Source organism: Canis lupus, chromosome 6 (assembly GCF_003254725.2).
Source record: "Canis lupus dingo isolate Sandy chromosome 6, ASM325472v2, whole genome shotgun sequence".
Lineage (NCBI taxonomy): Eukaryota > Metazoa > Chordata > Mammalia > Carnivora > Canidae > Canis > Canis lupus.
Window position 1 is genome coordinate 38,652,897 of NC_064248.1, and position 265,446 is coordinate 38,918,342.

Genomic DNA, 265,446 nt, shown 5'->3' on the forward strand with positions numbered 1-265,446 from the left:
CCAGCATGGTGCCTGAGCCAGCAGATGCCTAGAAATTGGTCACGATAAAGCATGGGGGGGGGGGGAGCCTAGGCCTGGGGAGCCCAGCATGTGCTGGGAGACCTAAGTTTGCTCCCTAAATCCCAAGGAAGACCCCTTGTTGGCACTGATCAAATGCTTGGATCAGGAGGTCCTGGTGCCTGCTACTCCCCCTAGCCCCAAGGTGGCCACCTTCTTCCTGGCCCTGCTTGATGGTCTGGCCATGGGAAGAGGGGTGTCAGGCCATCTTATGTGCAGACCCCTGCAAAAGCTCCTGCCAGCCTTGCCCTGGTGGGGTGATGGTCTGAAGGGGTCAGAGGGGTGAGACCTCTGCGTGTGTGTTGGGGGGGGCAGGCCGGGGAACAGGAGGGAGTAGGGACTGGTCAGTAGGGACCCAGTTGGTGGCTGGAGACGGCCGGTTAACAGACTTGGTGGGGGGGTCAGACTGGAGCTGGGGCTGGGGCTGGGGGACAGGAGGCCTGTGGGGCTGCACCCCGGTGAGCGCTGGGGGGCCGCGCTGGGGTTAGGGTTCGCACTGAGGCTGGGGGCAGGGAGCCGTGGCCTGCATTGTTTACGGACAGAGCGGGAGGCTGCAGGGGAAGGAGCGGCAGTTGGGGGTGGGGGTGCGGGTTCCCTGACACCGAATTCATTATTGGGAGATTCCTCTTCACCATCCCTCGACACCTCCCACGGGAACCACGGGCTGAAATGTCTGACAGCCTCTGGCGGGCCGGCTCCCGTGCGCGGCGGGTGCCCGGGCCCTCGCGCCCGCCCCCCGCCCGCCGCCCGCCGCCCGCCGCCGCGTTCCTCCCCCGTGTGTCCCGCAGCCTCTGGAAGCCTCTCGCAGGCTCAGCCTCGCGCCGCCGCCGAGCCGGGCTCCGCGCGCTGCCCCCGCCCCGGCGGCCGCGGTCCCCGCCCCGGCCGCGCAGAGGCCCCGGCCCGGCCCGCACGTGGGGAGGGGGCGTCCCGGCGCTCGGGGCCTGCGGGCAGAGCCAGCGAGCGGGGCGCGCGGCCGCGCGGGCGGACGGAGGTCGGCGACCGCAGGAGCGGGACCCGGGCGTCCGGGAGGCGGTGCCAGGTGCCGCGCCCCCGCCCCGGGCCGCCCCCCGCCCCCCGCCCGTGACGCGCTCCCCGCCCCTTGGCGCCGGGAGCCCGAGCCGAGCCGAACCCCAGCCCGAGCCCGAGCCCGAGCCCGAGCCCGAGCCCGAGCCCGAGGACGGCGCGGGGCTCGGGCGGCGGCGGAGGCGGCGGGGGAGGCGGGGGGATGCGGCCGGGGCTGCGGGGCCGCCGCCGCCTCTGAGCCGAGCCCGCCGCGCGCACGGAGCGCAGCCGCGTCGCTGCGGCCCGGCCGCGCCATGGGGAAGGAGCAGGAGCTGGTGCAGGCGGTGAAGGCGGAGGACGTGGGGGCCGCGCAGAGGCTGCTGCAGAGGCCGCGGCCCGGGAAGGCCAGTGAGTGCGGGGCGCGGGGCGCAGGGCGCGGGGCGCGGGGCGCGGCCGGGTCCCCGGGGGCGGGGCGGGGCCGGCGCGCGCGGACCCCCGGCGCCGGAGGAGGGGCGGCCCCTGCCCGAGCCGGCACCTGGCCGCGGGCGCCCCCGCCCCTCCCGGCTCCGGGCTGGCGGCCGGAGGGCTCGGCCGGACCGCGGACCGTCGCAGGGCGAGGCGAGGCCGCCCCCCTTCCCCGCCGCGGAGAGAGGGAGGGGGCCGCGCGGCGAGGGGCGGCCACGGGGCGGACGGTCCCTGTCCGCCCCCCTCCCCGCCCGACGTTTAATAACACGTTTTGTGGGGAATGGGGGGCAGGACCATGCTGGGGGTGTGGCTGCCCAGGCATGGCCCGCTGGGGGCCCTTTACTCCCGGGGGGCAGAGGCCCAAGGTCGCCCGGCCCAGCGCGGGCAGGGCTCCAGGCAGACGCAGACCCTGCGGGGACCCCGCGCTGCTCCGGCTTCCCTGCAGGGAAAGGGGTTGGGGAGGGGGGGGGAGGGGGCTCCCCCTGGCCATCCTGAGCGTGCGCTGTGAGGGCCCCTGGGAAGGGCTGGGAGCTTGGAGTCCTGATCCCAGCACTCATCCCAGCTCAGCCCAGAGCCTCCCCGGGGGCCGCTGGAGATGGATGGATGGGTGTGCGGACCAGCTGCGTGTGCGGCTGCGCACGTAGGGCCGTGTCAGTGTGTCAGGGCACCTGTGCGGGCACGGGCAGGGCTCTGCAGGATGGCACGTGGGGTCCGGGTGCCCCACTCCCCCCCACCCCCAGGGACTGTAGGTAACCCAGGGAGGCCCCTCCCCTTTCGCGGGGAAGGCTGCTGAGAACTCCACCGGCCTGGGACTGCTGGTGGGGGCAGGCCTTCCAGCCCCAGGAAGACCCCTCCCGCTGCAGCCCCATCCCCTCTGTGCAGTTCCAGAGCCTGGCAGGATCACCTATACAGGCTGCTCTGCCTTCTACGCCCGAGGCCCGGGGTGGTCTGCCCGCTGGGGCCAGCTTTAGGGCTTCAGGGTTCAGAAAGGGAGGGCTTCCAGGCAGAGGCAGCCCGTAGTGGAGCCTTGAAAGCAGGTGGAGGGAGTGAGAGGTGGAAGGCTAGGTAAAGGTTTCCACCTAGTGGCCGAGTGACCTTGGGCACGGCCGGTTCCAGGTCTCTGGGCCTCAGTCTCATCTGTAGGATGGGGACATTTGCGGTCCCTGCTTGTAGGACTGTTGGAAGAACAGCGGGAGAGCGCACAGGAAGCCCAGGCACCTCCTAAGCGCCCAGGAAGTACTAACCAGGAGTATTTCCTTGGGCAGCCCAGGATGGCCTCCAGGGAAGTGGGGCATTGGATCTGGCCATCCAGGGAAGGTGTGGGGGCTGTGCCTCTACCTGGTGTCCACCTGGATCTTTGCACCTGTCCCTGCCTGGTCTGCTTTCTGGGAGAGGCACCTGCCCTGGCCCCCGTATCTGGGCTCTGTGACTCACAGGGGCGGGCATAATAAATCAGACAGAGAAATCCCTCCATGAATTAGCTCAGTTGTCATGGTAACACTGGCCTGCTTTGGAGTAAGATGTATTTTGATTCAGCAAAGTACAGCTGGAGTTTGGGCCATGGGGTGGGGGGCATCCAGCGGTGCTCTCTCAGGATCCCCCCACTCTGGAGGTTTTCCCGTGACCCTTGTCTCCAAGACCTCCAGCTCCTGCTGGCACCCCCCTGCACCCCAACCTCTGAGTTGCCCCAGGGTCTGTCAGCACTGCCATCCTGCCTGGAAGGGAGCCCCCCTCACAAGCCTGGGCACTGGACCCTCAGCAGCTGCCCTTGAGACGAAGGAGACTGCTCTGGAGGGAGTTCACAAGGCGAGGGGTGGCCTTCCTCCGGGCCTCACCTCCCCTTCCCCAAATTCGCTGCAGACTGCAGGCCAGCATGCCTGTGTCCTCTCACCTTGGCCCACTAATACTTGCCGTGCGGCGTGTGGCCCAGCTCCCTGCCAGGGGGGTTTGGAGGATACCGCCCTGCCTGCCTGCCCTGGGGAGGCTGAGAGGCTGCCCTGCCCTGTGCCGGCACCAGAGGCCAGGACCGTGTCCCTGCGGGGGACAGCCGTGGCTCTGTGGGGCTGGCACACCAGTGGCCTTGGGGGCAGAGGAGCATCTGGGCAGGGGGCAGAGCCCGGGGGGGGGGGCGGAGAGGGCCCGAGGCCACCTCCCCCTCGGTCTCTGCAGCCTGGAGTTTGGGGCTGACCCCAAGGCCAGGGACGGTCCCAGGAAAGTGGTTAGAGGACTGAGTGGCAGGAGCTGGGAGAGCCAAAGGCGTGGGGTGGGTTGGGGCTGAGGTTTATGTCCATTGCCCACATGGGGGCTGCAGGACCTAGTGCTCTTGTGGGAAAGAGAAGGAGGCTCCTGGAGGAGTTTCTGGGCTCTTCCCTGTGGCACCCACTCGCCCCCTTCTGCCCCAGCTGCTCCGGCCGCTCCTGCCATGCCTGGTCTACCTCCATCCAGAGCACCTGTCTCTGCGAGGGGCACCTCGCTGGCACCAGGCAGGCTTCCCTCATATGACCTCCTGGAAGCGCAAGGTCCCCCACACGCATCAGGGGGTGCTCCAGGGTGGAGACTCCCCTCCCCTACTGGTGTCTGTGCCACTTCCTGGGTCTTGACCTCCAGCTCCTCCAAATTTTCAGTGCCTGCAGGTGTGGCCAGGTTGGGGGGCAGGGGAGGCGGGGCCACACTGGAGCTCAGAAGAAGGGGCAGCAAATATCAAAGCTAGGCTGAGTGTTTTGGGGTGAGAACACCCTGAGCTTGGCCCTGGGTAGGGGAGGGGATGATGGGACCACAGTGTGGGGGGTGGAGGACATCCGTTCAGGCACCAACATACCCGGCCCCTCACACGCGCCCGGCACTATTTCAGCCAGCAAGGATACAGCAGTGAGCAAAATAGATTAAAAAAAAAAAAAAAAAAGACCTTCCCCATTTTGGAGCTTGTGCTGTAGCGATGGAGATGGACACAGAAGGTAAATGGTAGTGATAGGAGCCGGAGAGAGAACTGTGATAGACGCAGGATGGGATGGGGGTTGCCGTTCTAGATGGGGAGCCCAGCGGGGCTTCTCCAAGCAGGTGACGTTTGGATAAAGTCCTGAAGGACGTGAGGGAGGGAGTCACGGGGATAATTGGGAATAACAGTACCCCGCACGTACCCACAACACGCGCAAAGACCCTGTGGCAGGGGCGGCTGGTGTGTGGGGGCATCATCAAGGAGGCTTGCATGGCTGGAAGAAGGGTGCTGGGAAGGTCAAAGTGAAGCAGGGCTGTGTCCTGTGGGCCATTGTCCAGCACTGGCTTTTAGCCCCAGTGACACAGGAGCTGTCTTCTGGAGAGGACCAGTGGCAGTGGGATCTGACTCGTGTTCTCACAGGGTCCCCCTGACCTCAGTGGCATGGAGGATGGCCTGAGTGGCAAGGGGAGCCGGGGGGGAAGCAGGGATGCCAGTGACTCTATCGGAGACGCTGGCCTGCTCCTGGTGGTAACAGTGGCAGCGGTGGGAAGTGGTAGGATTCTGAGTGTGCCTTGAAGGTAGAGCCGGTAGGATGTGCTGGCGCAGACCCTATAAGGTACTTAGGGCTGACTCCAAGGTTTCAGCATGGACCACCGCGGAAGGGTGGCACTGCTGCCACCTTAGATGGCCATCAGTGTCTGAGCAGGGGGGACGTGGGGCGGTGGAGATGCCTCTCCCCGGAGCCTCTGCTCCGCTCTGCGCAGAGAAGCCCCTCAAGGGAAAGGGTGGGCATGGTGCTCCCACAGGGCTCATGTCAGTAATTGCCACTTGCTGAGCTGACTCTGCGCCAGACCCTTCACGCTCTGCGGATGCACACGCCCTTAGGCCTGGGAGCCTGGCCCCACGGTTGGTTCCCCTTTGAGCTAAGGCCGAGGCCATAGGACTAGTAAGGGCCCGGTGAGAGTTTGAACTTGGGTCCATCTGCCTTCGTGGGCCCCGTGGACCGGCGGGGCCTCACACCCCGCATCCAGCAGCTGGAGAGCCGAGGCTGGAGCAGCCGGGGTTGCTGTGGGTCCCCAAGTGGGTCCTGGATCAGCCCCTCTGTGACTTGACTCTCTTGGGTTCCTGCTCTTGGGGACCCCTGCCCCCACCCTGTCCTGGGCCTGCACAAAGGGGCTTCTGTCCTGCCAGCCCCTCCCTCACAGAGTGACTGACCCACAAATGGGTTATGTAACCATGGCCCAGACAGGCAGGGGCTTGGCCTGAGTCCGGCTGGCCCTGAGCCCACAGGGAGGGCATCGGTGGGCTCCCTTCCTCCGGCACTCAGCGGTGGAGGCCAGGACTGGGGAGGGCCCGGACGAAACTGGGGCCCCAAAGGGAGGGTTTGGGCCCCTTGAGCTTCGGGCGGACTGATCCCGGGCCCCAGGCGGGCCCCTGAAGATGTGGTGGCCGTTCTTGCGTGGTCACTCGGGGGCACCCGCCTGCCTGCCCGGCTCCCCCTCCTCCTGCCTTGCCAGTTGGGACTTGTCCACACGGGCAGGCCCAGGGCTGGGAATGGGGGTAGGCTGCACCCTGAAAATGCAGATCTTCCCCCAGAGATACCCCAATTTCCGGGTGTTCCAGCCTTCCCAGGCCACCCCCGGCCCCATCTGGGTCCTTCTGAGAAACAGATTGTGCCGGCTTTCTCCCTCCCGCCATCGGTAGGTGCTTAGCCAGCGTCCCAAAGGAGGGGGTACATGTGCGCATGTGTGTGCCTGTGTGGGTGCACAGCTCTGGCGTCCGTCCGCGGGTGGGGACGAGCCCGGAGCCCTCGGCTCTGTGAACTTGCCAACACCGTAGTTCCGTGGGGAAACCAGGGCCCAAGAGCTGGTACCTGTGGCTGAGTGCAGGGGACAGACTTGACTCAATGAAGAACTGTTTCTTGAGCCTGCCGGGGAGCGAGCCGGAGCGCCTGCCGGCTCTGCGGCTGCCCGGAGGGGCGGGACAGACGCCCTCACGGTCCCTTTCCCACCCCTAGAGCTCCTGGGCTCTACCAAGAAGATAAATGTCAACTTCCAGGACCCGGATGGGTGAGTTCACAGACGGGAGAGGCCAGGCTGGCTCGGGGGCCGGGTGGATGTGGGTGCGTGGGTGGCTGCTGCGGGAGGCCGGGTGACCCCCTCCCCGCCCATTCATGCCTGCCGCCACCGCAGCTTCTCCGCCCTGCACCACGCGGCCCTGAATGGCAACACAGAATTGATCGCCCTGCTGCTGGAGGCCCAGGCCGCCGTGGACATCAAGGACAACAAAGGCAAGGCGGTCAGGGACCCCAGCGCCAGGGCAGGGGTCACTTCGCGGGTGGCGGGGGGTGCCGCGACGGAGGCCCCGGCCCAGAGTCTCGGTCTGGGTTGAGGCAGGTTCCCCTGGGATCAGCCTCCTGTAGGCTGGGTCAGGTTCAGGGCTGAGGGCTGGCTCCCAACGGCGCCCCCCGCCCACCCCCACCCTCCCCTGCCTTCTCCCAGGCATGCGGCCGTTGCACTACGCGGCCTGGCAGGGCCGGAAGGAGCCCATGAAGCTGGTGCTGAAGGCAGGCTCAGCAGTGAACATCCCCTCGGACGAGGGCCACATCCCCCTGCACCTGGCGGCCCAGCACGGTCACTACGATGTGGTAAGGAGCGTGTCAGGGGTGGCCGGGCGCCAGGGCGGCAGGAGCCGGGTGGCCACCCCCGGGGTCTGATGGCAGCCCGTGGCCCCGCAGTCCGAGATGCTGCTGCAGCACCAGTCCAACCCGTGCATGGTGGACAACTCGGGGAAGACACCCCTAGACCTGGCCTGTGAGTTCGGCCGCGTCGGGGTAAGTGTCCCCAGAGAGCTGAGGGGACTGCGTGTGCTCTGCCTCCCCGCCCAGGGAGGGGTGGGAGTGGGGAGACACAGCTGTGACCCTCTGCCCTGGCCCCGGCCCCTCCCTCAAGGTGGTCCAGCTGCTCCTGAGCAGCAACATGTGTGCGGCCTTGCTGGAGCCGCGGCCCGGAGATACCACCGACCCCAATGGCACCAGCCCCCTGCACCTGGCGGCCAAGAATGGCCACATTGACATCATCAGGTATGGCCATGTGGGGGCGAGAGGAGGCGGCCCAGCTGTGGGCTTCCTGCTTCTGGCCTAGGGGCCCCGGGGACGTGGTCAGGCCTCCAGGTGAGCAGGACACCTCTGGCCACCGTGTAAAGGATGCAGTAGACAGGCCGGGGCCCCGGCCTCTACAGCCCCGAGCCCCGGCGAGGTCGTGGCCCTGCCACTCGTTGGCTGACCTTGTGGAGACACTCAGCTTCTCTGAGACCCAGCTCTTCCCTCTGTGAAGTGGGTATCTTGGCAGCGGCCCCCGTTAGGGTGGCCTAATGGCCGTTGGGGTCAGCCCTGTGGGGTCAGCCCCGTGGGGGTCACTTCCACAGATGCTGGGCCAGGGGCTGACACCGCAGTTGGGAGGCGGGGCCTGGGAATGCCCGTCCACTGGGGAGGAGCGTGGCTGCCACCCGCTGCCACCGCCGCCTTCCTTCCAGACTCCTCCTCCAGGCTGGCATTGACATTAACCGCCAGACCAAGTCCGGCACAGCCCTGCACGAAGCCGCGCTCTGTGGGAAGACGGAAGTGGTCCGGCTCCTGCTGGACGTGAGTCAGGGGCCGTGGGAGCTGGGGCGGGGGCGCGGAGCAGGGGGTCTCCTGACAGGCCACACCGTCTGGCACCTACAGAACGGGATTAATGCCCATGTGAGGAACACCTACAGCCAGACGGCCCTGGACATCGTGCACCAGTTCACCACGTCCCAGGCCAGCAAGGAGATCAAGCAACTGCTGCGAGGTGGGCCAGGGGGCGGGGCGGGGAGGCCGGGGAAGGCGTGGGGGCTGGGGGGTCTGGGCCCGGCGGCTGGCAGGACTGGGGGGGTCTCCCTCCTGTGTCCCCAGAGGCCTCGGCGGCTCTGCAGGTCCGGGCGACCAAGGATTACTGCAACAATTACGACCTGACCAGCCTCAACGTGAAAGCTGGGGACATCATCACGGTAAGGCCAGCCTGGGGAGGGCAGGGGGATGGGGGGGCCCAGGTGCTCACCCCGCAGCCCCCCATGTGGCTACTGGGAAGCCCGGGGGTCTGGACGGGAGGCCCGGGTCACACACACACACACACACACACACACACACACCCTCCCCAACCTGGAGGGGCGTCTCCCTGAGCTCGCCCCGACGCCTCGGGCCAGGTCCTGGAGCAGCACCCCGACGGCCGCTGGAAGGGCTGTATCCACGACAACCGGACCGGCCACGACCGTGTGGGCTACTTCCCGTCCTCCCTGGGCGAGGCCATTGTGAAGCGAGCAGGCAAGTCCCCCCCCACCCCACGGGCCTCGGCTTGGGCGCCAGAAGGAAGCACGTGGCCATGTGTGGTGGGTGGCAGGGCCATTGCTGGGCGTGGGGTCCAGAGTGGGCTCCTGCCGGCCGGCTCGTCAGCCTCCCCACACCTATTCCTTCAATTATTCAATAGACGTCATGCATCAGCCGCTAGGAATCGATGGTGACCCAAGAATGATGGACCTCATTCTTGCTCTCAAGCTCACCCCTAGGGACAGTGGGGAGAATGGCAGTGAAGTAAATACAAAAATGTGCCAACTAATGCTAAAGAGAATGTGCACAGAGGCCTGCTTTTTACTTATTTTTATTAGTTTTAGGAGTAAAATGCAGTGATTCATCAGGTGTACAGAGGCCTGCCTTCTAGACAGGGTGGTCAGAAAAAGCACTGGGGCGGGGAGGCTGGCCCGGACAGAGCATCCAGTCAGCGGGAACCACATGTGCAAAGGCCCTGGGGCAGAACAGGGCATACGATGTCAAGGGCCTGAAGAAGACCCACACAGCACAGCTGGCACAGTGTGAGGAGCAGGAAAGGCGTGCGGCCGGGCCACAGGGGGGTTGGTGAGATGGGTTACCTCCTAGAGATGACGTGGACGTCGACAGGTGAGGGGAGGGGACAGAGGGAGCCCGTCAGGAGGCATGGGAAGCCCACCCAGGGTCATCTAGGCTTCTGGGGGCCTCTCCCCTGGCAGAAAGGAGGTGCACCTCCTGCCCTCCCCATGCCCCACCCAGGACCACAGTGTCGCCACGGTGTCCTGCTCTCACGTGCAGAGGGCGGGGAGGGGTCTTCTGAGGCTCTTGCCACTGCCTGGAGACAGCCGGGGCCAGAGGAGGCTGCAGCGTCAACGTGAGGGGCCCCTGCTCTGTCCAGGCTCTGGGGCCAGGCCAAGGATGCCCCCTCGCCACGTGGGGGCCCCAGGCCTGGCCAGCCCGGGGTTCAGGGCAGCCGTGCTGTCCCACAGGTTCTCGAGCAGGCGCCGAAGAAAGCCCACCCCAGGCGGGCAGCTCCTCGGGGCCCTCCGCGCCCCCCGAGGAGATCTGGGTGCTGAGGAAGCCTTTTGCAGGTAGGTTTTGACCTCTGGAGGTCAGGGCGGCAGTGCTTCTATGAGGGAGCACCCCGCGCGGGGAGAGCCAGCAGCGGCTCAGGGTGCTCCCTGTGTTGGCAGGCGGGGACCGCAGCGGCAGTCTGAGTGGTGCGGCGGGTGCAAGAAGCGGCGGGGGCCATGCCCTGCACGCAGGCTCCGAAGGGGTCAAGGTAGGTGGTCTGGGGAGCAGGGCCGGGGTGGCTGGGCGCCGAGCAGCGCCGGCCAGCGTGCCTGTCTGGGTTGTAGCTCCTGGCAACGGTGCTCTCACAGAAGTCGGTCTCCGAGTCCAGCCTCGGGGACAGCCCTGTCAAGCCTCCAGAGGGCTCCACAGGTAAGGGCAAGGCTGCCACAGCCCTGGTCTGGCGGGGAGCGCCCCCCTCCCAAGCACCCCTGCCCCAGCACACCGTCTGTCTCCAGGTGCGGCCCGGTCCCAGCCTCCAGCGGCCCACGCGGGGCAGGTGTACGGGGAGCAGCCGCCCCGGAAGCTGGAGCCGGCCTCGGAGGGCAAGGTACCGGGCCGCGCTGGCCGCGGGGAGGGGCTCCCGGGCAGCCTGCTTGGGGCGCGGGCAGCGGGGGGCCCTGACAGGCCAGGCCATACTTCTGTCCGTTTGTCAGTCTGTGCGTGTAGGTGTTGTCTCTTGTGTGGGTTGTGCGTGTGAGCTGGTGCGAACGGCAAGTGTGACGTGGGCGTGAGGTGAGCAGGGGACGTGCCTGTGTGTGGGCGGTGACTGCGAGCCGGGCACGTGCGCGCGTGTGCTGTGCGTAGGAGGCGTGCGTGTGAGGCCAGGCCGGCCACGTGTGGGGCTGAGAGGGGCCCGTTGTGGGCACGGCGCGGGCGGCTGGCTGCTTCTCCTGCGCACCTCTGGACGGAGCCCACCTGCCCCGGCTGGGGGGCGGGGGCTGCTCCGTGCGGCGCAGCAGAGGCCACGTTCCCGAGCCCCTGGTGCAGGTGTCCCCGGTGAGGGAACAGGGGGGCTGGTCAGGGGAGCCTGTGACACAGCCGACAGCAGCTGGACCCTTCCGGCGGAGACCACAGGAGGCGGTCGCAGCGCCGACGGAGCTCGCCACGCCGGCAGTGGGGACCGCAGAGCGAGGAGGCACGCGGGGGCCAGGCTGTCCCAGGCCCGGCCGCGGGGGCACCAGCAGATGGCAGACCGAGCAGCTGAGCGGAGGAGGAGCCGGCATAGCGGCCCGGGTGCACGGCTGGCAGGCCAGCGGGCAGGCGAGCCTGCAGCGGGTCCCTTGTGTCTTCCAGAGCGCCGAGGCCGTGAGCCAGTGGCTTGCCACGTTCCAGCTGCAGCTCTACGCCTCCAACTTCATCAGCGCCGGCTACGACCTGCCCACCATCAGCCGCATGACCCCGGAGGTGAGCTGCCCGGAGGCTGGCGGCCCGCGGTGGCCGACACGGGCCCAAGGCCTCCCGCTCACGGGCCTCTCCTCTCCCAGGACCTCACGGCCATTGGGGTCACCAAGCCAGGCCACCGGAAGAAGATCACTGCAGAGATCAGCGGCTTGAGCATCCCCGACTGGCTCCCGGAGCACAAACCCGTAAGGCTCCCGGCACCCTGGTGGCTGTGCCCAGGGTAGTCGGACGGACAGACAGACTGCCCCTCTGGCTACAGCCCTCACCTGCCCTCTGGGGCTCCAGGGAGAGAACAGAGGCTAGCCTCTGTTTGTCTGTCACGGGCACTGGAGCCAGCCTTCCTGGGGCAGGGGCAGGGGCGACAGCCTCTGGGGGCTGTCAGGGCAAGGGGAGCCTGAAGCCAGGAGGGTGCCACCCCCCAGTACATGCTCCCGCAAAGGCCCTCCACACTGAGGCAGCCACACAGGCATACCACCTGGCACCCAACAACACCCCACCGCATCCCCCCCACACGCCAAGAGGACCCCGTGTTGACGGGAAGTGCTTGCACGCATCCAGGCACGTGTCCAGGGAGGACGTGTGCCTGCTTCGTGTACACGGACAGCACACGTGTACCAAATATAGTCAAGGCGCCGGCTGACGACTGCATGCACACACCCACACTCTCAGCAGCACGTGCTGGCTCCGCGGACAGCGGACACCCACACACACTGCCGTGCCGTCACCAACAGTCACCAGTGTGGTGCGACAGGTTCTGGGCCTGCCCGGGGAAGGTGGGCCCAAGGCCTGCTGCATCTACGAGGACACCCAAAGCCCCCAGGGCTGTGGGTCAGTGATGGGCAGGTTCATGCTCACCTCTCCCCATGAGCATGTCCCTGTCCCATGGGCCTCACGTTGCTCTGGGCACCTAGGGGTGACCACGTGTGCTGCGTGTCGGTGAGTGAGCAACGGGTGTCCAGCTGGGAGTGTGGAAGGTGGACATGGCTCATGTGAGTGGAGAGCATCATGGGTATTTACATGTGTACGTGCTGTGCCTGCGTGACCTGTGCCCAGTATGGTGTGGAAATGGGCGTGAGCGTGTCCGGAGGGTGCTGCTGCTCGTGTATGGCTGGGACGCAGGGTGCGTGTCTACGTGTATCTGGTCAGTGGCGCCGTGTGTCTGTGTCCGTGACGTGGCTGCCGTGGCAGGTGAGGGTGAGGAGGCACGTCCTTCCCCTCCCCCAACGGTGTCCTGAGGATAGGGTCATCCCTGTGTGTGTTTGCGTGTATTCGCACATGCGTGGGAGCTGGCCTTGGGCTCCTCCTGAGGTCACGCTGTCTCCAAAGCTGACACCTCTGGCCTGTCCATTTGTCCTTCTGTCTGTCTGTGCCAGGCTGGCCCGGTGCCCCTCCCCCTCCCCCGAAAGCTCTGAGCGGCAGGCAGGGTGTGGCCACGGCTGGGGCTGCCCTGTCTGTCCTCCTGCTCCCCAGGCGAACCTGGCGGTGTGGCTGTCCATGATCGGCCTGGCCCAGTACTACAAGGTGCTGGTGGACAACGGCTATGAGAACATAGACTTCATCACCGACATCACCTGGGAGGACCTGCAGGAGATCGGCATCACTAAGCTGGGTGAGGCCCTGGCCCCGCCGCCTGTCTTCTCGTCCCCGCTGCCTGCCCTGGCCTGACCTGCCCCTGCCCACCCAGGACACCAGAAGAAGCTGATGCTGGCGGTGAGGAAACTGGCAGAGCTGCAGAAGGCAGAGTATGCCAAGTATGAGGGGGGACCCCTGCGCCGGAAGGCCCCACAGTCGCTCGAAGTGATGGCCATCGAGTCGCCAACGCCGCCTGAGCCCGCCCCGGCTGACTGCCAGTCTCCTAAGATGACCACCTTCCAGGACAGCGAGCTCAGTGGTGAGCTGCAGGCTGCCATGACCGGCCCGGCCGAGGGTGCCGCTGCCGCCGCCCCTACCACCACTGCCGAGAAGCCCCCCAACCACCTGCCCCCCACGCCAAGGGCCTCCCTGCGGCAGGAGCCCAGCCTGGGCGGACAGGCACGGCACATGAGCAGCTCTCAGGAGCTGCTGGGCGAGGGGCCCCCGGGGCCTGGCAGCCCCCTGTCGCGAAGCCAGGAGTACCTGCTGGATGAGGGGCCGGCCTCCGGCACCCCGCCCAAGGAGACCCGGCCCAGCCGGCACAGCCACGGCGTCAAGCGGGCCAGCATACCCCCAGTGCCAGGCAAGCCGCGGCAGGTCCTCCCGCCAGGTGCCAGCCCCTTCACACCCCCTCAGACGCCCACCAAGGCTCAGCCAGGCTCCCCTCAGGCCCTGGGGGTGCCTCATGGTCCAACTCCAGCCACAGCCAAGGTGAAGCCCACCCCCCAGCTGCTGCCACCGACGGAGAGGCCCATGTCACCCCGTTCGCTGCCGCAGTCACCCACACACCGCGGCTTTGCCTATGTGCTACCCCAGCCCGTGGAGAGTGATGCAGGGCCGCCGCCCCCCACGGCCGCACCCCCGCCAGTGCCCACCCTGTGCCTGCCTCCGGAGGCCGACGTGGAGCCGGGGCGGCCCAAGAAGCGCGCCCACAGCCTGAACCGCTACACGGCGTCCGACAGCGAGCCGGAGCGGGACGAGCTTTTGGTGCCAGCCGCCGTGGGGCCCTACGCCACCGTCCAGCGGCGAGTGGGCCGCAGCCACTCAGTGCGAGCCCCCGCTGGCGCTGACAAGAACGTCAACCGCAGCCAGTCGTTTGCCGTGCGGCCCCGCAAGAAGGGGCCGCCGCCGCCCCCGCCCAAGCGCTCCAGCTCCGCCATGGCCAGCGCCAACCTGGCTGACGAGTCGGTGCCGGACGCCGAGACGGAGGGCGCCGGGGCCGAGGACGGCCAGCTAGGGGTCCGGGCGCAGCGCCGGCGGGCCAGCGACCTGGCCGGCAGCGTGGACACAGGCAGCGCAGGCAGCGTGAAGAGCATCGCGGCCATGCTGGAGCTGTCCTCTATCGGTGGTGGGGGCCGAGCAGCCCGCAGGCCCCCCGAGGGCCACCCCACGCCTCGCCCTGCCAGCCCGGAGCCGGGCCGGGTAGCCACAGTGCTGGCGTCAGTAAAGCACAAGGAGGCCATCGGGCCTGACGGGGAGGTGGTGAACCGGCGCCGCACGCTCAGCGGGCCTGTCACGGGACTTCTGGCCGCCGCCCGCCGGGGGCCTGGAGACTCGGGGGGGCCTGCAGATCATGGCCACGTTGTGGAGGATGGTGCCACCCGGCAGCGGTCTCGAGGTCCAGCCAAGGGTGAGGCGAGTGCGGAGGGCCCATCCCTGGCCAGGGTGGAGGCCAGTGCCACGCTCAAGAGGCGCATCCGAGCCAAGCAGAGCCAGCAGGAGAACGTCAAGTTCATCCTGACTGAGTCTGACACGGTCAAGCGCCGGCCCAAGGCCAAGGAGCGGGAGGCAGGGCCCGAGCCGCCACCGCCACTGTCCGTGTACCAGAACGGCACGGGCACCGTGCGCCGCAGACCAGCCTCTGAGCAGACTGGGCCCCCGGAGCTGCCCCCGCCACCCCCACCGGCAGAACCTCCGCCGCCCACCGACCTGCTGCACCTGCCCCCGCTGCCCCCGCCTGACACCGACACCCGGAAGCCAGCCAAGCCGCCAGTGTCTCCCAAGCCCGTGCTGGCCCAGCCTGTGCCCAAGATCCAGGGCTCACCCACGCCTGCCTCCAAGAAGGTGCCGCTGCCAGGTCCTGGCAGCCCAGGTAGGTGCGGGAGCCCGCTGGGGAAGGGCCCCCACCCCAGCCTCCCCACCCGCCCATTCCAGGGTCTGAGGGCTTTTCCTCTCCTTGAATTGGAGGAAGGCTGGGGAGAACGGGGTGGGAAAGGGTCCTCAGACCTCGTCACCCACCCCCCCACCCATGGGACAACTCTGCCGGCCCAGAACTGGGAGGAGGGTAGATGTCGGTCACTTTGCTCAGTGAAGGGGGCACAGAAAGCCATGGATAACAGCACCCGTGGAGGGAGGACAGGTGCATGATGCTAGGTCACGGAGAACCCTGGCCAGGCTGGACAGTGACCCCGGCACAGAGGGAGGGGGCCGGCTTCCAAGCAGAAGGATCAGAGGTGCAAAGGCCCTGCGGTATTCAAGCAACTCAAGGGCCAATGGTGGTGGCAGGCCACACCTGAAGGGGCATGGCGCTGGGGGGCAGACCGGGAGGGGTCTGGAAGCGGTGCGCCAACAGGTACGCAGAGAGGGGCGCGCCCCCTGGCGGCAGCGGGGAGTCCGGGGAAGGGGGGGCGGGAGGTGGAGGGGCGGGGGGGGCGGGGCCCCGGCAGGACTCCCGCCGCGAGGGCAGGTGTGTGTCCCGCCGCCCCCCGCCCCCGGTGCGAGTCTCCTCCTCCCCGCAGAGGTGAAGCGCGCCCACGGCACGCCGCCGCCCGTGTCTCCCAAGCCGCCGCCGCCGCCCACGGCGCCCAAGCCGGCCAAGGCCGCGGCGGGGCTGCAGTCGGGCAGTGCCAGCCCGTCGCCAGCGCCCTCGCCCGCTCGCCAGCCGCCCGCCGCCCTCGCCAAGCCGGCCAGCACGCCGCCCTCGCTGAGCGCCAGCCCCGCCAAACCCCCGTCCCCCGGTGCGCCCGCGCTGCACGTGCCCGCCAAGCCGCCGCGCGCCGCCGCCGCCGCCGCCGCCGCCGGGGCCCCCGCCGCACCCGAGGGCGCCTCGCCGGGAGACAGCGCCCGGCAGAAGCTGGAGGAGACGAGCGCGTGCCTGGCGGCAGCGCTGCAAGCCGTGGAAGAGAAGATCCGGCAGGAGGATGCGCAGGGCGTGCGGTAGGTGCGGGGGGCGGGGCTGCGGCGGGGGAAGGGCCTGCGGGAAGGGGCGGGGCCTGCGGATAAGGGGCGGGGGCTGCCGCGGGGGCGGGGCCTGCAGGGAAGGGATGGGCTCTGGCGGGGTCTGCGGGGCGGGGGCGGGCCGAGTGGGGCGGGGCAGCGGGGAAGGGGCGGGGGCAGAGGGGTCGCGGTCGGGTCCTGGGGGGACGCGGGCAGGGGTGCCCCGCCCGCTCACGCCCGCCCACGCCCGCCCGCCGGCCCGCAGCCCCTCGTCGGCCGAGGAGAAGAGCACCGGCAGCATCCTGGACGACATCGGCAGCATGTTCGACGACCTGGCCGACCAGCTGGACGCCATGCTGGAGTGACGCGGCCGCTCACGTCGGGCCTGCCCGCGCCGCCCGGGCCCGGCCCGCACACTGACCTTTACCTCAGGGTGGGCACCTCTGGGCGCAGCGCGAGCGGGCAGGGCGGCGGCCGGCGGAGGCCAGGCGCAGGGGACGGCCGGCCAGGCGGGGGGCGGCAGGCCCGTGCTGCCCGTCCCCTGCACAAGCACAACTGCCCCCGGGCGCAGGCCTGGAGGACTGCCTGGCCAGGGGGCCCAAGGGCTCTGGGTGAACGCTGCTGCCCGCTGGGTGCCCGCTCCCGTCTGCTGCTCCCTGTGCAATAACTGCTGGGCCACCCGCCCACCCATGCCAGGCTCAGCCTGCTGCGGGCGGAGGAGGGGCAGCCCCGGGCCCCTGCCTGGCGGGCAGCGGGAGGGGGGCAGCCTCTTCCGCCCCCTCCCCATCTGGCAGAGCACAGGCCTATGCCCAGCACAGAACTGCCCTTTGGGGACCTTCTGCCAGCCGCTCCAGCGCAGCACAAGGGGCTGGGGTGGGGTCGCGCCCTGCCCTGCTGTACCCCCCAGAATATAAGCTATCGAGAGTATTAATTTATTGGGAATGAGCTGAGGCAGATTTCCCCAGAGAAACAAAAGGTATAACTTTAACAAATATATATTTAAAGAAAGAAAAAATATTATTGATTCTATAGAAAACCATTTACCAACTGTAAGGACACTGAAGTCTAGCTCAAGACAAAAGCTGTTAGAGGCCTTGGCTGTCTGTCTGCCCATCCTTCTCTCTGTCCAGGACCCCTGGCCCAGTAGCACAAACAGGAGGCTGGGGTCCCGGAGGGTCCATGCTCTGCTAGGGCCTCCCCCTCCCTCTCTCCTAACTTCTCTGCGTCTGAAGAACTCGAAGGATGTGCCTTGCTTGCTGCTGGGCTGTGTCCTCCACACCGTGGAGCTGGTGGGGAGGGTCCCTGCCCTCCCGGGGGTGCTGGTGGGAGGTGCGCCTGGGCGTTGGGGCAGCTGTGAGTGCAACATGGGCACATCAGCCCGGGGGCAGCAGTGGGCACAGGGTGTGCATGCCAGGCTGCGTGTGGCGCGTGCAGGGTGGGGGGGTGCCCAACCCTCCTTCCCGGGACTCTACCCCATCCAAGTTCCCACAGACGCTTCTGCTCATGGTCCCAGGCTGTGTCGTGTGGTCCTTGCCCCCCCCCTTTTCCTCTCTCCTCTCTCTCCAAAAAGTACTGACTGGCCTCCTCTATTGTGTTTGCTGATCCACGTGTGTTGGGCACAACTTTGACGTTTCTTAAAAAAAAAAAAAAAAAAAAAAAAAAAAAAAAAAAAAAATCAACGACCCCGAAAAACCAGCGGTTGTGATGTGGGCGGGCAGAGGGGATCGGCCGACGTGGCATCTGGGCATGTGGGGCCCCTTCCAACTGTCATGCCCTGATGCTGCCCCAGGTGGGTGCGCCTGGCCTCTCTTCAGTGGGCGGCCCAGGCCGGGGCTCCAGCAAGTGGGGAGGGGGGTTCCGGGCAGGGAGCTGCTGTCAGCTGTCAATAAACAGCAGAAAACAGAGCTGCCTGGCTCACTTCTTGGGGACGTGTGTTGGGGAGAGTGGGGGTTTAGTTTGCTCCTGGCAGCAGGAAGTTGGTCAGGGGGCTACATCCTGGGGCTGACCAGAGGAGCTCTTCTGTGGCTCCTCCCCAGCCTCCCTCCTGCTGGCATTCTGGGGTGGCCTCTCTGTCACCGCAAAGACTGTCCCCACTCATAGCCACAGTCTGTGCAGTTTTTATTTCAATCAGGAAGTAATCAAATCTATATACAGTCTAAAAACAGTAGAAAAGGTGAGTAAAAAGGCCCACAGTCCATCTGGGGGGGGGGGGATGGAGCGTGGGCCGGGCGAGCGTCGTACCTGGCACCAGGGAGGGCTGGGCGCTATCCCGGCAGCGACGATCACAAGGCCAAGCAAAGGGAGGCTCGCCAGGCACAGGGCGGGGAGGACACTGCCTGGCCAAGTGAGCCTGCTTGCCTGTCCCCATGGGCCAGGCAGAGACCCTCCCTCGAGGCCCCTCACATGGCCAGCCTGCTTGGGACAGGCCTGTGAGGTCCCAGAGGAAGCCAACACTGGCCTGGATTCCATCAGCAAGTCCAAACCTGCAGAGGAAGGGCTCTGTCTCAGGTGCCCTTTGGCCCCGCTGCCTCACCACCACCTGCCATTCGTCCTGGCCCTCTAGGGCCACCTGCCCAAAGCTCCTAGGTCCTCAGCCCCCGTCCCCTGCTCCGGGTGTGCAGCCCCGGGAAGGCCCGAGCCAAGGTGCTGACCTTCACAGTGCTGTCCACGGCACCTGAGAAGAGCCGGCCCCGGGACACAGCCAGTGCAGTTACACTGCCCTGGTGACGCAGTAGGGTCTGCGTGCAGATCATGTTGTCCATACTCCACACCTGGGGGCACACGGAACATGAGGCCTCACCCGGGCCCCGCCGCCCACCCTCAGCCTCCCAGCAGCATCAGGCCAGTGCAGCACGCACCCTGAGAGACCGGTCATAGGACGCACTGAAGACTTTGGTCTGGTCTGGTGTGGAGATGACGGCCAGGGCGTACACGGTGCCAACGTGGCCCGTCAGGGTCCGCACCTGCTCCTTGGACTCGATGTCCCACACCTGAGAGAGTGGCACAGGCAGGTCAGAGCCACAGATGAGGGAGGACAGGGGCCCAGAGTTAGGCCCTGCCCCTAGGCATCCGCCTTACATGGATGAGGTTCTCGTAGGTGCCACAGACAATGTGGTGATTCGTCACAGCAATAGAGTAGACGCTGCCGCCAGATGTCTGCAGGACGTGGATGCAGTCGAGGGTCCGGATGTCCCAGATCTGCAGACAAGCTCAGGCCACTTGGTCCCCGGCCAGGCACCTCACCCCCAGGGCTTCTGAGGCTCTGGACAGTGTGAGCAGCCCCCCATCCTCCAGGATATGTGAGGGGACAGGGGAGATGGAGCTCCCAGGAGCAGGCCTGGGCGGTGTTGGCACAGGGGGCGGTCCTCCCGCGGGAAGCACGCAGGGCATACCTTGATTGTCTGGTAGGAGCCGCTGTACAGGTAGCTCTGGGCAGCCACCAGGGCTCGAACCCAGTGGTTGAGACCCGTGAGCTCCTTTTTTAGCTTCAGTTCAGTGCCCACGATGTCCCAGACCTGCGGGGACAGCTGTAAGCACAGGCTGGGGGGCAGGCACCCGGCACCCCGATGCCCCACATGTGCACGCGCAACGTCCTGCCGGACCTTGATGGCCTTCAGGGAGCCGCTGAAGAGCATGTTGTGTGAGGAGACCAGCGTGCACACCGGGTTGTCATGAGCCCGGATTGTGTTCACCTTCTGCAGGTTCTGGATGTCCCACACCTGGTGTGCGGGAGAACGGGCAGCCTCAGGTTCCCAGACCCCAGTGTGGCCCCGGCCTCTCTTGCCCACCTGCCTGCCCCACTCACGATGATGGTGCAGTCCGCTGAGCCACTGTACAGCTTGCACCTGGGGGAGCGGAGGCAAGGTGTCAGGGCAGAAGCCACCATGCTTGCTGACACTGTCCTGCCAGGCCGAGGGAGCAGCAGCCACCAGGAATCGGCAGCTCGGGCCAGCGCCAGGGCCACACCTGCTCCCTTGAGTCCTTGGTTTTCCTGTCTCGGCGAGGGAACCTTGGGAATGGAAGCCCGAACCCTGCCGCCTGCTTGGCAGGTGTCCGACAGCGAGCTGGGAGGTAATGATCCCCGTCAGTGCTGCTGGCAGTGAAGCCGCTGCTTTCTGGGAGGGAGCATGCGCCTCTCTCTCTCCATGCCTCACGCTCATGCCATGACATGAGACCTCATGACACGAGACAAGAGAAAAGGTCTAGAAAGGGCTACCCTGGGGGCAAGGGGGTTGCCGGGACAGCAACTCGGTGGTCCTGTCCCTGAACCGTGCCCAGGGCTCTGGCTACAGGCCGGCGAGCAGGAGCTGAACTCCCGCCTCCACCATGCCCTCTGGCTGCCTGAGGCACCCCCACACCAGCTCCATATGTCGTGAATGTGTGTCTTCAGAGAGGGAGGGCCCGTGTGCCACCACCTCGCCATCCAGCCTTGCTCGAGAGTCAGGGTGCCCCACAAGAGGGCTAGACACAGCCACTTGAGGACACATGGGGCCACACAGGCTCGAGCTATGGCCCACGGGGTGGCGGCACGGGGTCTACTGTCGCTGGCTCTGCACGGGCGCTGTGGGCAGTAGATGCACACATGCCTCCACTCACCCTTGGATGCACAGCGCTAGCACAATGCCGTCGTGACCCTCCAGGGTCTTCTGGCACTTGTAGGTGGTACACGTGTCCCAAACCTGCAGAGACCAGGGTCAGAGTGGGTCCCAGCAGGGTCAGCCCAATGCCAGCAAGGATGGAAGGTGTGCTCAGGGAAAAGCCTCGGCCATAGGCAGGCCAGAGCTGGAGAGGTTGGCATGCAGTGCCCGCCCTGTCCCAGGCTGTAGACCACCCCCCAGGCAAGACCCCACTCACCTTGATGGTCTTGTCGGAGGAGCCGCTGAAGAGCAGGTCCCCCATGGAGTAGACACAGAGACACCAGACAGGGCCCTGGTGGCCCACGAAGGTTCCTTTGCACTTGAAGATCTGCTGCGGGTCGTAGGCTGTGGAGGCGGGAGGAGCTGGTGAGGGCCTGGCGGCGCCCAGGGGCGGGGGTGGGAGCGGCAGTGGCAGGCCGGTACTCACATCCTAGGATGCCCATGTTGAGCCTTGCGTTGATATGGGACAGCTCGTCCTGCCAAGGGCAAGAGCGGAAGGCACATTGGCTGTGGCTCCGTTACCCCCCTGCCCCCAGGCAGCGCTCGGCCGGGGCAGAACAGGCGCAGCGGCAGCCGCCCCTGGCACAAGCACCTGACGGTGAGTGGGGATGGGCCTCCTGCTGGGACCCACATGAGAGGCAGTCCTGAGCTCCCCCGTTCCCCCCACTGCCCCCTGCACTTGGGCCCCGACTGCTGCTCACGTTCAGCATGGACGCATCCCTGCGGAACTCCATGAGGTCCTCACTGAGCTTGCTCTGGTTTTCGTCTAAGACGTCTGGGTGACAGGGAAGAGGGTGTCAAGGACCAGGAAGAGGGGCTGCCACCCTGCCTCTCTGGGACATGCCCTCACCGAACTTGAGCTCCAGGCTCTTCTCCAGCTGGTCAATCTTCTCTGAGAGCTTGCCCAGCATGGAGCGCAGGAAGGCGATCTCCTGGTCCTTCTGGGCCAGCGCCACATGCATCTCGTGGAAGCGGTCGTCCGTCTGCTGCAGAAACTCCTTCAGGCCCTCAAAGCGACAGGTCTCCAGGTGCGTCTCATACGTGTCCTGGTTCCCGATGAACGTGCACCTGGAGGGCCAGGATGGCTGCCCTGCCCACCGGCTCACCTGCCCGCTTGGCGGGGCCCCTCACCCCAGGAGTCTCTGTCCAGTCCTCCCACACCTGCTCCCCGCCTATGTGTCCTGCTCCCGCTCAGCACCCAGCAGCTGCTTTGCAAGGAAATCCAGTCACTTTGCTCCTGCTCGCAGCCCTCCGAGGGCCCTTGGCCCGCCTCCCAGCTCCTGCCCCTCCTGCCCAGCACACCTCAGCTGCCCCCCCGCCCCCATGGGTCCAGCTGCCCAGAGCCCTTGTGCTGGTCCTTGGCGCACACCCGCACATGCATTAGTTCTCAGGGCCCGCCTTCCCTGGCCCCCCGCGCCCCAGCCACTCCGACCCCTCTGCGTTCCTGTAGGGCTCGGGTCTCTCCTGCACAGCACCTGTACCTCAGGTTGTAATTACACAGCTGGTGGTGTGGCTCCCGCTAGGGTCCGTCTCCCCGGGGACCCTGGCTGTCTCCCCAGCGCTCAGCACACAAGTGGATCTCAACAAAGGTTTGCTGAAGGAGGGACTGTGAATGCCAGCCCGGCCCCCACCCCCTGCCCTCCTGCCTGCCCACCACCATCCTAGGGCAGCCCCCGCGCGCCCGCCCCCGCCCACTCACCCGTACTTGGAGTGGGGACACTTGATGTGCTCGCACTCCTTGAGGTGGGCTTCCAGGTTCATCTTGAGGAGGGGTGGGCAGCTGGGGTTGTTAGGGCATCGCACGGGCCTGTAGTCACAGCTGCCCTCGTGGTCCCTGTGGGAGGCAGGACACGGCGGGCAGGGGCGCCGGTTCTCAGCACCCCGGGAGCTGGGGAGCCAGGGGCTGTGGAGGGTACTTACTTGCGAGCGCTGAGCTTGATGGTGAAGGGGCACCCTCGGGGGTCCACCTCAAAGACTGGGGGCTTCCCGCCCCCTGCTGCCCGGCAGCCGTGCCTGCAGTGGATGAAGAGCTCCCCGATCTGCTCGGCCACCGCAATGTTGTTCACCACCACTGTCAGCTTGGCGTGGTCCACGGGGCACTTCTCTGGAGGGAAGGGCGTGCTGACCCCACAGTCCACCTGGCCACCCCCTCCCCTGGCACCTCTGTTCAGAGCACTGTGGCCAGGCTGTGCTGGGGGAGGACTCTTCCCTGGTGAGCAGCTGGTGGGAAACTGAGGCCTGGTGTGGCAGGCCCGGAGCATGCTCCCCACGCTGGGTGGAATGAACCTGTGTCTGGGGCCTGATCCACTCATCTACCTGCCCTGCTGAGAGGCCTGGAACAGGAGGGGTGCATAGCCGGGCCACCATGAATGACCACTGGGTGAGAAGGAGGGGACAGAGGCCCCTCAGCTGACTCAGGAGTCCGGGACGGGGTGGAGAGAGCTGGAGACACAGCGTGGAGAGGAGCCAGGCCTGGGGCAGGGCGCCAAGGCCGAGATAGTGAGGTGGGCAGCCCCCGTCAGAGAGCCCGGGGCCCGTGAGCTGTGGGTCTCACTGCTCTGCCCGTCAGGTTCAGAGGCTGGCCAGCGTGCACCTGGCGCTGCTGCTGCCTGTGGCAGAGCTACTGGGGGCAGGATGAGGGAGGAGCCCCCATGTAGCAGGGGCACTATCAGTGCTGGGCGCGGGATAGGACCCCCTGGAGGGACCCCCCTACCCCCACCCTGGGTAACGAGGTGGCCGGGCCCGGGTCTGCAAGGGCCTTACCTGACTTCAAGGCACATCTTCGACAGAACGTGTGCTGTGGAGATGACGGGTGAGCTTGGAGCACAGCCACAGAGCTGCCCCCCCAACCGCCCGGCCCCCTACAGGGGCACCTGCAGGGCAGCCACACCTGCTGGGCCCGCAACTGAGACCAAAGTTCCGCAGCACAGTGGCCGGCAGCCTGCCTGGCCTCGTGGCAGCGCACAGGTCAGGAAGGGACGGGCAGGGCGGGACGTGGTGGCCTTACCCCACACGTGGTGATCACAGGGTCCTTGAACACGCTGCAGCAAAGCTGGCAGCAGAGCTTCACCGAGGGCTGCTCAGCAAACACCAGCGGCTCCTAGAGCAGTGCGGGCAGGTGAGGGGACTGCTGCGCCCTGGCCCAGGGAGGGCCTGCTGAGGCCCCGGGCTGGGCCTGCACTGGAGGGGACGGGGACGGTCCCTCTAGCTGCGCCCTTGGCCACCCGTGCGTACCGTCCACCTGACAAAGACTGGAAGGGACCCCCTGCACCGGGATCCACCCTCACTGCCAGGGCTGAGAAGGCGAAGAGCGTGCCTGGGGGGACTGGGCGGGATCACACCCTCTCACCAGGCCCAAGGGGAAGGTCCTGCCGCCACCGCCACCACAGACGGAGGGGCCGCCCTGCCGCGCGGACACACCTACCGGCTCCTCCTCCTCCTCAGGCAGCGAGAACGTGGAGCGCAGGGACATGCTGGACTCTGAGTGCAGGGAGCGGACGGAGATAGCCGAGTCGGAGCGGCGTGGGGTGCTGATGGGGGGCTAGAGGGCACGGGGGCAGGCAGCCCGTCAGCCGCGGGGAGGGCAGGGCCCCCTGGTCCCGGCGGGCGCTCACGCGTGTGCCCGGGGAGCCGGTGCGGTGCCCGGGCCCCTGCCTGCCCGGCGGTCCCGGCCCTGTTGCTGGGCCACCCGCGCACGTCTGCCAACTTTCTTTGTGTAAATGGAGAGACTTCCTGCTATTGAATTCCAGGAGGACACGCTCGCCTGGCCCGCTTCCTGCTTCCCGTGAGGGAGTGTGGGCTGCGCACGGGGCGCCTCCATCAGCCAGTCCTGGGCCAGCCTCAGTGCCCGGACCGCTAGAGGGAGGGACGGCTGGCGGATGCTATGGGGCCCTGGGTCCCTGGGTCCCCTCGGCCAGGCCACTGAGGCTCCCATGGAGGGCAGGGACGCCCCCCGCTGACCCCGGGCCAAGATGCCTAACCAGAGGGGGAGGGTCTGGGGGAGCCAGGGGGGGCTCTGTTCCCCCCCCCCAAGTAGGGATCCTGTAAGAGCCACTGCTCCCCACACTCCCGGCCCACCCAGAGGCCTCATTCATGAACCACAGACCTCCAGCCTCCACAGCCCACGGGCCCGCGGCTGCCCGTCTGAACCTCTGCACAAGGTCAGGAAAATCCCCTCCCCACCAGCCACAGGGGAGTCAGGGGTCATGGAGCCCGAGGCAGGTGCAGCCACAGGGAGTGGGGCGCCAAGCATCTGCTTTGTGCTTGGAGAAGGCCTGGTGCAGCGCCTAGCATGTGGCATGTTTGAATGCGTAGAAATACCGTTTATCTTTGGATTAAATAGAATCCAAGGTGCGGCAGCCCAGCACGTGAAGGCATGGGTCCTGCGAGGCTGGGAGGGCAGGAGAACTAGCTGGAGTCAGCCAGGCATGCACTGGTGAGGTCCCGCCGAGGGAAGGCAGAAAACAAGGCCTGGGACAGGCGAGTGGCAGGAGGGACCCAGCCACCCCCCGGGCCAGTGCAGGTCCTCCCTTCCATCGGCAGGGCCAGGGCCCAGACAGGCAGAGCACAGCCACCCTGACGCTGGCCACACGGCCTGGGAATGGACGGCCAACCCGACACTGCCCGAGCCCCTTCCTCACTCTGCAGCACCAGTGGCAGGAAGCTCTCTGGCTGTCCCGCACCCGTGCAGCCCTCACAGCCTCCAGGTACCTGCTCGGGCCTCCAATCTCCACCGGCGGCCCACCCCCCATCCTCCACTCCACACCAGAGGCACCTTTAAAAATGGAAATCTGATCTTGTCACCCGCAGGGCTGAACAGTCCGTGGCTCCCGTCGCTCCAGCTTGTAGGCCCTGCACCCTACGGCCCAGCTGCCCTCTCTGGACTCGTCTTCCACACAGTCCAGCCATGGGTACTGAGGCTTTAGGGTGTCCGGACACGCCAGCCCTCTGCCTCCTTGGCCCACTACCCACTGCAGACCTACGCTGGGGCATGCCTCGCAGCTAAGCCGCCTTCTTCAGCTACTCCAGGGACCAGGCTCTTGGGAAGGGGGGCACGACGGGAGGCTGTGGGGAGAGGTGGTCACTGCACAGACCTACCATGCTGTCCTCCTCATCTCGTGGTGAGTAGGCAAGGGTGCTGGAGGAGGACGGCGTCCTGCGGTGCTGTTTGTACGTGCTGGTCCCATCAGCTACCAAGCAAAGAGGGTTGGAATGCCATGAGTGGGGGTCATGGGGCTGTGCCTGGCCCATCATGGTGGGAGGCAGGCCCCTGGGCAGATGGGCCCAGCAGCGGCAGGAGCTGGGCCTGACATGGGGCTAGTTCTCTCTGGCAAGTCTCCTTGCCCCCACCCGCTTCCTTGGCCTCCTTCTTGATCTGAGGGACACTGGGTCAGGGCTGGGTTCGTGGGCAGCTGGGAGCCCCTGGCAGGAGCCGGAGCATGGCAAGGGCAAGGGCGTGAGCTGGCCTGAGCCCCCAGCTAGGGCCGTGGTGATCCAGGAAGGGAGGAGCCCCCACATTCGCACTCCCTAGGTGGGCTGAAGGGAGGGTGGAAGGTCTTCTCTGCCTCTCCCTTCTGCCAGCCTGCTCCTGGGGCTGCCCTGTGTCTGGCTAAGGCACGAGGCCAACGCCTGAGTAATCATACCCAATGCCATGTGCTTGGATCTGGGATACGGTCTTGTCTGCCCTCAAGGAGACCCTGCCAGGGTGGGGGCGAGGGCTCTGAAGGCCTCTGTGCACCCAGGAGTAACAGAGGCAGAGAGGCCCCTCAGCTGGTGTGTGGTGGGGCCTGGGACAGCCCACTGTGGGGTCCACTCATCTTCCACTGCTCCCCTGGCCAGAACCTGGCCTAGCCTCCGGCCTTCTCAGCCCACTGCATGGAAGGTGTTGGCCAGGGGTCCACGTGAGAGCCCAAGAACCTCCCTCACAGGCCCTGTGGGCAGCAGCCGGAAGCCCTGGCATGGCTGGCACCAGCCTCCGACACCAGCCAAGCCCAGATGTCATGCCCAGCCCCGAAGACCTGGGTTCGTGATTCCAGGTGTGAGCAGCTGCCTGTGACTGGGCCTTAGTTTCCCCATCTGTACGCCCAGCTCTGACCCCTCCCCGCCACTGAGCAGGGTGCTGGTGGGGCGAGTACCAGACAGACTCAGCCTGGAGCCCTGCAGCTTCTGAGGGTGGCGAAGCGTTGAGGAGAGCACCTCAGGTGCTGGGATGATAGGGGACGTTTCTTTTCTTTTGCTCAGGACCGAACGTCAAAGAAGAAAAAAGGGCCCTTTCAGAGCCTCGGGCTGGGTCACCCAGTGGCAGAGGAGCTGGCATGAGCACATGTGTGAGGCAGCCCCGCCACCTGCTGGAAGAACCTCCAGAAAAGCCCTGAGAAACTAGCTACTTGTGCAAGGAGCAGCGCAGCAGAAAGGCACCCCCTGAACCCCCTGCCCACATCCCTCGTGACCCTCGTGACCCGGGAAAGAGGCTGTGCCCCCGTTTGTTGCTCCTGATGACCTCCTCCGATAAATGGCCCAGGGGTGCAACCAGGCTGGAGGAAGGACCCTATGAGTCCTTCTCACCTGCCAGTGTCCTGGGTGGTCCCCAGTCCCGGTCCTGCAGGGGCTGCTAGGACCTTGGGGCAGGGACGGGCCAGGGCTCACTAGGGATGGGTGGGGGATCCAGGGTGCGGGACAGGACGGGGATGCAGCAGCAGCAGAGCAGCAGGGAGCCCCCCTCCAACACCAGTGCCGCTCCTGCCCCACCGGAAGCACCCCACAGACCCTGGCGGGAGCTAGTGCCACCCAGTCCTGCCAGCCCAGACCGGCTGGGGCTGGCACACTCACCTTTCGTGATGGTGGTGACAGCCGAAAAGGCGGGTCCAAAGGTCGTTTCCATCCTGGTCTGGAGAGAGAATGCAGAAGGTTTGACCCCGGCCCCCAAAGTGGATGTGGACACACACACAAACACGCACGGACATGCCTTCACGCCGGTGTGCCTGTGGGCATGCGTGCATATGCACGGACCACCCAAGCCGGGAGGGGTCGGCTCCAGAAGCTCTGCTAGAGGGCCGCGCATGTGTAGCGGGCGTAAAGGGCAGACCCCGGCCCACGAGGTCTCCTCTTACCCCAGCTGCGACGTCTGGGGTGGGAAGGTTGGCGGGCCCCCCGGAGAAGCGGTTGTAGCGGGCGTTCTTGCCCGAGCTCATGCTCTAGAGAGGCATCTAGGGTCCTCCGGCAGCGTCTCCTGGGCGGGCGGCACAAGGGTGGGCTTCAGACAGTAGCCTGGTCCCCGCGGGCACACTTCGGCCTCTCTGCCACTGGTCGTGAAGAGGCGCGGCCACATGGGCAAAGTCCCTCTCCCTGCCTGCCTCCCGCCCCAGATGTGCACAGGCTCCAGGAAGGGAGGAGGCCCCGGCTGTAGGCAGGCAGCAGGCCCTGAGTTTTACCTTCCTTTAAGGCCTAGCCCTTCAGAAAAGCCACAAGCTCCGCCCAGGAGGTGGAGGCCCCCACGGTGCCGTCTGACCCCCCAGGTGTGAGGGCAACTGTCCTCGGGGCCGAGACTGGGCCGTGGCGCCCAGGACGGGATCAAGCCATATGCCTGCTTCCTGCCAGGGTAGGTGTGTCAGGCCCTGGGTAGTCCCCTTCCTGCGGACAGGGGACGGTGGCCACACCCCAGGGAACCTATGCATGACACACCTGGTGCCCAACACTCAGAGCCTCGTCATGCAGATAAAGCCATTTTGGGGGCAGGGGCAAGAGATGAGAGCCCTGACTCACTCCTCAGGCTTAGCTGAGGACTCGTGGGCGGAGGTGGCAGGAGAGGGCACAGTGGGAACCATCCTGGGCCTCCGAGAACAGAAGAGGGGAGCACAGGCTACTGGAGAGGAGAGGGCCAGCGGCTGCCCAGATCATGGATGGGCCGGGGAGAGCTGCTCCACTGCCCCTTCCCAGAGGCCCTCCCAGCGTCAGTGTCCACAGTCGTGGCCTGTGCCCCACCTCCTGCCATGGCCCGGAGTCAGCGTAGCCACAGGGCCCCAGTGTCAGGCCAGGCTCCCCACGAGGAGGAAGGCTGCATCCCCAGGACTGCCTCCACCTGGCGGACATGAGCTCTCTGCCCCGGGAGACCCCTGAACAGCCCCCCTGGGATGCTACACCATGAGCTCATCACTAGCCGCCCAGCCCAGCCACCAGAACAAGTGTCAGCATCTCCCCGGGAAACCAGCTGGTCTTGCTCCTATGAGACAGAAGGGGGTGTGGCAGGCTGGGGCCCACCCCATGGTCTGAAGGCCTGAGGACTGGAAAGGGCGCCTGGCGGGTGGGCTGCTAGGCCTCCCACACCGTGGGAGAAGGCAAGGGATGCTCTCTGTCCCCACCCGCGGTCAGCTGGCTGCAGCACCTTCTCCATCAGGCCCTCGTGACCCAGCACACCTGGCCACCCACGTCTGCCTCACACACACCCCGGAACCACGCAGGGGTCTTCGGGCCCAACCCACGGTCTCCAGGAGAGAGCTGGCCCTCAAGCTCTGTCCCCACACTGCTCCTGAGCTATCTGTCCGGCCCTCACCCTGTGTTCTCTCCCGCCTGCCCCTTCAAATGTCACCTTCAAGCCCCCCTCCCAGGCTTCTAGACTCAGGCCTCAATGGGTGACTCTCAGCCCCCGAGTTTGCACCCACAAGGTACCGCCAGCCCTGTTCAGAGTGCCCTACGGGTCCAGCTAGGCAGAGGGACACACGAGGTGGACCAAAGCCTCCTCTCCTGCCCACCACTCCCCCTGCTGTGACTCAAGGGACTTGGCTGTGTGTCCTAGACCAGGCTCTCCAGTGGCTTGTCCTCTGGAGGGGGGGGGGGGGCAGGCAGGGGCTCCTGGGAGTGGGCAGTATCAGGCCCGAGGACAGAGGTGTGAATGTGGCGTGTCCAGAAGCCCGACCTCCAGCGCCGCTGCTGGTCTCCGTGCTAAGCAGGAAATCTTGGGTGCTGCCCTGCTTGGATTATGGCCACTGTGGCCGGGGTGAGGTCCACACAGCTCGAATAGAGGAGCTCCAGGACTCACCTTTCGGGAAGCCCAAGGTTGGCTCCCGCCTCAGCACCACAGGCAAGCTGGGAGGAGGGTGGGGGTGGGTCGCAGGGAGGCAGCTGGCTCACACTGACCTGGATTTTACAATCCATCTGCTCCCTCTGCTGCAAGCTCCCAAAGCCCAGAGGCCAGCAGCCAGCTCCAGCAAGCAGCACCCGGGGTCTGGGCAGCCGCGACCCCAGCAGGGACACTCCCTGGGACCCCGGCCAGCCCGCCAGCCCCCATGGGGCCTGTGTGCCTGTTGCTGAAGTCTGAGAGCGCAGGCGTCTGGTCTGGCTCTCCCTCGCTCAGGAGTGAAGTAAACAGAAAGGCACGCAGGGCTAGCAGGGCAACATGCAAATGGGCTGGAGAGTCCCCCAACGGCCAATAGCGGCCTCAGACGCAGGGCAGCGGGTGGGGGCAGAGAGCAAAACCCAGCCACAGAAAGGGCGGAAGTAGGGACGGAGTAGGAAGTAGGGACGGAGTAGACGGAGTAGACGAGGGAACCACTTCCCCATTTACACAGGTTGGCACGCAGCCCCAGGGTGCAGGCCACTGCCCCCCCCCCCACCAGCTGTGCGCCCCCAACACAGGGATCAGTTCCTACCCTAAGCATCCAGGAATTGAGCAAGATGCCCTGAGCTTTCAGCCCTGCTCCCTCCCCAGGGGTTGCATCTTGCAAGAAGAGTCTTCTCTGGCATCCTCCAGCTCTGCAGGCCAAACCCAGGAAGTGACCCGCACAGCTCCACACCCCTTGGCCGCCCAGCTGTCCTGGGGGTGTACCCCAGCCCCCGGGAGTTGGCCCCTTCACCACTCCACATTACCCTGTAAGCAGGCTGACAGGGAGCTGTCAACTGGACAACCGGACTCTCCCAAACTGGGAGGAGCTGTGGGCTGGACCTGCCAGGCCCAGCTGGGGTGGGAGGAGACAGAGCCCCCCCAGCTCCCCCTCCCCAGCCAGGTCCCTACCCTGCCTCTTCCAGGTGTCTCAGCAGAGCCCAGGGCAAGGACCTGAGAATTCTCTTAGAGACACAAGACCCCAAGTCCCAGCAGAGATGGGTGGTCTGTCTGCCTCAGGTTGGGGGGGGGGCATGGTACCCAAGGGCGCTCAGGGTCAGTGCAGAACCAGCCCCCCTGTAGCCCCTCACGTGAGCCTAGGGTCAAGGCCCACGGATCTTTGTCCACCCACATCTGTATCCAAAGGACTTCTGGGGCTCTGGGGTACACTCCCTGCCCAAGGGGGAACCAGAGATCCACCTACAAGGTCCTACCCCTAGCTCCTTGCCGGGAAAGCCCCCCCACCAGCCCCCTTCTCTGGGGGACCCCTCCCCAGCTCATGCCCTGGACAGAAGGCATCAGGATCTGCTAAGGCGTCACCCTTGGGAGTGTGGGACACGGGTCCCCCAGCGTGGTTCGTGTGGCCGGCAGCCAGTGGAGTGGGCAGTGCACATGCTGGAATCCCGCGGGGGGTGGGGGAGAAGCAGGTCTCACTAGAGCCAAGCCCCACCCCGAGGCGGCTCCCCTAGCTGCCCCAGGCGGAGGGCGTGGTGGGGTCTCCCAAACAGCCTGTGCTGAGCCAGCAAGGGGGTAGGCATGCCCTGGAAACCCCATCAGGCCGCACATTTGGTGGTGACGGTTCCGGGGGGAGTACCGGTGACTCAGGACACCGCAGCCCTGCCTGGCACGGAGCTGTGGGTGGCCGGCTGGATTACAGCCGGAGCTCCAGGCACAGGCCCCGTATCACCCACGGACCACCCAGCCCCTGGGTCAGCCCCTGCCCGAGGCCCCCGGGGCCCAAGCCCAAGCGGGGCGGCCAAATCCTATAGAAACAGGCTGCGTTGCCATAGCAGAGCCACATACACTCCCCCTGCTGTTCCCTGACGTCCTCTTAGGATGTCTTTTCCATCCCAGACACGCAGGGTGTGATGTCAGGGATCCCCTCAGCACCTCAGCAGGCACTGGCTCGAGGCCGGCCAGGCCTCCCTGCCCTCACCTGCCACCCTTGTCTCTGTACCCACAGTCCTAATCCACAGGAACTCCAAGGTCGTCCCTGGGATGCTGGGTCCTTACACCCCTGCCTGGCCTCTCACCTTGGGTATCCAGGCCCAGCCTCTCCAGCACCCACAGGCCCCTCTGCTGGAGGGAGAGCATCCCTCCTGCTGGGCCAGCCTGGCTCTAACCCCCACTCAGCAAGGGGAATGCCTCTGCCTTTCCACCTGCCCCTTGGGGCCAGACTCATCTCCTACTCTTTCCCTCCGATAGGATGGATGGCCACATACAAGCTGTAGACTCAGCCTGGGGGGGGCGGGGGGGGCTGGGGGGTTACTCCTGGAGAGCTTCCTGGAGGAAGGGGCTGGCCAGATCCGGAGCAGGGAGAGAGCATTCTGGGAAAAGGTGGTATTTGTCCTCCTATCTCAGCACCTGGCTGCAGGGCCCACTCTTACCTGCCCACACTCTCCCACCAACTCAGGGTCTGGCCCACCTCCAGCGGCAGGGGTACAAATGGGAGCGCGTCCCACGCTGCAGCACGTCCCACGCTGCCTTAAATCAGCGAGTCTAAACCTGTGGAGACGGGTCCTGGGCCTGTGCCCAAGAGCCAAGTGGCCAGCAGTGGCTTAGGCCCAGGCTACACCTCCAGGCCGCCTGGCCAGTTCTCACTGCTCCCCATGCGGTTTCTGTCCCTCTGCCTTCCTCTTTCTCGCTTCCCTGCATTAGCGGGGAGCGCATGCGAAGTCCACCCCATTCCTGGCACATCCCTTCCCTCCTGGTTCTGCAAGGCTGCTCCTTCTGCCTGGGGGCTCCTGGGGTTGGTTCACCCCCCAACTAGACTTCCAGACAGCATGCCTCCCCTGCTGGGGGCGGCCAAGCAGCAGGTCCCCGAGTGACATTAGCACTAGCTGCCCCCCCACCCCAGGGGCCCATTTCCTCTGTCGTTTGCCCGCCTGACCCACACTCCTCCACAGAGCAACCCAATGCCTTCTGCTGCAGGGCCAGAGCACACAGGACAGCTGCGGGGGGCTGGTGGGCCCCTCTGCAAGGGTCCCTCCTGCCTAAGCCAGCCTGAGCGCCTGGCGAAGCCCCAGCGGCCCACCCAACAGCAAGGTCAGGCCAGTGGGGACCCAGGTTCAGAGCAGGTTATGTCCTGCCGACACCTCCCAAAGCTGGACACGTGCTGACCCCTGCAAGTGTCCTTTATGGAGATGGAATAGCATCACGGTCAAGGCCACGAGCACGGGACTCAGACCTGGATTCAAATCCCACCTCTGCCACACAACAACTGCGTGACTTTGGGCAAGCTGCTCACCCTCCCGGGCCTTCGATTTCCCAGCCCCGAAATGGAGTGGATGTACCCACATCCAAAAGGAACTGTGAGGGAACCCTGGGTGGCGCAGCGGTTTAGCGCCTGCCTTTGGCCCAGGGCGCGATCCTGGAGACCTGGGATCGAGTCCCACGTCGGGCTCCCGGTGCATGGAGCCTGCTTCTCCCTCTGCCTCCCTCTGCCTCTTTCTCTTTCTCTCTCTCTCTCTCTCTGTCTGTGACTATCATAAATAAATAAAAATTAAAAAAAAAAAAAAAGGAACTGTGAGAGACGCCTCTCAAGGCACCAGCCAAGGCCCTGCCAACAGCAGCCTCTCTCGGGAGCCAGAAACGGAGCTGAGAGGCCATCCCAGGACTTAGAGCCCGCAGGAGGCCACGCAGAGGCCGAATGAAGCCCTGTTCCTCTTGCTTCCTCTGTTCTGCCAGCAAACTGAGGAGTCCGCCGTCACTGAGGCCAGGCAGCCCCAGGCCAAGCTGTGCCCCGAGCCGCCAAGCCACGGCGCCCAGCCTGCCCAGGGCCCCCCAGTCAGCATGGGCCCTTCCACACACTGCTCCCATCTCCCGGATCGCACCTTGCCATTCCCACGGCCAAGTTCACACCCACCGCGGGCCAGTCCCTGTGCTGGGGAGGGGGGGCGAATGTGAGCTGGAGTCGCTGGGGGCCCTGGGAGGAGAGGCGGACGAGGCTCCAGAGTACTACTGATCCCCGTAGGCACTTTTCTGTGGGTTCTTGTCCCGACTAAGTCAATACTGCAGGCTTTGGTCTGTTCCATTGGTTTCCAGAAATACCATGACCCACAGCCACAGTGGGGGTTACTCCACAGGGACCCTTCAGGAAGGAGGACTCCCCCTCCTTCTCAGCTGGTTACCTCCTTCATCCAGGCTGCCCCTACCTACCCCCGCTTCCCCTCACAGTGAGGCTCTGGCTGCCGGGGGGGATAATACAGAGATACCACACAGGAACCTCGAGACACCGGGGCTGGGGGGTTCCATGGAGAAACGTGAATCCCCAGAGCAGTGCAAGTAGGGGTTTATGACACAGAGGTGGTGTCTGCTACACAGGCCTTCAGGGAAGGGGTGTGGGAAGGGAGGGGCCCAAAGAGAAGGAATGAGGAAGAGAGAGGCCACATGCTTGGCAAAGGCCAGGAGGGTGGGCAGCCACCAGGAGAGGGGACCTGTGTGCGCGTGGGGAGGCCTGTGGGATGGGGAGAAGGCTGGACAGCCTGGAGCTCCAAGCAGGGGAGGCTGCAAAGGGCGGAATCCCCAGCCCTAGCCTCCACCCCTGTCCTGCCAAAGCAGGGTGGGATCCAGAACTGCAGGTTCAGCCCCAGCTGCATGCCCCTGCCTGGTCAAGACAGCAGACCCAGTGAGGGGTGGGAGCCCCCTCCCAGCCCGCTGTCCCCCACGCACAGGTCAGCCTCCTCACCGTCTTCTGCTTCCCCGGGAACATCAGTCCGTCCTCCACACACGGCCAGAGGCTCCTTACTAGACTTGGATCTGACGCAGGCTCTCGTGGCTTGAGTGCCCCCCCAACAGCCTCCCTGCCACCCTGTGTCGGCCTCAGGGGCTTGCCTGTCACCCCTCTGCCAGCACTCCCTGGTGCACCTGGCCCCTCCTCCTCACTCTGGCCTTTGCACACCTTGCTCCCTCTGCCAGGCATGCTCTTCCAGCAACTTCCCAGGACAGGCTGCTTGCGGGAGGAACCTCCGCCCTCACCAAGCCGGTGGGAGCGCCCAGGGCTCCCCCCTCCAGCGTCCTGCTTCTCCCACGACACCTATCACAACTCCTCAGGATTCCCCGGGTGCTGTCCAGCGCTCCGCACCCGGGATCACCGGCTTGAGCCCCCAGGAGACGCCTGCCAATGCCTGGAGGCATTCCGGGTGGTCACGGGGTGGGGGGGAGGCCCCTGTATCTAGCGGGTGGAGACCGGGGATATTGCTCCACGTCCACCGAAGCACGGCGGGGAACGCTCGGCGCCCAGTGTCAACAGCGGCGGGCCGCAGAAAAGCTGCCAGAGAAGCAAAGCCGCTCCACCAACGCGGCGGGGAGGAGGCAATGAGCAACGACCGCGCGAGACCCCGGCCCGCGCCCGCCCCGCCCCCCAGGCCGCTCCCACTCCGCGGGCCCCGACGCGCCCCCCGCGCGGCCCCGAGGCACGAGCCCCCGGCCAGGCGCGCCTCGCCGACACTCACCCGCCCGCGGCCACCGGGGAGCGGCAGCGCCACCCTCCCGCTTCATCGTGCCCCCGCGGCCGCCGGCCGGGAAAGGGACAGGACGTGCGAGCCGGAAGCGCCCGGGCGCGGCGCACGCCGGGACTTGTAGTTCCCCGACTCGCAATGTCCTTGGGGCCGCCTCACGCGCGGCTCCTCAGAAACTACGACTTCCGGCGGCTCGACGTCAGGGGCGGGATTGGCAGCTTTAGAATCGCTCTATGTTGCAGGTCGCAGTCTGATTGGTTGCTTGCGGCTGTCGCTCACGGTCCTGTTCGGGGCCGGGGGGCCGGGAGCGTATCAGCGGTGAGGGGGGGCGGTACTTCCGTCAGGAAGGCCCAATCGCAGCAGTAGGGCTGTTTCTATAAAGGCTTGAGCCTCGCGCCCTCCCATTCTTTCCCGTGGGCGCCGTGGGTTGAGGTCGTCTCCTCGCTGGGCCCCCAGCCTCCGGCGGTGCCTGGCCTCTCCCGCCCCGGCGGAAGGTGCGAACCCCCCCAGACCTACTTCTCCCTGCAGGTGAGGCCGGGCCGGGCCGGGCCTGCTGTCCCCTATGCCCCTTGGAGCCTGTGATGAGTCGCTTTTTACTTCTGACACCTCGTATGAAAACTGCACGTGCAGTCTGATTATTTTGCAAAACTGAGGCTTCGGGGCGTGCCCCGGGTGACGGGAGGGGGCCGGGGGCGCCTTGTCCGAAAGCCGGGAATGGGCTCTGTCTCCATTTGGACGCTGTCTCTCTCCTTCCAGGGCGGCGGGTGACCCGACTGGAGGCCCTGATCCAGAGTCCAGGTCTGTATCTGAAGTGCGGCAATAAAGGTGGTGAGTCGATGGGCGCGCAGGTGTCTTTATTCTCCTGCGCGTTTGACCCCAGGGGACCGGGTGGGGCACCTGCTCGCCCCTGGGCAGGCATGAGACAGGGCAGAGAGGGATGTGTGTACAGGGACTAATCCAGGCTTGTCTCGAAGGCCAAAAACAACGGGTTTTTGTTGTTCGTTTTGTTTCGCCTGTGGCTTGGGTAGTTCAGGAACTGTTTAATAACTCACTAGCCGGTGCTGGAGTCCTGTTTCTTCCCCGGTGCTCTCTAGACCGCTTTGGGGTTCCAAGCAGCCTAGTGATGGGGGCTGGGGCGGACTCCTGAGTGTTAAAGGCCACCCATACTTTGCTGAGGGGCCTAGGACAGGTTTCTTTCAACAGAAAAGACAAGCAGTCCAGAAAACACAACTTTATTCACTAGAACTGAAAACAAAGGCTCTTATTCTAAAGACTGACTTGAAGATTTCCGTACAAGGTGGAGCGTGCTACCAGCCCCCTGGCTTGCCCTGACTGAGCACAGGCCTCCCCGGGGCTGGCAGTTCTCTCTGACTTTTCTGTGATTTCCCACATGCTGTTCTGTATCACAAAGCCACAACCGTGGCGTTCTTCAAGGTCGTGTGGAAGGAAGACCCGTTGATGTCTGAACCAGAGTCTCCTGGCAGGTGAGCTGGGAGCAGATGGCTCTGGTCCTTGCGGCACAAATGCACGATGCGATGATTTGCGGCGAAGCCTTCTGCCCCAGGCGTGGACAGCAGTCCTGCCTTACCCTGCCTGGGCACGTGCGCAGCTGAAGACCTGGCTTTCTAAGGGGTTAGGCACTCACTGTACACGTGCTGGCACTGGGGTCTGGCTTCGGAGCTGGGCGTGTTTAGGAGGGGGCAGCAGGGCGCCGCGGCTTGGGACTGGCACCCCTCACCGTCTGTGCATGGCGAGCCCCCCCCCCCCCCCCCCCCGTACAGAAGACCACGGCTCTTCTGCCCAACCTTGGCCAGGCCCTCGGGCAGCAGCAAGTTAGCGGGGCTGCAGACCTAGTGGCTCCTAGAAGCCCGCTGGGACTGAGGCTCTGAGAAAGGCAAGGCTCGGTCTGTCTGGGAGCCAAGAAACAGACACCCTGGGGTGACTAAACCAGGGGGACCCTGTAGACCCTCCATTCGGCCTTGCAGGGGCCTCCCAGAGGATGTGCAGTGGCATTGCCCAGCCAGGCTTAGGGTCTGCAGCAGGAGGTGCCTTGACCCTCCCTCTTGACGTAGTCGTGCAGCCGGAAGTGGGGTTCACTGGGGGCCTTCATGGAGCGCTGCTTCAACTCCCTGTGGGGTGGGGGTGACCGTGGAACAGAGAAGCCTCTACCCCAACAAGGGGTCCGGGTCTGAGGGCTCCTGCTGAGTGCCAGGACTTACTTTGCTATGGCTGTGAAGGCCAAGTCCACGTTGAGGCCTGTCTTGGCGCTGGTCTCCATGAAGGGCAGCCCGTACTCCTGCAAACAGCCGCTGCCAGCCTGGTGGGGACAGCCCCAGGGACAGACACCCCCGGCCACCCACCTACCCTGGCTCACCTTGGCTAGCTTCTCCCCATCCTTCCTCTTCACGACACGCTCCTGGGCAGAGTCCACCTGGCACAGGGGTTTTGGTGAGAGCTGACCCAGGGCTTCCCTCTTCTCCCCACACCTGCCCTGTAGAGCCAGGGTGGAGACGACAGGCTGGGGTGCTCACCTTGTTGCCCAGCAGCATGAGCACCACATTATGCTGGGCATACTCTTGGATCTCGGTCAGCCAGGCCTGTGGGGGAAAAGCTAAGACCAGCCCAGAGGCTGGCACTTGTCCCTTGTCCCTCCAGGCTGTGCTGCAGAGTGCCTGTTAGGCTCAGACTAACAGGCCAGGCACCACTGACAAAGACCTTACTACCCAAGGTGCTGGACTGATGGAGCTGGAAGGTCCCCAGACCCCATTCAGCCTACATAGGGACCCTGAGCCACCAGGGGGGCCAGCTTTCCCCACTGTCCCCAGGATCCTCAGCCTCTGCCCGCCCCCAGGAAGGAAACCACTGACCTGGATATTGTCAAAGGAGGCCTTGTTGGTGACATCATAGAGCAGCAGCAGTGCTGGGGGCAGAGAACCAGTGAGGACATCTCCAGGGCACACAGCGGCTTCCTGTCACCCAAACCCTCGTGCATCACAGCCTCCACACTTCCTGCCATGCTCAATCCCAGGGTACCTTTCTTTTTTTTTTTTTATTCTTTTTTTTATAAGATTTATGTATTCATGAGAGACCCAGGCAGAAGGAAAAGCAGGCTCCTCATAGGGAGCCCAGTGCAGGACCCGGTCCCAGATTCCAGGATCCCAACCTGAGCCAAAGGCAGGCATCCAAACGCTGAGCCACCCGGGCATCCCAAGGGCACCTTCCTCTGAGCAGAAGCCAGGGGAGCAGGGTGCCCACAGAGCATAGCCTCTGATTCCCCCAGGGCTGGCATCCCACGCCCACAGGCTCACCATGGGCGTCGCGGTAGTAGGCGTGGGTGACGCTGCGGAACCGCTCCTGGCCAGCTGTGTCCCAGATCTGCAGCGACAGGCACATCCAGGAGTCTGGGCTGCCAGTGTCTCCTTGGTGTTCCTACCTACCCTCACCCCCACCCCCATCTCTCACCTGCAGCTTCACCTTCACGCCATCCACATCCAAAACTTTGTTCTGAAAGACAACCAGCCAGCTCCACTGAGCCAAGCCGCCAGCACTGCCCCAGGCAGCAGCTGGGGACAGGGCCCCCGCGGTGGGGGAGACCAGCAGGCTGGGACGGAGCCTGAGATTGAAGGGCCCACTCTAATCCTGTCTGCCCCTCAGCTGGCTGGGTTCTCCCATTGGACTCCTTTGCCTCCCTGTACTTACAAATAAGCCTTTCCCTTGAACCCAAGTCTTGAGATCCAGCTCTCCCCACCCTCACTCCACCCCTGCAGCTCCTACACTTCCCCCTGGTGAGCCCCTTCTGGTGCCCAGGGCCTGGAGGATGCCTGGGCCCCTCCCACTCTGACTGCCATCCTAATGGACTTGGAGGTGGTTGCCCTTCATGGCCAGCTATCTGGGCCAGGTGTGCTTTCTCTGCCCACCTCTGAAGCCTGGCACACGGCCCCACCAGCTCTACCGCCTTTATAGGCCCTTTGCCACCACCCATCTCAGTCACCGAGTCCTGTTGGTCTGGCCCAGCCACCCACCTTTTGCCAACCACATCCACTCCCTATACCCTGGCAGACCACAGCCCCCTTGATGGGCCATCAGCTCCTCACAGCTCTACATATGCTGCTCCTTTTGCTCAGTCACCCAGAGCAACTTCATCTAAAGTTACTGTGGTGTAACTCCAGGCCCATTACTAACGTGGGGCTCAGTTTCCCCATCCACAAATGGGGGTTTCAATGGCTTTATGAGCAAGTATGCGCAGAACATTGAGAACTATATCTGGCCTAGGATGAGAGCTGTTCTAATTTAAAAGCCTCTTGGGATGCCTGAGCAGCTCAGCAGTTGAGCATCTGTCTTCAGCTCCAGGCGTGAACCCCCATCCTGGAATCAAGTCCCGCGTGGGGCTCCCTGTGGAGAACCTGCTTTTCCCTCTGCCTGTGTCTCCGCTTCACTGTCTCACAAATGAATACAAACCTTAAAATAAAGGCCTCTCTTCCCCGGGGGAGAGCAGCACCCTGAGGACAGGGCCCAGCGCAGTAACCACAGAGCCCGAAACTGGTATGCAGTGAGTGCTCCTTGTTTGCTGGCTGGTCATGGTCCCTCACTAGGCCCTCCCAGCTCAGGGCTAGTGGCAGGGAGTGGCCCAACCCCACGGTTCCCATCTGCTGTGGTGGGGGTGGGGGCCTGCTAACCCCCAGCGGAGGCTCCTGGCAGCTGGAACGGCACCACCTCTCTCTTCCCCAATCTCCTGCTGTCAGGGTGCTTCTAGGTCTCCCAGGAACCAGTGGCACAGCCATCTGCCAGGCTGAGGAGGCTGGGGAGGACACCAGCCTTCACTGGCACCTTTGAGCAGGGGTGTGAACTGAGCGGCCTCACCTCCCTCAGAGCCAAGAGGGAGGTTAGAGGGGGGAGGTGGGGCCAGCACAGGCAAAGGGTCACCTGTCCACACCCCACACTGTGCCTCTCGGACACCTGACCCCTTACTAAATCTCAAAAGACTTGAGAGGACCTGGGCCCCCAAGCAGGGTAAATGGCCCCCAGACGGGTGGGAGCCCCTTTTCCGTTCCTAGGATGGGCCTCCCTCCCAGCCTCCCGCCAACTGGGTCTAATTAAAGGGTGAGAAAAATGCAAATTTGGGATTTGTCTAGAACATACCAGCACCTTGGCAAGGCACTCAGAATTCAGACTTGGTGGGTAGAGGTGGGGGCTCATGCTGGAGCCCCACAGGCCTAAGGCTATTGCCCTCATCATTCCTTGCCGACCCCACAGGCTGTTAGGGTGTCGGAGTGTGGGGAGCCCTGAAACCCAGGGACACAGCCCTCCTGTTGGGGGCAGTATGGGAGGGGGCTCTGGCAGGGGAAACAGCCAGGTGGCAGCACTTCCTGTGAGCCTCCTCGCCCAAGGGCAGGGACCTCCCTCCAGGCATTCCACCTCAACCACCCTGAGCCCAAGAGCCAGGTGGTGCAGGCAGGAGCTGCCCCCGCCATGAGCCTGTGGGTGTCCCAGGGGTGTTGTCAGAACTCCATGAGCTGGTGGCAGGGGCCCAGGGCACAGCTGGGTCAGCTCAGCGCTGAGGACATCAGCCTCTGCTCTCACCCGGAAGTCGATGCCCACGGTGGAGATGAAGGTCCCTGCTAGGAAAGCCCCATCCTTGAAGCGCACGAGCAGACACGTCTTCCCCACGCCTGAGTCCCCCACCAGCATGACCTGGAGCGAGCGGGAGGGTCAGGTGTTAGGGACCGAGGGGCCCAAGGTGCTGGCCCGCCCAGCAGGCTGTCTGCTCTTTCCTGAGCTGGCCTGGGCAGGAGTGGAGAAGTGTCCCAGGCCTGCGGGTCCACAGGAAGGACGTGGGAGCGCTGGGGCAGCCAGGATCCCTGACGGCCTGGGCCTCCAGGTCTACCTCCACAAGGTTCTGTACCTCTCTATCAGTGGGGAACGGGAGCAGCTGCCTCCCTCCAGGGCCCTACCTAACCTCACCCCCAGGCCCTGGACACCGTGCTTGATCTGGAAGGGGAGCGTTTGGGGCTTGGCGGGGAGCAGAGGCTGGGGGCTGGGGACCTTCTGAGAGGCCTGTGGGGGTCACTGTGCCAGGGGGCTTCTTCTAACCCCAGTAAGACTGGAGGAATTTGCCACGTGAGGTCAGATCTTGGCGTGCGCAGGTGCCCAGGTCGGTCTGGGGACAAGGAGCGGCAATCAGGGCCCCCCTCCTCCACACCTCCCCCAGCCTGTTGTCAAAGGCCCCAAAACCCAAAGACAGTCCCCACAACCCCTCCACAATCCAAAGGCGTCTGCCTAGGCCCGAAGGAGGCCCCAGTGTTGCCCACCAGACTGGCAGACCTCTTCCTAGTCTCCTCCTTCCCCCAAAAAGAGGAGACCTACAGCCCCTGGGGTGAGGGAAGGCAGCATATGGGATACGGTGAGCCGGGGCCCGGGTGGGTGCGGCGGCATAGGGAGCGGGGAGGGAGCCCCGGCCAGGTCCGGGACCCCCTGTCCGGCCGCCAGCTGGGGCGTCAGGGGGCAGGCCTTGCCAGCCGTGGGCTCCCTGAAATCCGGGTCTGACAGCTGTGCTGTACGCGATGCGCTGTGCGGGCTCCTGGCCCAGGACCCACAGGGCCCTCCGTCCCCTGCCGACCCCTCCGCGCCCCGCTCGGGCCCAGCGCCACCTGCTGCGCTCGCATGGGTGGGGGCCGGCTCACCTTGAAAGCGACGTCGTAGAAGTCGCCGCCGCCCAGCGAGGGCCGGGCGGGCGGCGGGGGCCCGATGGGGCGCGCCGGCCGGGACCCGTTGGCGGCGAGCGGCGCGGAGGCAGCGGGCGCGCTGGCCCCCTTGCTCCTGGGGGTCTTCTTCCTGGACATAGCGGGCGGGCGCTCAGGGAGCTCCCGCTGCAGCCGCCGCGTCCCGGGCCGCCCTGCTCCCCGCGCCCGCCGAGCGCAACCCGGACCCGAGCCCGTCCCTCGGCAGCGACCGCGGCGGCATCGCGGGCGCCCGGCTCCCCGCGCCCGCAGCCCCGCCCCCGCGCCCGCGCCGCAGCCACTCAGGCCCGGCCTCCCGCCGCCTCCGCCAATGGGCGCGCGGGGGCGGGCGCATGTAAATGAGCAGGCTGCCCGGGGGCGGGGTCACGGGGCCGGGGCACTGCCCCAGGTGCGCGGGGTGGGGAGCCTCTGCCCTTGGCTCAGCGGCCCCCTCCCTGCACTGTCCCAGGCCCAGGGGCCATCCCGGGATGGCCCCTGGGCCTGGGACGGCGGCGCTGAGGCAGTGGGACTGCGTGGGGGCGGACACCTGGGGGTTCTGTCCCTTCTCAGCCAGAGACGCTACCTGGCCTGCTGTGCCCCCACTCCTCCCTGTAGGGCAGGAAGCAAACTGGGTGCTCCCGGCGCTTGGCTCAGCTGACAGCTGGTTACCAGAGTTGGGACAAGCCAGCACCCGAGAGCCGCAGGCCGCTCTTCCCCCAAGCTGCCCACCGAGCTGAAGCCCCAGGATCCTCGGGTGAAGGGAAATCCAAGTTACAGCCACATCGCGCCCTCTGAGGGGCCGCTCCCCTGGAGCTGTGCCCTTGGGGGTCTGGGAGGAGGAGGAGGAGGCGATAGGCCCCGCCCCAGGATGTGGCTAGCCCCTTGACCTTCTGGTGCCCGTTCTGGCCCCGAGGAGGCCAGGTGCTGACTGTCCGAACCCCATGCTGGTCCCTGGCTGACCAGTCTCCATAGCCTGACACCTCCCCTGGACTGTCTGTCTCCACCCACGGGCCTCTGGGTCTGGAGAATAAGGCTGAGAGGTCCTGGAACACCGGGAGTGGTGAGCCTAGACGCCCCGGGGCAGCAGGTGTAGGCGCTTCTGGGCAGCGCTGGGATCAGCCTCTGCTGCACGCTCCTCTGGCAGCCGGAGGGATGGGCTGGCTGTGCCCCCAAGATATGACACCTGTCACATGAGCCCTCTCAGAGGCCTGAGCCCTCTCCCTAGCATTCCCAGAGCCGAAATAACGATAATGGAAATGGATGGAAGCTGGGGCTTCTAGGGCTCAGGGTCTGGCGGGGCCCTGTTTGGGATGGGCCGTGGGAAGTTGGCCTTTCTTGCGTATCACTGTGTGTCAGGCACAAGTCTTCCTCAAAAGCACCGTGTGAGGTGGGTGGTGCTGTGATCCCAGGATCAGGTGGGGAAACTGATGCCCAGAGAGGGGATGGGAGCTGTCCAAGGTCACCAGGCTAGAAAGTGACAGAGCCGGGATTTGTACCTGGGAACTCGCTCCAGAGAACATGAACTTCCCTGGCAGGGCCGGCCCGGGAGTCCTCAGGAGCTGGGAGACAAACCTGAGGAAGCCTTCTGAGGACCCCCTGGCCTCCTTTCTTGTCTCCTCTGACCCCCACCGCCTTCCTGGCCAATGCCCACTTGTGTGGGTAGAGGGCCTGGGGGTGGGGGTGTTGAGCTCCCACTGCCGGGGCCCCGGGAACTCCAGGTGTCCTATGCTCCAAAAGGCCAATTTCAGGGTGGTTGGCCCAGGGTCTCAGCCAGTACCCCCTGACCCCACGTCCTAGGCATTGGGCTCCCTACTTCCCCCTGCCCAAGGGAAACCAGAAGGAGTTTGAGTGCTCTAGGGGTGGGGGCTATAGGAAGGCAGCCTCCGTCAAGGGTGAGGGCTAGTGCTAATGGGGTGACCAGGAAGAGAGGAGGAGACAGGCATTTCAGAGACCATGGAGAGCCAGGAGAGGAGGGAAGCTGAGCAGCAGAGGAGAAATACTCAAACTCAAAACCTTTGAAACTAGGAGAATACATGAAAAAACCTAGGTCTCTGATTTCTATCAAAAAAAGAGAGTTCAAAAAAAATTTAAAAAGAGAGAGAGAGAGTTCTAGGTCCCTGGATCATGGCATTCCTTTTGCCTCTCTTGCCTTCCAGCACTCCTCCTAATCTTTGATCATTATGTCCCTTGCTTTCTCTGTTTGCCATCTGTCTCAGTCTCAGGAGTGTAAGTTCTCTGGGTACAGGAAGCAGCTTGTATTGGTCACTGCCATATCCCTGGCAGCTGGCTCCAGGCCTCAATAAACTTACTAAATTGGTGAAAGAAATATGAGTTAGAAATGGGCCCCACTTCAGGAGGACACGTCATTGCTCACACAAGGATGAGGCCGAATGTGCTGCAATGTGCAGTGAGGCAAGGCCTGTATAATCAGGTACTGAGAGCAGGTCTTTGGGGAGGAGGGGCATTTGTTCTGGGCTTTGAAGGTTGAACAGGAGTCCAACAGAAGAAGAGGAAGAGAAACTTGCAAGCTCCCAGTGACAGTAAGTGGGCATTTTGAGCGGAAGAGGCCAAACTGTGGTCCAGTTGTGTGGAGGAAATCCAGCCGGTAACACAGGAGAGGGCTAAAGTATAAAGTGAATTTGAACGTATAGCTTAGGCGCTTGGAAATTATTCGGCGAGAAGTAGGGAGCCATACATGGTTCCTGAGCAAAGCAACAGAGGGCCCTGTTACAGGAGTACAGAGGGTGCAGAGCAGTGGATGCGTGGTGCAGGCTATAGACAGGAGATGAGTAGGAGGGGGTGACAGTCACCGAGGTGGGGGGGATGGGGACAGAGGAGACCTCCAAGAAATACAGACTCTGCAGGCCTGGAGGTGAGGCAAGAAAGTCAGAGCCCATGGGGCAGAGACAGTGGAGTGCCCAGGCACACGAAGGACGGCAAGTTCTTTGCTGCCCCTCCCAATCAAGCAGGAGGCCTCTGTCCCCTGCCTTTGGCTCTGTGACTGTTCTGACCAACACATACAGCAGAAGTGACCCCGTGTCCATTTCTGGACCTGGACCTCAGAGACTGGCAATTCCTTCTTGTCTCCTGAACACGCATTCTGGGAGCCCTGCTGCCACACTGAGGAAAAGCCCAAGAAGCCTCATGAAGAATCTCAGGTGGAGAGGAGCCCGCGAGCCGCCTATGGAGTCAGGAAGTCACGCTGGCCTGGGCACTCTGGTTCCGGGGGGATTCCATACTGTCCCCGCCGAGCCCAGCCCGAACTGCAGATTCGGGAGCATTGGGGGGATTTTTTTTTGTTTACACAGCAATAGACAATGAGGACAGGCTGCCGGCTGAGGGGAGGGAAAGGGCCAGCTTGGTGGGAAAGGTCAGGAGGGTGGCCTTGGCTAGACCCCGGATGCCCAGATGGCTGGGCTGAGCTAGAGTGCTGGGGGGGGGGCGGGGTACCTGCAGCCCCCAACCCTTCTGGCATAGGGTCGGCCTGCGCCTGTGTCTCTGTGAGGAGATAGAGCAACCCCAGATCCGTTCCAGCCTCACTCTGGATCCTCACCCCAGCACCCTCTGGTGCCCTGGTTCCCAGGGCCCCCGGCCCTGCCCGCTGCCCTCTGACTTGCCCTTGTGGGTGTCTGGCCCCTTTGTCCTGGAGTGACGCGTGTCATGAGTCCCCAGACACGACAACCGTCTGGGACCTACAGCCTGAGGCTGTCTCTCCAGAGCCCCATTTTCCATGACGGCCAGTTTTGCCCCCACATTGCGCTAACCCACAGACCCCAGGCAGGAGCAAGAGCCCTCATTGAGCTTCCAGGCTCTACTTGAGCCCCCTCCTCAGACCCAGGCAGGGAGCCTTCCCGGCTCCTCCCGCCCCCACTCCTGTGGGTGCTCCACTCGTGTGGGTGCTCAGGGCTTCCGAGGACAGCACCCATCCTGCCTGTGCCTGCCTCCACCAGGCACGGAGAGGGCTCTAGGTGAGCAGGACAGGGCCAGGCTGGACTTTAGGGTCGGTCAGTAAAGACTGGGGGAGCGGCAAGGCTGCCAAGTCCTGTGACCCCAGAGCACCTCCCAAAAGTCAGTCCCAGGGGATTCAGCCCTCTGCAGTCTTGGGGTGGGGGAAACCCTGGCTGGGGATGGTGCCAGCAGGCAGAGGCCCCAACTAGATACCCGTGGGACCCAGGGAATGTGGCATCTCTGGACCTGCTCCCTTCTCCCCAAAACGAGTGGGCGGGAGGAGCTGATCCCTGAGGTCCCTTCCAGCTCCAACACCTTGTGTTCTATGAAATCCACGTGAACGTTGCTATGGAGACGGCAGCACCGAGCGGGAGCAGCTCTGCATTGGACCTCCACCCAGAAGGGAGAGGAGGGAGTCACCCCAGGAAGCAGCGATGTCAGAGGCGGCTCGCCCCTCCCACCCGGGGTGTACCGGGGCCACATTGAGCACCCAGCTCCTGCGAGGGCACACCCACCCCAGCCGCACACCTTTGCTGCACCCAGGCCATGGGGGGCAGGTGGTAAGGGCTGAGGGGCGGCCCTGCCCCGTGGGGGAGGGACTGCGGTGTGAGAGCGGGAGACTTTCCTTCCCACCCCAGCTCAGGTACTCGCGCCTGAGTGCTCCTGGTGGTCTCAGGATGCAAGGTGTGCCGGCCATAGAGCCCAGCAGGGGTGAGGGGTGGGGGGCTGCTCCCCAGTCTAGACTCTACACTGAGGCCCCAGGTAGGCGAGACCTCTGGCTGGAGGAGCACAGAGCAGCCCAGCTGCCCTCTGGCTCCAGGCTCTCCCGGCAGCTTTGAGGGCCCCGCAGGGGAGGCACAGGTGTAAAGGGATAAAACGGATGCCCGCGTAGCCCTGACAACCACTGGAGTCCCAGCCCTGGCTGGCCCTGCCAAGGGCCAAGCGCTCTGCTTGCTGCCTCTCCTTTTTTTCCTTAATTATGAAAGGGATATATGATTTTTGTGGTCACGGCAACAACAGAAGGTAAAAGCAAGGATAAAAGTTCCTGTTCCCCGCAGACCCTGTCCCTTGGGGGTAACCGTTATTCAGTTTGGAAGTGGTGACCGTACGAGTCTCCTGTGGCCGCTGTAACAAATATCTACTACGACAAACACGGTGCCACCACCAAACAGCCCAAATGTAATATCCTACATGCACGAGGCCTCGGGGTAAAATGAGGCTTCTGAGGCTGAAGCAAGTCTGGTTCCTTCTGGGGAGAATCGTTGCCTCTTCAGCTTCTGGTGGCTTCCAGCTTCCCTTGGCACATGGCCACATCCTTCCAGCTTCCCTTCCAGAGTCACTTGAACTTCTCTCCTGCCATGCAGATCTCCCCTTCTAGGGACACTTGTGATCACATTTCGCCCCCCCCCCCCCCGCCCCCCGCCACCGTATCATCCAGGATAATCCCTCATCTCAAGACCCTTAGTTGAATCACAACTGCACGGTCTCTTGCCAGGCAAGGTCACATTCCCAGATTCTGGGGATTAGGATCTGAATCTCTCTGGGATCTGCTGTTTAGCTTTCTAAGCACCATCCAAGTTTTGTATTTTGGGATTTTGTTTGAAACAAAGGCTCTTGGCTGAGACAGACCTAAAAATCACTGGACGATGGATTCCTTTTTTTTTGCTGTGCTATCTTTATCCAGTTTGTTTAGACATGCAAATTATGCTTTACTAATTACAGTGCTCTATGCATACGTTTGCATAAAACATACTGAGATGTGACCATGCCCTCTAAAATATAAAATCACCGTTATCTGATCTTTGCACATTCGATAGGATTCTCCCATAAGCAGATCTGGATCAAGTGTCTTTTCCTGGCATGGCTCTGATACATTTTCAATCTCTTCCTTTATGATTGGTCTATTTGAGCTTTTTATTTCTGCTTGAGTCAGTTTTAACAGTTTGTCTTGTTCTAACCTATAACGACCCTGTCTAGATGTCAAAACTTTGCAAACAATTGCACATTTTTTTTAATTGCACATTTTTTTGGTCATTTTTAACTTTTTCTGTGAATAAACCTGTGTTCTCAACATTAATGGTCTGTATTTTATTTTTATCTCTCAGTGACACTTGCCAGCCGGCTCTTTTTTATTTTATTTTATTTTTTTTAAAAGATTTTATTTATTCAAGAGAGAGAGAGAGAGGCAGAGACACAGGCAGAGGGAGAAGCAGGCTCCACACAGGGAGCCCAATGTGGGACTCGATTTCAGGACCCCAGGGTCATACCCTGAGCCGAAGGCAGACACTCAACTGCTGAGCCCCCCAGGCGTCCCTAAAAATAGCTCTTGATTGTATTAATCTATTCTACTCTTTCTTTTATTTTTTTTAATTTTTTTTAAATTTTTATTTATTTATGATAGTCACAGAGAGAGAGAGAGAGAGAGAGAGGCAGAGACATAGGCAGAGGGAGAAGCAGGCTCCATGCACTGGGAGCCCGATGTGGGATTCGATCCCGGGTCTCCAGAATCGTGCCCTGGGCCAAAGGCAGGCGCCAAACCGCTGCGCCACCCAGGGATCCCTACTCTTTCTTTTAAAATAACTAATTTATGCTAGTGGGGTGCCTGGCTGGCTCAGTTCGGGGACTGTGGGACTCTTGATTGCGGGGTTGTGAGTCTAAGCCCTACGTTGTGTATTGAGATTACTGGAATAAAACTTAAAAAAATAAAGTGTATAATTTGATAAGTTTTTACATATGCATGCACTTTTGAAATACACTTAAAAATAAAATAACTAGGGCAGCCCTGGTGGCTCAGTGGTTTAGCGCCGCCTTCAGCCCAGGGCCTGATCTTGGAGACCGGGGATCGAGTCCCACGTCAGGCTCCCTGCATGGAGCCTGCTTCTCCCTTTGCCTGTGACTCTGCCTGTGTCTCTACCTCTGTCTCTCTGTCTCTCTCTCTCTGTGTATCTCTCATAAATAAATAAATAAAATCTTTAAAAAAATAAAATAAAATAACTAATATATGCCCTTAGATTTCTAATTTCCTTCTTTTTACTTTGTTTTGGTTTATTTTATAGTTGTTTTTCTAGAATGTTGATGTGAATGCTTAATTTATATACTAATTTGATTTTTTATGCTTAATAATAGAAACGTAATGTTATCAGTTTCTCTCCATGTATAACTTTGCATCCCCCAGATTTGGTAAGATATATGCTCATTACTATCCATTTCTATACAATCTGATTTTAATTTTGATTTTTTTTGCCCAAGCATTACTTAAAAGAGGATATTTCAATTTCCATATGATCAGATTTCTAAAATGAGCTTCATTGAGGCATAATTTAGGTACAATAACATTCATAAATTTTAACTATACAAATTGGTGAGCATTGACAAATAGTCATTTAACCACCACCATACTTGTAATATAAAACCTTTTTATTACCCCCAAAACTCTCTCATCCCCTTTGTGGTAATTCCTTTTTCCCCACCTCTTGTTCCTGGTTACCATTAATCTGCTTTTTTGTCACGATAAGTGTTTAGATATTTAAGAAACAACTTTATCGAGATCTAGTTGATATCCAGTCACCGCACATATTTAAAGCATACAATTTGAAGAGCCCCTGGCTCGCTCAGTTGGAAGAGCATGTGACTTTTTTTTATTTTAAATATTTTTATTTATTTATTCATGACAGAGAGAGAGAGAGAGAGAGAGAGAGAGAGGCAGAGACACAGGCAGGGGGAGAAGCAGGCTCCATGCAGGGAGCCCGATGTGGGACTCATCCGGGATCCGAGGATCACACCCTGGGCTGAAGGTGGCGCTAAACCGCTGGGCCATCAGAGCTGACTTTTTTTGTTGTTTAAGATTTTATTTATTTATTCATGAGAGACACAGAGAGAGGCAGAGACACAGGCAGAGAGAGAGAACCGGGCTGCCCCGGCTGCCTCATTTAGTAGAGGGAATAGGACTAGTAGCCAGCTCCTGGAGTTGTGAAGACTCAGAGGGATAAGGCAGCGAAGGAAAGATGGAGAAGTGCATGATGTGCGTTTCCTCCTCCCATCTCTCAGGAAGCTGCCGCCACTGACCTCTCCCTGTGCTCTCTCTGGCTCACCCTCCTCTCCCTCTCTGCTGGCACTCCTCCCCCAGCCGGGAGACCCATTCAAGTCTCCTCTATGTGAAGGAAAAACCTTTGCCACTGCTCTGTGCACCTCTTTCCTCTCACATCTAAGCTTCTGGAAATAACGGGCCTCATGCCACGTCTACACTCCCCCACTTGCCACCAAGCTGCTAGCATCTGGCTTCCTGTCTAACCCCTCCTCCAGGTGCCCTCGGTAAAGACCACGGGGGAACACCACGCCTTGAGCTTTGTGCGGGTTGACACGGCAGGAGCAAGGGACAGGACGACCCCGAGGAGTAGGGGCACTGACGTACATGGGGGCACATGTTCTGCCCGCAGTAGATAGCTCATAAATATGTGTCACCTGAATGTGTGATGCAAATCGGCACATGGCATGGAGCCTGGGGAAGCTTCCTGGAGGAGGAGGCACTTGCTGACCCTGCAAGCATAAGAAATCATGGAGGTGGGATGGGAAAGCGTTCCAGACAAAAGGAACAACGTGGAGAAAGGCTAGGAGGTGGGAGGTCATAGAGAGTTCTAGAGGCCCCAAGGCGGGGGGGACACGTGGGCCTGTGCAGTGAGGGAGGACCACGGAGGGTTGTGCGGCTGCACCATCCCCAGCCCCTGCCCTGTTCCTGTAGCCCAAGCCCTGCTGGCTTCTCCCCTGTAGCCTCTCCCTTGACATCCACACACTGTGCCTCAGTTTCCTCCTATTTCTGGGGGGCTCTCACTCAGACTCCAAGGCTTCTTTCTTTTCCTTTAGGATGGGGTTCCGTGCCTCTGGAGTTTTACATCTGCCCCAAGTCTGCTCACCCCCTCCCAGCTTCACACCAGGCCTCCAGTTGCACTCTGGGCATGTTCCCGAGTGGGCTATGGCCGCATGCGTGCAGAACCTCCTCCTCACCTTCCCCTCCACACCCCTCCTCCCCAAGGGCATCTCCACCCAGCAAACAGCTTCTCCATCGACCCCAGCACCCAAACCCCAGGTACGGCACCCTCTGAGCCTCCTTCTCTCCCCAGTCCCAGGGCTCCTCCCTCCCTTCCCCTGCCTTATCCCATCAATCCCACCTGGACTTAGACCTCACACCAATTTTTTCCAAACTGGGTTCCCAAGCACTCCTGTGACTGTACACAAAGTTTCCTGAAGCCCTTGGGGCTCGAAGGCTCTAGGGTCCCTCCCTCTTCCCCACTCATGTCTAACCTAAGTCCTTCTCCCTACTCAGGAGGAAATTGGCCCAAGACACTCAGAGTTGGAGACAAAGGGCTTTGTGGGAGTAGAGCCCTGAGAAGACCACACTGCCGGAGCTGGACTACACCCGCCAGGTCACTTGGAGATGTTCTGCTTCTTCCTGGGTCATTGGACTGCCAGGACATGGCAAGCTACCTGTTCCTTGTTCATCCCTGGCCATCTGCCTGCACAGGGCGCCCACTTGTTTTTCCCTGGATCTTTCCTGAGAGCTGGCTCTGCGCTGGATGTGATCCTCCCTCAGCCCTAAGACATTGGCTTGCTATTTCTATCACACAGATGAGCACAGTGAGGGATCTGGGTGCCCCTTCATGCCTGGGTGAATAGCAGAGCTGCAGGATGTCCCACAGTGACCCTGCTTGGACTCTCCCAGTGAGAGGTAGCAGGACATGGGCCAAGCGCTTGTGGGTTTAGTTGTTTCCAGCTGGTTTAAGCAGAGAGAACACAGAAAGGAAGTAGTGCAGCCTTGGGATGCAGCCTGCCCCTGGGTCTCAGGACAGTGGACAGGAGCCTTGCCCATGTGCGAGTCTGGGGACTTCTCCCTGAGACCACTGGCCAGCCTAGGTTAGGCATCCATCCACCAGTGGCCCAACAGTAGAACAATTTTATTACTTTTTCATTAAAAGTTGAGATACAATTTACAGGGCAGGGGATCCCTGGGTGGTTCAGCAGTTTAGCACCTGCCTTTGGTCCAGGGCCTGTTCCTGGAGCCCCAGGACCGAGTCCCACGTCAGGCTCCCTGCATGGAACCTGCTTCTCCCTCTACCTGTGTCTGCCTCTCTCTCTCTCTCTGTCTCTATGAATAAATAAATAAAATCTTAAAAAAAAAAAAAAAAAAAAAAGAGAGATACGGGCAGCCCTGGTGGCGCAGCGGTTTAGCGCCGCCTGCAGCCCGGGGTGTGATCCTGGAGACCTGGGATCAAGTCCCACGTCAGGTTTCCTGCATGGAGCCTACTTCTCCCTCTGCCTGTGTTTCTGCCTCTCTCTCTCTGAATAAATAAATAAATAAATCTTAAAAAAATAAAAAATAAATAAAAAAGAGATACAATTTACATAGCATAACATTCACCCTTTTAAGAGCCCAATTCTATTAAATTTTTAGTATATTTACCAAGCTGTGCAACCACTGCCACTACCTAATTCCAGAACGTTCTCACCATCCCAGAAGCAAACCCCATATCCATTAGCAGTTATCCATTCCCCGTCTCCCGCCCTGGGAGCCACTAGAGTGCTTCATTTTTAGGTTTGGAGGGACGCGCGTGCCCTGGCTGCAGGGGGGCGGCGACGGGGATGCTGCGCTTGGTCGGCGGAGGGGCACCTGGGGCGTCGCCCTGTGACAGCGGGCACTGGCCACCGCGGCCCGGAAGACTGCGGAGCCCGAGCGGCACGGAGGCCGCGGGGTCATCACCGCTAGTGCTTGCCCAGCCGCGACGTGGACCACTGCGGGGGCTGCGGGGCGCCGGCACCGGGGGGAGCGGGGTGCAGTTGCGCGGAGGCCCCGCCCCCCGCGGGACCAGAGCCCGAGGCCCCGCGACGTCCCGCCCACACCCTGAGCGGGGGAGGGGGCGTGGCCCGAGGACGCCCCGCCCCCGCGGGAGCCCTGCAGAGTGAGGGGCGGGGCCTGAGGACGCCCCGCCCCCGAGACCGCCCTGCATGGCGAGGGCGGGGCCTACTGTCGCCCCGCCCGCGCGCGCCGCCCCGCCCCGCGCCGCTCGGGCTGGGGGGCAGGAGGAGGAGGAGGAGGGGCGGCGGCGGCCGGCCCGCACTGCAGCGCGAGCGCGCTACCGGCCGGCCGTGGACGCAGAGCGCGGCCGGGCCCGAGCGCCGAGCGGGCGTAGCGCGAGCAGACAGGCCGCGGCCGCCGCCGGATCCCGCCCCGCGCCCCGCCATGCCGTCCGCGGGCCCGGGCTGAGCCGCCGGCGCCGGGGCGGGCTCGGGGCTCGGGGCTCGGGGGCTCGGGGCCGGGCCGGGGCCATGCACGCGCTGCCCTGACGATGCCGCCCGCCGCGCCCGGCCGCCTGGCGCTCGCCCTGGGCCTGGGCCTGTGGCTCGGGGCGCTGGCGGGGGGCCCCGGGCGCGGCTGCGGCCCGTGCGCGCCCCCCTGCCTGTGCGGCCCTGCGCCCGGCGCCGCCTGCCGCGTCAACTGCTCGGGCGGCGGACTGCGGACGCTCGGACCCGCGCTGCGCATCCCCGCCGCCGCCACCGCGCTGTGAGTAGCCCGCCGCCCCGCGCCCGGCCGGCGGTTGCCATGGCGCCGCGGGGACTCGGGGGCGCCCGGGGGTGGGGGGCTCGGCGCGCCTGCACCCTGCGCTCCGGGGAGAGGCCCGGCCGGGCAGGCCGCCGGCCTGGCGGGCCTCGCAGGGCGTGGGCGCGTCCCGGCCTCTGCAGGGGAAACGCAGCGCGGGCCAGGCCTCTCCCAGGGCGAGGCTCCAGCGCGGGGAGGTCGGCAGCTAAATAAGGAAAACCCGGGGCCGCGGGCGGCCCTCAGCCCCCCGGGCCGGGGCGAAGCAGAAGGATCCTGGCTTCTCCGAAAGGAGAAAACGTCCCACCTGCTGGGGCTCCGCAGTCGCGAGTTGCAGGGGGACCAAGGGGACGCGGGACAGCGCGCGGGGCAGGGTGGAAGGTGTCCGAGGGGACCGGCCAGCACGGAGCCGCTAATTAAGGCCCAGCCTGGCCTGGGGGGCTGCTCTGTACCCGGGAGCCCTGCCCGAGGGAGCCGGGAGGATGGCAGCTCTGGCTGGGAAGGCTGGGAAGGCTTCCAGGAAGAGGTGTCGGCACAAAGATGTGAAGGATGTGTGAGCCCTGGCGGGACGGAACCGTGTGTGCCAGGCCGGGAGGCTGAACGGGTGGTGTGCGGGTGTAGGGTAGCCCGGTGTGGCAACCACTAGGGAACTGTGAGGAAGTGGGCAGGATGGGAGGTGGGCTGGGCTCATTAAGGGCCTCCGTCTGTCCAGGGCTCTGACATGATCCTGGGGCAAATGGCAGCGGCTTACATGCCAAAGAGCTGTTGTCGGGTGTCCATCTCGGACTTGATAGCGCAGCCTTTGTGGAGAGCTTGCCCTGTGTGAGCCCTGTGCCAAGCTCTGGCTGTGGACTGCGGTGCTTAAAGCCTCTCCTTAAGGCCCTGGGGCAGAGGTACCCCCAAGATTCCTCTTTGACAGATGAGAAAACAGACTCAGGTGGTGTGACTTGCCCACGTAACAAGTAGTGGCCAGCACGTGGCAGAGTGGAGCTTGACTGAGGTGCTCAGGACCCAGAGTTGGAATGGACAGGGTGCATGGGACCGAGACTGGCAGACAGTTGTCTCCAGGCCGGGGGCAGGCTCCGGGCCTGCCAATCTGCATTCCTGTGGCCCGCTTTGGATTTTGTGGGCACTTTCAGGCACCCGAGCCAGGACTCCCTTCCATCCGTGGCCACGTGCTAGATCCACCGGGTAGCATTTAACATCCTGAGGCTTGTTAAATCTGGGGATGTGTTGGGGCACCTGGATGGCTCAGCAGTTAAGCATCTCCCTCCCTCAGGGTGTGACCCGGGGGTCCCAGGATCGAGTCCCACATCGGGGTCCCCACAGGGAGCCTGCTTCTCCCTCTCTCTGTGTCTCTGCCTCTCTCTCATGAATAAATAAATAAAATCTTAAAACAAAAAAAATCTGGGGATGGGTCCCGGAACTTGGTTCTCTAATATTCCCTGGCTGTCCCCCGTGTGTGGCCACCTTTAGTTAGGAACCCTGTGGTCAGTGTTGAGGTGAGTTTGGATGTTGTTGGGGTAGGTGGGTGAAGTAGGGGTGGGTACTTCTCCTGGGTGGTCTGGGCATTGGGGGTGGGGGAAGAGCAGGTTCTCCAGGATCAGCTGGGAGCCATAGGGGTGGCGTTGGGCCTGTTGCTTTGCTGTCTGACCACTTGAGCATTTGCCACCCCGGCTGTCTCTGTGGGGACGGGCCTCTTGCCCGCACCAGCGCCTGCGTAATTACGTCAGAGCCACCCCACTGCTTGTTTCTGGATACTGTGGGTGAAGGTACCTCCGTCTCTGGTGGGCTGGGCTCTGCTGAGGTCAGGCCTGGCTTGTCCTGGGCATTCTCTGCTTCCTCAGCACGTGGTGCTCAGCTGCCTCCAGGAGCTGTGCAGGGAGTAAGCAGCACGGGTGGGTCGGTCGGGAGCTGGCAGTGGGGTGCAGGCTCTGGAGCCCCTTGGGCAGTGCTGGCACCCAAGACTGTTGCCTGTGTCCCCGTAGGCTCCGTTCCTGGGTTTGGAGGTCCTGGGAGCTGATGGCCTGGCCCGGCCTGAGCCAGCAGGATTTCCAGGGTTGCTGGTCCCTTTGAGCTTGAGGTGGGGCCCTGAGACACAGGTGGATGGGGAGCAGAGTAGACCCCACACGGTTATTTACGCCCCGAAGCTGCCTCTGGGAGACTTCTGGAACTTGGGGACCAGGCACCCAAGGGACATGGGCCCTCTCCTCGTCCCCCAAACCACCGTCGGGGCTCCGTGGGCTGCCCTAGCCATTCTGCTGGTCAGCCCTGCAGGCCCCGTCCTCAGGGAGAGGGAGGTAGGGGAGTCTTCTCTAAGGCAGAGGGACCAAGCTCAGAGGGCAGGGAGCATCCTGGGTGAGGGTGTGCCCCAGCAGCCCTGCCTCTCGGGTGGCAGCAGCGGCCGCCTCTGGTGGGTTCAGGCCTGGTACCTCTGTCATCAGCGTCTCACAGCCACCCTCCGCCTGAGACTGGACAGCTTGGTGCACGAGACGTGGGTAGAAGGCCCACGGCTGGCCCACAGCGGACTGCAGGCCTCAGCAGGCAGGCAGGGTGGCCTGGGTTAACGGTGCTGCTGGAGGTGGCCCGAGAGAGGTGACGTTACTCAGCAAATTGTTGCTGTTGTCCCGTTTTTGTTTTTGTTTTTTTTAATTTTTTTATTTTTATTTATAATAGTCACAGAGAGAGAGAGAGAGAGGCAGAGACATAGGCAGAGGGAGAAGCAGGCTCCATGCACTGGGAGCCCGACGTGGGACTCGATCCCGGGTCTCCAGGATCACGCCCTGGGCCAAAGGCAGGCGCCAAACCGCTGCGCCACCCAGGGATCCCCTGTTGTCCCGTTTTTAAAGCTTTATCGTGGATAATTTGAATAGAGGCAGAAATGGGCAAAATCGTGGGCTGAGCCTCATGGACCCGGCGCCCTCCGTCCTGTGCCTCCACACCTCCACCCGTCTTCCAACCAGACTCTGGCTGTCCCGTTCTCTGACGTGAAACCATCTTGGAGTGTGTGGCCACACCGTGGTCACACCTACGATGATGAGTGATTCCCTGATCCCAGTCTGTGCCAGCATGTTTAGGTTTGGGCTTGTCTCTGGGTTTTTGGTAGTTTCAGTTAGGATCCAAATAAGCAAGTAGTCTTTTGTCTTCCACACAGCGCAAGTAGTCTTTTGTCTTCCGATGAGGTGTCCACTTTCCCTCAGCGCTCTCCTTCCTCATGCAACTTGTGGAAACTGGCTCTGATGGCATCCCGGTTTGGACGACGCCTCTGTCAACCTCTGTGGTGTTATCTGGTGTGTCTCTGCCCTCAGTTTCCTGTAGTTTGCTAGTTGGTTTGGAGCTGCGTTGTGTGGCAAACCCCACTTCAAGCACTCTGGGGGCTCTTGTGGCCGGTGGCTAGTGTCGGACAGGGTGACAGAGACTTAGAATGCTCATCGGCAGAGGAAGTTCGGATGTGACAGTGCTGCTCGAGGTGTGGCCCATCATGGGTCAGGGTCAGGTGCTTGAAGAAGAGGTTGTGCTTGGCCAACCACTTCTTGGGCTATGCGCTGCTGACCTCAGCCACTGCTCCAGGACTCGGTTTGGGGCAGGAACTCAGTAGGGACTTGGTTCGTTGATGGAAATACCAGGGCCTTCGGGTCTTTTGTCACCTGGGGGGTACTTAGGGCCTCGCTCTTCCCTGCCTCTGCCCCTGAATGGCAGGAGAGTTGGGGTGACGGGGGAGGCTTGGCCTCCAGCATCTACATAGCACATGGGCGTGAGGGAGGTTGGGCAGTGGGGAGCAGACCACGGGGCCTGGCATGTGCGTGACGTGTTAGGCTGAATGTGCCACATGTGTTGCTGCCTAGAGGACGGGCCGGGGTCCCCTCCCTGAGCCCTCAGGGTCCCCTCCCTGAGCCCTCACCAGACAGAGAGCCTGGCTGCTGTGTGCTGGGCCCCGTGCCTGGAGTCTCTGAGGTTGTTTTCACGGTGAAGCTGATATTAAACCAAAGACACAGGCGATGGGGAGGGGGCTGCATTGGAGGGGGTGCCTGGAAGGACCCCCAGCGTAGGTGCATTGAGGTCTGAGAGAGAGCATCCCAGACAAGGGACAGCCTGGAGGAGTCTCGAGGCTCCGGGTGATGGAGGCGTGGGGGCTGAGCCTTTATCTGGAGAACTGCTGGGGACAGCATTGGAGAGTTCAAGGTGGAAGTGGCTCGGAACACTGGCTGCTGGGTGGAGATGGGTATCGGGAGGGTCTGGGCGTCCTGCATGCCCGGCTGCTCTCACTGTCCTGTCCCCTGAGCTGCTCGGTGTGGCCGGCCAGCACTCGGAATTCAGAATAAAAGCACATGTGTCACAGTTTCCCAATGGGACACGGAATGCGGATTTGCCAGAGCTGAAGACAGGAGGGCACGCGGTAGGAGGGGCCCCTTCCTGGGCAGGGAGGTGAATGGGGAGCCTCTGGCTGCCCCTGCAACACTTGGGTACTTGAAGGGGCCAACATCGGAGCATCCACGGGACCGGCAACTGTCAGGAGCTGGGGGCGCCTGGGAGTGGTGAGGACAGCCGCCTCCATGGGGGCGAGCCCACCTGCCAGACACCTGCCAGGTGGGGAGCACGTGCGAGCCTTTTATGTAACGAGGGGCCTGTAGCCGGAACATATTGAAACAACAAGGGTTTTTATGTATTTTTGATGCTAATGAGATAAAGGGCCCAATTAAACTATGGGTGAAGGATCTGAACAGACTTTTTTCCAAAAAAGAGACAGACGACCGGTAAGCCTATGCAAAAATGCTCAGCATGTGGCTTTCAGGAAAACACAAATCAAACTGCAGCGAGCTACCCCTCACACCCATGGGGATGGCTGTCTCCAAAGACAGATCGTAGCAAGTGTTTGGAGGATGTGGAGAAATCGGGCTGCCCACCCACTGCCGGTGGGGCCGAGAATGGGGCCGCACTCTGGAGAGCCATCTGTGGGCTCCCCAGAAGGCGAAATGTGGGGCCACGGTAGGACCCAGCAGTTCTCCTCCTAGGTGTCTACCCAGGGGAGGGGACATCTCTGTCCACACAGAAATCTGTACCCAGGTTTGCAGTGGCAGGATTCATCGTAGCTGGAAAATGGAAACAGCACAGGTGTTTTAGCAGCCGCAGAACCAGTGAGCAGGGCCGTCGGCCCACGCTTGGAGTACTGCTCAGCCGTTGACACAAACAAGGCCCTGACACCTGCTCCAACCTACATAAGCCTTGAAAGCACGTTAAGTGAAAGAGGCCAGACACAAGAGGCCATGTGCCGAATGATTTCACTGGTAGGAAATGTCCAGAACAGGCAACTCCGTGGAGCCAGAAGGCGGACTAACGTGTACAGCTGGGGTGGGGGAGGGGTTCGGAGAGGATGGCCAAGGAGTGTGGGGTTTCTCTTGCGGGGGATGAGAATGTCATGGGACCAGATAGTGGTGCTGGTGGCACAACTTTGAGAAGACACTAGAAGCCGCCAAGTTGTGAGCTTTACAAGGGTGACCTTTATAGTATGCGAGGTTCATCTGTATGGAAAGCCAAATGTCTGAAAAGAGCTGGGGGTGTGCACCCTGCTTCCCTCTGCCGGGTCAGCCTCTCCCTCCGTGGTTGCCACACGCCGGGTTCCTTGCTAAGCGCTTTCTGTCCTTTATCTCGCACTACCTCGCCACGATGCTGTGGGCTGGAAGCTCTCTTGGCCCCATTTTGCAGAGCAGGAAACTGAGGCTCTCCGAGGTTAAGTTACTCCCTAGGGTCACACAGCTGGTGAGTAGCGGCAGAGGTGATGGCGTCATCCCACTCTGGGGCATACCTTGGCCCTGCGCAGGGGGCCTGGCTCACGGAAGGGGGCTGGGGAGCACCCCTGGCTGGGATGGAGGGGGGCTGGGTGGGCTCTGGGCTCAGGCCTCGGCTGCTTGTTCGGCCCTGCCCTGCCCAGCCCTTCCCCACGGCTCCCTGCTCGGGCGGCCCTCGGCCCTCTAGGCTGTGGTTCTTCCCACTGACTTCCTGTCTGGTTCTGGAGACCCAGGAGTCGGGACTGGCCTGGAATCAGACCTGGTTCACATCCCAGCTCCTCCATTTCCTGCGTGACCTTGGCTGAGTCACTCAGCCTTCCCGAGCTCTCGTCTCCTCACTTGCAGAGGCGTGGATGGCCCTTCTGGGGTTGTGGGCGCATCCACAGGGCTCAGTGCTGGGGCCGCAGTGACTGCAAGCGTCGCCCGAGGGGCCTCTGAGCTCTGTTCTCTCCGCGGCCTCAGAGCCCATTACTTTGTCCCAAGCACTGGCCTCCCAGAGATGGTGCTTGGGTCCTTCCTGCCCTGCTGACGGAGCAGGAGCCTGGAGAGAGGAGCCCTGAGCACGTGTGTTGGTCACCGTGTTGTTCAGACCAAATGCCAGATGGGGGGGTGCAGGTCACACCCCTCGGCTCCCACCGCAGGGTAGGGGGGCACGGGTGAGCCCTGGGAGGCGCGGTCCTGCACACCCCTCGGCTCCCACCGTGGGGAGGTCTGAGGCCCGGAAGCCTTGCCGCCCCCTCGGCCCTGACCTTAGAGGTGGGTACTGCGCAGGGCCATGTGTCTGTTGGGAGCCGTGACCCCTGGCACGTCCCTCTGCTGTTTGGGTCTTAGTTTATGCATTTGTGTTTTTGATGCATTCAGGTACCGATGCGAGACACAGCGCGGCTTTAAGGTGTGATTAGAGTGTGTGGTTTCCCGTGTCCACCTTGCTCTGTGACCTGGGGTGATGGGGCCACGAGAGCCCCTGGGTGCTCCCCGCGTCGGCCCTGCTGCTGGGGCCCCTGTCCTGCGCGGCACACCCTGGTGACCTCACTCGAGCTGGGGGCGGAGGCGCCGGTGTCGACGAGACTCGGTTTCCCTCTCCTGCCTCCCTGCAGGCTCATCTTGCAGGCCTTTCTCGAGCCCGAGCCCAGGGCGTGTCCCAGGGGGGCCTCCTCCTCCCCATCCGGTGCTCTGCCTTGGGCCCGGGCGACAGGGTGGCCGGCCACCGTGTTCTAACAGCCGGCCGGGCAGCCCCGCAGGAGTGGCTCTCGCCCCCATGGGCCGCCCCAGAGGTGGTGAGCTGCTGCCCCCTGCTCTCCCACGGCTCGGGGACCCTGGCTCTTGAGGGGACCTGAGGCTCGGTTTCCAGCGAGGAAGCCATTTTGGGTGGAGATGTACGTTTTCCTTTCCAGAACATTGTGCAGCGGCCAGCGCCAGCAGCGGGAACCCAGACGGGCCCAACCCGCTGAGCCCTGGGGAATGAAAACATCGCGTTTGTCCTGCCGCCGTCTGGGGTGGTGGCGGCTGTCCGCGGGGTGCCGGGGTGTCTCGGCCGAGGCGGGCCGTGTCCACCGGGTGGCCGGGGCACCGACCGGGCGTGCCTGCAGCCGCCGGCCCAACGCGGCGCAGCTGGAAAATGCAGCTCACGGCCTTTTCTCCCGGAACACCTCGTTCTCTGTGGCTTGGCAGCTGTCTCCGCCAGGGGCCCGGGGGTGCCCGGCCGCCGTGCCAGGGCCAGCGTGGGCAGGGCGCTCTCCCTCCCTGTGGGGCCTGTGGGCCCGGGCCTGGCTGTGTGCTGTCCCTGCGGGCGTGCAGCTCGCCCCGGGTGCCACCCCAAGAGGGCTTGGTCCCATGCCGGGGCCAGAAGGCAGCTCCCCTCCTGGCCGGGGCAGCGCTTGGGGCTGGGCTCACAGCTCTGGTGGCCTCGGGGTCCCCAGCCTCCAAACCGCTCTCTAGCCCTGGTGTCCGCGGCTTCCAGCCCAGCAACGAGGGGGTGATGGGCTTGCTAGCCACGCTGGACTGGCGCCTATGCCACTGGAGAGCTGGAGGCCACGGCCCAGCTCCCCAGCTCCCCAGCTCCCCAGCCCGGACGGGGAGAGCCCAGCCTTTGGCCTCTGGGGAGGCGACGGTGGGCAGCGGCGTTCCTGGCCGTGGGAGGGATGGCCCTCCCCTCCTTCCCTAGCTGGCTGACAGGTCTGAGCGCATCTCCTGAGCGGGATGCCACACCCGGAGGGCCGCTGGACACACTCGGGTACGGGCCTTCTCCCCTTGCCCTGAAGGGTGGCCCCAGACCCTCTCCTGGGTGGGCCCCCAGCCTGGTCTTGTTAATGCCCTGACGGTGGCTGCCTCTGGGCAGGTTGATCTGGGGACATCTCTCCTCCAAGCAGTGTCTTTCTGTCCCAGCGTGGAGGACACCCCAGCCCTTGTCTCCTTTCTGCGGGTCAGACGCTCCCCTGCCCAGCCCGGCCTGGCCTGCGGTCCCCAGGAGTCCCTGGGCAGGCGGCGTCCCGCATGAGGTATCGCTGTCCCGTCCTGGTGAGAGGCCAGTAGTGGGAGGGCAGACCTCGGGTGGCGGGGCTCCCCAAAATGCTGGGAACCGTGGCCACCTCCTGTACCTGGGAGGTTCCCAGGCAGACCTCTCCTCCCCACAACCCCTCACTGCCGCCCCGGGCCGGTGGGCCCCTCCGGGGACAGCCCGCCTCTGCCCCCTCCCCAGCTGGCCCTCTCTGTGTGTTTGTCTTCAAATCCGCTCCTTCCTAAACTCGAATTCATTAATTTACACATCATCGTTTCCGGCCCTGGAAGCCAGCCTGGCTCGCCATAAATAGACAGAATGAAAACAGAGCGAGATTATTCCGCTCAGACTGGCTCGGTGCTCCCGGCGGCCGGCCCGGTGCTGCGGGGCCCCCAGTGCTGCGGGAGCTGCGGGGAGTTGCGGCATGGCCAGCACGGCCCACGGTGCAGGGGCGGAGCGGGAGGCCTCTCCCCTTCACCCTGGGCCTGGCTCCTGCAGGGGTGTCGGGGGTCCTCCCTGCTGGGCCCAGGAGAACCTGTTTCTCCCCAGAGCCAGCAGGGTCTCCGGGGAAGGAGAGGCCAGTCCAGGCTGTGTCTCCAGGAGCCCGGTGATGGAGGGCGGAGCACGGGGCCCTGGGCCCCAGACAGGGAGTGGGGTACATTCTTCCTGCCAGCACGGCCGTCCTGTCCTGCCAGAGGGAGGAGGCAGCTGCTGGCTCCAGAGGAGTGGGTTACATAACCTCCGCAGCGGCCCCTCCAGAGCCAGTCCCCCCCCCAAGCCCTGTTTCCAGTGCGGCGGCCAGCACAGGGGTGGGGGTGATGGGCTGGGGCCTGGCACTCGCCCCCGCCGCTGACCACATGCGTCTGGAATGTGCAGATGTTTCCTTGGGGGCTCCGGCTGGCCCCCAGACCCCGCCCAGCATCTGGACTGGGGAGCGGGCACACGGGCCACTCCTCTCCTTGGCAGAGGAGGAAACTGAGGCCGGTCAGGGCTGCAGGGCAGGGTCCCAGCTTCTCTAGGGCCTCCAGTTCCTCAGCTCTAGAAGGGTAGGGTGCTCTTGGAGCCGCCCTGGGCTCACGGACGCTCCAGACCTGCTGTTAATGACCACTTTCCTGCACCCTGACCCCTTCCCCTCCCCTGGGTACAGCCCCTCCTCAGCCCTCCCCGCTGGGGCCCAGATGTGAGCAGGGGCAGGACGCAGGTACTGAGCCTTCTGTGGAGAGGGCAGGGGGGAGCCACTGTGGCTCGTCGGATGGGGGTCCTTGAGCACCTTCCGGGCACCTCCAGTTTGTGGTGGAAGCAGGGTTCCCCCCGCCAGGCTTCTGCTTGGAGCAGGAAGGAGCAGACCCGGACAGATGGGGACCCCAAGGGTGCACACGCAGGGAGGCTGGTGCCCCGTCTCAGGAGGATGCCTGGTGTGGAGGGCGGGGGGAGTCAGGACCTCCCCAGCACGGGGACAGCCTGGGCTCCCCAGTGACTGCTGGGTCACTGCGGTGGGGGCGGAGAAGGACGGCCAGCCTCTCAACCTGATCCCTGGTGCCTGGGGAGGGGACACGTGTCTTGTGCTGTCGTGGGTGTGTGCCCGTGCCCTGGTGGTGTGTGGGTCCTCAGATCACCCACCTCCTCCCTAAGCTGGCCTGACCCCTCCAGTCTTGGCCTTGGGATCCTTGGAGGTTGCTCGTGTGGGCCTCGGGGGCACTGGGGAGCATCTAGCTGGCCAGAGGGTGGACCCTGCTTGGCCCAGGACCTCTGAGGGGTGCAGTCCGGCCAGGCTGCTGGCCCTCCTCCCGGTAGGGGCCGGCCGCTCGCTGCTTGGCCAGCCCCTGCTGCTGTAGCCCTGCTGGGCTCTTCGGCAGCTCCCTGGGCCTGCTGCGTCTCTCCCTGGTGGTTGCAGGATGTGAGGAACCCCAGCATGGGGGCAGGGTGTCAGACTGTGATGATGTCACCTGGGGGTTGCAGAGGAAACCTGGGTGGGTGGGGGCAGGGAGGCTGGCCCGGGGCCTCCTTGGCATTCCCCCCGAACATTGGCAGCCAGAACAAATGTGGACAAGTGGCTGTTGAGGACCTTGGGGCTGTGGGACCGTGCTGTCCATGTCCCCCTTCTGGTGACCCCCAGAGCTCCCCCTCCATGTCCCCTCTGCCTCCGCGTCTCTCCCAGTGGACACCGTTGCCCGTGGCCTGCCCCACGCAGATGCTCCCACAGCCTGGGGTGGGCTGCGGGGCTGGGGCTCGGCCTGGTTCTGCCCTTGGGGCCTGGGACCTTGGCCGAGCAGGATCCCCGAGAGCCTGCTGATATTTTCTGGGCCCCTTGGGCCAGGCCAGGCCCAGGTGAGCGTCAGGGGGGTGGGAGGAGGAAAGTGCAGGGAGCACGTGGCCAGCACCCATGACCGTGTGACCGTGATGGTGGGGCCTTCCACGTGCGGGGCCTGCTGGGCCAGGCAGAGCTGGCTGGAGGACCTCATGCACCGGGGACGGCCGGGAGCCACAGCCAGGAGGCCAGAGACAGCGATGTCCTGATGCGCGGGGGTGGGTGCTGGCTGAGTGGCCGGCCCCTCCCGCCCGCTGCCCTGCTTTCTCAGGCACCACGGGCGGTTCCCAGCAGCTGCCACTCGTGATGGATTTTCCAGAAAATGGGATGTGGAAAAACATTTTAGGGATTTTCCTTCTTTCTTTCCTCTTCTGCTTGAGGCCCCAGCTGGGAAGCTCCCCCGGGAACCTCCAGTGGGTCTCAGGCCCGTGCTCATCCTCGGGCCTGCATCCTCTGCCTCTGGCGTCTGGTTCTTCCTCAGTTCAGCCGTCAGGAGGTCTGCGAAGGCCTTGCTGAAGGGTCGCATGGCACAGCCATTGTCACTCCAGAGCATCATGGTTGGCCAGTTGGGTGGGAGTCCGGCCTCCCCTCCCTGGCCCCCAGGCCTGGCCTGCCCACCCAGCGCTGGGAGAGGGGTCGGGCTGGCGGGGGGAGCCTGTCGAGCGCGGAGTGGCCATTGTACCCTAGAAAGCCTTGCCCATCAGCACCCCGTCCCCGGCGACATGTGGGAAGGGACAGGGGAATCCGGGCTCCATGGTGAGGGGCACAGGTGACCCTGCCAGGGGGCCCTTGCCCCACGTTCCCTGGCCCCCGAAGGCGTCTCCAGCCCTAGAATTCCTGGAACCCAGGTTCTGGGTGGAGACGGATGCACATGTTTGCCCCACACAGGCACCCGCCTCCCTATGTATCTGTCCCCGCCCTCCCCCGGGACGGGAAGCCTGGAGGCCACTGAGACCAGCGCCTTGTCCCGGCACCTCGCACCTCGCTGGGATGGGGCAGGGCTCGTGGTCAGGGACCTGCCGCTCCTCGAGGGGAGGCAGCCTCCCCGCCTCACCTCCTGGCCCTCCCCTGCCAGCCCCCTTGCCACTGTCCCCTGTGAAGCTCCCCCCAGGCCCCCTGGGGCGCCTGTCTGTCGGCCCCTGCACACCTCATTTCTCCTTTTTTGAGGGCAGAACAGGTGTGGAAAACTCAGGGACTCACCTGCTCTCAAGACTGGAGCTGTTAGGTGTCCCCCCTTTCCGGCACTTTCTTTAGATCTTAGTTGGAAGAGTTACGGGGGGGGGGTGCTGCATTTTGCACCTGGACTTCCCCTGCACCTGTGCTGAGGGGCTGTACCCGCTCTGCCCACAGGTGAGGGGAGGAGCTCCGTGGCTCCCCTGTGTGTGTGTCTCCGCTGGTTCGGGGGTGGGGGCTGCTGAGGGCTGCACTGCATGTGCAAGGGCTCAAGCTGGCGCTGCTTTCGAACCTCTGGCCTGGAAGTTGAACTTTGCCAGGTTAGGCGCCCTGCCACCTGTCGGGTGGGGCGTGCTGGTCACAGCGGTGGGGGGCTTCTCCCCAGCCCCGCCCCCACCCCTTACCCCTGGGAGCCCCGCCTCCAGGGGGACGGGCACCCCTGTGGCCTGCTCCCCCCTTGGGTGCCCCCCGGCCCCCAGGCCATGTGGGGAGTGCAGATGGCAGGGTGGCCTGGAGGAGGTGCAGCCCGCAGCCCCTGCTGGTTGCCGTGAGACCCTGTGGGGCCGGCAGGTCTGCAGGGTGAAGCAGGGGTTGGGCTGTGGTGGGTGTCGCCTCCTGAGCCTGGTTCCAGACACGGTCTGCGGCATCAGGGGCTAGGCCGGGGCGCTGCTCCGGGCATCCCAGCCGCGAAGCCCCTGTGTCCCGGGGGCCTGTGTGCCCGGAGGCCCAGGCCTGGGCCGGCCCTCAGTGCCTCGGCTGCCCCAGGAGGACCTTGTTCTCACACCAGCCTGTTCCGACTCAGGTCCTGCCGTGTCTGCAGCAGGCCCTGTTTCAGAGGGTGACTGTTGGGGCTGGACGCGCGGCAGGCTGCCTCGGGAGGCCAGGGAGGTGCCCGGGAGGGGGTGCTGGGACCAGGCTGTGGTTGGGGCAGTGGGGGAATCTGAGTGTTGTAGGAGCTAGGTCAGCAGGGCCTGGAGGAGGCGTCAGCGGACCCCGGGCCTCTGCACCACTGGGGGGTCTCAGGGGCCTGCGGTCAGGCCGCTGAGAGGCGTTGTGGGGACATCGAAGGGCAGGCAGTGGCACCTGCAAGGGCATGGGCTCTGCGGGTGGGAGGCCCAGGCCTCGTCGGTGTGGAGGCCACGGCAGGGGGCTACTCCGACATGTGTGTGAGCCTGGGGGGATGAGAGGCTGAGGTGGAGCGGGTGACCGGAAGTGCCCCCCAAGTCAGGGTGCTCCGCAGGTCTCCGTCCCAGGAAGCGGGACGCCCCCAGGAGTCCAGGCGGGGAGGGAGAGTGGAGTCGTTGGCTGCGGGGTGCCTTGCTTGAAGGGCTTCCACCCTCCCCGGGCAGTGGGGGGAGCATTGCCAGCACTGGGGGTCGTGGTTTGGGAACGTTCACATCTTGGGGGTCAAGTGCTTTCGGGGGTATCCCCAGGGGTCAACGTGGCCATGACCGCCCGCTGTCTTCCCTGGGGCCCGGGCCGCGGTGGGTGTGAAGGGGTGCCGCGGCCTCTGGCCCTGCACCAGAATGGCCAGTGCCCTCTGGCCTGCGCTCCGCTGGCGTGGTGACAGCAGGGGTGGACGTCGCGTGCTTTTCCGTGGCTTTGATGCCTGTCTCTGCCAGTACGGTGACGCTGCTAGAAGGGCGTCCCGTTCTGCATTCTTTCACTCGATGTGGTTCCAGAATGTTGTCACTTGGGCTTTGGGCTCCTTTCCCACGGCTGGGTTACTCCCCGTCACGTCTGATTTTGAACGTCCTGTGGTTTGTGGAGAACAGGCTCTGACTCCTGGTCCCTGTGTCCTTGCGTGGGTTCTCGCGGGGTCACCGGGTCTCGGGAGGGTCCACTCCAACGCAGCAGCCACGCATCATGTTTCAGCCTGTGTATGTGATCCCCGACCCTCGTGCTTCCCGGTGGAGCTGTGTGTGACCTTGTTGCCGGGCCGGTGTGTTTCCTGGGGTTGTGTTCGCCTTGCTCTTCCCTGTGGCCTGTCCCCGTAGCCATGACAGGAGGCTGTCCACCATGGCCCCCTCCCCATTTACCTGCCTTCTGTCCTCCATAGTGTCTCGGGGGCATCCTGAGACCCTCCCCAGGCCAGTGACAGCGGGGCCCCGGGCCTGGAGACCCCTGGGCTGCCCTGGTGTGTTTTGGACCCTGTGTGGGGTGGCACTGCTGGGCCAGGGGTGGGACTCGGGGCAGAAAGGGAATGGCGCAGCACGTGGATGGAGTCCTGGGGGCCACCTGCCCTGTCCTGTTCCATTCACTTGGAGCCTCCATCCTGGCCCAGCCCCAGAGCAGCCTGTGGGGTGGGCCTCGGTCTGCCCTGTGCCCTGCGGGGCTCTGGCCCTGATCACTGACCACTTTGCTCCCCAGAGACGTCTCCCACAACCTGCTCCGGGCATTGGACGTTGGGCTCCTGGCAAACCTCTCTGCACTGACAGAGCTGTGAGTGGTCCCCCAAGGGGCCGCGGGAGTCTGCGGGGTGGGCCGGTGGCAGCTGCCTGTCCTCGTGTGGGTCACTGGGGCTCCCATCAGACCTGCTGTATCCCCCCTCTCTTCCAGGGATATCAGTAACAACAAGATTTCAACTCTAGAAGAAGGAATATTTTCTAACTTATTTAACTTAAGTGAAATGTAAGTGATTTTGGTGGGTGTCATTAGCCAAGCCCCTCCCCCGTGACCCTCTTTGCCCTCCTGATCTGGCCTCTGTGCCCCTTCCCACTTGACTAGGCCCTGGGGACTGTCTGCTTGCCTACTGGAGCTCTCTCAGGGCCCGGTAGGCTGCCACAGGGGTGGTGGGATGCTGTGCTTGTCCGGGTACCCCCCCCCAACCATCTGCCCTGCCGTCTGCTGAGCACCTGGCCTCATGCCTCTCACAGAAACCTGAGCGGAAACCCGTTGGAGTGTGACTGCGGTCTGGCGTGGCTGCCTCGCTGGGCGGAAGAGCAGCAGGTTCACGTGGTTCGGCCTGAGGCGGCCACGTGTGCTGGGCCCGGCCCCCTAGCTGGCCAGCCCCTCCTCGGGGTCCCCTTGTTGGATGGTGGCTGTGGTGAGTGTGGCTGGAGTGGGGCCAGCTCGGGCCTTCCCTGCTGGGGAGGTCCCCGTAGGTGCTCCAGGGTTACCTGGCTGGTGGGAGGCGGGACCCGGGCAGCAGAGGCGCTTGGACAGTAATCACGGTGCTTGAGACAGGCCGGGTTGGGGTGAGGAAGGCCCTCTGGACCAAGGGGACGGCGCGAGGGGGCGGGAGGTGGGGACAGCAGCCGTTGGGTGGAGGTGACGTGATGGGGACCAGCCTGTCTGCTCCGTCCAGGTGAGGAGTACATTGCCTGCCTCCCTGACAACAGCTCGGGTGCTGTGGCGCTGGTGGCCTTCTCAGCCGCCCACGAGGGCCCACTGACGCCCGAGGCCTGCGGTGCCTTCTGTTTTGCGGCTGGCAATGGCCTTGGGGCCTTCTCAGACCAGGGCTGGTGCCTGTGCGGGGCCGCCCAGCCCCCCAACACCTCCTCAGCCTGCCTGCCCTTCTGCTCCGGCGCCCCACTGGCCCTTGCCCCTGCGTGTGGGGGCCCCACTCTCCTCCAGAACATCTTCCCCGCCTCCCCAGGGGCCGCCCTGGTGGGGCCTCAGGGACCCCTGGCCTCTGGCCAGCCAGCAGCCTTCCATGTCACTGCCTCCCTGCCCGTCAGCTCCACACGCTGGGACTTCGGTGATGGCTCCCCCAAGGTGGACATTGCTGGTCCTGCCACCACTCACCGCTACCTGCTGCCCGGGCTCTATCACGTGACTGTTGTGCTGGCCCTGGGGGCTGGCTCAGCCCAGGTAGAGACCCAGGTGCACGTGGAGGCGGCCCCTGCCTCCCTGGAGCTCACGTGCCTCACCTCGGTGCGCAGCGATGAGACCCTCAAGTTTGGCATCCGAAATCGTGGCGGCTCGGACCTGGAAGCCACATACAGCATTGTGGCTGTGGGCGAGGAGCCAGCCCAAGGTGGGTGCCTTCCCCGCACCCAAGGGCCGGAGTGGGTGGGACAGTTCCGGTTGGACACACATCAATGCCCTCTTCTGCACCTGCAGACCCCGCAGTGGTGCATCCGCTGTGCCCCTCGGACACCGTCATCTTCCCTGGTAATGGGCACTGCTACCGTCTGGTGGCAGAGAAGGCTGCCTGGCTGCAGGCGCAGGAGCAGTGCCGGGCCTGGGCTGGGGCCGCCCTGGCCATGGTGGACAGTCCCGCCATCCAGCACTTCCTGGTCTCCCAGGTCACCAGGTACCCCCCCACCCCTGGAGAGGCTGGGAGGTGAGGTCCCCAGAATGCCGGGGTAGGGACAGCCTGAGGCCTGAGGAGGCTCAGGAGGAGAGGTGGGGGTGGCTGGAGGAGCCGCGTCCAGCTGACATCCTGCTTGGTGGACACCATTCCTGACAGCTCTTCACACAGGTGTGGGGGTGAGGGTGGGGGAGCACCACACGTCCTGTCTGCTGCTCACCCCGCTGTCCCCTGCTGAGCCCCTCCTGGCAGGGGTGGGGACGGTGCTGCTGTGACCGTGGAGGCTGCCTGGGCCTCCCTGGACCCGGAAGAAATGTGCTTCCCTGCAGCCTGCACCACCCCTCCCCCGCTGCCATCAGCGCCTGCCGAGACCCATCTCCCCCTGACTCCCCGTGTGGGCCGACCCGATGAGATCATGCCCTGGGCATCCTCATGCCCTGCTTGTCCAGAAGGGGAGACTGAGGCCCAGAATGGTCAAGGCCTCTGCCCAAGGTTACCCGTTTAACTGGCAGTAGCTGGGCCCCCGCCCTGGCCCTGACCGTGGCACCTCATTCCTCTCCCGGTGCTCCCCTGTCCAGGTGTCGATAAGCCCTGCCTCCAGAAGGGTCTTCCCGCGTGGGCAGAGCTGTGGGCAGTGGCCTGTTTGGGGGGCTGATGTGCAGGTGTTCTGTTCCCCAAATGCTACACCCAGAGTTGCCTTTTTTTTTTTTTTTGGAGGTTTTTTTTATTTTATTTTTTGATTTTTTTGTTTTTGTTTTTTTGAAGATTTTTAGTATCCATTTTAGAGGAAAGGAGGAAGAAGAGGGGCAGGGGGAGAGAGGTTTTCCCGCAGAATGCCCCCTCAGCACAGAGCCCAGCATGGGGGCTCAATCTCATGACCCTGAGATGGTGACCTGAGCTGGAACTGAGTCAGCCGCTCAGCCAGCTGTGCCCCGCAGGCGCCCCTGCCCCCAGAGCCTTGTCACAGTACGGTGTGGGCGGGTGGGGCCCCGGCCCTGTACGCACGGGTGTGTGTGGACACTGCCGTGGCCTTGCTTGCCGGGTCTCCGAGCCTCCGAGTTTCCCCATGTGGAGAGTGGGGAGAGGGGCTCCCATGGGAGGGCTGGGGAGGGTGCTGTCTGTGCGGAGCCCCTGAGCGTCCCCCCACCGCCTGCCCGCAGGAGCCTGGACGTGTGGATCGGCTTCTCAGCCGTGGAGGGGGCGGAGGCGGGCCCGGTGGTGCAGGGTGCCGCCTTCAGCCTCGAGAGCTGCCAGAACTGGCTCCCCGGGGAGCCGCACCCCGCCACCGCCGAGCGCTGCGTGCGGCTCGGGCCTGCGGGCCAGTGCAACACGGACCTGTGCTCGGCGCCCCATAGCTACGTCTGCGAGCTGCGGCCTGGAGGTGTGCTGGGGCCGCGGTGGTGGGGTCACCTGTCCTGGATGGAAGGCGTCTCCCCGAAGCATGGGCGGGAGCTCCCCACGGCAGTCCCAGTCCTCCCCCGCCCCCAGGGCCCCCCCCCCCGACCACGCAGGGTCTCCGGGCTGCCCCTTCTGTCCTGGCCAGATGGTCACCTCCCCCATCCCGGGCTCCTTCCTTAGCTGTTCAATGGCCGCTGTGTTTGCTGAGCACCTGTTGTGCTGAGCTGAACCTGCCCCCGATGAGACAGACCAAGCTGCGGGGCCTGGGAGGCTCCTGCCAGGTGGCTCCGTCCGGGGTCCGGCCCTGCCTTGGGCCCCACAACGCTCTCCTCCGGGGCCCAGGACCTCATTGCACCCTTGTCATCCCAGGTCCCGTGTGGGACGCGGAGAACTTCCTCGTGGGAGCGCCCATTGGGGACCTGCAGGGACCCTTGAGCCCCCTGGCACAGCAGGAGGCCCTCTCGGCCCCCCAGGAGCTTATCGAGGTAGGCTGACCCCAGGCCCTCCAGGACACAGTCTGGAGCCTGAGCCTTAGACTGGCTGCTGTGGCTCTTTAAAAACAAGCTCTTTTTCCTGCCTTCCTGATGCCCCGTGTGCCCACTGGAGGTGCTGCAGGGACCCTCCACCACGCAGACAGCAGGCCCCACCCCAGTACCCAAGAAAGCTCTGGGTACTCCCGAGCCTTCTCTCGGGTGTTTGTGGGGGTTTTCACAAAACAAGGTGGCAGTTCTGCTCACAGATGGTTTCGACCTGATTTTTCATCCTGAGTGTCCTCCACAGTGTCAAGCCCCACCTGGTGGGGTAGACCAGGGTGGGACAGGCGGGGGAGGTCGGGGTCTGTGGAGCTGAGCAGCGCCCCCTGCCCCCCCTCAGGTGATGGTGTTCCCCAGCCTGGGCCTGAGCAGGGAAGCCTTCCTCACTGCAGCTGAGTTTGGCACCCAGGAGCTGCGCCGGCCCACCCAGCTGCGACTGCAGGTGTTTCGGCCCGTGGGAGAAGCAGGTGGGACTCTGTCTGGAGGTGGGGGGGTGTCTGTGCTGTCACGTGCACTGGTCCCATGGCTACTGGATTGGCCTCCAGCCATACATAGAGAGACCCACTCAGCCTTGGGATCCCCAGGACTGCGTATGTCAGCTGACCCAGTGTCAGGAGGGGGAGAGGCGTGATGGTGGGGGCCCGGCTGCTGCCTGGCAAGTCCTCGAGTCATGGTGGGGGTGTCCCCGACTCGGGCTCATCAGCAAGACCAGCGTACCTCTTCTCCTTGCAGGGGCCCCAGGGAACAGCAGGGAGCCTGAGAGTGGGTCCCGGGAGAGCCGGACTGAGTCAGTCCCTGAGTGCACCCCAGAGGGACGCTGGTGCCCCAGAGCCAGTATCCACCTGCCACCAGATGACCCCTGCGGCCCCTGGGCCTGTGCCAATGGGTCCATGTCTGGGCCAGGACTCCCCGGGGCCTCCTGTGTGCTGCTGAGGGAGTTCCTCTTCTCTGTACCGGCGGGTCCTCCTTCCCAGTACTCAGTACGTGTCACTGGCCTGGGTGCCAGCTGCCTCCCCTCTGCTGCCCGAGGTCTGGGTCTCCCCATCAGACACAAACTGCAGACCCTTCCACTGAGCCCCCCCAGCCCCTGCCACGGCCCTGCCCTGGCTTTGTCAGTGTCCCTGGTTAGCACCACAGCCTCAGAAACTGCCACCTTGGCCGTTTGTGCTTATATTGGGCACAGCATCTGCAGAAGCCCTACGCCTGCCCAGGAAAGGCCCACCCCTGCCTGCATCCTTGCCTCCCCAAACCCCCCGCTCTGAGCCTGTGCCACTGTCCCTTGTGAGTGAGAGTCTGGGCTGGCCCGGGTGGAACCTGCCCACCTGCTGGAGGCCCTGCTTCAGTGCTCCCTTGCAGAGCCCCTGACCCGCAGTGGCCCCCTGGGAGGGCCTGACACGACCTACCTTCCTCTCCTGTAGGTCACCTTCCGTGGCCAGGACGGGCCCCTGAAGCCTGGTGACCTCATCGCCCTGCAGCATGACGCGGGACCAGGTGCCCTTCTGTGCTGCTCTCCAGCACTTGGTGCCCCTGGGGCTGAGGCCCCCTACTTTTCCGCCACCTCCCCGGCCTGGCTGGTGCACCTCCCTGCTCAGCTGGAGGCAGCCCCGGCTGGCCCAGCCTGTGCCTTGCGGCTGCTTGTGGCTACAGAGCGCCTCACCACCCTCCTGGGCCTGCGGCCCAACCCAGGGCTGCGGCGGCCTGGGCGCTATGAGGTCCGGGCCACCGTGGGCAACAGCGTGTCCACACACAACCTGTCCTGCAGCTTTGACGTGCTCTCCCCCGTAGCTGGGTTGCGTGTCGCCCACCCGATCCCCCACGACGGCCGCCTCTACGTGCCCACCAACAGCTCAGTCTTGGTGCTCCAGGTGGACTCTGGCACCAACGCCACCGCCACGGCCCGCTGGCCTGGGGGCAATGCCAGTGCACCCTTTGAAGCCACCTGCCCTGCCACAGTGGCTGCCCTGGTACCCAGCTGCACTCTTGAGGCCAATGACACCCTGTTTGCGGTGCTTGTGCTGCCTGGGCTCAGCGAGGGTGAGCACGCGGTGGAGATCATGGTGGAGAACAGCGCCGGCCACGCCAACCTCAGCCTGCGGGTCAAGGCCGAGGAGCCCATCTGTGGCCTTCGTGCCGCCCCCAGCCCCGAAGCCCGTGTGCTGCAGGGAGTCCTGGTGGTAAGTGAGGCCAGACAAGGTGCTCGTGCTGAGGGCAGGCCCTCCCTGGGGAGGACGCAGATCGTCCTCTGGGGACAGCAGGCTCCATGGTTGGCTTCCCGGAGGGTTCTGTTAGGTGGCTTGTGAGTTCCGGAGTCAGTGAAGAGGCCCTGCTAAGACAGCGGCTGTAAAGGTGCTGACTCTGCTGCCGCTGTGCACCAGAAGCCCGTTGCAAGTTTGCGAACCTGCGTGTGTTCTCGAGGCCCCTGCTGTGTTCCCACCAGGCTAGAGGGTCTGGTGCCCTGCTGCTGGCCCCGTGCCAGGCTGTCCCTCCCCGCCGGGCAGCCCTCGGCTCCGCGGCCTTCACACATGGGCCGTCGGAAGGGCCGTCTCTAGCTGCCCTCCACCCATGCAGCTGTGGTCTCGGCGTACCCCGGCCACACCTGGTCTGTCGGCCGCCTTGGTGAACATCCCTGAGCACGAGGCCCTCTGAGTCTGCCGGGCCTTCCTGGGCAGCCTGTGCTGTCCACAACTCAGGGGCCCGGGGAGAGCCCAGGGATGGGGCGTGCGGACGTCCAGAGATGGAGGGCTCTTTCCATCGCTGGTACTGGGTCGCTTTCCAGATCGGGAAAGTGAGGGGCTGAAAGGTCAAAGTGTGTGTCAGCCCCAGCCCAGCCCCACACCACGCGGCCCCTCACCTTCTCCCCTGTGGTGTCTTGAGGTCAGCCCTGAGGCCCCCCAGGAGGAGTGTCCAGGTGGGGGGACCTGAGCTGAGGGTGGAGTTGCCCCCAAAGGCCGATGCTATGCCCTTCCTGCAGAGGTACAGCCCCGTGGTGGAGGCCGGCTCTGATGTGGTCTTCCGCTGGACCATTGATGACAAGCAGTCCCTGACCTTCCACAACGTGGTCTTCAACGTCATCTACCAGAGTGCTGCCGTCTTCAAGCTCTCGGTGGGTGGGGGGTGCGGGGGGGGCGGGGGCCGTGGGGGGGCGGGCGGCGCTCACCTTTGCTTTCCCTTCTGCTTTGCTCCCGAGGACGCCCGGCTGGCTGCGGGTGAGTGCAGGGTGGGATCTGTCCGCTGCCCCGCGGCCTTCCCGCCACCTGCAGCAGCCCACGCACGGCTACCTGTCTCTACAGCTGACGGCCTCCAACCACGTGAGCAACGTCACCGTAAATTACAATGTCACCGTGGAGCGGATGCACAAGATGAAGGGCCTTCGGGTGTCTGCCGTGCCACCCGTGTTGCCTCCCAACACGACTCTGGAGCTGGCCGCGCACGTGCTGGTGGACTCAGCTGTGGAGGTGGCCTTTCTGTGAGTGCGCGGCCTGGCAGGCAGTGGGGCAGGCCGAGCCGGGCAGGGCTGGTGCCGGGCAGTCCCCCAGCCTCCACGCCCCCACCTGCCAGGAGCTGCCGGTGTGTGGGATACCGGGAGGGGGCGGGGGCGGGGGTGCGCCCACCCCTGCTCATTGTCCGCCTGCTGCCCTGGCAGGTGGACCTTTGGGGATGGGGATCAGGTGCTCGGCCAGTTCAAGCCTCCATACAATGAGTCCTGGGTCCCAGACCCCACGGTGGCCCAGGTGCTGGTGGAGCACAGTGTCACACACGTCTATGCTGTCCCAGGTGAGGGCTGGGGCCCACCGACCTCCTGTGGGGACAGTCCCCGTCCTCCCTCCATCTGGTCTGGGTTGATGGCCTGGGGCCCTAAACACGGTGAGGGAGGGGGGCCGGGGGTGAGGAGGGGACTGGCTGCTGAGCCCCATGATTCCAGTCTCCTGGCCAGAAACCGGACCACCCCCCCCCCCGCTTGGTCCCTAGTCAGATCCTTTTTGGGGTAGAAGGGGTTACAAGTTTTAGAGGCCTCCCACACAGAATACACAGTAAACCACGGTGCCCCCACCACCTCTGCCCCACACCGGCACCTGCTGTCCTCCTCTCATTCCTGCCAGCACCTCGCGTCTTGCCCTGTGCTAATGGCACCCTGCCCCTCCTCGTTGCAAGGACCCTCAGGGCTGGGTCCAAGAGCATTGTCCCTTCATGTTTCAACTGGGGCCCCGTGCTGCCCTCCCAAGGGGCAACACCGCACAGCCACATGGGGTTAGGTGGTGACTTTGCCAAGCAGGTGGTGGCAGTGGGCCTGGCCTCGTCCTCACTAGGGTCTGTCCCCTAGGTGAGTACAACCTGACCCTGCTGGTGTCCAACGCCTTTGAGAACCTGACGCAGCAAGTGCCTGTGAGTGTGCGCGCCACCTTACCTGCGGTGGCTGTGGCTGTGGGAAGCCACGTCCTGGTGGCTGGGCAGCCTGTCACCTTCTCCCCACACCCACTGCCTTCACCTGGGGGCATTTTGTACACGTGGGACTTTGGGGATGGCTCCCCAGCTGTGACGCAGCACCAAACAGAGGTCAGCCACACATATGCCTCGAGGGGTATTTACCGCATCCATCTGGAGGTGAACAACACGGTTAGCAGTGTGACAGCGTGGACCAGCGTCCGCGTCTTTGAGGAGCTCCGAGGCCTGAGTGTGAGCCTGAGCCCATCTGTGGAACAGGGTGCGCCCGTGACGGTCAGCGCCACCCTGGAGTCGGGAGACAACGTCACGTGGACTTTTGACATGGGGGATGGCACCGTGCTTGTGGGCCCCGAGGCCATGGTGGAACACGTTTACCTGCGGGCACAGAACCACACGGTGACCGTGGGCGTGTCCAGCCCTGCGGGCTACCTGGCCCTGAGCCTGCCTGTGCACGTCTTCGTCCTGGAGGTGCTGCGGATTGAGCCTGCGGCCTGCATCCCTGTGCAGCCCCACACCTGGTTCATGGCCCACGTCACCGGGGACCCTGCCCACTACATCTTTGACTGGACGTTCGGGGATGGGTCATCCAACACGACCATCTTTGGGGACCCAACGGTGACACACAATTTCACACGGAGCGGAACGTTCCCCTTGGCGTTGGTCCTATCAAGCCATGTGAACAAGGCCCATTACTTCACCAGCGTCTGCGTGGAGCCCGAGGTGGGCAACGTCACCCTGTGGCCCGAGAGGCAGTTTGTGCGCCTCGGGGATGAGGCCCATCTGGTGGCTCGCGCCTGGCCCCCCTTCCCCTACCGTTATACCTGGGACTTTGGCCCTGAAGACGCGCCCCGTGTTGGGGGCCCCGAGGCCACGTTCACCTATGCGGACCCAGGTTCCTACCTGGTGACGGTCGCTGTCTCCAACAACATCTCGGCCGCCAATGACTCTGCACTCGTGGAAGTGGAGGAGCCCGTGGAGCTCACGGGCATTGGGGTCAACGGCTCTGGTGTGCTCGAGCTGCAGCGGCCCTACCTGTTCTCTGCTGTGGGCCGCGGACACCCCGCCACCTACCTGTGGGAACTGGGGGACGGCGGGCGCCTCGAGGGCCCCTCGATCAAGCACACCTACAACAGCACAGGCCACTTCACCGTCAGGGTGAGCGCGTGGAATGAGGTGAGCCGCGGCGAGGCCTGGTTGAACATCACGGTGCAGCGGCGCGTGCAGGGGCTCAGCGTCAACGCCAGCCGCACGGTGGTGCCCCTCAACGGCAGCGTGAGCTTCACCACCTCCCTGGAGGCCGGCAGCGACGTGCGCTACTCCTGGGTGCTCTGTGACCGCTGCACGCCCATCCCTGGGGGCCCCACCATCTCCTACACCTTCCGCTCCGTGGGCACCTTCAACATCATCGTGACCGCTGAGAACGAGGTGGGCTCTGCCCAGGACAGCATCTTCATCTACGTGCTGCGGCACATCGAGGGGCTGCAGGTGGCAGGGGGTGGGGGCGGCTGCTGCTTCCCCACCAACTGCACGCTGCAGCTGCAGGCCGTGGTCAGCGACGGCACCAACATCTCCTACAGCTGGAGCGCCCAGAGGGATGGCGGCCCGGCCCTGGCTGGCAGCGGCAAAGCCTTCTCGCTCACCGTGCTCGAGGCCGGCACATACCACGTCCAACTGCGGGCTGCCAACATGCTGGGCACGTCCTGGGCCAACCGCACGGTGGACTTCGTGGAGCCCGTGGGCGCACTGGCTGCCGCCGCCTCCCCAAACCCGGCCATAGTCAATTCCAGCGTCACCCTCTGTGCCGAGCTGGCTGGGGGTAGTGGTGTCACTTACACCTGGTCCCCGGAGGGAGGACTGAGCTGGGAGACCCCAGAGCCATCCTCCACTCACGTCTTCCCCAGCCCCGGCCTGTACCTGGTCAGGGTGACAGCTACGAACTGGCTGGGCTCAGCCAATGTGACCATCGAGGTGGCTGTGCAGGTGCCGGTCAGTGGCCTCAGCATCCGGGCCGGCGACATAGACCGCGGCTTCGTGGCAGCAGGCTCTGCGGTGCCCTTCTGGGGACAGCTGGACTCAGGCACCAACGTGAGCTGGTGCTGGACGGTGCCAGGGGGCAGCAGGCGTGGCCAGCACGTTGCTGTGGTCTTCCGTGACGCAGGCGCCTTCTCCGTGCGGCTCAATGCCTCCAATGCAGTCAGCTGGGTCACGGCCACCCGTGAGCTCACGGTGGAGGAGCCCATTGCGGGCCTGGTGGTGTGGGCCGACAGCAAGGTGGTGGAGCCGGGGCAGCTGGTCCACTTCCAGGTCATGCTGGCTGCCGGCTCCGCTGTGCGCTTCCATCTGCAGGTCAGCGGGGCCGCTGTGGAGGCGCTCCCCGGGCCCCGCTTCTCCCGCAGCTTCCCCCGAGTTGGGGACTACATGGTGAGCGTCCAGGCTGAGAACCACGTGAGCCGGGCCCAGGCCCAGGTGCGCATCTTGGTGCTCGAGGCTGTGGGTGGGCTCCAGGTGCCCCACTGTTGCGAGCTGGGCATCCCCACGGGCACGGAGAGGAATTTTACAGCCCGGGTGCAGCGTGGGTCGCGCGTGGCCTACGCCTGGTACTTCTCCTTGCAAAAGGTCCAGGGGGACTCACTGGTCATCCTTTCGGGCCGTGATGTCACCTACACCCCCGTGGCCGCGGGGCTGCTGGAAATCCACGTGCGTGCCTTCAATGATCTGGGCGGCGTGAACCTCACGCTGCTGATGGAGGTCCAGGATGCCATCCAGCATGTGGTGCTGCGCAGTGGCCGCTGCTTTACCAACCGCACAGCCCGGTTTGAGGCCGCCACAAGCCCTAGTCCCCGGCGTGTGGCCTATCGCTGGGACTTTGGGGACGGGGCCGTGGTGGAGGACACGGAGGAGCCCTGGGCTGAACACTCCTATCTGCGGCCGGGGGACTACCGCATAGAGGTGAATGCCTCCAACCTCGTGAGCTTCTTCGTGGCCCAGGCCACGGTCACTGTCCACGTGCTGGCCTGCAGGGAGCCCGAGGTGGACGTGGCCCTGCCCCCACAGGTGTTGATGCGGCGCTCCCAGCGCAACTACCTGGAGGCCCACGTCAACCTGCGCGACTGTGTCACCTACCAGACCGAGTACCGCTGGCAGGTGTACCGTGCTGCCAGCTGCCAGCGGCCTGGGCGCCTGGCCCCTGTGGCCCTGCCCAGTGTGGACATGAGCCGGCCCCAGCTGGTTGTGCCACGGCTGGCACTGCCTGTGGGCCACTACTGCTTTGTGTTCATGGTATCATTTGGAGACACACCGCTGGCACGGAGCATCCAAGCCAATGTGACTGTGGTGCCTGAGCGCCTGGTGCCCATTGTTGAGGGTGGCTCATACCGCGTGTGGTCAGACACTCAGGATCTGGTGCTGGATGGGAGCAAATCCTATGATCCCAACCTAGAGGATGGTGACCAGACACCACTCAGCTTCCATTGGGCCTGTGTGGCCTCGACACAGGTCGGGTGTCCTGCGGGGCATGGATGTGTCCCCACCCCACCCCTCACCCGGCCCCGGCCCCTAGGTCGTTTGTGCTGCTGAGCCCAGCATAGGGAGGGGGTCTCCCGGCTGTGCCTTCGCCAGGCTCTGCTTTGAAGCCATCCCAGGTCTCACGCTTCCTCCCCATGTGGCTGCAGAGTGAGACTGGTGGCTGTACCCTGACCTTCGGGCCCCGGGGAAGCAGCGTGGTCATCGTTCCTCGGGAGCGCCTGCAGGCTGGCGTGGAGTACACCTTCAACCTGACTGTGTGGAAGGCCGGCCGGAAGGAGGAGGCCACCAACCAGACGGTGGGTGCTGCTGGCCTGGGCCTGAACCAGCAAGGCCGAGTTCCGGGCCCCCGGGGTGGACAGGGAGGGCTGAGTGTCCAGGGCTGACTGCCCCCAAACAGTGCAAGGACTAATGATGTTGTGCTTCTGGAAGCTACCGGTTCTCATTAGGAGTTAGTGCTTTTGATAATTTCTCTTTAACAAAGTGTCCTGCTTCAACACGGTTTCCTCCCAAATGGGCCCCAGGGCCCCAGGCGCCGTAGCCACCTGTGAGCAGCTGTTCAGCGCCAAAGGCTGTGAGGAAACAGTCCCCTCCCCAGGGCACGGGTGTCCTCATTTCTGAACAGGAAGGGGCTGTACCCACCTGTACCTGTGCTCACCACTCCCCTCCCCCGGGCCCTCCAGGCGGGTCAGGACCACGGTGTGGCTGATCCCCCGGCAGGTGCGCTGACGGGAGCAGGTGCGCTAGGCTGCGTGGGGGTGCCCTGCGAGGGGCTGTCGGCCCCCAACATCGGGGCTCTTCAGTGGGCCTGCCCAGAGTGGGGTTTGGCCTGGATTGGCTGAGGTGGGCCCCAGCCCCGGGCAGCAGGGACTGCGGGGTCCTTCCCCACACACAGGCCCTCATCTGTCGGTTCCCCTTCGTGGGCGAGCACTGAGAATGCCCACCACCGCCCTCAGCCTGGGAGACGCACAGGTGATCGTCCTGGGTGAGGGCTCATGCCGAGGAGGAGCTGGCCGGGTCCAGAGAGGAGGGCAGTGGTGCCTCCTCTGCCGCCCGGCCAGCCGCCAGCTCTGCGCCGGGCAGCGCAGATTCGAGGGTCTGGCTCAGGTCATGGCTTCCCTGTGACACCTCCGTCCCCAGGTGTTGATCCGCAGGGGCCGCGTGCCCATCGTGTCCTTGGAGTGCGTGTCCTGCAAGGCGCAGTCGGTGTACGCAGTGAGTCGAAGCTCCTACGTGTACCTGGAGGGCCGCTGTGATAACTGCAGCGAGGGTTCCAAGCGAGGGGTGAGCCAGCGGGGGCGGGGCGCCAGGGAGGGGAGGGGCGACGTGAAGGGGCGGGGCGGGAGCGTCCTCGGGCCCCGCCCCTGACCGCGGCCCCGCCCCCGGGCTCCGCAGCGCTGGGCGGCGCGCACCTTCAGCAACCAGACGCTGGTGCTGGACGAGACGACCACGTCGACGGGCAGCTCGGGCATGCGGCTGGTGCTGCGGCGCGGCGTGCTGCGGGACGGCGAGGGCTACACGTTCACACTCACCGTGCTGGGCCGCTCGGGCGAGGAGGAGGGCTGCGCCTCCATCCGCCTGTCCGCCAACCGGCCCCCGCGCGGGGGCTCCTGCCGCCTCTTCCCGCTTGACGCCGTTCGCGCCCTCACCACCAAGGTGCATTTCGAGTGCACAGGTGAGCGCAGCGGATGGGGGGGCGCGGGCGGGGGACTGGGGGCGCCACTGACGCTCCGAGGGCCCCGCAGGCTGGCAGGACGCCGAAGACGCGAGCGCCCCACTGGTGTACGCACTGCTGCTGCGGCGCTGTCGCCAGGGCCACTGCGAGGAGTTCTGCGTGTACAGGGGCAGCCTCTCTGCCTACGGAGCTGTGCTGCCGCCCGGTTTCGCACCGCACTTCCAGGTGGGCCTGGCCGTGGTCGTGCAGGACCAGCTGGGCGCAGCTGTGGTCGCTCTCAACAGGTGAGCCTGGACGGGGGAGGGGTCGGGACAGGTGGCAGGTGGGAGTGGGGACTGCCACTCCTTCACCCCGGGACTCTGCCCTCAGGTCTCTGGCCATCACCCTGCCACAGCCTCCTGGCGACCCCCAGGGAGGACCCACAGACCTCACCAGCTGGTTGCACGGCCTCACGGAGAGCATGCTGCCCAGGCTGCTGAGACAGGCCGACCCCCAGCACGTCATCGAGTACTCGCTGGCCCTCATCACTGTGCTCAATGAGGCCAGTGCAGGGGTGAGGACTCCTCTCATCTGTCCTCAGTGGGGACAGTGGGCCCACACCAGTCCCTGCAGCCTAGCACATGCTTAGTTCTCTTGTGGGTCACCTTGAAACAGGTTCTGGTCCTGTCCCCACCTGTGGACTCCCCCCACTCCCGAGCACACCCCTGGGAAGGAGTCCTGGGAAAGCTTCCTTTTGCTCCTGAAGAAACAGTCCTTGAGCCGCCACCCAACTTTCGTGGTGGTGGAGACAGCCTGCACTGCCCCACCCCTCACTGCTGCTGGGGCCGCTCGTTGCCCACTCAGGGCCCCCCTGTGCTTGCTGCCCGCAGTCCGAGCAGGTTCTGGCCGTGGTGGCAGAGGAGGATGCCAGGCGGCAGCTGCAAGCCCAGATCCGCAAGAATGTCACAGAGACTTTGGTCTCCCTGCGGGTCAACACCGTGGATGACATCCAGCAGATCGCGGCAGCGCTGGCCCAGTGCACGGTAGGGGGATGCTCAGGCCCTTTGGCAGCCCTTGTCCCAGCCAGTTTCCCCAGTCATTTGCTGGTCTTTGGGCATTCCAGGGTGGAGCCACAGGGGCCTCCATCCTTCTGGTGACTGTGCAGGGTGGCCTGGGGCATAAGGAATAGCCTAGCTATAGGGGGGTCGGACACGAAGAAGCCATTCCTGTGCCATCCCCCTCCAGCCCACAGTCACGCCCCACCTGGCTTCTGTAGCTTGGAGAGTGACCCACTCCACTGTCCAGGGCTCGGGGACTGGAGTGGGCTGGTCCAGGTTGAGCCTAGTCTCAGTGGCGGGTGGGAAATTGCTCCAGAGCCTTCAGCAGAGAAGGGAGCAGAGCCCCTTCCCAGGGAGGTGGGGAGCCCTGTGCCATGTGGCTCCCATGGCCATGCACGTGGCTGGGGGTGGGTGGCAGGGCCCCATCACTCTGGGTCTTATCTGGGTGGAGAGAAGCCACAGAAGAGCTTTCAGCAGGGAGGCATGTGGGCGGAACCCACACTTGGGGTAGTTTTTCCAGCTGCATCATGAAGGGGGTTGGGAAAGGCCAGGGCCACAGTGGGCGCCCAGCAGCATAGCCCGTGTGACAGAGCTGAGCTGGCCTGAGGCGGGGGTGTGGTGCTGGGCAGCCGGGCCGGAGTTGGGTGGAACACGGCGCCTGCCTCTCTGCAGGTGTCCAGCAGGGAGCTCGTGTGCCACTCCTGCCTGAAGAAGACGCTGCATAAGCTTGAGGCCATGATGCGCATCCTGCAGGCTGAGACGGCTGCTGGCACTGGGACGCCCACGGGCATAGCTGACAGCATTCTCAACATCACAGGTGCGGGCAAGGCCTCGGCAGGCTCGTGTGGCTCCCCCAACCTCCTCCTGCCTCTCCCCCACAAGCATTCCTCCACAACCTCCTGTGCTCTCATAGGCGACCTCATCCACTTGGCCAGTGTGGACATGCAGGGCCTGCAGCCCTCGGAGCTGGGCACAGAGCCGCCCTCACTCATGGTAGCATCCAGGGCCTACCACCTCTCATCGGCCCTCATGTGCATTCTCATGCGCTCCCGTGTGCTCAACGAGGAGCCCCTGACGCTGGCGGGTGAGGAGATTGTGGCCCAGGGCAAGCGCTCCGACCCGCTGAGCCTGCTGTGCCAGGGCAACGCCTCGGTTCCCAGCTGCCACTTCTCTATCCCCACGGCCTTCAGCGGGGCCCTGTCCAACCTCAGTGATGTGGTGCAGCTCATGTTCCTCGTCGACTCCAATCCATTCCCCTTTGGCTACATCAGCAACTACACCGTCTCCACCAAGGTGGCCTCCATGGCCTTCCAGACGCAGGCCGGCACCCAGATCCCCATCGGGCAGCTGGCCTCAGAGCGCGCCATCATCGTGAAAGTGCCCAACAGCTCCGACCAGGCTGCCCCGGGCCACCGCGCCCCTGCTGGCTCCGCAGTCATCCAGCCCCAGGCCTCCATCAGCGTTGCGGTCACCCCTGAGAACAGCAACCCGGCGGCCGGGCTGCACCTGCAGCTCACCTACACGCTGCTCAGTGGTGGGTGCCGCGGGTGGGGTGCTCGGGGCTGCTGCCTCCTCCCCACCTTAGCCCGGCCCGTGTGGGGGCAGCAGGGGTGCCCCAGGTGAGAAGGTGTTTCTCACGGACCACCCCCCAATTCGTGGCCTTTGGTAAACTCTGCCTCCTGCTTCACAGGCTGCGGGGGCCTGGCCTGGGGGCAGTGGGGGAGGAGCGCAGAGTGGGCCCAAGAGTGCTCCAGCCCCCTAAGCCCTAGTTAGCGGGGAGGGCTCCAGATGGTTCCCGCGTCGCCCCCTGGGCTGAGCGACTGCCCAGGGCCTCCGCCCGACCTATCCTTGTGCCCCTAGAGCGCTACTTGCCCGAGGAGCCTGAGCCCTACCTGGCTGTGTACTTTGACTCGGTGCCTGGGCCCAACGAGCACAACTGCTCCGCCAGCAGGAGGATCAGCCTGGAGGAGCTGGCGGGCGGCGACCACAGGCCCTATACCTTCTTCATTGCCCCAGGGTGAGCACCCGCCCTGCTGGTGAGAAGCAGGCCCACAGAGGACCTATTGGGGGCATGGGGTGACTTCTGAGGGCAGGGTGGGTGTGACCAGGGTGTGACCGGATCCCCGGGTGCTGAGGTCACATGTGCTCCCTGTGGGAAGGGATGTGGCAGCAGGGGGGGGCGGGCCAGGCATGGCTCTGAGCATGGCTGGGGCCCAGAGCCTGGGGTTTGGCGGGGTCTGGCTGTGACACTCCCTTGTCCTTCTAGGACCAGAGACTCAGGTGGGACTTATTACCTGAATCTGACCAGCCACTTCCACTGGTCAGCACTGGAAGTGAGCGTGGGCCTGTACACGTCCCTGTGTCAGTACTTCAGTGAGAAGGAGATGATGTGGAAGACAGAGGGGCTTGTGCCTCTGGAGGAGACGTCCCCCAGCCAGGCCGTCTGCCTTACCCGCCACCTCACTGCCTTTGGTGCCAGCCTCTTTGTCCCCCCCAGCCACGTCCACTTCATCTTTCCAGTGAGTGGCACCCTGTTTCTTCGTCCTGAGAAGGTGAGGTGGGGGCTGTGGCTCCTGGGCCTGATGGCTCTGTCTCCCCAGGAGCCGGCCTCAGGCGTGAACTACATCGTCCTGCTGACGTGTATCGTGTGCCTGGTCACCTACACAGTCATGGCCGTGATCCTGCGTAAGCTGGACCAGCTGGACGTCAGCCGGGTGCGCATCATCCCTTTCTGCGGGAAGGGAGGCCTCTTCAAGTATGAGATCCTGGTCAAGACCGGCTGGGGCCGAGGCTCAGGTGAGTGGAGAGGCTGCCCCCGGCTTGCGCTCTCTGGCCACCTGCCCTCACGGTGATGCCACATGAGGGCTCAGTTTACCCAGCATGTTGCGAGCAGGAGCATATGGGTCGTCCCGGCACTGTTGGGACACCGGGGCACTGGAGCACAGGGCCTGCCCGTGTGGGTGGTCAACGGTCAGAGGGTGAGGGTGGTCATGAGCCATTACTGGTCGTGAGCAAGGACAGCATGACACGGACGTGAGACACGCTGAGGATAAAAGCGTTTGATTTCATTGTGAAGCACTTGCTGAGTGGTCTGGACAGTGGTTGCCGAGCAGCCATGACACTTCCTGCGGGCAGAGAGCCCGTTCTCCAGCCTCGCGGCGGCTTCGGACACCTCCCCATTGCCCCTCTGAACACTCCTGCGTGGGTATTTTGCCAGTGTCAGGTGTTCTGCACCGTCTTGGTCCTTCCCCTCCTGATGTTCGCCATCACAGGCCCCAGGTGGTGTCGCTGGCCCGGTTACTTTGGATCCTAAGTCACCGCCCTGCGCTGCCACTTTTCAGTTCCTTTCTGTGCTTCCACCCTTGTCGGCCAGTCCCCTTCTGATGCCCCAATAAAACGTTGCGTGTGTTTATCACCGGGAGACAGGCGGGCAGTGCCCCGCAGGCCAGGTGGTGTGTGGGAACCGACAGGGACGCTGGTCTGCTGTTCCCAGAGCAGACTGGGGAGCTCGTGGCCCAGCTTCTGTCTCACGTGGTCACCCGGCTGACCCGCCCTGAGCCCGAGCACGTGCCGTGCCGTCAGGGGTCATGTCCCTGGCACGTGACATCGCTGACATGGCATCTGTCGGCCGTGCAGAGCCAGGACCGCCCGCGTCTGGTGAGGGAAGGAAGGGGGGCCTGGGGTCACGCGTCTGCCGGGCAGCACTCCAGCCCCGCTGCGCGTCCGTCCCTCCTCCAGGTACCACGGCACACGTGGGCATCATGCTGTACGGGGCGGAGGGCCGCAGCGGCCACCGGCACCTGGATGGGGACAGAGCCTTCCGCCGCAACAGCCTGGACGTGTTCCAGATCGCCACCCCGCACAGCCTGGGCAGCGTGCGCAAGATCCGCGTGTGGCACGACAACAAAGGTCTGTGGGGGCACCCGCGGCCAGCCCACCAGCACCCCAGGTGCGCCCGCCGGCCTGACGCACCCCCCCCCCACCAGGCCTCAGCCCCGCCTGGTTCCTGCAGCACATCATTGTCAGGGACCTGCAGAACGCCCGCAGCACCTTCTTCCTGGTCAATGACTGGCTGTCGGTGGAGACTGAGGCCAACGGCGGCCTCGTAGAGAAGGAGGTGCTGGCAGCAAGTAAGGGCCTGGCCGTCCTACCTGAGCAGCCTGGGGCTGAGCAGCCTGGGGGTGGCCCTGGGCCCGCGGCTCCTCAAGCCTGTCCATCTGTCCGTCCGTCCCTCCCCAGGCGAGGCGGCCCTGCGGCGGTCCCGGCGCCTCCTCGTGGCCGAGCTGCAGCGCGGCTTCTTTGACAAGCACATCTGGCTCTCCATATGGGACCGGCCGCCTCGGAGCCGCTTCACTCGTGTCCAGCGGGCCACCTGCTGCATCCTCCTCGTCTGCCTCTTCCTGGGCGCCAATGCTGTGTGGTACGGGGTCGTGGGAGACACCGCCTCCAGGTGGGTGCCCGCGGGGCTCGGATGGCCTCCTCCTGCTCCCCTGCCTCCTCCAGCCTGTCCCAGCCCGGGGTTTCTCTCCTCTCTTGCCCCACAGCGCGGGGCCTGTGTCCACTCTCATCCCGTTGAGTGTTGACACGATCGCCGTCGGCCTGGTGTCCAGTGTGGTCGTCTATCCCGTCTACCTGGTCATCCTGTTTCTCTTCCGGATGTCCCGGAGCAAGGTGGGCCGGGGACCGCGGGGCTGCCAGAGGGCGGAGCATGGGCTTCAGGCTTCTGCCGAGGGCGGTCGTTGTGGCAGGCAGAGCGGGAGAGTCAGGGGTCGCGGTGTTGACGAGCCCTTAGCTGGACCGACCCAAGAAAAAAGAGAAACAGATTGTCAAAGCCTTGGACGAGCCCAGGGTTCTCCCTGCCGATGCCACAGAAACCACTAGGACAGTGGGGGACCTGTGGACTGCTGTCCACCAGCCTGTCACATGACCCAGGCCCCACGGACAAGTTCCTGGGACAAGTGACCGAACTGACCAGAGAGGAGATTGCCCTGGGAGAGGCCTCCAGCGAGAGGCCGGAGCAGCGATCTAAGACCTCCCGCATGGAGCAGCGCGATGGCCTCCCTGGTGGCGCCTGGCCACTGCCCAGGAGTCAGCACGGCCTCCACGAACTGACCTGTCCCATCCCATGTGGCCAGAGCCAGACGCAGGAGGTACCGGCCAAACAGCCGCAGCCTCCTGAGCAGGACGGAGGCCCAGAGTCCAGCAGTGGGCGGCAACCGCCTGCTTTGGCTGCTTGTTTGGCCGTCATCAGTCAACGACGATGAAAGTTCAAGTTCCTCAGGTCACCAGCCCCATTTCAAGTGCTCTGTAGCAGCACGGGGCTCATGGGTACCATGGCAGGCAGGGCGTCATTCTAGGACATTCTTTAGCACAGCACTGTGCTAGGCTCGGCCTTGCTCAGAAGGCAGCACGCCTCCACAAGGCAGGGCCCGGGCTGCCTCCCCCCGCTGACCTCCCTCCGATGACCTCGCCCCACTGACCTCCCTCTGCTGACGTCCCTCTGCTGACCTCCCTCCGCTGACCTCACCCTACTGACTTCACCCTGCTGACCTCACCCGCTGACCTGCCCCCTGCTGACCTCGCCCCACTGACCTCCCCCCGCCCCGCTGACCTCCCCCCTGCTGACCTCCCTCCACTGACCACGCCCCTACTGACCATGCCCCCCACTGACTTCCCCCTGCGGACCCTCCCCCCGCTGACCTGCCCTCCACTGACCTCACCCATGCTGACCTCTCCCTGCTGACCCTGCCCCCCAATGACCACGCCCCCGCTGACCTCACCCCTGCTGACCTCCCCTGCTGACCCTGCCCCCCACTGACCTCGCCCCCGCTGACCTCCCCCTGCTGACCTGCTCCCCCTGCGGACCCTGCCCCCAATGACCACGCCCCCGCTGACCTCGCCCCTGCTGACCTCCCCCTGCTGACCCTGCCCCCCACTGACCTCGCTTCTGCTGACCTCGTACCTGCTGACCTCCCCCTGCTGACCTGCTCCCCCGCTGACTTCCCCCTGCTGACTCTCCCCCGTTGACCTGCCCCTCATTGACTTCGCCCCCACTGACCTCCCCCTGCTGACCTGCTCCCCCTGCTGACCCTGCCCCCACTGACCTCACCCCCGCTGACCTCCCCCTGCTGACCCTGCCCCCCACTGACCTGCTCCCCCTGCTGACCTCGCCCTCCACTGACCACGCCCCCGCTGACTTTGCCCCTACTGACCTCGCCCCTGCTGACCTCCCCCTGCTGACCTCACCCCCTCTAGCCTCCCCACCCCGCTGACCCTCCCCTCTGCTGACCTGCCCCCCCTGCTGAACCTCCCCCACCGACCTCGCCCCTGTGACTTCCCCCACTGACAGCCCACATCTTCCGTAGGTGGCCGGGGCCCCGAGCCCCACCCCTTCAGGGCAGCAGGTACTGGACGTTGACAGCTACCTGGACTCGTCTGTGCTGGATAGCTCCTTCCTCACCTTCCCGGGGCTGCGCACAGAGGCAAGTGTGCCCCCAGGGGCCCTGCCAAGCTGGGGGTGGGGTGTCCTGCCACCTTGGGCAGTCCAGGGTTCTAGGGATTCTCTGCACTTCTCAACAGGCCTTTGCTGGACAAATGAAAAGCGACTTATTTTTGGATGATTCTAAAAGGTAGGGGTCCCTAGAGCAAACGTGAGCCTCGGCGTAGGTCGGCCATGGCCTGTGTGTGCCATGTCACGGGTGTCTGGGCTGCGTGGGCCGTGTGCGTGTCCTGGCCAGGGGTTGGCAGGCCTGTGTGTTGCCCACACCCCACCTCAGGGCCCTGTTTGCTCAGAAGCTTCTGGAGTCCGTGTGTGATTGGAACTGGGAGTGTGCACACGTGTCCCCTGGGCTCCCCTTGTCCAACCCGTGTCACCCTCAGCCTGGTGTGCTGGCCATCCAGTGAAGGCACACTTAACTGGCCGGACCTGCTGAGTGACCCGTCCATCATGGGCAGCACCCTGCAGCGGCTGGCTCGGGGCCGCACGGGCCACACGCTGGGCCCAGAGGACGACGGTCTCTCCTTGCTGAGCCCCTCTTCACCTGCCAAATACTTCTCAGCTTCAGGTGGGCATCGCCCTGCTCTCCCAGGAGGGCCCCGAGGTGGGGGTTGGAGGAGCCGTGCCCTCCCTGATGTGCACTGCTCCTGCCTCCAGATGAGGACCTGATCCAGCAGATCCTGGCCGAAGGCGCCAGCAGCCTGGCCCCCACCCAGGACACCCAAGTGGAAACGGATCTGCTCACCAGCCTGTGAGTGCCTGGCCGCTGGGGCTCAGGGTGGTGGGAGCCCGGGCCGGGAATCCCTGCTCGCCTCCTGGATGGGCCTGTGCTGTGCCGTCCGTGTGCCCCGCCGCGGGGCTGGGCCCTGTCCCTGTGAACCCTGTCTGCACGGAGGCCAAGGCCGAAGGTGGGCCGGGTGGGGTGTGCTTGGCAGTAGGTGCCAGCCCAGGCCAGGCCGGTGTGAGGAGCAGGCAGGGGCACGGGCTGGGGACCCCTTGGGTGGTGCTGCGGAAGGCCACCGCTGCTGGGGTGCTGGCCCGATGGGGCAGGGCGAGGACCCCACCCACTGAGGGTGGAGGCCGGAAGCAACGGGGAGCCAGGACCAGGCTGACGCAGGTTTCCAGCCCGGGGAGCAGGCTAGGTGCTGGGGCCCTTCCTTGGTCACGTCCACCCGTCCACCCGCTGACAGTGGGGAGGGCACCGCATCGCCAGAAGAGGCTCCAGCTGAAACTGCGGGCTACAGGTGAGCGCGAGCTACTCCCCTCTTCTGTGCCTCAGGTCTAGCGCCCCCGGGGAGACAACGGAAACGCTGACGCTGCAGAGGCTGGGGGAGAGGGGGCCGCCGTGCAGCTCCGGCGTGACCTGGGAGCAGCCCACGTCGGCCAGGCTCTCCGGGACAGGTGTGCCCCTGTGTCCCCAGGATGCCCCCCGCCCTCCCCAGGGCTGCCTGTCACCGGCCTGTCTCCCTCCCCAGGGCTGGCGGACGGTCTGCAGAAGCGGCTGCTGCCCGCCTGGTGTGCGTCCCTGGCCCACGGGCTCAGCTTGCTCTTGGCTGCTGTGGCTGTGGGGGTCTCTGGCTGGGTAGGCTCCAGCTTCCCCCCTGGTGTGAGCGTGATGTGGCTCCTCTCAAGCAGCTCCAGTTTCTTGGCCTCCTTCCTTGGCTGGGAGCCCCTCAAGGTAAATGGGATGCAGGGGGCCGGGCCAGCAGCCTCTGGCACCTGCAGGCTGCTCTGATGCCGCCTGTGGCGCAGGTCCTGCTGGAAGCCCTGTACTTCTCGCTGGTGGCCAAGCGGCTCCATCCTGATGAGGATGATACCCTGGTGGAGAGCCCGGCTGTGACCCCTGTGAGCGAGCGTGTGCCTCGCGTGAGGCCCCCCCACGGCTTTGCGCTCTTCCTGGCAAAGGAGGAAGCCCGAAAGGTCAAGAGGCTGCATGGGATGCTGAGGGTGAGCTCAGTCACGGGTGCCCAGCACCTGCTGTCCACCTGCGTTCTGGCCAACATGCTGGCTTCCTGTAGGTTCTCCCTTCATAAAAAACCACACGCCTACCCTTTACTTCCACAGAGGCCCTATGGCCCCTACCCCATCACCCCTAACTCCTACCCCCCCCAGTCCTTGCTCTCTCTTCATGTCCGGCTCAGATGCCTCCTCTGCCTGGCCTCTCAGGGCCCTCGGGGTGGTCTCCACCCCCAGCAGGGCATTGGCAGGTGTCTGTGTTGCCTTCTTGGCACCAAGAACCTTGGCCACGGGCAGATTGCTGGCCGGCTCTATTGTGGTGGGCGAGACTTGGATTGGCTGACCCCAGGGCTGTCCTTGCCTCCAGAGCCTGCTGGTGTATATGCTCTTTTTGCTGGTGACGCTGTTGGCCAACCACGGGGATGCCTCATGTCACAACCATGCCTACCGCTTACAGAGTGCCATCAAGCAGGAGCTGGGCAGCCAGGCCTTCCTGGCCATCACCCGGTATGGACACCCTAAGCACATGCACATACACCAGGTCAGGAGGGCACTGATGCCAACCAGGCCCCATCTTGACCCTGGCCTTGGGCCAACGCAGTACCCAGGGGGTATGGGGAAGGGTCTTGGTACAGTTTTGTCAGGCCAGCTCCATAAAACTTACTGTCCTAAATGCAAGTAGGCTAAGGAATCGGAGTCTTCGCCTTGTCCCCTTCTGTGGCACTGGCAGCCTGTCATTGGCTGGGCCACTGACCACCCCCGCCACGGGTTCCGGGAGCTTCGGGGTAGAGCATGTGACTGTGTGTGGGCAGGTCTGATGAGTTCTGGCCATGGATGTCACACGTGCTGCTTCCCTACATCCATGGGAACCAGTCCGGCCCAGAGCTGGGGCCCCCACGGCTGCGGCAGGTGCGGCTGCAGGAAGGTGAGCGGTTTCTAGCTGCCTGGCTAGGTACCCTTTATCTTCCCTCTGCCTCCCTTCTTTATGGCCTCTCCCTTCAGGGCTGCAGGGAGGGTTTGGGGAGCCCATGGAGCACCCTGCCCAGGCAGCACTGGTTTAGTCACGCTCACTCCTTGGCTGCTCTGCTTGCAGCTCTGTGCCCAGACCCTCCCGGCGCCGCGGTGCATGCGTGCTCAGCCGGCCAGGACGCCTTCAGCACCGGGGACTACAGCATTGGCTGGGGTAGTGCTGCCCAGAACTGCTCCGAGACGTGGGCCTACTCTGCGCCAGACCTACTGGGGTAAGCACAGGGGTGCCCCGCGGTTCCCTCCCCGGTGCCCGCACGCCTGCGGCCGGGCTCTAACACTGCCCCCTCGCCAGCAGCATCTGGTCCTGGGGCTACTGCGCTGTGTACGACAGCGGGGGCTATGTGCAGGAGCTAGGGCTGAGCCTGGAGGAGAGCCGCGCGCAGCTGGGCTTCCTGCAGCTGCATAACTGGATCGACAACAGGTGTGCACGCCTCCGCGGCCCCCCCGCCTCTGCCCCCGCAGCCCCTCAGGCTGGCACAGCAGCCCTCCTCCTGCCACGAGCCTGCGGTTCCCCATGCGTTACATTCCTGATGGGCCTCTCACTCAGCCTCCACCTCCCCCCGGGGTCCATGCATCACCTGCCGCCGCCCCTTCCTCCGGGAAGGCACCTGGTCTTACTGTGCCCCCTTCACGCGCGCAGGAGCCGCGCCGTGTTCGTGGAGCTCACGCGCTACAGCCCAGCCGTGGGGCTGCACGCCGCCGTCACGCTGCGCCTCGAGTTCCCCGCTGCCGGGCACGCGGTGACCGCTGTCAGCGTGCGTCCCTTCCCGCTGCAGCGCCTGAGCACCGGCCTCTCCCTGCCGCTGCTCACCTCGGTGGGTGCTCGCCCCGCCCTGCCCCGCCCCGCCCAGGCCCCGCCCACGCCCGCCGCCCCAGGCCCCGCCCATCGCTCGCCCCGCCCCCCCGCAGGTGAGCCTGCTGCTCTTCGCGCTGTACTTCTCCGTGGCCGAGGTGCGCACCTGGCGCAGGGAAGGGTGTAGACGTGCGGCGCAGCCCGGGGCGTGGGCGCGGTGGCTGCTGGTGGCACTGACCGCGGCCGCAGCGCTCGTGCGCCTGGCCCAGCTGGGTGTTGCCGACCGCCAGTGGGCCCGCTTCTTGCGCCGCCGTCCGCGCCGATTCACCAGCTTCGAGCAGGTGGCGCAGCTGAGCGCCGCGGCTCGCGGCCTGGCCGCCTCGCTGCTCTTCCTGCTCCTGGTCAAGGTGAGGTTGGGGCCAGGGGGACGCGGGGTGGGGGGCGCTGCCGGCCGGTGGGGGCTGGTCAGCTGACCCCACTTGTCCACAGGCCGCGCAGCAGCTGCGCTTCGTGCGCCAGTGGTCGGTTTTTGGCAAGACGCTGTGCCGGGCCCTGCCGGAGCTCGTGGGGGCAGCCCTCGGCCTGGTGGCGCTCGCCGTGGCCTACGCGCACCTGGCCGTTCTGGTAGGTGAGGGTGAGGCCGGCGGGTAGTGGGGGGGTCTAGCCTCGGACGCGCCCCTCACTCCTGCCCCCCTCCCTTGCAGCTGGTCTCCTCCTGTGTGGATTCATTCCGGAGTGCGGCGCGGGCCCTCTTGGTGCTGTGCCCTGGGTCAGGGGGTCCCGCCCTGTGCCCTGCCGAGTCCTGGCGCCTGTCCCCGCTGCTGTGCACCGGGCTCTGGGCCCTGCGCCTTTGGGGCGCCCTGCGGCTGGGGGCCGTCCTTCTGAGATGGCGGTACCATGCCCTGCGTGGGGAACTCTACCGACCGGCCTGGGAGCCGCAGGACTACGAGATGGTGGAGCTCTTTCTGCGCAGGCTGCGCCTCTGGATGGGTTTCAGCAAGGTCAAGGAGGTGGGTACGGCCCAGTGGGGGGGAGAGGGACACACCCTGGGCCCAGGTGAGCCCAGGGTGCAGCCGGACTGACCGAGCCCCTGTGCCGCCCCCAGTTCCGCCACAAAGTCCGCTTTGAAGGGATGGAGCCGCTGCCCTCCCGCTCCTCCAGGGGCTCCAAGTCCTCCCCGGATGCACCCCCACCCAGCGGGGGCTCGGACACCTCACGGCCCTCCACGTCCTCCAGCCAGCTGGACACGCTGAGTGGAGGCCTGGGCCGCCTGGGGCCCCGGGGGGAGCCGGAGCCCTCTCGCCTGCAAGCGGTGTTCGAGGCCCTCCTGACCCAGTTCGACCGACTCAACCAGGCCACAGAGGATGTGTACCAGCTGGAGCAGAGGCTGCAGAGCCTGCGGGGCCGCAGGAGCACCGTTCCCCCAGCCTCGCCTCCCCACAGCCCCTGCTCAGCCCTGCAGCCGGCCCTGCCCAGCCGTCTTGCCCGGGCCAGTCGAGGCATGGGCCTGGCATCCGGCCCCAGCAGGGCTTCCCTGCGGGCTAAGAACAAGGTCCACCCCAGCAGCACTTAGCCCTCGGGGCACCGGGCTCCCCCACCCCCGCTCCGGCTTCTGGGAGGAGCCGGGGCAGACACCGCTCAGTATTAACTTCTGCTGCCCTCAAGGTTTGGGCCAGCAGAACAGCCGCACGGAGGCCCCGGAGTAGGCAGCCTCGTCTCTCTCTGGGGGTCTCAGCACTTTAAAGAGGCCGTGTGGGCAGCCAGGACCCAAGGGCCCTCCCCAGCTCCCTGTGGGTGGACACAGCAGTATCGGGCTGAGCGCCCAGCCTCTGAGATGCTAATTTATTACCAGAGTCCTCAGGTACAGCGGGCTGTGCCCGGCCCCACCTCCTGGGCAGACATCTCCCCTTGCGAAGGATCCAGGCTTCGGGGAGGGAACCTGCACTTCCCGTGGTCTTCCCCACTAAGTTATTACCTCTCCTGTGCCCCTGCTGAGTGCACTCCCTTTCCGCTGCCATCTGTGTGTCTATCGTCAGTAATTTATATGGGGTTAGGTTAAAATGTATATATTTTTGTACGTCGCTCTATTTTTCACTAGGGCCAAGGGACCTGGTGGCTGAAGCAACCCTGTGCCCACTGTCACCCGTGTTGAGGGGGGAGCAGGGACTGCAGAGCTGGCCTCCCTCCCCAGACATGTGACCAGGGGGCCAGGGCAGTGGTGGCTGCTGCTTGCATCCAGGTCTGGCCTGAGGCAGGTGCTGGGAGGGGAGGCTGGTTGGGAGGGTACAGCCACCTCCGAGGCAGTTCCTGTCGCCCCCCAGCAGCAAGATAGCAGAGCCCAGACCTGCTGGTGCCAGGTGTGGGCAATGAGCAGGAGGAGGACAGGGCAAGAACTCCAGGGTGGTCAGGTGGAAAGAGCCCTCCCCGGGGGCTGGCTCCCGGGGCTGGGGAGGGTGAGCAGGGGGCCGCGGGTGGCCCAACCGACAGCCTGGTACCACGTATGTGGGCATGGCCACAGTTACAGCCTTGACCCCACCCCCCACCCGACAAAGTCAAATAAACAACCTGGCTGACTGCACCTGTGTCTGTGAGCCTCAAGGGCTATACCTGCTTTATTTCAGGGGCGCACATACAGGCAGGGGGACCCCTCACACAAACTCCGTGAAGTCATCCACAGAGGAGATGAGACGCTTCCGCTGGCCTGTCTCATACGTGGGCACAGGCTCTGCCGGCGCCTGAGCAGAGGCTTTGGGGTGGCCCGGGGGGTGCATCTGCATCAGTGGCAGGCTGGGGTTGGTGTAGTGGGCTTCCTCGCGGATCTGAGGGACACCAAATGCTTGAGCAGCCAGCCCCCCGCCCCCAGCCCCCACGACATCTGGGCCCCGTCTCCCCTACCCGGTGGCGGAGTCGCTTGATGTGGCGAAGCCTGGCAATCCACTTGGAGGGATAGATGTCGGTGGGGTTGGAGCGGCTATGATGCACTTGTGAGGCCATCTGGGAGGGGAAGGCAGAGCAGAGAGCCCTCCAGGGGTGGCCCCTGTGCCCCCGCCCACCTGCACCCCCCCCCATCATGCCCTCCACTCACATTTGCATGCAAAGCCATCTGACGTGCCACAAAAGGCAGGTTGCGGTCAGACACGATCTTGGCCACGCTAGTATCCACAAGACCTTCCATGTCTGGGGAGAACCAGAGCTCACACGACGGCTCAGGACCCTGAGTGCCTACCCCCTCCGCCCTGGGGCTTACCTTTCCTGCACTGCAGGGACACCAGGTTGCACTCATAGTCCAGGGGGGTGATGATCACGTGGACGAAGTTGAACTGGCCCTGCCCGGACGAGAGCAGAGGTCACCCCAGCCCTGAGGACTGCTTCCTGCCATGTCCTCACCCAGCTGACGGTGGCAAGCTCGTCAGTGTTGGTCACTCGCTACCTGAACCAGCCTGTGCTCTGCTCCGTTAACCACTGGCCACTGCACACACCCTTCCTTCCCACCAAAGCCAGGGCACGCTGCCTTCCCCCTTCACCCACCACTGCACTTCTGGATGGCAACTGAATCCACCTGAGCTCAGGTTCACAGTCATGACTGCACACAGGCACAGGGCCCCCCTCATGTCCCTGTGTGGTCTGGGGCTCCTGCCTCACCATCTACCAGGAGCAGCACAGGGCGCTCTGCACGTTCCCCATAGTTGAGGCGCCCGCAGGGACAGCTCCGCTGGGCACCCCTGCCCACGACTGGACGCTGTTCAGCAGCTGGGGGCGCTGTTCAGTGACCTCCTCTGAGGTTTCCCAGTGTTTAGAATACACCGGACACCCCCGCCTCCCCGCTGCCCGGCCTCCCGGCCTCACAGCTGTCTGCAGATCCCTGCCCGCCAAGTCTCCCCGACCGAAGCCGCCTCCTCACAGTGCCCGCCGAGTACGGCCGCACATTGACTTCTTTACTCCTAAGGCCACAATCACTATCCTTGTCAGTAAAGGACGCTGGCTCCGAGGGGCCCCAGGACACCAGTGCCCAGAGGGCCACACACCCACCCTGCGGCTGCCTGGGCTCAACCTGAGCTCACTGGCGCTTCCTCTGGAGTCTGCGCAGCCCCGCCCCGCGCTCTGGCCCCGCCCACTCTGCCCCCACCCCGCCCACACTGCCCCCCACCCCCACGCTCTGGCCCCGCCCACACCACCCCAGCCCCCGCCCCCCCACGCCCAGGACTCACTCGGATGGTGCCCAGCTTGAAGTCCTCACCAGAGTCGTTGTAGACGATGGACACAAAGTCATTGCCCAGGTGGCGCTTCTTGTCACAGCGGTGCTTGTCCACATCCTTGGTGGGCATCAGGGTAGCAATGTGGAAGACGGCTGCGAGGCGGAGGGGGCCGAGCTGAGCAGCCCACATGGCCCTAGGTAGAGCCCTAGTGAGGGCTCCTCGGGCTGCCATCAGGCTGGTGTTGGTAGGGACGCAGGCAGGGGTGGCCGGGGCCCTCTGTGCCTCTCACCAGGGGCACCTGTTGGCTTCCCCAGAGGCTCTCCGAGTCTGCCCGGCCAGCAGCACTCAGCTCCTCAACCCGAGGGCAGAGCTCGGGAAGCAGCTGCCAACCTCATGGCTGCCCCACGCCAGGCCTGGTGAAGTCAGGCCCCCTGGCACTCCCACCACACTCTACTCCGTGGCCGAAGGGCAGGCCAACACCATCGGGGTGGGGGACCAACCACGTGCCAGAGGAAGGTGCATACCTTGCATGATGTCGTCATGCCAGCAGTAGGTGAACTGGCCATCTTCGCCACACACGTCCAGGCCCCCCAGGTACACCTTGTCCGGCTGGCAGTCTTTGAGCTCAATGAGCTTGCCCAGGCCTGTCAGGAACTCCGTGTACCTGTACGAGCCATGCTCATTGGACAGGATGGCGAGCTCACTGCTGCTCTGTGGGCAGAGAGGAGCACGCTGGCACCCGCCCCTCCTCCTACACGGCTCCCCAGGGCCGGACCACGTGAGGCCATCCTGCCCAGCACCTGCCAGGAGGTGGGGATGGCACATCCTGGACACCCTCCCCTGCACACAGAATTGGTCTGCCAGCAAATGTGCTCCAGGGGACCATCAGAGCACGTCCAGGACTCTGGCATTCCTTGGAATCCCAGCCCCTGTCCACAGACCTGCCCCTCGCACGGAGACGATCAGCACCCCCTTCCTTCGGTTCTCCATGCAGCAGAGGAATGCTTTGAATATTTAGGCAGAGTCACCTCGAACCCTTTGCTCAGAACCGTTCACAGCCCTCCCATCTCCTTAGGAATGAAAGTGCAGCTTCCCGGCAACCTACGAGGCTGTCCACGGCAGCCTTCCCCTCTCCTTCCCTGCTCCACCCCCCCACACCCTGCGCAGTGGACACTGCGCCAGCCACCCCAGGGCCTTGGCACCTGCCGTTCCTACACAAAACGCTCCCCTCCTGCACCTTCTCCATGCCTGGCTCGCTGATGCGAGCAGTGCCCTGCCCACACCTGCAGTATCCATGCACCTGCCACCTTCTCTGCCATGCTCGGCACTCCCTCGGGCACCACGTGCTCACCCACTCACAGGTGAGGGTTAGGGTCTTGCTGTGTCCCTGGCACCAGTACGGTGCCTGGGATAGGGTGTGGCAACTCACGCAACTCACGCAACAACTGAGCTCCATGGCAGAGGGGATCCAGACCCTAACCCCACCCCAGGCAGGAAGGCCACGCAGCTCCACCCTGGCACCCAGAAGCCTCACCTGGCCTTCTCCCACGTACAGGACGGCAATCTTGTGTGTGTCGTATGATGGAATCTGGTCGAGAAGCTGCACTGACCGCTCGAAGGACTGTAGCCACAGAGCCCTGCCTGAGCCTTGGGTGGGGGCCGGCCCCTGCCACCAGCCCTGAAGCCCCAGCCAAATTCCAGTCCAGGGAGGGCGCTCCCCCACCCAGGTAGCCGAGAGCTAGGGCAGCCCACGGTGCCCCCCACCAGGCTCCAGGGGGACCTGGAGAGAAAGCACCCACCTCATTGGGTAGAAGGATGGGCTTGTTGGACTCGTCACCAAAGAAGGGTGAGTGGTAGAGCTGCAGGAACACAAAGCTGTCGGGGAGGGACAGTGAGTCTAGGCCGGGAGCTGCAGGCCAGGTCGGCGTCGAGGCCAGTTCTGTCTGCCCACACTCAAGGCGCAGGCCTGAGCCTCTTGAGCACCACGTCCCCGTGGCAGCTCCTGCCCCTGAGGGCAAGGCTCACCTGGGATTGATGCCTGGCACCTTCTCAGTGTTGGAAGCCCCAGCTCTGCTCCTGAAGGCGTCCCGCTCTACCCTCTTGCCTCTGCGTGACGGGGCTGAATCAGAGATGGTGTAGCCTCTGGGCCGCAGGCCACTGGGGGAGCGGGGGCAGCTGGAAGGCAAGGGACCCTCGGGCTGTGCGGGGCCCTGGCCCTGGTTCTCTTCACCTGGGGCTGACCAGGAGGCACCCACCCCGTCCAGAATCCCGGACTGTGACCGGGCCTTGGCCTCAGGGCTGAGCCGGCCAACATCAGACTTGTCCCCGGGGTCCCCGAGTATGTCCTGCAGGGTCTGCAGCTCAGGGGAGGAGCTGGACTTGCTGAGGGGCTGGGAGGGCTGGAAGGAGAGCTCCACAGAAGGCCGGGCACCCTCGGAAGAGACAGCTCGTTCGATGGGGATCCCTCCGGCAGCCAGCTCCTCTGCAGGGAACTTCTCCTCCTGGCTGGAGCTTGAAGACGACTGCCAAGAATGAGTCCGCAGGGCCTCCATCAGGAGGGGTTCACTTGGCGGCGACGAAGCCCCCCACCTCCCAGTCAGGGCCACAGAGCTCCTCAGTGGCCAGTGGATGGCCCGCCTCCTCACCCCCCCCCAGGATGGCCCTGGGCCTGGGCCCCACTGAGCAGCAGAGCCCAGCACCCGCCAAACCAAAGGATGCCAAGGGCAGCGACCAGCTATCCTCCTACGGGGCCCGCTGGGAAAGCCCAGACTATCTGCGCGGGACAAACTTGGAAGGACACGTATCCGTTTTTTAGGTGAGAAAAGAAGAGAAAAGCCTTGCCAGAGTGCATAGCAAGTCCAGAAGCCACAGACGGAGTGAGCAACCCCACAGCGCCCCCGCGTCCCAGGCTCCCCCATGCACTCACCCTGCTGTAAGCTTCCGCGCGGCCACAGCGCCGGTCTGTGCCTAGTGTCGCCTCGAAGTCCTCCAGCTCCGTGTGCTCCACTGGCAGACTGGTCTCGCTTGAATTTCCCTCCTCCAGAACCACCGCAGAGTCTGGGAGGACACGGATGGGGCTACTGGGAGCTAGCCCAGCCCCCGGGGGGCTCACATGGCCTCAGGGGCACCAGCCTCTCCCCAACGAGAGCACACAGTGGCCCCCGACAGAGCCTCACCTAGGGCCTTCCTGGCCTGTGGCTCTAAGCTGCCCACACCCCATCAAGTCAGCTGGAGGAGGGCACTCAGAGGGGCCCGGGCGCGGCCCCTGAGACAGGGCGTTTCCAACACCGGCTCCCCGGGGCCTGGGGTGAGGGGTATCTGGCTCCTGGGATCCCGCCCCTGCTGCTCCAGCGAGGTAAACGGGCAAGGGCAGCACAGACCCCATGAGGGAGAAGTCCTGCCTAGGACAGGGCCTGAGCTCAGGAAGAGGGGCGCACCTGGACCAGCCCTCGGGAACAGGAGCCCAGAGTTCCTCACTAGCCGGACCCGAGGAAAAGCCTGACACAGGAGAAATCCCTGTGCGCACAGATGGGAAGCGCATTCCCGAAAACAGAGGTGCACCATTGGAGCCCAAGCCAAACCCGGGGCTGGGGAGTGCTAAGGAGAGGCCACGACACCCCAAAGCAGCATTTCCTGTGCCGGCCCCAAAGCAGCATTTCCTGTGCCGGCGTCAGGGCAGGGGTAGGGGGCGTCAGGGGTGGGGCGCATCAGGGCAGGGGTCGAGGTGAGAAGCAACCGAGGGTTAGCACAGCCCGCGGCCACCACGCACACAGCCCCGGCACACGCACAGTCCGTTAGCTGCCTGCCACGTCCCGTCTGCACACCGCCCTTTCCAAACTGGCTCCCGGCCACATGGGGGGCCCAGGGGAGCCAGAAGGCTGTGCGAGTCGGCCCCTCCCTCCACCTCCCGCATCCGGGGCCTGAAGGCGACAGGCCATCCCACAATGAAGGGTAGACGCGGCCCAATCTGTGGGGTCACCAAACCAATCAGGCCACCAGAGGCCAGGGCCAGGCTCACCCCCAAGAGCCATCCCCCACCAGCATGTGGCTGAGCTGCCCACCATCGCCTCATTGGGCCCGTTGACACGGAACAGGGCTCAGCTCAGGGTACAGGGCAGAGGGGCCCGCCAGCCAAGCGCAGGCATTCCGCACAGACGTCCTCATGCGAGACGCAGCCCTGCTCAGGGGGCGAGCAGCGGCCGCGGAGGGATGACCGCATGAGGGGCGACGAGAGCAGCACGGGGCAGAGCGGCGGCAACGACCGCTTTCCTTAAAGAGACGTACGAATACCTGCCCAGGAAATGCTCCTGTGCAGCTTTCCTTGGCAACTGGACTGGTACAGGGAGGAGAAAGAGGCCACTGCAGGGAAACCGCGAGCGGCCAGTCAGCGGAAGGACAGACTACGCACAGTCGAGCGGAGAGGAAAGGCGCACAGAGCCCGAGCCTGGAGGGAGAGAGCGCAGGGCCAGCGGCGGCCGGCGGGCGGGCAGGCGGGCAGGCTGCTCATGGCCCACGAGGGCTCCGGCTCTCCGCGCTGCTGCAGGGGGTGTCGGGGCAGGGGCAGGGGGAATGCGCCCTTCCTCCTCACTGACAGAGGCCGCGGCCGCGGGGAAGGCCGGAGGGTGGCCGGGAAGGAGCGCACCAGCCTAGCCAGGCAAGGGCATGAGCACACGCAGGCAGGCTCAGGCTGTGTGCTCGGCGCATCCAAACCCAGACCCAAGCGCAAGTGCAGCTGCCCTCCTGGGGCCCCAGGTGCGCCCAGGGTAGTGCAGGGCACAGGGCGTGCGGGGCTCGGCCACAAGCACTCTGGATCACTCTGGACGTACCCGCCTGCCCCTCAAGTGGAAGATGGCCTGGCCTTTCCGCAGAAATGGGTCCTGCGCCCCAATGTCAGGCCGTGGCGGGGGCAAGGAAAGCTCAGAGACCCCTCTCCGGGGCGTCCCCACACCTCCACAGGACACGCCGGGTGGGGGCAGCACTCACCCGTGTTAGATCTCGGGGGCGGAGGGGGCTTGGCCGAGCCTGCGGCAGGCACCGACAGCGACTTGTACAGAGCCGTGTCACGACGCTCCTTGAAGCGCTCAGCGGCCATGAGCGCGTTGGACAGCTCCTGCAGAGGCATGTTGTTGATGTCCGACGAGAAGGGGCTGAGCGGGTTCTCCAGGCTCATCAGCCAGCTGGTGTTCCCTGGGGAGGGGCAGGCACCACCCCTTAGGCTGCACACCCGATGCCTCCCCTGGCCCTCCCCTCCCTGCGCCCCATGTGCCACCCTCTAGGGCCCATGCCAGGGGGCAGTAGGGTTCCTGTGCCCAACCAGGGAGTGACAGGGAGGGGGCTAGGCCCTAGGCAAGGCTTGCCCCCAGCACCCAGGTCAGGGCAGCGCCCGTGTAGCAGTGGCCCGCCTCACACGTGAGCACCACTCTGCACCCAAATGAGCTCTGTGCCCAGTCCAGGCTCGACAGAGGCATCTCCAGGCACCAGACGTGGCCACTGGGAAACCTGGACGGGGCACGGCCGAGGGTACTTCTGGGCTGTCCCTCTCCCCATAAGGCCCTGGGGCCCACACTCAGACTCCACTTCTGCACTGAGCGTCCTCCAATCCCGAGCCTCTCACCCTAACCCCCGACCCACCTCCCCTTGCCCCGCCTGGGCCTCCTCATCCTGTCTCCCACCTCCCCCTGCCTGCTCCCCAGCAAGAGCCAGGACCCGAAGCCCCATGCCCACCATCTCCTGACCCTGCCGGCCACGCCATGCCCAAGCAGGTGTTGGGTCCTGGGGCTTGGCTTACTGAAGTCCCTCTTTCAGCCTGAATACCCGTCACAGGCTAAGTTGTGTCCCACGAAATTCACGCGTTAAAGTCCTAACCTCCAGCAGCTCATTAAGGTAAAACAGAGCCACACGGGTGGCCCCTGGCCCCCTGGGCTCTTAGGAGAAGAGGAGACAGGACACCACCCCACACCGACAAACAAGCTCAGAGCAATCAGCCCTGCCGACCCCGTGACCTGGGACTCCCAGGCTCCTTCTGCTAGAGCCTCGGGCACCTGATCTCCCTCACCACTCCCCTCTGGGGACTCAGCTAAGGCACGGAGCACGGGCTCCCTCAGCCCCATCTGCCGCCACTGCCTCCTGGGGATCTAGAGCCCTCGCAGGGAACAGTCCCATGCTCACCGGAGTGGCGGAGGCCCCGGCGTGCTGAGCGCAGGCCCCCCAGTACCTGTAGGCCTCCGGACCAAGATCTCCGCCCAGCCCTGGGTCAGCAGCGGTACGTAGGCTGCCAGGCTCGTCTTCTCCTGTGCTGGGAACCGGGTGCCAGCCGAGGCCCTGTCAGACTTGCTGGCCAGCGCTGCCTGCGTGCCTGGGGAAGTGGGGCCACCCGGCAAGTGGGAGGCTGGAGTGTCCAGGGCGCCAACACGAAGACCGTGGCCCCCTGAGGAGGAGAGCAGGAGTGCTGGTGACCACCGCCTACCCAACACGGAGCCACCAGCACGGAGCCAGCTGCTCCACCCAGGGCCCAGGGCCACAGTCAACTCAGCCGTCCCCGGGCATGGCTCTCTTATGGTGTCAGCACAGGTGGACGCAGGGCAGGAAGAACGGGCCCCAGCAGCCGCCCCCCAGTCAGACGAGGGCTCATTCCAGCTGCAGCAAAGGGAAACCCCAGGGGCGAGCCGAGCTGAGGGCCAGGGCCGTGGAGCATTCACAGGAAACCCTGACCGTGAGAAACAAGCCCTGGGCAAGAAGGGGCCCTCCCGTCCTACAGATGGCTACGCACCCGTGGCCAAGGCTCAGAGACAACGCCCCCGTTATTCAAAAACCAGGACAGGCCTGAACTCCAGCACCTGGTCCCCAGGCTCCCAGGAGTCTTTGCGAGCACCCCCAGGGAACCCGGGAAGAGGCAGGGTGGGGCACAGGCTCACCGGACATGGAGCGGACCCGGTCCCGGGCGCCGCGGCACACCTGCTGCCCAGCCTGCGACTCCAGCTTGGCAGGTGCCTCCTTTGCCTGTCTCACATGCATGCCAGGGTCCGAGCTAAGGACAGAAGGGCCCATGCAGAGCGTGATCACGGTGCCTCACGGGCTCAGGACAGCCATGGTCAAGGCCTGCCGGGCAGGGGGCGCCAGGCACACTCACCTCAACTCGGGGCCACCTTGCTGATCTCCTGAGTCCAAGCCCAGCAGCGACCGGGTCCCCGTCCCCACGCTCGTCGTCACAGTGACAAGCTTGTTCCCAACCAGCCAGGTTTTGGTCCTGCCACCAGCCAGGAGGAACTCTCCCACCGGGGACCTGAAAGTATGGGAGCCTCAGCCAGGCCCAGGCCCAGTATGTGTGTGTGGGGGCCAGGGCGGGCCCACAGGGGCATCGAGGTGTCAAAGGTACAGTGACTGCGGCACGGCAGGCCCACCGCCTGCTGCCACGGCTTCCGAGTGCAGTCACAGCGGCAAAGCCGGGGCCTGGCCTCCCGCCCCGCCCCACGGGCCTGGCTCGCACCTCTTGGGGACTGCTGTGAAGTTGGAGAACACATATCTGGCCATCATGTCCAGACATGTTTCCGTGAGCTCCAGGTGGAGATTTTTCAAGTTGTCATCAGCCTGGGCCATCGAGTTCTCGTCAGCAGACCCCAAGCTGGCGCTTGTGAGGGACGTCTGGATCCTGCTGGAGGGAGGGGCCCCGCGAGGTCAGGGCCCCGAGGAGCGACCCCTCTCCCACCGGGGGCCAGAGCTCCAGGCATGCATGTGCTGGAAGGGCCGCACCCACAAACACCCCACCGGGGTGCACGGCTGGTCGAGCCACGGCCTGGCAAACCCCGCAGACCCTCCTCCCAGAGAGAGGAGGCGCAAGGCCTCACGGGAGAGACCCAGGCCCACTCGTCAGAGCAGAGGCTTAGGAGACAGGGCAGAGAGCGACGTCCCCTCACCGAAGCACAGGAGAGTTAGGGGACGCTTTGAGGCAGAACGGTTTAGTCATGCAGACACACAGAGACCACGACACACAGACAAAGATTGCATTCTGCCCTCAGGGCCACCTCCCGGTGACAGGGAGGGTCTGGGCTTCGTGTGCAGCTCTTCCCCCTCAACTCAGGCCCCCTGGGATCAGCACACACCCACGGACCCGGAGAAGAGGCTCTCGTGGCTCTGGTTCGGATACCAAATTTCACAGCCCCTTTGCCACATTTGGCTTGTGTTAAGGAACTGGCTAAAAAGAGCAGAGAGCCTCGTCCCCCTGCGCCCCCGTCCCTCCCGGCCAAACCCCACTTGGCAGAGGCCAGCCCGAGGCAGGGGCCTGAGCCAGGCAGCAGTGAGGAGGTGGGTCTCTGAGCTTCGGACTCCGAGGCCTGAGGGGGCTTCCTGGGGAGGAGACAGCCCCCCACCCTCAGCTCAGTGCAGCCTAGCCTGGTCGGCGCGAAGCAGTGACCCCCAAGAGCCCGTACCTGCACTCAGACGCAGCGGGGAGAGGTGACCCAGGCCGCGCCCCCGCCCCCCAGGCCAGCCCCCACTCCCACTGCCCTACAGAGCCTCCCGTTCCCCTTCAGCCACAAAAGAAAGCAGCCCTTACTGCTAAAAGAAAGCTCAAGAATATGGTGTCACTTGAGACGATATGAGAGCCAAACCCTAGAATGCGTGCCCCCCCCAACCTGCGTGGGCGCCGCTTTGATACACGAAGGCCCCTTACCTCCGGGGACAGGCCTGCAGGCAGCTGCCACCGGACGCCTGGCTTTCTCAGAGCTACCGCCCTGCTTCGGGCTCCCGGGCCAGCTTCTGAGGATGCCATGCAGCCAGCCCGGGCTCGAATGAGGCTTGGGGACAGAATGCAACCTTTCCACCCCTCACCTCCAGGCTCCCCTGGACCGAGGGCTGCCGCTCGGGCTCTCCTGCAGCTCCGGCCAGGGAGGGCGTGGGCAGGCGACGAGGTCATGCAAGCAGCCCCATGCACCGCCACCCGGGTGCTCCCGCCTGGCAGCGCCACCTCTCGGGCCAAGCTCCAGGGCCTGGCCCCCCGCCCGACAGAGCCCACTACCTGCGGACCACATGTTCAGACACACTGATGCTGCGGCATCGGAAGGCCTCGGCGGCAGAGCTCTCTTTGAATTCTTTCACGGGTGGAGAGTTATTCAAGCCTTGTTTGGGGGGTCTGGCTATCCTCAAACTACCAGGTGAGGAAGGAAGGCCCAAGCCCCAGAGAGCCCAGCTCCCGGGAGGGAGAACAAGCCATTGGAGGGATGAGGAGGAAAGGTCACAGGCCACAGGGTCAGGATGGAGAGCCCGCGGGTGAGATGAACAAAAAATCATGCCAGAGGCCAGTTAGCAGGGGGAAGAAACAGAAAACAAAAATGCATGAAAATACATCTTATAAACATGACAGAAAAAAGTAAGGCTTCACGCATGGTACCAAAACAAAAAACATCAGTGCAAATTAAACGTGGATGGAACGCACCACACGGCAGATTCCAGCTGTGCTGACCAGGCGTCCCACCTGCCCCACGGGCGGCCAGCACCACCCCGCGCAGGGGCCAGCACGCCCTGAGGCCCCAAAGGTCGCCATTCAAAAGGCCGGTTCTTAGCCCCAGGCCCCTGGCGCCCAGCTACTGGGGGTTTGAGAAGCCAGCTTTCGACTTTAGGTCACACTGACCTGGTCATTCTGGAAAATGCCGTATCCCCACCAAGGGAGAACTGAAAAGCTTGGGCAGGAAGATGGGGACAGAAAGAGGAGCTGCCGTTCGTATGAGATGCACACAAGACACGAGGCCCAGCACAGCTCAGATCTGGTACCAGCAGCCACGGTGGTCCAGAGGAGCGAGCCCCCGGATCAGCAATGGCTGGAGAGCAAGCTCAGGAGGGGTGGCGCCAGCCCGAGGCTGGGCTGACCGCAAGGCCCCGAGCTCGTCCCCATCCAGGCCAGGGATTCAGCCTCTCAGGAGCCACGGCTGCCCTGATGCAACCCTCGGCTCATTCAGTGGAGTCAGACCCAGGCCTCGGTGCCCTACACCTAGCACCCCGATTCCCTCCTCAGCGAGTCTGCACTCGGGATGCAGGCAGGCCCGGCCACAGCCCAGCCCCGGGCCTGGCTGGGCAGGGAACAGCTGCTCCTCCAGCTAAACGTGGGCGTGAAGGGCCCGACCAGGCCCTGCCCGGCCTCTACACCAAGACCCCCGGTGCCCAGCACGGTCCGCATGGGGGAGAGCCCGAGCCTCATCCCATCACTGCTGGCTGGCCTCGGGGCAGCTGCTCAGCCCAGGCCCTCTACGCACCATGCCAGCGACAGGCCAGGCTTGCAGCCCAGCCCCAGCCCAACCCAACACTGGGCACGCCCCCTGCAGGCCCGCACCTCTTGGGCCTCTCGTTGAGACTGGTGCTTCGTGCTCTGAAACTGTCCTTCTCGGGGGTGTCATCAAAAGACAGGAGGACGTTGGAGCGCAGGCCCTGGCAGGGTGGAGCAGACCTGAGCCACGGGCCGGGGGGCCCACCCCCACGCCTGCAGCGGATGGTGTCTCAGTAAGCACCGCACCCAGTAACGCCCATCCCGCTCTCCCTTGACCGTCACCCCACTCTGGCCATGGAAGCCAGTGGCAAAGTGGGTCCCACCCTAATAAGGGGTTTGGTGTCTGCTGGCCTACCTTAGTGATATAAGGAACAAAATCCTTCCGGAAGGGCAGGCGGCATCTAATGAACCACATGGCTATGACATGATGGGCCAGGCACACGATGTACTGATTGAACCTGTAGGAAGGAAGGGAAGTGATGCAGCCCCGACCGGGGTCCCGAGACCACCGTGCCTGGAGCCACGCATAGAAGAGAGGCCCATTCTGGGTCAAGGACCAGCACGGCGGCCCCACTTCTGCACGCAGAGGCCTTGGGCGTGCCCAGCTCGCAGGCAGCAGGGCTGGGCAGCACTTACTTGGAGGGATTGGTGTAGGGCAGGGAGATGGCAAACACACTCGCGTACTGCTCTGCTGCGAAGTTCCTGTACAGGTGGGGCAACCTGGCCAGCGCTGCAACACCAGAACACAGCGGTGAGGGGACCTGGGCTACTTCTGAAAGGACCTCAAACAGGACCTTTCCTTGACCCTGGGCGCTCTATTCCAAAGGCTAGGAACCTATGTCCCCAGGCCAAATCCAGCTGGCGGCCTCCCCCTGGGTCACCTGTGAGCTAAAGATGCCTTTCACATCTTTAAAAAGCTATAATAAACAAGAATATGCAGCAGAAGCCATATGTGGCCCTCTGCAGAAGTTCTGGTGGCCCTGCTCCGCTCCTGTCGCCCGCCCTGCTGAGGGCCAGACACGCAAGAGCATGCACTGAGTGGGCGAGGCACCCTGAACCCTTGGAAGTCCCTCCAGGGTGTGGTGTGTGCGGAGGGGAACGGAGAGGAAGCTGTGAGAACCAGGCCAAGGGCAGGAGCCAAGGAACAGGAAGGCTTCTGTGCTGTTTAAAATGACCCTCAGGGGACGGCTGGGTGGCTCAGTGGTTGAGTGTCTGCCTTCAGCCCAGGTTGTGATCCTGGGGTCCCGGGATCAAGTCCCACATCGGTCTCCCCACAGGGAGCCTGCTTCTCCCTCTGCCTGTGTCTCTGCCTCTCTGTCTCTCGTGAATAAATAAATACAATCTTTAAAAAATAATAATAAAATAACAATATTGACCCTCAGGATAAGAAATGAGCCAGAAAGGAAAGCATTCAAGGCCCTGTGGCAACAGAGAGCACATCCTGGGTACCCCGTGGAGATGCTGCACCAAGCTGTACCCGGAGGGGTCACATGAGGTCAGGGTTCGCACAATGACCGTGGGCAGGGTGCAGCCCCAGCCCCAGGGGCCCACTCCACACTCACACAAGCGTGTGTGCACACAAACGCACAAAGACGAGCAGAGAGACGCTTACTTGACAGGAACTCGAGGAGTGGAATGGCCATACTGGCCGTGGCCGAGATGTGTGTGAGCTTCACGACCAGGACGGGAAGCGCCTTGATGATGATGTCAGGCATCTCCACGCTGCAGATGGCCAGGGCCACCACACACTGGCTGGCGCAGCGGTAGATCAGGCCTTGCTCCAGGCAGTACACCATCTCCCGCTGTGGGACGGCACAGGTGCCTCAGGCCGGCCTCCCCACCCCCACCCCGCCCGCAGACAGGCTCGGGTCTAGTAAGCCAGAGCCTTGTCTCCCCGCGCCCACTCTAGCGTGTTTTACAGAGGGGAGACCGAGCCTTAGGAAAGTTCGACATCTTGCTCCAGGGCCTTGAACCCCTAACCAGCACAGCACCAGGAGCCGACCCCTCCTGAGGTGATGACACAGTGGGGCAGCTCTGGCCAGGTGCCTCCTGACACTTCCAACCAGCAGGGCCAGCAGGACCCCAGAGCCAGGACACACTGGGCCCATGACCCCTCTGCTTATGGGATTCCTTCCCCAAGCCGGCTGGCCTTATTATGGGGTGGTCCTGCTTGGCACAGCAGGCCACTGGGCCCGCACTCCTGGGGGCAGCTTCCTGAATGAAGACAGCAAACTTTACCCAGCGGGAGACGGGGAGCAGCTCAGGCCACGGCCTCAGGGCCCACGGATGATTTCAGTTTCCTGTACTCACCCCAGCCCTCAGAAACACCTGGGCTTCCAGGGCTCTCAGGGGAACTACAGCCAAACAGGGCAGAAGGGGGCAGCAGGCCCAGCAGCACAGGAGCCGCTGCAGCCGGGGAGGAGGCGGGATGCCCAGAGTGCACTCCCGATGCTGCTACCATCTGCGCAGCCCCCCTGCCGGCTGTGACCTAAGCGGACCAGCCCATCTAAGACCGCAGTTCCCTCACCCACTCAGGTGGACTGACCAAGAGGCATCGGGACTTGAACCGCCGCAGCAGACATGCCCAGCGGCGCAGTCAAGGAGCTGCCGTGTGCCCGCTGATGGCAGAAGTGCGGGCAGGTGGAAGTCAGGCACCCTAGGCCCTGCTGCCGGTCTCTTAGAAGAGGCCCAGCTCTGCCGAGACGCTTAGCACTTGTCCTGAAGGTAAGCAATGCTCCAGAAAGAAAAAATGCCGCTGCGTGTGGAGGGGCAGCACAAGGCCCGCACCCCCCAGAATGCAACTCAGGAGCGCCAGCAGACACCGAGGTCTGCAGTTCCAGGCTGGGCCAGCCAGCAGGGGTCCAGCAGCCACACGGGGAAGCAAAGCCAGCTCCCCTGGTCCTGGCCCAGCAGCCCCCAGGTGACAAGGCCTAGCCCATCTAGCGGAAGCCAACGTCCCGTGGCCCAGACTTCAAACGCCAGCGCTCCCAGGCCGGCCTATCCCTCTCCCGCCTGGTACCTGTCTGGTTTTGTCCAGGTAGTTATGGTAAGAGATGAGCGCCGTCAGCACAGGGACCACAGCCAGGTGCAGGTCGGTTCTGGAGAACCCTTCCGGGGTGCCTCGGAGCCGCTCCAGAGTTCTGGGACCTGAGAGCTGAAGACGGCAGCTCAGAAGGGAGCATGCCCGACAGCGAGGCGGGGCCCACCGCCAAGCGGCCGAGGGCAAGGGGGAAGCAGGGCTCAGGAGCCGGGGGGGCCTTCCTACTCCCTTCTCTGGCCCAGAGTCTGCCTTTTCAGGCACGCTGGAGGGTACCCACCCTGACAGGCACAGGAGACCCCAGCGAGGAAGGGAGGGGGAGGATTCAGAGTACCATCCTCGGGTGGTGAGTTCAAGCCCTTGGCTGCAGCCTCTGACTCCTGTTCCCACACGGGAAAGGAAGGGCAGGGGCCCCAAAGGCACCATGGGCCTGGCAGGCGAGGAAGGAAGGCCCCGCCGCATGAGGCGGCCTCACCATGGAGCAGAGGGCGGAGGACAGCTGGTCCACGCTGCAGGGCGAGGTGAAGATGAGCACCTTATAACGCAGGGACTCTGGCAGCTTGCTAAGCACGAGCTTCAGTACCTTCCAGTCCACCTCCTGCAAGCAGAGGGGCTGGTCGGGGGGCTGGGTGCACCCAGGGGTGGGACGGCGTGCTCTTGGGCCTGCAGCCTGGTTTGCAGCTGGGCAGCTAGTGGCCTCTGGGCCCGCTCTGTCCCTGCAACCTCCGGAGCTCATGCTCCTCTGGGGAAGTTCAGTCCTGGGCCCTCCAGACACCAAGTGAGCCGGGGTGGGGGGCCCAACCCACACAGCCAGTGTCCCCCCCACTCCCCCAAGCGGGCCATGGGACTGCAAGAGAGGAGCCTGCATCCCAGCTCAAAGGGAAAACAGCACGTGCTCCTGAGTGACCCAGAACCCAGACGTCCACTGCAGGACCTAAGGCCACCCAGGGCCACAGCAACGAGGAGGACGTGGTGGTGGCCCCCCCAGCCCCGGAACTTCCCTGCTAGCTCCTCCCCACCTCATCAGGGAGGCCACCGCCTGGGTGACACCAAGGCCGTGAGTCTTCCAAGCCTCTCCCCAAATCCCGCCTGTGACCCAGAGGCCTCGAAAATCTCATGGGACATGCCCCACGGCCCCTTTCAGTGCCCCCGGGAAGCCGCTTCCCTGCCTGCAGCCTGGAGGCCTGACCTAGGCCAGCGCACGCTGTCCGGCCCCGCAGTGCCACACACTGACTACGTTGCCTCTCCCCTCAGACCGTGTGCGGAGGCCTCCACCCCCACACCTCCGCTGCCGGGACCACACCGACCCTACCTGCGGGCTCGGCCTGTTCCTGCCCCCTAGAGCCTCTCCTGCCTTTCAGGGCCTCACCCGGCCCTCCAGGTGCCCCCAACCACAGCTGACCACACCCCTGCTCTCCCACGGCGAGTCTCTGCTCCCGAGGCACACCCTCCCATGACTCCAGGTGTCTCACGTGACCACCTCATCCCAAAGCCGCCTCCCAAAGGCAGGAGTGTCTCCTCCGCTCCAGGCTCAGCTCTGCAGAACGGGGTAACCCCAGGGCAGACGCCGTGAAGGCCAGCAGCGGACCCTGCCACCTGCTGCGGAGGGACCCAGCAGCTCACCAGCTTCAGGCACTGCAGCAGGACACGGAAGAGCAGGGAGTAGGGCAGGGAGCCAAGCCGCACGGCGGGGCCTGCGGGCGCAGGACCAGGAGGCCCCGTGGGAGGTGACAGGGGGCCACTGGCCTTCTTCTCTGAGCCTCTCTCTGGCTCCCTATGGAAGTGAGTGAGACGGGCACTGAGGCCAAGGCTGCGGGCGCCCTGCCCACCCCACACTGTCATGGGGACCCTGCGGGACGCCCCTCGGCTCCACGGCCCAGGGCTGGGGGGCACGGCTGACACGCACATGGCATCGCAGACGCAGTAAGGGCTGAACCTCACGGCCCCGTCCTTGCTGGGCAGGCCGAGGCGGTGCAGCGAGTCGGCCCTCAGCAGCAGTAGAAAGTCAAAAGCCTGCGGACAGAAAGAGATCCAGCAAAGCCAGGATGATGCCAGCCCATCCACTCACACTCATGCATCCCTGGGAAAGGCCCTGCCCACTGACAGCAGACACGTGCCACACCACCGTGTCTGCAGCGTAGGGGGAACCACACGGGCGTTCATGGTGCCCGGGGAGGTGCGCAGTTCCCGCTGTGGCTGGGCCACAGTGTGGCCTCATGCCAGGGCAGCTGGGCCTGTGGCCAGGACATGGGGAGGGCACACCCCACACCCTGGCTGGGCAGCACCACCCGGCCCCAAGGCCAGAATACAGGACTGCTCAGGCCCCATCGCTTCCTCCAGTGAACGATAGGTCACATAACCGGGCTGCCCAGGTGACGGGGGCTGCTTCACAACACACAGGCTCTAGAAGGGACCAGGTCCCCCGTCCCAGTGACCTCCACTCAGCCTGGCGCCAACACCCACAACGGCAGCCCCAGGGGAGACAGGGCTGTGCGCCACCTGAAAGCGGTGTCGTCCTGCCTCCGCCCCGGCCCCCGGCCGCCTCGTGGCTCAGACCGGCAGGTTCAGACGCACACAGACTGCAGAGGGAGGGATGGTCTGGACAACTGGCCACCTCCCCGGCATGAGGTCACTGTGGTCACCACCAGGACCCCAGGAAGCTGCCCACAGCCTGAAGTGCAGCCGGAAGGACTACAGCCGCTGACAGTCCCCCGGCCCCGTCATACCTGCAGCCGGATGCTACTGGCAATGGGCAGGGTATAGCTATGCTTGTAGTGGAGCTGGATGTGGCTGACGAGTGTCTCGTACACGCGCATCGCATGGCTGGCAGGCAAGGCGTACAGCTTGGTCTACAGAGAGAGCATGCCGGTCACTTGGAGGGCAGAAGGCTGAAAGGCAGCCAGGGAGCCCAGGACAGGGACCAGCAGCCCCGCAGTGACTGGGCTCTCTGGAGTGGCTGCTGCTCTCTAGAACGCACTAAGCCTTCAAGCCACTAAGTCCGCCCCAGGGACTTCATCCCACGGATACTTCCAAGTGCACACTCTCGGTTATGGCAAAAAAAAAAAATCAGGAACACGTTCGTGTCCGTTACAGAGAATCTGCTGATACATCAGGAAAACCTGTCTAACGGTGCACGACTTAGCAGGACGTGCCACGTGACCCATGAGCTGAAAGCACATTCTCCCTGCCACTGGCAGAGCAGGACAGACCAGGGACAGGTGAGGCCCCGGGGTGCTGGGCAGGGGGCTTGTCAGCGTGCCATCCACCCAGTTGCTGGGCTGCCGTCCCTGCTGCGAGCTCCTCCCTACCCCACCTTCCCGACAGGTGAGCCCAGGAGATGCCAGGTGAGACCCTGGGGGGTGGGGGGTGGGGGGTGGGGCTGTGGGGTGGGATGGGCCAGCCAGGAGCAGAAGTAGGGAGTCCAACCACAACCAGAGGGACCCCTCTATGGTCTGTGGTACTCCTGAGGCGAGCAGCAGGGCCTTAAAATCCAAGTCACTGCTATTCTTAAAGAAATATTAACCAAAAAAAAAAAAAAAAAATTGGAGGGAAAGGAGTTGGACACAAGGCTCGGGCCGATTCGGCAAGGGCAGCAGGGCACCTGGCAGGAAGGACGGATGGATTCCAGCTCTGAGCTGCGTCCACGCTGCCTGCGTGTTTCAAGCGGGTACACAGATTATTTTTTAATTATGTAAAATGAGCAATGAAACCGCCTGGCCTGGGACTTTGCCTCAGCAAACAGCTTGGTTCTGGGGTTCCCGCTCCTGAGGCACTGGAATCCACGTGAGGGCGACAGACCACCCTCCTGCTTCCCTGCGGCAGGGGTCTAGTGACGGGAGCCATGGGGGGCTGGCCAGCTTTCCACAAACATTTCAAACTTCCACACCAGGAAATAACCATCACTTGCAAGTGCTACGAGAAACTATGTATCCTCAGACGTTTTACAGACAGAAATGTTTGAGGCAAAGGATTCAAACCCTAAGTGATAGGGACCCCTGGGGGGCTCAATGGTTGAGCATCTGTCTTCAGCCCAGCGCATGATCCCGAGGTCCTGGGATCGAGTCCCACATCGGGCTCCCTGCATGGAGCCTGCTTCTCCCTCTGTGTCTCTGCCTCTCTCTGTGCATCTCTCGTGAACAAATAAATAAAATCTTTAAAAAGTAAAAATGCTAAGTGATACTGACACTGGCAAGTGAGGGTGAGTGGCACTGTGACACTTTGAAATCAGTGAGAGGCAGGGCGGCCAGCAGCAGGGCCCAGGTGGAGGCTGGCTGGGGGTGTGACGGGAGGTGGCCACAGCCCCAGTGACCCTCAAGGGCCCATGGGTGCCCAGGAAGCCAGCCGTGCAGCAGGAGAGTGAGCACGGTGCCACAGCAACCTGGCACGGAGAGCACACACCAACCCTCTGACCACAGTCTCACCCACGATACACCAGGTACTCTCTCTGCTCAACGAGAAAACAGATGACCTCCGTAAAACATGAGCAGCGGATCTGAACACACTTCCCCAAAGAAGATCTACAAACAGCCAGCAGGCACCTCACCAGGTACTCGTCACACTCATCAGACCACAGTGAGCACCGTTTTATGCACAATGGGAGGCGTGCTGGTGAGGACATGGCGCACACGCAGCACACACTGCTCCTGGGGACGGAGTGGCCCCGCAGAGACCGCCTGGCCATTTCTCGAATCAGTAAGCACAGGGATACCATCTGACCCAGCAAGTCTGCTCATACCTGTGCACCCAAGAACAAAAACCTCCCTCCGTCCACACAGACACTTGCACACGGATGTTCACCGCAGCAGGGTCCCCGGTAGAAGGTGGACACCTGGTGTCCATCAGCACATGAATGGATACGTAAATATGGCAAATCCACACAAGAGACTAGGGTCTGTACAAGTGAAGCCCTGACACCTGCTACCACAGAGGTGAGCCTTGAAGACCCAATGCTCAGAGGAAGAAGCCAGACACACACAAGCACATACTGTCCAAGTCCATGGTTGTGAAATGTGCAGAAGAGACAAATCCGTGAGATGCAGTGGCCTGGCGGTCGTCAGGGGCCGGGGTCCCTGGGGGGATGGGGAGGGACTGCTAATGGGTGTGGAGTTCCTTCTGGGGAATGAAGGCGTTCTAAAGCTGCAGTGATGGCCACACAACTCTGAAGATACTGAAAAATCCACTGAATTACACGCCTGAAGTAGATGAATCCTACAATATACGAATTACCTCTCTCAACAACGCCTTTAACGTCACCCCTCAAGCACGGGGCCGGGATGGATGGCCGCCCTCCGCGCCGCAGTGGCTGTGTGAGAGTGAGGGGGTGGCCCGGCATGGGGCATATCTGCGCACACTGGCCCTACAGCCCTCACGAGCTTTCCACACAGCGACGAGCAGTCAGGATGACACCAGGTCGCCCTCTGCGGCCCCCAAAGAGCGCCCAGGTCTCCCTGGCGACGTGTCCCTGCAGAGCAGCATTCTGAGAGGCAGCTGGTTGGCGCGCCCTCCCAAAAAAGCAGAGGCCCACCTGAAGGATGACCAGGAGCCCCAGGACAGCAGTCTTCACATCCTCTAAGGAGGCCGAGTACACCGCCACGTCTCTTTCCTCCAGCTCAGGGGGTGGAGAGAGAGAGCGGGCAATCACCTGCAGAGAGAAGGTAGGCGTTCAGCTCCCCGCTCGCGGCTCCCTGCGGCAGCAACACTCAGACCCTAAGCTTTCTCTTGTTTCACAAGAGCTGCACCTTACGCACCTAGGAACCACTCACAAAACATGATATATTTCAAAGTTAAAAGAAATACATCAGCCACAGCGCAGGCCCGGCCACAGCCCTGGCAACGCCGTCCTCGCTGCAGGGAGCCCTGCCTGAGATGCAGCCGACCGCTCTGCAGAGAACGGGGATGGAGGGCCCGGAGGCCGCGGTGCCTGCCTGGGGGGCTTCGCCACAAACAGGGGTCCCTCTGGCAGCCCAGGCACCCAGAGCCTGCGCTTCTGCGGCCCTCACCTTTTCCACAATGTCCAACAGACTGTTGAAGTGGTGGGTGTGGCAGCCTTCGGCCAGGTCCACCAGCAACTGGGTGGCCAGTTTCCGGACTTGGGGGTCTTTGTCCTCCGGGACATGGGAGAGCTGTGAGATGACCACCGAGCTGATCAGCTCCTCCTGTGGCAGCACAAGTCGGGGGAGGTGAGCCTCGCGCAGCAGAGGTGGGCAGCTCTAGAGGGGCGCGGCCCCCTGGTGGCCCAGCCCAGGCCCCGGCCCACAGGCCCATGCGTCCTGGCTTGCTCCAGCCCGCTCAACGTCACCATCAGGAACAATCCCACATGGCGGGGCCCTGTGTGCGTTGCACTGGGGCAGAAGACCTTGTCCCCGACATCATGGGGTCTGTTGTAACAGGCAGCATGACAAAAGCTTTCAGGGGCAAGTAGAAAGCTCTACAGCAGCAGAGAGCAGGACAAGATGGACCCTGCCATGAGGGAGCTGAGAACCCAGAGGGGCTTCCTGGAAGAGGCAACACTGAGCTGGATTCCAAGGGACAGAGATGCAGGAAAAAAGGCAGGCTAAGAGGGAAGCAGTGGACAGACAGGTGCTGGGAACACCGGAGATGCCAGGGAGGCCACCCTGAAGCACCACACAGCCTGAGGTGCATCTCCTGGAGGAAAGGGCACACAAACGTTTCTAAAGCACAGACTCTGGTCACGGCCCAAGGAAAGGATGGGCTGAAGAGAGGCAGGCCAGGCCTGGCACCACCGTGGTCGAGCCGGGACCAGAGAGTGTGATCACAAAAGCAAAAAGAAAATGTCCCCACATGAGACTCTGTTCAGAAGCTCTGTTCTAGGCCCTGAGCTGGCCCAAGATCCCGGGGTGGGGGGTGGGCGGGGGGGTGGGAACAGAGGCTCGCGGCCCAGCAGGGGCCTGGAGGAAGGAAGGCCCCAGTGCACGAACAGGGAGCCGGCCACAGAGGGGCGCTTGTGGGACCCCGAGTCTAGGGCAGACCCTGGAGGCTCACAGAGCCCACCCTTGAGCCCCCTGCCCCCAGGGCATGCGCCCTCCGCACCCCCACCAGGACCCGCACCTCATAGAACTGCCTGTTGATGAGCAGCACGAAGGACAGGACGTCCAGCACCTTGATGCGCACAGCACTGCGAGATTCGTTCCTGGGGGCAGGGCACACCTGCTGGGGCCGCGTGGGCAACGGGCCACCTCGTCCTCCACCAGGCCCCGGCTTGCCCGGCAGCCTGAGCCCAAGCCCGCTCGCCTCTGCGGCAGGTGAGGCCCAGCTCACCAACACCCACACCAAACACGGGGCGGTGGGGCAGGGAGCTCAGGCCTCAGAGACAGCGTCTTCCCAGACGTCTGCTCCACAAGAAGACGCGCAGGGGCCTCAGAGGACTCCGTCCTACTGGAAAACCAGCCTGCACCTGCTCCTTCCAAGGACGAGAGAGGAGAAGCCTGACTGACCAGGCCCCAGCTCCAGGCCCCCGAAGGCTCCCTACCTGAAGAACCTCTCCATCAGTAACTGCAGGTTCTGAATCCAGCCATCCTTCGCCGGGTGGATTGACTGAGCCCGGTACGTTATTAAGTTTAAGAGGGAAGACTCCTGGAGACGGAAACAGCTTGGCATTAATGAGCGGCTCTGCCCGCCAGAAGGTTTTCCTACGCTCATGCCCCATGCTGCTGGCCCTGGGGGCGGAGCTTGCTCAGGGACACCAGATAGGCCAGGCCAGGTGGGCAGAGCGCATGACCAAGGCTCCAACGGCAGAGTAAGAATTCATTTAAAAACCCACACAAGGGGGCAGCCCCGGTAGCTCAGAGGTTTAGTGCCGCCTTTGGCCCAGGGTCTAATCCTGGAGACCTGCGATCAGGTCCCACATCGGGCTCCCTGCATGGGGCCTGTTGCTCCCTCTACCTGTGTTTCTGCCTCTCTCTCTGTCTCTGTCTCTGATGAATAAATAAAATCTTTAAAAGGAAAAAAAAAAAAAACCCACATAAGGGACGCCCGGGTGGCTCAGTGGTTGGGTGCCTGCCTTTAGCCCAGGGAGTGACCCCAGGGCCCTGGGACCGAGTCCCGCATCAGGCTTCCTGCAGGGAGCCTGCTTCTCCCTCTGCCTGTGTCTCTCCCTCTCTCTCTTTCTCTCTCTCTCTCTCTCTGTCTCTTGTGAATAAATAAAACCTTTAAAAAAAAAAAAACCCACACGAAAGCCTTGGCATCAGACTGTGCGTTGCTGGCACAAGCGCTCCATGCCGCCCGGTGAGCAGACGCACCAGGCAACAAGTCTCCGTGCAGCCGGCAGCACCTTCCCCCGCGCAGGTGGGAGGGAGCCACCGGTTAGGCTAGCACCGTCCCTAACAGACCCACACGCAGTTGGCCTGCTGACGCCCGGCAGACTTCCCTGCCGCAGCACACACCCCAGCAAAGCAGAAGCCTGCCAGCCCCTTGGTTCAAACTCAAGGAGAGCAGTTCCAGACCCACAGCCGCTTGCCCAGCAGCCTGACCTAAACCCCCCAGCAGGAGCACCAAAGGCCCCGCCTAGCCGGGGGAGCAGAGGTCTTACCGGCCTCTGGTCTGCACATCGCTCAACCAGCTCAAAGTATCTCTCCTGAGAGCCGTGGAACTCATTCTGATCACACAGCTCTTCCACTGTGGTCAGCAGGTCGTGCACGATGGCTCTGAGCTCCGGGCTGTCCAGGCTCTGCAACACAGTGACATCCACTCCCCTCAAGGACTCGGTCTCAGAGCCCTGAGCTCACACGAACTGCCTCCAGACACCGCTCAGGCCTTCCCGCTGGGACACGGGGTGAGGGGAGGCAGCAGCCAGGCTGCTCTCGCTCATCCAGGGAGGGAGGGCCCCAGGGAGTCCCGCTATGCCCACCCAGGAGGCCCCAAAGGGACTGACTTTGAGCACATTCACGCTTCCCCCAGGCTCAAGCATCTTCTAGAGGCCCCAGGCCTGTGACCACCCAGCCTACCGCCCCAGGAGGAAGCTAGCCTGGGGAGCCAGGCTGAGCGACAAGAGGCTGGTCCCTGCTGAGTTCCAGTCCTCCGCCCACTGGCCTGGCCATGCACACTGGCCACCCCAGTTCCCCAGGAGACCCATCCCCAAGCCCATGCTACACGCAGCCTCATCTGTCTGCACCCCTGCATGGCCACCATGTCCTCCTTCCTATCGTGGCTAGTACTTCCTCTGAAGCTACGCCAAAGCCACGGGCAGCATCCTGGATGCGCTGGGAGCTGTCTCCAGGGTCCACTCCCAGGCCACAAAGGGGAAGTGTGTATAACTCTTGGTCTTGAGAACCACCAGCCCTGCCCCCAAACCCCCCTAGGTATTGCTGCTCCAAACCCCAGAGCGGCCTTGTGAAGGCCAGCCCCCAGTACTGACCAGCGGGAGGATGCAGACATGAGTCAGAGTGCGCAGCGCGGGGGCCTCCTCTGGGTGAGGTGGGCCTGCCAGCCCACTGTCGAGGCCCTCCCGGTGCCTCACCTGGAGCTGGTGCAGGAGGCGCTCCATGATGTTCAGTAGGATGTCCCAGGTCACAGCTTGCAGCTCCCTCCGGTACTTCTTGATGAGTCTGGTTATAGAGAGGACGATTTCATAGGACACCACTTCATTCGGACAGGTCATAGCCTAGAACAAGAGACCCAGAGAACACACAGTGGTCAGCGGCTTCCCACTGCTGCCCAGCAAGCCCCATCCCACGCCCCTCAGAGCTGAGCACGAGATGCCTTGGAGGGGCTTGCTCCCCACACGGATCTCAGGGGTCACAGAACTATCTTAGGAGCCCAGAAACACGCTTTCTACACTGGCTTCAAAGTGCTGGACTCAGGCAGCCCGGGTGGCTCAAGCGGTTTAGCACCGCCTTTGGCCCAGGGCCTGATCCTGGAGACCCGGGATCGAGTCCCACGTTGGGCTCCTTGCATAGCGCCTGCTTCTCCCTCTGCCTGTGTCTCTGCTTCTCTCTCTCCTGTGTATTCTCAGAAATAAATAAATAAATAATTAAAAAAAAAAAGTGCTGGACTCCACTGGACTGGACCGTTCACGGCAGATTCTGGGCCACTGGCTCACCAGCCTAGCAGAACCTGGATGCTCCCCGCTCCACTGTCACGAAGCAGGACCTTGGCAGGAAGAACCAGTGGCTCCAGCCTGGGCGGCTCCCAGGCACACATGCTACATCTCTGGCCTTGCTCTCGAGCAAGAGCAAGACTAGCACTTAACAAAATGAAACCATCCCCAGCAGGACTCTCTTTTTTTCTTTTTTAAAGATTTTATTTATTTATTCATGAGAGAGAGAGAGAGAGAGAGCGGCAGAGACAGAAGCAGGCTCCATGCAGGGAGCCCGACGTGGGACTCGCTCCCGGGTCTCCAGGATCATGCCCCGGACTGAAGGCAGCGCTAAAAGCTGAGCCACCAGGGCTGCCCCCTCTGCGGGAATCTTGAGAAGTTCTAATGTTCATCCGCAGAAGATGAAATTTATAAAATAGAACGTGTGCTTGAAGATAGAACCAAGGGTCCTAAACCTTGTCCCCGAGTTGCAAAGCAAGGCCTCTCACTGCCCACAGGCCTGCACTCAGCCCCCCAGTGCTGTGGGCCCCCCACCCCGCCAGCCTCTGTGGCACACAAACCAAGTCACCTCATAAAACGACGGCAACACAGACGTTGGGGAGTTCTTGAGAGAGTAGAGTCGGTGTGCTCCCCAAAGGGCCATCCCCACAAAGAACACAGCCCCTCTCAGCAGTGGGGCATCTTCCATGTAGGCTCTAGAAGCAATCCACAGCAAGACCACATGTCAGCGAAGCCCGCACCACCTCCCTGAGCTCCCTGCTCTCATGGGCAGAGGCAAAGCTGGGGAAGAGGCGGTGGGCAGGGGACCCGGGCCTGAGCAACGACCCGATCCACTCATGCACTCCCACCACAGTCAATCCTGCTGCCGCAGGACCGTGTCAGATGCCAGGGCACGAGGTAAAAGCAAGCCATCAGCCCCATGGTGCTCGAGGTCTAGGAAGCACGGATGTGAACCAAAGAACCATGTAAGGAGATGTCAGGTGCCTCTCTCAGGTTACAGCAAAGAATGAGAGCCCAGGGCCATGAGGATAACCTCCCCAGGGCGCTCAGGAAATGAGCAACCATGCTACATCAGCACGCGCTCAGACAAACGAGCATGGCAGAAGGACGTGCCAGCCAGGGGAGCAGGTGTGTGCAGAGGCCTTGGGTGGCTGGCACAGCAGCTAGGACAGGCGGGAGGTCCACAGGCTGAGGCAGGGCTGACTGCCCGGGCCTTGCCATGCTGGGCACTGTGGTTCTGATCCTCAGGGCAGGGGGAGCCATCACGGCTCCGAGCAAATGGTGCCACGGTCAGATCAGTGGTGGGAAAAGGTCATGTGGCTGCTGCGTGGAGTGGATGCCAGGAGCTCAGGAGCAGGTGCAGGAGACCAGCAAGGAGAGCGTGGGGGCCCAGGGGGCCGGCCCTAGGAGTGCACAGCCCTGAGCCACCCCTCAGGGGCAGAAGCAATAGGACCTGTGATGGTCTGGCCGTGGGACAGGAGGCCTCGGGCCTCCTACCAGCGTCAGCGCTGACACAGGCCCCCTGGAGGAGGTCCGAGTGTGGGAGGGCTTATGGGGCTCAGCTCTGAATGTCCTGACTTCACAGCAGGAGGAGAGCACAAGAATCAGGCACAGAGCACATAGCTGTAGCTGCAGAGCAGGCTTTTGGGGCAGCTACCCCAAAGGGACAGAAAGCTCTCAGCTACCCCCGCCGGGCATGGGCCCACATTGCAAGCCTCCCGGAGGAGCCTCAGTGGCAGCCGACCCATGCCCCGAACCCGCGCACACTCGCCTGTCCTCCATGATGCGACACATGTTGTAGATGGCACTGTGGCCCAGGTGGGTGCCCAGCAGGTTCCGCATCAGCTGGGAAACAAAACGTACCGCCCTGAGAGAGGGGCAGATACCGGCCCGGGACCCGGGGGCCAGCCTCGTGCCGCCATCGCCCGGAAGCCCTCCACGTCCAGCCGGCTCTCCACCACCCCCTCCCAAACACGGAGTTTTCAAAATGCTAAAACCCTGGCCTCAGCTCAGCCACCTGGGAAAATGCTACTGGGCTCCCCTCAGCAGGACACACGGCCATTCACAACATGGCCCTCGTCCCAGCCACGTGCTTTTAACGTCACCCTGGAGGGAAGAAGCCTCCAGGGCAAGGCCTAGACCCCCACCTTCCAGCAAGGCTCACAGAGCTCCTTCACGTTGATGGTGCGGCACAGGGTGACGATGAACAGGGGGAGGCTCTCAGCCGGCAGGCAGTTGTAGCAGACGACGGCGTCCAGCACCTGCAGGGAGACCTGGTGGGGGGGATGAGGGTCACGCCAGCCCTGCCCCGCCTCCCGCCCGCAGCAAGGGGACACCCACAGCCTCCCTCCCACCCCGCTTTAGTTGCTGTCGCCCCTCCCCCTTGCCGAAGCAGCCTTCCAGAGAACCAGAGGGGGCGAGCACCACTGTCACAGAGGCTCATGCCATCCTGAACTGTGACCCCACTGGCAGAGGTCGTCCAACCAACCACTTACTGCAGAGCCCTGAGCACCAGGGAGGCAGAGCCGCCAGCCTGGGGCCCCACGACCAGTGAAAGGCAGTGCGAGGCTAGACCCCAGAACCCCGGGTCTCACACACCCCCCAACCAGGCCTGCCCAGGAGGATGATGAGAGGGACCGTCCCCGGGGAGGACCAGCTACAAACCTCTATGTCCACGGATGACACGGTCTGGACGCACAGCAGGCAGATCATGCTGGTGGAGGAAGGGCAAAGTCAGCGGGAGGTTTCCCAGAGGCCGCGTGGCCACACGTCGCGCTCTGGTGACTCTACAATCATCAAGCGAGAGGCTCAACCCCCTTTGAGTTCCACTCACCCCCAGACAGGCAGGTGCCCGCTCTGGGCCACCGCTGCTCAGTGCTGGCTGTGCAACACCAGCAAGGCCCAGCCCCTGCCCTCATGCCTTCCGCAGCGTTTGAAAGAACGGCCCCAGAGATAATAAGAAGCGCTAGCTAACGTTATGGGTCTGTGAGAAAGAAAACGCTATCGTTCTATCAATGCGAGCAAGAGGCAGCCACGTTGCTCCCAGCTTCTCCGTTTGCTTGCTGATGTCAACAGTTTTATCCACGCCACGGAGCTACACGCGGCGCCCAAGGAGCACAACTACCATCAGAGGGACGTGATTGGAACTCTTCTTACTGGACCATTGATGCAATGTACTCATCCAGGTAACAGCTGTTGAACTTGACCAAGTTCACAAGCACCAGGAGGAATTCGGAGGACAGGCCGATGTCCATCCACTGCAGGACAAACCCAGCTGAGGGGGAAGAGGAGGGCACTGTACTGTCTACTCACCTCCTCCCCAGGAGAACACCGTAGCTCCCCCGCTGCTGTCCCGTCAGCAGACCCCGCACAGGCCAATGGAGGCTCGGCTGGAGCCCCAGCGGGTCAGTCCGTCATGGACTGTGGCACATACAGCCCCCAGGACGCGCTGAGGGGGTGTAGGCTGAGGCACAGCCTGGGGCCCCGGGCCTGGGCTGGGCAAGCATCCCCGGGCACGTGTCTAGACGCAGATTCCTGCCCCCTACCCCTCCCTGACACTGTCTCAACAGAGACAGAAGCCACGCTTGGCCACTGGCCAAAAAGCCTTAGAAACCTGGGCACAGTCAGCCAGTGAGCACCTGTCAGAGCCAGGCGGCCAGCTGAGGCCCATTTCCGGGCCCCAGAAGTCCTTCTTCCTGTGCCCACAGCCATGACATGGAATCTCAAGACCCACGGATACGTCACCCCATCGGGACAACAGGGAGGAAGGCCAGCCAAGAGGAGGGCTGGGAGGTCAGGCCTGGGGCACAGAGAGGCCCATGAAGAAGACACAGTGGGGCGCCCCACCTCCAGAAACCTCAGGGCGCCCCAGATAAAGCACGGGCTGACACCTGGGTCACCAGCATGCTCTCCCTACAGCAGGACTCAGACCACCTGCTGCCCACCAGGCGGTCTCACTCCGAAGGGATTCTGAGCCTGCAGGTCTGGGCTGGAGCCCAGGACTGTCTGTCTCTAACAGGCTCCCCAGGAGCCACTCTGGTTGGCACTCACATGAGCAGGACCTCATGGTGCCGCGCCCCTTTCAGGCCGTCCCTGTGACCTGCAGCACATCCTCTGTCCCCCGGCAGCCTTCTGGCGCCTCCGGGTTAAATGGGACCCCTCAGGCCAGAAAAACCTCACACCAATGTGGCACCCACCCAGTTCTTCTTCCAAGTAGGTGATGTGTCTCCCATTGTCCGTGAGGGCCTTGAAAACTTCCAGTCTTTCATGGAGGTCTTCGTTAGCGGGGTAATCCTTGATGGCCCTAAAGAACAGAGCCCGGAGAACGCCCAGGCGGTCCCCCTGCAGACAGAGGCGCTCCTTTAGTCCTGCCAGCACCCCTGACCAGCTGTGAGCAGTCCAAGAAGTACAGTGGGCTCCCTTCTCCCTCCCACAGGAACTGACTGTGAGGGACACGTCGGGCACATCAGAGTGGCTCCAGATAAGGGGTGTGCGTGTGTGCAGCATCTACTGTGTGGGAGCTCTGGGCACGGAGTGGACACAGCAGGGACAATGCAGTCCCAGCCCTCCCGGGGCTCCTGGCCAAGAACAGACATCCTCATGTCCACCAGGACAAAAATGGTCTGACTGCACTAAAAGAGGACAGACCTTTCCGAGCAGCAGGGGTGTGGACGAGAGAGAAGGGAGCCTCCCAAGCAGGAACGGAGGGGCCACCTGTGGTTCTAGAAGCTCAGAGCAGCATGGCCAGAGCCTGACGCACAGGGAGCCACAGGCAGAGGCCCAGGGCAGGGGCATGAGGGCAGCAGGACTGGGGAACCACCCATCTCTCGTGGTGGGCATATCCCCCATTGTTTTGCATGAACGGATTCATCTACTCCCCAAGATATTCCAGAGGAGGAAGGAACAACAGGCATTCCCGTTCTATGGGAGAGGAGACAGAGGCTCAGTGACTCCCACCAGGGTCCGAGAGGCTGCGGGGCACACTCCGGCTGTCTGCGGCCCCCCCGGGGCCACCCCTCACGCCCAGCCCAGCTCCACCAGCGCACGGCCCCGCTGCCCATTACCTGCCCCTGCACAATGGCCTTCAGCAGCGCCAGCACTGCATGCCGGGCCTCGGGGGGACGCTCCGGCTGCAGCAGGTCCGCGACAGCCTTCCAGAGCGCTTCCACTGCATGCTGCCGCCAGCGAAGAAGAACAGCGGTGAAGGCATGCTGGCCCCCTCGACTCGAGGCTCAGCACCACGAGCCAATGACGGAGCAGGACACTTCTTCTTAGAACTCCCTCCCCAGAGCCCCCCGCCGCCCCCGCCCCCGTGGACCCGTCACAGCCCCCATGACCCTGAGCCTGATGAGGGGGATGACTCCAAACTACTTCAAACCCACGTAGGTCCTGGCTACAGGCTGGGGGGCAGCGGGCCAGGGGAGCTGTCCTGGCTGCCCCGCAGAGGTTGGCCAGGGGTCCCCCTTGGGGGCTGGCTCAGACTCGGGGAAGAAAGCCACTGAAAGAGTCTCAGGACCAGGCGGTCCCTGGGTCTGCAGCCTGACACAGAAACCCCACTGCCCTGGCCTCCCGCTGTGGAAGCACACCACACGTCTGCTGCGCCTGTGCTGCCCAGAATTCGCATGGCCTTCTGGAATCTGCCTCCGCTAAGCCCCACACCCAGGGGGAAGCTGAGTCCTGTTCCCCACAGCCACCCCGAATCAGTCTCTCATGCCACCTTCTCTTCACGTTAACCATCCCATGCCCCCTTCAACCTGGGTCTTCAGACGACTCAACCTTTCCTGGGCTCACTTTTCCCAAGAAGGAACTAAAAAGTCCTTTAGGTGTTGCCTGACCAACAACCTGACCGTGTTCAGGATACTCTGGAACTTTCACCTCCTTTGTCCCATGCACAACACTCCTGGTGACACAACGTAACCCCTGACAAGATGCAGACACCGACCCGGTGGACTCTGACAGCCTCAGGCTCACCTGTCCATCGGCCACAGGCCCCCCCTCCTGTACCTACACAGGCAACTTTACAGACATGGGTGCCTACTCTCACCTCTATCCTTGATACCATAGAGCCTGCATGTTTCAGGTGACCTGCGATGTGGTGCATGCTCTCCCCTCCCCCTTAGCAAATCCCAATCCGCTCGCTCCATGTCCCCTCCCGAGTTGCCCATACGAGCTGGGGGCCAGGCTAGAGCAGAGCCCTGCAGGTGATCTCAGGACCACTTCCTGGTCTGTCTTCGAGATGCCCGGAGAGGGCCTGCAAACACCTGCCTGAAATAAACACGGTCACGTCTGTGGGGCTGCTCGATGCCACCAGCCAGACACCACTCCCAAAGAGACACCAGAAAGGGCAGGCCTGGAGTCAAACGGCTTCCTGATGTACCCTTACCTTCCCTGTAACACGAAAAGACCACTGAGCACGGCTCTCTGCGAGTCACTACAGACGCTTTGTTGGAACTGCCAGGAAAGGCTTCATCCCTCTACTCCCCACCCCTGCATGTGATGGACCCCAAAGGGTTGGGCTCAGCGCATTTGCAGAAGCTTCCCCATCACTAAGATGCAGGTTAAGCGTCCCTAAAATGGAGCGTGAGTTAGCGCCAGCAGGCAGCTGCCAACCCGGCTCCTAGAAAGAGCCGTCAGACTCCTCGACAGCAGTCAAATGAGGCGGACCTACCTCTTCAAATTTCTTCGTTTTTGCAACTTCGCAGATCTGCCCTATCACCCGGATGCGATTGTTGATGCCGCATTCAACACTCAGCTCCTGGCGAGAGACGAAGGGAGAAAAGGGGCCAGCGCTCAGGCAACAGGACTCCTGAACAGCCAGTCACAGACCATCCCGAGGATCGTAGCGCGTGTCCACGCTGCAGACTTGCCACGGATCTTTCTGCAATCGGGGATCACCAGGGCTTATGGCCCCGTCTCAGCTGAGAACACTCTGCTTCTCTTTTTCACGTTTCTTTTTATTTATTTATTTATTATTTTATGATAGTCACAGAGAGAGAAAGAGAGAAAGGCAGAGACATAGGCAGAGAGAGAAGCAGGCTCCATGCACCGGGAGTCCGACGTGGGATTCGATCCCGGGTCTCCAGGATCGCGCCCTGGGCCGAAGGCAGGCGCCAAACCGCTGCGCCACCCAGGGATCCCACGTTTCTTTTTATTAAGATAACATTCACTTAACAAAATTAGCTGTTTAGACAACTTAAAACCGTACCATGTAGCTTGTAGCATATTCACAATGGCTCGCAACCAGCTCCACTAATTCCAGAATATTTCCATCATGTAAAAGGGAAACTTCACGCCCATTAGCACTCACCACCCCCCCATCCCTTCAGACCCTGAGACACGCTGATCTACTTTCCATCTCTGTGGATTTACCTATTGTGGACATTTCATAGAAATAGAATCACACGTTACGTGGGGGCCTTTGCGCCTGGCTCTTTTTGCTTAGCGCGTTTTCAGCGTTCATCCACATTCCGGCACGTGTCAATACTTCATTCCTTTCTTTTTTTGCCAGACAATGCTCCACCGTGCGGATGTGATCACGTGTCATCTGTTCACCAGCTGATGAACGTTTTGGTTGTTTCCCAACGGGAAACTTTACGAGCGCAGACACAGCGTGTATGAGACACAGGTGCCGGGATGAGGGAGAGGGGATCAAACACACGCCAGAAAACGGAGCCCTGCGAGTGCCAGGAGCTCAGGTTACCATTAACACCTGGCAACACCTGGCCGTAGCCCTAATCACCTGAGCAAACGACTGCAACGCTTAGGCCACCTGGTCAAGTAGGTCTCCCTGCATCGACAGCTGGGTGCGAGCTCACGCGTGCTGGACCAGGTCCTCATCGTCCTGCCTTCCTGAACCTCGGAAGGACAGGCGGACAGGCTTCCCCAGCCCCGCGCCAGCCGCATGCCAGCCTGCCCGGCAGCTCACTCACTCTCAGGATGTCCGCCGTGATGATGAACTCGGTCTGCTTGCCCTCTGCTGACCTGGGGTTTGGCCTCGGGGTTCCCAGTCCCAAGAGAATCCTGAACTTCTCCTTCAGGCCTGAGTCTTTGCTCGTAGGCTTGGCCATGGTGGGCAGGGACGCGGCGAGGCCGCCTCTGCGCCGAGGAAACAGGCAGAGGTCTCAGGGGCAGCGCCCGCGAAGCCGGGTCTGCGCGCACGCCCCGCCCGCGGCCCCGAGGGCCTGGAGCACCGCCGGCGGCCCGGCAGCAGCGGCCCCGGGAGGGGCGGGGACCCGGGCGGCCCCTCGCACCCGCTCCGCCTTACAGCCTGGGGGGCCCGCGGCTCCAGGCTCGGGCGGCGGTGGGCGCGGCCGAAGGCCCGGGCCGCCACTGACACTGCGGGGTCCACCCCCACGCCGCCGCCGGAAGCTCGATCCGCACTTCCGGCGGCGGGCCGGGGCCGAGGGTCGCCGCCGGGCTTGCTGGGAGTCGTAGTTCCGGGCTGCTCTCCGGCGGAAAAGCAGGGGGGCCGGAGGGGGCGGGGCGAGAGTCGGGTCACGTGGTGTGGCCGCGGGGGCCGCCGGGATGTGTAGTCCGCGGGACTCTGGCTTGAGCATGGCCGCCGTGAGGATGATGACCCGGAGCCGGAGCTGGGGGCCGGGGGCCGCACCGCGGCGGGGTGGGGAGGAGGCGGCTCCGCTCCAGAGGCGGGAGGCGGCTGCAGGTACCCTCGCGCCCGCATCGGGGCATGGGGAGAGGCGATGGAAGGAGCCTGCCGGGGCCGGCGGCTGGGAATCCGAGTCGCCCCCACGTGGGGCTCTGGCTCCCACCCTGTTCCCTGTGCCCAGGACGCAGGGGGCAGGGGTCGGTCCACACGGACCGCGTCCCGGTACCCGCCCGGGGATGCTGCACTCGTGCCAGGCTTCTGGGGGCAGGCCAGCCTTGCTCTCCTGGCTGCTTCCCGCGGGATGGGGGGCCTGGTGCCCAGTCCTCGCCCCCGCTTGAGGGAGCCCCAGGGGGGGACCGGGAAAGGGCAAGCCGTTCTGTGTGTTGTGCAGGCGTGAAGGACCTGGCTGTACAGGACTGGGGGGGCGGTAGCCAGACCCACAGGGCCCCTGCACCCTGTCCTTCAGGACACCGGAGGGGGACTCCTTAGGCACCCAACCAACCCTAGCCCGGGACACAGCTCCATCCTGAGGGAAGCAGGGCGAGGGGAATAAGCAGATGGCAGCGCGCGCTGGGTAGGCAGGAGCCCTGAGGCTGGGATGAGTTTGGAGTTCGTCGGAAGTACAAGAAGTCAAAGAGGAGTTTTAAACAGACGTGACACAATCTGATTTGGGCTGTAAGACTTGCTGTCTGGCACCGTGTGGGAGCTAGATGGGGGAGGCACCCCTTCCTCCTGTTGGTAGAGCCGTCCTGTGCCGACTCAGACTCGGTCAGGAGGGCAGTGGCATCGGGAAAGCTGACCTGCCCCCGAAGCACCCGCAGCTGTAGCAGATGATGGATGGTCATTGAATGGATGACGAAGGGAGAGGGCAGGCAGGGCAGCACCCACCCCCACCCCCACCCCCACCTGTGGCCCCTGCTGAATGGCACATTTTTGCAGAAGGAAAGAAAAACCCTAGCCTTGCAAAGCGTCAGCGGAAGACACAGAAACTGAAGGTGGCCTACGAAGCCCCAGGTCACGAGAAAGGAGAGAGCCACAAAGCCCTGGAGGCACTAGGCTGGGAGCCCCAGGACTGGCGGCAGCAGCTGGAGAATATCCGCACCATGAGGAGTGGGAAGGACGCCCCCGTGGACTGGCTGGGGGTTGAGCACTGCCATGACCCCAGCGCTCCCCCAAAGGTAGGCAGGGGCCGCACCTGCCTGGTGACTCCCTTCTGGACCAGACACATGCCTCCTCTGAGGCCTCTGGCTGCGCACAGCCTGACCCGTGGCAGCCCTTGGCTGGCACCCGAAAGGAAGGCAGGCAGTGAAAGGAAGGCAGGCAGCGTGTTGAGGGGAAGCGCCTGAGGCCCCGAGCAGGGAGCAGCATCACCTGCTCGGCAGGTGAAGACTGCCTGCAGCTTGGGGTTTCGTGCTCTGCCTTCTGCCAGCAGAGTCCTGACACACCAGGAGTCTTCGTAATGTTTCCTGAGAGAGAGCTCCTTACACTTCACTGGCTTGGAGCGTGGCCTTTAGACCAACTTGATCCTAATCCCAGCCCCACTAGCTGGGACCTGGGTGCACGGACTTCTTTGGGGGTCAGTTTGTGTGTAAGTTGTGGCCTTATCCACGGCGCACAGCAATCACGGTGGGAGGCGCTGGCTGTCAAGCATGGCGATGATACATTTACGTCTCCAGGTGATCTTTGTAAGGCAGGTACTGTTATCCTCCCCATGTTATGTAGGAAAAAAAAGCAAAACAAGCCCAGGCTGGACGCCTTACACAGTGCGTTGGCCAGAGTGGCTGGGAGGCTGTCATTTGTTGGCCAGGGTCATGGGTAGAGGTGGTCTAGGGTTTGGCTGGGGCCTGGCCCACACTGAGCTACCTAGGACCTGTCACTGCCCTGGTTCCGGTCACTGTGCCAACAGGTGCAGAGGTACCAGGTGCTACTGTCACTGATGCTCTCCAGCCAAACCAAAGACCAGGTGACAGCAGGCGCCATGCAGCGACTGCGCGCTCACGGCCTGACAGTGGACAGCATCCTACAGACAGATGACGCCACGCTGGGCTCGCTCATCTACCCCGTAGGCTTCTGGAGGGTGAGCCCACTGGCCTGGGAAAGATGTCAGGAGGCTGATGGGAGGCCGTGGGGTACAGGAGGCCAGGGGTGCCTCTTAGGCCACAGGGACCCGGATGTGAGCTCCCAGTGGAGCCCCCTGCCCCTCTGGCCAGCACACGGGGCCAGGACCATTGGGCCTCCCTCCTTGGCCTTTCCTGTTTGCAGCCCACCCCTTCCTTCCTCCACCTCCCCACCCGGCTGACTGGCGCTTCCTTTCCTCCCTGAGGCTGCCCACCGCCTTTCCCTTTGTTTACTCCGGGCCTCCCTGGAGTGCGTCACCCCCTCCCTCTGGAGCCCCAACGGGCCACAGAGCGCTGGGTGGCGAATAGGCGGGTCCGCTGAAGGCGGCCGGGCGGGTGCGGCTGCTTCCCCTTGGTACTAGCGTGGGCTGCAGTTTGTCAAATGGGTTTTAAATAGCCCTCTCCGCTTGGGCACGGAGTGGGAACCACCCAGCTGGCCTGGCGGCTGGTGGGGGAGCCCCAGGCTCCAGCCTGCCTTCCTGAAGGTCCAGGTGCTGCTGAGCTCAGCTCCTGGCACGGCTGGCCTCTGGGGGAATGATGGGGCAGGGCACCTGAGCTACACCCCACACACGGGTCACAGGTGCAGGCCCGCATCAGGCCTCCCCAGTCTCTGCTGCCCTCGGCTCACCCCCAACTCCTAGGGAGACAGGGGCACACAGGTACCACTGAGTGTGTCGTTAGCAGGTGATGGGCAGCTCTGGACACCTGTGGGTTTCCCTTGGGACTCACGTCCTCCGGTAGGGCTACACCATTCACCTCTGGGGCCGACCACCCCTCTCCATCTTTCAGAGCAAGGTAAAGTACATCAAGCAGACCAGTGCCATCCTGCAGCAGCGCTACGGCGGGGACATCCCAGCATCTGTGGCAGAGCTGGTGGCACTGCCCGGCGTGGGGCCCAAGATGGCACACCTGGCCATGGCGGTGGCCTGGGGCACTGTGTCAGGCATCGGTGAGTGGCATCCACACTGTTGGAGGGCAGGGCTGGCCACATCTGTGACCCCAGGTCTGCTCCCCCACAATTTAGCTCAAAGGGTCAGAAAGATGTTTCCAGCACTGAGGTAGGCCTGGCCCACCCATGGATGAGGGCTAAGGGGAGGAGTTCCCATCTGCCGAGCACCTACTGTGCACTGGGCTCTGGGAGAGGCCCTGGGCATGGACTCAAGGCCTGTGCTGTGCAGGAAGAAAGATGTTGAGCAAATAACTGCTGTGAGGTAGAAGCGTTTGTGCGGGGGCGGGGTGGGTGGTCGTGCATGGCAGTGTCAGAGCTGAAGAGTAAGGGTGGGCTGGCCAGGCTAAGAGGTAGAAGTGCCACCCAGGCGGGAGGAACAGCGTCTGCAAAGCCAGCAGGTGGGAAAAAGAGCCAGTAGAAGAAGTCTCAAGAATGAGCATAGGCTGGTGGGGGAGACAGTAAAGGCAGGGGGACCCCAAGGGAGGAGGAGCTGGGGGGAGCCCCTTCCAGAATCCATTTCCTGACAGTGGTGGTGTCTCTGAAGACGGACCCTGGATCAGGGGGCTGCTTCGTCAGACCTTTGCTCAGATTTGAGCTTCCGCGGCCACACGGCGGCAGGCCTGGCCAGCGCAGAGACCAGGGCCTGAGCCACAGCCTCTGCGCCCACCTGGTGCTCCTGCTGCCGGAGCTGCAAGAGGGCAGAGACTCCCCAGCACTTCCCCTGGTCCTAAAGCCTCTGCTCCCTGGGGTGGGGACCCTTCGCGTGGGCAGGGGGCAGCCAGGGGCTGAGGGGCCCCGCCGTGAAGCCGGGCTGGAACCCAGCGGCCCGGAGACCGCGGTGGGCCTGGAGACCGCGGTGGGCCTGGCGGTGGGCCGGGACAGAGCTTGCCCTCCCCTCCCCCACCCGCAGCCGCCAGCCTCTTGCCAGCCCCAAGGCGTGGATACTTGAGCTTATCTGGTGGCTGTCCTCGGCTGCCCGAGGCCTGAGTCCCAGGAGGGGTCTGGAAGGTCTGTGGGGGAAGGGCCCACAGCCCCGGGAACAGGACTTTGGCGACAGCAGACACACAGGAGGGGAGTCCGATTGTCCCCCTTTCTGGATGTCTGCGGGCGCTCAGTTAGCAGCCCAGGGCTGTGGCCACAGCAGCCAGTGTCAGCACTGCCATCCCGTCCCAGCCGAGTGACTGAGAGGCAAGGTGCTTGCTCTCTGAGCTTCGGCCTCCAGGCTGGGAACGTATGCAGGGCGGGCAGAGCCTTCCTGGAGCTGCCCGCGGGAGCCTCCCGGTGTGGGGAGGCCCTGGGCCGGGCCTCTGGGTGGCAGGACGGAGCTGAGGCTTGGTAACCACTGTGGGTGCCCCCACCCTGTGTCCCCAGGGCACCCCCGGTCAGTGTCTGGGGAGGGAGCAGGTTCAGGACTCCATCTCTCTTCTGGAGGAGGCCCCCGTGAGCAGGTGCCAGGCCGAGCCCTGGGGTGGCCGGCCCAGGGGAGCTGGGACCCTGCCCCCACTAGGTGACAGCTGCAGCTGGCCGGCCCATCCTCCCTGTGCTGTCCCTGACCATGCGGCAGTCGGTGCAGTGTCCTCAAGGTGGCCCGCTGGACCCAGCCCTGAGACCCGGCCTGGCACAGCTGGCACCTGGGCCGGGAGCTGCCGCTGCTGCCTGCCCCCCAGCTGCAGGACCTGAGGCCTCTGGCTCAGCTGCTGCCCCGCTCTCTGCAGTTCGGGGCCCTCTGGAAACCGGGGGGTGGGAGGAGGGGACCCTGGGCCTGGGCTCGGGGCTGTGGGCAGGGAGCCACCTGGTAAGCACGCTCTGTGATGACCCGGTGCCGCCTCCACCAGCGGTGGACACACATGTGCACAGAATCGCCAACAGACTCAGGTGGACCAGGACCACGACCACGTCCCCAGAGAAGACGCGCGCTGCCCTGGAGGAGTGGCTGCCCCGGTGCGACAGGGTGGGGGGCTGGTGGGGCTCTCCTCTGTGTCCCTCCCACACTGACCTCCCTGCCCTTCACAGGGAGCTGTGGGGTGAGATCAACGGACTGTTGGTGGGCTTCGGCCAGCAGACATGTCTGCCCGTACGCCCTCGCTGCGGGGCCTGCCTCAACCGCAGCCTGTGCCCCGCCGCACAGAGCCCCTGACGCCCGCGCCTGCCCCCGCCTGCCCCCGCCGGAGAGCCGCAGCCTGTCTGTAATAAACCCTGGGAGTTGTTTGCATCGGGGTCTGGCTGAATCTTCCCTGGGGTGCGGGGCAGGCCGGGAGCACGTGCGTGACTGCGTGTGGCCCCGTGCTCATGTGAACGGGGCTGCCTGGGAGCCCAGGCTGGGGACGTGACCATGTGGGCTAGGGGTGGGGGTGGTGAACATGCGGGAGTCTGGGACAGAGCTGGACCGTGGGAGCCAGCTGCAGCCAGCTGTTAGGAAGGCCGCTGGAGACCTGGGCGGCTGGGCTGGGAACCCAGATGGACACTCCCTCCTGCACCCTGAGGGCTCTCGGCGCCAGGAGGCCCCACCCTGAGGCCACGGAGCCACCTGGCCTCCAGCGCAACACCATTAGCCCCAGGCTGGGCGCCCCAGGGCGTGAGACCTGCCCTGTGTGTCCCCGCGGGTGGGCGGAGGTGGGAGGGGGTTGCGGGGGGGAGGGGGAGAGCAGAGCTGAGGGGTCAGGCCAGCCCCCTGGATGGAGTGGGATGGGGCTCTGCTTCCAGCGGCTTCTGCCTCCCTGCCCAGACCACGGGTCCCCCCACCACGAGGGCTCAGGAAGGGCAGAGGCGGCCAGGGGTCTGAGGAAGGCCTGTTTATTCGGAGGGCGCGCATGCGCTATGGCTTACAGGGCAGACAGCGGTGTCCGTGGGGTCAGGGCCAGGAAGAGAGAATGGGTGCGGTCCCCTGGGGGCAGGCTCTCCCACACCACACTCCCCCTGCCTGGGGACTAGAGGCCCGTCCAGAGGCCTCCGTCTTCAGGCAACCCAGGGCCTCCATCCTCGGCCCCTCCAGCCCAGGCCCTGCGGCCCAGACCACCAGTTCAGCAGGGATGTGGGGGCCTGCAAGGGGCCCCTCTACAGCAGGGAGGAGGCCGAGGGGCAGCTCCTCCAGCCACAGCGGGCCTCCCCCGGAGCCCCCACAAACCACAGCCTGGCCCCACTGTTTCTGTCCCTGGAAGTGCCCGGGGCTCCCACCTGGGACGGCTGCTGCTGAGGGGTGGGGAGGAAATGGTTTGCAGAGAAAGGTTTGTTTTATTGCAATTACTTAGAGAGGCGTCCTACGGGGGTGGAGGTGGAGGCGGGGGCGGGACTCTGGTATTAAGTGGAAACATGTGTGGAATTGGAGCTCTTTTTTTTTTTTTTTTTCTTTTTCTTGTTTTTGGAAGAAAAGCAAAAACACAAATTCCTTTAAGTCAGCAGCCTGGGCAGAGCGGCAAGGGCCGAGCCCACAGTCACCACTGCCTCTCCCTGTCCCTCTCTAGCCTCGGGGCCCCCTCTCCCCCATCCAGCACCCTGCAGGTGGGGGGTGCAGGACGGGGCTCACGGGGGCGCACGCTGGCTCCTGGTGGTGCTGGGACCAGCACGGCGTCCGGGGGTGAGGAGGTCCCCTCTGGCCCACCGAGGCGTGGGGACCTGCGGGCTGGGCCCGGGGCCGAGCGGGGGAGGCCGGGTCACCGGCAAACAGGCAGGGAGGGGCTCAGAAGTTGCTGAAGATCTCGCGCTTCCGGTTCCAGTCCATCTGTGGCGCCCGCTTGTTGACCCGGGTGGCTCTCGCCTTCTCCTTGGCTTCGGCCGCCGTGGGGCTCAGGTGGAGGCCGCTCTCCTGAAAGGGGTCACGCTTCCAGGTGTTGCTGTCCTGGGGGCAGGCAGAGTGGGCAGGCGGCCAGTGTGAGCCTGGGAGGCAGCTCTCCGCAGAGGCCGGCTGGTGGGGCTGGGGCAGCAGGCCCGGGGCTTCCTGGAGGCGGTGACCCCACTGCCCAGGCTGCCAGCCACACCAACACCCACCCCGGCCTCTTTCCACCCTCCCCCATGTGTGGGCACTGCAGTGAGGCGGGCGGGCACTCGCTACCTCAGTGTCCTTGTCTAAGCCAGGCAGATCACTTCGGGACGAACACGCTGAGCCACCGTTCAGCTAGGAAAGCAAGGACACGGTGTGGCTGCAGGGCCCGTGCCCGGGAGCCGCCAGTGCCCACGCAGACGCTCGTGCACACACATCAGAGCCGCATTCATTCTTCTGTCTGGCAGTAGGCACCGAGCCTGGGCAGGAGCCGCGGGTGCTGCCAAGGGCGGGGAGCCTGCCCCCCGCCTGCTCACTACGGAATCACCCCCATGAGCATCACTTGGGGTGAAGCCGGGACCGCCTCCCGAGGAGTGACGCAGCATGACTGCAGCTCACCCGCCAGCAGCCTCGTGGGGCGGGGGCGGGGCTGACCCAGGCAGGACCCGGAGTGGCTGGCAGGATTGGGTCTCGCTATCACACCCACACAGGGAGATCTTGAGGTGGGGGCACGGGCAGGTCTGGGGATCCCTAGAGGGGCCCCAACAGGCTCCTGAGTCCACCCTGTCCATTCCCACCCTCTCACCTGGGCAGGGCTGGTCCCATTGGTGACTGGTGATAGCAGTGGACCTGTGGGGACAGCGTGTCGGTGGCTGGCCAACCCCCCATGCCACCCCGTCCCCAGCCCCAGGCAGCAGCCCACCTTCCACGTGCTCCTCAGTAGGTGTGACCCGTAGCCGCTTGAAGTGCTCATCCGTTTCGGGGTCCACCACCAGCAGCCGGGCCTCGTCCTCCTGCGCCTTGATGCTGGCGACCACCTCTGCGTGGCGCAGCCCCTCCACATTCTGCCCATTCACCTGCCAGCAGCAGCGTGAGGTCAACCTGGCCCGAGGTCAGGCCCCCGCAGGCCCCTCGAGCCACCCAGCCAGGCGTGGCATCAAATATTCATCAATGTTGTCACCAGCCGTGGCAGGAAGAGGAATGCCAGCTCAAGTTCCCAGCATCTCTCCCCAGCAAGGACCTTGCTGCCCAGACACACCCGGGGCACACAAGCCAGACACACACATGGAGGGACACGGGCCAGACACACATCGGGGCACACGAGCCCAGAAACACACCCCAGGGGCACACGGGCCAGACACACACATGGAGGGACACGGGCCCAGACACACACCCGGGGGCACACGAGCCCAGACACACACCCCAGGGCACATAGGCCAGACACACACATGGAGCGACACGGGCCAGACACACACCCCAGGGGCACACGGGCCAGACACACACATGGAGGGACACAGGCCCAGACACACACCTGGGGCACACGAACCAGACACACCCGGGGGCACACGAGCCAGACACACACATGGAGGGACACGGGCCCAGACACACACCTGGGGCACACGGGCCAGACACACACCCGGGGCACACGGGCCAGACACACACCCCAGGGGCACACAAGCCAGATACACACATGGAGGGACACGGGCCCAGACACACACCTGGGGCACACGAGCCAGACACACACATGGAGGGACACGGGCCCAGACACACACATGGAGGGACACAGACCCAGACACACACCCGGGGCACACGGACCAGACACACTCAGGGGCACACGGGCCAGACACACACACTCAGGGGCACACGGGCCAGACACACACCCCAGGGCACATGGGCCAGACACACACCCTGGGGGCACACAAGCCAGACACACACATGGAGGGACATGGCCCAGACACACACCCGGGGCGACACGGGTCCAGACACACACCTCAGGGCACAAAGGCCAGACACACACCCCAGGGGCACACAAGCCAGATACACACATGGAGGGACACAGACCCAGACACACACCCCATGGGCACACGAGCCAGACACACACATGGAGGGACACGGGCCCAGACACACACACCTCTCATGGGGCCCCCAGCACCCCAAAGCCTCCACAACAGGTACCTCGATGAGTCTGTCCTGGGCGCGGAGGCCAGAGTGAGCGGCAGGCGAGCCTGGGTCCACGGAGCGGATGTACTGTCCCGGCCGGGACTTGTCACTGTGCAGGTTGAACCCGTAACCTTGGGGGCCCTTTCTCAGGTGGCAGAGCCGAGGGCGTAGCTCCCTGGGGGGCCCACCGACATCCTGCAGGCGCATGAGACCAGGCTCAGCACTGATCTCCAGCCCCCAAGCCTCCCCCACCCCGCCCCCCATCTGCAGCTGCAGTGGACGCAAGCTGGAGGGAACCCTAATTCCAGGCTCTACATTCCCCCGCCAGGCAGCCCCAGCTCACAGGACAAACGCTGTACCCGTGCCTGGGTGGACCCCCTTAGGCCGCCTGTGCCCAAGCTCCAGCTGCAGGTTCTGGAGCAAAGCCTCACTCTCCAAACCCAAAACCAACTTGAGGTGGGACTAGGGGCTTGACAGGGGTGCTGACAGGATCCGCTCAAGGGCAGCGCTGAGCACAGGCCGGGGTCCTAGGGGCAGCCAGGCGTCCTGGGCCCGCTGGCCCTGCGGGGGCACCCCTCGCCACCTCCCTCCTCCGAGTGTGAGGCTGACGTTTGTTTTTTCTCCCAGTGGCCTCCATAGGGCTGGTGGCAGCAGGCTGTGTTTGCTTTCACATTCCAGAGCAAGCTGGAGCCACCCCCACCCGCACAGGGCCCAGCGGCGGGGTGCACAGGCTGGAGCCGGGCCGGAGCCCAGCGAGGAGGCCACGGGTATGCCCACCCTCCCTGCCAGAGCACAGAGGTCCCCGACGCCCCGAGCGTCCCCCCATCCACAGGCCAGGGCCTCGCCTCACTTTACCTCCAGCATCCTGCAGCAGGGCTCTGGGGCAGGGGCCGGCGGGCAGGGGCCAGGCCCCGGGCCCCCTCCCAGCCGCAGCCCGGGTAGTGAGCAGAGCGCCCAGCAGCCGCGGAGCGGGTGCTCAGTTACACGGGGCGGTGGCTGGAGGCGGGCGGCGGCGGCTCGGATTGCCCGGGCTGCTGGGGATGTGGGGGCGCGTGCAGGTGAGCGTGTGCGGCGTGGGGGTGCTCCTGAAGCCCTCCCTCCCCCGGTCCACCTCGCCCTCGCCCTCGCCCTCGCCCTCAGGGAAAGTCTCCGGCACCTGCCCCTCAGCTCCTCAGCTCGGGCCACCCCCTGGCCGCTCCCAGCCGCCCCCCCAAGCTCCGTCCACACCCCCAATCTGACCACGAGGGCCCTGGCCTGCTAGCCGGCCGGGCCGGGGACCCAAGCACATCTTTTCTTGCAGGGCCTCCCACTGTCCAGAATGCCCCTCCTCTGGGGTCCCTTCCCTGACCCCCGAAGCCACGCAGACACGCCCTTGGGATCCCTGCCACAGGCCCCCACCCAGCCCCGTAAGCCCAGGAACTCAGGGGACAGGGCTCCTGCCCCTCAGTGTCCCAGGGGTTCGGCAACATGGGCTGAACGGATGGGTGTGAGACCCCCAAAGTTCTCCCCCCACCCCATAGAGACTCATCCCCTCTCCCTGACACTCCTGGGGGCCCAGGCTTGGGGGCCCACTCCCCGCCCTGATGTGCCTCTCGGATACAGGCTGCCAGAGCAGGGATCGGCAGACAAGCCCCGGTTGGCAGAGGTGCGTGGGCACAGACACAAGACTCCAAACGTATGCTCACAAACACGCTACACGGCAACACGCGGAGACACACGCGTTGGAGAGGACAGCACCCTGGCGCTGAGCTGTCCAGACTCTTCTCACGCCCTCCACAATGACCTCTTAGGCGGGTCTCTCAAGGCCCCCAAACAGGAAGCAGGACTGTGGGAGTATCCGGGGAGGCCGTGAGGCCAGGCTGAAGTCACATCCGGGTTTGGGACCATCCTGGCCATCCCCCTGCCTCAACCCAGTCCGGCCGCGGCTCAGCACAGCGGCCAGGAGGCTTCTCTGCTGAAAATTCCTCTCCTGCTGATCAGCACCCAAGGACCACCGTCCCTAGCACCAGATGCTCACCTCGAGAAGCTAAGACACACGGGGGGGGGGGGGGGGGGGGGGGCAGGCAGCGTGGAGAGGCCCAGAGCAGCAGTGGGTCAGGAGGGGGCGCACACAGGCCCAGCGCATTGCTCACATTCCTCGCTCCCTGCTCTGGCTCGGAGCACTTCCTGCCGCCTCCCAGCCAGGCCTTCGGGCTCCCACGGGCTCCCAGCCGGGCAGCCCAGAGCTGGACAAGCCCCGGTCTCACAGCTGAGCCCTTGACCAGACAAAGAAGCTGGCATGGGGGTACCCAGGGAGCCGGGCTGTGCCCCCCCAGATGGTGACTCACCAGCCCTGGCAGAGAAAGGCCCCCATTGTTGCTCAGGGTCCAGCCTGCTTTCAACAGGGTCACTGGGGTGTCCCAAATCCCATCTCCTGACCCTGGGGACATGGGCTAAGCCAGCAACTGGGGTCCTCATTGCCCACACTGCCCCCACCCAGCCTGACCTGCACAAGTGCCCAGGATGGTCTCTGTGGAGGGGCTCCTGGGGCCGGGGCCGGCGTTGTGGCATCCCCAGAGCGGGCCATGGGACACACGAAAGAAGTGGCAGGCAAGGAGCGTCCAGCTGGAGTGGCCTGAAGTCTCCAGCCAGCCCTGGCCACCACCCCATTTATCTACCTCCCACTGTGGCCCTGGCTCCCCAGGGATGGGTGGGGACGGGGGGGCTGAGTCACTTTGGGGAGCAGGGTGGTGGCTGAGTCCCCCTCCCCTGCTCAGGCCCCGGCTAGGCACCCCCTACTGGCTAGGTTTCAGTCCCAAGAAAGGAAGGAAGGAAGCTGCTGGAAGGCCCTGCCCTGCTCCCAGGACCCGGGGCTGGGGAGACAGAGAGGCGAGGGAGGGGCACGAGAGGGGACCCTGGTGCCAGAACACAAGACAGTCCTGCTGGGGCTCCCAGAGCCCTCGGGCAGCTACAGGCCCGTATTCCAGGTGGTCACCCCTGCAGGACTCTCACCCACTCCCTCATCAGGCCCCACGGGCCTCTAGGACGGGGGTGGGGGCCCAGGGTCTGGCACCACATCGCAGCCCTGGCGTGGCAAGCTGCCCCGTCTGCTTAGGGGCTGTCCCCTACCGTCACTGTCAGGACCAGCTGCATTGCAGCTGCAGCCTCTCCAGCCTGGTCTGGCCTGGGGCTGAGTCACCACTGATGAGGACCCTATAGCACCTCCATGGGAGGGGCCAGCTGGCATATCAGGGTTGTCCCCAGCCCCACCTCCCACATCCCAGCTGGGACAGAGGAGAATAAGCCCAGAGGACACAAGGGCCCTGACTCCCGGCTTGGCCCTTACTTCCCACGGGGCCCTGCATCCCACACCGAAGCAAACCCCGTGCCCCCCACCTAGTGGTCCTGCCCCTGCAGCTCTGCTAGAGCATGGCCCCCCTGCAGGCACCACCCTCATAGGCACCCGACGGCCAGTCCGGCCAGTCCCTTCTGTGGAGCTCGGCTGAGGCCTGGCTCTTCCTTCTGACCCTCTGAGCCCAGCCAATGGGACACGGGGTCCCCAGCCAGGAGGGAGGGGGTAGATCCCGTCCCCTGGGCCTCCCCAGACCTTCTGGAGTCCCTGTCCCCAGGTCAGCCCCTACCACAGAGCCCCTGCCAGTCGGGCCCCACTTTGTTCCTCTAAAAATACGCCCAGAGGAAGCCCCCTCCTAAGGCTTCCTGCTGCTCCCAGAGCCTGAAATAGCAGAGGGGGAAGGTCCCACCCCAGGACAAGGTGCCTGAGCACCCCACCCTCCAGATAAGCCCCGAGGGCGGATTTTTCCACAGGAAGGTGAACTCAGCGTTTGTGTCTAAATCAATGGACAAAAAGCCTAGGGGGGAAGGGCACTTCCTCCACGAGCTAAGACGCCTGCGAAGGACCAGGGCTCTACGCCGCAGGACCCCGAGCGCCTCAGCCCAGCACCACCTTGGAGCCACACAGCTGACCCGATGCTCCTCACTCGGGCCCTGGCCACCCCAAGGGGCTTTCGGGCCCAGAGAACGCATCCTGAGAGTTCATGCCCAGGCCAGCGCCCAGGATGCCATCCCACCTGAAATACCACCTGCCCCCAGGGCAGTCCCCAGACGCGCGCACTCCCAGGCTTCAGCTCTCACGCGGGCACTGGCGTTGGGCCAGTGGTTCTGAGGGGGATCGGGGAAACCCCTGGGATGGAATCCTTCAGAGAGGCTTCAAGAGGACCGAACAACCAGGCGCCCGGGGGGCTTGGTTGAGTGCCCGACTCTCGGTTTCAACTCAGGTCACGATCTCGTGGGTAGTGAGACCGAGCCCCACACCAAGCCTCCCCACAACGAACCCCAAGTCAGGCTCCACGCCCAGAGGGGAGTCTGCTTGGGGACTGTCTCCCTCTGCCCCTCCCAGTGCTCGGGCACGTTCTCTCTCTCTCTCTAATAAAATAAGTAAATCTTTAAAAAAAGAGGGTGCAGAACAAGCTCTTCCTGTTGGCCTCCCCCAAGTAGGAAGTCCTGCTACCCAGAAGTGGGTAGAGTAGCGCACACACACATACACACACGCACACATTTATTCCAGCTCTCTGGCCTGGGGTGGATGCAGGAAGGGAGAAGTACCCCAAGCTGAGGACCCAGCTGAGTGTCCCAGCCACCCCCCACCACGCGCTGCGCACAGCGAGGGACCAGCCCTATCTCCAAAGGACAAGCAGGCTCCTCAGACAGACCGACACCTGCCCCTGCACAATCCGTCCCGGGAGGTCCCAGCAGACCCCTCCCACTTCCCTCAGCCCCGGTTGGCCTCCTCCAGTCGGCCTCGGCCTCGTCCGAGTGCCTTCTCCTAGGCCGAGCGCCCTCTCCTAGGCTGAGCACCCTCTCCTAGGTCCAGCAGCTCTCACGGGCTTTCTGGGGAGAAGGGAGGGGGATGGGGCCAGGACCAGAGCCGGGCTGCCCTGAGTCCACCTGGCTTAGAACACCAGCTGAGGGCCGAAAGAGTGGCCCCAAGTAGCCAAGAGGGTAGTCGCCAGAGGCCCTGTGAGGCAGAAGAGATGGAGACAGAGACTTCTGGAGGTGACCAGAGCAGGAGACTGCCTGTCCCCAAGAGGCGGGCACGGAGGTTCTGGGAGAAGCCAGGGTGTCCCTCTGCGCAGCCTGCCGTACCTTCTGGCCCGCCTCGGAGCTGAGGTTGCTTGCACGTGCCCAGTCCGGCTTCGGCTCCCAGGGGTCATGGGTGGGCGGAAGCCCTCGCTGGGCCATCTCCTCTGTGCAGGTCAGCTGCCGCCGGCGGAGCTCCTCGTCCGTCTCTTTGTCCACCACCAGCAGCCGAGTCTGTCCTTCCACAGCCTTGATTCTCTGCACCACCTGGGCCGGGCAGGTGGGGAAGGAGGCAGGTCAGCCGTCAGCACTCGGGGCAGCACATGGACAGTGGCACTGCCCAGGCCTGGCCCAGGATCGCGGACAGGCGGTTGGCCTACCAGGGGTGGGCGGCTGGACCGAGAGGCCCGCGGGCCCCGCCCCCCACCCCCAGGGCTGCGGCCGCTCCCTCCCTCTTCACCCAGGGCTCCTGACACAGGGCGGCAAGGGCTACAGGGTCACTGCAGGGACTGGCCTCAGTCCAGGGTCTTGTCCGGGAGAGGCCGGGAGGCTGGGGGAGGCAGCTGGTCTGGAAGATGGTGTGCGGCCAAGCCTCGGGTTCTCAGTGTGTGAGCGTGTGAGCGTGTGTGCACATGTGCATGTGCGTGCATGTGCGTGCGTGTGCGCACGGCTGTGTGTGCTGCGTGCAGCCATCTGTGTCGGGGTCTGTGTCTCAGTCTGGGTGAGGGAGCGAGGGGTCTCTCTAGGTCCCAGTCTGGGTGTGGCTGCGCTCCCTGCCGTTCTTCTCCGTCATCAAGTGTGGATGTCTAAACCCCTGCCTCCGGGTCTCCCGTTTGCCTCTAGACCACGAACACCTGTGCCTGGTTCCTGTGGCGTGGCACCTGCTCAGGCACCACACGCGACCTGGTGAGCAGGGTCCAGACTGGCAGGGGGAGGCCACCTGTGGGACAAGTGTGGCCTTGGGGTCATCTGCCTGTCTGTGCCGGGTCTGTGAAGTCTCTAGAGCACGTGGGTGACCATGGAGCACGCATGTCAGGGTGCACCCTGCAGGGAGGAGCAGCCGTGCCCACTGGGCATTGGGGTAGGAAGGACAAGACCCCCGCCCCCACCACGTCTTGGGGGAGGGTGGAGAGGGCCCCCATCAGCCGCTCGGCAGAAGCTGTCAACAGATAGGAGAGTGAGAACCAGGCTGTCCTCCCGGTGGCCCTCCCCTGCCCCCCCCCGCTTGGTGAGAGCCAAGGAGGACCCTAGCTCCCTGCTGCTTCCTGGCTGTGGGACCCAGGCTAGACACCTGATATCTGAAAGTATCAGTTTCCTCATCTGTAAAATGGGAGCTGGAACTCCTGGACTAGGAGGCAAAGGTGCCAGCACCCACCTCCTCCCTCCTGAGACAGTGGGGCTCTGTGTGTTAAACCAGCACCTGGGGTCCTGGGAGAAACAGGTGCTCCCGGGGTAAGGGTGGCTGTGACCATTAAACTAAGGCCAGGTGCCACTCTGCCAGCCCCTCCCTGTGGTCAGTCAGGTCAACACCTCTGGCCCACACCCCACCCTCCTTCAGCAAACAGCTTTTTCCAATTGACACTTTAGGTGGAAGACGGAAAGAAGGCAGACAGATGGATAGACAGGGGCCGCAGGGGTGGAAGCAGGAGGGCAGCTGCCGGTCCGGCCAAGAACCAGTTTACGGGTCTCTAGGTCCCAGGGCTGGCCACGCAGACAGGCCACAGGCTCACGGGGGCTGGGGAGGACACAGAGATCCCTGAGCAGAAGGGGTGGGGGGAGGCTGGATTCAAGCCACTGGGAGATAGTCCCCAGGGAGCAGAACCTGCAGCGCAAACCCCGCCCTCCCTCTGCAAGGGGCAGGGGACCGTGGCAGTGGCCCCTGCAGGGCCAGGCAGCCTCCAAGGGGAGCAATGTGCTGCCCCCAGCAGCGACTCTGAGACACCCAGCCAGCGTCAGCCAGGACACACATTAGCACATAGGCCTGCCAACACACATTGGTGACTACACGTAGGCAGGCATGCACACACACACACACACCCAGGCATGCAGACCTGTATATTCACACACACACACACACACACACACACACAGAGTCCGGCATACATACAGAGCCTCGCTCACATGCACCCATCCCCGCATGCAGATCTGTCCACACACGTGCACACACCCAGGGGCGTGGACCTGTATATTCACACGCACAGTCCAGCCCCTGCACACATGAGCACGCACACGCATTCCCTGACACGGGCACCTACAGGTGTGCCCTTACCGTGACGCCCCTCAGGGACACCCCGGCAGATGCGTGCAGCCGAAGGGGACCCCCAGGGGGACTTTACACACCCGTACCCAGCTGGGGACACAAGCACGTGTGTACGCACACGGGAAAGCACCCAGGGCCGCCAAGGCACGGAGACGCCGCCCCCCCCTCCGCCCCCCGCCAAGGCGCCTGCCGCCTCCGCTCCGCGCACACGAGGCCTGGGCAGGACTGAGTGCCAGGGCCCAGCCAGGAGCCGCAGTGCGGGCCCTCCCGCCGGGCTGCCCTGCGCTGCGGAGCCAGCCGCCCGGGTGGGGGCGACGGAGGAGACCGGGCCGCCGACCCCGCGCAGCCCCCGCCGGCCCCCGAGGAGCCCCGCGCCCCCGCCGCGCGCCGAGGCCCGCGCGCAGGGGCCGCCCCGGGAGGGCACCCACCTGGTGGTGCGTCTCGCCCTCCACGTTGACGCCGTTGACCTCGACCAGCCGGTCCCCCGCGCGCAGCGCAGCCGCCTCGGCCGGCGAGCCGGGCTCCACGCGCCGGATGAACTGGCCGCGGCGGCCCTTCTCGCCGTGCAGGTGGAAGCCGTAGCCGTGCTCCCCGCGCACCAGGCGGCACAGGCGCGGCCGCAGCGGCTCCGCGGCTGCCATGGCGCCGGCGGCCCCCCGGCCCACCGCGGACCGGCCACGGCGCCCACGCCCGCGGGGCAGGCACGGGGCGCGGGGGGCGGCACGGAGGACCTGGCGGCGCCCTCGGCGGCTCCCGCTCGGCTCCCGTCGCCTCGGGCTCGGGCTCGGGCTCGGCTGCGGCGCCGCCTCCGCGCCGCCCCTTCCCCGCCTCCTCCGCGGGGCCGCCCCCGCCCCGAGGCCCGGCGTGCCTGGCCCTGCCCTCCGGGGCGCCCCGCCAAGCCCGGGGACTGGGGGGGGGGGGGGGGGGGGCGGGGCCCAGGGACCCCTCTGCCCCGCCCTGCTCCGGGCAGCCTCCCCGCGCCGCCGCCTTTGCCTCCTAGTCCACCAACATGTATTGAGCACCTACTGTGTGCGGTCGCGAGGCGGGCTCTCGCAGGGGCCGGAGGGAAGGAAAAAATGTCACAGCTCTGCCCAGCACCCTTGGGAACACGCCCTCCCCCCACCACGCTGTCCCCCTATCTGGATCCCTCCTGCACTCAGAGCGGCCCTTGGCCCCACACAGTCCCAAGATGGTCCACGAGGCAAAAAGGGGAGTTTGGGAGTTACAAGGTAGCACCCCCATATTCTAGGGGACTCCGCGGCTCTCCCCGGGAGACCTATGGTGCCTATCTGTGCCCGGGTTTATTAAACACAACCCCCTCCCCCACGCACACCTCTCTGTGCCAGGGCCCCTCACCTGTGCCCCTGCTCATCCCAGAGATGAAATGTACCCTGGACTTTGGCCTCTGCCCTCTGGCTTGTGATCAATGCTCACAGAAGCTGTTCCCATGAGCTGAGGTGGGGGTGGCGGTGATCCCCCTCTGCCCCTCCCTCCATCCTTCTCCTCCCCTAGCATCTAGCCATGCTCAGCGTGAGTTCCCCTTCCCCCAACCCGACAAGAATGGCAGGAGAAAATCTGGTTAAACTCCGTTGTGCCTCTGAGTACACTTTCTCTAGAACATCCCTAGAGTGCTCAGGCCATTTTGCAAATCAAGAAACTGAGCTCTAGGGAGATCCCTGGGTGGCTCCGGGTTGAGCGCCTGCCTTCAGCTCAGGGCGTGATCCTGGAGACCCAGGAATAAATAAAATCTTAAAAAAAAAAAAAAAAAAAAAGAAAAAAAGAAAGCAAGAAACTGAGCTCTAGAGAGTCAAGGTTCCCCAGTTCCTCATAGGCACCTCTGTGAGATTCCAAGTCCACACTTTATTTACCATGGGGCTCTTTCTCAGCCTCAGATACAGGAAGACAGCTGACCTGTGGTCTCCCCCTCAGCCTGACCAGCCCCATGGGGGCAGAAGCAGGCTCAGCTCAGGTCCCTTCCTTGCTGCTCCTTCTCCCCTCTCCAGTGCCCTCAGTCTGGGCGCCCAGCCCCCGCCGAAGCACTGGGCTCTCCTCCGGGCAGCCTCCTGGGCCGCAGCCCCTTGGGTGTCCACACCCTGGCTGCTGCCCCTAAAAGCCACTTAAGCCAAGGCTGTATGGCTGCTTCCCCACCCCCACTTTTACGTTCGTGGCTGAGGCTGCCATAGGCTCCTGCCTAGCTGGCCGCCTCCATCTGTCTGTTTGCCTGTCCAGAGGCTGCCTGTCTGGCCTGTGACTGCCTTTCTGGACCCAAGCTGGTGCTGCTGATCCTGGAAGCTGTGAGGATGGGTGTGGCAGTGAGGTCTAACATATACCCCACATGGGGCTTCCAGGTTACCCCATAGCAACCAAGACCAGCCAGGCCCTGCCAGGATGAGGGAGTCCAGGGAGGTAGTTGATGGGAGACCCGCAGGCTGGGAATAGAGAAGCTAGGAACCCCCTGCCCAGGAGCCCCCCAGGCTGGGGGTAGAGAAGCTAGGAGACCCTGGTCCTCCAGGTCAGGAGCCTTGGAGATTCCACCCTCCTCCTCTATAGGACAGGCACTCCCAAGATCAGCCTCAGCCAGTCTGTGAAGACCGATGGGAGCAGAACACGGCTGGAGGGAGGGGTAACCGGGGGCATGTGGTCATAAAGGGGCCAGGAACACGGCATCAGAGCACAGCAAAGGATGCCCCAAAGTGAAAAAGGAGCTGAAGAAGTACCATAGAAGGTAACAGAGTAACACAGGCAGCCTGAGACAGTGAGAAGGGGGGTAGGCGACAGCCACAGAATCAGGCAGCTGGGAGAAGAGCAAGTACATTCCCAAGGGAGAGCGGGAATGGGTGAGAGGGAACTGGGTCAGTGTGGACGAGCAGAGGCCGGGGAAGCTAACCCAGCGGGTCTCCTGTGCAAACTCCCAGGCCCTTCCTGCAGCCTCAGGCTGAGATCCGAGTGAGAGGCAGAGAAACAGGCAGAGGGAACAGCATGGACCAGGGCCCAAAAGAGCAGACGGGAAGGTGCTCAGGGGCTGTAAGTCGTTTGGGGCGGCAGGGCAAAGGGCCCCGAGGAGGTGATCAGCGAGGCCAGGTGGCAGGTGACCCCCACCCCCAACCCACCCCCTATGACCTAGCCCGGTTCCTGCCACCTTGTGACACAGGGGAAGTAGACCTTTCCAGGCTTCCCTCTCCTAGGCTGTCAGAGGGTCCACCTGCGGTGGGAGGCCCGGTGCTCCCTTGGCGGGAGGGGCCCTTCCTCTGAGCTGGGACCCCACCGAGCTGCAGCGCCCCGGCCATGGGCGGAGCCTGGCCTAGGCGAGGACTCCGGGTGCAGCAGCGGGGCGGAGGCCTGCTCTCCGGCCCCGGGAAGGGTTGGGGCCCGTCTGTGGGGTGGAGCCATGAGCTCGACACCCGGGTAATGGCCCGGAGCTTCCCGGGCCGGCGCCGCCTCCCTAATGGGCATTAATGGCCCCACGGGATGACGGGGTCTCGCTTATGGCCTCCTCCATCAGACTACACCAGGCCTCTCCTCAGAGCCCGAAAGTGGGGCAGGCAGGACCAGCGCGACGGAAACACAGCACGACGCCAGGAGCCAACAGGCAGAGAGAAGCGGAGCGCCGCGGACCACCGAGGGAGGCGGTGCAGGAACCCGCCTGCCCGCGCCGGCCCCGCCCGCGCCGGCCCCGCCCGCGCCGGCCCCGCCCGCTCCAGGCCGCGGGCGCCGAGGGGCGTGCAGCCCCAGAGAGCAGCCGCGCGGCGCCGCCTGCCGGTTCTCAGTGGAATTGCTTCGTCCGGGGGCTGGCCCAGACCCCGCGGCTCTGACTCGGGTGGGGACTGGGGTGAGGCCGGCGCCCTAGGGCTGCCTGCACTGCAGGGGCACAGGGGTTCCGTCAAGCTGGTAGGCAGAGAAGCCGAGCCTCTGCCAAGTCCCTTGTCGTCCCTGCTCTTTCCTTGGACCTGGCACCCACCTCCCTGGACTGGGGTATCACCAGGCCACGTGAAATCTAGCGCTTAGCACCAAGTGCTCCAGTGCTGACCAAACATATGCCGACCACTTAGCACCCGGCGCTGGAAATATCACTCAAATCCTTGGAAACGGGGATTGGTATGCTTTGGTAAGGGCAGGCCCAGAGCTGGCATGGCCCCGAGGAGGGCATTTCACATGGCCTGGAGTCCTGGGTGGACCATGGGGCTGTTCTGGAATCTGCCCAGAGTTCCTGCAGTCTGTGTGGGGAAGGGCAAGGAGCAATGAGGCTGGGGGGCAGGGCAGCCCTGTGGCCCACCCCAGAGCATGGATTTTGTGCCATTCGTGGTGGAGAGTCCTTGAGGTGTTGTGCACTGGAAGTGAGGCCGGGGCACCCATGATTTGAAAGGCCAAGTTTGGCGGGAAGCAGAAACAGGAATGGACTTGGAATGCAGAGAATGGAATGAGTAACCTGTGGCCACCTGTTCCCTCAGTGCAGAGCCTGGAATCAGAGTCAGTAAATCCAGGGGTCAGTCCATAAGTATTGGGAGGGCAGAGCAAAAAAGAGCGCCCACATTAGGGGAGAACATAGGGAGAAGGATGCCCCCAGGAGTCGAGCAGGAATTGCTAGTAAGTAGAAATGGGGCTTCTTCCAGAGGCCAAGAAGAACGTGGGGGCTGGTTCCATGTGGGTATCTGGAAGCTAGCCAGCTCAACAGGCCCGGGGCCACCCCTCCTCCAGTCCTTGCTGGGTGCCCTCATGGGAAGACCTTGCCACATGGCCAAGGGAGGGCCCCAAGGAGTCAGAGCCCATGCTGAAGAGGGTCAACCAGGAAGCAGAAGGGTGGAGGGGCCCAGACTCTGTAAGGGGGCCACGTGGAGGGAGGTGCTTATTCACCCCCAGCAGAGCATATTTACATGGGGGGGGGGCGGTGGAGCCAATAACAAAAAATGCAGAGGTGTTGGGAAGTGGAAGGTTCTCTGAGGAGGCACAGAGCCCTTGCTCCCTAGGAGGAGAGCATGACTTTGAAGAAGGCGGCTTGGGATTCTCACTTCCTCTCCAGAAGCCATAGGCTGAGGGAAACAGGGATGCAAAGGAGATGGGGTTTGAAATGAATCCTGGGAGATGGGGGAAAGAGTGGGTGGGCTGCTGGGTCTTAAGGTCCCCAGCATGGTGAGGGGGCTTTGGCTCAGCTGGTAGGGCATGAGTGCCTGCCTTCTTTCTGGTGGGTGGCAGTGGGACTCAGGGTCTGACTCGCGCCGACCTCGGGTGAGACCTCTCCTGTCCTGTGATCCCCTGGGCCCTGGTCTGATGACCCTGCCCCCACACAGGAGGGGCAACATTGGCGGAGAAGGAGGAAGGGGACCTGCGCCCCAGCAGTGTCTCACTCTCTGTCCCCACCTTCGGCCACCCCACAAGCTCTTACAGATGGAGATGATTAGGAGGGGGCATCCCCTTGGCGGGGAGAAGGTCCTGGTGCTTGCCAGCACCTGAGTGCAGCTGCTTGCCCCCTGAAGCTAGGTGCCAAGTGCACGTCGGAGCTGAAGGGCGGCACACACGCGAGTGCATGAATCAGGCAGCTTTTATTGACCAGCCAGCCAGGCGGGAGCTGAGAGCCTAGGAGGAAGAGACTCCGCCTGGGTCAGAGCAGGGGCGGCGCCAGCAGGGGCTGTGCTCAGGATGGCTCTGGGGAGCGGCGGGGGCCCGCGAAGGCAGTTGGCTCCGCAGACCATGGCTGAGCAGGAGGCACCCCGAAGGCTCTAGAAAGAACAGAGCAGAACCTTAGGGAGAAGGCTGCGCGCCCTCCCCTACACCCCCCACCCCCGCCCTCAGGCTGGAAGGGTGGAAGGCTCCAGGAAAGCCCTCTGGGCAGGGAGTGGGAGACAGCGAGGTCGTGGGGGGCAGCCCTCTCCGCACGCGCCCACCGCAGCCGGCCGCCCCCTTCCGCGCCGCGTACCTGGCCTGCTTCTCCGGGCTCCGCCGACGGGCGCCCCGCAGCGGCTCCAGTCCGGGCGCGGGCTCGGCGGCGCGCGGGCTCCGGGGCGCACGGGCCTGGAGCGCAGCGTGGGAGAGCCGGCGTCCAGTCTCCAGCAGCTCCGGAAGCCCAGAGGGAAGCAGGAGGGCGCCGCGGGGCCCGGGCGCCGCCGACCCGGCGTCCCCGGCTGACGGCCCGCGGAGGGACGCGCCCAGGCCCGGGGTGTAGGGACCCGGGAAGCCCCCGGGGGGGGCGGCGGGGCGCAGCGCTCGGCGCCACAGGTAGGGCGAGCGGCGCAGCCCCACGAGCAAGCCCGCGGCGCGGCCCACGGTGGGGTAGCGGGGACTCGCCACGTGCTTGTACCAGGCGCCCGCGGGCAGCGCCAGCAGCAGCAGCAGCAGCAACCCCTGCCCGAGCGCCCGCCGGCCCGCAGGGCCCCGCGGCCCCGTGCCCCGCGCCAGGGTGCTCGGCTGCCAGCCGCCCGCGGGGCAGGCGGGGACCAAGTCGCGGGGTGCGCTGCGGGACTGCGGCGTCGGGCCGCCAGGGAGCCACTATAACAGTCGCGGGCTCCGCCCCTGCTCGCCCCCGCGGTACCCGCTGAGCTCCCCAAAGGTAGGAGGAGGGATGGGGGGAGAAGAGCGGCCCAGGCCCCTGGGGCAGAGGGTGGGTTAGCCGAGCATCTTCTCTCAGTGGGTGGGCCTTCGCTGCGCCTGGGGCGCCCCTGCTTCTCCCCCCCCCCCACCCCGCCCCCGCAGGCCGCCCTGCATCCTCCCCGCCCCGCAAGAAGAACTGTCAGGACACGGGCAGGGGGGGTGGGGGGGAAGACACATGGACAAGGGGATGCCCCCTTTGCCAGAGCTCTTGCAGGTTGGGCTCCAGCAGAAGAAAGACTGGGAGGCTAGAGGAGCCCTAGTGGGGTCAGAAGAGCTGTATCATTCGAGGAGCCTCTGTATCTCTCTCCTGAGGGCTGCCTCCTGTGCCCCGACGCCTTCCTATCCTCTCGCGACCCAGCTGGTGGGAGCCCACCAAGCCACTTCCGAGCTGCAGCGGGATGCTTACAGCCACAGGCTGGGCCACATGAGCCCTCCCTGAGGTCGTTGGTGATTCCCCATCGCTTCCAGAATAAAAAGGAAGCCCCTCTTCTGACGCCAGCCCTGGCCTGGGCAGGGTAAGGCCCTGTGGTCCTCCAGCCTGCTCTCTGGTTGTGATTCCCCCCCCCCCCACTTTCTGCCCTCACTCAATGACGTGTGATGCTGCCCACGTCTGTGTTTCTGTGCCCGGGAAGTCCTTCCTTCCCAACCCAGCCAGCTCACTACTCACCATTCAGGGTCTGCCTATGTGGCCCTCGGCCCTCCGTCTGAATAGCCCTCCCGAGGATTCCTCTGTGGCTGGATGGGTTTAACCACCTATCCAGAGGGCAGAGCCTGACCCCATTCTTGCCTGAGCACCAGCCCGGGAAGGATGCAACCCTCCCAACAATCAGACCTCACCCCACCCCCAGCAACCACACCACTGATGAAACACTTTCTAGATCCCGGATGCCAGGGATCCTGAAATGTCTCATTATGACCTCCAAACAACGCCATGAGGTGCCATGCCGATTTTTTTCAAGAATTTATTTTTAAAAAGATTTTATTTATTTACTCATGAGAGACATAGAGAGTCAGAGGCACAGGCAGAGGAAGAAGCAGATTCCCTGGGAAGCCCGATGTGGGACTGGATCCCCGGATTTTGGGATCATGACCTGAGCTGAAGGCAGATGCTCAACCGCTGAACCACCCAGGCATCCTTCAAGATTTTATTTTTTAAAGTAATCTCTATACCCAACATGGGGCTCGAACTCACAACTCTGAGATCAAGAGTCGGAGAGTAAAGCACAAGGAAAGCTGACTTGCCCAGATCACCTGCTGGGTCAGCAGTGGGGTGAGTGAGGTCTGACTAGACACCTCCCCCAAGCGTGACAGCACCAGTTAGGGACCTAACTGCAGTTCCCCATGGAAACTGCCCCTCACCCTCTGCCTGTCTCTCTAGTAAAAGGGAAGGTGTGATTCTGGGAGTCAAGGGGCCGCCAAGAGGCTGGGCGGGCGAGGAGGGGCCCAACTTGGTTGCAAGGAGCCCGGGGGTGGGGTGGGGGGGCAGTTAGAAGCAGCCGCAGCCCTGCCTACAAAGGGCCTGTGGCAGAGCAGAGGGGTGAGCCCTGAGCCCAGCGCCCTGTGCTTGGGGTGGGAATGGGGGGAGGGTGTGCGCCTTAACCTCTCCCTCTGCATTTCTTCACTTGCAAACCGGGAGTGCTGAGAGCCCCTCCTCGGCTTACTGTGAGCACTAATGCAGGTGTGGGGCTTGGCCCCGGGGCTCTGGCTCTTGCTGTTACTGTTCCAGGGGCGGACCAGCCTCCGAAGCTGTCGGTAAAAACGCTCTGAGGGAGGGGTGACCGCGCGGGGACCGGTGGAGAGGGAGCTGCGGGGGTGCACCTGGAGGACCACAGGGAACCCAGAGCCGTGTGCGAAGCAGCCTCTCTGGGGGCCCCTTGGCCTGGAGAGCCGCCTGGAGTGCACAGTGGGCGGGCAGCGCGGCACGACGCAGGCCACCAGGGTCCCCTGACGCTGCACATCCTTGGAGCTAAGAGTACTTGTGTCCCCTCACCCCCACCCAGCTCACTGGGGGAGGGCCTAGGCGTCCTCTGGAGGCGGCCCAGTAGGACCACTTGTGGCTCGTGGGCAATGGGGTCTGAGATGGTGGGAACGCCAGGTAGAGCAAGGTACCAGCCCGATGAATCTCCCAATCCCGGTGGTAAAGTCCCCTGCGCGATGCTGCCTCCGAATCTGAAGTTTAAATACCCGTCCCGCTAGTTTATAGCCCAGAAGCCCAGCGAGGGGCACGAAAGAGGGCCCCCACTGAGACGGAGCTGATGGAGCGGGGCTCCTGCCAGGTGACAGTGTGCAGAAAGCCTGTGGGGACAGAGCCCGCGGCTGGGTTGGCATAGTAAAGCAGACACTAGTCCTGGGAACTCCTGATTTGGGGTACAGAGGACAGCTTCTGTCCCCTGCCCAGCTCTGAGCCCAGGGCCCAGTGACAAAGGCTCCCCATCCTCCCCCACACAGGGATCTGGACCTGAAGTTCCACAGTGGGAGGGGGTGATGGGCCCCTGAAAGCTGACTCATTTCCGGGACTCAGCTCTTCCTTCATCAGGCAACACCCTCCTAGAAACCGGGGACCATGGCTTGGTGCTGTCTGCATGCTGCCTTTCTCCGCACCACACAAGCTGCCTGCTGGCCAGGACCACGCAGGGCCTCAACCCCGGGCTCGGGGCCTGGCCCCACAAGCACTCCATCCTAAAGATGCAGCGATTGAGCAAATCTGTTTTGTTTCTTTTTTTAAGTTATTAATTTCTATCAAGGTAATTTACATTATTGGGATCCCTGGGTGGCTCAGTGGTTGAGTGCCTGCCTTTGGCCCAGGGTGTGATCCTGGAGACCCGGGATCAAGTCCCACATCGGGCTCCCTGCATGGAGCCTGCTTCTCCTTCTCCCTGTGTCTCTCATGAATAAATAAATACAATTAAAAAAAAAAAGATAGGGGGGATCCCTGGGTGGCGCAGCGGTTTGGCGCCTGCCTTTGGCCCAGGGCGCGATCCTGGAGACCCGGGATCGAATCCCACGTTGGGCTCCCGGTGCATGGAGCCTGCTTCTCCCTCTGCCTGTGTCTCTGCGCCTCTCTCTCTCTCTCTCTGTGACTATCATAAATAAAAAATAAATAAATAAATAAATAAATAAAAAGATAGTTTACATTATGAATATAACGCTAGTATAAGGGAGAAAACAAACCTGTCCCTGAACCACCCTCTCACATCCCAGTCCTGCTCTGCAGAGGCAATGACTTCCGGCTCCCTCAGCTTCTAGTAGTTAGCCCCTATTTAAAAACCATAAAAAATAATAATAAAAAATAAAAATAAATAAAAACCATAAACTTGGGGACACCCGGGTGGCTCAGTGGTTTAGTGCCTGCCTTCGGCCCAGGGCGTGATCCTGGGGACCTGGGATTGAGTCCCACATCGGGCTCCCTGCACGGAGTCTGCTTCTCCCTCTGCCTGTGTCTCTGCCCCTCTTTCTCTGTGTCTCTCATGAACAAATAAAATCTTAAAAAAAAAAAAAAAAAGTGCTCTGGTTCCGTATGCATACAGCACGCGCCCACAATCCAGGTGAAGATAGCCAAGATTTCGGCTCCCAGGGAGCTCTGTCTGCCCCCTCCTAGCCACACCAGCACCTCCCAAGACATCCTGGGACCTGCGCGCACCTACTCGGCGTGGTAAGGTGGGGGGAGGACAGAAGTTGCAGAGGAAATGAGGGACACTCCTCAGCGGACCTTAACAGATGAGACGGGGCAGCCTGGGTGGCTCAGCGGTTTAGCGCCGCTTTCAGCCCAGGGCGTGATCCTGGAGACCCGGGATCGAGTTGCACGTCAGGCTCCCTGCATGGGGCCTGCTTCTCCCTCTGCCTCTGCATGTCCCCTCCGCCTCCCCCCCCCACCCCCGTCAGGAATTAAAAAACAAGAAAAATATGATGAGACGGTCCTGAATCCTGCAGGTGGGGCCCAGCGTCATCGCGTGGGTTGTGAGGAGGGGTGACGCCCCCGCCCGCAGCCTGGGAGGAGCCGCCTCTGGAGGGGAGGAGATGGATTCTCACCGAAGGAGTGCACCCTACCTGCACTTTGCTTTTATCCCATGGACACCCCTTTTTCTGGACTTCTGAACTCCCTAAATGAAAGATAATACATCTGTGTTGTTTCAAGCCTCAGAGCTTGTGATTTTTTTAACCGTGGCAATGGGAAAGCAATGATCCAGTAGACGCCAGTAAGGCTGCGACCACCACAAGTGTCTCTTTTTGGGGTAAAACCACCCCCGCTTGAGAACCACGGGCGCTCAGATTACAAACCGATTTGTTCTGATTTGTTTTAGGCAGCACCAGAAGGCTTCCTACAAATTTAGATGGAGCTTTGGTCCTCTCACACCCTCTCCATCCTTCTGCTAGGATTTTGTCACAACTTTCGGTTAAGTCACTAGCCGGCGTGTTAGCACGCCAAGTAATGCACTAGGATTACATTTCCGTTCTCACCGATTGCTTTTTTCTCTTTGCTTGTTTTGCTATACACTTATTTTGCTCTTTTCCCCCAAAGGCTCCGATAGGCCAAGCTCCTCGCAAGGACTTTTCCTAAAACTCAAGCATGCGAGGACGCCCCGACCAGGTTTACTCCGGAGGCATCCTGCTCCCCTCATCCTTGCCTCCTCCACCTGGGCGTCACCCCACACTCTGCTTTGGCGTTCCTCCCATCTTCTGGATGCCAGTCACCTTCCAGCTAGGATTCCCTGACGTTTTAGAAACACGAACCCTTCGGTAGTTTCGTGTGAATGGGGGCGTGGGAGCTAATCTGTCCCGCTTAGGTCAGGGTCTGTACGCCTAAAGGAGATTTTTCTGGGCATAGAATTTGTGGATGGATGGCCTACTCTCTCAGAAATGGGAGGGAATTTCTGGCTTCCAGCGTCCCAGGAGTAAAGTCCTATGGTCAATCCCCCTTCCAGGATCTCTCCCTTCCTCCCCCCTCCTCCCTACAGCTCTGGTTCCTCGGTAAACCAGGATGACGTCACCTGCTGAGGGCCTTTCCCCCTCGGTTGGGGCCTGTGTGGAGACGCGTCCTCCGGTTACAGCCGCACTGCCTTATTAGTTCTTGGATAATCTGTACCTCTGACATCCCTGTTAATTAGATGTCGCACCTTCTAGATTCAGAGTTCCAGCTTCTTCATTTCCTGTGTTTTGCTGGCTGGGAGATTTCTCCAACAGTATCTTCTCCATTTGCTCTCGCATTTTTACCTGTTTTTAATTCCTAAGAACCCTTTTTTGTTCTGATTGTCTCGTGCTTAATATTGTTCAAGGCATCCTAGTCTTATTTCACAGAAGCAGCATCTTCTCTGGAAATATCAAGTACAGCTTGCTTTTTTTTCAAGCAGGCTCCACACCCAACGTGGGGCTGGCACTCATACGCTCTGCCCAATGAGCCAGTCAGGCACCCCAAGCACACTTCTCTCTAAAGCCTCCTTTTGCTCTCTGGGTCTCAGCTTGGTCCATCTTTCACACTGCAGGCTTTCCTCATGAACCTGGAGGGCCTTGGCCTCTGTCCCTATGTAGGAGTGAGACCTGGATGCTCTTCCTGTGGGGGCGTGGCTGTGCCAAGTGGTTGCCAAAGCCATTCCTCCTTCACTGCAGGCATGACTTTTCCTTCTGTAATGGGGTGGGCAGTGAGGCCTTCTCTGGAGTTGGCCAGCTTCTCCAGTGGGAAGTGTAGGGGGTGGACCGGACACAGGAGTCAGGGCAGGGAGGAGGTTCCAGGGCCCTGGGTTCTGTGCACTGACTCACGAGCACTCTGGAGTTCAGTTCCCTGCCTCAGTTCATCCTCAGGGAAGCTTCTCATCAGCTCCCCGCCCCCACCCCCCCAAGGTCTTAAGGATACTTTGTAAAACAAGTGACTCATCTTCCTGTCTATCCTCTTTCACTAGCTGCTTCCTCCCTTCTTGTTCTCCTTGCCCTTGTGGACAGGCCATCTTTTACTCCCTTGCTGTTACTTAGTGGGGTTCTGTGACACCAAGAGGGCATATGAACGTGGCCAGTCCACCAGATTTACTTGGTGTGACAATTCCCGTTTTGCAATTGAGTAAGCCAAGGGCCAGTGAGCCAACCAAAGTTCCCCAGCAGTGAGTGGCTGAACTGGGGCTTCAAGCCCAATTCTGATTCTTTTTTTTTTTTTTTTAATTTTTATTTATTTATGATAGTCACAGAGAGAGAGAGAGAGAGAGGCAGAGACACAGGCAGCGGGAGAAGCAGGCTCCATGCACCGGGAGCCCGACGTGGGATTCGATCCCGGGTCTCCAGGATCGCGCCCTGGGCCAAAGGCAGGCGCTAAACCGCTGCGCCACCCAGGGATCCCCCAATTCTGTCTGATTCTAAAGTCCAGGGTCACTCCCCAACAACACAGATTTTTTTCTAGAAGGCTTAAGATTGGACTTGCCTCCTTTGATGGCAGAAGGGAGGTCTGGCGTGTGCCTGGTCCCCAAGGAAGGGAGGAAGCCCTCCAACAGCTGCAGGGGCCCGGAGCCTAGTATTCACCAACATCCACTCCACAAACCTGCCTTATGCTTCCCAGCGCCAAGCCCCCAGAGCCCAGCTGGGTGTGCCCAGGGAAGAGGACACGTTCCCTGCATGATTTTTCTATCAAAGTCAGGAAGATAGTCCCCAGCTCAGAGATGGATGTCACCAAAACAGTCTTTTCTGATAAGGATTTGCAGAAGTTCTTATTTGGGGAGGCTGGGGCGCAAGGGGTGCGCCTGGTGATCAAGCTTGTGTCTGGGCTGGAGAGAATGGTGGGCTCCCCGCATGGCGGCTATATTTAGCAATTAAGCAAGCTGTATTTAGCAGAACGCCAGCTTAAATCTGCATTTCAGACCAACGCGGAATAGCACCTCCACCGTGCAGGAGCATACTTACACTGAGCCACGCCGAGCAGAGGGGAGCCGAGCCACGCTCCGAGCACCCCGCCCGCGCCCCCGCCGGACCGCCTCCTCGTCGCAGCTCCCCGCCGGGGGGCCCACCCGCGCCCGCAGTCCCGCCAGCGTCCCCAACCCTAGCGCCCTCAGCCCGGCGCTCCCCTCGCCGCCAGGTCCCAGCCGCGCCCGCAGTCCTCGGCCCCCCAGCCCGCGCCCCCCCGCAGCTCCCGCCGCCCCGCAGCTCTCGCCCCCCCACCGCAGCCCGCGCGTCACCAGGTCACACACAGCCCCCAGCCCGGCGCCCCCACCCAGCCCCAAGGTCCCGCCCGCGCGCCCCCAGCCCACGCCCCCCCTGCCCGGAGGTCCCGCCCGCGTCCCCCAAGTCCTCGGCACCCCCAGCCCTCGCCCCCCCAGCCCCGAGGTCCCGCCCGCGCCCCCCAGCCCTCGCGCCCCCCCAGCGCCAAGGTCCCGCCCGCGCCCCCCAGCCCTCGCGCCCCCCCAGCCCCGAGGTCCCGCCCGCGCCCCCCAGCCCTCGCGCCCCCCCAACCCCGAGGTCCCGCCCGCGCGCCCCCAGCCCCGAGGTCCCGCCAGCGACCCCAGCCCTCGCGCTCCCCCAGCCCCGAGGTACCGCCCGCGCACCCCGCAGCCCCGCCCGCGCCCCCAGCCCGCGCCCCCCCAGCCCCGAGGTCCCACCCGCGCGCCCCGAGCCCGCGCCTCTCCGGGCCGGAAGTGGCGACGCGCGCTTCCGCCGGGCGGGGCCGTTGCTGGGCGGGGCGCTGACGTAGCCGGAAGGGGCGGGCCCGCCGGGAGCCAGGCCGCGCCGCGCCGGCCGGAGGGGCCCGCAGCCCTGACCATGGCGGCGGCGGCGGCGGCGGGCGGCGAGGGGCGGCGCGCGGCCCTGGAGGCGGCGGCGGCGCCGGAGCGGGGCGGCGGGAGCTGCGTGCTGTGCTGCGGGGACCTGGAGGCCACGGCGCTGGGCCGCTGCGACCACCCGGTGTGCTGCCGCTGCTCCACCAAGATGCGGGTGCTGTGCGAGCAGCGCTACTGCGCCGTGTGCCGCGAGGAGCTGCGCCAGGTGCGCCGGGCCGGCGGGGCCGCGCGTTCGGGCGCCGGGGCGGGCGCGGGGCGCGGCCGGAAGGAGACTTTGCCTTCCTGTGTCCGGCGGGGCCCGCGGGGCCGGGCCGCCGGCTCGCGGAGGGAGCGCTCTGCACGGGGACGGTTCCCGCCGGGCCGGGAATGGGCTTGGGCGTAGCGGGAACCGGACCTGCCCGTCTGGGGGCTTTGCCTTCTGGGGCCCCGGCGGGGGGGACGTGGGCCGGAGCCCGGGGCGGCCGCCCTGCAGGCGGAGGGCCCAGCTGGGTGCCCGGGCCCCGCGGGTGTCGCCGCCGGGCCCTCCTGACGCTGGAGCTTCCACCTCGTGCGGCCCACGGCGCCCAGACCTGCCCACCGAGGGGGAGGCGGGACCCTCGAGGTTTCCTTAGGATTCTTGAGAATCGGGATAAAAGTGCTGCTGTGAAGTTCTCCCCCTCCCTGCCGATTGCAAGAGGGGCTGGGGGTGTTGCCGACCCTGCCCGGACTCGGAAGCCCTGGAGGGGGTCGGAGGGCCCCGGAGCTGTCCCCCCCCTCCCCTCCCCGTAATGCCACCCGCTGGCTCCGAGCACCGGGCCGCAGACCCCAGGTTTGATTTGAGATGCGTTCTTCCAGCGTTGGGAGATTCCTCTGGTTGTTCGTGGAAAGCTTGGGCTGCTGACATCTGCCAGGGAAGCTTTCTTCTTCCTAGAAGTGACGCAGGAATGGCATTCTTGGGAACAAGGTCTCTTTACTTGTGTTTTTCTTTTTCTTTTTCTTTTTTTTTTCTTTGTTTCATCTCTTTCTTTTTGTTCTTGTTTTGGGTAGGCATTCGTGGTAGGGGAGCTAGGGTGACGCTCTGATTCCACGAGCTCTCCTTGGACACCTACTCTGCTTTATCAGGAAAAGACAGTTGGAGACACGGTCAGCCTAACAGGGTGGCCAGAGACAGACCTGGGAGAGATCTGGGGTGCAGTCGTCCGGGAAACCTTGGGCCTGTGGCTGAGTGAGCACCTCCCAGCTTTGCCAGAGGCTGCCATGCCGGCCCGTCCTGGATGGCATGAGCTAACTCGAAGAGCCAGGTTTCCCAGTGCACCTGTAGTTCTCTTCCAGGAAGGCCGGGGCTGCAAGTCTCACTCGGGAGGTGAGCAGACACCTATGCGTGGCGATTACAGCCAGCGTCTGGCCTCTCTTATTCCCCGTGGGTCCCACACCCTCCCAGGGCTCTGTGGCAAGGGGGTGTTGACATGAGCTGTCAGCAGGCTCCCGCTGGGGTGTGCTTTGGCACTGGGTGCCTTTGGCCGATTCTGGCATCCTCTTGGGCCTGGCCTGAATTCCTGGGCAGCGGGAGGGTGTCCTGGGAACTTTGAGAGATGATGAGCCTCTCTATTCATCTTGCTTCCCTCCCACTCTTGAACTTGCAGCTCCACCCTAGCTCTCCGTGTTCCTTTGCTGAGTTCTGCATTGTCTACTGAGTGTCCTGTGCCCGTTAGGGAACCCCACAACTACCGCCAGCCCCTGAACCCTGCCTCTGCCCTGTTCTCTCTTATGGGACCAAGTCTTTGTAAAAACCACAAGGAAAGCATGCCAAGATGCTGCGTGGAACAGGCCTACGCCTCGACTCAGGGCTGCTTGTGCCCGCTGTGAGGCAGGCGTTCATTGCAAAGAGCAGACGCAGAGCAGCCCTGCAGCTGCTGGTCAGGCATGGAGCCAGATGGAGCTAGATTGCCCAGCAGGTGCTCGGCGTGGAGGCCAGGCTGGCTCCCAGGCAAGATCAATGTCAGGCCCCCCACCCACTGTCTTTCCTGGTCTCACCTTGCCCACGGTCTGTTTTCTTCTGACGGAAGATTCCAGTCTTGCTCTCTACCCTGCCTTGATGCCCATCTGTGTCACAGAGGTGTGCCCGGGCTGCTGTGTCCGAGCTAGTCTGGCCTCCCTTCCACTTCACAGGCAAGATGTGGGAGGGGAGGCTGATGGCAGGTCAGGGGGTGGGACCGCTGACCATTCTTGCTTTGCTGGTGTCAGGGCGCCTCCCCACCGGCCTGGTCCATCCGGGCTCCCCTGGGGCCTGTGCTTCCTAGGCGGGGCCCTCACTGCCCTCCCTCACCGCCGGCTCACTCTCGCCAGTGGTCACTGCTGGCACCGCCCATCCCCTCTTCCACTCACTTAGCGAGCGCCCACTGTGTACTGGGAGCAGCCAGTAACAAAGCCCCGGATCACACACCCACCCCTGTGGGGGTCCGAGCAGGGCTGTCATCCCATCTCCTTCTCCCTCTCTTCAGGACTGGCCCAGCCAACCTGGGGCCCACCGAGAGGTGCCTTTACCCCCTTTTTTTTTTTTAATTTTTATTTTATTTATTTATGATAGGCACACAGTGAGAGAAAGAGAGAGAGGCAGAGACATAGACAGAGGGAGAAGCAGGCTCCATGCACCGGGAGCCCGACGTGGGATTCGATCCTGGGTCTCCAGGATCGTGCCCTGGGCCAAAGGCCGGCACTAAACCGCTGCGCCACCCAGGGATCCCCCTTACCCCTTTGGACATCCACTCCCTGGTCTACCCAGGGGCTTCCCAGGATGGCCCATCCTCAAGTGTCTAGGCCTGGCCTGTACTTCTGTCCTCGGATCCATGACCCTCTCTCATCAGCGTGGTCACCAGGGTGGGTGGGTCTCGGGCTCTGCTGTTTGGATCCCTGGTTGAGCCACCGTGTCCTGGTCCTTGTCCAGCTACTCGGTTTCGCCATTCACCTCACCCTCTGCCGGAGGCAGGGATGCTGGCCACACCAAGTGGCACTGCCATCCTCTTGTCTGATCAATGCTGGGCTGGACACAGGTGCAGGCCTTGAGGCCCAGTCCTGGTCTTACAGCCTGTCTAGGAGGGGCTGTTAGCATTTCCTCACTCCCGCCTGCCAGCTCCAAGCCTTCCCGCCCTCTTTCTCAGGCAAACTCAGCCTTGAACCTCTGTGCATTTCCTTTCCTCAATCTCTTGCTGTGGTTCCCATCCCTTTCTGAGCCAACCCAGTGTCCCTGTCTTCTGGCTTGGCTCAGGTGTGCCTAGCACTGGCCGCCCCATCAGACTGCTACGCAAGCAGCCTGGTGGTCCATCCCGAGAAGTGCACCCCACCCCGGTCCACAGAGAGGGTGCCCACGGTGACACCCCCACAAGGTGGATCAGAGCAGACCTCTCAGAGGAAGGCGCTGGAGCCACAGAGACAGTGGTAACAGTGGCATCTCGCACGAGTTTCCTCTGGGGAAGGAAGTTGCTCCTTAGCTGAGTCGCCTGGACTTGGATGCTCTTTGGCTGGGGGTTCCCTTGCAGGCTGCTTGTCTAGCCACCTCGTGGGTGGGCACTGGGGCTCCTAAATCTGCTGCCTCTGTGGCCTCAGCACACCCAGGGCCCTGAGTCCCAGCTTCGGTTCCACAACAGACCGGGTGATCTGTGGTCGGCCAGCAGCACCTGCACCAGCAGCCAGAGTGGCGCTGCGCCTGCGGACCTGGCCCTCTCGCTGCTCCCCCCACCCCCAAGAAGCAGTAGGACCTGGGGTGGGGACTGGAAAGGCACCCTTGTGGGCAGTGGGAGGGCAGGCCCTGGGAGGAGAGGCCAGTGAGAGGTCCCAGGGCCTGGGGACCAAACCCAGGGGAGGGAAACCACGGGAGCGCGGCTGCAGTGAGGCACCCACCCAAAGTCCGCCCAGGGCGAGGGCAGATGGCCACGTTCACTCTGCCCGGACATGATGACGGGATGAAAGGCGTGCTGGGGCACTGCTCATCCTCCTCCATCCCCCAGGATGGGTGTGGCTGGACCATGCTGCCTCCCTTGGGCTCCTGTGGGGGGGTTGGGGGTCAGCTAGCTCTTCCCCACTGTGTCATCAGAAGTGGACACTGACTCCCCAGCTTCTTGCCCAGACGTCCAGGGAACCAGTCTTAACCATCCTGCTGCTGGGGGGCAGGGTGTCCACCCGTTCTCCCCAGCCGGCCTGTACTTTCCCAAGTTCATGGCCATTCTGATCCCAGACATTCTCCCTGGCCGAGCCTAGCTGAGCCTAAACAGAGCAGGGATGACCTTGACATGACCCTTCCCAAGATGAGGACTCTGAGCTGAGGTGCAGACTGGGTGGGACAGTAGTGGAGTGGAGGAGACAGAGAATGGGGGGGGGGGGGCAGAGGGGAGGGGGCCCTGGAGGGAGCAGTGCCCTTGCTGGCGCAGAGGGGAGACCTGAGCCTGTGAGAGGGTCCTGTGCACAGGGGTAGCGTGGCGGGCTGTACCTGGATGTGCCCGAGACCCCTAGGAAACAGGCTGCACAGGTGTCGGCACCCCTGACAGCTGGTTAACAGGCAGGAGGCGGCCAGGGTCTGTGACCAAGTCCTGTGGGGGCACCCCCTCTCCTGTGGCATCACGAGTGGACGGGGTGGCTAGGCTTGACGACGCATCGTCACATGGCTTGTCCGGGTGGCATTGTTTCCATTGCTGCTTCTTGGACCGCATCTCTCCCTCCGCCTCGTGAGAGCCACCCTGTGTCAGCACCCATGTGATTAAGCCCTGGTTTGCCAGACCATGTGGTCCCTGTCGCTACCGGCCCAGGGGTCACTGCCCTGGGGGTCACTGCCCCCGGCGGTGACCTCCATTCCTCTGGTAGGGCTGTGGATGAGTGGGGAGCCTGCTGCCCCCTGGTGGCGAGGCTGGGTGTTGTGTCGTGTCCACCCCCCCACCCTTGACCCCAGGCGGCTGTGCTGCAGGTGAGGAGAGGAGCGCAAGCAGCCCAGGCTGGCGGAGGGCGCTGCCCACGGGGGGCCCACCTCGGCCTTCTCACCGGGCGTACACAGCCCTGCTCACGAGCCCCATCTCGCTTTGGTTCCAGGTGGTCTTTGGGAAGAAGCTTCCTGCCTTTGCCACAATCCCGCTCCACCAGCTGCAGCATGAGAAGAAGTATGACATCTACTTTGCTGATGGAAAAGTTTTTGCCTTATACAGGTGAGAGGGATCCTCAGCCCGGGCTCCCGAGGGCCTGTGGGCAGCGCTCCGCTGGGGATGGGCCCAGCCCCGGGTGGGTAAGGGGGCAGCCCCAGGTCAGGGCCCGTCCTCGGTCTCCTCCTGGAACAGAGATGCTCATAGCACCTCTCCTGGGGTGGCAGCAGAGATCGGGCAGCGGGGGAGTTCAGGGAAAGCACTCGGGTGTGGGCACAGAGCCTGCTCTCTGGGCCCTGTGAGGTGCACACGAGTTCCTGGGAGTTGGGCTCTTACCCGTGGTGAGGAAGCCCTGTCGAGGGTACTGTTGTCCTGGGCATGATCCTCCTCCTCCAGGTGAGGGGGTGGCCCCCGGTTGGGCCCCGTTGTGTGCATCCTGCAGCCTTGTGGGATTTGGGTCCTGTCCGGGAGCGGCCCTGGTTCCGTGGTTGGAGCGCCCGTCCACCTGGCTCCTGCTCCTGGGGCGCGTGCAGGGGCGCATGCAGGGGTGGCAGGAGGTGCCAGGGCTCGCTCTGGGCGGCAACACTGAGTACCTGCGGGGTCGGGGGGCCTCGGTGTCTCTCTAGGCAGCTGCTTCAGCATGAGTGCCCACAGTGCCCTGAGCTGCCGCCGTTCGGCCTCTTTGGGGACCTGGAGCAGCACATGCGGAAGCAGCACGAGCTCTTCTGCTGCAAGCTGTGCCTCAAACATCTCAAGGTGTGCCCTGGGGAGAGCTGGGCACAGGACCTGGGCCCCTGGGTGTTCGTGTGTCCCCCGCCAGCTCTCTTGTCTCACACGGGCCAGGCAGAGAGGTGCTCCTGGTGTGTGTGCGGGGGCTGGGGGCGGGGGGAGACTGAGGCAGCCCTGTTGTCGTGGGGCCGCGGGAAGGGGCTCGCCCGTGCCCAGCACCCTTTTCCCTACAGATATTCACGTACGAGCGCAAATGGTACTCGCGCAAGGACCTGGCGCGGCACCGCATGCAGGGGGACCCCGACGACACGTCACACCGTGGGCACCCACTCTGCAAGTTCTGTGACGAGCGCTACCTGGACAATGACGAGCTGCTCAAACACCTGCGCCGCGATCACTACTTCTGCCACTTTTGTGACTCGGATGGGGCCCAGGACTACTACAGGTGGGCGCGGGCCCCGGGTGCCAGAGCAGGCTGGGCAGGGCCACAGGCCGGGGTGGCAGGGCCCCGCGGGCTCCTGTTGACACCTCTGCCCCACCAGCGACTACGCCTACCTGCGCGAGCACTTCCGGGAGAAGCATTTCCTGTGCGAGGAGGGCCGCTGCAGCTCGGAGCAGTTCACCCACGCCTTCCGCACCGAGATTGACCTCAAGGCCCACAGGACGGCCTGCCACAGCCGGAGCCGCGCCGAGGCCCGCCAGAACCGCCAGATCGACCTGCAGTTCAGCTACGCCCCGCGGCACTCGCGCCGGAGCGAGGGTGAGCCAGCAGGGCCTCCCTTCTGGCGAGCGGGCCCCCGGGCTCCAGCCCCCCGCCCCGCCCCCGTCCCCGCCCCGCGGTCTGCAGACTCACACCCGGGTCCCCGTCTGACCCGTCGCGTGTTGAGCTTGTGGAGCCTGCATCTCCCGGCCCCTCGGCGCCCTGAGCGTCTGAGCAGGCTGCGAGCCCAGGGATCTCTGTGCCCCCTGCCATCCGGGGGTGCAGTGTGGGGGCCCCTGGGCTGGGAGGATGGGTGCGTGCCTGCTGTGTGGGGGTCGTGCCCTGGGGGTGGGGAGGTCGGCTCTGCGAGCTGGAGCACTGGCCTCGGTCTGGCTTGTGACGGGCTGTGTGCCGGCCACAGGGGTCATTGGGGGCGAGGACTATGAGGAGGTGGACAGGTACAACCGCCAGGGCCGTTCAGGCCGGGCCAGCGGTCGTGGAGCCCAGCAGAGCCGGCGCGGAAGCTGGAGGTACAAGAGGTGGGAGGATTTGCGTGCCGCTGACATTCTGGCACCACCCTGAGGCGGTGGCGGCAGCTGGCAGCTGGGTTGGGACCACACACGGGGACCAGGGGACTTTGGCTTTCTGGTGTCTGGTGTCCCTGGCTTTCTGGTGTCTGGGTCCCAGGCGGCAGGGCCCGTGTATTGTCCTGAGTGAGCCCATGTTCCCTCCTTTTCTCTCTACTTCGAGCCAGGACAGCAGGACCCTGCAGGCGGGGATGGGGAGAGGGGCCTGTGTCACTGGGGGTTCAGTGTGGTTGTGCCATGAAACACTCGTGCTGCAAGCACGTGCTCAGGCCAGGTGCCATCCCCAGTAACTGGTGAGATGGCGGCCCCCGGCCCACCGAGCACTGGGCCCACGTGCTGCCTGGGAGCCCCAAGCCTGAGTCCGGCTGGCTCGGGAGTCCTACTGTGGCCGCTCTCCTGCCAGCGAGGGCGAGCTGGCCCTGGCTATAAGGCCCCAGGACAGCTCCAGGGGCCCAGGCCTGGGGCAGGTGGGGGAGGCCCCTCCCCAGTTCCTCGCTTGGCACACCACCGTCGTCCCAGGCCCTGCCCAGCCTGAAGGCCTCCCCCTCCCAGGGAAGAAGAGGACCGGGAAGTGGCAGCTGCCATCCGGGCCTCAGTGGCCGCGCAGCAGCAGCAGCAGCCACAGCAGGAGACACGCAAGAGTGAGGACCGGGAGGAGGGCGGCAGGCCCAAGAAGGAGGAGGCAGGGTTGCGGGGGCTCGAGGAGCTCCGAGGCCCCCGGCGCCCAGCCCGGACTCAGGGCGAAGGTCCAGGTGAGCTGGCTCTGCCGGCGGGCACCTGGGAGGTGAGCGGCCAGCTCCCAGCCAGCATGCTGCCTGCACGGACAGGCCATAGTCCTGGGCTCACCCTGGGCGGGCTACTCCAACCTGCTGGACACGGCTCGGCCCTGACGCAGGTCCTTTTGCGTCTTGTAGGCCTCAAGGAAGCCTCACCGAACGATCCCGTGAGCCAAGAGGGCCTCCCCACGACCAGCCCGGCCACGGGGGCCACCCTTCCAAGGTACACTCGTGCGGAACTGGGGTGAGGGTGGAGGGCTCCTCCAGAGGGTGGGTGTGGGGCAGGCTAGGGCCCACAGGCACTGACGCCACTCCCCTCCTGGGCTTAGCACCCTCCCAGCGCCCTCTTCGAAGCTCAAGGATGAAGACTTCCCAAGCCTCTGCGCCTCCACCTCCTCCTCGTCGAGCTCCGCTGCGGCAGCCCTGGGCCCCTCAGGGCTCGCACTGGCCTACCCGGTCCCTGCCAGGGGCAGGAGCGCCTTCCAGGAGGATGACTTCCCCGCCCTGGTGTCCGCCTCCAAGCCCAGCACTGCCCCCACCAGCCTCATCTCTGCCTGGAACAGCAGCGGCAACAAGAAGGTGGCACATCCCAGTGCGGGGGCCCAGGCTGCTGGCGGGAGCACCCAGCCCCCCAGGAAGGCTGGCAAGGGGGCCAAGGGCGGCAGGAAGGGCGGGCCGGTGCCCTCCGAGGAGGAGGAGGAGGACGGCCGCAGTGGCCTCACGGCCCAGGAGCTGCGGAGCGTCCCCACCACGGTCGCCGTGTCCTCCCTGCTGGCACTGGCCTCTACCCAGACCGTCACCAAGGTCGGCAAGAAGAAAAAGGTGGGCTCAGAGAAGCCAGGGGCCACGTCACCGCCCCTGCCGCTCCCCGACAGAGACGGGCCTCTGGGGGCTGAGCAGGCCCCCGCCACGACCACCGGCAGAGCCGAGGGGCCCGTTGCCCTCATCGTCAATGGACACACGGAAGGGCCGGTGCCAGCTCGCAGCACGCCCAAGGAGCCTCCTGGGCTCCCGCGGCCCCTGGGGCCTCTCCCCTGCCCCCCAGCCCAGGAGGACTTCCCAGCCCTCGGGGTGCCCTGCCCCCCCAGGATGCCCCCTCCCCCAGGTACGTGTGTCTGGCTCTGGCCTGCTCCTGGGCATCTGGGAGGGGGCGCTCCCTTGGGCTGTGCTGGGGGGCAGTCCCCGGCCAGCAGGCAGCGAGAGGGCCACTGCATGGTGGATCAGCTGCCTTGGAAGCCTGGTGGCACTGCTAGGAGCTGCCCACTGACCCTCCATGTCTCTTGGCCCCCTGTGAAATGGGGCAATCCCAGTGCCTTCTGGAGGCGGGGGAGTGAGTCACCCTAGGCCAGGATTGCTGTCAGGGAGCACATGCTGGCTTCTGGCCTCCTGAGGCCCTGGGCCGAGGTGCGGCGGAGGTGTGGCTTATGGACGAAGCCTGGCCTGGGGGGCTGGGGAGCAGTAGGCTGGAGGTGGGAGCCAGAGGGCCGGCCCTGCTCAGCCAACAAGACTCACGCCTGCAGGCTTCAACGCTGTGGTGCTCCTGAAGGGCACTCCACCCCCGCCTCCCCCTGGCCTGGTGCCTCCAGTCAGCAAGCCACCCCCTGGCTTTTCGGGCCTCCTGCCTAGCCCCCACCCGGCCTGTGTCCCCAGCACTGCCACCACCACGAAGGCGTAAGTGTGGGTGGGCCGCCCAGCCCCGTGCCCTGGAGGCCAGGGAGTGCCCTCACCTGGGGCCACCCCAAAGCCGTAAGCCTTCACTTCCTCCCCATCTCCCGACCCCCAGGCCCAGGCTGACACCTGCGCCACAGGCCTACCTGGTGCCCGAGAACTTCCGGGAGAGGAACCTGCAGCTCATCCAGTCCATCAAGGACTTCCTGCAGAGTGATGAGGCCCGCTTTGGCCAGTTCAAGAGCCACTCGGGGGAGTTCCGACAGGTCAGCCAAGCAGGGGTATGGGGGGCCGGCGTGGCCACCGTGGGGGCTCGGGCCTGGCCTGGGCATGACTGGCTTTGGCTCTGGGTGGCAGGGCATGATCTCTGCAGCCCAGTACTACAAGAGCTGCCGCGACCTGCTTGGGGAGAACTTCCAGAAGATTTTCAACGAGCTGCTGGTGCTTCTGCCTGACACGGCCAAGCAGCAGGAGCTGCTCTCCGCACACACGCACTTCCGAGGCCAGGAGAGGCCTCCGGGCACCAAGGCCAAGAAGAGCAAGAAGAGCGCATGGCAGGCTGGCCCCCGGGGGGCGGGCCTGGACTGCTGTGTGTGCCCCACCTGCCAGCAGGTGCTTGCACACGGCGACGTCAGCAGCCACCAGGCCCTGCACGCCGCCCAGGACAACGACTTCCCCTCCCTGCAAGCCATTGCCAGGATCCTCACGTAGCTGCTGCCAGCATGGGCAGGAGCTGCCACACCCACGAGCCTCCTTCTTCCTTCCTCCTTCCGGGCTGCCACGCAGCCAGGTGAGGCCGCCTGTCGAGGCCCCTCAGCCAGCCCGCCCACCGGGGGTCGCCAGGAGGGCCCACCCTGTCCTGTCGGCACGCCGCCACATAGGAGTGCATCCGCTTTCCTCCTGGGAACGGGGCGAAGACCTCTGCCTCAGTGGTGGGCTGGGCTTGGTTTGTATTCTCATGCTTTTGGAAGGTGCGAGGGGAGGGAAGGGCCGGGATGTGGAACCTGTCCGTGCCCGTCAGAGCCGGTGGCGACAGCGGCCCTCTCCAGGCCCGGAGCCAAGGCAGCAGCACCGCGGCCCCCGAGCCAGAAGCTGCAGGCCCACCAGTGCTGGCGTCAGATGTTGAGGGTGTTGTGTAAACAGTTGGCTGTTTTCGTGATTCAAGAACGTTCAGGATTAAAAGCAGACACAAAATTGTGCTACTTGAAGTTGAATCTTTTTATGAGACAAACTGAATCTGCGATCTCAAATTGCCTCTGACCTTTTATAAGACCGTGTATCTTCAAATAAATTTATTTTGCAATAATGCACAGAGCTGGTGTTCTGAGCCTCTCTGCCCTCCCAGGTTGCCCTGTAGCCCAGAGGACTCGGCGCTGTGAAGACGCTCCGGCTCTGGTGGGCAGCCAGGGCCAGCGGGGGTGGGGGACGAGGTGTGCGCAGAGCTGGGCAGCTGGGCTCTGCCCTCAGGAAGCGGCAGCCAGTCTGGGCCCGGGGCCCGGTCCTGGAGATCTGGTGCTGCCCGGGCCTTCCAGGAATAGACACAGCCATGTCTGCCCTGTGCTCGTATCCCCAGTAAAAGCCTCCTTCCAGGACGTGGGAGCCCCCAGACTCAAGGTTTGCACCCACAGACTAGTAAAGAGCTCTCACAGGTAAGAGCACTTCAGAAGCAGTGGAACGAGCATGTGAAATTCTGCAGGAAATAATGGGCGCTTAATTATTTGGACTCCGTATTCTGAAAGGGGACCAGAGAAATCGCTGCTTTCTGCCCTAAACACACATAAACCGTAAAAAACAGTTCTAGACACAGTTCTAGCCACATCCAAATAAGGCAAAGAAAATGTCCTTACATGAGAAGAAACATGTCTTTGCACGTGAGGAAGGGGGACCCACGATGATGAGGGGCCAGGGGTACGTGGCGCTGCCTGCCTGTGCCTGGGACCGCGGCGGTGCTTGTGGGTGATGGTGGGTGATGGCCGGGCTCGGCCCAACCGCACACAAGAGCCTTCACCCTCCTCACCCTCCACTGGGCCGTGTAGAGCCACTTGCCTTCCCTGGGTCACCAGTGGCCCCTGCAGCTGTCCCTCTGCCTTTGCAGACCCGAGGACAGCCAGCCCCACAGAAGACTAATCGGGAGAATGGGGTATGTCCTTGACCACATTGAAAACGAGCTCTTCTTAACGAAGCAAGGACCACAGTCGCACAAGGCAGCACTGAAGCGGTGCCTGCTGTGTGCCAGCCCCGCTCGGGGCTGCCCGTGTGCCGGCCCGGCTCCTCTGTCCACCCCTGTGACTGGAACTACAGAAGAGGGGCCTGGGGCACACACAAGTTGGAACATTTCCCCAAGACAGCCCTGCCTGGATGTGGCAAAGCCAGCATTCCAGCCCCAGGGACGCTTCTCAGGCCACTTGCCCTCAGCCAGGATGTTATTAACTAGTTAGAAATCTTAGAAATGAGCAAATAACTGATCAAAACAAAAACAACCCAGTAGCTGGGTTCAGAAGCAAGCAAGACGAAGCTGGGGAAATCTCCAGAGGCTGAGTTAGCTGGTTGAGGAATGCGGCTCTGGAAGCTGCACGGAGCACATGCTGGGGTCCCAGAACAGAAGGTGGTGATGTGGGGAGAAATGACTGCGTTTCCGCGCAATGGAGAAAGAAAACTGAACACACACTGGGCACCCGGTGCGCCGTGTTGGAGGAGGGTGTGCCTCTTGATCACAGACTGGGTTGTGAATTCAAGCCCCACATTGAATGTGGAGATTACTTAAAAATGGTTGTTCGGGAACATCTGGGTGGCTCAGTGGTTGAGCACCTGCCTTTGGTTTAGAGTGTTATCCCGGGGTCTGGAATTGAGTCCCACATTGGGCTCCCTGCAGGAGCCTGCTTCTCTGTCTACCTGTGTTTTGCCTCTCTCTCTGTCTCTCATGAATAAATAAAATCTCAAACGGTTGTTCCAAAAAAGAAAAAAAACACTAACTAAGATAATTCTTTGAAAAGCCACATCTCGGGATCCCTGGGTGGCGCAGCGGTTTGGCGCCTGCCTTTGGCCCAGGGCGCGATCCTGGAGACCCGGGATCAAATCCCACATCGGGCTTCCGGTGCATGGAGCCTGCTTCTCCCTCTGCCTGTGTCTCTGCCTCTCTCTCTCTCACTGTGTGCCTATCATAAATAAATAAATTTAAAAAAAAAAATTTAAAAAAAAAAAAAAAAAAAAAAAAAAAAAAAAGAAAAGCCACATCTCGACAGAACACAACTCAGGAAAAAAAAAAAAAAACCTTAATACATTTTACCAAAGAGAAAAAGCAGATAGCCTATGGAGAAATACAAACAGTAATGGTCAATAGTACAGGATCCTAAAGGAGCATGCTGGAATCCTTTCAACGCTGTAAGCAATAGGACTTCACATTTATGTTCCCAATAAAACTATCCTTGAAGAATGTGGGATGAAGCTCAACCGGTGGACTGAGGAAGGAGCCGAGACATGTGCCGCAACAGGAAATAATCCTCCTGCTGTTCTCAACAGGAGAGACGGGCGTCTCCCCCAGCATTTCAGAGAGTCCACTCTGAGCTGTCCAGCAGCACAGCAGGGGGATGTGTGGTGGGGGCCTCAGGGACCCTCAGAAGAAAGGCATCAGCCCAGCCTCCACCTGCTGCCCCTTCCTGGGTTCTGGGCACCCACGGGGGCAGGAGTAGAAACGACTCTGCAAGCAGTGTCTGTGCCAGGTAAACTCACTAACAGTCTTTTATTGTAAAGAAGTTGCAGTTGAAACATGGGACACTGAAGATACACAATCACTGATTGCTCTTTCAGAAGAGGGAGAGAAAGATCCATATATACAAAAATTGTAAACATGTTCACTTAAATACTCACACAGAATTGGTCTATGCTACAATGTACAGGGTTGTCACCCAACTGCAACTCCACAGGGAGGCGCCTGTCTGCGAGAATGGAAGGTGGCAACCGCATTTGGTATTGACAGAATGTGAAAAGCCAGCTTCGAGCAATGCATGAGTAGTCAGCTATACAGAGGGACCCCAACCTCAGGCTGCGCCTTAAAACAGAGTGCAGGGCAGGGTGCTGAGGGGCTGGTCCAGGAAGCCAAGGGAAAAAGGGATTGCACAGATGGGCCAGTCCAGGGCATGGTGGGCATGTGCAACCTCAGGCCTCCTTCCTTGTGAGGGGCCTGTTTTGCCAGGCCCCCAGGTGTCCTAAGCCTCCCTTGGACAAGACCTTCTTGCTGGGGTGGGAGAGGGCCGGTGCCCAGGCCTGTATGCAGCCATGTTGTGCCTTCCTAGCCAAAAGTGCCCACACCCGGGCAGGCTCCTGGGCCTAGACAAGTCGGGACAGGAGCAGAGGCTACGGACAGCGGGGCTGCTTGCAGGGAACTATGAGGTGAAGCCCGAAGACCTGACCACAATCACAACATCAACGGGACCAGGCTACTCTAGTGAGCCTGTGACAGCAAACGCTTGGAGGCTCCGGACAGTGTGCACACAGCCCCACGGGGTGAACCGCCACAACACGAGCAGGGACAGTCACGGCCCCGGGGGACATGGGGTGGGAACAGTGCCCGTGCTCCCGGGGCCAGCCCCCGCCCTAGCTATGGAGGGCAGCGAGACCCCTAACCCCAGGGTGGACAGGTGAGCCACAGGCTAGCTGGCTCACCAGGGAAATGGCCCCCTCCCAGGCTGATCCACTAGGCTGGAGGACACATGTCCAGGGTTGCACATCCCGACCTAAGGCCTGGGGTCAGCGACTAAAGGGACAGGGGGAACGTGGGGTGGGGGGCACCCTAGGCACCCTGGGGGCTACCTTCTCTTGGCCCCAGACAGCCCTCAGTGGCCACCCTCTCTGTCCCTGGCGCTAGGCCAGGAGGACCTGAGGGGGGTCCCGGGAAACCCTGGACCCTGGCTTGGTGGCAGCCGTGGAACCCTGGTGGGGGCCTGCCGGCCACTAGTAGGCAGGCACCTGGTACCCCTTGGGGCTGGTGTCCAGAGTCTCGGTGAAGGGAGGGCTCTGGTAGGTCTCCGTCCCCTCCACGCCGCTGCCCACCGGGTAGCCGGGGTAGGCTTGACCCGCCCCGGTGCCCAGCTGCTCCGTGGCAAAGAGCGACATGTCCGTGCCCAGGCGGAACCGCTGTAGGGCCTTCACAGTGAGCGCCACCTGAGGGGGAGCCCGGGTCAGCCAGAACCGACCCCGCCCACCCCGCCCCGGCCCGGCCCCGCGGCCGCACTCACCCAGCTGAGGATGGAGAAGAAGCTGAAGGCGATGGCGGCCCGCGCCGCGTCTCCCGCCTGCAGCGTGCTGGGCCCGGGCGCCGTGCGCTGCCACTGGTTGGTGAGGAAGCAGAAGCCCACGAACCACAGGAAGGACCAGAGCCCTGCGGGCAGGCGGCGGGTCGGGGGAGCCCGCGCCGAGGCCCCGCCCCGGACCACGGCCCCGCGCAAGCCCCGCCCGCCGCCGGCCACGCCTCCACACGCGCAGCAAGCCCCGCCCCGCCCCGCCCCCCTCGCTCGGCAAAGCGCTGCCCCCGCGGAGCCCGGAAAGCCCGCCCACCGCCGGTCACGCCTCCACTCGCACGGCAAGCCCCGCCCCGCCCACCTGAGAAGCCCAGGTCCAGCAGCACCGCGCGGCGGCGGTCGCGGACGCTGCTGATCTGCTGGAAGCGCACGTCGAGCAGGAGGAAGGCGGCGCAGGCAAGGAAAGCCCCGAGGCCGAGCGCGACGCCGAAGCGGCAGGCGCCCGCGTTCCCGTTGAAGACGCAGCGCAGCTCGGGCCCGCTGTCGGTGTTCACGTAGCCCTCGTTGACGATGGGCCCAAAGACGGCGATGGAGAACACCTGCGGGCGGCGGGCGGCGCTCAGGGCCCCGCGGGGGTCTCCTTCCCGCTGTCACCCACCGCGGTGCTCATGCCCTCCAGCCGGTCTCCACGTTCCCGGCCGCGCGGGGCCCATCTGTGGTCGGGGGCTTCGGGCACCCCTCCCTCAGTCCCCCGCGCATTTAAAAATTATGGACCGCATGTCCTATGGAGTATCTACTATGCCCAGCACTATGCTTAAAACCTCTTCTTTACCCGCATTCCTCGTAGAATCCTCCCCACAAACCACAAGGGCTCACTGTGATCCCCTTTATGATGGGGAGGTGGGGCCCCAATTAGCGAAGTCATTTGGCTGATAAAAGACGGGGTTGACATTCAAACTGGGTCACTGGTCCTGTGCGGGGGGGGGGGGGGGGGGCGGGGGCCTCCAAAAGTAGGAACACGAGGCTTCACCTGGACCAGTGATTCTAGGCTCCAGCGGGTGGCGCTGTGGGAGGAGGGGCGGAGAAGAGGGGGCCAGAGCACAGGGGGAGCAGAGCCAGCGCAGTGGCACAGCTGTCTCCCAGGCCCGGCACCGAACCCACCCCTAGCACCTGGGAGCTGTGGGGCCCTGCTTCCTAACATGCCGAGTACAGTGCATGCAGTGTTGGGGCCAGGAAAATAATGCCCACCCAGCACCCAAGGGATAACAGCCCAAGTGACTGAGTGTCGCACCATAAGTGTTTGGGCTCAGAGGGTGATACTGTTGGGGCACCTGGGTGGCTCAGTCAGTTGAGGGCCTGACTCATGATTTCTATCAGGTCGTCATCCTGTGGGTCATGGGATCAAGCCCAGAGTAGGGCTCCGTGCTCAGCTCAGCAGGGAGTCTGCTCAAAATTTTCACTCTCCCTCTGCCCTCCCTGCTCTCTTTCTCCCTCTCTAATAAATTAATTAATTAATTAAAAAAAAAGAAAGGTGATACTGTTGACCTCCGGGGTTCAGTCAACTTCAGCATCCCCTTACCACAATGGGTGGAAGGCAGGTAAATGGTGCAACACAGTCATTTTACACTTTATTTATTTATTTAAAGTAGGCTCCGTGCCCAATGTGGGGCTTGAACTCATGACCCTGAGTCCCGTGCTTGAAAGACTGAGCCAACCAGGCGCTTCTGGACCACAATCATTTTAAACCAGATGCTGCTCCTTCAACTCTGGGCAGCCCCGTGTTTCTAAAAAAAGACCTCCAGTTTCAACTTCATTTCTCTCCTCTCCCTCTCCAGCTCCTTGAGATGGTGTCAGAGGGAAGCCCAGGTGCAGGGCATGGACATGTCCGCCCAGAGTGGTCCACAGGTCGGAGCGGAGCTGGCACCAGAACACAGGGTTCCTACTTCCTAATCGCGCCACCCTGGGCATCTCTCTCCTGAAGACCAGGGCGTAGGTCCCGCGGACACCAGGTGCCACTGGCTAAATAAAACCCAGACTCCGTCACCCACCTCCTCTCCTGCCTGGAGAGGGGGGAAGGAGGAGCTGGCCATCTGGCCTAGGGATGCCCCAGTCGTCTGGGCTGTCCCCAAATCTGGCCCTCCCGCACCTCCCCCAGGCAGCCCTCCCAGTGCAGAGCCCCTTCTTGCTGCCCCGCCCGGGGGATCCCAGAGCACCCCCAACCCCCAAACACACACAACTGCAACTGGAAGGCCTGGGAAAGGGCCAGCTCCCTTGGAAGGAGCCTGGAGGACGTGTGTGCGGGAGAAGACGGTGTAAGCGCCGCCCGCTCCCCTCGGCTCCCACGGCCCCTCCGCGTGCTGCGGCGCAGAGCTCGAGCCCACTCGCGTCCCCGCCCCTGTGTCCGCTTCCAGGTCGTGAGAACAGGAAAGACGGAGCGAGCGCAGAGGCAGGGGGCTGCGTCAGACCTCGGGGGACTGGAGGCGGGGGCGGCGGCCGGTGACCTCTCAAGGTCCCGGCGGGCGCCGTCGGCCCCCACCTCCGCAGGTGGGCGCGCCCTGCCCGGTGACGTCACCCCAACCTGCGGCCGGCGGGGGAGGGGCCGGCGGGGACCAGGATGGGGGCGAGGATGGGGGCGAGGGGCGAGGGGGGGCGAGGGGCGAGGGGCGGCGGGGACGAGGGGGGCGCGGCGGGGGCCGGGGCCACTCACCCAGGAGGCGACCCGCAGCAGGGTCTGGGGCCGCCGCGCGAAGCTCACTGGGTCCAGGGCGGCCCCCGCGCGGCCCGCGCCGAACGAGGCTCCCTCCATGGCCAGACCAGGAGGGACGCGCGCCCCCCGCGCCCTCTGTCTGTCTGTCCGTCCGGCCCCGCCCGAGGCCGCCGGGTGCTGCCGGAGCCGCCGCTGCCGCCGCCGCCGCCGCCGCTGCCGCCCGAGAGCGCGCGCCGACCGCGGCGGGGGCGCGCGGGGCGGGGCCGAGCCGGTGCCCCCCGCCCACTGGTCCGCGCGGCGCAGGGCCCGCCCCCCGCCCCTGCCCCCCCACCTGCTGGAGCCGGGCTGAGCCCGCGGCCCCGTCGCGCCCCGCCTGCACCGCCCCTCCCGGGCCCCTGCGCTCGGCCCCGCTGCAGCCCCGGGACCCCGACCGCCCGCCCCGCCCCTCTGCGCCGGGCTCTCCGCGGAGCGAACGGGTGACGGAGCCGCACCGCCACCCTCGGGGGACGGGAACCCGACTCCCTCGGACCGGAGAGCGGGTACTGGACCCTTCCCTGTGACCCCCCTCCGTGCCGCCGGCCTCTCCTGAAGAGGGTTCTAGCCTCCCTGACAGGGCGGGGAAGGCCTCTGCCCCCCCCCCCGCCCCCCAGGCCCTTGTCCCGGAGGCCAGAGCCCGCAGGCCAGCATGGGGGGGTAGGGACATCTCTGCCGCTTACTCTCGGTCATTCCAAGGGCGCTCACTCAGCCTTCACACTCCGGGGTCTCCCCAGCGGACTTGTTTCCGGCCCGTTTGCTTTGGGGCCAGGGGTGGGAAGAAGCTGGGGAGATGATGTGGCGTTTGGCCAAGCTGGGGCCCCACTGGGTCTGTTCTGCAGATCCCCCAGCCCAAGTTAGACAGGGTCCCTCCCTCGTGCTCCTTCCTGGCCAGCCTGGCAGGGTCCCGGATGACTGCTGTTTCTGTCCAGGGCATTGACAGAAAACTTTGCAATTGTTGGGAGTTTGCAGTGCCAGGCACTTCACCACCCCCCGTGGAAGGTAGGGATTGTTATTACCGGGTCTTCATTCCACGAATAGGCAGCTGGCCGAGTTCTTCCATCACACTGGGGAGTGAAGAGCTGGGACGGAAGGTGACGCCTGGTCCACCCCATGAACCTGTCTCAGGGCAGGTGTGGCCAGAGGTTCCACTCCCGAGGCCAGGACACTGCATCCAGGCTGTCACCCTCGTCTGTTGGAATAGCTCCAGCCTGTCCTCAGCAGCATCCACTGCCCCTTTAGTCCCAGGGGTAATTCTGACGCTCCCACACTCCTGGAAATGCTTCTGGAGGTCACCCTCTCTTCACGTCCCTATGTCACTGGCCCTTTCTCACTACCCTTTTGGGGTTCTCTCTTCTGGTCCAACCTGTGAGCTCCTGTAACCTCTAAACTTTGGAGGCCCCAGGGCATGATCCTGGGGCTTTTCTCCTTCCTCTTGGCGCACGCCCTTGGTCTGCGTGCTGACAGCTTGAGCCAAAACCTCATCTCAGACTACGGTCCCGCTTGATTTAGCCTGGATTGGGGGGGGCGGGGGTGAAACATCCAGGAAGCCAGAGTTAAGGGAAAGAGGGAAGTGAGGGAGGGCAGGAGGGAAAGCATATCCAGGCGGTGTTCCTGGGCCAACCACGGCTTCCCTAGAGAAGCTGGCTGATTCTCCCACTAGCAGGTGACTTGGGAGAGACCAGAAGAAGGCCACATGTTGGGCACAGTCCATCAAGAGAGGGTGGAGAGGAACAATTCTCTGCTGGCTGCTCCCTGCCTCCAATCTCTGCATCACTGTCCTCCCTGGGGAGGCCCTGCTGAAGTCAGAACCGATGCGGCACCAGTTGGGTGAAGGTGCCAAGGAACCGTCGATGGGGCATACGTACAGTTGCTAGGCCATTCTGGCTGGGAGCCCAGCCTGGGAACAGGTGTGGCTGAGCAGATCTGGGAAGGCCCAAAAGCTGGAGGCAGGTCAGCCCTATGCCCGCTCCACCTACAGCGTTCTCCAGGGGACGGAGAGCATCCTCCTGCCACTAGGGCCTGAATCCCACGGTCAACTCTGGCTCCTTTCTCTTGGCAGCTCTGCTCTGACCCACCCTGGGGCAAACTCCCCACTCAGCTGCCACAGGGTGCCTGCTCTCCCCCATTCCTGCCTCATCCTAGCTCAGGAGCCAGAGGAACCTGCCAGAAGTCATTTTTTTTTTTTTTTTAAGATTGTATTTATTCACGAGAGACACACAGAGAGAGGCAGAGACACAGGCAGAGGGAGAAGCAGGCTCCCTGAAAGGAGCCCGATGCGGGACTTGATCCCAGGACCCTGGGATCACGCCCTGGACCAAAGGGAGGCGCTCAACCACTGAGCCCCCCAGGCGTCCCTCCCGGAAGTCATCTTGCCATTCCTTGCCATTACTCCAAATCCTCCACGACTTTCCTGCCACAGAAGGTAGGTATTAAAACAAAGTCCTTGTGGGGCACTTGAAGACTATGTACCATCTGACCTCCCACTCACCCCTGACCCTCCTTAGCTCCAGCACTCGGCTTCCTTGCTGTTCCTGGGACTTCCCAGGTTGCCTCTGCACTTGGGACCTTGCCCTCCTCCTATGGAGCAGAACTTGGGACAAATGGAAGCCATTGCCTGGAGCAGCAAGGGCAAGCCCTGTCCACCACGGCAAGTTTGACACAAAACACACCGAAGCCACGCCCTTGGCCACTCCTCCATTATTTTATTTTGGTTTCAAGCTCTGAGATTGGTTCCACAAAGCCTCTTGACAGGCCTGGTACAGGTATGTGCTGGATGGGAGGCGGGCAGCAGCGTTGGTGGACTGTCAGAGAAGCAGCCTGCCTGTGCTTTCCTTGTAGACATTGAGCAGGGAGGAGAGCTCAACCCCCAGACCTCTTTTCTGAACTGCAAACAGCACACAGCCTGTAGAGTTACAGTCACTGCAGCCGGCCCTTGCTACACGGTCATGGCTGGGAGACAATGGTCTACCTCAAGGAGCAGGACAGGGAGCCCTAGCAGGCCTGTCACATTCCTGTGTAGGGAAGCGGGCACCAGGGTGTGGGGTGAGCAGGACACCACATCCCAAACGTAAGGCACAGCCTGGGCTGCTCCCTCTCGTTCACCTACAGCCGCACGGGGCCTTGGCTGAGGAAGGGCCGTCGAGGTGTCTGCAGCAGGCACCTCTGCTCTGACTACAAACCTAAGAGGAAAGGGCCCCATGAGCAGTCTCTGGGGACGATCCAACTGAGACACAACAGGCTCTGGCTCTGATGCACTTTAATGAGTGCCCCATCCCCCTCTGGCCAGGCTGCCCGCAGGCCCGGACTGCTGTTCCACAGCTCTGCCGGCCACTATCTAGTCACAGGAGCCATCCTTCCAGCCATCGCGCCAGCGCTCGTCCACTTGTGAGCAGTCGAAGTCCGGCTTGCCTAGTTTGCGGTTCACTTCATTGTGCAGGCGGCACAGCCACTGGGTCAAGCAGGCCCGAGTGCGCGTGTCCGGCTGGTTCCTGCATATCCTGTGTGAGGGAAGCATGTGACGATGGGGACAGGCAGTGGCCCCACTGCCCCTACCCCATCAGTTCCTTGCCTGCTGGATCCAGGGAGGAGAGCTTGGGTATTGCTGCCAGCTACACCCATGAGCCCTCTCATGCTCTGAGAGGTAGGCATGCCCGGAACAGGCCTGATCCTGCTCTGTCCACCACTGGCCCACTCCTAGGCCTGCTCAACCCCTTATCTATGGAGCTCAGTAAACCCAAGACATTAAGGCACTCGTCATGCAACTTTACAACCTCATGCAACTTTACAACCTCGTAACAATCAGGAAGCCTCACCCCAGCATCCCTGGCCCCGGGCAGTGTGTGAAAGGGGTGGCGCCAGCACAAAGGCATAACTGGAAACCAGACCTGTTGCTAGCACCTGGGGCCCTTGGGCCTCAGCCTAGCAAGAGACCTGTTCTAACTGCCCAGGTTCAAATGGCAAGGGCTGCCCCAGGCCCCGCATCCAGGCCAGAAACACCTGTGGGTGCCAAATAACAGCTCTTGCGCTCCCCAGTGAAGGAAAGGTGGCTGCTGGGAGCAAAAGCAGTGGGTTCTCAAGCCTTACATGCAGCAGTCCTGCTATAGAAGTCAGGCAAAGTGGACTCATCCACCTGCCCGTGCCCCTAGGAGTTCCAAGCAGGGACCTCTGTACGTGAAGCCCCACCAGGAGCCTTCTGGCTGCGACAGCAGCAGTGCCCAGCAGCAGCCCTCAGCAGCAGCCCCAGGCAGCTGGGCCTCTGAGGGGAAAGGAGACGGCTTAGCTGGCCCCTGCTCTGGGCAAGCCGCGGCCACCGCTGCCCCTTTATGACATCAGCAGGGGCCCCAGGCTCCAGGTGGGACAGCTCCGCCGCCGACAGGCAAGGTAGACACACTCACCTCTTCCGGATGTCTTCAGCACACTCCTCGCACGGGTAAAACTTGGAAAATAAATGTATGAACTGGGTCATGTCTCGCTGCTGTTCTGGGGTGGGCAGATCGGGGTAGTAGGCGGCCAGGGTGTGCAGGACAGCCCAGCTGTGGCGGCCCAGTTCCTCGCGATCCTCAGGACAATCCTCCCTGAACTTGCCGTCCCGCTGCGGGCGGAGGCCGACCAAGGGTCAGGGCAGGTCGTGTCCGGGGCCCGACGCCCACGCGGCTCCCCCGCCGCGCCCCGCCCCGCCCGGGCGCGACCCCGCGCGCGAACGGCTGAAAGGCTGCAGGCCGGGCTCCCCAGGGGCATCTGACCTTCTGCTGCGTCCGCATCCACGTCTTGAAGTCCACGCAGGCCCGGCAGGGCCGCCTCCGGGAAGGGTCCTCGGCGACCTGGGGCTCGGGGGTCGGCGCGGGGGCCGAGGCTGCGGCGGACGCATCTCTCCGCCCCGCGCCCCGGCCGCGCGCGTCCGTCACCAGGTCGTCCATCACCTCCGAGCGCGCGCCGCCGGGCAGGAAGGAGAAAAGGCTCCCGCCGCCGGAGCGGCTCCGCTCGCCGGGCGCCGCCATGTTGCCCGCGCAAGGCCTGCCGGGCCAGCTGGGCCTCCAGAGGGGCCTCCAAGTCGGCCTCCAGGCCAGCGCGCGCGCCGCCGCCAGGGCGCGGCCACAGGAGCCGGGCAAGGGCGCAGGCGCAGGCGCGGAGGCCGGGCTGGAGCTGGGAGCGGGGCCGGGGGCGGGGCCGGCTGCCGGCGGGGGGGCGGGGCCGGGTCCGGGGCTTGCGGAGCGCGCCGGAGAGGCGGCCGAGCCTGAGGCCGGGGTGCGGGTGGGCGCGGGCGCGGGGCTGGCGACCCGGGTCCTGGCCGGGCTCCCGGGCTTCGGTCCGCGTCCCGAGCCCGGCTTGCGTCGTCCGTGGCGGCGCTCCCGCTTCCTCCAGTAGAAGAGTAGCGTGTTGTGGAAGCCGCGCCGCGGCCGCGCCGTGGACTCCGGCTGCGGCCGGGGCGAAGTCCGTGTTGCGGCCCGGGACGCCCCCATCGCTCCGCTCCGACCGCCCCGCGTGCCCGCGGCCAGGCTCTGTGCCCTCGGCGGGGCGCGCCCTGCGGTCGGCAGACGGGCGCCTCGGCAACGCGGAGCGGCGCGGTGAGCGCACAGAGCGCGGCGCGCCGGGGCCTGGGTCCCCCGGGTCGGCCCGGGCAACGGGCGCCATGGCAACGGGCGCCGGGGCTGCGGGGCGGGGCGGGGCCTGCACAGCCGGCGGCGCGGGCCTGGGGCTCCCGGGGCTGCCTGGGGGCGCTGTCCACGTCCCCGTCGGGAGCGGCCTCAGCCTCCGCGCGCTCGTGCGTCACCTGCACCTGTCTGTGCGGCGTCTGCTCTGTTCCAAGTCCTGGCCCGGGCGCTGGGCAGGGCGGGGCCCGAGATCCGTCCCTGACCCCCGGCTCACTGTCCAGTGGTCAGCGGTGAGAGTCGGGGCGCCCGGGGGGCTCAGCGGTTGAGCACGTGCCTTTGGCTCAGGGCGTGACCCTGGAGACCCAGGACTGAGTCCCGCATCGGGCTCCCCGCAGGGAGCCTGGTTCTCCCTCAGCCTGTGTCTCTGCCTCTCTCTGTGTGTCTCATGAATGAATAAATAAAATAAAATCTTAAAAAAAGAAAAAAAAAAAGAAACAAGGGAGTCACAGTAACACGTCCACTGACAAGCTCTGGTGGGGACCACGAACAGGGAGTGGCTAATCCCGGAGGCCTCCTTGAGGAGTGACACTTAGGCAGAGGCCTGAAAGATGAGGACTCAGTGGAGGAAGGCCGTCAAGGCCAAGGCTGGAGGTGGGCATGGGCAGAAGCCAGTGGCACAGGACCTGGGGAAGGTGGTGGGAGGAGAGATCTAAAGGTGGGCGGGAGCACATGCAGGGCCTTGTCGCTGCCATGGGAGCTGGGAATTGAGCAGATTTCATAGGAGCTAGTGAGGAGCTCGGGCGGGGAAGGGGGAGGGCAGGTATCCACGGGCCAGGTGAGGCTGGGGGCCATGGAGAGGCACAGGAGGGAAAGGAGCCAGGGTTGCTGGGGGTGTGAACAGGGGCCGTCGGATGGGGCGGGGAGGGGGCCTTAGTGCCCTTCTAGAAGGCCCCAGTTTCTCTGTGTCTTCCAGGGGAGAAGTGTCTGCCCCCGCCTGCAGCCGGCCGGGCCAGCCCCTCAGCATGGCCCCACGAAGGTTGGGGAGAGCGTGACAGCTGGGCTAAAGGCACCCTGCAATTGAGGCCTCTGTCAGCAGGAGTTCATTGCTTGGGCCGTGAGCAGGGAAGGTTAGAGAGACGCTGGAGGGACAGATCCACAAAGGCCCTTTGTCCAGGCCAGGGTGACTTTCCGGGGAGTGACCTAGAGGCTAACCCCTCCCTGGACGACTTGGGGCAGGAGTCCCAACAAAGAGCCAGTGGCCCCAACAGCAGGAAGAGCCAACCGAGAGCAGGCTTGGGTGGAGCTCTGGAGGCCCTCCACTTCAGGAAGCAGCCCAGAGGTGGGGGCACCTAAGCACACCTGTGGGGACTGTAGGGTCTACCCCTGCTTCAGCCCTGTTAGTGGGGGAATGGTCACTCCTCGTCTCAGAGGCTGTGTTCGGGGTAAATTGTGGTAAATCATGAATTCAGGGGCAGCTCTCAAAACAGTCCTAGTCACCAATCCCCCCACACACACCACGCGCCAGTGACTGCAGACAGGGACCCTCCTGGTCCTGCCCCAGGTCTCCCCACCACACGGGAGAAGAGCCTGTGAGGTCCACTCTCCCCAACATATCCAGAAAAGCCTGAATTATCCATTTCATGTAAATTTCCTCCTCTGTGACTTGGGAACACTGAGAGACCTTTCCTCCAATGTGAGTATTAAGCCAAAGTACATAAAGCCTTCAGTACTGGGTCCTTGGCTCCCGATGACAAGGGCCGGCAGCCGCCCAGGTGAGTTGGGAGGCAGAGCGGAGGCACACCTTGGGGAGGCTCAACCTGTCTCACACAGGGCATGGGAGAGTCAGGCCAGGCTGCGGCACTTTGATGGCCCTTCCTTTTCCTCCTCCTCCCAGGGGCCAGACTCATGCCAGACAGAGTCAGCCCCTGCCCCCTCGCCTTGCCCTGTGTTCCTGTCCCTCTAGGCGGATCTGCTTTGGGCACAGTGAGGAAGCTGGGAGAGACCCAAGGGCAGGGCGGGGGAGCACCTGGGGAATTCCAGTCATCTTCCGGGAGCCTGGGAGCCCTCCCTCCTGGTGAGCTGCAAGCAGTGGGCCCCTTGGTCGCAGCTGGGCAGTTCCAGAAGCCCAGGACCGCGAGCTGTGAGGCGGCGATGGCAGGCTCCCGGCACCCGGTGTCCGTGCGCGCAGCGGCCCTGGTGCAGACAGGGCGGCTTCAGGTAGGATGGCGCGGGGTCCCTGCCAGCCCCAAGGAGGAGGGAGGGAACTCCTGGCCTGGCCCTTCCAAGGCGCCCCCAACCTTTCTCCCAACAGACGTTCGCCTTCTCCGTGTGCTGGTCGGACGGCAGCGACACCTTTGTGCGAAGGAGCTGGGCTGAGTTCAAGGAGCTCCACGTGAGTGAGCATGCGGCAAACCCTGTCCCCCGAGGCCCAGCACCGACCTTGCCTAGGCGGTGGCCTCGTGCCCGCAAGGATCCCTGCTCCTATGACCCCCATCCCCGCGAGGAACCCTCACCCTCCCGAGGGAACCGCTGGACTGAGGCGGATTCGCTGGTTCTTCCTTAGAAGACCCTCAAGGAGGCGTTCCCGGTGGAGGCGGGCCTGCTGCGCAGATCCGACCGCATTCTCCCCAAGCTCCCCGGTGAGGCCGCTGCGGGAGCCCGCGGGGACCCGGGAGGGGCAGGGGCGGCAGGGGCGCCAGCGGCCCGGGGACCCCCAGATTGAGCCCATCGTGCCCACAGACACATCGCTGTTGGTGCGCGGGGGGCGCACAGGCCGCGGCCTGGCGCGCCTGCGGCTGCTGGACACCTACACTCGGGCACTGCTGGCTGCAGCGGAGCAGCTGTCCTGGAGCGCGGTGCTCACAGGCTTCTTTGAGCCGCAACCCGTGGACCTGGAGCCGGTGCTACCACCTGGCAGGTACCCCACTCGCCCCCAGTCCCCTGCCCGGGAAAGCCCTTGGAGGCCAGGGGAGGGGCGAGGCTGGGAGGTGGCCGCCGGGGAAGGGTGGGACGCCCGGGCACTCTCACCCACCCCCCCTCCCCCACCTGCACCCACCCCCCTTCCAGTCTGGTGATCCTGCCCACTCCTGAAGAGCCCCACCGCCGCCCGCCACACAGCCCTGCCATCTGTAGCCTGGAGGCTCAGAGCCTGCGCTGCCTGCAGCCCTTCAGCACCCAGGACACGCAGGGTTGGCCTTTCCATGCAAGGGCCCAGGAGGTCATAGACGTGCTGCTGCGACACCCGTCAGGTGGGGCTGCACAGGACTGAGAGCTCGCCCATCTGCCCCCAGAGCCCGAGGGGCTTAGGGGGTCTCAACCTCTGCCCACCTCTTGCGCCTAGGCTGGTGGCTGGTGGCAAATGAAGAGCAGCAGATGGCGTGGTTTCCTGCTCCCTACCTAGAGGAAGCAGCCCCGGACCGAGAAGGGACGACCCTACGGAGTAGTGGTAGGAGACTGCCCGCGCCCCAAGCCAAGCGGGCACCACACCCCTGGGCAGTGCTTGGCGAAGCCGGGCCGTCGGAAACCCGAGCCAGCGCTCGACCTGGGGCTCCGTGGGTGCTGTGGCCCCCATAGTGAGGGGAGCCCCAGTGGATTGGTCTCCATCATCAGGGGAATCCCGGACGGTGTGACTCAATGAGAGGAGGGGATAGAGAGGTGGGGCCCTGGATTCTGAGGCCCTGCAGTGACTCCCAAATGCCCACTCCCAGGGTCCCAGTTCTGTGCTTCCCAAGCCTATGAGAGCAGCCACGCAGATGAGCTGTCAGTGCCTGCAGGGGCGCGGGTGAGCGTGCTGGAAACTTCGGATCGAGGCTGGTGGCTCTGCAGGTGAGCAGGTGGAGGAGCTTGGGCGCGGCTTAGGGGCGCCAGCCAAGCCCAGCTCTCATCGCAGGTTCTGTCACAGGTTTCGCGGCCGCTCTGGCCTCCTGCCCGCTGTGCTGCTGCAACCCGAGGGGCTGGGCGCACTCCTGAGTGGGCCAGGGCTCCACCGCGAGGCCAACAGCAAGGAGGATAGGGGTGGAGAGGCCCAGCGCACCCCTGAAGCCTGCCAGGCCACAACCCTTTCCCCCTCGGTGCCCGCCCGCCCCCCGCTGAGTGCCATTCGCAGCCGCTGCTGCTCAGTCACCCGCAGGGCCCTGGCCAGCAAGTACCCCCCGAGGGCAGGCCAGGAGCTCCAGCCCCCAGGGGCGACGGATGCCAGTGAGGCTGGGGGAGGAGTGTCGGAGGGTGACACCCTCTGGCCAGCAGGGCCAGAAAAGCACACACTCCCGCTTCCTGAGTAAAGCCCCTCTGACTGAGGCACACCCCGTGTCTGTGCTGAGAAGGCCAGGGCGCCAGTGTGGCGGGGCTGGGCGGGGGCGGGCCGGGGTGAAACAAAGCCAAGACACAAGGAATCAGGAGAGAAAAACATCTTTCTGCATGTTTCAGAGAGCTGAGGGAGCCACAGAGGGAGCTGTAGGAAGGGTGGGCAGCTTCATGTTGTGCCACAGGAAGTCCAGGAAGGTGGCTGCCTGCAGGGTCCGGCTGAGCCGCTGAAAATGCCGCTCTGCGGGAGGACACAGGGACGTCAGGGGCTCCACGGAGGCTGATGGTCATGCTCCCGCCCCCGGGGCCGAGCCCACATACCCGTGTAGGGCAGTAGAGCCTCCAGTGAGGCCTGCACGCCTGGGTACGCCAGGAGCTCTTCTGGGGCCTCGTGCCGCAGGAGCACCCCCAGCACAGCCTGCGCTTCGTGGCAGTGCCTGGAGTTGGTGTTCCAAGTGACACAGAAGCGCAGCAGGGCCTCTGGGGGGGCGGGGACGACACACGGTCAGACCTGCCTGGCGGTGGCCCTGCCCACCCCGCCCACCCCGGCTCACTGCCCAGCCTGCCCACTGGCCCCACACCTTTCTGATCTCGCCGCAGCCGCAACACCGTGGCTCCTAGCTTCTTGCATGCCTCAGGGTCCCTCCGGATGGCTGGGGGGTGGAGGGAGGCAGATGAGCCCCAGGGAAGGGCACAGCATGGACCTGAGACCGCCCCCCCGACAGAGCCCCAGGCAGCACTGACCCTGGATGACAGTCAGCACAGTGTGGGGCCGGTCCAGGGAGATGGCCAAGCCCAGGGCCCGCAGGTACCGTTTCTCATAGAGTAGGTTGTCTAGTTCCTGCTGCCTGGTGGGGGAGGAGCAGGGACAGGGTCACTGGGGGACGTGGCTGGTGGTGAAGCAGAGCCATCAGAGAGCTGGCTCAGGAGTCGGCAGCCCGGCACTAAGCGTCCACTGGCGGTGAGCTGTGTTCCTGCCCCCAGCCTCAGTTTCTCCACGCCATAAAACAGAGGTGATGCCTATGGAACCCGCTCCCAGGGTGTGACACGTGGGACATAGTAGGTACGTGGGTGGTGCTCCAGAGGCCTGGGTGGGGACCCCACACTTACTTGACCACCTCCTCCTCCCGCCTGGCCTGCTCTTCAGACTGCTCCTCCTCGGTCACATCCTGGGGTCAGGGTGAGGTCAGATGGGCACCCTGATGCAGCCCGCCCACTCCCCATACCCCCCACACCTCCACACCTTCCAGAGGATGACGCAGGAGTCACTAGCACCCGTGAGGGCACGATCGTCCAGCCGGCTACAGTGCAGCCCCCAGACCTTGTCCTCATGGGCGTCCAGAGTCTTCACACACTCGTTGTTTTTGATGGTCCAGAGCTTCACGAGACCATCCGAGCCGCTGGGTTTGGGAAGGGGAGGGGCTGAGTGCCGGGCCGGTCCTGTAGCTCATCCCGACCCCCGCCCTCAGCCACCCACCTGGACAGCAGCTGTGTACCGCGGCTCACAAAGACCACCTTCAACACAGAAGCATCATGTCCCTCGAATGTCTGCAGGATGGTGGAGGATGATGAGACAACACCGGGTGGTGGGCTGGGCCTGCAGGGGGAGGGGGAGGGGCGCGGGGCGGGGCAGCTTACCTTGAGACAGCTGAAGTCCTGCAGTGCCCAGAGCTTGATGGTGCCATCGGCGGAGGCTGTGGCCAGCACCTGGTCCATGGGGGAGAACTGGACACACCAGAGGCCGCGCCGGTGGCCTGAAAAGATGCCCAGCAGCTGGCAATGTGGCAAAGCCCAGAGCTTGGCTGTGCGGTCCTGTGAGCCTGTGGCCAGCAGCTTGTCGTTAGGGGCAACAGCCACGCTGTTGATGTCCTGGTGATGGGAGCAGGTGGCAGCTCAGATCCCCATCCCAGCAAGAGCCCTGCCACACCCCTGTCCTCTGTACCCTGTGCCATCACCTTGTCATGGCAGCGCTGCGTGGCCTGAGCTTGCAGGAGGATAGGACCGCTGTCTGGGGCTGTGCCCTTAGACAGCAGGGCTTCAGGGATGGGCCACAGCTTCACAGTACAGTCCTGGCTGCCCGTCACCAGAAAGGTCTCCTTTAGCCTGAGGCCAGATTTAGGGTAGGGGAGACACCTGCTGAGCCCCACCAGCCCTGTCTGCCAGGGCATCAGACCCCGCACCCGCAGCACAATGGTCCCAACCAGAGGGACTGTTCCAGAACACAACTTGTGTCACCCCCATGGACCTCTGGGGCCACTGGTCCACTCAAGCCTCCACCACCTGCCCTTGGCTCACCATACCTGGTGATGTGGTCATCAGAACCCCACCCTCTCCTCCCCAGCAGAGAATGTCTTTTCCTACTTCAGCTTTGTTCAGTGTCACTCTTCCTGCCCTTTCATTCCCCCAGCCCCAAGACCAGTTCTGAGAGTCTCCATCACCAACAGCAGCAGGGGGTATCCTGTGCCGGCTCTGGCACACATCCCTAGTCTACAGCTTCAAAGACCCAGGCTGAAGCCTCCCCTCCACACCTCCCTGAGTAACCCGACTAGCAGGGCCCGGGCCTCTGCAACACTGCGGACTCCAGCCCTTGACCCCCTACCTAGAACAGCAGATAGTGCCCACGCTGTGGGTGTGCCCGGAGCCCTGAGCCACACAGGCCACCCTGCCAGCTTTGTTCATCCTCCAGATACAGATGCTCTGATCCTGGGAATGAAAGGAGTAAGGGTGGAGACTGGGCTGGGTATCCCCACTGAGACCCATATCTCCCTGCCTCTCGAGATGCCTCACCTTGGCACAGCTGGCAAAGAGCCGCCCCTTCCTGAAAACATCCAAGGCCAGGACAATGTCTGGGAGGAAGCAGAGAGGAAACGGCTGTCAGTTATGGTGGAGGACGGCATTCCAGCCCAGGGCAGAGTGCTGCGGCCATCAGCTCAGTGCCCTCACCCGTGTGGCCGTGGAGAATCTGGCAGGTCATTGTCTGCAGCTCAAACACTTTCAGGCTGGGGCTGTTGGAGGCCACGACAATGTGGGAGTCCTCGGGTCCAAGAAACCGGACATCTAACACCTCCTCACTGTAGCCGGCAAACTGGGGGCAGGAGCAGGAGGGACACAAGCCAGAGCCTGCATGAGTGGAGAGCTGGACTCCCAGGCTTGGGGCCGAGCAGGGGCAGTGCTCACCTGTTTCTGCAGCTGCAGGGAGCGTGCCTCGTAGAGCAGCAGGTTGTGGTCGGTGGTGACGCTGAGGAGCAGGCCGGCAGACTGGGCCAGCGTGCAGTGAGTCAGCCCCTGCCTGGGGCCCGGCGGCTGCGGTTGTGCGTACACACACTGGCCAGAGGCTGCCTCCCACACACGCAGCAGGCCTGTGTGGGGACACGGGCTGCTGGGACTGAAGTCCATGGACCTCCCCCAGCTCCTGCTGCCCACCCTGGGCTGGACATACACACCTTGATCTCCGGCTGTCAGGAAGTGCAGGCCCTTAGACTTCACATCCAGTTTAGGCACCAGCTCCTCTGGCAACAGCACCGCGGCTTCCACACTCTGAGGATAAGCAAGTTGGAGGCAGCAGCCCCACTCTCTCCCTGCCCACTTGACTGGCCTGGCCCCCTGGCGTTCCTACCTCAAACACTGGCACAGTCCTCGTGGCCTGGTGGCTCTGCAGGTCCCAGATGACGCAGATCTTGTCGCGGCCCGAGCTGGGAGGGGAAAGAGCCACCTCAGTTCTCAGACTCAGCGGGAGCCCTCCCCTTCCTGCTTCGGCCTGGGTGGCTGGCCACTGACCTAAGCATGGTGTGGCCGTCAGCACTGAAGGTCAACGAGGTGACAGCACTGTAGTGGGCAGTCATCACGGCCAGGCAGGACTGGTCCTGTAGCGACCACATGCGGATGGTGGCATCTGCAGCAGAGGAAAAGAGCAGCAGACGGGCAGGGTCCGGGTGGAAGGTCACCAAGCTGCGGGCAGGGCGGGTGGGACAGGTAAGTTGTGCTGCCCTGGGCGTGACGCCCCGCCCACCCCCTGCCACCTTCTTACTCACTGTACGACACCCGGCGAGCCCCGAAAGTGGTGTGTCCCGTAGTGCCGCACGATGTCCCACACACGCACTGCCCCGTCACAGCCGCCTGGGGAATGTGTTTGCAGTGAAGTGGTTAGTGTTCCTGAACACCCCGACCATGTGCCCTCCACATGGCCCAGCCACCCACCCAGGGCCCTACCTGTGGCCAGCAAGGTGGAAGTGGGGTCAAAGGCCATGGTGGCCACAGGTGCCGTGTGTATTGCCTTCCACAGGCGGGTGATGCTGCCCTCTCGCCAGGCCCACTGAGCTAGAAGCAGCGCCCGGGTGGCTGTTACCAGCACCTGGAGAAGATGTAGTTCAGCTGGGAGGCTGGGAGCATGGTCACATGTCCTCAACGCCTCGATGTTTGGGTGCCCACCTCCCGTCCCTGCCCTGTCTACCTGGTCGTCAGGGCTGAGTTCAAAAGCAGTGATGTCCTCCTGGTCCTCCTGAAGGTGAGAGCAAACAGAGCACATAAGAACGGGCTGTCCCCCGCACCAGTCCCCTGCCCTGGCTCTCCCCACCCTCACCTGCTCCAGGCTCCGCAGCACGGCCCCGGAGGCCACGTCCAAGACGTTGACTTTTGTACCACAAACGCAGAAGACATGCTGCCCGGTCTGGTCCAGCTGATGACAGAAGGGTCTCAGCCAAGATAAGCTTCTGCAGCCCCTGCCCGCCCCACCCCTCTGCCCGTCCCTGGGCTGGTACCTGCACCTTCCCGCCTTTGTAGAAAGGCTCCATCTTGCGCTCGACAGCATAGCTAGAGAGAGAACAGGGGAGAGAGTGAGTCCCTCACTCCTCAGTCTCCGTGCCCAGCTCGGGGCTGGGTGCTCCCCCAGAGGTCAACTCCAAAGGCCCCTGCCCTTGAGGAGTTCCCAGGCAGCGCCGGGGATGCAGGAGATTGGAGATGGCTCTTCTCACTGTCATCTCCTCTCTCAGCAGCGCTGTGAGGCGGGTATTGGTCCCCACGACGCAGAGGACGCCCGGCTGCAGAGGGGACCCACAGCAGGTCCTAAGGCAGGGCAACAGCGCGGTCATCCCGGGTTCCCCAGCGGATAGGCCAGCCTCGGGGGCCCCCTGCTGGCGGTGGGAGGCCAGCTCCGGGTACAGGCCCAGAGCACCACCCGCCCTCGGCAGCTTCCTTCTCAGGTGCAGCCTGCCGCCTCCGCACCCTAGCTCGTTCCTCCCTCTTCCCAAGCCGCCGTCATTCCTGCAGTCTCCAGCTGGCCCCGGCCCTGCCCTCTCGGCTGGTCCAGGCCACCGCACTTCCATCTGGACAGCTGGTCCAGCCTCGCCACCAGTTTGCACCCCTGCCTGCTTTAAGCCCCTCCCCTCCCCTGCCCTTCGCTCCGGTTTCCAAGCCCCTGGCTTGCACGAGCCTCCGCTGACGTGCGGCGTCACATGGCTGCTGCCCGCTAGGGGCTCGGCCTCTCTTCCCGGACCTCCCTGGTGCCGGCCTGACCCCACCGGGGACGCTCCCAGCAGCGGACCCCGGTGACGCCGCATAGACGCGCTCTGCGCCCGGGGCTTCCCCGCCGGCACTGACGGAAACGACGCGCTCGCTCGCTCACTCCAGCCGACCGCGCTCCATTCCGGCCCGGGACCGCCCGGCAGCCGTGCGCGCCGCAGGAGCGGCCCAGCCCGGGCCGCCTGCCCCGACGGGCTCTCCTCCCGGCACCGGCGGCCGGGGCGCCCCGCCGCGGTCCTGCACCGGCTCCGCTGCCGCTCAGCCCGCCCCTTGCTCCTCCGGAACTTTACATCCACGCCTCCCGAACCGGCTCCTAACGTGGGAACAACGCAGCCACCCGACTTCCGCGCGTCTCCGCGGACCGAACGGACGCCCGCTGCCGGGCCCCTCGGGCTGCCAACCCCGCCGCCTCCCCGGGCGGCGCCCACGCCGCAGCTCACTTGGCCTTGAAGCGGCCCACGGGCTCCGCCATGACGCCGCCGCCGCCGCCGCCTCGTGAGCGCACCGGCGCGCCGCTCCCCACTGCCGGCGCGCTGCGGTGACGTCACCACCCACGGCTCCTGTGACGCCATCAGCGCCGCGCGCGCCGCCATCTTGGCTGTGGGCGGTAGCTGCTGAGCCGGGGAGCGAAGCTGGCAGAGATGCCGCTGGCCGGGAGGGACGGGGGCGGGGCGGCGTGGAGGCGGCTGGGGCTGAGGCGGCGGCGGCCTGCGGGTCACGGGGCTGGCCCGCTGTTTGCCTTTTAGTGGAAATTGTAAAAAGGAGTCGTGGGAAATGTTTACTAAGGTCATCCGGGGACTCTTGCCCCTCGGCATTCTGGGATTTGGGGACGGCGGGTGCTCAGGGTCCCGTGTGGGATGCACCGCCGGTAAATGACTAGGCCCAGTCACTTCAGAGGCCCTCGGCATTGATTGATCACATGCTCTGTGCAAAGCACTGTTCTAGGTGTCTGGGAGGTACGAGGGAGGAGAGCAGGTGCTCGGGGCGGGAAGGCGGTCCAGGAGCGATAGGAGGCGCAGTGGTTAGTGCTGGGAGACGCGGACGGATGGGGCGGTGGCGAGGACAGGGGGCACCTGAGTGAGGGAGGTGGGGCCCCCGTGGCCGCAGGGAGCAGGAGGTCGGGATACTGGGAAGCCCCTGGGAGGCTCGCTGAGCTCAGGGCTCGGCCGTGAGACTGGCTGGGAGGTTGGTAGAGCGGTAGGAGCGTCGGGGAAATCCTCTGCGGGGAAGAGGCATCTGAGGCCAACGGAGAGCAAGGAGAGCCTTCCAGGCCGGAAAGGCCAGTGCCCCGCGTGGGGAAGGCGGTGCTGCCTGGAAGGGGGCGGCCGGCAAGCACATGGTGGCAGGGCGGCCCAGGCCTGGGCTCTGCGTTTATTCACCCTTCTATTTACAAGGTCCCTTGGCCCTGGGCCCCCCACATCTCGGCCCCCATGCTGCCTTCTGGGGTGGCCTCGGCCTCCCCTTGCGGGGCGCCCACGAGCATCACGTCCTCCTCCTCCAGGAAGCCTCCGAGCTGGGCCAGCTGTCTGCGGACGAGATTGGCCGTGCGGTGCACTTCGCGCATGCGCCGCAGCAGGCCCAGCACCAGGGTCCGGCTGCGCTCCTGCCGCTGGCTCCAGGCCTCGCGCAGCTCGCGGTAGCAGTTGTGGCGCGCACGCTCCACCGGCCCCAGGGTGGCCCCGCAGCCCAGCGGGCAGCGCTCCTGGGCCCCGTGTGGGCAGTGCTGCCGATGCTCGGCCAGGGCCCCACGCGGCACCCGTGCTGTGCAGCCCTCGTGGGGGCAGGCCATCAGCTCGAACGGGCATGAGTCCTGGTGCCCCCTTCGATGGGCCAGGGGGCACGTCACCGAGCAGCCAGCTTCCGCGTTCTTGCACTGGGGGTAGGGGAGAGCACCACGTGAGCCCAACCAGGCCGGACATAGCAGCCTACCTTACATAGAATCCCCCGTGGTGTTCCTGATCTGAGAGCCTGCCAAGGCCTAGGCATCAGTGATGTGGACGGTAAAGAGTTGGACAATTGTTTGGAGGTGGGGAGACTCTAGACCCCTGAGAGCGGGGGCACAGGGCTGGCCTGCTCTCGCAGTTCTAGTGACATGCTTTTGTTTTGTTTTTCCCCTAATCTTCATCTATTAGGGGACTATAGTGATGGCCAGCACAGCTGACATTCCATCCTCTAAAAATCTTGTATAATCCCCATTTTACAACTGCGGCCCCAGGGGCTCAGGTTAAATAATTTGCCCAAAGTCACACAGCAAAGAAGTGGTAGAGAGGGGACTCAAACTCAGGCAGGACTGATGACCTCAGGGCTGCAGTCTGTCGCTGGAGCAGAAACCCTCAATTCTGAGGATAGGATGCTCCTTACCCTCTCTCCTGGCTCTGTCCCTCCCCTGGCAGGAGCAAGAAGGGTGCTCGGAGTAAGGGCTTCAAGCTACCTTGACTTCCAGGCGGCCAATGGTCCTCCGGAGTTTATTTACATGGACCATCTTTTTCCGTTTCACTTCTTTCCTGCAGCACGGACAGGTCTTCTGTCTAGGAGGCAGGAGCAGGGGGGAGTGTTGGCAGCTGGTAGGGACCAAGTAGCAGCAACACGCCTTCCCAGTGGTCCCTTCTCTCAGGCCCAGATAGGCCTGAGGACTTCATGGGGATATCAGCTCTGAAGCTGGGGCCACGGGCTGTAAATACCACTCGGTGCGGGGACACACAGATTTTAGGGTCCTAGATTTGGCAGCTCTTAAGGCCATTATGACCTAATGCTTGGCGGACCTTCCTCTCTGTTCTGGGCTGCAAGAATGGCCACAGCCCTGCCCGTCCTCCCAGCCACTTGAGTGCCCACTAGCACCTGGCTAGCCACCGGAGGATGCATTTCTTGCAGAAGATGTGGCTGCATGGCAACCTCACTGGTCTCTTGAGAACTCCGTGGCACACGGAACATAGGAAGTTGCAGTCAGGAGGGCTGGCGAAGAGGTTGAGATCATATCCGCCACTCTGCAAAGGCCAGGCCAAAATCAGGGCCTGGCGGACCAGTATCCACCCGCATACCCAGAGGGAAACCCAGGATGGGGAGGTTGGCCATGTGAGAGCCCCAAGTGGAATGCTGGGTCAGGACCCACTATGAAGGGACAGCTGTGAGGGTCAGGGCCCTCCATGACTACCAATCCCCAGCAGGGGAAGCCAATTTTGGCCTAACTCCAGGTCAGAGCTCTTGGAAAGGTGGGTTTCCTTTGTCTGTTTGGGACCCTGTAATCCACTGTTCACCCTTTCTCAGAGTGCAGAGTGGGGTCAGTTCTGGGCAGGTCTTAAACAAGGAACACATTTAAAGGCCAGAGGCTCACCATGATCTATGTCTGGATGGCAGCTCCACTGACCCCCAGGGCTCAGGAGCCTCTATTTCACAGCAGGAGCAGCCCGACATCACAGTGGCATTGTCCAATCATGGCCCTGGCCCAGGGCTTACTGGGATCCTATAGCATCTGGCCCTTGCTCATAGTTGAGGGATAGGTGGTCTGGACCTGGGCAGGTCCCTGAAGCCTGTCTCAGCAGTGGGGACACCTGATCCCCAGGCAGCACAAGGCCGAAAAACCAAACTTCTGGTGGCTGTTTCCCCAAAGCTGAGGCCCTGGCAGAATGTGGGAATCCTTCCTTCTCCCTCCTCAAATAATGCTGCCCAAGCATTATCTCTAAGAGCCCTGGGACTTTTGACATAGACCCACCATCAGGTCTCTCAGGATCTAAAACTCGAACTGGCTCCAGAGTACCGATCAGGAGGGAAGGGAGGACCAGATTCCCACGCAACCTGTGGTACCACGATAGTAGTGGTGGTGTGTGGGAAAGCCTTCCAGAACAGGTAGGCCCTGCCCATCTGGGGACATCAGCTGCAACCTGAGAAGCCAGCACGGTTCCACACCTGAGGCACATAACCAGAACCGGAGGTTCAGTAGCAAGAGCAGGGCGCTCACCATATCCTGAAGACCCCACCTCCCTCCTGAGAGCAACGGCCTGGGTGGGGGTGGGAGGTGGGTGGGGGTGTGGGATGAAAACCTTTGAGCCGGCAATCTTACACTCTCACGCTTGTATTAATTTTGAAAATAAAAGTTATTTCACTGGCAAAAACAGGTTTATTTGGGAATAACACAATTGCAATTCAGGACATGCAAGCCATGGCAAAACCGTAAGCAAGCCCAGCAAACAAAGGAAAGAAATTTTATTTCGCGGAGAAAGTCGGGAGGGATTTTTCTGAGCGAGAGTTCAGGGTGAGGGCGGCTTCTCACGGGCGGAGTTGCCCGAGGAAGTCGCACATCTTTCCCCGTCGGGGTCGGTAACTGACGTTGAGCGGCGGGGCTCCTCCTGGAGGCCGCCCTGCTTCCCCTTCGCACCTGCGGGTGGCTCGGTGCCCCGCCCAAGTCCCCTCAAGCGCAAAAGTACCTGACCTGCTACTGTGGAAGCTGTGCGGTGTGGGACCTGGGCCGGCCGACCCGCGGGAGCCCGGCTGAAGGAGCTGGGGTGGGGGGCGGCAGGAGGCCGCGCTCCGGGGCGTCTGCGTCCTGCGGACAGAACACGGGGTCAGGAGTCAGAGGTTAGGGATCAAGGGCCAGAGCACCTGCGGCCCGGGGCGGCGGGGCGCTTGTCGGGGCCTGGGTTTCACCTTTCCACAAGGACCAGTGGGCGGTGAGCTGAGGCCCCCGGTGGCTCTGGGCGCCGAATCTCACCCGCGGCCACGGGCAGGGCCGCAGGTGATTTTCAACCAACGCCGACCCGCCGACTGCCGCAGGGGGACGCGGCGAGGCGCGGGCCTACCTGCAGCGCGGGCCTACCCGCAGCGCGAGCAGCCGGGCCGCGGCGGCACGCGGCAGCAGGAGCGCAGAGCCGATGTGCGCAAGCGCACGGGGAGCCGGCCGGGGCGCCTGGGAGCGCGCCTCCACCGCTCTTATAGGCTCGCGCTCGGGGCGGGGCACCCGAGATCTCGCGGTACTTGGCGTAGGATAAATACTCCCTCCGCGCGGACTCGTTCTTCTTCTCCGAGAGAACACGTGAGTCTCCGTGTCGCCGGCGGCGGCGCGCGGGCCGGGGCGGCGGGAACTCGCGGCGGTCGGGTGGGGGGGCTCGCACCCGCGCCGCGGCGCCATCGGGCGGGGGTCGTGGTTCCCGGCGCCCGCGGGTGGGAGGGCCTCGCTGACTGGTGGGTTCTCGCGTCCCTTTCAGCAAATGGCGGATGACGCCGGTGCTGCGGGAGGGCCCGGAGGCCCCGGGGGCCCCGGAATGGGAGGCCGCGGCGGCTTCCGCGGAGGCTTCGGCAGCGGCATCCGGGGCCGCGGGCGTGGCCGTGGTCGGGGCCGGGGCCGGGGCCGCGGAGCTCGCGGAGGCAAGGCGGAGGACAAGGAGGTAGGTTCAGGCTTGGTGGGGGCTGGGCGGCGCCGGTCAGGGGCCCTACTCACCCGCGCCTCTCCTCCAGTGGATCCCCGTCACCAAGCTGGGCCGCCTGGTCAAGGACATGAAGATCAAGTCCCTGGAGGAGATCTATCTGTTTTCTCTGCCCATCAAGGTAGCGGCGTGGGCAGCTGCGGTCTCCGCGAGGCTCCTTCGGCCTGGGGCGGGATGTGTCCACGGGGGCCAAGGCTCCACGGGTCGGGGGAGAGGGAGTGTCCAGGTGCCCTACCTCTGACTGTGAGTGTCCGGCTTAGAGAGGAGAGCCTGGGCAACTGGAAAACCAGTTCTACGGGTCCAGGTGGAGGTTCTTAACCCCGTTTACAGGGGTTTTGAGCTTTTTGTTAAGTGGTTTTGACATTGTTTCTTACTCCATAGGAATCTGAGATCATTGACTTTTTCTTGGGGGCGTCCCTCAAGGATGAGGTCTTGAAAATCATGCCCGTGCAAAAGCAGACCCGTGCTGGCCAACGGACCAGGTTCAAGGTATCCTAGTCCCCTTCTGGTTTCCCAGCCTATTTCTGCCAAGAGGTTTGGGAGAACTCTCTCAGCTCTGCATGGTCATGCTTGCTGTCACACGCGTGGCTTTCGTAAAGGGGAGAGAGAGAAAGGATCTCCTCCGGACCTCAGAGTGGCCTTACTGTGGCCACTCTTTCCTGGAGGGGTGCCACAGGTCCTGGTTGGTGGCTGCTGAGGCCGTGCCAGCCAGTGGACCACCAGCCATCTCAGGCTCTTCACAGGCATTCGTTGCCATCGGAGATTACAACGGACACGTGGGTCTGGGCGTCAAGTGCTCCAAGGAGGTAGCCACTGCCATCCGTGGGGCCATCATCCTGGCCAAGCTTTCCATTGTCCCCGTGCGACGAGGCTACTGGGGGAACAAGATCGGCAAGCCCCACACTGTCCCATGCAAGGTAGGCTTGGGGTAGTGAGTGATGGGCTCTGCAATGGCACAGGCTCCCCATAGCTCATTTCCTGACATCTCCACACTTTGTAGGTGACTGGTCGCTGTGGTTCTGTGCTGGTGCGTCTCATCCCTGCCCCCAGAGGCACTGGCATTGTCTCGGCCCCTGTGCCCAAGAAGCTACTGATGATGGCTGGTATTGACGACTGCTATACTTCGGCCAGGGGCTGCACTGCCACCCTGGGGAACTTTGGTAGGTGGTCCTCGTGGACACTGTGGCCTCTCTCAGCTCCGCTTAATCACACTTATTGTGTGCTTGGCGTATTTTCAGAGAGATAGAGGAAGGCCCTCCTAATGCACGGCAGACTGGCCCCAACTGGCCTCTCTGTTCCTAGGAGCGCAACAGCTTTTGTCTGCATCTGGGGTGTTCCACCAATCCGCCAACCCTCTTCTGTTTTCTCTTCCAGCCAAGGCTACTTTTGATGCGATCTCTAAGACCTACAGCTATCTCACCCCTGATCTCTGGAAAGAGACTGTGTTCACCAAGTCTCCCTATCAGGTACCGCCTGCCAAGACACCTCATTAACCTAGACAAGGGCACAGGGTGCTGGGGTGTGGCTACAACTCACACCTTGTCTTTTTTTAGGAATTCACTGACCATCTTGTAAAGACCCACACCAGAGTCTCCGTGCAGAGGACCCAGGCTCCAGCTGTGGCCACCACATAGTTTTATACAAGAAAAATAAAAGTGAATTAAAGCTTGTTAATAGTGCCTTTCTTTATTTCTCTTCAGTAGTTGAATTTAAAGGGAGATAAACCAAGTCATTAGTAGGTCAAGGTTGGAGATCAAAGGTGTTACCAGAAACTGATTTCTTATTTTTTTATTTTGAGGATAATCTTGTAAAGAGGCTCAAGGAGCTGCCTTAGGCAGCAGCAGCCTCTTTAGCAGCTTTTCTCTCTGCCAGCATCCGCTGCTTCTGTTTAGCCAGGCACTTCCTAGCAGAATAATGGGCTCCCAGGTCGTGATCTAGGAAAGAGACCAGAGTAAGGAAGTCAGGCCAGTTTTCCAGGATGCAGACCAGGGTCTTCTCTAAGTGGGGAGGAAACGCAGCTAGCTAAGTGCTGAGCAGAAAAGGGACCTGGGATGTAGTGATTCTCTTAATACCTCTCCCCCAACCAACTGGCACTCTATGGGCAGTGATGTTTCTAAAAACTGGAGGGCAGCCCGGGTGGTGCAGCTGTCAGCCCAGGGCATGATCCTGGAGACCTGGGATCCAGTCCCACGTCAGGCTTCCTGCATGGAGCCTGCTTCTCCCTCTGCCCGTGTCTCTCCTGAATAAAATCTTTAAAAAAAACCAAAAACTGGAGAGAATGTGGAAGGTTCAAGGAAGAGGCCAGGGTGGGGGGTGCTTACAGCGGTCCTGGTAGGCCTTGGCCACCTGGGTGAACTGCTCCAGCTCCTTGGCACAGTTCTGCCTGTAGCTCTCACCTTCCCGCTGCTGACAGGCCTTCAGCCTCTCCTGGATAATGTTGACGATTTCTTGATCCACTTTACTGAAAAGAACCAGAAAAGTGGTCTTTGAGGAATCCTTTCCCTGTACCCAGAGATGGTAGAATGAAAATGAGACCTTACAGCTCTGTTGTCTGGCCGCTGCACCCTCAAGACCTGGGCCAACCCCAGGAGGCATTCTTGCCAGCTGACCACCATCCCACGGTACCCCAGGGAATGAGAGCCCAACAGGAGATGCTGACCGTGCCAGGCTCACCATTCCCCTATTAAGGAGGAACACCCACAGGCAGGACCTACTAGTCTCTTCTCCATTGCATTTCTGCTTCAAACATGCACAAGACATCCTTTTCCTGGCACTCTGTGATGTCTGGCACACGGCGGAACTCCCGGTGGTAGTAGTAATACCTGTTCTTTGCATGCTGCCGATCTATAAACTCTGTAAAGAAAAAACCCCAGACTCAATGGCCCCGTTGGTTTACACAGGCCACAGTCAGAACTGTTCTTAGCTTTGTTCTTTCTCACAAGCCACGGACGGGGCAGATTTCCCAAACGTTCCTAGCTTTCACAAAGACTGCCAATTAGACTCTGGATGGGTGTGGCTGGTGGTCCTGGGTTTACAGATGGTGAGGTCTACTGTTGACGGAGGGCCTCCCGGGAGCCAGGCACCCTGGGTATTCTCTGGGTAGATCCCAGTACAGAGTACTGAGGCCCAGAGAACTCAGGAGTCTTAACCCATGCTCGGCGAGCCCACACCCTTCTACAAGTCCTACCTCCTGGCCAACCTCCGCCACCACACAGGCTTCCCTGTGTAGGCAGAGGCCCCGTGCCAGTTTTGCCACCAGTGACCTTCTGGCCTCAACATCCCTGCCCATAAAGTTGACTGGTAGGAACCAGTGAAATCATCCCTCCAGACACATAAAACACTTTGTAAGAAACAGAGTGGGTCCCCTGCTGTGCCTTTCCCAGCCGCGGGGGTCTGATCTGCGGACTATCTAAAGAAAGAGCCACCAGGGCATGCTATACACTCCAGATGTTGTTGCTGAATGAATTGGTTAATGAAATGCATGATGCACTGCCTGGCACTAGTGACTGAGTGCCCGTGCGCTCCTGCTGCTGCCTCCACTGGGCTAGCTGCACAACACATCGGGCAACAAAGAGCTGTTTTAAACACCTGCCTGGTTTGGACCGGAGATGGGGGATATGGACAGGTCAAACGCGAACACGCGAGAATACAAGTCAGGGCACATCTAGGTTGAGGGAACCTCGGCCATCACCCGATCACCGCGGTCACTGTGCAGGTGTGCAGGGAGGATGAGGTTTAGCAAGCTGCAGGCCAGGGGTGCAGGGGGGGCTCCCTGGGCGGTGCCGGCCGGAAACAGTGAGGGTCTCGGGGCGGGAGGGGGAGCGGGGGGGGGTGCAGTTGCAGAGCCCGGGGAGCGGCGGGGGCCCCGGATGGGGTCCGTACCTCTCACTAGGGTCACCGGCCGGTCCACGAGGACATCGAAGGCCTTCGTCAAATAGGTTACGGGGTTGGGCACCGAGGTCTGCGGCGAGGGCGCCGGCGTGCGGCGCGGGGGCTCGGGGTACACATCCTTGTCCCAGCTGTCCGGCATGGCGGCGGCGGTGCGTGGCGGAGACAGTCCACTCTCGGGCGCGCGACACCGGCCTCCGCCTGGGTCCCACGGCCTAGTTCGCCCGCCGCAGAGGACGCCCTAGGGAGGTTGCGCCTGCGCAGGAGGGGGCGGGGGCGGTGCTCGCGAGGCACCATGGAACTTGTGGTTCGCCAGCCGCAGAGGAGGCGCTAGGGCGGCTGCGCTGAGAAGGGCGACTGCCGCTCGCGGGGCAGCATGGGACTTGTAGTTCCTTCGGCCAGCCCAATGGTGGGCCCGGTCAGCCCCGCGCGCGTGGCCTGCCCGCTGTGTCTCCATCACGTGTCCGGTGTGCTGGGCGTTCGGGATACTCTGGTGGAGACAGCAGAGACCCCTGCTTGCATTAGTATTATTTTTTTTCCTGCTTACATTCTAAGACCAGATAGACACAGGAATAAGTGAACTATTCACAGGTTCGTGGGTGTACAGGCACGGGTACAGGCTCGTGCAAATGCAGCAGGGAGCAAGATAAACGCAGCTGGGCTCTTCTGGAGAACTCTGGCCACTAGAACAAACTACCAAACACCCTGCTCTTTCAGGAAGCCTTCCTGAATTGCCTCTTCCCTTCAGCCCTCTCTGGGTTCCACTTTGTCTTCTAGGGCCTCTCCTGGACTGGCTAATGCCAGGGAGCTTGGGGGTCCTCTCTCGGGCTTGCCACCAGAGGCTTCTCCCACCCACAGGGGGAGGTGGCTTCTACCCGGGGTGGCCAGTGCTGCGGCCTAGTTCTGATGGTTCTGCCCTGCCCCTGAGGGCTATTGTGCTGACCCTGGCCCTGATGGCCACCCTGGGTGATCTCCATGACCGCCAGGGCCCCTGGCCAGTACCAGGGAGGGCGCTGGTCACTTCATGCCTAGGGACTGGGGCCAGGGGCGCGGAGCCATCAACTCTGTGGATACAGAGAATCTGTGATCACAGAAATAGCAAATGGTAAAATACATGCTGACAAAAAGAATTTTTTTAGACATTTTTTTTTTTTTTTTTTTTAAATTTATTTATTTACGATAGTCACACTCAGACAAAGAGAGAGAGAGAGAGGCAGAGACACAGGCAGAGAGAGAAGCAGGCTCCATGCACCGGGAGCCTGACGTGGGATTCGATCCCGGGTCTCCAGGATCGCGGCCTGAGCCAAAGGCAGGCGCCAAACCGCTGCGCCACCCAGGGATCCCTTTTTAGACATTTTTAAAAATTTTTATTTATTTATGATAGTCACAGAGAGAGAGAGGCAGAGACATAGGCAGAGGGAGAAGCAGGCTCCATGCACCGAGAGCCCGACGTGGGATTCAATCCCGGGTCTCCAGGATCGCGCCCTGGGCCAAAGGCAGGCGCTAAACCGCTGCACCACCCAGGGATCCCGACAAAAAGAATTAAAAAAAAAGATTATTTCTTTATTTGAGAGAGAGGGAGAGTGAGTGCAGTAGCAGGGGGAGGAGCAGAGGGAGAGGGAGGAGCAGGCTCCTCACTGAGCAGGGACCCCCCCTCCGCCCTATGTGGGGCTTGACATGGGACTGGGATCCCAGGACCCTGAGATCATGACCTGAGCTCAAGACAGACCCTTCACTGACAGAGCCACCCAGGCAGTCCTTGACTGGACAAGGGGGGACCCAATAGATCCAGGTGGGAGCTGCTCCTGCTGCCGCCACCACCACATGGCTCAGCAGAATAGGAGAGAGCAGAGAACTCAGGGGAAGGCACCGGGGTGGCAGCTGTCGGCTGCTACCAGGCAGCAGCGGGACTTGCAGGTCATGTAGCAGAAGCAGCAGGAGGCAAATGGGGCGAGGAACCCATGCAGCTCGTGGCTCTGTGCCCGGCCCTCTGCTTTCTGGCCTGTGGGCCTGGCGTCAGTCCCACCAGGGCGGGCTGTCCTACAGCGCTCGCAGGCCTCCACTGGGGCAGGCCCTTTGCCCTGAGTCTGTGGGCGTCCCTTCTGTGCTTCCTCGCCTCGGGTAGCCTCTCTGGGGCCTCATGCTTGCCCCTTCCTAGGATTTTATTCCTGCGGGACCCGGCTTTGTGACGAACGAAGAGAACTGTGACATTTTAGCAGTGAGTCTTAGCACCAGCAAGGCACGGTCCACAGGCGCTCGGACGTGTCAGGCTGTGAAACTAATTCTTCAGGATCTGAACTTTATAACCACAGAGTGTTTGATCATAGCTCTTACCACCTGCCCCACCGCACCCCCCGCAGTTGTCCAGCCCAACTCTCAGCCCCAGGACCAGAGTTCCCTGTGCCTCATGGCCAGCACGCTGGACCAGCGGCCTGAAGGAAGCCCCGCCGCACCTGGGGCTCCCCGACTCCTTTGCGGCCCAGGGGCTCCTGTCCTGGGAGGGTAACGTGAGGCCGCGAGGCTGAACACAAAGAGGGTGTGGCCCAGCTCCAGGGCCCTCAAGGAAGGGAGTGACAGGCCTGGTCCAGGTGTCCCCACCCCAGGCTGCCCATCGGATGCCCCCTTTGCCCCGCCCCAGGCCGGGCGCGCTCCTGGCACCGGAGCCCGTGCCTGCCACGGGACATAACCAAGCTCCCCTGCCAGGGGCTAAATCTGGGAGCTGGCTGCTATGCGTCCTGGCCCTGCCACTCGACCTCCGGTGCCTGTCGGGAGGCCCCTTCCCTCCCTGACCTGCGGGGACCAGCTACCATGGTCAGTGGGCTGGGGGGCTGGAGCCGGCTTCCTGGGAGGGCCACGTGGGCTTCTGGAGTCCTTCCCGGCAGGCATGGGCCTTGGGCCTGCGGGGGAGTCGCTCCCGGAAGGGGACAGCGGGGGGCCAGAGCTCGGCTTGCCAGGCCTTGAGTGGGCAAAGAGACGGGTAGATGGCCGTGGCCCCCTGTCCTTTTAGCCCTCAGCCGCAGTGGGGGCCTGTCCTCCTGGGGCCAAGCCCACTGAAGCAGGGACCCCGAGGGGGGAGGACAGCTCGTGCTGGCTCTGTCCCTGAGACACAGCCCCTGAGCCCACTGTCCCTCTTTCCCTGTGGACAGAGGGAGGTGCTCGAGGCCACGGGTCCCAGTCTGGGGTCTCTGACTCCCGTCTGGGGGCTGGGCCCATTCAGCGCACACCCCCAGGGACGCCCCGGCCCTGACCGCCCCCTCCTGCCCCCAGTCCCACCGGAAGTTCTCTGCCCCTCGGCACGGACACCTGGGCTTCCTGCCCCACAAGAGGAGCCGCCGGCACCGGGGCAAGGTGAAGACGTGGCCTCGGGACGACCCCAGCCGGCCCGTGCACCTCACGGCTTTCCTGGGCTACAAGGCCGGCATGACGCACACGCTGCGAGAGGTGCACAGGCCAGGGCTCAGTGAGTGGCTGCGGCGGGGCCACGGGGACGGGGCGCGGCCTGCCCGCCTGGCACCGCCCCCAAGGACTTCGGGGTGCTGGGAGCCAGAACCGGGGGGCCAGGAGGGGAAGCCCCGGGAAGGGCGAGGCCCCGCCCTGGGCGCCGCGTTCAGAGCGCTGTCCCCAAGCCCTGGGCACCGACCACACCGTGGGGGCCGCGCTGTCACTGAGGAAATCAGCCGGTCCCCAAACTTGCCCGGCGCCCCGCTAGCGAGGGAGGAGCTGCCGTTCAAAGACGGGTGCCCCGAACATGCGGTTTGTTTTGTGATCAGGGTCGCATGTGGCTGTAATAAGGAAAAATCCAGAGATCCCCACGCTTTACCCCATTTCCCCCTGGAAATACCTTATAAAAGTGTGGGAATAGGTCACAACCGGGTATCGATGTGGATACAACCTACGGATGCTGTTCCGGTTTCCCTGGTCAGGGCGTGTGTGTGTGCGCCCGCGCACGCATGTCCTTCTCCCAGGTTCTGTCCTGTGTAAGTGTGTGCCTGGAACATTCCATCCCCACAGGGGTCCTTCCTATTGCCCTTTCATAGCTTCAGCCACGACCCTCCAACTGTTTGGCACCTGCTCATCTGTTCTTAATCTCTCCTCCTTCATCTCTCCTCCAATATTTTTATTGATTTATTTTTTAAAGATTTTAAAATTTATTTTTTATTTTTTAAAGATTTATTTATTTATTCAGAGAGAGAGAGAAGCAGAGACATAGGCAGAGGGGGAAGCAGGCTCCATGCAGGCAGCCCGACGTGGGACTCGATCCAGGGTCCCCAGGATCACGCCCTGGGCTGCAGGCGGCGTTAAACCGCTGTGCCACCAGGACTGCCCAAGATTTTAAAATTTATTTGAGAGAGAGAGAGAGAATGCAGGGAGGGGGAGGGGGCGGGGGCGGGGGGAGGTGGAGAGAATGTAAAGCAGGCTCCCCGCTGAGCATGGAGCCCGATGTCAGGGGGCTCCATCTCACCACCCTGAGATCATGACCTGAGCTGAAATCAAGAGTCGGACACTTTGGGGCACCTGGTGGCTCAGTGGTTGAACGTTTGTCTTCGGCTCAGGGCGTGACCCCGAGATCCTGAGATCCAGTCCAACATCGGGCTCCCTGCGTGGAGCCTGCTTCTCCCTCTGCCTGTGTCTCTGCCTCTCTGTGTCTCTCGTTAATAATAATAATAATAATAATAATAATAACAATAATAATAAAGAGTTGAACTCTTAACTGAGTGCACCACCCAGGTGCCCTTCTCCTAATATATGATTTAAACATAAACTTTTACTTTGTATCAGTCTCAGTAATAACTTTTATAAAATCATTGGTTTTGGACAAATTATAGGTATTTTTCTAGAACTTGACCACATACATTCATAACCATTAAAATTAAAGATGATCCTGTGTGCTCCCCTTAAGGAGTCCCGACCCTGCCCTTCGGGAATGCTGCCCTGGCTGTTGGCTGTTGTAGCTCATTTCCAGATGACCTGGCAGGGAAACTGAGGCAGGGAGCAGGCAGGCCCTGCCTGAAATCTCAGAGCCAGAGCGTGCCTTGACCAGCACCTGCTCCACGCCCAGGGCAGAACAGAGGGAGAAGGGCCGGGGGCTGGAGTTCAGTGGGGCCCCTGGGCAGGAGGGGCTGTAGCTGACTCTTCCACCTACCACCTGCCCCCGTGGGCCCCGCAGGCCCTCCTCCATGCTCCTGTCTCTGGGTCTCATCTAGAAATTTCCAAGCGGGAGGAAGTGGAGGCAGTGACAATCGTGGAGACGCCGCCTCTAGTGGTGATCGGCGTTGTGGGCTACGTGGCCACCCCTCGAGGCCTGAGGAGCTTCAAGACCATCTTCGCAGAACACCTGAGTGACGAGTGCCGTCGCCGCTTCTACAAGGACTGGTGAGGGCTGCCGTTGCGTGGAGCTGGCCTGTCCCTCCATCCTCAGCCCTGTCCTGGAGCGGTGGGGGTGGGCAGGCAGGAGAACGGTCAGCCGGATGGAAGCGTGGCTATGGGGGGTTGCCTTTGCTTCAATAAAAGGCGAGTGCTAGGAGACTGGAGTAGGAACTGGGGTAGTGGAAGAGAGGGAGCAAGTATTCTAACCCTCAGGGTTATGTTAAAGCACTAATGTGATGGAATGTCAGTGTCGGCTCAGAGCTTCCTAGCAGCCAGGGTGAAAAGGGAAAGAGCCAGCAGCAAGCTCTTCTCCTCAGAAAGAAAGGCATAATTGGGCCTTAGATCTTCCCTGGCACTAAGTCCTGAAAGGGAAGGCCCACCTGCCCAAGGAACCTCACAGACACTCCCATCCTCACTGAGTCGGAGGCACACCCCACCCTGGCCCTCTGTGGGAGCTAACGAGCACCAGCCCATGAGCCAGAGCAGGCTGTATGACCACAGGCAAGCTGGCTGGCCTCATAGAGCCTCCAGGATTGTGCCCCGCCGTCACAGACACCGTCACAGACACCGTCAGACGGAGACACCGCAGGATGGAGAGATCTCTGTGTCACGCGGCCACTGGGAGGCTCACAAGAGCCGTGAGTCCAGTGCTCCGCGCACGGAAAGAGCTCACCGAATGACAGCTGGCCTTGGATTTGCTCTTTCTTTCTTTCTTTTGTTTTCTTTTTCTTTTTCTTTTTCTTTTCTTTTCTTTTCTTTTTTTTTTTTTTAAGATTTTATTTACTGGGCAACCCTGGTGGCTTAGCTAAACTGCTAAGGTTTAGCGCCGCCTTCAGCCCAGGGCATGATCCTGGAGACCCGGGATTGAGTCCCATGTCAGGCTCCCCCACGGAGCCTGCTTCTCCCTTTGCCTGTGTCTCTGCCTCTCTCTCTCTCTTTCTCTCTCTCTGTGTCACTAATAAATAAATAAAATCTTTAAAAAATAGATTTTATTTACTTATTAACGAGAGGCACACAGACAGAGGCAGAGACACAGGCAGAGGGAGAAGCAGGCTCCCCAAGAGGAGCTTGGTGTGGGACTTGATCCCGGGACCTGGGATCACGACCTGGGCGGGTCAGGCACTAAACCTCAGAGCCACCCAGGGATCCCATGAGCCACCCAGGGATCCTGGTTTTGCTCTTTCAATTTGCCCGTCATCCAGGGGCTTTGACTTTTGTGAACTTTGGTTTCTTTGTCTGTAGAATGGGGACCATACATCTACCTTCCAGACTTTGGGTGAGGGTGACCAACAGTGTGGCGTGGCGCCTGGTCGCTATGGGCTGTTGGCCTTACAGGTGGGGTCTGGAGCTCTAGCAACATAGGCAGGTGGCTGTGGGGCTGGCCAGCACACCCCTTCCTCAAGCTGTGGCACATCTGACAGTCACTTGCAGGCCTCAGAGGCACGAGGGCGTCCACTCTACGGAGGAGGAGCCTGAGACCCGGAGAGGAAGGGACCGTCTGTGCTTACTGGGGGCGGCTGGAAGAGGGACCCCCAGGGAGGGCTCAGCCGTGGCCTCCCCAGGAAGGGGAGGAGGGAGGAGGGGTCAAACACTGTCCTAGGAGCCCTGCTTGGTGAGCCGTGGGCGTGTGCGTCCCGGACGGGCCTGGGGCGCTGCCCTGGCCGGCCCCTCTGAGTGTCTCCTGTGTGACTCAGGCATAAGAGCAAGAAGAAAGCCTTCACCAAGGCCTGCAAGAAGTGGCGCGACGCCGATGGCAAGAAGCAGCTGCAGAAAGACTTTGCCGCCATGAAGAAGTACTGCAAGGTCATTCGTGTCATTGTCCACACTCAGGTCAGCCCTACCACCTTGTCCACACTCGGTCGGTCGGGCTGGTCCCTGGGCCCACCCTCTCTCTCCTCCACCCCAGCTTCCAGGAGCCCCAGCAAATGTCAGCCTAAAAATATCACGAGCATGGGGCACGGGCCCAAAGGGTGGGGTGGCTGGCCGCGCCGGCACAGTGCCCGGGATGGGATGCTAGGTGTCCGTGCCCTGAGGGCTGTGGGGCCCTCACCACGCCTGGTGCTCACACAAGGCCCTCGCGTGCCCTGAAAGGCCTAGACCTCCTGCCAAATGTCCAGCAGAGAGGGCCAGCCACCTCCCTTCGGGTCCTGGCACTAGTGTGTATGTGAGGCAACATTCATACACAGGATCTGGCTTGATGCGGGCTGTCAGGGTGACTCATGGCTTCTGGCTTATTCTGGAACCCTCCTTGGTGCCTCAGGGACAGCCTGCCTAGGTCTGGAGCAGCACCCCACTCCTCCCCTGCCTGTCACTCTCACACTCGCCGTTCCTGGTTACCTGTGTCATGGGTTTCGTCCATTTCCCTTGATGGCCTGGAGCTCCATGGGGCAGGGGCCCCGGCTGCCTGCTCAGTGCTGTGCCTCCAGCACCCACCCGGAGCCTTGTATGCAGTAGGTGCTCCATAAGTACTTCTTGAGCACTGTGCTGTGACCTCACACAGCAGCAGCCAGAGATCTCCAGAAACATGAACCATGCTGGGTCACACTCGGTACTTAGAATAAAGCCCAAGCTTCTCCCCAAAAGACCTGCCCAGGCAGGCCCCTGCTCACTTCTGACTTCATCCTGACCCGTGTTCCTCCTCACACAGTATCCTTTCCATCCCATCAACTCCCTGCCACAGGGCCTTTGCACATGCGGTTCCCTTTGGTCTTAAAAATTTTAGATCTTCACTCCGTGACTCCTTATTATTGGGGTCACCTCTAAGGGTCCTCCTCGACTGCCCTATAGGCAATAACTGTCCTCTCTACCCACAATATTCCATTAGAATACTCAGTCCTGTCTAAGAATTTCCTTGATTTCTGTCCCCCAACTAGGCAGTGGTTCCATGAGGGCTAGGTAGTGGTTCCTGTCTGCCTCGTATGCTGTGCCCTCAGAGCCTAGCACAGAATATACCGTACAGGCCGGAGCCCTGGTCACCCGTTGAATGAATGCGTGCAGGAAAGCCTGCTGGGGGTCACCAGCCAGTCATGCCATGTCTGCAAGTAGGGGCTGTGGCCCTCTGGGAACCGACTGGCTGTGCCACATCCTGCAGATGAAGCTGCTGCCCTTCCGGCAGAAGAAGGCCCACATCATGGAGATCCAGCTGAATGGAGGCACAGTGGCTGAGAAGGTGGCCTGGGCCCAGGCTCGGCTAGAGAAGCAGGTGCCGGTGCACAGTGTGTTCAGCCAGAACGAGGTCATCGATGTCATTGCCGTCACCAAGGGCCGGGGTGTCAAAGGTAGGGCTGGGTGGGGATGGGGGCTTCAGGAAGGCTGCCTGGACGGGGTGGAGGCCACACTGGCCTCTAGCCACTAGCCCTCCCCCCGGCCCCCTGCAGGGGTCACGAGCCGCTGGCATACCAAGAAACTGCCCCGGAAGACCCACAAGGGGCTGCGCAAGGTGGCCTGCATTGGCGCCTGGCACCCTGCCCGTGTGGGCTGCTCCATTGCTCGGGCTGGGCAGAAGGGCTACCACCACCGCACTGAGCTCAATAAGAAGGTGCGTCCACGGTCCTGCTGGCACAGGGACACTCATGGCCTGATGTCAGGGGGTGGGGTGCATGACCCGGACGCTGCCAGGCCCCCCTAGAGGCTCTGACATGCCCCTGCCCAGGCCTGGGTCTGAGCACACATGCTGGCGGGTGTAGACAGAGCACCTGCTGCAGAGGCCACGGCTGCCTGCAATGGCCCCTTCCTCCTGGCAGATCTACCGCATTGGCCGGGGGCTGCACATGGAAGAGGGGAAGGTGGTCAAGAACAACGCGGCCACCAGCTACGACGTGACCGACAAGTCCATTACACCTCTGGTAAGTGGGGGTGGCGTGCACGTGTGCGGCAGGCGTGTGGGGTGCTGCCCCACCCCAGGAGCTCAGGCACCAGGGAGCGGCCACTTGGGTGAACACTGCGTGCTGTCCCTGCATCCTCCGAGCCTCCTGTGTGCACACCACTTACACTCCGGGTGCTGTCATGGGGTGTGGAGTACCTTGGACTCAGGCCACCGGGTTCCAACCCCAGCTGGTCTGCAGCAGCCACAGGGCCCGGAACAAGGGACCTGACTTCCCGGAGCCTCGGTTTCTCCCTCACTGAAGCGTAGATTGTTAAATGTGGCTCAGATGCCGCCCTGGTTAGTGATCCTGGGTGTGGCCCTGGGCCAGGGGCTGGCACCAATCACCAGGGCCTGGATCCTGACCCACCTTCCCGCAGGGCGGCTTCCCCCACTACGGCGAAGTCAACAACGACTTCGTTATGCTGAAGGGTTGCATCGCGGGCACCAAAAAGCGGGTCATCACCCTGAGGAAGGTCAGCGCCTCTGTGGGGGGCTCGGGGGCAGCCTGCCCTGTCCTGTGCCTTGCTCCGAGGACGGTGGGGGTGGGAGGGGTCCCGGCAGGAGCTGCGGGAGGGGCTGGGGTGGCGGGAGGCGGCGGTTGAGGACCTGCATCTTGTTCCCCCCTCCCACGGACCCCCCAGTCCCTCCTGGTGCACCACAGCCGCCGGGCCCTGGAGAATATCGAGCTCAAGTTCATCGACACCACCTCCAAGTTTGGCCACGGCCGCTTCCAGACAGCCCAAGAGAAGAGGGCCTTCATGGTGAGCCCCGCCCCGGGTTCCCTGGGAGGCGTTCTCCCAGCCGGGAGGCTGCAGCAGGGGCGGGGGCGCCCCAGGACCGGGCGCGCAGGAGTCCAGCCCCCCGGTGCTGACTGGGGCAGGGGACGGCAGAGGAGCTGCAGCCGGCCAGGGCCGTATCCCCGGCTAGCGCTCGTCTGTGCCCCCAACCCCCCATCCAGGGTCCGCAGAAGAAGCATCTGGAGAAGGAAAAGCCGGAGACCTCGAGAGACCTGTAGGCGGCCTGCGATGGAGGGAGCCGGAAGCAGCGCGGCGCCTGTCGCGTCTGTCTAATAAAGTGCAGAGGCCGGCAGCCCAGGGGGCCCAGCGGTTTAGCGCCGCCTGCAGCCCGGGCGTGATCCTGGAGACCCGGTATCTAGGCCCACGTCGGGCTCCCTGCCTGGAGCCTGCTTCTCCCTTTGCCAGTGTCTCTGCCTCTCTGTGTGTGTGTGTCTCTCATGAATAAATAAATAAAATCTTAAAAAAAAAAAAAGTGCAGAGGCGACTCTACTCGCCGGGTCCGGGAGCTGGGAGCGCGGGGCGGCGGGGGCGGCGGGGGCGGCGGGGGCGGCGGGGGCGGCGGGGGCGGCGGGGGCGGCGTATCGGCGTCCGGGACGTGATTGGTCCGCGGGAGGGGCGGGGCCTCGGCGGTGCCGGGCAGGCTCCGGGCGGTGATTGGTCCGCGGGAGGAAGGGCGGAGCCCCGGGCGCGGGCCAAGCCCGCGGGGCTTAGTGGCCGCGGAGCTGTCCGAGGCGGCGGTTCCCGTGCTGTCCTGCTGGCGCCATGTCCTTCTGCAGCTTCTTCGGGGGCGAGGTTTTCCAGAACCACTTTGAGCCGGGTATGCTCTGTGACCTCCTGGGAGGGCGGCGGGGCGGGAGCGCGCATGAGAGGTAGGGTCGCTGCCCTCCGGTCGGTGCTCTCGGAGCCCCGGAGGGGCAGACCCCTGGGGCGGGGGGCGAGTGTGGCCGCGCGGGCAGGAGTGCACGTGGGTAAAGGGCGCCCCGGAGGACGGAGGGGCCCGGGGACGTGACGGGAGAGTGGACGCTGGAGAGCGGGGTCGCTGACCTCAAGGAACGCGTGAGCGGGGCGGTCTCCGGGAGGACTCTGGGGAGTCAGGGCACACGGCAGGGGTGCCGCCGGTCGGGGGGGCTTCTGGATTGGGATCTGGACTTCGGAGGGCCGCGATGGAGGATCTTGTCCAGGGGTTCCCTGATGATAGCCCTGCCCTTTCCCGTCCCTCGTCCCAGCACAGAGCTTCCCCTGCGGACCCAGCAGGCCTGCCGGGGGCTTCCGCAGTCGGCCCAGAGCCCTGGGGTTGGATAACCAGGGCAGCTGCCAAGCCACTAAGTGCCTGTGAAGTTTGACCAGACGGCCTGAGTGCAGGTGGGGGGAGTGGGAGTGGTGCGGCATGCACAACCGCCCTGGTCCCAGGCTTTGAGGCCCTGGCATGTACCCTTCTGGGCTGTGCTGCTTGGTCGTGGACTAATTTGGTAAAAACATGCCCACAGGCAAGACTAGGGCAGTGCTCTTTCTTGGGGGAGGGGGAGATCTGTTGGGTGTCAGCCCTCTAGGGGGCTGCGCTGTGACACTGGGCATCTGTTGGATGTTAGCTGTGACATAGGACTCCCTGGCCAAAGACCTCCCCTGAGGCCTTCTGGCTGTGGGACCCCAGTTGTCATCGGGCTGCTCTGCCAAGCTGGAAGGTCCACTAACACAGTGGCTCCTCATTCCTCTTTGCTTCCTTCTCCAGTTGCTGGCAAAGGCTGAGTAGTTGGCAGACCCCGGGGAAGGCTGTCCTCAGGCTGGACTGTGGGTGTTGGGTACTCTAGGGGGCCCCAAGGGATTACCTGTGCTGCAAGTCAGTTTTACAACCTTTTAAATCCTTCCTCAAAGTGATCTTTTGGGGATAGGTTAAAACCTCTTCCCTAGCTCTCTCTCTTCCTGGGCCTCCTGTCTGGCGTGCAGACCATTTTTTGGGGACCATTCTCTTCCCATGTGGAGAGCAGGCCAGTGGCTGGGAGTCCAGCTCAAGGCTTCACTGGGCATCAGGAATGGCCACTTGGGAGGGGAGAGGGGCTGGGCCCTCATCGGGCTGTTGGGCTCCTTCCTGACTGCACACTCTGCAGTGAAGTGTTCTGCATCACTCACTTCCTTATCTCTAAAATGGAGAAGTCGTCTTAAAAAAAAAAATGAAAAAGGAGTGCCTGGCTGGCTCAGCTGGTAGTGCCCGTGACTCTTGGTCTCTGGGTCATGAGTGCAAGGCCCGTGTTGGGCGTGGGACTCTACTTAAACAAAACGATGAAGCTAGATGGAAAGGTGTGCATCACAGGACTAAAGACACGAGTCAATGAGATAAGTGAAAAGTGGCTCCCTGGGCGCTGGCGGGTGCTAGGACCACTGGACGTGAGCTCTGTGGTGTGTTCCCCACAGAGCCAGTACCCAGGCCTGAGGGGGCGGCATGGGGAGGACCTTCCTAGGCCTGAGTATTTGGGAGCTCACCCCAGAGAGGCTGGAGCCACTGTAACCCTTTCCCTTTCCTTCTGCCCCCAGGTGTCTATGTGTGCGCCAAGTGTGGCCACGAGCTCTTCTCCAGCCGCTCAAAGTACGCACACTCATCCCCGTGGCCCGCCTTCACGGAGACCATTCATGCAGATAGTGTGGCCAAGCGTCCAGAGCGCAATTCGCCTGAAGCCTTAAAGGTGGGTGGCAGTAGCAGAGGGTGGTGAGGGGTGCTGGCCAGGGGGGGCCTGAGGGCTCCCCACAGCTCTAGGGGCTTAGAGCCTGTCTATCCCAGGCCTCTGGCCTCAGCCAGGTGAACTGCTAGCCCAAACTCCTGGGAGAGCCTGGGGTCCTGACGGAAGCAGGGAAATAGGACCGCTTTCCTGTGTGACTCCGGGAAGGGGGTCGGCCTCTCCTGCCAGCCGTGACTTCGGGAAATGGGTGTGGGAGGACACCATCTGCTGGGGACAGGGGGAGCCACTGTGCGCTTGTTTTGTGGTCTTGCCAGGTGTCCTGCGGCAAGTGTGGGAATGGGCTGGGCCACGAGTTCCTGAATGACGGCCCCAAGCCGGGGAAGTCCCGCTTCTGAATATTCAGCAGCTCACTGAAGTTCATCCCGAAAGGTGAGCTCTCCTTCTGGCAGCTGGACACAGGCCTGCTGTACATTTTTGAGGCCCAGGGGTGGGAGACACACTGTTCCATCCATTCACAGTTGCACACATGAAACATAGAGGCCCCAAAGCATACAGCCTAGGAGCTGCCCAGGGCAACCCCAAAAGGACAAGGGGGCAGGGGTCCTGACTGACCATGTGTGCCTCCACAGAGGGGCATCTGAGGGTGGATGTGGCAAAGGGTTATCCATGGGGGCCTGGCCCTTGCTGGAGACTAGAGGGGCAGGCAGGGCCCTCAGAGGCTGAGGACCGAGGCTGGGGCCGGAGCTTCTCTGAGCAGGGCTCCTCTGCAGAGTGGGCGTGCTCGCAGAGCCTCCTTCACTGGCCTGTCTGATGTGGCACACGTGGGGCCTGGCAGGCAGCAAGTGCTCAGATGGGTGCTCCCGGGGGCAGTTACAGGCTTCTCCCACTCTCTGCAAGCACGGAGCGCTCCTACGAAACTTTTCGTAAGCCAGAAATGGTGTAAAGCGAAGAGCATCTCCCACTTTCTGAAAGCTTTCGTGGTGCCACTTCTCTTTTACTAAAGACCGTGTACGTCAGTTCCTGCTTTCACTAAGTGAAGTAAATCCAAAGAGGATTTTCACTTGCGATAAAAACCATTACCTGACTAACGTAGGTAACGCGCATGTAGCATAAATGAAATGTAAAGGCAAGGTGGCCTAAGTCAATCTTTGGGAAAGCAGGGCTCCGAGTGCTGCCAGGTTGTTTGGGCAGCCGTTGCTCATGTGAGTTTTATCTGCGCGCGGCATCCCCTATGGTCCTTAGCCCTCCGCTCACCCAGGTGCTCACGAGTCAGCACGTCTCTCGGCCCACCCGGCCCCTCTGGGCTCCTCCCCACACTTTGTAGCTCAAAGCCCAGATCCCCACTTGCCCCCGGCAGGACCGTGACCAGTGGCTGACCTCAGCTTGGTCCTTTGTGAAATGGGGTTGCTGACCGCACATGCCGGCTGCCATCCGTGAGGACTAGGGGCTAAGTGAGGGTGTCTAAGGGGCCGGCAATGATAGGGTGTGACGTGATTTTGTCCTTTTGTAGTTACTGTTCTTTGTCCTGTGGAGGAAGGAGAGACTGGGCTCTCCTGGAGATCTTGGGGAGCCATATGGGGCACACAGACTCCCCCAAGCCCAGTGCCTGGGTCCTCCTGACTGCCCTGTTCCTCAGGCTGGAGCGGGCTGGCCTGCTCAGGGAATGGCGGCTGAATTGTAATGTAGCAGTGACTTGTTTTTCTCTCTCCTCCCTCCTTTTTTTTAGGCAAAGGAACTTCTGGCTCTCAGGAGGCGTAGGTGGACAGCACATACCCATTCCAGCTGGCACTGCCCTCCGGCCATCCCACCTTGGAACTGGAACCCCAGACATTGAGACAGGGGAGGGGGCTCCTGAAGCATTGGGAAATCTTGGCTCTGTGCAGGTTCTCTTGGGGGAAAGCACTGCTAGCCCAGGATGGGCCTGCTGGGCCCAGCTGTGGGCTTACCTTGGCCTCCTGCTCCCATGGGAGGCTCAAGGAGGTAGGCTCTCAGCCTAGCTCGCCTTTGAATGATGGCACACCCCACCTTTTCTTCTCCACAGCCCACTGCCCTGTCTGGACTCACCCTGTGGGACCCGATTCTGAGATGGGCTCTGGCCCTCACCCAAGCTTGTGCTCCCCACCCCCACCGCCCCAGGCTATCCTGGGAGCCAGAATGCCAAGGGGGCAGCCGTTGCTGGCTGCTGCAGCTGCAGTCACTACATGATTCACTCTGGTTAAACCCTTCCAGGCAGCCAGAGTGGTGATGATCTGTGACCTGCTAGAGGAACAGGCCAAGGGGACAGACCTGTGATGTGTCAGTTACGGGAAGAGAAATCCTCAACCCTGTTTCACAATCTGGATTGGTACACCTTGCCTCACTCAGGCTTAGGAAAGTGGGTGTTGCTCCATTACCTTGATTGTGCAAGGCCAGGGCTGGGGAGCTCACACCTTCCCAGGAGTGTGGCTGTGCCTTCTTGCACACACTTGGAAGCTCCTGCTGCCTGGGAGGGTGGGTGACACCAAAGCCCCTCCCATCTTCACTCCTCTCTGGCATCATCAGGAGATAATAAACAAATGGACCGCGGGCATGCTGTCTTCATGCATGTCGGGGAGGCCGGGACACATTGTTTCATTGTTCCACAGATATTTACTGAGTGGGTCCAGCCCGGTTCTTGGAGATGCAGCCATAGGACAGATGGGCCCCCCTGCCCCTCAGGGTCTTCTGGTGTGTTTGAGAGGATGGAAAGTTCATGTCAGATGATGGTAAAGGCTGTGAATATCTACAGCAGGGCAGTGATGCTGGATTGTGGGGGGGCAATTAGGAAGCTAGTGCTTTGGCCCCACTGGTCAGGGAGGAGGATGCCAGTTGAGGAGGATCAGCTCAGCTCAGCAGTGACAGCTGAGAGAAGCTGGAAGAGCTTCCCAGGTGGCAGCACAGCATGTACAAAGGCCCTGAGGGCACCACCCAGGCATGCTCCAGTCCTGGAGGAGGTGGTGCAAAATGCCGCCCCAGAGGAGGTAGGTTGTACTGCAGAAGAACCACACGATTTTTCCAATGTATGTCGACAAATCCAGGATCGTGTGTAAGAATGGATATTAAGGGGTGGGATAATGGTGAAAGGAATATAAAGTTAGGTCAGGCTGAATTTATAGATAAGGGCTCACTAATCAGAGATTCCAGGTTTAATGATACAGCTCAGGGGTCTAGGGGCGGCTCTCTTTGTTGTTCAGTTGGCTGAGATATGGACCGAAAGGTGGCCGGCGGTGGAGGTGACATGCCCTGCCATGCACTGCCTTGGTAGAGGGAGGGTTTGGTAGAGGGAGGGTCCAAAGGCTTAGGGAGATGGGAGTGTCAGCGTGGATTCATCCTTTAAGAACCCCTTGCCCACCTTGGCGGTCCAGAGGGGATGTGTGGGACTGCCCTTTCCCCGACCCCCAGCCACAGGCCAGGGGTCCCCACTGGCCTGGGGTCCCCGGCCTGTGCAGGGGCTGCTAGCTCACTGTGTGACCTTGGGTGGAGAGTTCAGCCTTCCTCTGCGGAACCCAGCCCGTCTCCTGGGGGTGGGGCGGGGCAGGGGGTGATGACAGATGTGCGGACTCAGCTTATGCCACTGTGTGGGGTAGATTCCAGACACCAAGTTGGTCAGTGGTCACCTGTGCCGAGGGAGTTGTGCAGCAGCCGGCAGGGGTCAGCGCTGACAGAAGGCACCGAGGCCGACCTTGCAGAACCCCATTCAGGAGGGGCTTTTTGCCGTTTGCCCCCACCCGCCACCTGGGCAGCCTCGCTCACTAGAAAACATCTCCATTTCTGCCCGGCTGGTGGCCAGTACTGGCTGCAACTGCTGGAAACACCCCCTGCCGGGGCCTGCAGAGGATGTGCCCTCCACCCTGTGATTCCAGCTCCTACCCCTGCCTGACTTCCTCCTGCAGGAACCCCCCGTGTCCCAAGTTGGGGCTGCCGACGTGTCTGGGACCTGCCCCTGGGGTCACCTGTCTACAGCGGGGTCTATCGCAGGGTAGGCTGAAGGACCTGCTGGTGTGTTGGGCTGGGACTGGGGCTGGTGAGGCTGGCAGGGCCGCTGTGAGAGCAGTGCCTGACTACCTGCGCTCCGGGGGAGGCACACGTCCACCCATCCGGGTTCACTGGCCATGGGGAGGGCTAGAAGCAGGGTCCTTGGAGTGGTGGTGGTGGGAGAAGAGTGGGCTCCAAAGCCCCGAGGTCCCCTTTCTTCAGGAGCCTGGATATGGATGGCTCCGAGCAGGCACCCGGTGGGAGGAGGTGTCTCACCTGGAATCATGAATCTCCCCCACCCCTGCCTCCTGCTGGGTTACACCATAACCTTTGGCCCACAGCCCCACTTCCTCCTTGAGAAACAAACCCAGCTCCCCCAGTGGTGCCCCCTCCCTTGCCAAGCAGAACCTCCTGGGCATGGCCTCACAGCCAGGGGTTCTGTTCAGGGGCAGCCGGCTCCTCGGGCTATGTCAGCACCAGTCCACCCCCAGTCCACAGCAGTGGCAGGCCCATGCACGCAGGGGCACCCGGGGACAGAAGCGGGGGGTCAGGGATCCGCGGATCTCCTGCAGCCGCCCCGCCTCGCCTAGGAGTGGCTGGCAGGGGGCATGAGCGAGCTGCTTGGGCTCCTGCTCCTTGCTGCTGCTGCTGCTTCTCTGAGTGACAAGTGCCGGGAGAGCCGTGGCCTGGTGGGAGGGCCAATCTGGCCCAGCCCCAGGCTCCCACCCCTCCCCCATGCATGTGATGGGGACACAGGGCTAGCTGAGGACCAAGCACCAGCCTGGGGTGGCACGTTGACAAGCCCTTGAAACAGGCAGAGGGACCTTCGTCTACGGACTCAGCTGCCTGGATGTTCATACTTTGCTAAGTGCAGAAGGCAGTCTTAGCCCGACCCCAGGAGCCTGTAGGTCTACTTCAACACATAAAAATTCCTTTAGAAATTTCCATTATCTCTAAACCCCCCAAGATATATGCTGGGGATCATCCCCCCCCCCCCCAAGCACGTGGCCCACAATACACATCTGAAGGGTCTCAGGACGCAGGGTTTATTAGACGGTAATAAGTGACCTTTTCCCAACAATAGCTACCCCCTCAGGGTCCTGGAAACCTCGCTTCCAAAATTCCTTAGAGAGGACGCTATCCCCAGACCCTTCCCGACTCCCAGGTACATACTCAGCCGCTCTTCCCGCCCACGGGTCCTGTCCCGGGGCTTTCATAAAACCCCCACTTTGCACCAAAGACGTCTCAAGAATTATTTCTTGCTAGACGGCTCCGGACCTCACCCCCGCAACCTCCTCCATGTCCCCAAACTTCAACACATGCCTGTGGGCTGCGGGCAAGTGGCAGGAGGCGCCCAGAGAGGTCGGCCAAGGTCACCCTCCAAGCCGGCCACCGTGTCCCACCCTCATGCGCGGCCCTGCTAGGGGACCCGGCGCGAGGACCACTCCCGAGCCCGCCGGTGCTCAAGGACCCCTCCCCGGGGAGGTCTCCGGGCCCGCGGGGCGCGCGGGCGGGGGGCGAGCGAGCTCCGCGGCGGGTTCGAGGCCCTGCAGTTCCCGGGGGCGCCGCCAGGGGCGCAGCGGCGGCCTCTCCGACGGCAGGGGGCGGGGCCGTCAGACCCGGTATCTCCAGCTGGATCCACGCCACGAAGGTACCAGAACTGTGCGGTGTCTGTTACCCACCCCCTGCACCCAGACCCTCCCTCTGGGCCTCCAGGCCAGCCAGCCTCCAACCTAAAATCTGCCCCTGGTTCCTGCCTTCTAAAGTTTGCGGCTCCTTCTTCCTCTCCCCTCCCCACGTGCCAGAATCCTTCTAGAGCCTCTCCTGGGGGCTCCCCCGTGGCTCTGTCCTTCCCCCGCGCGGCAGGGCCCCGGGCGGGTCTCCTGTTTGTGTGCACAGACTGGATCCCTGCTGTCCCCTTGAGGGCTCACCCACCCCAGGTCACAGACCACAGCGCATTCATCTCATTCCTTTCCAGACGCTCAGCCCCGTGGGGGCTGCACACAGTGGCAGCGGAGGAAGGAGGCCAGCTTGCATGGCCCTCGGCTCACTCCCTCTGTAGGGCGAGCGAGCCAAGCCGTGCATCTGCGTGAGTGTGGCTGTGGTCTGGGAGATGCGGGGACCCCAGGAGCGCCTGGCCCGAGGGTTGTGTTGACCAGAGCTAAGAGGCAAGAAGGGAGAGAAGACAGTTGGTGGGCGTCCTGTGGCTGACAGGGGAGGGGCCGAGGGTTACCTGCGGTTGGGCTCCCTCCACCCAGCCCCTCACCTCCCGGAGGTCTGTCTGCAGGCATGATTTATTCCTTGTACAACCGCAGAGATTATCTGTGCTTCAGCCCCTGGCTTCATGTCTTATCATGTTTCATCTCCAACAAGGACGTTTACAAGCTACTCTTGGCTTCAAAGGGCTTGGCAGCTGCATTTCAGGAGGAGGAGTAGATAGGAGATAGGGCCCTATGGGCTCTGCACCCCCAGGGTGCCGCCTGCTTGCTGCCCTGGGCTGCCCCCTCCGCCTCTGAGTCCAGCGGCCTTTTGTTCCCTTAAACTAAACGCCGTGGGTTTCTGCTGGGCCCCATTGCTGAGCCAGGAACCCCTGGTGCGTGTCTGGAGGTCTGCAGAGCGGGAAAGCAGGATTCAGAGGGAGCATGGCAATGGCCAGTGTAGGGGACAGAGTCACTCTTCTCTGGGGAGGGGGTGGGGTCAATTTTCAGGGTCCTCTAGTCAGATCAGGAAGCCTGTAGCTTAGGGAGGGGGCCCATGGGGAAGGGGAGGGGTCTGAGGATCCCGGCCCAAGAGGCTCTGCCTTGGTGTCTAGGTTCTGGGTCTCCCTTCAGGCCTAAGCCCAACAAGCATGCCCGTCTGTATGTCCATCTGGCAACTGTGGTGGCAGAGTGCTTCCCCTGGACACGAGGGAGGATGGAGTGCGGCCTTCGCTGTCCACCCACCAGGCTGGACTTGCTTCTGGGACTAGGTTGCCAGTGTGTGGAGAGATGCAAACTTGGGGCTTCCCACACTGGGGAGGGTGGCTGGAAACAGGTGGCAAGCCTGTGAACACCCCCTACCATGCACATGTCTGTGCACACCATGCACAACCCCCCCATGGTCCTGTGCCCTCTGCAGAGCATGGGGTTCCTTTTTTTTTTTTCTTAAAGATTTTATTTATTGATTGATGAGAGACACAGAGAGAGGCAGAGACACAGGCAGAGGGAGAAGCAGGCTCCCTGCGGGGAGCCCGATGAGGGACTTGATCCCAGGACCCCAGGATCACACCCTGAGCTGAAGGCAGATGCTCAACCACTGAGCCACCCAGGTGCCTGAGGATGGGGTTCCTGAGCCTGGAGCAGCTCCCTTGCTCCTGATGGAATGTGCTTACAGTCACCGTCTAGTCCATGGGGACCCTCGCCAGGGCATAGATGGATGGACCTGGTTACAGAGCCCCCAGGCCCTGATGTGGGGCCATTAGGTGACACCCAGCCTTCCCTGTGATGCAGAGGGGCTTCTGTGTGCTGAGGCCTGGCTTGGGGCTCTGAAGCTAGGGAGGTGGGGATGGGGCGGCGGCAGAGAGGGTCCTGTTTCTATGAGACCCTTTAGTCATTTCAAGGAGAAAGGCCGTTGACAGCGCTCCCCTCTTGCAGCCCTGGGACGGCCAGCCTGGAAAGACTGCTAGATGGTTATAAACTGAGCTGATCCAGGCTGCTTAGGGAGAAGCATTTTGCAGAGCCCTGTGGTGGGTCCTGGGTACCTGCAGCCCTGCGCACTCCTGGGCAGGCAGGGGGCCAGTGGCACCCAGGCCTCTGACTGTGCCGATTGCTCCAGGGAGACCTAAGGGAAAGAAATGGGGGTGGCTGGAAGCCAGCTAGTGGCCATCCCTGCGCAGGAGCGGGGTCTGGCTCCCTGCAGGCGTGTGATTCCTCACTGGGGCTGGTCTGGGGAGGCCTCCTTCCTCCCCAGTCCTGTTCATCTGTCCCTCCTGACCCTGGGAATTGTGTCTGCCCTGGCAAGCCCTTCTGTGCCACATCGTCCCCAGGTGGAGCTGGGCACCAGGTCCAGGACCCTGGGTTCCAGCAAGCCAGGCCCTAGGAAAGCCTTTCCTGTCCAGCCTTTTCTCCAACAAAGATGAATTATGAGTAGAGAGGTCGACCAGGGAGGGAGCAGCTTCAGGGCACCCCTTCTTGTGCTGGGGCCTCTGTCACATGTCCACTGCTTCCATATCCTGAAGAGCTTAGGAGCTAGGCACCCGACAGATGGGGGCCAGTGTCACCTTTGCTTTATAAAGTAGGAAAGTGAGGTTCAGAGACTTGATACCTGCCAAGGTCATGTGCTGGGAGGTGGTGGAGCCAGGACTTGGCTGGGCCTCCAGCCCCAGAGGTCCTCACTGCCCCCACCCCTAGCCCTGTGCTTCCAGCCCCTCGTGCTCCGTCCCTTCCGAGGTGCGCTAGGAACAGTGGGCTCCAGGGCTGGCTGGGGGAGGTGGGTCGATAGCTCTTGGGGGTCCCTCTCTGGGAGGAAACCGCATCCCCCCTCCATGTGCTCAGGGAAACCCAGCCTCTGACGTGAAAAAAACCTCACACAAATCAAGGACAGCTGGGCCCGCCCTGGGCCGCAGCCCCCTCCCCTGGGCCCCCCTTGCAGGCCCCAGAACCACGGCAGACTGCAGGAGCGGGTCTGGGGGGTCAGGGTGTGGTCCCAGGGAAAGGGGTTCCTGGAAGCCCGGCGTGTGTGAAATCTCCCCCAGCTGTCCCCCGTGGGGGGAGGGACTGCAAGGTGTTATTAATCACTTTCCAGAGTCCGGCAGCTGCTTACGGCCCCGCCCTGCAGCCGGTGGGGGCTGCGCGGGGGTGGGGGGTGCCCACCCTGGGGAGGGGGCAGGCTGCGGGCGCAGAGGCGGAGAGGAGGGTGGGGGATGCACATAGAGCCAGCCACCCCCCATGAGTGCTTACCACTGTGAGGTGTGGAGCCGTAGAGGCTGGAGACCGACGCCATCCCTGCCCTTGCGGAGCTCATGAGTAGGTGGAGGGGACAGATGGGGAGCATCACCCACGAAGCAGTAATTACAGTCTGTGGAGGGGACTCCAACAGAGCCTGGGTCTGGGAGGCCACGCTGGGCCTTCCTGTCACTATGACCCTGCATGCCAGGACCCCCCTCCCTAGATGTGCCCTCGATGTCCCCCTGCACTGGCGCTCCCTATTTTCTCCCCAGGGACAGGGACTGGGACAGGGTCCAGCAGGCTGAAGCTCGGCGCCTCCTTCCCCCCAATTTTCCCTGCTCCCTGCTGGCACACCAAGGTGCAAGGAGAGCTACCAGCCTCGGCTTCTTTCAGTCACTTTCGGGGGAGGGGGGTCCGCTGTCCGCAGATCACCCGGCAGCAGCCAGCGGAGGGCTGGGGCTCACCCTGATGGCAACCTAGGGCAGAGGCGGATCAGAGAAGCCCTCAGATGTTGTGGGAGGAGGGAACCAGCCACCCTGTGCGTGAGGAGCACGGAGAGGCAGGTTCCCAACTGCCCAGATTTGGCCTTCAAAAAGCCCCTTCACAAAGTGCTGGCCAGGGAGCTAGGCACAAGCCAGCAGTGCCCGGGCACGCCTGATAGGAGGGACGCTTGCTCGCCCCAGAACTTGCACACGGATGTTCACAATGACGGAGCTAGAAACAAGCCACGTCCGCAGCAGACGGAGGGATCAACGGGAGGTGGTCTGTTTGGCCAGTGGAACGTTACTCAGCCCTAAAAACGGATGAAGCATTGACACCTGCCACCACATACCTGATCCGCGAAGACATGATGCTGAAGGAAGGAAGCCAGTTGCAGAGAACATGTGTTGTATGGTTCCACTTAGACGAAACGTCCAGAAAAGGCAATCTCTAGAGACAGGGAGGATGTGGAGGGACTGCCCATGGGGATGGGATTTCTTCTTGGGGTGCTATGTTCTAAAATCCCCCGCAAGGATGATTGCCAAGCACTGTGGCTATACTGGAAACCACCGGAGTCTACGGGCTAAATGGCTGGATGACATGGTGTGGACATGACATCTCAGCGAAGCTCCCACTCGGTGTCAGGACTGAGGTCTCCAGCTTATGGAGAAGGGGCAGGAGGCTCAGGCTGGGCTCTCAGGGTGTACTCCCTCTCGGAGACGAGCCTCTGCCCTCCACCTCTGCCCCATACTCTCTGCGCTGCTGTCCTCAGGCTGCTTGCCTGACCATCACCTCTTCCAGAAAGACTTTCTTGACCTCTCCATTCACATCCTTCCATCAGGGGGCCTTTATCAGTGCTTATGGGGTGCCAGTTTCTGTTAGGTGCTGGGTATACACTGGTGATCAAATGCCCCAAGGCTGCCATCTGGGTGTCCCCAGATTTACACCCACCCCTCACTCGACAGTTGTATGGACAGTGGCTGGAGGGAGGGCACGAGCTAGTAAATCATCCTTGTCCCTGGCCTCATTCCCCTGCCCCCCAGCACGTTCCTGTTCTGCTGTTCTGGATAAATTCCTACTGGAAAATCCTGAAGGAGGTATGTGTGAGGCAGGAGGGCTGTGGGGCTGAGGAAGAGGCATTGTCAGCAGGATGCAACAGCATGAGCAAAGGCTGGGAGGTGGGAACCACCCTGCCTGTGCTGGGCAGGGAGACAGAGGGGCCACCGGGGTTTACTGCTGGAATTCGGAGCCCTGCGACTTGCCTGCTGTGACGGCGGTGGCTGCTGCAGGTGCAGTGGGATCCCACCCAGCATAGCTCTAAGGAGAAGCAGCCTGTCTGGAACAAACTCCCTTTTAAGCTAGACCAGAAGGAGAACTTCCCGTGACCCGTGTGTATCAGCACGCACCCCAGACAATGCTGTATCAACAGCTCGCCTACAGGCCTCCTGGCTCAGTCTTGCTCTGACAAGCAGGGGCAGGCCTGGTGTCTGGGACCTGGACTGCGCCCAGATCAGTGATCTTTACCCCACTGGCTCTGCAGAGCCCCCTCGGCCCAGGGTTCCTCTGGGCAGGAGCCCTGGAAATGTTTGTGGGTGCTCCAGGATTCTGGGACTTGTCCAGATGCCATTAGTTTCAGGAACAAGCAAAACCCAGGGCAGTGTCCTCTGAGCCTCGGCTGCAGAGAGGCTGGCCTCCTCGGGGAGCTCATACCCCTGGGGCAGTAACTGGCGGTGAGGAAGTCTGGGGCAGAGGGGGAAAAGGACACTGGCCTGATTCCTTGTCTGCCCGGTACACCGAGCCCTCTTTCTCTTTCCTTCTCTGCTTTTCTGGTGCTGGGCTGGGGGTTCAGTGGGCCCCGGGGCCATGTCAAGCTCCCATAGAGTGTCCAGCGCCCAGCAGGTTCCACAACTGTGAGTGGCCCCTGCATGTCACTGCTCCTCAGCAGGAGCTCCTACGGCAGAACCTGGCTTCCTCTTTCCCAGCCTCCATCCCACCTCCCCCATCTCCTTGTCTCTGACAGGAGCCCGGGTGCCAGCGTCAGAGATGGGTCCCTGACGTTCCAGGGCAACGCCCGGTGGGCTAGGCTGCACAGACAGACGGTGTGACATGGTAGAAAGGGTCAGGAGACAGGTCTGAATGGGCCCTTGGGACGCCTGTCATCCCTGAGCCTGTTTCCCAGGGACTCTAAGATGGTAATGATACTTGGCCAGCCCTCTCCAGCCGCCAGGGCGGTGACCCTGATGAACGGCAAGCCGACTGTCAGCAAAGCGCGCCATGTCCTCCCCTCAGACTCCCCTCCAGGCCGGGGGACCCCTGTGCACTGTCGGCCCGGGTCCACGCGCCTCCTTGATCCCCTGGCTTCGCCCGCGCACCTGCTGCTCTGCCCTGGTCCGAGAGCGGGTCCTGGGGCAGGCATCTCAGTCCCGTCACAGCCCTGACACCTGACCCGTCGCCGGGCATCCGTAACGGCAACGGCCCCGGAGCCGAGCGGGGTGCAGCCCAGCGTCTCCGAGAAGGCGCGTCCGGGTGGTCTCCGAGGTTCCCATTGCGCCTCGGCCTCCCCAGGCGCCCGCGAGGCACAGGCGGGGCTGTGGTCGTGGGGGCGTGGCCTCATAGGGGGCGTGGCTTCTCGACCCCGCCCCCGCCCGCTCCCAGTCCGCGGGTGCCGGGGCGCAAAGCAGAAGCCGGCGCCGCTGGCCGCGCGCTGCTCGCCCGGGATGCGCTCCCTCCCGCAGCCCCAGTTCCAGGGCCTGGGCGCGGCGCAGCCCCATGGCAGGTAGCGGCGGCCTGGGCGGCGGGGCCGGGGGCGGCCAGGGAGCGGGGGCCGGGCAGGGGGCCGCGCTGCGGGGGCCGCGGGCGCCGCTGGTGCTGGGCGCGCTGGCGCTGGGCGCCTACTGCCTCTGCACCCTCCCCGGCCGCGGCCCGCCGGCCGCCCGCGCCCCCCTGCCGGCCCCCGCGCCCGCCGAGCCGCTCCGCGCGGTCCGCAGCCCGGGGGCGCCAGGCCTGCGGGTGGCCAGCGGCCCGGGACGCCGGCGCTTTCCGCAGGCGCTCATCGTGGGCGTGAAGAAGGGCGGCACGCGCGCCCTGTTGGAGTTCTTGCGGCTGCACCCCGACGTCCGCGCGCTCGGCTCTGAGCCCCACTTCTTCGACAGGTGCTACGAGCGCGGCCTCGCCTGGTACCGGTGAGCGCCCGGCCTGTCCGCCCCATCGGCGTCGGTGCGCGCCCTGGCAGGTGCCTTCCAACAACAGCATGATGCGCCCCAGGGGTCTCACTGGGGGCGCGGCGGGCCGAGGTGTCCAGGGATCCGGGCTGAGACCAGCCTGGGTGGAGGGCCGAGGCTTGACCTCAGAGACGCGGTCCCTTGCATTGGATTTTACGGAAAGAAGAAGCAATGACTGGCCGGCGGGGTGGGGGTGGGGGTGGGGGGGGTGGGCAGAAACTTTGGAAAGTCCAGGGAAAACCCTGGTTCAGCGTTGCTGAGGGGTCTCATGAAGACCCGAGGGGAGGCGTTTCCAACCAGGATAAGTAGTTTGAACCTAGTGGGGTTTGAGGAGCATTAGAAATTCTTCATGCTCATCTGCCCTTCCCCACTGGATCTCTCTGGGAGAGCATGTCTGACCTCTGGCCAGTTACTCCAAGAATTTTCCCTGTAGCCTCCTAGGCAGTGTCTGACCTGTCCCCAGACCCTCAATCCTGGGAAGAGGAATCCTTCTGGTTCTGAGCGTCTGGAGGGAGTCTGGGCTTTATTTAGAAAGGAGGAAGATGTGGGAATTGGGACCCCCACCTCATGTCAAGGGGTCTGTAGCTGCCCTGCTGCCTAGCTGGATGGTGTTGGGGTGCCACGGGAGAATGTGGGGGAGCATCCAGTCCCGGCTGAGGCAGTGCGGGGCCCTGCCCTCTGCCTCCTTTCACGGTGCACAAGCCTGCCATGGTGCCCTGTCCCTTCCTGCGGGGAAATGAGGGCTTCCAGATGGAGAGGAGAGTGAGTCACCCCACTGCCTGCAGTTCTCGCCTCATCCCCAAGCTATGGGACAGAGAGGACCCAGCCCAAGGTCACCTAGTGAATTAATGGGGAGTGTAGGGTGGCAGGACTTAGACTCTTGGCTCTGTGGTATACCAGTTTCCTCTTCTCAGGTTCCGCCACCCCACCCTACCTCACCCCACCCCTCAGCTGGCCCCCACTCGCTCCTATTTGTTATCTTTGCCCTTTGCACTAAAACAACTCATGGGTTTAGAGGGGCCCCAGTGAGAGAAGGAATCCTGGGCTCTGAAGGGTTGCTGCTGTTGGGGGTTCTAGGGAAGTCAGGTGGCGATGGGGAAGCGAGTCCATCCTTGGACCCAGTTGGCTGAGTCCCAGCGTCCTGGATGCTCAGGGAGAGACAGCTACCCCACTCTGACAGGGCTGCAGCATCCAAAGGCGTCCCTAATCCCTCGCTGCTGTGCAGAGGGAGAGGAAGAGGAGGAGGGAGGGAAGGAAGAAGAGGAGGAGGGGCAGGGGCGGAGGACACGCAGTTACCTAGAGCAAACTTCAGAGCCTGCCACTGGCCCCCAGGAGCTTTGAGAACAGGAGCTGTGGCAAAGCGCTGAGCTGGACGCGTGAGGGGCTGCAGCACGGCTAGTGCCGGGGGTTCTCAAAGAGCCTGGGGTCAGGAGGGTCCAGAGGGTTTGGAGCCCCGTCTAGGCCCTCCCTGCGTGCATGCTCAGGTGCTGGGGAGGAGGGGGCTCCTGAGAGGCAGCTGGGCCAGATTTTCAGCTCTGGGTAGGGATCCTTGGGATCCTGGAGTGGCCGTCGTGGGAGGGGGAGATTCAGGAGCGTGTCTAACTCTGGTAGAGAAGAGACTTTCTCCTTTCTCATTTTTAGAGCCATGTCCGGGGGCCTGGGGGTGGGGGTGGCTGCAGAGGATGCAGAGGGTCGGGTCCCAGTGGCCTGCACCCATTCAGAGCTGTCTCTCAGGGCTGACTGGCACTGAGCCTTCGCTGGCCAGTGCAGAACAAGCAGGAGCCAGGCTGGCTGAGCTTTGGGGTGCGTGTGTCCGGGTGCCCAAAGGGGCTGTGTCCATGTACTGACATGTGTGGAGGTGGGCTTGGCGTGCTCACAGGTGACCTGTTCCTCTGGACCTGTCTGTCCTTTCTACCAGCTCTGAATGTGCAGTGAGCCCCTGAGAATGCCCACTGCAGCCTCAGTTTCTCCTAACGTGAAGAGCTTGCCCAGCCCCTGGGCATGGTCTGGCAGTCTGCTCTCAGGACCTGGGAAGGACTTCCAGTGAATGCAGAGCCCTGTTCTGGGAGGGGATTGGGGCAGCGAGTAGAGGAGGAGCGGCTACTGCCCCCAGTTGAATTTTGGGGACCCCCTGTTTCCCACAGGGCTGAGACCAATCTCATTTCAGGCAGTGACTCTAGTCCTTCCCGTGGACGGGGCAGGTAGGTCCTCGGCTGCTCAGAGTTGACCTTGGGCTCTGGGAAGTTCACCCCTCAGGCTCTCAGGGTCCTTCGTCTTGGAGACTGTGACCCTCCAGTGCCCCCCACTCGGCGCTTTTTCCTTGATTCACTCACTAATTGACCTTCTGTACAGCAGTGGCTGCACTCACAGGAACACCCCAAAGTCTCAGTTCAGGAGCAAGTGCCTTGTCTGGGGGCAGGTGGGGGCTAAGCTTGGGCCAAGGTGTTTTGGAGCTTGAAAGGAGAGGCGGAGGGTGGCGGGTGGGGGGACCCCTGGGTCTGGGGACCCAAGCAGCCAAGGCAGGAGCAGTGAAGTATGTGGGGGGGCCGGGCCTCTGTGGGACTACTCTCCCCCTGCTCACCCGGAGAGGCTTCTCTGACTGGGCACTCAGCGCCCCCACTCGCCCTGCACTGCAGGCTCCACACGGGAGCCGTGACTGGGGTGTGTGGGGTCCCAGGCCGGGCTGGATGGGGCCCAGGAGAGGTGTCCACCCAGCAAAACAGAGGAGGGAGAGTCGCCAGGGCTGGGCTGAAGCTGCAGGGAAATGCAGACCAGATGAACTTGGGGACAGGGCATTTCCATAGGACAGCTTGTCAGATGTTTGCCGTGTGGAGGTCAGTGTGTTGCTCCTCTTATCCTCCCTGGTCTCTCTTGTCCCCCAAAGCCTCCATCCCCACCCTGCTTCAAGCCTGGGCTGGGCCTGGGGAGAGTAATTGATCCCAGAGATCTGAGTTGGAAGCTGGTGTGTGGCAGGAGTGGGCCTGGAAAGTCTGCAGCCCCTGCCCCCTCCCCACTCCTCTGCTCCTTGGATCCAGGACACCTCTTCCATCTGCTCCTCTACTTCTGGGAGAGACAGCAGCGGCAGGTGCTGGTGTCCCCTTAACTCCTCCTTGTGGCCACGTCACCCGGGAGGAGTGAAGGGCTGGGGGCTATTCAGAAGCCTACCCGGTCTGGAAAGGGAAGGACGGTGCACCTCTGGACCACTTGGTGCCTGGCGGGTAGAAAGGATGAAAAGAGTGTGTCAAAGATGGATGGGGGGCTTCTCCTGAGCAATTGGGGTGGTTGTCTTCCCTAACCAAAGTGTTGAAGGGAGGGGCAGTGACTTCTCCTCCTCCTCCTCCTCCTTCTTCTTCAGGATTTATTTATTTATTTGAGGAGGGAAGAGGCAGAGCCAGAGGGAGGAAGAGTCCCAAGCTGACTTGCTGAGCACAGAGACCAACGCAGGGCTTGATCTCATGACCCCAAGATCATGACCTGAACCAAAACCAAGAGTTGGATGCTTGACTGACAGGACCACCCAGGTGCCCCAGGGACAGTGACTTCAGATGTGGCCTGGCACACTGTCTCTTTGTGGGTCTCAGCACTGAGGTTCAGTGGAAAGGGGTTTCCTGTAGCCCTGGGTCTCAGCCCTTGGTATTGTCACAAGCCAAGGTCTCCTTGAACTTATTCATTTGAAGGGAGAGGTCTGAGTACTGTTCCAGCTGGATTCCCAGCTGTAGGAGGCCGGCAGAGGGGCGCAGGGGCTCTGGGAGCAGAACCCCAGCTGACCGCCTGGCAGCAGCTGCAGCCCAGCACTGTGGGCTGATGCTTCGTCCCTGAGCCCGCCTGTCAGAGGGGGCAGTGAGCGGCAGGGACTGAGCGCCAGTTCGTGCTTTCATGGAGATGGAGAAACAGAGCTGTCGCCATCACTTCTGTGGACCAGCTCTGCCTGGAGCCTTGTTCTGAAGGAGGGGAAACTAGCAGACCGTGCAGCCCACCTGACTCCCCAGAGTCCCCGGGATGGTGTCAGGGAGCCAGTGGCATGCCCTGGACTCACATGTGCACATTCTCTTGTCCCACCACCAGCACCCTCCAAGCTAAGTACCCTAACTCATGGGTCTGTGCATCTCTGTGTCCTCCTGACCTGAGTTTTGTTGGGGGTCTGAGTAGAAGGAGGAAACTCAGACCCTGCCTCCCAAGGGCTTGGGTCTGGGGGTCCCCGAGGCTGGATAAAACCTGAACTCCACAATTTGTGTCACCTCCCTGGCTGGGGCCAGTCCTGGAGCCTATCAGCTGAGTAGGGGCAGCTCCCTCAGAGGACAGGAGGCGGGGCCAGCCTGCAGAGACCTCCCCTCCCTAGCACAGGTCCCGACAGCCTCTGCCTCTGTTGACCTAGTTCCTGGACCTCCCGTAGGGCTGTTTGCTCAGCTGGCTAGGCCACACCCTGCCCGCCTCACCCTGTACTACCTGGTTGGCAGGTGTGGCAGTGGGACACACTGCTCAGGGTAGCTGCCCTCCCCACTCTGGGCGGGTGTTCAGGATGGGCTGCCCCAGGTTTGGGGCTGTCGGGGGCTGTCACCAGCCCACTCCCCCAGAACCTTGGGATGAGTCAGTACTCCCCTCCCCTGGCCAAAAATGCTGCAGCTGAAGCAGCCTTGCACTGTGGGGTCTAAGCCAGGTCTGGGAAGCCCAGGCAGCTGGGGTCTTGGGACAGGGACTCAGGCCACTGAACTCCCTGCTCTCTAGTGTGCTGTGCTGTGCTGGAGGCTATTCGCATTCTGATCTGTTCTGATCCATTCTGATCCATTCTGATCTGGTCCAGGTCAGTGAGAATTAGCAGGGCTGTAATCAGAGGCAGGAGAGTCTGTGCAAGGGAGGAGGGAAGAGGGAGGGCAGCTGCCCTTTGTTGGGGACACTTGTCAGTAATTAATGGCCTGATTAGGGGATGTGTGATGTGAGGGCCTGAGGGATGGGGAAGGTGGGCGGGGCTGTGTGGGTGGCCCCCAGGATGCTGGCCTCCTGAGAACTGGGTCTGGGGCAAGAGGCCCAGCAGTGTCGAGTGTGGGCACAACCTAGCTCTGGGAGAGGGGTGGGCAGCCTGGCGGGATGGGCCCCCACTGTGGGCACCCAGGCTGCCCACCCAAGCACCTAGGATGACAGGGTTTGCTGGGGAAGGCTGGCCTACTTTGGAGGTTTGGGACTTCCCTGGAGGAAGGGGAGGTTAGTTCTGGGTCACTGGGGGCCAGTACCCACTGTCGCCTACCTTCCTCCCCTCCATCCCCAGGAGCCTGATGCCACGCACCCTGGATGGGCAGATCACCATGGAGAAAACCCCTAGCTACTTCGTGACTCGGGAGGCTCCTGGCCGCATCCACGGCATGTCCCCAGACACGAAGCTGATCGTGGTGGTGCGGAACCCTGTGACCCGGGCCATCTCTGACTATGCCCAGACGCTCTCCAAGACGCCGGGCCTGCCCAGTTTCCGTGCCCTGGCCTTCCGCCATGGCCTGGGCCCCGTGGATACGGCCTGGAGCGCCGTGCGCATCGGCCTGTATGCCCAGCACCTGGACAACTGGCTGCGCTTCTTCCCCTTGTCCCACTTCCTGTTCGTCAGCGGGGAGCGCCTGGTCAGCGACCCGGCGGGAGAGCTCGGCCGCGTCCAGGACTTCCTGGGCCTCAAGCGGGTGGTCACGGACAAGCACTTTTACTTCAACGCCACCAAGGGCTTCCCCTGCCTCAAGAAGGCCCAGGGGAGCAGCCGCCCACGCTGCCTGGGCAAATCCAAGGGCCGGCCCCACCCGCGGGTGCCCGAGGCTGTGGTCCAGCGCCTGCGGGACTTCTACCGGCCCTTTAACCGCAAGTTCTACCAGATGACTGGCCAGGACTTCGGCTGGGACTGAGGAGGACAGGCCAGCCCTCGTGCTGCCTGGGGACATGCAGTAACCTTAATTTATGCCTGTCACCTGGCCGGAACAGTCCGTGTACAGGTAATGGGTAGAGAAAAATATTTAAGAAGTAAAGTTTGCATCTGTGTTCCTCCACATAACCTTGAAGGTTGCAAGGTGGGGGTTGGAGGTGCCACCGCCCGGGGAAATGATCATCACACCAGTTATCTCTACAGGGCACTGTTCATATGCCAGGAGTGGTCCAAAACCCAATCCTTATCCACCCCTTGGGGTGTTCTGTGAGCTTGGCCACACATAACAGATGAGCAACTGAGGCTCAGAGAGGCTTAGGGCCGGCCCAGTGACTCCCAGCTTAGACCTGGTGATTCTGGAAGCAGCCCTCCAACCTCCCAGCAGCTCCGGGGCGGTCTGGCCCCGCCCACCACAGACCACGTCCACGCAGAGATCCCACCACAGACCACGCCCACGCATAGATCCCGCCGGATAGGCCTCGCCCACAAAAGATCCTAGCCTCCAGCCACGCCCACCCTCTAGGCCACGCCCACTTTCCAGGGCCACGCCCTCCCGCAGCTCCCACCCTCCGGACCCTGCCTGGCTATAGGCTATAGGACTTGCCCCGTCAGTGGGTCACCACCCTAGGCCCTGGATGCCCCAGTTCTGCTGAGTGACAGGCTCCCTCCCCCAGGGGATGGGCCGGAAGGCATGCCCAGGGACGTCCACCGCCTGCTCGGCTCCTGAGCCAGACTTGGGTGTTCCAGGGTGCCCTGTCCACCCCTCTCCCCCTGGGAATGCAGAGGCCCCTTCAGTAATGATTATCACTGCTCCTGGCCACACTGCCCTCACAATGGCCTCCAGGGACCCTTAGGCCCAAGCCTGGCATGGCCTGGCTGTGCTGGGCCCTCGTAGGACCCGGCTGCACCCTCCGCACCCCAGGCCTGTGTCCATATGAAATCCTTGGCCCTGATGTGGCCTTTCCACCCCTGGGCTACTTGGAGCAGCTGCCTGTCCTGGGCCCCAGGGCTGAAACGAGGGAGGATTTCCAGGGGAGTGGCAGCCCCCTTTCCCGGCTGACTGTGAACCAGTGGCCCCACCAGTGGCCCCACCAGTCACGGTGGTTACCGTCTTTGTCGCATGACCATCCGAGTTGTCAGCTGATGTCCACACATGAGAAGAGGCTCAACAGGAAGCAGGGAGAGAGATGGGGGCCTCTGTCCTCCGCGGCCCGGCCCGGAGCCCTGTGCCCCTTCCTGCTGGTTCTGGGCTCAGAGGAGGACATTCCTGTCTGGACTGTCCCAAGGGGCCGGCCCTGTCCCTAGGCTCTGCCATCAGGGTCAGGCCGGAGGCAGGGCTGGGGGCTGCCCCAAGAGACCTTGGCAGAAATGTGGTGGCAGATGTGGGCAGATGTGGGTGAGATGTTCCTGTGTGTGGGCGCAGGGGAGGGCTGGCCCAATCTGCAATAACGATGATGAGCAAGGGGTGCCCTTCGTTCTGGAATCCCTCCTGGGTGACAGGCACTGGGCTTGGCAGTGCTGTCCCTGTCCCCGGTGCTGGGGCCCCACTTGGGGACAGCATAGCAGCCTGGTCCATGCTTGTTTCTGCTTCCTGGACACACCCTTGTGCAGACGTCCACGAGCTCACGCCTGGATGGCTTCGGGGGCACCTCTTTTGTTCTCCTGCAAGGAGCTCTTTGCTTGCATGGCAGCCAGAGAGGGGGTCGTCTTCAGAGTCCACCAGATCCCATTATTTTAAAACGCTCCCGTCTTCTACCCCCGCCCCCATTGCCTCTAGAATGAGGACCACATGCCTGACTGCAGCAGCTGGCCCTGAGGCCTGCCCCTGCCTCCCCGGCCTGCACGCTCCTCTCAGCCCTGAGCTTGTGCCCGGCCACCTCCACCTGCCACGGCCTGTGTCGCCTTTGCCTATGCTGTTCCCTCTGCCTGGCCTGGAAGGCGGAGATCAAGAGGGAGCAGGCGGAGAAGGCAGCGGCTGTGCTCGCACACTGGGCTCGTTTCCTCCCTACACTTCGAGTCCCTTTCCTGAGCTCAGTGACATGACCCACTTTTCTCTTCCTGAAGCTTCTTGGAAGTAGAGCTGTGGGAGCCACCTGTTTGTCTGGCTTTGGTGCCCAGAAGGCAGACTGGAGACAGTGAGCAGAGAGGGTGAGCCGGCTCCTTCCGGTCACCCCCCTCCCAAGTGGAAACGGCCTGACCGCCAACGCCCAGAGCCAGGTGCCCAGCTGGGCCCCCAACACGCTGAGGGCAGATGTGGTGGTCCTCTCAGCTGTGTGTGGGGGTGGGTCTCCGTGGGAGAGTCATCGGCCTTTAATTAAGGTCCCTAAATTGTTTCCCCAGATGCTCAGTGGTTTTCCATGTTGGAATGTTCCAGATGGGACGAGAAGTGCTGATTCAGTTACCTTCCTCCTGTTCTGCTCAGTGGAGTAGAAAGGGCCAGGGACTCCTCCTCCCCTCGTCCAAAGCCAGCCCGACTGGGATGGGGCAGCTGGGAGTGGGGGGTCTTCCCCGGTCCCCGGCCTTCGGGCCATGGCTGGTACAAGGTGGGGGCCCACCAGGACCAGCAGGTGCGCCTGGGGGAGGACAGCCTTCTTACCCCGTGCCTTACACAGGCAGGCACTTGGAACCCTGTGCGGGCCCTGGCCTGAGGGTCCCCTGACCCTGGGGAGCTTCGGGACCTGGGTCTGCCCTCCCTGTTGGTCTGGCAGTATTTCCCTATCGTGAATCTTCTTTCCAGATGAGGAGAGGACCCAGACAGCACCCCGTCCTCCCCCATGTCCTTGCATCCACAGCGCCTGAGGGGGGCCTGGCTCCCTCCCTCCCCTGGAGGAGGTGCTGCCAGGAGCACATCTGCAGCCACCTGCTGACTCTGTCCTCTTGTGAAGGCGGGTCCCTGCCTCCAGGGCTGGAGGGCCTGCTTGCTTCCCTCCAGGCTTCTCCAGGCTGCAGGGCAGTCCCAGGTGTCGGAGGGAAAAGTCTGGAAGGAGAGGTACCATTCTGGGGTAGCGCGTGTGACCCCTTTCACCCCAGGAGCAGGGATGCTTTGGGGAGAAGCCTGGTCCTCCTGGTCCCCATGGCTGGTCTCCATATCCCAGGGTGGACACTACTGGGACCTGTGCCCTCAGCCAGATCCAGAGGCCCTTCCCAAACTCTAGGCGGCCCCGTTCCTGGGAGCTTCTCGTTGCTATTAAGGAGCTGCTGGTCTGAGCAAGTCCCCCTGCATCGCTGCCAGGATGGGCCAGGCAAAGCCTGCAGACCCTCGATGTTTCCCTCTGCGTGGCTCCGGCAGCCTCTGGGACTCTGGATGCCCTCCGTGCCTATGGCAGCTGTCGGAGGGGCTGGGAAGTTGAGGACGTCGTGAACCTTGTGGTTCATTTCTGTGGGACTCCCTGTCTAGAAGTCTTCTCGTAAGTTGGCAAGGGCTGACTCCTGAAGACTCTGTCCTTGGGGCAAAGAGAGTGCGGGTTGGGGTCTGGGGGAGCCTGGGGTGGAGGGACAGGGCCTCAGGACCCAGCGACTCCATCGTGTCCCTCTCAACCCTTGGAGTGCCGGGGGCCTTGTGTGCCCAGGGTGAGGGCGCCCCGTCCGGCAGGAAGCCTCCACCTCCTGGGCCTTCAGTCCTTCGCGCTTCTCCCGGTTCCATGTCACGCTTCCTCTGTTTCCTACCTTGTGTCTTACGTGAACTCCCCGAGGAGGGGGACCACCCTCCAAATAACAGGAAAAGCTCAGCACCAAACTACAAAATGAACAGGACCCACAGCCGAGGGGTGTGGCAGGAGGGAGAAGGGGCAGCCCTGGGAGAGGACGGCCCACCCAGCCGCGCCAGGCAGGGGACAGCGGGACCCTCCAGGTGTGGGCCCCCGGCAGTGTCGGGGGAGTGGTTAGGGGGACCATGAGTGTAAACCAGGCCCTTCACCTATGTACCTGGAAGGTTTACAAACCGGTGTACAAATGAGAGCTTATGCAATGGCCGTGGCCTCCTGACAAGAGCCAGAGGGCGGAAGCAACCAGTGTCCATCCACAGAGGAGCGGGCACACGAAATGTGGTCTGTCCGTGCCGTGGGCTGTTCTTCAGCCACGGAAAGGGTTGAGGCTGTGGTGCACACCACGGCGGGAACGCATCTTGGAAATGCGGTTAGTGAGAGAAGCCAGACACAAAGGGTCACATGTTGTATGATTGGATTTGTGTGAAGTGTCCGGAACGGGCAACTCCACGGGTGCAGAGATCTGAGTGGTGGTCGCCAGGGGCCCAGGGATGGGTTGGGGGCTTCCCCCGGTGGGGAGAGAAACATGTTTTTGGAACCAGGTAGGAGTGGTGATCACGCAACACCGTGAAGGCACTACATGCCCCTGAATTGTTCACTTTAATATGGTGATTTTCTTAAAGATGAATTTCATCTCAGTTTTTTTTTTAAACGACTTCCATAGAAAATTGTGGATTATAGGGATGGGTTATTAATTCTCCCAGGACATGAAGGATTCATTAAGCAGGGCCCACCACAGATGGAACCCGAGGGAAGTTACAGGGAGGGATGGCTCAGGGGCAAGACAGTGAGGTTTCCCCCTGTGAGGGATGAGGGGGGCGGCTCTGCAGGGGGCAGGGGGCGCACTGTCCCCGCAGGCCCCCGCAGTCCCCGCAGCACCCCCCCGCACAGCCCCCGACCCCAGCAAGGCAAGGCAGGGCACACGGCTCAGGGCCGGCTGCTTCAATCATCCTGGTAGACCTTGGGGCCCGGTCTGGGACCTGGCGCTGGGTGATTCAGGACAGGGCATGGTGTCGTGTGAGGGGTGTGTCCGAGTGCAGGCTCTGGGTAACAGGGGAGGTATAAACAACTGTGGCTGGTGGTTTCGCCTGTGATCAATGGAAGCCAAACAGACCAACACACAATCTACGAAAACCGAGTTGGAACACTAGTCATGTTCTTTTGTGCCAGGAACCGTTTCCTCTGGAGCCCCAGCCCTTGCAAACCTGTGGACCACAGTTCTCAGCTCCGGGACTTGGGTGGTGCTCGGGGTCATTCTGGGTCCCAAGCTGCCAGGGCCCTGGGCTGGGCATGTCTTCATGGCACAGGCCCCACTGGCAGCAGCACCTCCGTGACCTCTTGTTCGGGGAGGCCACGCTGGCAGGGGCTGGCCTTGCCTGCCTCATCCTACTCTGCACCCCTCGGAGACCCTGGACTGCTCCCAGGATAGAGCAGGTCAGTCCGGGGACTCTTGCAGAATAATCTGGGGGCACAGTCTGCTCTGAACAAGCTGGTCTGGCGAGAAGAGGTTTGCTCGAGACCCCAGGTGGGGCTGAGGGTGGGCACACTGGGCACGGTCTACGTTGATTCCTGGAGCCAGTCTGCTGGGTTCTGAAGTAGGGCCGGCCCTCTGGACTAGGGTGGCAGGGCTGCATCACCAGAGCCTGTGGGAACGCCCTGAAGGCCTGGCTCGAGGGGGACTTGACCGACAGCGGCCACCAGGGAGACCCTGAGGCCATCATGCTGAGTCCCTCCAGATGCCTGTGCACCTGCAGGCTGCCTAGCCTCGGGTGATGGCCTTGCCCTTGAGCCCTGGGATGTTTAGCATCCCACCATGTTGACCCTGGGATGTTCAGCCCCACCTTTAGAAGTGCTGAGACTCTTGGGGCGTCTGGGTGGCGGCACAGGTTGAGCGTCGGACTCCTGGTTTCAGCTCAGGTGGTGATCTCAGGGTCCTGAGATCGGGCTCCATGCTCTGTGTGGAGCCTACTTCTCCCTCCCCGTCTCTTTCTTCTCCCTTCCCCTCCCCTTCTTCTCCTTCCTGCTCTCTCTCAAATAAATAAATGAAATCTTAAAAAAAAAAGAAAAAAAGGAAATAATGAGTCCTCTCACTTGACCCCCAGCACGGGTGCGGCCTGGGCTGCCAGGGACTTTGGACAAGAGGTGGGGGCTCTGCTCCCACTCAGAGCCAAGCTCCTGGCTTTGAGGCTGAGAGAGTTTTTTATACTGCTTAATCTGAGCCACATTGCATGTGCTTTTTGCTGGAAGAGCCGTATGAAAACAGTCAGTCAACCAAGACGGTTAATGCAAAACTGTTGCCAGGACTGTTTCATACTCAATATCTGATTCAGAGGGGAGCGGGCCTCAGCCGGGCTGTAGAGGACAATTGGAGGTCTTGTTCCCGCTGCCTGTCTGCTCCCAGCCCTGAGCGCTGGGGACCCACAGCCCCCCACGGGTCAGGCCCCGCTGCCTCCCTTCCGGCCTCCAAGAGGGAGGACGGCGTATCTGATGGAAAGTGCATCTGGAGACGTTCACTTCCACCAAGCACCCAAGGGGAAGCCCATGTCCCTCAAGGGGACGGGAGACGCAGTGGTGGTGACAGCAGGCCACTCCTCGGCCAGCCCCGCTGGTTAGTTCAGGAGAAGCATCTGGGCACTGTCTAACTTCCTGTCTCACTGTCTGGACTTGGGTTGGGGGGGAGCCCCTGTACAGGGGATGCACGGGTGGCTAGTGCTTCTGCTGCTGGCTGGACCTGCTGGTGCAAAGTGGGGGACACAGAGCCGGGAGGGAGCATGGCCGGGGTGCAGAGTCACAGGCAGGCCCGGAAAGGCAAGAAGAAACCAACTGGGGATGCCCTTGTGCCTAGGGAAGCCCACCGCCTCCTCGGTGGGCTGACTTTGGGCCACGTGCACATGCATTTCACCTCGGTCAGAAACAAACCCGGGGAGGGGGTGGGTAGTGTCCCAGGTGAGCACAGCACATGCCGCACACGTTCATTTCTCCCGTGCGGGGCTGCAGGATGCAGGATCGGCGCTCCACAGGCCTGCTGTGTGATGGGCCGCTTCCCGCTTCCCGCTTCCCAGCGGCCAGACGCCTGTTCCGCACCCCCCCTCCCCCCCAGCAGAGACAGGAGGCAGCTCTGCGTCTCTTCTTAGGAGGTTCCCGGGCCTCTACTCTCACTATCTTACAGCCCCAGGGGCCCTGTCCCTAATGCGGTCACCTGGGGGCTCAGCATGTCAACATAGGAATTTGGGAGGACACCTATAGGTCATAATGGGGGGTCAGGAAGGCAGGAAAGCAGAGCCACTCGTTTGCTGGTGGGGCACAAAGCAGATAGTGTGCTATGGGCGGCTGCGGTGCCCCGGCGGAGGGAGCATGGGCTGCCTCCCAGAGCTGACAGGGGTCCCGGCCTAGCCACCCCAAAACCAGGGGCTTCAGCCTCACCAATGCAAGGAGACGAATCCCGTCAACAAGCAGGGGAGCTTGGGAGGGACCCTGGTACCGCGGTGGGAGAGACTCCCCACTCCCGACTCATGGACACAGAGGGGTGGTAAGTGGGCGCTGTCTCAAGCCTCTGACTTTGTACTCATTTATTTTGCAGCATCAGAAACTAATGCAACAGGGTGGGCCAGCCAGAAGAACGTTCTGGAAGTGAGGAGCCGGCCTCAGACAAGGTTCACGCACCACCCTCACTTTCTGGATGGCGAGGTGTGGAGAAGGATTCGGAACCTACAGGCTGGTGGTTCTGTTCTCACCAGGGCCCCCACCCCAGGGCCCACGTGGGTTGGCAGCTCGCCCAGGTCGCCCACCCCGCCACCCCTCCCAGAAGGGTTGGGAAGGCTGGTGCCACTCCGGGTGAGACCCAGTGGGGTGAAGTCTGGCTTTTGTTAAGTATCGTAAGCTCAGTGCTAATCCCCGCCAGGAACAAACATCTAGTCCCTGAAGCCGCTGTGCGCACGGCAGAGGCTCGGCCGGAGGAGCCCAGGGGACAGGGAGGGCGAGGGAGGCCGGTCCACACACCCGGCGAGGCCCGGGCTGCCCTGCAGAGGGCCGCGGCGGAGTTGGCGACAACGGCAGGAGCGGCCTGTGTCCCCGTCCAGGCAGCTGTGACTGCTGGTGTGAGGGTGTGCCTGGCCCCGGAAGCTTTTCTGGGGACAGAACTAGTCCTGTGACGCGGGGCCTCAGGTCTCCCCTCTGTGAGGGACCCCTCACAGCCCTGTCCTTGACTCCACGTTGGAGTCTCGGGCCTTCCGCGACAGGCTCCCGCCCCAGCTGACCGGGAGCAGGGCCATGGGCGCCCACCTGCCACGGCGTCTGTGCTGGCTCTCACGGCGTCCCACACGAAGGCGTGTCTGCCCAGAGCCTGTGATCCTCACCGTGTCTGGGTACAGGGCCTTTGCGGTTGCAACTAGTCAAGGATTTGGAGATGAGAGCGTCCTGCTGGGCCCGGAGTCGGGTGACAGGTGTCCTTGTAGGGAGAGGTGCCCATAGGCAGACGCAGAGAAGCGGCCGTGTGGGGACAGAGGCAGGAGCCGGCCTCTGGCTTTTAGGGGAGCCCAGCCCTGCAACGCCTTGCTTTCCTACTCTGGCCTCCAGAGCTGTGAGAGCTCACATCTGTTTCTGAACGCCCCCCCCAGGGCATGGTTCTGTGCTGAGGGCTCCCCAGACGCTCAGTGGGGTTGGAGCCAAGGAGTCAGAGCGCCCCCCTCCTGTGGGTCCTGGAGGCCGGCAGGCGTCATGTGGAGGCGGCCTGCGTGGAGAGGACGGGGCAGGGCCTCAGCAAGCCCGTGGGTCAGTGTGTCCAGAATTCTCCCGTCGAGGGCGCCTGCCACCCCGAAGCTCTCCTGCGTGGCGGGAAGGAGCCTTGCGTCCACTTTCCATCACTGCCCTGGCACATGACCACAAGCTCAGGGTCCTGCGGTAGCCCAGGCGCCTGACCGCGCAGATCTGGAGGCCAGCAGAGGCTAAGATCTTAGCGAGGGGGGACGGGTTGCTTCATAAAAAGCAGCAAATTTCCCGGCTCCCTCCTGCTGGCCCTCCTCCCTCTGCTTTTTGGCTTTAATGGTCTCCTTCAGCTCCAAATTCAGGTGGCTCTGAATAAAGAAGAGTGAGCACAAACTTGTCAGCCTTCCTCTCGGCAGGATGATGGAGCTCCGTGGGCTGGAGGAGCGCAGGGGTGAGTGTGGGACAGGGTCGTGTCTCCCGTCTGCTGGGCCAGCGCACCTCCTGCTCCCAGAGGAAGTGCCCAGTGCTCATCTCCACCTCGAGGGTGCGGGCAGAGGGGGTCCAGCTGTGCCCAGAGGGCGAATGTAGGCCAGGCAGAGCCAGAAGGTTGGAAGGACGAAGACAGGCACAGAGCTGGCCTAGGATACTTGCGGGGTGATCGGGGACACCACAGGAACCCAGGGACCGGGTGACGCATGCAGGCACGTACACACCCCAGCCAGCCACGGCCCCTCCTGCCAGCCCAAGACCAATGATCTCGGCCTGGCCGGGGTACTCTGAGGCCAACAACGCCCTGTACCGTGGACCCAGATGCAAAGCCACAGTGAAAGGACCATCCCAGAGATCTTTAAACCTCCACCCCATGGACACCTGGGTGGCTTAGTGGTTGAGCGTCTTGCCTTTGGTGCAGGGCATGATCCCGGGGTCCTGGGATCGAGTCCCGCATCGGGCTCCCCACAGGGAACCTGCATCTCCCTCTGCCTGTGTCTCTGCCTCTTTCATGAATTAAAAAATAAATAAATCGTTAAAAAAGATCACGCCTGCCACCCCTGATCACGCAGGCTCCTGGCTGGATGGGAGTAGGCAGGAGGCTCACACTGGCCAGGAATAGGGTGTTGCTGGAGGTAGAGAGGATGAGGAATACTGGTCTCCCTCCTTTGCCACTTGACTCAGTCTCTGGGTGGCTGTGGTTGCCGGGTGGGGAGAATTTTTTATTTAGTAAGTGAAATTGCAGGGTTCTCAGTTAAATTTGAATTTTGGATAAATAAATAATTCTTTAGCATAAGTATGTCCCACGTCATATTTGGGATATACTTATATTCGAGCCATTTTTCTTTCTGATTTTTTAGTTTAACTGGGCATCCTGTATTCATCTGGTGACTGTGGGCAGGTCCAAGGGACCAGAGGGCTGAGGCGTAGGTGTCTGAGTTAAGCAGTCAGGTGGCATCTGGTGCAGGTTTTCTTGTCTATTTGGACGTCACTTATGATACATGTGCTCGGGACACCTGACTGGCTCAGTCGGTTAAGCGTCCAATTCAGAATTCCAGCTCAGGTCACACATGATCTCAGGGTCCTGAGGGGGAGCCCCACGTTGGGCCCCGTGCTGAGTGGAGAGTCTGGTTGTGATTCTCTTTCTGCCTCCCCAGTGCCCCTCCCTTGCTTGTGGGCATGCTCTCTCCCCCCCTCCTCTTGAATAAATAAGTAAATCTTCGAAAAATAAATAAACAGAAATTTTAAAAAGAATTTTTAAAAAATATTTTATTTATTTATTCATGAGAGACACACACAGAGAGAGGCAGAGACACAGGCAGAGGATCCCAGGGTCCTGGGAACAAACCCCACATTGCATCAGGCTCCCTGATCAGCGGGCAGCCTGGTTCTCCCTGTCCTTCTGCCCCTCCCCTGCTTATGTTCTCTCTCTCTCTCAAATAAATAAATAAAATCTTTAAAAAATTAAAGTTGAGGAAAACTTAAAATATTTATTCATGCACTTAACAATAATGAAATTCAAAAAAATAAAAAATAAAAAATACATTAGTGGTTAACTACAAGTAACATGTTTTTATGAAAGATAACTTTCTTTAAAAAAAAAAAGCAACCCGGGATCCCTGGGTGGCGCAGCGGTTTGGCGCCTGCCTTTGGCCCAGGGCGCGATCCTGGAGACCAGGGATCTAATCCCACATCAGGCTCCCGGTGCATGGAGCCTGATTCTCCCTCTGCCTGTGTCTCTGCCTGTGTCTCTGCCTCTCTCTCTCTCTCTGTGACTATCATGAATAAATAAATAAAATCTTTAAAAAAAAAAAAAAGCAACCCACCAGAATTAGCAAGAGGAATGATTTGGTTTTACATTTTTGCAAGTCTTTTTACTATTTGGCTTCATGAAAGACTCCGGAAGACAGATGGATTCTTATATCTGCTTTGTCTTCACCCATTTAAAGAGTATGATTCATTGTTTGTGGTGTATTCACAGAGATTCGCATCCATCACCACAATCAATTTAATTTTATTTTTTAAAAAATATTTTATTTTTTATTTTTTAAAAGATTTTATTTATTTATTTATTTCATGAGACACACACACACACACACACACACACACACACAGAGGCAGAGACACAGGCAGAGGGAGAAGCAGGCTCCACACAGGGAGCCCGATGGGGACTCGATCTCAGGACCCCAGGATCACACCCTGAGCCCAAGGCAGACGCTCAACCACTGAGTCACCCAGGTGTCCCACCACAATCAATTTTAGAACGTTTTCATCACCCCCCCAAGAAGTCTCATACCCATTAGCAATCACTCCCCATTCCTCGAGTCCCGGCCCCTGGCCACCACGGACCTATTCTGTCCCCATGGATTTGCCTGGTCTGCCCGTTTATGTAAGTGGAATCGTGTGATATGTGGCCTTTGGTGTCTGGCTTCCTTCACTGAGCACCGTGTTTTCGAGGATTAGTCGTGTCATAGGGTGTGTCAGGGCTGTGCTCCTTTAATGGCTGAGAATGGATTCACCATGTGGATTTGCCACATTTTGCCCAGCCACTGATGGGCATCTGGATTGCTTCTACTTTTTGGTTGTCATGTGTCATGCTGCTGGGCACATTCACGCACAAGTGTCTAAGTACATAATTGTTCTCACCTCGCTGGTGTGTATTCCTAGGACCACGCATGGGGACTGCTGAGTCATTCCACCATGGTGCTGAATCATCAGGGGGGTGTCAGACCGTTTTCCAAAGTGGTCACACCATGTTATGTGTGCACTGGTGATGTGTAAGGGCCCCGCTTTCTCCACATCGTCACCAACACTTGCTTCATCTGCTGTTTCGATTACAGCCGCCCTAGTGGGTGTGAGGGCACATCTCACGGTGATTGCACTTCCACCATGACTGTGCCGGCGAGCATCCTTTCACGTGCTTTCTGGCCATGTGTACGTCTTCTTTGGATAAATGTCTATGGAGGTCATTTGCTTATCTTTAAAATAGGTTGTCCATTAAATAAAATTGTAATAGCTTTTTATAAAGTTTTGAGAGGAGTCTCTTACCAGATATATGGTTTGTAAACACGTTCTCCCGGTGTGTGGAGGGCCTCTTGACAAGTTGGATACACAAACCTCAAGAAGGTGAAGAATTTCCAAGACATGTTAATCTGGGAGCGCTGGCGTTTAGAGGGAAGTCTAAACCCTGAGAGTCTTTTCACTAACCCAGGGAGTGATGGTTAAGTATGGGATGGAGAAGAAAAGAGGATTGAGCCTGGGGTCCCCCAGTGTTTAGAGTCAGGGGCATGATGGGGAGCCGGCCGTGGCACGAGTTGCTGCAGCCGCCGACAGAGGAGGACAACCTGTTCTGGAACCCAAGTGAAGAAGGTCTTCCGGGGAGACAGTAATCAGCTGTGACAATGAAAAATGTCTCCAGATACTGCAGAGCATCCCGCAGGGGGCAAAAGCACCCCAGCTGAGAACCCCAGGTGGATTGAGGGGCTGTGTCAGTTACCTCCTATTCACCCCGTCTTGTGGGGATGGTGGACGCTCAATACCCGGAACTGGACAGATGAGACCAAGAGTGGTTTACTGTCCCGTGTCCTAAGGGCCCAGGCCACGCAGGGCCATAGCTGTCGTGCTTGGGAACAGCGTGAGCCAGCAGGGACCGTGAGGTGACAGGAGGGCAAGGGCCCCCTGGTTCCCCGTGTGAATCATCTCTTGGGCCCACCGCTCAGGGACAGGTGGGGGCTGTGCTCCGTCTGGTAAGGAAGAGTCCGTGGAAGCCGGGCGCGGAGAGGGGGAGTCTGCCGTTGGGTTTCAGATGTCAAGGCAGCAGGCAACATCGGTTCTTAATCTGAGGCCTTACATGGAAGGCGCCTGGGGTCCCGTGTGGTGACGGCCAAAGCCCTTCCTGGGGGGTGACCCAGCATTGCCAACAGCATCACAGTGTGAACGCGCAGGGCGTGGGGCTCCCCGGGACCATTGCTCTCCTGTCCTCTCACCTGAGTGCGGCAGGTGACTGCCTTTTCCAAACTGCATTCACCTGTGCACGTCTTTGCGGCTGGTCCCGCCCGGGGCCCAGACTCCTCCGGCTCCTCGCGTGGCTGCTGGTCGGAGCGGAGTCTCGGTGGAGAACGTGTCTCACAAACGCTGCTTTAAAATTTTTTTAACTATTTTTTTTTATTAGAGTTCAATTTGCCAACGTATAGCATGATACCCAGTGCTCATCCCATCAAGTGTCCCCTCAGTGCCCATCACCCAGTCACCCCCACCCCCCGCCCACCCCCTTCCACCACCCTTGTTCGCTTCCCAGAGTTAGGGGTCTCACATCCTGTCTCCCTCTCTGATATTTTCCATTCATTTTCTCTCGTTTCCCCTATAATCCCTTTCACTATTTTTTATATTCCCCAAATGAATGAGACCATATAATGTTTGTCCTCCTCCGATTGACTTACTTCGCTCAGCATAATACCCTCCAGTTCCATCCACGTCGAAGCAAATGGTGGGTATTTGTCATTTCTAGTGGCTGAGGAATGTTCTTCCCCCTCCCGGGGACCCACACCCTTAACCTCCCCCCGCACAGCGCGCACACAGCTTTAAAGGCGGTTAAGGCTCCACCAGCGAGGCGATCGTGAAAACCTCACAACTAGACGCTGCAATTCCCGGCGAGTCACGACAGCGCTTGCGTGTGCCCGCTGCGTTCTCCCGGCGGTGACGCTCCTGCTCCTGGGGCGCGGGCCCAGCAAAAGGGCCGAGCACATTCCCTGAGTTCCTCTCAGGGAACAAGGTGTCACCCTTTCTGCCCTGGAGGTTGACCTGCCGTGAAGCGTGATTCACCGGAAAGAAAACATTTTGTGTGCTGGGTGGGCGCCAGCTGTGGAAGGAGCGCGGGCCGCCCCGGGCTGCAGGCCGCTCCTCCACTTGGCCCGGGCCGGATGGCGGAAAATCAGCGCTTGTGCTCGGCTGACCAAACGCTCCTGACAATTGCCCCGCAGAAGACCATTCCATGTGCCGACACATGACTCACTGTGGACGCGGCTCCGCTGGTGCAGGGCAGTGGCAGCTGGGGGTGCCCCCCACCCCGGGCGCCTGTTGGCTTAGGTGGCACAGAGCCGAGCTTCCGTGTGTCTGTGTGTATGTTTAACACTTGAAAAAGCTCTTTATTATGAACACGGGGGAGCTCTGGGTTGACACGGCTCCTCCGTCTGTGGTCTGCGACAGGTTGTCAGGCTCTCCTCTTCTGCCACGACCTTGACCCTTTCTGGGAACATCGCTCACGGGTTTTGCAGAATGTCCGTCACGGGTTTGTCTGATGAGTCCTTACGATTAGATCAAGGTCATGGATTCGGGAATCCCTCCGTGCATCATCCCCCGGGGGGTTCATGCTGTTGATGCGCTGACCTTCCCCTGCTTCACGGGGTGGCTGCCCCCCAAAGTCCCTGCTTTTGTCCTAGTCATTAGCAAATATCTGGGGAGACACTTTGGTATGTGCACCTGTTCCGTCCCGCCGTAGACATGCTGGAGCGCCGAGCCTTTGGCTTCAATTCCAGAAGTCCTTCCGGGAGCCTCCCCCCCTCCTCTGCAGAATCCAACTCAGGCGGCCAACGACGTCCAGGCAAAGTGTTTCTAGAGCATGCTGTGGGTTAGCAGACCCAGGATAAGTGTTACAACGTGGACATGGCAAGGTGACACAATTATGTGAGCGGTTCCAAGAAGCCGCTCTGTCCAGACGTTCCCGCGGGAGACACGGCCCACGGAGGCTGCTCCCGTCTTAGGTTCTGGTCACAAATGTGACTTTTAGGATGAAGATCAAAAGGTGCCTGCATCAAAGCCGCATCACAGCCACCAGCATGTCACTTTGTCAAGAGGAATGTGTGCAATTAATAAAGAGGCAGGGCAGGCTGGGAACCCAATTATAACGACCACACCGACATCACACAGTGTGTATCACCAGCGCAGCATACACGTGGCTCCCAGGGGCGCCGCCAATCATCTCTGACATGCGTGCCCTCCGCCCCGGCTTTACACCTTCGGGGACCACCATAAATGTCAGTTCCGGGCCCTTCCGAGCTTGGCGGTACCCCTGGGTCAGGGGTGTGGAGAACCGCGAGGGTGTTCCTCGTGCTGGCACCTGCTTTGTTCTCACTGCGCTGGTGGTACACACTGTTCAGCTTTCAGGAAACGTAGGAAGGAGATGGAGGGTCGCGTTTACGGGTGGCCTGTGCTCCGTGGGGCGGGCTGGGTGCAGCCGTGGGCCTGGAGGCTGGTGGGCGCCACGGAGAGCAGCCACCGGCCCTCTGCTCTGGGCGGGGTGCCCTTCCTGCCTCCCTGGCCCGGTGGCAGGGCCCCTTAGCTGCTAGCACGCTCAGAGAGGGGTCTCTCAGTCCAGAAGTTTCCAAGTGGCCCGTCCCATGCTGGCAGTGCAGACTGGTGGCCTCAGTCCTCGCAGGACACAGGCTCCCTGGCAGCAGCAGAGGGCAGGGATCGTGAGCTCGGCTTCCACCCCCAGGGCCCAGCCCCAGACCTGCCCCCCATCTTCTCAGTGAAGCTCTTTGTGCAGGTGAATCGTGGGAGGCGCTCAGGAGACCTTTTGGCAGAGAAGCACGCTCAAGCTCCAAAAGTCTCGCGGGCTTCCGGTACATTCGAACAGAATGTCCTGTTTACTCAGTGCTTGATGTTGACCGTGGGGCATTCAGCGTCGGAGGGTTGGGTTCCGTGTTAATGAAGCGTTTGGCTCAGGCTGGGAGGGACGGGCTGGGGGGGTGCTGGACCTACATGGTCTGCGCGCCCCAAGTGCAAGCCCTGGGGATGGAAACCATAGGTAGCAAGATGTGCTGAACACGTGTGTGCGGCTTCTTCCCTGCAAACTTCAAAGGGAAGTCTAAAAGTTAGTTTGGCGATGAGAACACTTGCATGTCATCACAGCTGATTGCAAGCCCTCTTTGAGAGGCTTTCAGGTGAGGGGCTGGAATAGTTTCTGAATTAGTTGTCATTGCTGCGATGAGGAGCAGCTGTGTCCCTTCCCCTGGGCTGGGAAGAGTCTGCAGAAGCGGGCCTCATGAGCCCCCCAGGCCAGTGGGGCAAGCAGGGAAGGGGGGGCGCCAAGGGGCTTTAGGTCAGTGTGCTTACCGGGTCCAGAGCCCTGCTTGTCCTGGGCTGGGGCCCACCCCAAAATACGGCACTGCCTGGAGCTTGTGGGCCAAGCCTGGAGTCAGACCAGCAGGGGCTGCTTTACATGTCACATCTACCTTCTCGCATCCATACTTTTCCATGTACTGGGGCCCCTGGGATGACCCTGGGGCCACCTGGATAATTCAGGTCAGGTGACTAGAACCCTTAATTCCCTCTTGCCAGGTAACCTGACACCTGTCACATCTTGGAGGGGAGGATATGGACATCTTTGGCGGTCCATTATTCTGCCCACCACAAGACCCATCCCTATGAGGTTTTGAGCCCTGGGGCGGAAGACGTGGCATTTTGCTGCAAAGAGGAGGCTCTCGGCATATCTGCAGCTGGCTGGCTGGGCGGATGGCTGGCCAGCATAAGGGGCCAGCATCTCACGCGCTACCTGCAGACATGAGCAAGACATGAGCAAGACATTGAGGTGAACACAAGCCTTGTTCATATCTCTGGAGCAGCCTTGCCTGTTCGAAATGGAACGAGAGTGTCCCCTAGCCACATGGGCGGATGAAGAAACAGGTGAGAGGAAGTTTTATAATAGATTTAACCCACCCTTTCCAAAATCTCATCACTCTAATGTGATCTGATTTCTAAAAACTAGGAGATGGTATAAGGCCAGTGCTAAACCCTCAGTGCTCTGTGACCCAAAGGAGATGAGATCCCTGTACAGGGCCCTCTGGGACTCTGTGCCAAAGAGCAGCAAAATCCCTGCTTCAACGTGTCCCCCCACTGGGGCATGTGGCCCGCCGCTCTCCCCAGCCGTCCCACTGAAGTAAACTCCTCGAATTCTGTGGTGGTTGAGTCACTGTGTATCCCAGGGCCTGGCTTCCTCTCCACAGGCAGTTGGGGTTCGTGAAAAGACCTCTTAAGGGGGCCAGCCGGTTGCAGGGAAAAATAGAGGCATCCTGGCAGGTGGCCGTAAGGTCCCTGCCCCTTTTTTGGACAATTTGACATCTCCCAGTAGAACAGTGACAGGTGAAGCCTGCTGGACCAGGCAGATGGCACAAGAAAGCCACGCTGCAGTGCTCTTGTGCCAGCAAAGAGGCCTCGCAATGCAGGCTGATTAACCGGGCCTGGAAGGGCTGCGTGGCTTTTCTCAAATTAACAGGAGATAGCAGAGTCCTCATCCTTTGTAATCTTCACTCACTGTCCTCGGTCACCTCTGTGCTCGTGAAAGGATGAGAAGGCACACATTTTGGAGAATAAAATTCTGAGATAGCATAATGATGCTCTGCAGGTCTCCATGGGATAAATGACCAGGAATCAGAAGTTGTTCTGGGTTCGAGTCTAGTTCTGTAAGGCTGTGTGGATACATGGGAAAACAAGTCTGGGGCTTGGGGCGACCCAGGGAAATTCTGGAGGGGTCTGTCGTCTGGGGAGGCAGGAGAGCCTGTATGGCCAGGACTCCGAGACTTCTGGGGCTCTCCACGAACGGTGGGGCTCCAGCAGGAGTGCACAAAGCCCCAAAGCTCTGGGCAAACAAGAGATGCCGAAAGAGGCCGCAAATAGGTGCCACCAGGTCTGTCCACCGGGCAGTAAGCGACTGCGGGCGGAAGAAGGGAATTTGCAGTAGAATTTGTGTCTACACTTCACAGAGTTCAGAGCAGATCAATGAGACGCCAGAGAGCAGAGCCCCCCATGGGTGTCTGTCAGGACTCTCAGGAGCCTCTGTGTGCTCCCTTGAAGTCCTCCCTGCTGCCTGGGATGTGGATAATCCTCAGGAAAGACTATCCCTGGGCACGGTAGGACAGCCTCCTGAGACGTGGTGTGGCTATGTGCACAGGTGTGGCCAGAGCGTCCCTCGCCATGCAGGCCCTCTTGACTTCGCGTTGCTGGAATTCTCTGCAGGGACTCTCAGATTGGCCTTCAGATGCCTCCATTTCCGGAGGCATCAAAATCAAGCTCAAGAAGCCCTCTGCCCAGATCTCATCGACAGCACCTACATTTGGGGAAATTGCTTGCTCCTCGAGGTCTGCCAAATTTCCTGGTTCCCTGGAGCCTCCCGGAGGGCCTTTCCTCGCCCCTCGAAGGCCCAGTACCAGCGCTATTTCCCTGGGAGGGCTTGGTGGCTGTGGATTTACAACCAAAAGCAACTTTTCTTCCTTAAAGTGGCCAATCCCACCCAGTTCAGGGAGGCCTGTCTTCTGTGTGACCCTCCCGTGAGGCCCTGGACGCACAGCCACTTGCATCCTGGTGAAAAAAGATTCTTATTGAACCCACACAATTAAATATTTTGCCATGAAAAGTAAGAGCTTCTGAATCCCTGGGGCTCAGTGACGATCACAGCATTTTTAAATGTTTAATTTCAGCTTCGGAAAGTAGTTTTACTCAATTGCTGTGGACTGTAGATGGCTGGACAAGAGGTGGGGCTTCCTGGTGTATCCAGAAAATGGAACTCGAGCACGATGTCAACCAAACCCCAAACAATACGGACAACCACGTTTCCCGCCAAATCCTCTTAGTCCCAAGTGAAAAGTTCTGTTTTGCTTGACCTCAGCCCTTGTGAAGGCTTCTGCTTCTGGCTTAAGAGATTCTGGAAATCCTGACTCAGACAGCCACTGCCATCTGAAAGCCATCTGAGCTCAGAAATCTGTTCTCAGCTGTTCATTCTGTGCAGCGTTAAGGATCCAGAGAGCCTTCTCGGCCTTTCCCGGGGCCGAGGCTGCGGGAGGCAGGTGGCCTGGGTGCGGAGCAGGGCCCGGCGGGAGGAACAGAGGTCAGCCCCCGCCACCACCTAGCAGCTCTGGTTACCTTCTTACTGAGAGTTTTCGGATCTGAACGGTCTGATGAGGGTTCATAATGAGAATAAGGTAACTTCCTGGGGAATCTGGTTGTTTTAAGGCCACACAAAACGAAGTCATAAAACCATTCCAAAAAATTTGTTTACACAGAATGTCTCTAAGGCTAACAATTAAAGCCTATCTTAAGGCACTGAACTGAATATGACATCTGATTTTGTAACAGTGGATGGATGTAATTTTTATAAAGGGAAAACAATCTCAAAATAGAACATATAATTATTCTGAGATAAATCTTTTTTTATTTATTTTAATTTTTAAACAAGGTTTTATTTATTCATGAGAGACACAGAGAGAGACAGAGACATAGGCAGAGGAGGAAGCAGGCTCCATGCAGGGAGCCCCATGTGGGACTTCATCCTGGGACCCCAGGATCATGCCCTAAGCCAAAGGCAGATGTTCAGCCACTGAGCCACCCAGTGGCTTTTTTTTTTTTTTAAACCAATAACATCGAGTAGAGAGATTCGAGAAGTCTAGGGTAGACATCTGTATTCTTTTTTTTTTTAAAAGAAGTTCAGAGATTTTTTTAAAAAGATTTTATTTATTTATTTATTCATGAGAAACACAGAGAGAAGCAGAGACACAGGCAGAGGGAGGAGAAGCAGGCTCCATGCAGGACTCAATCCTGGAACTCTGGGATCACATCCTGACCCAGAGGAAGACATTCAACTGCTGAGCCACCCAGGCGTCCATAGACACCTCTATTATACAATTTCATGGGTAGCTCTGATGTGCATCTCCCATTAAGAATCTCTGGTCTAGAAAATGTTTGAATTAGAAAAGAAAGGTAGAGACCCACTAAACATTCTGAGTTGTGGCTGAGATTATGGCTGCTTACTCCATTTCCTTGTGGGCAGAGGCACAGCACCCCCAGGGTACTGAGAAGTACAGGACACAGGACAGAATTATTTCATAAAGGGGTTTGATCATTATGTTCTCCTATGCTCACAACTATTACGGAAAGCCAGGGCATTAAAGAGGATTCTGGAGACGTGTGCCCGGGTGACTCAGTTCAGCATGTGAGTCTTGATTTGGGCTCAGGTCATGATCTCGGGGGCATGAGATGGAGCTCTGTGTTAGGCTCTGTGCTCAACAGGGAGGCTAGTTGAGATTCTCTCTCTTCCTCTCCCCCTCCCCTACTCGTATTCTCTAAGTAAATAAGTAAATAAAATCTCAAAAAAAAAAAAAAAAAAAGATTCCAGAGAGGGAAAAACAAAGTGACTCTACAGCTGAGAAAACTCGCAGATGCATCTTGGCCTCGTGGTCAAGGCGACTGAGTTGCATGGATGTCAGCACCCCTGCTAGGAGGTGCTGAGAGAGAGCCTCACCTCCATAACATTACTCCCCCAAACCCATAACCCCAGTGTAATCACTGGGAAACATAAGACAAACCCAGACTGGAGGACATTCGGCATGACCTCCAACCAATACTTTCTGAGGCTGTCGGGTCATGAAACACAGGGAGGCAGTTGAGGCCAGAGGACACCAGGGCCCCAGCCCACTAGGTGGTCTCCAGGGACAAAAACATGACATTGATGGGAAAACTAGTGAAATCCAAGTCAAGCCTGGAATCTGGTCAGTAGTAACACGCCACTCCCGGCCTCTCAGTAGTGACAAATACACTACAGTTATGTAAGACGTTATCGGGGGAGCCCAGGTGAGGGGTATTCGGGGCTCGCTGTACTATCTTTGCAACTTCTCTGTAAAACTAAAATGATTCCGAAATAGAAAGTTAATTTTGGAAAACTACTAAAGATCAGAAAGCTGGCACACTGGCGCTCGGCACATTGAAAATGCACACGTCACTTAAATAACGGTGAATAGCTGGGACATTTGGATCAGAAACGTTTAACGTAGGAAATATTATCCCAGAAGGTCATTCTCCCTGCGCGTTTAGACAACGGTCAAGTCCTCTAGGTTCCCATCACGGTTTTCTGACAAAAGCATCTGCATCTTTCAGTGAGGAAGTCAAATGGCACAGCGGTGTCCACCACCGACAAACCCTCCGCTGTGCCGATGTCAGCCAAGACGTCCTCATCCTTCAGCTCCTGACCTTCTGGCGAGATGGACACGTGACCTCTTTGCCCATGGTCATCATCCAGGTGTGTCACCTTAACGATGACTTCCTTTGGACACAAGCTTACAGGGGTCTTCTTAGGTGACATCAACTCTGAGTTATCCAAGGGGCATTTGAGAAGTAACATTATTTCCAGGCCGGTGTTAGGTTTTCTCCAGTACGGAGCCGTTTGGTAGATAATTACTGGGTCACTTAAGGATTGGGGTGGTGGGACGGGGTAGGTGCCGGCATGAGAGGGCTGTTCATGATGGGAAGAACTGAAATGTCTCGTGGATGCCTGGCCTTTCCCTGATGTTCCCGCGACTGCCACGTGGGGGCAGAGACTGATGCCCCTGGTCTTTGCCTGTGTGTGTGTGTGTGTGTGTGTGTGTGCTCGCATGCACGCCTCCGGCAGTGTAGCTCTGCACCCCACCTGCCTTGCTCCTTCCCCTCCCCACCTTTCCCCACCTCCCCGCATCCCCCAGCCCCCTGGCTACTCTAGGCCTTCGGGGTGGTCCTACTCCTGGCTTCCTTCTCGGGTGCCCGGGAGAGGGATCTGAGTGAGTGAGTCGTGAGTGAGTTGCAGGATCCAGCAGTATTGGCAACGGTTCACAGTTCAATAAACATTGGATGAGTTTAATAGGAAAAAAAAAAAAAACACCTCACCTCAAAAGAAAGAAACAGTCCTCTCTCCCACAGAGTTACAAAATCTGGATTACAATTCAATGTCAGAAAGCCAATTCAGAAGCACTATTATACAGCTACTGGTGGCTCTAGATAAAAGCATAAAGGACTCAAGAGACTTCATGACTACAGAATTTAGATCCAATCAGGCAGAAATTAAAAATCAATTGAATGAGATGCAATCCAAACTAGAAGTCCTAATGACGAGGGTTAACGAGGTGGAAGAACGAGTGAGTGACATAGAAGACAAGTTGATGGCAAAGAGGGAAACTGAAGAAAAAAGAGACAAACAGTTAAAAGAACAGGAAGATAGATTAAGGGAAATAAACGACAGCCTGAGGAAGAAAAACCTACGTTTAATTGGTGTTCCCGAGGGCGCCGAAAGGGACAGAGGGCCAGAATATGTATTTGAACAAATCATAGCTGAAAACTTTCCTAATCTGGGAAGGGAAACAGGCATTCAGATCCAGGAAATAGAGAGATCCCCCCTAAAATCAATAAAAACCGTTCAAAAAAAGAAAAAGGGTTTTTTTTTTTGTTTTTTTTTTTTCCCAAGAATAGCCAGAGGCAGCTGCCCTTTAATGGGGGTAGTTAGTGCAGGAAACAAGTCAGGAGCCTTTAAGGCCTGACAGCACAATATGGCAGATTTTTGAAGTAACTGCAGGTTCAGGAGATGGGCACAGGTGAAGAGCTGGGCATCCAGCCACTCAGTCACAGTGAGCTCTCTGCCAACTCCCTGCCAGCATCCAAAACAGATTGGGTGGGGCACAGAGAGATTCCAAGTCCAGCGCCAGGAGCCCACAGAACAGCATGGAAGGTGACTCAGGTGAGGCTGTCAATGAGCGAATCCCGCATGCTGGTAGCGATGGTGCTTGGCTGGGCTTCGTTCAGCTTGAAGACACTCTCCACCACTGACAGCTCTGTGCTGGTTGTGTCCAGGCCACAGAAGGCAAACCAGTCATTCACCACCATCCCAGCGGCAATCACCTCGCTGCCTCGGTTCACAGTGCCTGCCACAGGGGAACCTGAAGAAGAGAGGACAGCTCGTCTTGGTCTTCAATTGAAGTCTTGGGATGTACCAGCCCTCCCTGATTGCTGAACACAGAGTAGCTGCCTACTAGCACCTGGTCAGCCACGGTCTGTCTAAAGACTTCCACCTTGAGCACGTCAGCCAGGATTTCTTCTGTTTCTCTGTTTCTGTTTTTTTTTTTTTTCCCTGCATGGGGCAGGGCGGGGGCGGGGGAAGGCTGCTCAATGGGAAGACTGCTTCTCCCTCTCTCTCTGCCCCTCTCCTCCATTTCTGTTTCCCCTCTCTCTCCTCTCCTCTTCCTTCTCAAATAAATAAAATCTTCTAAAAAAAAATTCCAGTCACCAACATACACACTGTAGCAAACACTGCTGGTACCTAGCTAATATGCATTCTTCTTTACCTTTCTTCTTCCTAATAAAAACTTAAAAGGTTAGCCGCAGCATTCACCTTCCTAGGCTTAGTATGACCCTACGGAGCTATCATGGCAGTCCCATTCTTTTGTGTGACTGGCTAATGTGTGGGTAGTTGCTGCTATTCTGGCCAATAAATTATGAAGGATGATTTGCTGGAGAAATTTTGGGTACAACTTCCTAAAGAAAACATCCAAGGAAGCAAAATATCTTTCCTATGTCTCCAGACTTTGTCATGCATAAATAGACACGTCAACTCGTGCCTTCTGGAGGAAACAGACCTATGATGACACCAACTCTAAGGCCAACAGAAGGGAGCAGTTTTTTTATGGGAGGAGGAGGTGGGTGACGTGGGACATGGAGCGAGTGTTGACTGTACCAAATTAAGATCTGCTCACCCCCACCGTAGCCAGATTTTAAAAGCTCTTCAGCCAAAGGTCAATTCTATCCAAGCACGTTTGTTTTGCTAATAATTTCATTCTAGTGTTTATTTATTTTTATTTTGATTTATTTATTTATTTATTTATTTATTTATTTATTTATTTATTTATGATAGTCACAGAGAGAGAGAGAGAGGCAGAGACACAGGCAGAGGGAGAAGCAGGCTCCATGCACCGGGAGCCCGACGTGGGACTCGATCCCGGGTCTCCAGGATCGCGCCCTGGGCCAAAGGCAGGCGCCAAACCGCTGCGCCACCCAGGGATCCCTTTTTATTTTGTTTTTAAAAGATGTATTTATTTATTTGAGAGAGAGAGAGTGAGTGAGTGAGTGCATGCAAGCAAGTGAGGGGAGCGGTGGAAAGAGAACCCTCATGCAGAGGCCCAGCTGAGCAGGGAGTGTGTCCCCGGGGCTCGATCCCAGGACCCTGAGATCATGACCTGCGCTGAAATCACGAGTCAGAGGCCTAGCCGACCAAGGCAGCCAGGCACCCCTCATGGTGGTTTTTAAATGTCGTTGGCCTAGTCAATGAGCAATAAACACCATCAAACTTTCACAGTGTGCACCCCTCATAGCTGGAGCATCGGGGACGCAGGTCCTACAGGAGATGGGACTCCCACCAACCCCAGTGCTGCCCCGTTGGCAGCAGTCTGGGCAGTCTGCTGTGGCACCCAACTCACCAGCAGTGTACCCCAGTTCCCCCTGGAGGCCCTCCCTTACCCTTCAGTCGTGAGCACTAAGCCTGGGCTTCAGGAGGGGCGTGTGCTGTGACCCGCGTGTGGCTAAGGACAATATTGTGTTCCTCTGGGTTCAGGCATGTGGAAACCATGTTGTACCAGGTGTAGGATCCTGGTTCCTTTTTAAAGCTGAATAACATCTGGCATAGTGAACTTTCACATTGAACTTCACCCACAGGTTCAGAAAGCCAATCAGATGCTATTGAAACTTTATAAATATTGGACACAGCACACGCCTGTGACCTGGTTCTTAAGTAAGGGATGTTGGATCCCACCCATAGAAATTCCGGTTCGATGGGTCTGGGGTGTGGCCTGGGCACGAGGTGGTTTCAAAGCTCCCGTTTCAAAGCTCCCGGGTGATCCTAGTCTGCAGCCAAGGTTGAGAACCACTGCCCTGGGGCCTGCTCCTCAGTCTGCTCCTGAGATTCCAGGGGAGGGCAGGAAGCAGGCAGGGTGGGAAGGCTTCCTGGAGGAGAGGCCATGAGCCTCAGGAGGAGAGAGGAGGGCTTGAGCAAAGGCACAGGACAAGAGGCACCATTGAGGGTCCCTCTCAGAGAACCAGCTGATGTCCCTGGACGTTGTGCTTGGGATCTTTTGGGTGCAAGTGAGAAAAAACGGATACACGTGCATTTCAGGGCAAAGGGGTTTGCTGGTGTAGGCACTGGCCTGGATGGGGAGCGAGGGGGGACTGGGGGACCTCAGCCTCCCCGAGGGGTATCCTGAATCAGAATCTTCCTGCTAACCAACCAGACCCCTGGGGGGGAACTCGTCTGCACATTAAGGTTGAAGAAGCATGGCTTTAGGAGATGGAAAATGAGGACGGAAAAGTAACAGGAGGGGCTATCCTGGCTAGCCGGGGGTTTCCTGCACGCCGGTACAGTAATTGTTACCCACAGATCTCGTCTCCTCGATTTTCAAGTCTGTGCGAGTCCCAGGAGCGTCAGTTTATTGGTGCAAGCAAGGGGCATGTGTATGGCACAGTGTCCCACATGGGCCCCTGCCTGGCGCCCCGGGTTCCCCCAGCTTGTCCCTCAATTGAACAGTGCCTTCCTCCTCTTTCTGTCTCAACATACTGAGCGGCGTGAGCGTTTGACTCATGGGAGGAGCTGGGCTAATCAATAGAAAAAGGAAATCTGGTTTTATTTTTTTTATTTTTTATTTTTTTTAAATTTTTTTAAATTCTTATTTATTTATGATAGTCACACAGAGAGAGAGAATGGCAGAGACACAGGCAGAGGGAGAAGCAGGCTCCATGCACCGGGAACCCGACGTGGGACTCGATCCCAGGTCTCCAGGACCCAGCCCTGGGCCAAAGGCAGGCGCTAAACTGCTGCGCCACCCAGGGATCCCAGGAAATCTGTTTTTAATCGATCATGAGGAATTGCTTGTTTCCATACTTGGCTCTGATCGTGCTCTGTGCTCATTCCCCACACGGTAAGGAGTGTGATGGACTGTCCATCCCGGGTACGTCAGGGACGTGGCCCATCCTTGCTACTCCTGTTCCTACGTCCAGGAAGTCACCTGGAGCCCTGACTTAGCCAACACCGAGGCATCTCTTGGGGGTGGGAGTGGAATACAGGCAGGAATCAACGTTGTCATCAGCTGATCAATAGGTGACCTGTTTACCTTAAAGACGCGTTATTTAATCCAGACAGTGGACGTGTGGACACTCCGTGTTCCACTCCACGGAACTCCCAGCCCAAGCAGGTGAACTCGTACCTGCACGAAGCTTATGTAACTAGGCACCTTCTCCAGAGCCCGCAGCGGCCTCCCTAACCTCCTGCTCCTGAACGCCATTTCAAACAATCGTCCACAAAAACACGCAAATGAGAGAAAAGGTGGCACTGATCTGACCTCTTTGCCCTGGGAGGGTGGAGCCTCGATGTGTTGGCTGTTCTGCATATATCTGGGAATGCCCATTGAAGTGTCTGCTTTTTTGGGGTCGCAGATCAATTTTATCAAGCAGGCAATTTCACAGATACAAAATCTGGGAATAATGACAACCAACAGACCACACCTGGGAAAAGAAGCATTTTTTAAAAATGGGAATGAGTCTGGAATTTGAATGCTGAATAGTTTGAGATTGATTCTTTAAAAAAAAAACTGGATGAGAGGCACCTGCGTGGCTCAGTGGTTTGAGCGTCTGCCTTCAGCCCAGGTCGTGGTCCCGGGATCCAGGGATAGAGTCCCGCATCGGGCTCCGTGCAGGGAGCCTGCTTCTCCCTCTGCCTGTGTCTCTGCCTCTCTCTGTGTGTCTCTCATGAATAAATAAATAAAATCTTAAAAAAAAAAAAAACAGACCGTCAAGACCATCACTCCCATAGTACCCATCCACCAGGTGTTACTAAGTGCGTGAACACCCCATTCTGAAGGTGGAAGTTCTGGGCTGTGTGAAGTGTGCCCTTGCAGGTGTTTATGCATATGCATGTAGAGGTATTTATGTGTGTGCATGTGTTTATGTGAGTGCATGTGTGTGCATGTGCAGGTGTTTATGCATGTATATGCGTGTGCTTCTAGGTGTTTCTGTGTGCTCATGCGCGTGCATGCGGGTGTGGGGCATTTTCTCTGGAGTCAGCACCACTCTCTCTTCTCACGCTGGCCTCTTTGCACCTTTTCTGTAGATCCTGGAACGGGGCAGGGATGTTGGATCCATGAGAGAGAGGGTACATGAGGGAAAAAACCAAAGCTATTTAAAGGAAATAATAAGCAGTATTTATAAAAGTCTGAGACCAAATTCAGTCTGTGCAGTTTATGCAAATTATATATAAATTTTGTGCTACTACACGTTGGCATCTCCAGCTTTTTTACATCTATAGATTGTCCTTTGGAATTTTGGATTGGAAGCCGGCCTAGGCCACTCTGATGCCAACAGATCGCTGGCCGCTGGTCCTCATTGTGGCCCGGCAGCCTGGCCCATGGTGTGCGCACACAGTGCTGTGACCTTCGCACAATAAAGGTGAGCTCTCTCACAGGGATGCTGTCTCAGACAGAATCTGTGTTATTCTACAGGGAGTTCAATGTGGGTGAGGGAAGAAAGGTTTTTTGTTTGTTTGTTTGTTTGTGGGGTTTTTTTTTTTGAAGCTAAGAATGCAGGTGACATTCAGCCTTTAGCAAACAGGAGGCTCCCAGGAACAGTGTCCTTAGGTGTCTCTCCTACGGTGGATTCATGTTGGAAGGTCCTAGGTGGCTTGGAAAATATGATTAGAAAATAATTTAATTTAAAGAATATGTTAGAGGGGCGTCCGAGTGGCTCAGAGGGTTGTCTGCCTTCGGCTCAGGTTGTGATCTCAGGGTCCTAGGATGGAGTTCTGCATCGGGCTCCCTGCTCAGTGGGGAGCCTGCTTCTCCTTCTCCCTCTGCTCCTCCTCCTTGCTCGTGTGCATGCACTCTCTCTCTCTCAAATAAATAAATAAAATCTTAAAAAAAAAAAAGAATGCAATAGAACCTAATACATCTCACAGATGGTTAACACAATCCAGGGGCCTGTAGACAAGATGTGAACCCCTTTTAATGGGACCAGAATCAGGAGGAGTAAGTCCTGTACCTTGGTGTCAGGGGCACTTTCAGAGATCGGAACTCTGGGGAAGGCCCCACATAGGGCGTGCCAGGGTCCTGGGGCCCTTTCCTTGACCTGGGGCAGCAGCTCTGCCAGGGTCCTGGCAGCCCAGCCACGAGCTCAGGGCAGCCCGCTTGAGGGTGGACAGGTGTGCGACCCCCATGGCACACCTTGGGGGCAGGGGCCTGGCTGCCGGAGACCCAGGGAGGTGGCTGGAGAGACCAAAGGTTTGGCCTGAACCTGTGTCTTCCTTCGTCGTTTACTAGAGGCCTGGAGACCAATGACAGCCTCCTGAGCCTCTGTAGCCTCGCTCTAAATGAAGAGCTAACACTTGAGGTGGCGGGTCCTGGGGTCGCTCTGCGGCTCCGATCAGGACTGTTGGTACAAGGCTTCGTTTAGGCCACCCGGGGAGGACGCTTCTGGCAGCGAATTAGGTTTAAAGCTTTAACAAAAATACCAGCGCACCGGGTCGAGTGGCATCCTACCACGAAATCCACGTCCAGCGAGCCCCTCAGAGTGGGACTGCGTGGATGTGACTCCCACGAGGTCATGGTGGATTCGGGTGGGCTCTCCACCCGATGGCAGGTGTCCTCCAGGGAGGCTGCGTGCAGATGCAGACACGCAGAGTGGGGAGCACTGCGCGGCTGCGGGAACACAGTGGGAGGATGCGGCCGCCTCCCCAGGAAGGCCAAGCTCGGCCCGCAGCACCCTAAGCTAGAACAAGCAGGGAGGACTCTGCCCTAGAGCCTCTCGTGGGGGGAGGTCTGCTGACACCCTGATTTAAGGCATCTGGCTTCTGTGGCTCCGGAGGATAAATTTCTGCTGTTGGAGCCTTCCCAGGCTGTGCGGCCTTGTGACCGCGGCCCTGGGGACACAGGCGTAGGTGCCCAGAGGGGCTGGGGCACATCCCGGAGGAGGGATGCCCACGCCCCTGGGGACTCGCCTTTGCCCCTCCCGCCTCCCGCATGAGCAACCGCCTCGAGTGACGAGTGACGGCGGCTGGAAGCAGGGCCTTGCACAAACCTTCAGGTCCGCTTCCACGATAGGCAGGGACTCTGCTCTCTCAACACACCTGCAGCGGTGCCTGGCACACAGGGCAACTGTGCATTTCTTGGGTGAGTGCGTGCAAGACGGAGCGTGGAGAACCAGGAGAATCAGTGCGGCTGCTGTCCACGTGGGGGGCAGTGAGTGATACATAGATAAAAAATAAAGAGTCAATGGACAAAATGATTACGAATGGGATGTGTGCTCTGAAGGAATTATGAATAGGGGGCTGAGATACAAAATAACAGGGAGACCAAGGACAGAATCAAATTGGCCAGGAGACGCCTCTTTAGCGCAGGACATTTAAGGTGACCCTCATTGGTGCGGATGAGGAGCCACACATGGGGAGGAGGAGGGTTCCAGGAATATAGGAGGCTCAGTGCAAAGGCCCTGGGGCAGGAAAGAGCTTAACTGTTCTCAGCACTAGAAATCTGCCCCCCCCCCCCAGCCCCAGGACGAGGGCCTGCAGAGTTGGAGACAATGTGGGAAGAGGCTAGGCTAGGAAGGGATGCAGGGCCGTGTCCTCCCAAGCCTTGTCGAGGTGAAGCCCTGCGCCAGGGTAGGTAGTCAGATAAAATACAGGGCACAGAAGTTTGTAGTATAAGTATGTCCCAGGCGATATTTGGGACACATACAAAAATAATTCATTGTTTATCTGAAATTTAACAGATGTCCTGTATTTTTATTTGCTAAATCTGGCAACTCTAGCTCTGGGAACTGAAAGACCTATGGTGTCTTTCTGCCAAATTACTCCAAGTTTAAAAAAATGTCCGCATCCGCCCCCTTGCCATGATGTCCACTCAGAAGACTTTTAATCTCCAATTCTTTCATGCCCGGGTCCCTTGGGCTTCTCTGGGGCTCCCTCCCTGGGCACAGGGTGCACACGCAGGTGGCCCATTTGTGGGTGGGAGGTGCAGGGGGTCTGGGTTGGCTTCAGGAAGCCTCTGGAGGATTCAAGGTGGAGAAGATACATGTTCCAAGTTTTTTTTTTTTTTTTCCCCAGCCAAGATTTCTCTTCATTGATGTGGAATTCATGTCAAGTACAAGCAACCATGTCAACGTGAACAATGGGGTGACATTTAGTGTTAGGGAGGAACAGGCCGCGAGGAAACCAGTCAGCAGAGGTCAGTCAGGCCCCTCCCCTGCCACCCAGGCCCTACCACACGCCGTCCCCACTCCTCTCCCGGGGCTGGTGTGTTCGCTTTCACACCCACATTTTCACACTAATAAAAGTATTCACGAGCAGCTAATGAGAACTGATCGCAGCAGCGTTTGATGCCGGGAACCTGCCCACGGCCTCTTCAAAAGAACTCTGTGACTAGGTTCTGTGCACCCCTTTCCTAGTGGACAGGCTAAGGCACAGAGAAGCCAAGCAACCTGCCCAAGGACACACAGCTGTCGTAGGCTCCAACTCCACCAAGAATTACCAGTTCCCCTGAGAACTTGATCATTACGGCCTTAAGACTTTTACTGTCTCCCCCCTCCCCCCGAACCCTCCATGCAAAGAAAATCAAGGCCAAATTCTTAAAATAAAAATGACGTCGATTTGAGAGATTATTGACTGAGGTTCAAACGAGGGCAGATGACTTTCAATTGCTGGGGTTCTGGATTAGTAAAATATCTGTCATTTTCTTTGTTAAATGTGTGCTTGGATTTTTTTTATTTTTATTTTTTATTTTTTATTTTTTATTTTTTTAGTGCTTGGTTTTTTAAAAAAGGTGTTCCAGCATCTCAGGCTCACAGCTACGAATCCTAAACCAGAAGCCCGTGGAGTCACTCATCACCGGCACTCACTCAGCATTTCCCTCCCAGCCCCATGGCTGCTGGTGGCCGCAAGACCAACCAACACCTTTACAGCTTCTTGCTTTTCTTGCCACTCGTCTGACTGGGCGAAGATGAGCTCGCTCACGGGTGTTGGCGTTTCACCTCACGCTCTCCTTCCGTCTGAAATAGAAATATTATATGATTTTACCACTAGTAACAGCACATGGTGTAAATACAACTTAATATTTTGTGCTTCGCGGTGTTGTTCTGATCCACCTGTCAGGTTAATATTTTCCTGGGTAAACTTTCTTAAATGCTTGGAATAGATTTTTTTCAAGAAACAGAATAAAAAGTGGATAAAGTTCTTATCTACACTGCATACATTATGGGTAAAAGCCATATGAGCTCTCAAAGGAAACGGTGTTAATCTTGAACAAATTACTTTGTGAATTATTAGATGCTATGGGGACCCCCCCCCCCCCCCGCTGTTTGTGTGATCAGCAAATTTTGAATTGATTCTCTCTAGGAACATTAACCACAGTGAAATGTGCCCGACAGGGGTATTAGTAAAATCTCTGTATTAATTTAAAAAGGAAAAAGGTAATTATATTCTCTGTCAGGTCCCTTAAATCATTTTCTATTTGGGAATTCTTGGAGCTGCTTGAGGTTTTGCTCAGGTCTGTGGGTGAGCTGGGCCGGAGGCTGCGGAGGTGGCTGCGGGGCTGGGACCCAGCTGGGCTGGAGGTTTGTGGGGAGGATCTGCTGAGCCTGCGGCCCCCGGGCCGCCTCCCTCAGCCCCGCACCTGGTGATCGGACCTGCCCTTGGCCGCAGACCGGCTGGAGGCTGGCAGTGAGCAGCAGGAGAAGTTTGTGGGGGTGACCCCCCTTCATCAGTGCCTCCTGGCACTGTCGGCGCTTGGGGTGCAGCTCTTTATTGTGGGGGCTGTGGGATGTGCACCCCAGGCCTCTGCACACCAGGCACCGGTGCTTCCCGTCCCCCCTCCCAGCGGTGATACCCCACAGCCTACCAACATCGCCCCATGTCCCCTGAGGGACAGAATGGCCATCCTCGGGTCAAGACTCACTGTACCGCGATGGCCGGAGGACGGCTATCATTGAGGGTGGGTGCGGATTTAGCAGATAGAACTACAGGACGCCTGGTTAAAGCTGAACCTCGCAGAAGCAACAAAAAATTTTTTTAGTATGAGTATGACTCAAACATTACATGGGCCATACTGGGCATCCTGTGTTTTCTCTGGCAGTGTGTAGAGGGCACAGTGGGGGAAAGGTTGCGGCTGGGGAGAAATCGGACCCTGAACCAAGCCCCCTGGTGAAGCCAAAGCGGCCACTGACTTGGGGACAATGGGAGGGTCAGGGGCAATGTCTGGGAAGGACCTGAGTCCTGCTAGATCTGAGCTCCCAATGGAAGGCCAAATGCAGTGACGTGTTTGCGAGGAAGCTAACGTGCTGGGAGGTGTGTTTTCCCTTTTCAGTATCTGGGAAAGATGATCAAATTTTATGATTTTATAAAAATGCTACTCCTAAAATATTTACTTCTTTTTTTAATAAAAGATTTTTATTTATTTATTCATGAGAGACAGAGAGAGAGAGAGAGAGAGAGAGAGGCAGACATACAGGCAGAGGGAGAAGCAGGCTCCCTACAGGGAGCCTGAGGCGGGACTTGGTCCTGGGTCTCCAGGATCACGCCCTGGGCCGAAGGCAGGCACCAACTGCAGAGTCACCCAGGTGTCCCCTCTTTGTTTTTTTTTTTTTTTTAATTTTTTTTTTTATTTATGATAGTCACACACACACACACAGAGAGAGAGAGAGAGAGAGGCAGAGACACAGGCAGAGAGAGAAGCAGTCTCCATGCACTGGGAGCCCGACGTGGGATTCGATCCCGGGTCTCCAGGATCGCGCCCTGGGCCAAAGGCAGGCGCCAAACCACTGCGCCACCCAGGGATCCCCCCTCTTTGGTTTTAATGAATATTTTGTATGATTCCATTTTATCTTTTCCCTTAGTGCATCAATATGTGTCTTTTAACAAAAAGTTTAGTGGTTTGCAAAACTCCTGATTCTTTATTTTTTTTAAAGATTATTTATTTATTTATTCATAGAGACACAGAGAGAGA

At 62.1% G+C, this 265,446-nt stretch overlaps 19 protein-coding genes, 2 long non-coding RNA genes and 4 other non-coding genes across 78 annotated transcripts; 14 read left to right on the plus strand and 11 right to left on the minus strand.

The window, feature by feature from the left end:
* The first annotated feature begins 1,290 nt into the window (after positions 1-1,290).
* Positions 1,291-17,971, plus strand: CASKIN1 (CASK interacting protein 1). 3 transcript variants are annotated; one of them, XM_025416923.3, is made up of 20 exons: positions 1,291-1,467; positions 6,477-6,528; positions 6,652-6,749; positions 6,961-7,106; positions 7,197-7,292; positions 7,411-7,541; positions 7,994-8,102; positions 8,184-8,292; positions 8,397-8,491; positions 8,687-8,804; positions 9,794-9,895; positions 9,998-10,086; positions 10,163-10,247; positions 10,334-10,425; positions 11,172-11,282; positions 11,363-11,464; positions 12,750-12,888; positions 12,964-15,003; positions 15,650-16,067; positions 16,333-17,971. In XM_025416923.3, exons 1-20 carry the CDS (start codon positions 1,374-1,376, stop codon positions 16,430-16,432), a joined length of 4,326 nt encoding a protein of 1,441 aa, XP_025272708.1. In that variant the 5' UTR covers positions 1,291-1,373; the 3' UTR covers positions 16,433-17,971. The 3 variants fall into 3 exon arrangements, with proteins under 3 accessions (XP_025272708.1, XP_048967449.1, XP_048967451.1); XM_049111494.1 differs by lacking the exon at positions 1,291-1,467 and adding an exon at positions 5,858-6,159; XM_049111492.1 differs by lacking the exons at positions 11,172-11,282; positions 11,363-11,464 and having other exon boundaries at positions 1,292-1,467.
* Positions 17,972-18,168: 197 nt separating this feature from the next.
* On the minus strand, positions 18,169-35,405 carry TRAF7 (TNF receptor associated factor 7). Of its 6 annotated transcripts, none has more exons than XM_049111496.1 (21): positions 35,252-35,405; positions 27,814-27,932; positions 27,533-27,590; positions 25,802-25,893; positions 24,129-24,245; positions 23,712-23,804; positions 23,468-23,501; positions 22,625-22,808; positions 22,410-22,538; positions 21,555-21,772; positions 21,406-21,479; positions 21,132-21,180; positions 20,922-21,049; positions 20,664-20,746; positions 19,873-19,912; positions 19,670-19,786; positions 19,460-19,582; positions 19,146-19,265; positions 18,926-19,057; positions 18,719-18,838; positions 18,169-18,550 (listed from the first exon to the last, which is right to left on the minus strand). In XM_049111496.1, exons 2-21 carry the CDS (start codon positions 27,892-27,894, stop codon positions 18,536-18,538), a joined length of 2,007 nt encoding a protein of 668 aa, XP_048967453.1. In that variant the 5' UTR covers positions 27,895-27,932; positions 35,252-35,405; the 3' UTR covers positions 18,169-18,535. The 6 variants fall into 6 exon arrangements, with proteins under 6 accessions (XP_048967453.1, XP_025272711.1, XP_048967452.1 ...); XM_025416926.2 differs by having other exon boundaries at positions 22,404-22,538; XM_049111495.1 differs by lacking the exon at positions 35,252-35,405 and adding an exon at positions 30,349-30,472 and having other exon boundaries at positions 22,404-22,538.
* Positions 35,406-35,627: 222 nt separating this feature from the next.
* On the plus strand, positions 35,628-52,312 carry LOC112640544 (uncharacterized). The gene is made up of 3 exons (XR_003124087.3): positions 35,628-35,785; positions 36,014-36,055; positions 51,242-52,312. It is a non-coding gene; the product is annotated as an uncharacterized LOC112640544 (long non-coding RNA).
* On the plus strand, positions 35,831-35,914 carry LOC112641099 (small nucleolar RNA SNORD60). Its single transcript, XR_003124500.1, has one exon. It is a non-coding gene; the product is annotated as a small nucleolar RNA SNORD60 (small nucleolar RNA).
* Positions 36,474-42,096, minus strand: RAB26 (RAB26, member RAS oncogene family). Of its 7 annotated transcripts, none has more exons than XM_025416935.3 (9): positions 41,938-42,096; positions 40,838-40,948; positions 38,720-38,761; positions 38,566-38,632; positions 38,125-38,177; positions 37,789-37,854; positions 37,632-37,688; positions 37,477-37,553; positions 36,474-36,882 (listed from the first exon to the last, which is right to left on the minus strand). In XM_025416935.3, exons 1-9 carry the CDS (start codon positions 42,094-42,096, stop codon positions 36,687-36,689), a joined length of 828 nt encoding a protein of 275 aa, XP_025272720.1. In that variant the 3' UTR covers positions 36,474-36,686. The 7 variants fall into 7 exon arrangements, with proteins under 7 accessions (XP_025272720.1, XP_025272721.1, XP_025272718.1 ...); XM_025416940.3 differs by having other exon boundaries at positions 36,739-37,386; XM_025416936.3 differs by lacking the exon at positions 37,789-37,854 and having other exon boundaries at positions 37,632-37,748.
* A 931-nt stretch (positions 52,313-53,243) lies between the features above and the next one.
* Positions 53,244-94,985, plus strand: PKD1 (polycystin 1, transient receptor potential channel interacting). Of its 5 annotated transcripts, none has more exons than XM_049111498.1 (47): positions 53,244-53,473; positions 67,641-67,712; positions 67,830-67,901; positions 68,147-68,316; positions 68,578-69,249; positions 69,336-69,528; positions 70,686-70,906; positions 71,293-71,408; positions 71,797-71,923; positions 72,189-72,436; positions 72,875-73,630; positions 74,428-74,559; positions 74,644-74,662; positions 74,747-75,023; positions 75,100-75,230; positions 75,778-79,394; positions 79,571-79,720; positions 80,562-80,705; positions 80,817-81,096; positions 81,167-81,380; positions 81,466-81,649; positions 81,966-82,118; positions 82,806-82,950; positions 83,047-83,667; positions 83,994-84,150; positions 84,400-84,652; positions 84,734-84,929; positions 85,872-86,042; positions 86,120-86,263; positions 86,373-86,583; positions 86,678-86,804; positions 88,499-88,615; positions 88,713-88,762; positions 89,013-89,197; positions 89,287-89,380; positions 89,909-90,030; positions 90,105-90,307; positions 90,382-90,576; positions 90,953-91,092; positions 91,398-91,510; positions 91,679-91,826; positions 91,907-92,035; positions 92,255-92,429; positions 92,524-92,814; positions 92,897-93,031; positions 93,112-93,417; positions 93,513-94,985. In XM_049111498.1, exons 1-47 carry the CDS (start codon positions 53,259-53,261, stop codon positions 93,978-93,980), a joined length of 13,059 nt encoding a protein of 4,352 aa, XP_048967455.1. In that variant the 5' UTR covers positions 53,244-53,258; the 3' UTR covers positions 93,981-94,985. The 5 variants fall into 5 exon arrangements, with proteins under 5 accessions (XP_048967455.1, XP_048967456.1, XP_048967457.1 ...); XM_049111499.1 differs by having other exon boundaries at positions 91,910-92,035; XM_049111500.1 differs by having other exon boundaries at positions 80,562-80,636.
* Positions 94,986-94,989: 4 nt separating this feature from the next.
* On the minus strand, positions 94,990-128,300 carry TSC2 (TSC complex subunit 2). 13 transcript variants are annotated; one of them, XM_025416945.3, is made up of 41 exons: positions 127,878-128,294; positions 126,617-126,703; positions 125,013-125,123; positions 124,146-124,290; positions 123,106-123,223; positions 122,614-122,662; positions 122,097-122,222; positions 121,721-121,794; positions 120,518-120,644; positions 119,371-119,514; positions 118,444-118,581; positions 117,385-117,488; positions 116,964-117,045; positions 115,895-116,050; positions 115,420-115,536; positions 112,622-112,744; positions 111,802-111,908; positions 111,519-111,669; positions 110,371-110,493; positions 109,878-110,012; positions 108,471-108,660; positions 107,495-107,588; positions 107,214-107,316; positions 106,925-107,019; positions 105,617-105,745; positions 104,090-104,251; positions 103,733-103,885; positions 103,518-103,630; positions 102,818-103,030; positions 101,587-101,790; positions 100,894-100,962; positions 99,530-99,660; positions 98,629-99,125; positions 98,403-98,478; positions 98,138-98,224; positions 97,128-97,314; positions 96,616-96,755; positions 95,655-95,733; positions 95,493-95,584; positions 95,303-95,401; positions 94,990-95,226 (listed from the first exon to the last, which is right to left on the minus strand). In XM_025416945.3, the coding sequence occupies exons 1-41, from the start codon at positions 128,013-128,015 to the stop codon at positions 95,056-95,058; spliced, it is 5,439 nt and encodes a 1,812-aa protein (XP_025272730.1). In that variant the 5' UTR covers positions 128,016-128,294; the 3' UTR covers positions 94,990-95,055. The 13 variants fall into 13 exon arrangements, 12 of the variants coding, with proteins under 12 accessions (XP_025272730.1, XP_025272729.1, XP_025272737.1 ...); XM_025416944.3 differs by having other exon boundaries at positions 104,090-104,254; XM_025416952.3 differs by having other exon boundaries at positions 104,090-104,254; positions 127,930-128,180.
* A 164-nt stretch (positions 128,301-128,464) lies between these two features.
* On the plus strand, positions 128,465-133,956 carry NTHL1 (nth like DNA glycosylase 1). Of its 9 annotated transcripts, none has more exons than XM_025416960.3 (6): positions 128,465-128,611; positions 129,494-129,732; positions 130,461-130,631; positions 131,461-131,620; positions 133,456-133,561; positions 133,634-133,832. In XM_025416960.3, exons 1-6 carry the CDS (start codon positions 128,473-128,475, stop codon positions 133,755-133,757), a joined length of 939 nt encoding a protein of 312 aa, XP_025272745.1. In that variant the 5' UTR covers positions 128,465-128,472; the 3' UTR covers positions 133,758-133,832. The 9 variants fall into 9 exon arrangements, with proteins under 9 accessions (XP_025272745.1, XP_035573299.1, XP_048967461.1 ...); XM_035717406.2 differs by having other exon boundaries at positions 129,497-129,732; XM_049111504.1 differs by lacking the exon at positions 133,456-133,561 and having other exon boundaries at positions 133,634-133,956.
* A 441-nt stretch (positions 133,957-134,397) lies between these two features.
* SLC9A3R2 (SLC9A3 regulator 2) lies at positions 134,398-145,616 on the minus strand. 7 transcript variants are annotated; one of them, XM_025416964.3, is made up of 7 exons: positions 145,302-145,616; positions 142,680-142,880; positions 137,553-137,732; positions 136,300-136,453; positions 136,183-136,226; positions 135,669-135,731; positions 134,398-135,455 (listed from the first exon to the last, which is right to left on the minus strand). In XM_025416964.3, exons 1-7 carry the CDS (start codon positions 145,512-145,514, stop codon positions 135,297-135,299), a joined length of 1,014 nt encoding a protein of 337 aa, XP_025272749.1. In that variant the 5' UTR covers positions 145,515-145,616; the 3' UTR covers positions 134,398-135,296. The 7 variants fall into 7 exon arrangements, with proteins under 7 accessions (XP_025272749.1, XP_025272748.1, XP_025272750.1 ...); XM_025416963.2 differs by having other exon boundaries at positions 135,666-135,731; positions 145,302-145,529; XM_025416965.2 differs by lacking the exon at positions 135,669-135,731 and having other exon boundaries at positions 145,302-145,529.
* A 1,707-nt stretch (positions 145,617-147,323) lies between these two features.
* On the plus strand, positions 147,324-148,929 carry LOC112640549 (uncharacterized). Its single transcript, XR_003124090.3, has 3 exons — positions 147,324-147,598; positions 147,789-147,897; positions 148,376-148,929. It is a non-coding gene; the product is annotated as an uncharacterized LOC112640549 (long non-coding RNA).
* A 1,299-nt stretch (positions 148,930-150,228) lies between these two features.
* NPW (neuropeptide W) lies at positions 150,229-159,188 on the minus strand. Its single transcript, XM_049111815.1, has 3 exons — positions 159,027-159,188; positions 150,785-151,353; positions 150,229-150,587 (listed from the first exon to the last, which is right to left on the minus strand). Exons 1-3 carry the CDS (start codon positions 159,186-159,188, stop codon positions 150,503-150,505), a joined length of 816 nt encoding a protein of 271 aa, XP_048967772.1. The 3' UTR covers positions 150,229-150,502.
* Positions 159,172-170,077, plus strand: ZNF598 (zinc finger protein 598, E3 ubiquitin ligase). 3 transcript variants are annotated; one of them, XM_025416969.3, is made up of 12 exons: positions 159,172-159,408; positions 164,259-164,371; positions 164,932-165,061; positions 165,268-165,479; positions 165,577-165,794; positions 166,156-166,273; positions 166,874-167,073; positions 167,236-167,320; positions 167,427-168,202; positions 168,618-168,768; positions 168,881-169,031; positions 169,123-170,077. In XM_025416969.3, exons 1-12 carry the CDS (start codon positions 159,187-159,189, stop codon positions 169,474-169,476), a joined length of 2,730 nt encoding a protein of 909 aa, XP_025272754.3. In that variant the 5' UTR covers positions 159,172-159,186; the 3' UTR covers positions 169,477-170,077. The 3 variants fall into 3 exon arrangements, with proteins under 3 accessions (XP_025272754.3, XP_025272755.3, XP_048967468.1); XM_025416970.3 differs by having other exon boundaries at positions 166,156-166,264; XM_049111511.1 differs by lacking the exon at positions 159,172-159,408 and adding an exon at positions 160,000-160,146.
* Positions 170,078-172,476: 2,399 nt separating this feature from the next.
* On the minus strand, positions 172,477-176,924 carry SYNGR3 (synaptogyrin 3). Its single transcript, XM_025416972.3, has 4 exons — positions 176,710-176,924; positions 174,364-174,601; positions 174,000-174,142; positions 172,477-173,925 (listed from the first exon to the last, which is right to left on the minus strand). Exons 1-4 carry the CDS (start codon positions 176,806-176,808, stop codon positions 173,716-173,718), a joined length of 690 nt encoding a protein of 229 aa, XP_025272757.1. The 5' UTR covers positions 176,809-176,924; the 3' UTR covers positions 172,477-173,715.
* A 2,503-nt stretch (positions 176,925-179,427) lies between these two features.
* Positions 179,428-182,391, minus strand: GFER (growth factor, augmenter of liver regeneration). 2 transcript variants are annotated; one of them, XM_025416973.3, is made up of 3 exons: positions 181,488-181,801; positions 181,140-181,336; positions 179,428-180,242 (listed from the first exon to the last, which is right to left on the minus strand). In XM_025416973.3, the coding sequence occupies exons 1-3, from the start codon at positions 181,740-181,742 to the stop codon at positions 180,080-180,082; spliced, it is 615 nt and encodes a 204-aa protein (XP_025272758.1). In that variant the 5' UTR covers positions 181,743-181,801; the 3' UTR covers positions 179,428-180,079. The 2 variants fall into 2 exon arrangements, with proteins under 2 accessions (XP_025272758.1, XP_048967472.1); XM_049111515.1 differs by lacking the exon at positions 179,428-180,242 and having other exon boundaries at positions 181,134-181,336; positions 181,488-182,391.
* Positions 182,392-182,448: 57 nt separating this feature from the next.
* NOXO1 (NADPH oxidase organizer 1) lies at positions 182,449-186,635 on the plus strand. 2 transcript variants are annotated; one of them, XM_035717335.2, is made up of 10 exons: positions 182,449-182,987; positions 183,310-183,675; positions 184,300-184,553; positions 184,648-184,728; positions 184,900-184,975; positions 185,076-185,253; positions 185,403-185,584; positions 185,677-185,781; positions 186,044-186,161; positions 186,238-186,635. In XM_035717335.2, the coding sequence occupies exons 1-10, from the start codon at positions 182,945-182,947 to the stop codon at positions 186,614-186,616; spliced, it is 1,782 nt and encodes a 593-aa protein (XP_035573228.1). In that variant the 5' UTR covers positions 182,449-182,944; the 3' UTR covers positions 186,617-186,635. The 2 variants fall into 2 exon arrangements, with proteins under 2 accessions (XP_035573228.1, XP_025272760.1); XM_025416975.3 differs by lacking the exon at positions 182,449-182,987 and having other exon boundaries at positions 183,551-184,029.
* Positions 186,636-186,727: 92 nt separating this feature from the next.
* Positions 186,728-192,702, minus strand: TBL3 (transducin beta like 3). 5 transcript variants are annotated; one of them, XM_025416978.3, is made up of 22 exons: positions 192,596-192,702; positions 191,396-191,447; positions 191,218-191,313; positions 191,089-191,136; positions 190,848-190,989; positions 190,670-190,754; positions 190,416-190,586; positions 190,255-190,330; positions 190,082-190,175; positions 189,816-189,997; positions 189,582-189,723; positions 189,426-189,484; positions 189,238-189,341; positions 188,594-188,741; positions 188,277-188,507; positions 188,116-188,186; positions 187,882-188,038; positions 187,749-187,807; positions 187,383-187,486; positions 187,220-187,291; positions 186,960-187,118; positions 186,728-186,879 (listed from the first exon to the last, which is right to left on the minus strand). In XM_025416978.3, exons 1-22 carry the CDS (start codon positions 192,625-192,627, stop codon positions 186,758-186,760), a joined length of 2,406 nt encoding a protein of 801 aa, XP_025272763.1. In that variant the 5' UTR covers positions 192,628-192,702; the 3' UTR covers positions 186,728-186,757. The 5 variants fall into 5 exon arrangements, with proteins under 5 accessions (XP_025272763.1, XP_048967470.1, XP_048967471.1 ...); XM_049111513.1 differs by lacking the exon at positions 192,596-192,702 and adding an exon at positions 192,259-192,348; XM_049111514.1 differs by lacking the exon at positions 192,596-192,702 and adding an exon at positions 192,067-192,197.
* Positions 192,703-193,492: 790 nt separating this feature from the next.
* On the minus strand, positions 193,493-195,690 carry RNF151 (ring finger protein 151). Its single transcript, XM_025416983.3, is given in 5 exon segments — positions 193,493-193,572; positions 193,574-194,028; positions 194,587-194,683; positions 194,994-195,139; positions 195,487-195,690. Coding segments are annotated over 5 exon segments (735 nt in total). The 5' UTR covers positions 195,490-195,690; the 3' UTR covers positions 193,493-193,538.
* A 1,083-nt stretch (positions 195,691-196,773) lies between these two features.
* LOC112641107 (small nucleolar RNA ACA64) lies at positions 196,774-196,900 on the minus strand. Its single transcript, XR_003124507.1, has one exon. It is a non-coding gene; the product is annotated as a small nucleolar RNA ACA64 (small nucleolar RNA).
* A 264-nt stretch (positions 196,901-197,164) lies between these two features.
* RPS2 (ribosomal protein S2) lies at positions 197,165-199,241 on the plus strand. 2 transcript variants are annotated; one of them, XM_025416981.3, is made up of 8 exons: positions 197,165-197,181; positions 197,354-197,533; positions 197,604-197,693; positions 197,954-198,061; positions 198,316-198,489; positions 198,573-198,732; positions 198,947-199,038; positions 199,126-199,241. In XM_025416981.3, exons 2-8 carry the CDS (start codon positions 197,357-197,359, stop codon positions 199,204-199,206), a joined length of 882 nt encoding a protein of 293 aa, XP_025272766.1. In that variant the 5' UTR covers positions 197,165-197,181; positions 197,354-197,356; the 3' UTR covers positions 199,207-199,241. The 2 variants fall into 2 exon arrangements, with proteins under 2 accessions (XP_025272766.1, XP_025272767.1); XM_025416982.3 differs by lacking the exon at positions 197,604-197,693 and having other exon boundaries at positions 197,167-197,181.
* On the plus strand, positions 198,117-198,250 carry LOC112641097 (small nucleolar RNA SNORA64/SNORA10 family). The gene has a single exon (XR_003124498.1). It is a non-coding gene; the product is annotated as a small nucleolar RNA SNORA64/SNORA10 family (small nucleolar RNA).
* On the plus strand, positions 198,759-198,887 carry LOC112641098 (small nucleolar RNA SNORA64/SNORA10 family). The gene has a single exon (XR_003124499.1). It is a non-coding gene; the product is annotated as a small nucleolar RNA SNORA64/SNORA10 family (small nucleolar RNA).
* Positions 199,233-201,761, minus strand: NDUFB10 (NADH:ubiquinone oxidoreductase subunit B10). The gene is made up of 4 exons (XM_025416986.3): positions 201,455-201,761; positions 200,287-200,425; positions 199,894-200,033; positions 199,233-199,506 (listed from the first exon to the last, which is right to left on the minus strand). The coding sequence occupies exons 1-4, from the start codon at positions 201,600-201,602 to the stop codon at positions 199,403-199,405; spliced, it is 531 nt and encodes a 176-aa protein (XP_025272771.1). The 5' UTR covers positions 201,603-201,761; the 3' UTR covers positions 199,233-199,402.
* Positions 201,762-204,058: 2,297 nt separating this feature from the next.
* On the plus strand, positions 204,059-211,944 carry RPL3L (ribosomal protein L3 like). 2 transcript variants are annotated; one of them, XM_025416988.3, is made up of 10 exons: positions 204,097-204,271; positions 204,728-204,920; positions 206,665-206,833; positions 208,522-208,657; positions 209,919-210,105; positions 210,205-210,365; positions 210,571-210,672; positions 211,070-211,165; positions 211,334-211,453; positions 211,651-211,944. In XM_025416988.3, the coding sequence occupies exons 1-10, from the start codon at positions 204,269-204,271 to the stop codon at positions 211,705-211,707; spliced, it is 1,224 nt and encodes a 407-aa protein (XP_025272773.1). In that variant the 5' UTR covers positions 204,097-204,268; the 3' UTR covers positions 211,708-211,944. The 2 variants fall into 2 exon arrangements, with proteins under 2 accessions (XP_048967474.1, XP_025272773.1); XM_049111517.1 differs by lacking the exon at positions 210,205-210,365 and having other exon boundaries at positions 204,059-204,271.
* A 204-nt stretch (positions 211,945-212,148) lies between these two features.
* Positions 212,149-216,726, plus strand: MSRB1 (methionine sulfoxide reductase B1). The gene is made up of 4 exons (XM_025416989.3): positions 212,149-212,306; positions 214,019-214,167; positions 214,476-214,590; positions 215,888-216,726. Exons 1-4 carry the CDS (start codon positions 212,252-212,254, stop codon positions 215,917-215,919), a joined length of 351 nt encoding a protein of 116 aa, XP_025272774.1. The 5' UTR covers positions 212,149-212,251; the 3' UTR covers positions 215,920-216,726.
* A 9,602-nt stretch (positions 216,727-226,328) lies between these two features.
* HS3ST6 (heparan sulfate-glucosamine 3-sulfotransferase 6) lies at positions 226,329-232,805 on the plus strand. The gene is made up of 2 exons (XM_025416990.3): positions 226,329-226,741; positions 232,044-232,805. Exons 1-2 carry the CDS (start codon positions 226,329-226,331, stop codon positions 232,657-232,659), a joined length of 1,029 nt encoding a protein of 342 aa, XP_025272775.1. The 3' UTR covers positions 232,660-232,805.
* The last annotated feature ends 32,641 nt before the right edge of the window (positions 232,806-265,446 follow it).

Coding starts and splice junctions, on each gene's coding strand:
- ZNF598 (XM_025416969.3), top strand. CDS start 159,187: ATGGCGGCGGCGGCGGCGGCGGGCGGCGAGGGGCGGCGCGCGGCCCTG. Junction 164,372..164,931: donor AAAGTTTTTGCCTTATACAG/GTGAGAGGGATC, acceptor GTGTCTCTCTAG/GCAGCTGCTTCAGCATGAGT. Junction 169,032..169,122: donor ACTCGGGGGAGTTCCGACAG/GTCAGCCAAGCA, acceptor TCTGGGTGGCAG/GGCATGATCTCTGCAGCCCA.
- SYNGR3 (XM_025416972.3), bottom strand. CDS start 176,808: ATGGAGGGAGCCTCGTTCGGCGCGGGCCGCGCGGGGGCCGCCCTGGAC. Junction 174,143..174,363: donor GCTGGACCTGGGCTTCTCAG/GTGGGCGGGGCG, acceptor GCCTGCCCGCAG/GGCTCTGGTCCTTCCTGTGG. Junction 173,926..173,999: donor TCTTCTCCATCCTCAGCTGG/GTGAGTGCGGCC, acceptor GCTCCCCCTCAG/GTGGCGCTCACTGTGAAGGC.
- TRAF7 (XM_025416926.2), bottom strand. CDS start 27,894: ATGAGCTCGGGCAAGAACGCCCGCTACAACCGCTTCTCCGGGGGGCCC. Junction 22,809..23,467: donor AAGATGTGCCTTGAAGTCAG/GTAAGGCCCTTG, acceptor CCTTCCCTCCAG/AGAAGTGCCCCGTGGACCAC. Junction 21,773..22,403: donor TGTCCCCACTCCAAGTACGG/GTGAGTGGGCGG, acceptor CTGGCCCTCCAG/GTGCACGTTCATCGGGAACC.
- RPL3L (XM_049111517.1), top strand. Junction 208,658..209,918: donor GTGTCATTGTCCACACTCAG/GTCAGCCCTACC, acceptor CACATCCTGCAG/ATGAAGCTGCTGCCCTTCCG. Junction 210,673..211,069: donor ACAAGTCCATTACACCTCTG/GTAAGTGGGGGT, acceptor ACCTTCCCGCAG/GGCGGCTTCCCCCACTACGG.
- RPS2 (XM_025416981.3), top strand. CDS start 197,357: ATGGCGGATGACGCCGGTGCTGCGGGAGGGCCCGGAGGCCCCGGGGGC. Junction 197,534..197,603: donor GCAAGGCGGAGGACAAGGAG/GTAGGTTCAGGC, acceptor CCTCTCCTCCAG/TGGATCCCCGTCACCAAGCT. Junction 197,694..197,953: donor TGTTTTCTCTGCCCATCAAG/GTAGCGGCGTGG, acceptor CTTACTCCATAG/GAATCTGAGATCATTGACTT.
- TSC2 (XM_025416944.3), bottom strand. CDS start 128,015: ATGGCCAAGCCTACGAGCAAAGACTCAGGCCTGAAGGAGAAGTTCAGG. Junction 117,489..118,443: donor GATGTGCAGACCAGAGGCCG/GTAAGACCTCTG, acceptor TTCCGTCTCCAG/GAGTCTTCCCTCTTAAACTT. Junction 101,791..102,817: donor CTTGGTCCGGAGGCCTACAG/GTACTGGGGGGC, acceptor GCCCCTCCCCAG/GGAACACCAGCTGGCTGATG.
- TBL3 (XM_025416977.3), bottom strand. CDS start 191,959: ATGGAAGTGCGGTGGCCTGGACCAGCCGAGAGGGCAGGGCCGGGGCCA. Junction 188,742..189,237: donor GGCACTATCTGCTGTTCTAG/GTAGGGGGTCAA, acceptor ATCTGGCCTCAG/GCTAAAGGAGACCTTTCTGG. Junction 187,808..187,881: donor CCTGCGTCATCCTCTGGAAG/GTGTGGAGGTGT, acceptor CCCTGACCCCAG/GATGTGACCGAGGAGGAGCA.
- SLC9A3R2 (XM_049111508.1), bottom strand. CDS start 145,514: ATGGCAGCCGCGGAGCCGCTGCGGCCGCGCCTGTGCCGCCTGGTGCGC. Junction 137,733..142,679: donor GCTCCGAGGCGGGCCAGAAG/GTACGGCAGGCT, acceptor ATGCGCCTGCAG/GATGTCGGTGGGCCCCCCAG. Junction 137,096..137,508: donor TGCTGGGGGCCCCATGAGAG/GTGTGTGTGTCT, acceptor CGTGTGCCCCAG/GTGTGTGTCTGGGCCCGTGT.
- NPW (XM_049111815.1), bottom strand. CDS start 159,188: ATGGTCAGGGCTGCGGGCCCCTCCGGCCGGCGCGGCGCGGCCTGGCTC. Junction 151,354..159,026: donor CGCGGGCTCGGGGCGCGCGG/GTGGGACCTCGG, acceptor CGACTGTTATAG/TGGCTCCCTGGCGGCCCGAC. Junction 150,588..150,784: donor AGCCCGGAGAAGCAGGCCAG/GTACGCGGCGCG, acceptor TGTTCTTTCTAG/AGCCTTCGGGGTGCCTCCTG.
- RAB26 (XM_025416933.3), bottom strand. CDS start 42,096: ATGTCCAGGAAGAAGACCCCCAGGAGCAAGGGGGCCAGCGCGCCCGCT. Junction 38,633..38,719: donor GCGTGAAGGTGAAGCTGCAG/GTGAGAGATGGG, acceptor CTGTCGCTGCAG/ATCTGGGACACAGCTGGCCA. Junction 37,689..37,788: donor TCATGCTGCTGGGCAACAAG/GTGAGCACCCCA, acceptor CCCCTGTGCCAG/GTGGACTCTGCCCAGGAGCG.
- NOXO1 (XM_035717335.2), top strand. CDS start 182,945: ATGAGGACTCAGTGGAGGAAGGCCGTCAAGGCCAAGGCTGGAG. Junction 185,782..186,043: donor GACGACCCTACGGAGTAGTG/GTAGGAGACTGC, acceptor GCCCACTCCCAG/GGTCCCAGTTCTGTGCTTCC. Junction 186,162..186,237: donor CGAGGCTGGTGGCTCTGCAG/GTGAGCAGGTGG, acceptor GTTCTGTCACAG/GTTTCGCGGCCGCTCTGGCC.
- NTHL1 (XM_049111502.1), top strand. CDS start 128,473: ATGTGTAGTCCGCGGGACTCTGGCTTGAGCATGGCCGCCGTGAGGATG. Junction 129,733..130,460: donor ACCCCAGCGCTCCCCCAAAG/GTAGGCAGGGGC, acceptor CTGTGCCAACAG/GTGCAGAGGTACCAGGTGCT. Junction 130,632..131,460: donor ACCCCGTAGGCTTCTGGAGG/GTGAGCCCACTG, acceptor TCCATCTTTCAG/AGCAAGGTAAAGTACATCAA.
- GFER (XM_049111515.1), bottom strand. CDS start 182,376: ATGGCGCCCGTTGCCCGGGCCGACCCGGGGGACCCAGGCCCCGGCGCG. Junction 181,337..181,487: donor GGATGCGGACGCAGCAGAAG/GTCAGATGCCCC, acceptor CTCCGCCCGCAG/CGGGACGGCAAGTTCAGGGA.
- HS3ST6 (XM_025416990.3), top strand. CDS start 226,329: ATGGCAGGTAGCGGCGGCCTGGGCGGCGGGGCCGGGGGCGGCCAGGGA. Junction 226,742..232,043: donor CGCGGCCTCGCCTGGTACCG/GTGAGCGCCCGG, acceptor CTCCATCCCCAG/GAGCCTGATGCCACGCACCC.
- NDUFB10 (XM_025416986.3), bottom strand. CDS start 201,602: ATGCCGGACAGCTGGGACAAGGATGTGTACCCCGAGCCCCCGCGCCGC. Junction 200,426..201,454: donor GCCGGTGACCCTAGTGAGAG/GTACGGACCCCA, acceptor TTTTCTTTACAG/AGTTTATAGATCGGCAGCAT. Junction 199,507..199,893: donor CAAGGCCTACCAGGACCGCT/GTAAGCACCCCC, acceptor TCTCTTTCCTAG/ATCACGACCTGGGAGCCCAT.
- CASKIN1 (XM_025416923.3), top strand. CDS start 1,374: ATGGGGAAGGAGCAGGAGCTGGTGCAGGCGGTGAAGGCGGAGGACGTG. Junction 6,529..6,651: donor AACTTCCAGGACCCGGATGG/GTGAGTTCACAG, acceptor CCGCCACCGCAG/CTTCTCCGCCCTGCACCACG. Junction 10,087..10,162: donor CAGGCTCCGAAGGGGTCAAG/GTAGGTGGTCTG, acceptor TCTGGGTTGTAG/CTCCTGGCAACGGTGCTCTC.
- PKD1 (XM_049111498.1), top strand. CDS start 53,259: ATGCCGCCCGCCGCGCCCGGCCGCCTGGCGCTCGCCCTGGGCCTGGGC. Junction 81,381..81,465: donor GCTGTGGTCGCTCTCAACAG/GTGAGCCTGGAC, acceptor CTCTGCCCTCAG/GTCTCTGGCCATCACCCTGC. Junction 91,827..91,906: donor TCTGCGCCAGACCTACTGGG/GTAAGCACAGGG, acceptor CCCCCTCGCCAG/CAGCATCTGGTCCTGGGGCT.